At 46.0% G+C, this 288,358-nt stretch overlaps 2 protein-coding genes across 4 annotated transcripts; one reads left to right on the plus strand and one right to left on the minus strand.

Annotated features, from left to right (window-relative positions):
* Positions 1–114,209: 114,209 nt before the first annotated feature.
* LOC143766920 (protein S100-A1-like) lies at positions 114,210–221,434 on the plus strand. Of its 3 annotated transcripts, none has more exons than XM_077254922.1 (4): positions 114,210–114,369; positions 115,217–115,390; positions 169,637–169,728; positions 181,059–181,193. In XM_077254922.1, the coding sequence occupies exons 1-4, from the start codon at positions 114,277–114,279 to the stop codon at positions 181,165–181,167; spliced, it is 468 nt and encodes a 155-aa protein (XP_077111037.1). In that variant the 5' UTR covers positions 114,210–114,276; the 3' UTR covers positions 181,168–181,193. The 3 variants fall into 3 exon arrangements, with proteins under 3 accessions (XP_077111037.1, XP_077111054.1, XP_077111047.1); XM_077254939.1 differs by lacking the exon at positions 181,059–181,193 and adding an exon at positions 221,212–221,434 and having other exon boundaries at positions 114,215–114,369; XM_077254932.1 differs by lacking the exons at positions 169,637–169,728; positions 181,059–181,193 and adding an exon at positions 221,212–221,434 and having other exon boundaries at positions 114,215–114,369.
* On the minus strand, positions 124,393–125,967 carry LOC143766937 (uncharacterized). The gene is made up of 5 exons (XM_077254951.1): positions 125,931–125,967; positions 125,224–125,287; positions 125,071–125,142; positions 124,674–124,865; positions 124,393–124,513 (listed from the first exon to the last, which is right to left on the minus strand). Exons 1-5 carry the CDS (start codon positions 125,942–125,944, stop codon positions 124,475–124,477), a joined length of 381 nt encoding a protein of 126 aa, XP_077111066.1. The 5' UTR covers positions 125,945–125,967; the 3' UTR covers positions 124,393–124,474.
* Positions 221,435–288,358: the final 66,924 nt, after the last annotated feature.

Raw genomic sequence — 288,358 nt, forward strand, 5'->3', positions numbered from 1 at the left:
AAGTCAAAGTCCAGACCTCAATCCTATCGAGGATCTGTGGAAAGAGCTGAAAACTGCTGTTCACAAATGATCTCCATCAAACCTCACTGAGCTCGAGCTATTTGCCAAGGAAGAATGGGCAAGAATTTCAGTTTCTCGATGTACAAAACTAATAGAGACATACCCCAAGCGACTTGCAGCTGTAATCGCAGCAAAAGGTGGCCCAACAAAGTATTAAGTTAAAGGGGCCGAATAATATTGCACGCCCCACTCAGTTTTTGAATTCCCACAAAAATTTAAAATAACCAATAAATTTCATTCAACTTCACAATTGTGTTCCAATTGTTGATTCTTCACCAAAAATTTACATTTGGTAACTTTATGTTTGAAGCATGATATGCGCAAAAAGGTTGAAAAGTTCCAGGGGGCCAAATACTTTCGCAAGGCACTGTATATATATTCTATATAGGTATACCTGATCTCCTACGACTGTTCCTGCTCACCGTGGGCATGACAGATTCATCGTTGGCAGAGGATTATATTGCTCTGCTGCTGGTGTGGCATCTGCTGCTTGAGCTCGCTGGTTTTCATGCTGGTCTTGGGTTACTTCTCTTTCTGGGACTACTAGCTGGAGAAAGGTCAAGACAGGTAGTACGATGGTTTGATTTACCTGTGTCCATGACTGGGGAAAGTCTCCAAGAACGATATGGATTTTCTTTTCCTCCTCTTATATAGGTTGAGGGGTATGTTGATCTTCTTCTTTGTTCCTTAATTGTTCAGGGCATGCCTTCAGATGATCCCTTGATACTGCTGCTGAGGTTTCTCCTCCATCTTTACTGACGATGCATACTTTGGTATTATCAATGTTTGAAGGCATGACAGTGTATGCTTCAGCTTCCCACTGATCATCTAGTTTGTGCATCCTCCTTTTTCTCTTGAGAACCTGTTCTCCAGGTGACAAGGGAACTACAGGGGCATGCAGATTATAGTTTCTCTCCTGCCTCTGTCTTGTGTCATGAATCCCAATGGCTAGGGATAGCACAGGACAAGCAAAGTACAAATATATAACGGACGAGCTCTAGGGTGATGGAACCTGGGCTGACCGCTGCCCTACGCCTGACAAACGCAACTAGAGATAGCCAGGGAGCGTGCCTACGTTGGTTCTAGACGCCACGCACCAGCCTAAGAGCTAACTAGCACCGCAGAGAAAATAAGACCTCACTTGCCTCCAGAGGAATGAACCCCAAAAGATATAGTTGCCCCCCACATGTATTGACGGTGAAATGAGAGGAAGGCACACACATAGAGATGATATATATAGTTTTAGCAAATTGAGGCCCGCTGTAAACTAGAAAGCAGAACGATACAAAAGGGGACTGAGCGGTCAGCAAAAAACCCTAATCAAAAAAAACCATCCTGAGATTACAAGAACCCATGTGCCAACTCATGGCACATGGGGAGAACCTCAGTCCACTAGAGCTACCAGCTAGCATAGAGACATAATAAGCAAGCTGGACAAAAAAACCAAACAACTGAAAGTCAGCACTTAGCTTATCCTGAAAGATCTGGGAGCAGGTAGGCAGGAACCAAACAGAGCACATCTGAATACATTGATGGCCGGCAAGGGAATGACAGAAAGGCCAGGTAAAATAGGAAACACCCAGCCTCTGATGGACAGGTGGAAACCAAAGGCCGCAACCCACCAAAGTCACCCAGTACCAGCAGTAACCACCAGAGGGAGCCCACAAACAGAATCCACAACAGTACCCCCCCCTTGAGGAGGGGTCACCGAACCCTCACGAGAACCCCCAGGGCGATCAGGGTGAGCTCTATGGAAGGCGCGGACCAAATCAGTCGCATGAACATCGGAGGCGACCACCCAGGAATTATCCTCCTGACCATAACCCTTCCACTTAACCAAATACTGGAGTTTGCGTCTGGAAACACGAGAATCCAAGATCTTCTCAACAACATACTCCAATTCTCCCTCCACCAGCACCGGAGCAGGAGGCTCAACCGAAGGAACAACGGGCACCTCATACCTCCGCAACAACGACCGATGGAACACATTATGAATAGCAAACGATGCTGGGAGATCCAAACGAAAAGATACAGGGTTAAGAATCTCCGAGATCCTATAAGGACCGATGAACCGAGGCTTGAACTTAGGAGAAGAGACCTTCATAGGGACAAAACGAGAAGACAACCACACCAAATCCCCAACAAGAAGTCGGGGACCCACGCGGCGACGGCGATTAGCAAACTGCTGAGTCTTCTCCTGAGATAACTTCAAATTGTCCACCACCTGATTCCAAATCTGATGTAGCCTGTCCACCACCACGTCCACTCCAGGACAATCCGAAGGCTCCACCTGACCAGAGGAAAAACGAGGATGAAACCCCGAATTACAAAAAAAAGGAGAGACCAACGTGGCAGAACTAGCCCGATTATTAAGAGCAAATTCGGCCAGTGGCAAAAAAGCAACCCAGTCATCTTGATCAGCAGAAACAAAACACCTCAAATAAGTTTCCAAGGTCTGATTAGTTCGCTCCGTCTGCCATTCGTCTGAGGATGGAATGCAGACGAGAAAGACAAATCAATGCCCATCTTGGCACAAAACGTCCGCCAAAATCTAGACACAAACTGGGATCCCCTGTCAGAAACGATATTCTCCGGAATCCCATGCAAACGAACCACGTTCTGAAAAAATAAAGGGACCAACTCAGAGGAGGAAGGCAACTTAGGCAAGGGCACCAAATGAACCATCTTAGAAAAGCGGTCACACACAACCCAGATAACGGACATTTTCTGTGAAACCGGGAGATCAGAAATAAAATCCATGGAAATGTGCGTCCAAGGCCTCTTCGGGATGGGCAAGGATAACAACAACCCACTGGCCCGAGAACAGCAAGGCTTAGCTCGAGCACACACTTCACAAGACTGCACAAAGGTACGCACATCCCTAGACAAGGAAGGCCACCAAAAAGACCTGGCCACCAAGTCTCTAGTACCAAATATTCCAGGATGACCAGCCAACACAGAAGAATGGACCTCGGAGATGACTCTACTGGTCCAATCATCTGGAAAAAACAGTCTTTCTGGTGGACAACGATCCGGTTTATCCACCTGAAACTCCTGCAATGCACGTCGCAAGTCTGGGGATACGGCGGACAATATTACCCCATCCCTAAGGATACCAGTAGGCCCAGAGTCTCCAGGAGAGTCAGGCACAAAACTCCTGGAAAGAGCATCTGCCTTCACATTCTTTGAACCTGGCAGGTATGAAACCACGAAATTGAAACGAGAAAAAAACAACGACCAACGAGCCTGTCTAGGATTCAAACGCCTGGCAGACTCAAGATAAATGAGATTCTTGTGATCAGTCAAGACCACCACACGATGTTTAGCACCCTCAAGCCAATGACGCCACTCCTCAAATGCCCACTTCATGGCCAAAAGCTCCCGATTACCCACATCATAATTGCGCTCGGCGGGCGAGAATTTTCTAGAGAAGAATGCACATGGCTTCATCACCGAGCCATTAGAACTTCTCTGTGACAAAACCGCCCCCGCTCCAATCTTGGAAGCATCAACCTCAACCTGAAAAGGAAGTGAAACATCTGGTTGACACAACACAGGAGCAGAAGAAAACCGGCGCTTAAGTTCCTGAAAGGCCTCCACGGCCGCAGGAGACCAATCAGCAACATCAGCACCCTTTTTAGTCAAATCAGTCAAAGGCTTAACAACACCGGAAAAATCAGCAATGAACCGACGATAAAAATTAGCAAACCCCAAGAACTTCTGAAGGCTCTTAACAGATGTAGGCTGTGTCCAGTCACAAATCGCCTGAACCTTGACGGGATCCATCTCAATAGTAGAAGGAGAAAAAATGTACCCCAAAAAAGAAATCTTCTGGACTCCGAAGAGACACTTTGAGCCCTTCACAAACAGAGAATTGGCCCGCAGAACCTGAAACACCTTCCTGACCTGTAGAACATGAGACTCCCAGTCATCAGAAAACACCAAAATATCATCCAAATACACAATCATAAAGTTATCCAGATATTCACGGAAAATATTGTGCATAAAGGACTGAAAGACTGACGGAGCATTGGAGAGTCCAAAAGGCATTACCAAATACTCAAAATGGCCCTCAGGCGTATTAAATGCGGTTTTCCACTCATCACCCTGTTTTATCTGCACCAGATTATACGCACCGCGAAGATCTATCTTAGTGAACCACCTAGCCCCCTTAATGCGAGCAAACAAATCAGTCAATAATGGCAATGGATACTGATATTTGACTGTAATCTTATTCAGAAGGCGATAATCTATACAAGGCCTCAGGGAACCATCTTTTTTTGCCACGAAAAAAAAACCTGCTCCCAGAGGGGACGAAGAAGGACGAATATGTCCCTTTTCCAAGGACTCCTTAATATAATTCCGCATAGCAGTATGCTCTGGCAGTGACAGATTAAATAAACGACCCTTAGGGAACTTACTGCCAGGAATCAATTCTATAGCACAGTCACAATCTCTATGAGGAGGGAGCGAATTGAGCTTAGGCTCCTCAAAAACATCCCTATAGTCAGACAAAAACGCAGGGATCTCAGAAGGAGCAAAAGAATGTGGGTCACACGGACCCAAAAACAACGACCAGTAGTTCCAAGTATGACAATGTATGTAAAATAAATAACTTTATTTCTTCACAAAATTCATATCAATTCCATTACATACATTATATAAATAAGGTGCAGGTGAGTATCAGGTGCTACAAGGTGTGCCAAAGCACCGCATGGGCATAAAAACAAGCAGTTAAGGGGCGCACGGGACCCAGGACATATACACCCATCATAATCAAAACCTGTGCCGACAAGAGGTTAATGAATAAATACATGTATTGCACATAGTAGGCTGTAAGAGCCCTTACTGGGACTTGACAGAACGTCCTCTTAGTGCAGATAGCGGTGATAGCTATCATATAAAGAAAAATCCATTCAAGGCACAGTTAATATGAGTATACTTTACCTCTAAGTAGAGAGCAGGGTGGGATGTCCGCAGGGACCGTGCGTCCTCCCCGACGCACGTTTCGGTTTAACACCTTTCTCAGAAGGAGTAGATGAAGCGATTGAAATCGGAGGTGCATCATCATGAACCCCCTGACATCCCCAGCTTAACACAGACATTGTTTTCCAGTCCAGGACAGGATTATGAGTTTGTAACCATGGCAGACCAAGCACTAGTACATCATGTAAATTATACAGTACAAGGAAGCGAATCACCTCCTGATGAACGGGAGTCATGCGCATGGTCACTTGTGTCCAATACTGCGGTTTATTCATAGCCAATGGTGTAGAGTCAATTCCCTTCAGAGGAATAGGAACTTCCAGAGGTTCCAGACTAAAACCGCAGCGTTTAGCAAATGACCAATCCATAAGACTCAGGGCAGCGCCCGAATCCACATAGGCATCGACGGAAATGGAAGACAGTGAAAAAATCAGAGTCACAGACAAAATGAACTTAGGCTGCAGAGTACCAATGGCGAAAGATTATCAGCCCTTTTTGTGCGTTTAGAGCATGCTGATATAACATGAGCTGAATCACCACAATAAAAACACAATCCATTTTTCCGCCTATAATTTTGCCGTTCACTTCTGGACTGAATTCTATCACATTGCATAGTCTCAGGTGCCTGTTCAGAAGACACCGCCAACTGGTGCACGGGCTTGCGCTCCCGTAAACGCCGATCAATCTGAATGGCCATAGCCATAGACTCATTCAGACCTGTAGGCGTAGGGAACCCCACCATAATATCCTTAATGGCCTCAGAAAGACCATTTCTGAAGTTTGCAGCCAGGGCGCACTCATTCCACTGAGTAAGCACCGACCATTTCCGAAATTTTTGACAATATATTTCTGCTTCATCATGCCCCTGAGAGAGGGCTAATAAAGCCTTTTCAGCCTGAATCTCCAGGTTAGGTTCCTCATAGAGCAATCCCAATGCCAGAAAAAACGCATCCACACTGAGCAATGCAGGATCCCCTGGTGCCAATGCAAATGCCCAATTCTGAGGGTCGCCCCGCAGGAAAGATATTACAATCTTGACCTGTTGAGCAGGGTCTCCAGAGGAGCGAGATTTTAAAGAAAGAAACAATTTACAATTGTTCCTGAAATTCAGGAAGGTAGATCTATCTCCAGAAAAGAACTCTGGAGTAGGAATTCTAGGTTCAGACATGGGAGTGTAAACAACAAAATCCTGTATGTTTTGAACTTTTGCCGCGAGATTACTCAGGCTGGAAGCCAAAATCTGGACATCCATGTTAAACAGCTAAGATCAGAGCCATTCAAGGGTTAAGAGGAGGTAAGAAGCAGCTAGACAGCAATTAAGGGCTAGGCAGCAAAACTCTGAAGGGAAAAAAAAAAAAAATTTCCCTTAAACACTTCTATTTCTCCTGCTTCAGCCCAAACAATTAACACTTTGTGGGCCGGCTATACTGTCATGAATCCCAATGGCTAGGGATAGCACAGGACAAGCAAAGTACAAATATATAACGGACGAGCTCTAGGGTGATGGAACCTGGGCTGACCGCTGCCCTACGCCTGACAAACGCAACTAGAGATAGCCAGGGAGCGTGCCTACGTTGGTTCTAGACGCCACGCACCAGCCTAAGAGCTAACTAGCACCGCAGAGAAAATAAGACCTCACTTGCCTCCAGAGGAATGAACCCCAAAAGATATAGTTGCCCCCCACATGTATTGACGGTGAAATGAGAGGAAGGCACACACATAGAGATGATATATATAGTTTTAGCAAATTGAGGCCCGCTGTAAACTAGAAAGCAGAACGATACAAAAGGGGACTGAGCGGTCAGCAAAAAACCCTAATCAAAAAAAACCATCCTGAGATTACAAGAACCCATGTGCCAACTCATGGCACATGGGGAGAACCTCAGTCCACTAGAGCTACCAGCTAGCATAGAGACATAATAAGCAAGCTGGACAAAAAAACCAAACAACTGAAAGTCAGCACTTAGCTTATCCTGAAAGATCTGGGAGCAGGTAGGCAGGAACCAAACAGAGCACATCTGAATACATTGATAGCCGGCAAGGGAATGACAGAAAGGCCAGGTAAAATAGGAAACACCCAGCCTCTGATGGACAGGTGGAAACCAAAGGCCGCAACCCACCAAAGTCACCCAGTACCAGCAGTAACCACCAGAGGGAGCCCACAAACAGAATCCACAACAGTCTTGCTTGGAACAAACTTCTTTCCACGCATTCCTGTACTTATTTTTCCGTATTTCTGCTGCCGCTTTGTATCGCAGTCTGCATCTGGTGATGTTGCGGTAGGTGTTTAGACTCCCATGTTCAAGTCAAGGAGTAACTTGCCAGGTCTCGCTCTCATTAGCTAGGCTGGAGTGCAGTTGGTGGAATTTATCGGGATATGATTGTACAGATCTACCAAGTCCGGCAACTTTTCTGGCCATTGGTTTCTCTCTTCCAGGGGCAAAGTCTTCAATAGGTCAATTGCCACCTGGTTCATTTTCTCGCACATGCCATTTGTCTGTGGATGATATGGCATGGTCCAGATTTTCTTGCAGCTGTACAGGTTACAGAACTCTTGGAACACTTCTGCTTCAAAGGCTGGCCCTTGGTCGGTGAACACTTGTTCAGGGTAACAACCGTGTTGTTGAAATGCCTTGGCTGCCGTCTTCGCTGTTTGGTCCTTAACAGGCACAACTACCAGGAACCTTGAGTAATGGTACACAATGGTGAGGGCATAGACATAGCCTGAGCGGCTTGGGGTCAGCTTCACATGGTCCAAGGCTACCAGTTCAAGCAGTTGTTTGGTGATGATCGGCTGTTATGTGGCTCATTGGCTGTTACAGTTTTTCCTGCGCAGGTTGTAGGGGCCACATTCTCAGCACCACTTCTCAATGGCTGTCCTCATGCCAGTCCAATAGAATCTTTAATGAAGTAGGACCTCCAACGTCTTCCATCCGAAGTGTCCTTCTCCATCGTGGTATGCTTCCAAGACCATTGGCGCATCCCATTTTGGGACTACCTCTTGCCAGACCAGTTCATGAGTGAGTTGATGTTCCTCCGACACAGCTTACCCTCATAGATGAATAGCTTGCCCTTCTCCTTCCACAACTGTTGGGTCTATTGTGGAGCATCTGGACCAGGGTGTGAGTAGGCTTGTGTCAGTAGCTCCTTTACTAGGCGGACTGCTGGATCACTATGCTGCATTTCTGCCCAGTCATGGTGGGACAATAGGTTTAACGTGGCCTTCTGTACGATTCAGTGCTTGTTCCTCACCACCTGGGAGCATTGGGCCGCAACTGGGCGGTGGAAGGCTGGTAACTTGCTTTCTTCTAATGCTTCTGGATCTTCTCCCTCATCTGGTAAATTGGGCCTTCTGGACAGCACATCAGCATTAGCGGTCTTATGTCTCACTCGGTACTTGATAGTAAATTCTTAGTTGGACAGCCGGGCCATCCATCACTGTTCCAGTGCACCCAGCTTTGCGGTTTCAAGGTGGGTTAGTGGAATATTGTCCATATAGATAGTAAATTTCACTGAAGCCAGGTAGTGTTTGAAGAGCTCAGTTACCGCCCAGACTACTGCAAGGAACTCCAGTTTAAAGGAACTGTAGTTGTCGGGGTTACTTTCAATGGGATGAAGCTTCCTGCTTGTGTAGGCAAGCACTCTCTCTCTGCCTTTCTGCACTTGTGACAGCACGGCTCCTAATCCCACATTGCTGGCATCTGTGTAAAGCACAAATAGTTGCTCATAGTCTGGATAGGCAAGGACTTCATCTCCTGTGAGAGCCAGCTTCAACCGAGTGAAGGATTCTTCTAGTCTGTTGATCCACTCGAGCGGAGGACTCTTGTTCTTAGTCTTCTTGGATTGGCCCACTAGGAGGTCTTGCAGGGGTGCAGCTATCTTGGTAAAGGCCACGATGAATCTCCGGTAGTAGCCTACCAACCCCAGGAACTGCCGTACTTCATGAATGTTGTTGGGTTTTGGCCAGTCCCTGATAACAGTGACTTTGTCAGGGTCTGATGCCACACCTTTGGCACTTACCATGTGACCTAGGTACTGCACCTTGGGCTTCAGCAGGTGGCATTTGGACGGCTTCACTTTCAGGCCAAAGTTGGAGAGGGTTTCGAACACCTCGGCCAGGTGCTTCAAGGGGTCTTCATAGGTCTTGGAGAAGACGATGACATCATCCAGGTACAACAGAACGGTTTCAAAGTTCTTGCGCCAGAGGCAACACTCCATCATCCTCTGGAACGTCCCTGGTGCATTGCAAAGCCCAAATGGCATGTAGTTGAAGTCGGAGAGGCCCATTGGTGTTGTGAAGGCAATCTTCTCTTTTTACAGCCTCTGCCACAGGAACCTGCCAATACCCACTGGTGAGATCTAAGGTGCAGAAATAGTTAGCAGATCTCAGTGCTGCTAGTGACTCCTCAATTCTAGGTAATGGGTAGGCGTCCTTGTGTGTAAGGCTGTTAATTCGCCTGTAATCAACACACATTCTCATGGTGCCATCTTTCTTTTTAATGAGGACTAACGGGGCTACCCAGGGGCTACAACTATCTCTGATTACCCCACCCTCCTTCATCTCCTGTAACATATCCTTGGCTCGTTGATAGTGTGCTGGGGGTACAGGCCGGTACCTTACATTAATGGGCAGATGATCTCCAGTAGGGATATGTGTTGTGAATTCCGTTCTTGGGCTCCCTCCGGTGGTTGTAAATGGCACCTTTGTGAGTTCTGCCCTTGGGCTCCCTCCGGTGGTTTTGAGTGGAACTGCTGCTCCTTGGGTTTAGCATTGCAGCTGCTTCCACTGATAGTCTCTCCTGGCTCTGCTATTTAGCCTGGCTCTAGTCTTCAGCCAGTGCCAGCTGTCAATGTTTCTTGGTTGGATTCAGATCTCTCCTTGGATTTCTCTGATAGCCTGTCCATTTCAGCAAAGATAAGTCATTGCTTTTCTTTTGGTTGTCCACTTGCTGTGGACTTAATCGTTCTGCTCATGTTGTGTTTTTTCTTGTCCAGCTTGTCTGTATGATATATTCAGCTTAGCTGGAAGCTCTGGGGAAGCAGATTTGCCCCTCCACACCGTGACTCGGTGTGGAGATTTTTTTGTAAACTCTGCGTGGATTTTTAGCTTTTAATACTGACCGCACAGTATCCTTTTCTATCCTGTCTATTTAGTTAGAATTGGCCTCCTTCACTAAATCTTGTTTTCATTCTGTGTATGTCATTTCCCTCTCCACTCACAGTCAATATTTGTGGGGGGCTATCTTTCCTTTGGGGTTTTCTCTGAAGCAAGATAGCTTTCTGTTTCCATCTTTAGGGGTAGTTAGTTCTCAGGCTGTGACGAGGTGTCTAGGGAGTGACAGGAACATCCCACGGCTACTTCTAGTGTTGGTGTTAGGATTAGGAACTGCGGTCAGTACAGATACCACCTCCTCAGAGCTCGTCCCATGTTGCTCCTTAACCACCAGGTCATAACAGTACAGCTGGCCGGCAATGTGTTGAATGCATCTCAAAAGAGGGAAAGAAAAAGTTCTGAGCCATTTTTTTTTTTTTTTCTTTGCAGCCTGTTTTGTCTTTTTTTTTCCCTTTACCTCTGGGTGGCTCAGTGGTTAGGTGCTAGCATGGATATTCATGGATTGACGTCTCGTGTGGATCATCTTGCTGCTAGAGTACAGGGTATTTCGGATTATATCATTCAGACTCCTGTTTTAGAGCCTAGAATTCCTACTCCTGATTTGTTTTTTGGGGATACATCCAAATTTTTGAACTTTAAAAATAACTGCAGATTGTTTTTTGCTTTGAGACCCCGTTCCTCTGGTGACCCCATTCAGCAGGTGAAGATTGTCATTTCTCTGCTGCGTGGAGACCCTCATGACTGGGCATTCTCCCTTGAGTCAGGGGATCCTGCATTACTCAATGTAGATGCATTTTTTCAAGCGCTCGGATTGCTGTATGACGAACCTAATTCTGTGGATCAGGCAGAAAAAACCTTGCTGGCTCTGTGTCAGGGTCAGGAAGTGGCAGAAGTATACTGCCAGAAATTTAGAAAGTGGTCTGTGCTCACAAAATGGAATGAGTATGCCCTGGCAGCAATTTTCAGAAAGGGTCTTTCTGAAGCCCTTAAAGATGTTATGGTGGGGTTCCCCACGTCTGCTGGTTTGAACGAATCAATGTCTCTGGCCATTCAGATTGATCGGTGCCTGCGTGAGTGCAAGGTGGTGCACCATATGGCAGTGTCCTCTGAGCAGTGTCCTGAGCCTATGCAATGTGATAGGATTTTGACTAGAGCAGAACGGCAGGAATTCAGACGTCAGAATAGGCTTTGTTTTTACTGTGGTGATTCTGCTCATGCTATTTCTGAGTGCCCTAAGCGTACTAAGAGGGTCGCTAGGTCTGTTACCATTAGTACTGTACAGCCTAAATTTCTCTTGTCTGTTACCCTGATTTGCTCATTATCATCCTTTTCTGTTATGGCATTTGTGGATTCAAGCGCTGCCCTGAACTTAATGGACTTAGAGTTCGCCAGACGCTGTGGTTTTTCCTTGCAGCCTTTGCAGAACCCTATTCCCTTAAGGGGGATTGATGCTACACCATTGGCCAAGAATAAACCTCAGTACTGGACACAGTTGACCATGTACATGGCTCCAGCACATCAGGAAGATTGTCGTTTTCTGGTGTTGCATAATTTGCATGATGTTGTTGTGCTGGGTTTTCCATGGTTACAGGTGCATAATCCGGTGCTGGATTGGAAATCTATGTCTGTGACTAGTTGGGGTTGTCAAGGGATACATAGTGATGTTCCTTTAATGTCAATTTCCTCTTCCCCCTCTTCTGAAGTTCCTGAGTTTTTGTCGGATTTCCAGGATGCATTTGATGAGCCCAAGTCCAGCTCCCTTCCTCCTCATAGGGACTGCGATTGTGCTATTAACTTGATTCCTGGCTGTAAGTTCCCTAAGGGCCGACTTTTCAATCTGTCTGTGCCAGAGCATGCAGCCATGCGGAGTTATGTAAAGGAGTCTTTGGAGAAGGGGCATATTCGCCCGTCTTCATCACCGTTGGGAGCTGGATTCTTCTTTGTTGCCAAGAAGGATGGCTCCTTGAGACCCTGTATAGATTATCGCCTTCTCAATAAGATCACGGTTAAATTCCAATACCCTTTACCTTTGCTTTCTGATTTGTTTGCTCGGATTAAGGGGGCTAGTTGGTTTACTAAGATTGACCTTCGAGGGACGTATAATCTTGTTCGTATTAAACAGGGTGACGAATGGAAAACAGCATTTAATACGCCCGAAGGCCATTTTGAATACCTTGTGATGCCATTCTGGCTCTCTAATGCTCCATCTGTGTTTCAGTCCTTTATGCATGATATCTTCCGGAATTATCTTGATAAATTCATGATTGTATATTTGGATGATATTTTGTTTTTTTCCGATGATTGGGAGTCTCATGTGAAACAGGTCAGGATGGTATTTCAGATCCTTCGTGCTAATGCTTTGTTTGTGAAGGGGTCTAAGTGCCTTTTTGGAGTTCAGAAGGTTTCTTTTTTGGGTTTCATTTTTTCTCCCTCGGCTATAGAAATGGATCCTGTTAAAGTCCAGGCCATTCATGATTGGATTCAACCCACATCTGTGAAGAGCTTTCAGAAATTTTTTGGCTTTGCTAATTTTTATCGCCGTTTCATTGCTAACTTTTCAAGTGTGGTCAAGCCCCTGACCGATTTGACGAAGAAAGGCGCTGATGTGATGAATTGGTCCTCTGCGGCTGTTGAGGCCTTTCAGGAGCTTAAACGTCGTTTTACTTCTGCCCCTGTATTGCGTCAGCCGGATGTTTCTCTTAATCGTTCAGCTCATGTTGTGTTTTTTCTTGTCCAGCTTGTCTGTATGATATATTCAGCTTAGCTGGAAGCTCTGGGGAAGCAGATTTGCCCCTCCACACCATGAGTCGGTGTGGAGATTTTTTGTAAACTCTGCGTGGATTTTTAGCTTTTAATACTGACCGCATAGTATCCTTTTCTATCCTGTCTATTTAGTTAGAATTGGCCTCCTTTGCTAAATCTTGTTTTCATCCTGTGTATGTCATTTCCCTCTCCACTCACAGTCAATATTTGTGGGGGGCTATCTTTCCTTTGGGGTTTTCTTTGAGGCAAGATAGCTTTCTGTTTCCATCTTTAGGGGTAGTTAGTTCTCAGGCTGTGACGAGGTGTCTAGGGAGTGACAGGAACATCCCACGGCTACTTCTAGTGTTGGTGTTAGGATTAGGAACTGCGGTCAGTACAGATACCACCTCCTCAGAGCTCGTCCCATGTTGCTCCTTAACCAACAGGTCATAACAGATATGGTGTTGGACCCCTTTTACCTGCCCAAAGTCTAGAGGATGCTTGCTGAAGACCCACCCATACACTTGAGCCACCCAATAAGCCCCATGCTTTTGGTACAAAGGAGTGGAGTCAGTGCCTACGTGTAGCTGTTGACACCAATCCTCCAGCTGTCCCTCAGGGCCATTGTACTCCACTTGGTCAGACAGGACCAAGAGTTCTGTTGTTTGTATTGCATTGTTACTGACAGTGAACAACTTAGCAAGGGTGTCATATCAGGGTAAATGGACCTCTTTTTCCCCACAATTCAGGATGCGTATTGGTACTCTCCCCTTGCGGATATCGACTACCCCCCTGGCTGTCAGGACAGTGGGACTACTATCAGAGTACACTGGTTCTACCAGGGCCTGGTAATCTTGGCCCCTGAGGCCTATTGCTGACCGACACCAGATTAACATTTCACTCCTAGGGGGCATTGGATCACTCACTCTGACACTGCCGACTTCTCCACCAGACAGCTCTACCTGTTGTCTCTGCATCAGTGCTTTGTAGTGTTGAGCATTCCGATACCGCAAGTATCGGGTATCGGCCGATACTTGCGGTATCGGAATTCCGATACCGAGATCCGATACTTTTGTGGTATCGGGAATCGGTATCGGGATTAATATCAATGTGTAAAAGAAAGAATTAAAATAAAAAATAGGGAAATACTCACCTCTCCGGCGGCTCCTGGACTTTACCGCCGTAACCGGGAGCCGTTGTACCTAAGAATGCGCGCTTGAAGGGCCTTAGATGACGTCACGGCCCTCTGATTGGTCCGTAGCGGTCGCGTGACCGCTTCGCGACCAATCACAAAGCCGTGATGTCACCTAAGGTCTTTCAAGCGCTTGAAAGACCTTAGGTGACGTCACGGCTTTGTGATTGGTCATGTAGCGGTCACGCGACCGCTACGGACCAATCAGAGCGCCGTGACATCATCTAAGGCCCTTCAAGCGCGCATTCTTAGGTACAACGGCTCCCGGTTACGGCGGTAAAGTCCAGGGCGCATCAGAGGGTGAGTATATCCCTATTTTTTATTTTAATTCTTTCTTTTACACATTGATATGGATCCCAGCGCCTGAAGGAGAGTTTCCTCTCCTTCAGACCCCAGGAACCATACAGGATACCGTCCGATACTTGGTGTCCCATTGACTTGTATTGGTATCGGGTATCGGTATCGGATTAGATCCGATACTTTGCCGGTATCGGACGATACTTTCCGATACCGATACTTTCAAGTATCGGACGGTATCGCTCAACACTAGTGCTTTGATCTCCTTTTGCAGAACCTGCTGCTCACTGGATTCAGCAGTTTTGGCTACCTGTTGCTACCTGTTGTTGATCAATGTCTACAATTATCAGACTTTGGACTTTCAATTCTACTCGCCCCACCTTAATGGTCACCTCCTTCTGGACTCCCTGCCTATTTTGCACAGAGCGACTGGCGTCCTCGCGGACGCCTCACTAGAATCTATCCGGGTGGCGGCCAGGTCCTTGGTCCAGACAAATTCAGCCAGAAGAGCTCTCTGGTTAAAAATGTGGAGCGGAGATGTCACTTCCAAAATAAAACTATGTTCCGTTCCCTTTAAAGGTGACTATGTGTTTGGACCCTCATTAGATGACGTCTTAGAGAAAGCCACAGACAGAAAGAAAACTCTTCCTGAACAGAGGCCTCCCAGGAAGCGTTTTTTTCGAGCCTCCCAGTCCCAGCCCTCCCAGGGTAGAGGAAAAGGGAAAACCGGGAGGTGGAGTTATGCTAAGGGGAAGCCTAAAAACATCCTTATTCCCCAGCAAGCTCAACAAGAAAAGCAATGACTCCGATCCGGTGGGGGGGAGGCTTTCGAACTTTGCACACAGTTGGCAGAATATCTCCAACAGCCCCTGGGTGGTCAGTGTTATACAACAGGGGCTTCTGATAGAGTTCAATGCACCTCCCCCCAGGATCGTAAGAGTCACCTCCCCGTCATCTCGGGAGACTCAGAAACTGATGATGGCTGGAATTCAGGACTTGCTAGACTCGAGAGCTATCTCCCCGGTCCCGGTGAACGAGCAAGGGAAAGGGCACTATTCCCGTATCTTCATAATAAAAAAGCCTTCCGGGCAATCTCGGGTTATAATAAATCTGAAAGCTCTCAACAAAGTTATAACCTACCGCAAGTTCAAGATGGAGTCAGTAAAAACAGCCATCCCTCTAATAGCTCCTCAATCATATATGGCAACAATAGACCTCAAGGATGCCTATTTCCATATTCCAATGCATCCTCATCACAGAAAATATTTAAGATTTGCGGTCCAATTCAATCAAAAAATCTTACATTTCCAATACAATGTTCTCCCCTTTGGGATCTCCTCAGCCCCAAGGGTGTTTTCCAGAGTCATGGCGGAAGCAGTAGCCCATATCAGGAGCCAAGACATCGCTATAGTGCCATACTTGGACGACCTTCTAATAATTGGTCCTTCCGCCGAAATTCTCAATCAGAGAATTTCCAAAACTCTAAACATTTTACAAAATTTGGGTTGGATACCAAATCTAAAAAAGTCTCAGCTGTCGCCATTAAAGGTGAGGAAATTCCTCGGGGTCCTCTTGGATTCAGAGAATCAGAAATCTTTCCTACCAGAGGAACACCGAATAAACCTGATTTCCAAAGTCTCAGACTTCAGAAAACAACGTTCTCCGACTCTACGGACCGCAATGTCTCTCCTGGGGTCGATGACGGCCTGTATACAATCAGTCCGGTGGGCTCAGAGCCACTCAAGAGTACTGCAGGCACACATCTTAGGGAACTGGAACGGGAATCCAAATTCCCTGAACAGGAGAGTGTACACTCCTGGGAAGGTAAAGGTCTCGTTAACCTGGTGGGCGACACAATCAAACCTGCTAAAAGGAGTAGACTGGGTACAAGATCCTCTAATCACGGTGACAACGGATGCCAGTCAGAAAGGTTGGGGAGCAGTTGTGTCACAGATCCCATTCCAGGGTCACTGGAACCAGAGAAAGTTCCAGTTCCTCCAACTCCAGAGAATTGATGGCAGTGGAGAGGGCCCTCCTGGCGGCCAGCAGTCTCATTATAGGTCAACATGTTAGAATTTATTCGGACAATATGACGACTGTTGCGCATCTAAAACACCAGGGAAGTCCAAAGTTCAACCAGCTGAGAGCAATATCAAACAGAATTTTTTGCTGGGCAGAGAAACATCTCCTCTCACTATCGGCAATACACCTCAGAGGGTCAGTGAACATTCATGCAGATCTCCTAAGTCGTCACGACTTACATCCAGGAGAGTGGAGCCTGAAAGCGGACATTTTCAGAATGTTGACAGACAGATGGGGACTTCCCGATATAGACCTTCTAGCATCAAGTCACAATGCACAGGTCGAGAACTACTTCTCCCTGAACCCCAAAGACAGGTCTCAAGGAGTAGACGCCTTCGCTCACACATGGAGGTTTCATCTAGCGTACGCATTCCCTCCAATACCGTTACTGGCGAAGACCCTCCGGAAGATCCGGGACGATCAAGTCCAAACTATCTTAGTAGCGCCGACATGGCCGAAAAGAAGCTGGTACCACCTCATAAAGGAACTGAAGGTGGATGGTCCAGTTTTTCTTCAAGCAGAAGATCTTCTCCGCCAGGGCCCCTTTTATCATCCGGAACCACAAAGGTTCAATCTGGCAGCTTGGCTATTGAAGCCCAGGTACTAAGGGCTAAAGGCCTTTCGCAGTCGGTAATTTCTACCCTACAGAAGTCTAGAAAACCTATCACCAATGCCATATATGGAAGAATTTGGAATAAATTCTCATCGTGGTGTCACCCTCATAATCCTGACCCTTTCCATCCTAATATCTCCCAGATATTAGATTTTTTACAAAAAGGTTTGGAGTTAGGGCTGAAGCCAAGTACCTTGAAAGTCCAAGTGTCAGCCTTGAGCTCTGTCTTCGATCAAGACCTTGCAAATCATCGGTGGATAAAGAGGTTTATGGTCGCAGCATCAAGGCATTGTCCAAGAAAACAAATTTTTGTACCATCATGGGACTTAAACATAGTTCTAAAGGGCCTTATGGCTCCTCCGTTTGAGCCATTGTCATCTTGTTCCTCGCAACTTCTGTCCTGCAAAGTGGCCTTCTTAGTTGCAATTTCTACTGCAAGATGAGTGGGAGAAATACAAGCCCTTTAAGTTAGAGAGCCTTATCTTACCATAAGAGATGACTCCATCGTGTTCCGGCCTGATCCATGCTTTCTCCCGAAGGTAGTGTCAGAATTTCATCGATCACAGGATATAGTCCTCCCATCGTTCTGTCACAATCCTTCAAATCCGGAGGAACACAGATTTCATACTTTGGATGTACGACGTATAGTGTTGTACTATTTGGAACATACTAAATCGTTCAGGATTGACAAAAATCTCTTCGTTCATCTTTCTGGCAAAAACAAGGGCAAGAAGGTAGCGAAGAGTACCATCGCCAACTGGATAAAGAAAGCCATTACTGAAGCATACCTAACTCAGAATATTGCTATTCCTGCGGGCCTAAAAGCTCATTCCACCAGATCTACGTCTGTCTCTTGGGCTGAAAGGGCTGGTGCTTCAACAGAGCAGATTTGCAGGGCAGCAACATGGTCTTCCTTGCACACTTTTACTAAGCATTACAGACTGGACTTCTGGTCCAACCGGGATCTTGCCTTTGGCCGAAAGGTTCTTCAGGCTGTAGTCCCCCCCTAAATACAGAATTGGTTGGCATTCCTCCTGGTGGCTGTCGTGGAAGGCTACTAGAGAAAATAGAATTATTCTTACCGTTAATTCGGTTTCTAGGAGCCTTCCACGACAGCATTAATTCCCTCCCGATGTTCTTGGATAAATTTTTTCTGAGAACCTAAAAGGTAACCGGTGCTATGGGTTCAGTTGTAAGTCACTGGTTAATAGGAGGTGGGAGGGGCTTTTAACCTCTCGTGCTTCCTGTCCCCCATTAGGGTATGGAGACAACCTCCTGGTGGCTGTCGTGGAAGGCTCCTAGAAACCGAATTAACGGTAAGAATAATTCTATTTTCCCTTTCCAACATGCCTATTCCCCTTTCCACCAGCAGCAGACTTTTTGCCACTCATTTTGGTGCTTAACTAATTGGCAACTCTGTATCTGTAGTTGTTGGCACAAAAACCGATGGATGTAAACCGAGGAGAACTGAGTGGTCAAACTGTGGTACCAGGCCCAAAAGGATTTACTGGGTTAGATGCAGTAAAAATTTAGGTACACAGGAGGTGTAGTTATCTTCAAAGGCGGGCTACTCCGCTGACGTGGAGACACTGCTCCTAGGCCCAAAACTATTTCCTGGGTTAGATGCAATAAAAATTTAGATACACAGGCGGTGTAGTTAGCTTCACAGGCGGGCTACTCAGCTGACATGCAGAGTCAGACACTGCTCGTAGGCCCAAAACAATTTACTGGGCTAGATGCAGTAAAAATTTAGATACACGGGCGGTGTAGTTAGCTTCACAGGCGGGCTACTTCGCAGATGTGCCGAGTCAAACATTGCTCCTAGGCCCAAAACAATAAACTGGGTTAGATGCAGTAAAAATTTAGATACACAGGCGGTGTAGTTAGCTTCACAGGTGGGCTACTCCGCTGACATGCAGACACTGCTTCTAGGCCCAAAACTATTTCCTGTGTGAGATTCAGTAAAAACTTAGATACACAGGTGGTGTAGTTAGCTTCACAGGCGGGCTACTCCACTGACGTGCAGAGTCAGACACTGCTCCTAGGCCCAAAACAATTTACTGGGTTAGATGCAGTAAAAATTTAGATACACAGGCGGTGTAGCTAGCTTCACAGGCGGGCTACTCCACTGACGTGCAGACACTGCTGCTAAGCCCAAAAAGATTTACTGGGTTAGATGCAGTAAAAATTTTGATTCACTGGTGGTGTAGCTAGCTTCACAGGTGGACTAGTCTGCTGACGTGCAGACACTGCTACTAAGCCCAAAACGAATTCCTGGGTTAGATGCAGTAAAAATTTAGATACACAGGCGATGTAGCTAGCTTCATAGGCGGGCTACTAAGATGACTACCAGACAATGCTACTAGCCCAAAAGGATTGGCTGAGCTACATTACACCAAATGCTGTGACAAACACTTGCACAGGACTGGCACAGACCTGCCTGGCAAAAAGTGCTAGGAACTGCTATAACCTACCCTGAAAAGGGCTGATATTACAAATAGTCCCGACTCCATAAACCTATCTCTCTGAAAATTCGCTCCCAAAAAAAGACTCTTAGTCTGTAAAGCGCCCACAGCAGCAGCGGTGCCATCTAACACTAAGCTGCAGCAGTGAGGAAATGGTGGCGACGGGGAAAATGGCTGGTTCTTATAGGGCAAGGACATGTGACATACACAGCCAATGACACATGCCATTGCTTGTGTGCATCACACGCACATTGCTGTGTGTGTGTGCACTGCTGATAGGCTGAGAGACTGCACCGCCCCACTGTAAATGCGAGAAAGAAAAAAAAAAATGGAGAGCGGCATTATTTCAGCACAGATCTATCCCCCGTCCCCCACCGCCCAATATACACTGAAACAGTCTATTAACAATGATAAACAGTTTTAATGTGCAAATCAAGTTAGGCTTTTGGTGAACGAACAGTTATCGAACAGAAACTCGAACAGCCGAATTTTAAGCAAATTCTTCGAGTTCGACGAACGACTCGAACACAGCCCAAAACAGCTCGAATTTGAAATTGGTGAACAGTTCGACTCAAACACTGCTCATCTCTACTGCAGAGATATACAGCTGAGGTGGGACAGTCTGTCCATAGGAAATCAATCAGTCGCACACTGCAAAATCCGGCCTTTATGGAAGAGTGGCAAAAAGAAATCCATTTCTTAAAGATATCCATAAAAAGTGTTGTTTAAAGTCTGCAACAAGCCACCTGGGAGACACACCAAACATGGAGAAGAAGGTGCACTAGTCAGATAAAGCCAAAATCAAACAACAACAATGCCAAACAATATGTTTTTATGTTTTTATGCTCATCACCCTGAACACACCATCCTCAATGTCAAACATGGTGGTGGCAGCATCATGATTTGGGCCTGCTTTTCTTCGGCAGGGACAGAGAAGATGGTTAAAATTGATGGGAAGATGGATGGAGCCAAATACAGGACCATTCTTGAAGAAAACCTGTTGGAGTCTGCAAAAGACCTGAGACTGGGACGGAGATTTGTTTTCCAACAAGACAACGATCCCAAAGATATAGCAAAATTAACAATGGAATGGTTAAAAAATAAACGTCAATAAACGTAGGTGTTAGAATGACCAAGTCAAAGTCCAGACCTCAATCCTATCGAGGATCTGTGGAAAGAGCTGAAAACTGCTGTTCACAAATGATCTCCATCAAACCTCACTGAGCTCGAGCTATTTGCCAAGGAAGAATGGGCAAGAATTTCAGTTTCTCGATGTACAAAACTAATAGAGACATACCCCAAGCGACTTGCAGCTGTAATCGCAGCAAAAGGTGGCCCAACAAAGTATTAAGTTAAAGGGGCCGAATAATATTGCACGCCCCACTCAGTTTTTGAATTTCCACAAAAATTTAAAATAACCAATAAATTTCATTCAACTTCACAATTGTGTTCCAATTGTTGATTCTTCACCAAAAATTTACATTTGGTAACTTTATGTTTGAAGCATGATATGTGCAAAAAGGTTGAAAAGTTCCAGGGGGCCAAATACTTTCGCAAGGCACTGTATATATATTCTATATAGGTATACCTGATCTCCTACGACTGTTCCTGCTCACCGTGGGCATGACAGATTCATCGTTGGCAGAGGATTATATTGCTCTGCTGCTGGTGTGGCATCTGCTGCTTGAGCTCGCTGGTTTTCATGCTGGTCTTGGGTTACTTCTCTTTCTGGGACTACTAGCTGGAGAAAGGTCAAGACAGGTAGTACGATGGTTTGATTTACCTGTGTCCATGACTGGGGAAAGTCTCCAAGAACGATATGGATTTTCTTTTCCTCCTCTTATATAGGTTGAGGGGTATGTTGATCTTCTTCTTTGTTCCTTAATTGTTCAGGGCATGCCTTCAGATGATCCCTTGATACTGCTGCTGAGGTTTCTCCTCCATCTTTACTGACGATGCATACTTTGGTATTATCAATGTTTGAAGGCATGACAGTGTATGCTTCAGCTTCCCACTGATCATCTAGTTTGTGCATCCTCCTTTTTCTCTTGAGAACCTGTTCTCCAGGTGACAAGGGAACTACAGGGGCATGCAGATTATAGTTTCTCTCCTGCCTCTGTCTTGTGTCATGAATCCCAATGGCTAGGGATAGCACAGGACAAGCAAAGTACAAATATATAACGGACGAGCTCTAGGGTGATGGAACCTGGGCTGACCGCTGCCCTACGCCTGACAAACGCAACTAGAGATAGCCAGGGAGCGTGCCTACGTTGGTTCTAGACGCCACGCACCAGCCTAAGAGCTAACTAGCACCGCAGAGAAAATAAGACCTCACTTGCCTCCAGAGGAATGAACCCCAAAAGATATAGTTGCCCCCCACATGTATTGACGGTGAAATGAGAGGAAGGCACACACATAGAGATGATATATATAGTTTTAGCAAATTGAGGCCCGCTGTAAACTAGAAAGCAGAACGATACAAAAGGGGACTGAGTGGTCAGCAAAAAACCCTAATCAAAAAAAACCATCCTGAGATTACAAGAACCCATGTGCCAACTCATGGCACATGGGGAGAACCTCAGTCCACTAGAGCTACCAGCTAGCATAGAGACATAATAAGCAAGCTGGACAAAAAACCCAAACAACTGAAAGTCAGCACTTAGCTTATCCTGAAAGATCTGGGAGCAGGTAGGCAGGAACCAAACAGAGCACATCTGAATACATTGATGGCCGGCAAGGGAATGACAGAAAGGCCAGGTAAAATAGGAAACACCCAGCCTCTGATGGACAGGTGGAAACCAAAGGCCGCAACCCACCAAAGTCACCCAGTACCAGCAGTAACCACCAGAGGGAGCCCACAAACAGAATCCACAACAGTACCCCCCCCTTGAGGAGGGGTCACCGAACCCTCACGAGAACCCCCAGGGCGATCAGGGTGAGCTCTATGGAAGGCGCGGACCAAATCAGTCGCATGAACATCGGAGGCGACCACCCAGGAATTATCCTCCTGACCATAACCCTTCCACTTAACCAAATACTGGAGTTTGCGTCTGGAAACACGAGAATCCAAGATCTTCTCAACAACATACTCCAATTCTCCCTCCACCAGCACCGGAGCAGGAGGCTCAACCGAAGGAACAACGGGCACCTCATACCTCCGCAACAACGACCGATGGAACACATTATGAATAGCAAACGATGCTGGGAGATCCAAACGAAAAGATACAGGGTTAAGAATCTCCGAGATCCTATAAGGACCGATGAACCGAGGCTTGAACTTAGGAGAAGAGAACTTCATAGGGACAAAACGAGAAGACAACCACACCAAATCCCCAACAAGAAGTCGGGGACCCACGCGGCGACGGCGATTAGCAAACTGCTGAGTCTTCTCCTGAGATAACTTCAAATTGTCCACCACCTGATTCCAAATCTGATGTAGCCTGTCCACCACCACGTCCACTCCAGGACAATCCGAAGGCTCCACCTGACCAGAGGAAAAACGAGGATGAAACCCCGAATTACAAAAAAAAGGAGAGACCAACGTGGCAGAACTAGCCCGATTATTAAGAGCAAATTCGGCCAGTGGCAAAAAAGCAACCCAGTCATCTTGATCAGCAGAAACAAAACACCTCAAATAAGTTTCCAAGGTCTGATTAGTTCGCTCCGTCTGCCATTCGTCTGAGGATGGAATGCAGACGAGAAAGACAAATCAATGCCCATCTTGGCACAAAACGTCCGCCAAAATCTAGACACAAACTGGGATCCCCTGTCAGAAACGATATTCTCCGGAATCCCATGCAAACGAACCACGTTCTGAAAAAATAAAGGGACCAACTCAGAGGAGGAAGGCAACTTAGGCAAGGGCACCAAATGAACCATCTTAGAAAAGCGGTCACACACAACCCAGATAACGGACATTTTCTGTGAAACCGGGAGATCAGAAATAAAATCCATGGAAATGTGCGTCCAAGGCCTCTTCGGGATGGGCAAGGATAACAACAACCCACTGGCCCGAGAACAGCAAGGCTTAGCTCGAGCACACACTTCACAAGACTGCACAAAGGTACGCACATCCCTAGACAAGGAAGGCCACCAAAAAGACCTGGCCACCAAGTCTCTAGTACCAAATATTCCAGGATGACCAGCCAACACAGAAGAATGGACCTCGGAGATGACTCTACTGGTCCAATCATCTGGAAAAAACAGTCTTTCTGGTGGACAACGATCCGGTTTATCCACCTGAAACTCCTGCAATGCACGTCGCAAGTCTGGGGATACGGCGGACAATATTACCCCATCCCTAAGGATACCAGTAGGCCCAGAGTCTCCAGGAGAGTCAGGCACAAAACTCCTGGAAAGAGCATCTGCCTTCACATTCTTTGAACCTGGCAGGTATGAAACCACGAAATTGAAACGAGAAAAAAACAACGACCAACGAGCCTGTCTAGGATTCAAACGCCTGGCAGACTCAAGATAAATGAGATTCTTGTGATCAGTCAAGACCACCACACGATGTTTAGCACCCTCAAGCCAATGACGCCACTCCTCAAATGCCCACTTCATGGCCAAAAGCTCCCGATTACCCACATCATAATTGCGCTCAGCGGGCGAGAATTTTCTAGAGAAGAATGCACATGGCTTCATCACCGAGCCATTAGAACTTCTCTGTGACAAAACCGCCCCCGCTCCAATCTTGGAAGCATCAACCTCAACCTGAAAAGGAAGTGAAACATCTGGTTGACACAACACAGGAGCAGAAGAAAACCGGCGCTTAAGTTCCTGAAAGGCCTCCACGGCCGCAGGAGACCAATCAGCAACATCAGCACCCTTTTTAGTCAAATCAGTCAAAGGCTTAACAACACCGGAAAAATCAGCAATGAACCGACGATAAAAATTAGCAAACCCCAAGAACTTCTGAAGGCTCTTAACAGATGTAGGCTGTGTCCAGTCACAAATCGCCTGAACCTTGACGGGATCCATCTCAATAGTAGAAGGAGAAAAAATGTACCCCAAAAAAGAAATCTTCTGGACTCCGAAGAGACACTTTGAGCCCTTCACAAACAGAGAATTGGCCCGCAGAACCTGAAACACCTTCCTGACCTGTAGAACATGAGACTCCCAGTCATCAGAAAACACCAAAATATCATCCAAATACACAATCATAAAGTTATCCAGATATTCACGGAAAATATTGTGCATAAAGGACTGAAAGACTGACGGAGCATTGGAGAGTCCAAAAGGCATTACCAAATACTCAAAATGGCCCTCAGGCGTATTAAATGCGGTTTTCCACTCATCACCCTGTTTTATCTGCACCAGATTATACGCACCGCGAAGATCTATCTTAGTGAACCACCTAGCCCCCTTAATGCGAGCAAACAAATCAGTCAATAATGGCAATGGATACTGATATTTGACTGTAATCTTATTCAGAAGGCGATAATCTATACAAGGCCTCAGGGAACCATCTTTTTTTGCCACGAAAAAAAAACCTGCTCCCAGAGGGGACGAAGAAGGACGAATATGTCCCTTTTCCAAGGACTCCTTAATATAATTCCGCATAGCAGTATGCTCTGGCAGTGACAGATTAAATAAACGACCCTTAGGGAACTTACTGCCAGGAATCAATTCTATAGCACAGTCACAATCTCTATGAGGAGGGAGCGAATTGAGCTTAGGCTCCTCAAAAACATCCCTATAGTCAGACAAAAACGCAGGGATCTCAGAAGGAGCAAAAGAATGTGGGTCACACGGACCCAAAAACAACGACCAGTAGTTCCAAGTATGACAATGTATGTAAAATAAATAACTTTATTTCTTCACAAAATTCATATCAATTCCATTACATACATTATATAAATAAGGTGCAGGTGAGTATCAGGTGCTACAAGGTGTGCCAAAGCACCGCATGGGCATAAAAACAAGCAGTTAAGGGGCGCACGGGACCCAGGACATATACACCCATCATAATCAAAACCTGTGCCGACAAGAGGTTAATGAATAAATACATGTATTGCACATAGTAGGCTGTAAGAGCCCTTACTGGGACTTGACAGAACGTCCTCTTAGTGCAGATAGCGGTGATAGCTATCATATAAAGAAAAATCCATTCAAGGCACAGTTAATATGAGTATACTTTACCTCTAAGTAGAGAGCAGGGTGGGATGTCCGCAGGGACCGTGCGTCCTCCCCGACGCACGTTTCGGTTTAACACCTTTCTCAGAAGGAGTAGATGAAGCGATTGAAATCGGAGGTGCATCATCATGAACCCCCTGACATCCCCAGCTTAACACAGACATTGTTTTCCAGTCCAGGACAGGATTATGAGTTTGTAACCATGGCAGACCAAGCACTAGTACATCATGTAAATTATACAGTACAAGGAAGCGAATCACCTCCTGATGAACGGGAGTCATGCGCATGGTCACTTGTGTCCAATACTGCGGTTTATTCATAGCCAATGGTGTAGAGTCAATTCCCTTCAGAGGAATAGGAACTTCCAGAGGTTCCAGACTAAAACCGCAGCGTTTAGCAAATGACCAATCCATAAGACTCAGGGCAGCGCCCGAATCCACATAGGCATCGACGGAAATGGAAGACAGTGAAAAAATCAGAGTCACAGACAAAATGAACTTAGGCTGCAGAGTACCAATGGCGAAAGATTATCAGCCCTTTTTGTGCGTTTAGAGCATGCTGATATAACATGAGCTGAATCACCACAATAAAAACACAATCCATTTTTCCGCCTATAATTTTGCCGTTCACTTCTGGACTGAATTCTATCACATTGCATAGTCTCAGGTGCCTGTTCAGAAGACACCGCCAACTGGTGCACGGGCTTGCGCTCCCGTAAACGCCGATCAATCTGAATGGCCATAGCCATAGACTCATTCAGACCTGTAGGCGTAGGGAACCCCACCATAATATCCTTAATGGCCTCAGAAAGACCATTTCTGAAGTTTGCAGCCAGGGCGCACTCATTCCACTGAGTAAGCACCGACCATTTCCGAAATTTTTGACAATATATTTCTGCTTCATCATGCCCCTGAGAGAGGGCTAATAAAGCCTTTTCAGCCTGAATCTCCAGGTTAGGTTCCTCATAGAGCAATCCCAATGCCAGAAAAAACGCATCCACACTGAGCAATGCAGGATCCCCTGGTGCCAATGCAAATGCCCAATTCTGAGGGTCGCCCCGCAGGAAAGATATTACAATCTTGACCTGTTGAGCAGGGTCTCCAGAGGAGCGAGATTTTAAAGAAAGAAACAATTTACAATTGTTCCTGAAATTCAGGAAGGTAGATCTATCTCCAGAAAAGAACTCTGGAGTAGGAATTCTAGGTTCAGACATGGGAGTGTAAACAACAAAATCCTGTATGTTTTGAACTTTTGCCGCGAGATTACTCAGGCTGGAAGCCAAACTCTGGACATCCATGTTAAACAGCTAAGATCAGAGCCATTCAAGGGTTAAGAGGAGGTAAGAAGCAGCTAGACAGCAATTAAGGGCTAGGCAGCAAAACTCTGAAGGGAAAAAAAAAAAAAAATTTCCCTTAAACACTTCTATTTCTCCTGCTTCAGCCCAAACAATTAACACTTTGTGGGCCGGCTATACTGTCATGAATCCCAATGGCTAGGGATAGCACAGGACAAGCAAAGTACAAATATATAACGGACGAGCTCTAGGGTGATGGAACCTGGGCTGACCGCTGCCCTACGCCTGACAAACGCAACTAGAGATAGCCAGGGAGCGTGCCTACGTTGGTTCTAGACACCACGCACCAGCCTAAGAGCTAACTAGCACCGCAGAGAAAATAAGACCTCACTTGCCTCCAGAGGAATGAACCCCAAAAGATATAGTTGCCCCCCACATGTATTGACGGTGAAATGAGAGGAAGGCACACACATAGAGATGATATATATAGTTTTAGCAAATTGAGGCCCGCTGTAAACTAGAAAGCAGAACGATACAAAAGGGGACTGAGCGGTCAGCAAAAAACCCTAATCAAAAAAAACCATCCTGAGATTACAAGAACCCATGTGCCAACTCATGGCACATGGGGAGAACCTCAGTCCACTAGAGCTACCAGCTAGCATAGAGACATAATAAGCAAGCTGGACAAAAAAACCAAACAACTGAAAGTCAGCACTTAGCTTATCCTGAAAGATCTGGGAGCAGGTAGGCAGGAACCAAACAGAGCACATCTGAATACATTGATAGCCGGCAAGGGAATGACAGAAAGGCCAGGTAAAATAGGAAACACCCAGCCTCTGATGGACAGGTGGAAACCAAAGGCCGCAACCCACCAAAGTCACCCAGTACCAGCAGTAACCACCAGAGGGAGCCCACAAACAGAATCCACAACAGTCTTGCTTGGAACAAACTTCTTTCCACGCATTCCTGTACTTATTTTTCCGTATTTCTGCTGCCGCTTTGTATCGCAGTCTGCATCTGGTGATGTTGCGGTAGGTGTTTAGACTCCCATGTTCAAGTCAAGGAGTAACTTGCCAGGTCTCGCTCTCATTAGCTAGGCTGGAGTGCAGTTGGTGGAATTTATCGGGATATGATTGTACAGATCTACCAAGTCCGGCAACTTTTCTGGCCATTGGTTTCTCTCTTCCAGGGGCAAAGTCTTCAATAGGTCAATTGCCACCTGGTTCATTTTCTCGCACATGCCATTTGTCTGTGGATGATATGGCATGGTCCAGATTTTCTTGCAGCTGTACAGGTTACAGAACTCTTGGAACACTTCTGCTTCAAAGGCTGGCCCTTGGTCGGTGAACACTTGTTCAGGGTAACAACCGTGTTGTTGAAATGCCTTGGCTGCCGTCTTCGCTGTTTGGTCCTTAACAGGCACAACTACCAGGAACCTTGAGTAATGGTACACAATGGTGAGGGCATAGACATAGCCTGAACGGCTTGGGGTCAGCTTCACATGGTCCAAGGCTACCAGTTCAAGCAGTTGTTTGGTGATGATCGGCTGTTATGTGGCTCATTGGCTGTTACAGTTTTTCCTGCGCAGGTTGTAGGGGCCACATTCTCAGCACCACTTCTCAATGGCTGTCCTCATGCCAGTCCAATAGAATCTTTAATGAAGTAGGACCTCCAACGTCTTCCATCCAAAGTGTCCTTCTCCATCGTGGTATGCTTCCAAGACCATTGGCGCATCCCATTTTGGGACTACCTCTTGCCAGACCAGTTCATGAGTGAGTTGATGTTCCTCCGACACAGCTTACCCTCATAGATGAATAGCTTGCCCTTCTCCTTCCACAACTGTTGGGTCTATTGTGGAGCATCTGGACCAGGGTGTGAGTAGGCTTGTGTCAGTAGCTCCTTTACTAGGCGGACTGCTGGATCACTATGCTGCATTTCTGCCCAGTCATGGTGGGACAATAGGTTTAACGTGGCCTTCTGTACGATTCAGTGCTTGTTCCTCACCACCTGGGAGCATTGGGCCGCAACTGGGCGGTGGAAGGCTGGTAACTTGCTTTCTTCTAATGCTTCTGGATCTTCTCCCTCATCTGGTAAATTGGGCCTTCTGGACAGCACATCAGCATTAGCGGTCTTATGTCTCACTCGGTACTTGATAGTAAATTCTTAGTTGGACAGCCGGGCCATCCATCACTGTTCCAGTGCACCCAGCTTTGCGGTTTCAAGGTGGGTTAGTGGAATATTGTCCATATAGATAGTAAATTTCACTGAAGCCAGGTAGTGTTTGAAGAGCTCAGTTACCGCCCAGACTACTGCAAGGAACTCCAGTTTAAAGGAACTGTAGTTGTCGGGGTTACTTTCAATGGGATGAAGCTTCCTGCTTGTGTAGGCAAGCACTCTCTCTCTGCCTTTCTGCACTTGTGACAGCACGGCTCCTAATCCCACATTGCTGGCATCTGTGTAAAGCACAAATAGTTGCTCATAGTCTGGATAGGCAAGGACTTCATCTCCTGTGAGAGCCAGCTTCAACCGAGTGAAGGATTCTTCTAGTCTGTTGATCCACTCGAGCGGAGGACTCTTGTTCTTAGTCTTCTTGGATTGGCCCACTAGGAGGTCTTGCAGGGGTGCAGCTATCTTGGTAAAGGCCACGATGAATCTCCGGTAGTAGCCTACCAACCCGAGGAACTGCCGTACTTCATGAATGTTGTTGGGTTTTGGCCAGTCCCTGATAACAGTGACTTTGTCAGGGTCTGATGCCACACCTTTGGCACTTACCATGTGACCTAGGTACTGCACCTTGGGCTTCAGCAGGTGGCATTTGGACGGCTTCACTTTCAGGCCAAAGTTGGAGAGGGTTTCGAACACCTCGGCCAGGTGCTTCAAGGGGTCTTCATAGGTCTTGGAGAAGACGATGACATCATCCAGGTACAACAGAACGGTTTCAAAGTTCTTGCGCCAGAGGCAACACTCCATCATCCTCTGGAACGTCCCTGGTGCATTGCAAAGCCCAAATGGCATGTAGTTGAAGTCGGAGAGGCCCATTGGTGTTGTGAAGGCAATCTTCTCTTTTTACAGCCTCTGCCACAGGAACCTGCCAATACCCACTGGTGAGATCTAAGGTGCAGAAATAGTTAGCAGATCTCAGTGCTGCTAGTGACTCCTCAATTCTAGGTAATGGGTAGGCGTCCTTGTGTGTAAGGCTGTTAATTCGCCTGTAATCAACACACATTCTCATGGTGCCATCTTTCTTTTTAATGAGGACTAACGGGGCTACCCAGGGGCTACAACTATCTCTGATTACCCCACCCTCCTTCATCTCCTGTAACATATCCTTGGCTCGTTGATAGTGTGCTGGGGGTACAGGCCGGTACCTTACATTAATGGGCAGATGATCTCCAGTGGGGATATGTGTTGTGAATTCCGTTCTTGGGCTCCCTCCGGTGGTTGTAAATGGCACCTTTGTGAGTTCTGCCCTTGGGCTCCCTCCGGTGGTTTTGAGTGGAACTGCTGCTCCTTGGGTTTAGCATTGCAGCTGCTTCCACTGATCGTCTCTCCTGGCTCTGCTATTTAGCCTGGCTCTAGTCTTCAGCCAGTGCCAGCTGTCAATGTTTCTTGGTTGGATTCAGATCTCTCCTTGGATTTCTCTGATAGCCTGTCCATTTCAGCAAAGATAAGTCATTGCTTTTCTTTTGGTTGTCCACTTGCTGTGGACTTAATCGTTCTGCTCAGGTTGTGTTTTTTCTTGTCTAGGATTAGGAACTGCGGTCAGTACAGATACCACCTCCTCAGAGCTCGTCCCATGTTGCTCCTTAACCACCAGGTCATAACAGTACAGCTGGCCGGCAATGTGTTGAATGCATCTCAAAAGAGGGAAAGAAAAAGTTCTGAGCCATTTTTTTTTTTTTTTCTTTGCAGCCTGTTTTGTCTTTTTTTTCCCTTTACCTCTGGGTGGCTCAGTGGTTAGGTGCTAGCATGGATATTCATGGATTGACGTCTCGTGTGGATCATCTTGCTGCTAGAGTACAGGGTATTTCGGATTATATCATTCAGACTCCTGTTTTAGAGCCTAGAATTCCTACTCCTGATTTGTTTTTTGGGGATACATCCAAATTTTTGAACTTTAAAAATAACTGCAGATTGTTTTTTGCTTTGAGACCCCGTTCCTCTGGTGACCCCATTCAGCAGGTGAAGATTGTCATTTCTCTGCTGCGTGGAGACCCTCATGACTGGGCATTCTCCCTTGAGTCAGGGGATCCTGCATTACTCAATGTAGATGCATTTTTTCAAGCGCTCGGATTGCTGTATGACGAACCTAATTCTGTGGATCAGGCAGAAAAAACCTTGCTGGCTCTGTGTCAGGGTCAGGAAGTGGCAGAAGTATACTGCCAGAAATTTAGAAAGTGGTCTGTGCTCACAAAATGGAATGAGTATGCCCTGGCAGCAATTTTCAGAAAGGGTCTTTCTGAAGCCCTTAAAGATGTTATGGTGGGGTTCCCCACGTCTGCTGGTTTGAACGAATCAATGTCTCTGGCCATTCAGATTGATCGGTGCCTGCGTGAGTGCAAGGTGGTGCACCATATGGCAGTGTCCTCTGAGCAGTGTCCTGAGCCTATGCAATGTGATAGGATTTTGACTAGAGCAGAACGGCAGGAATTCAGACGTCAGAATAGGCTTTGTTTTTACTGTGGTGATTCTGCTCATGCTATTTCTGAGTGCCCTAAGCGTACTAAGAGGGTCGCTAGGTCTGTTACCATTAGTACTGTACAGCCTAAATTTCTCTTGTCTGTTACCCTGATTTGCTCATTATCATCCTTTTCTGTTATGGCATTTGTGGATTCAGGCGCTGCCCTGAACTTAATGGACTTAGAGTTCGTCAGACGCTGTGGTTTTTCCTTGCAGCCTTTGCAGAACCCTATTCCCTTAAGGGGGATTGATGCTACACCATTGGCCAAGAATAAACCTCAGTACTGGACACAGTTGACCATGTACATGGCTCCAGCACATCAGGAAGATTGTCGTTTTCTGGTGTTGCATAATTTGCATGATGTTGTTGTGCTGGGTTTTCCATGGTTACAGGTGCATAATCCGGTGCTGGATTGGAAATCTATGTCTGTGACTAGTTGGGGTTGTCAAGGGATACATAGTGATGTTCCTTTAATGTCAATTTCCTCTTCCCCCTCTTCTGAAGTTCCTGAGTTTTTGTCGGATTTCCAGGATGCATTTGATGAGCCCAAGTCCAGCTCCCTTCCTCCTCATAGGGACTGCGATTGTGCTATTAACTTGATTCCTGGCTGTAAGTTCCCTAAGGGCCGACTTTTCAATCTGTCTGTGCCAGAGCATGCAGCCATGCGGAGTTATGTAAAGGAGTCTTTGGAGAAGGGGCATATTCGCCCGTCTTCATCACCGTTGGGAGCTGGATTCTTCTTTGTTGCCAAGAAGGATGGCTCCTTGAGACCCTGTATAGATTATCGCCTTCTCAATAAGATCACGGTCAAATTCCAATACCCTTTACCTTTGCTTTCTGATTTGTTTGCTCGGATTAAGGGGGCTAGTTGGTTTACTAAGATTGACCTTCGAGGGACGTATAATCTTGTTCGTATTAAACAGGGTGACGAATGGAAAACAGCATTTAATACGCCCGAAGGCCATTTTGAATACCTTGTGATGCCATTCGGGCTCTCTAATGCTCCATCTGTGTTTCAGTCCTTTATGCATGATATCTTCCGGAATTATCTTGATAAATTCATGATTGTATATTTGGATGATATTTTGTTTTTTTCCGATGATTGGGAGTCTCATGTGAAACAGGTCAGGATGGTATTTCAGATCCTTCGTGCTAATGCTTTGTTTGTGAAGGGGTCTAAGTGCCTTTTTGGAGTTCAGAAGGTTTCTTTTTTGGGTTTCATTTTTTCTCCCTCGGCTATAGAAATGGATCCTGTTAAAGTCCAGGCCATTCATGATTGGATTCAACCCACATCTGTGAAGAGCTTTCAGAAATTTTTTGGCTTTGCTAATTTTTATCGCCGTTTCATTGCTAACTTTTCAAGTGTGGTTAAGCCCCTGACCGATTTGACGAAGAAAGGCGCTGATGTGATGAATTGGTCCTCTGCGGCTGTTGAGGCCTTTCAGGAGCTTAAACGTCGTTTTACTTCTGCCCCTGTATTGCGTCAGCCGGATGTTTCTCTTAATCGTTCAGCTCATGTTGTGTTTTTTCTTGTCCAGCTTGTCTGTATGATATATTCAGCTTAGCTGGAAGCTCTGGGGAAGCAGATTTGCCCCTCCACACCATGAGTCGGTGTGGAGATTTTTTGTAAACTCTGCGTGGATTTTTAGCTTTTAATACTGACCGCATAGTATCCTTTTCTATCCTGTCTATTTAGTTAGAATTGGCCTCCTTTGCTAAATCTTGTTTTCATTCTGTGTATGTCATTTCCCTCTCCACTCACAGTCAATATTTGTGGGGGGCTATCTTTCCTTTGGGGTTTTCTTTGAGGCAAGATAGCTTTCTGTTTCCATCTTTAGGGGTAGTTAGTTCTCAGGCTGTGACGAGGTGTCTAGGGAGTGACAGGAACATCCCACGGCTACTTCTAGTGTTGGTGTTAGGATTAGGAACTGCGGTCAGTACAGATACCACCTCCTCAGAGCTCGTCCCATGTTGCTCCTTAACCAACAGGTCATAACAGATATGGTGTTGGACCCCTTTTACCTGCCCAAAGTCTAGAGGATGCTTGCTGAAGACCCACCCATACACTTGAGCCACCCAATAAGCCCCATGCTTTTGGTACAAAGGAGTGGAGTCAGTGCCTACGTGTAGCTGTTGACACCAATCCTCCAGCTGTCCCTCAGGGCCATTGTACTCCACTTGGTCAGACAGGACCAAGAGTTCTGTTGTTTGTATTGCATTGTTACTGACAGTGAACAACTTAGCAAGGGTGTCATATCAGGGTAAATGGACCTCTTTTTCCCCACAATTCAGGATGCGTATTGGTACTCTCCCCTTGCGGATATCGACTACCCCCCTGGCTGTCAGGACAGTGGGACTACTATCAGAGTACACTGGTTCTACCAGGGCCTGGTAATCTTGGCCCCTGAGGCCTATTGCTGACCGACACCAGATTAACATTTCACTCCTAGGGGGCATTGCAATGGGGATTGGATCACTCACTCTGACACTGCCGACTTCTCCACCAGACAGCTCTACCTGTTGTCTCTGCATCAGTGCTTTGTAGTGTTGAGCATTCCGATACCGCAAGTATCGGGTATCGGCCGATACTTGCGGTATCGGAATTCCGATACCGAGATCCGATACTTTTGTGGTATCGGGAATCGGTATCGGGATTAATATCAATGTGTAAAAGAAAGAATTAAAATAAAAAATAGGGAAATACTCACCTCTCCGGCGGCTCCTGGACTTTACCGCCGTAACCGGGAGCCGTTGTACCTAAGAATGCGCGCTTGAAGGGCCTTAGATGACGTCACGGCCCTCTGATTGGTCCGTAGCGGTCGCGTGACCGCTTCGCGACCAATCACAAAGCCGTGATGTCACCTAAGGTCTTTCAAGCGCTTGAAAGACCTTAGGTGACATCACGGCTTTGTGATTGGTCATGTAGCGGTCACGCGACCGCTACGGACCAATCAGAGCGCCGTGACATCATCTAAGGCCCTTCAAGCGCGCATTCTTAGGTACAACGGCTCCCGGTTACGGCGGTAAAGTCCAGGGCGCATCAGAGGGTGAGTATATCCCTATTTTTTATTTTAATTCTTTCTTTTACACATTGATATGGATCCCAGCGCCTGAAGGAGAGTTTCCTCTCCTTCAGACCCCAGGAACCATACAAGATACCGTCCGATACTTGGTGTCCCATTGACTTGTATTGGTATCGGGTATCGGTATCGGATTAGATCCGATACTTTGCCGGTATCGGACGATACTTTCCGATACCGATACTTTCAAGTATCGGACGGTATCGCTCAACACTAGTGCTTTGATCTCCTTTTGCAGAACCTGCTGCTCACTGGATTCAGCAGTTTTGGCTACCTGTTGCTACCTGTTGTTGATCAATGTCTACAATTATCAGACTTTGGACTTTCAATTCTACTCGCCCCACCTTAATGGTCACCTCCTTATACCCCATTTGTGTCAAAGGCTAACCATTGCTGGCGACTACTTTCAGATCATTATCTGGGCCGCAGGTAATATCAGAGTCAGCCCAGTACCATTTGTAAAGAATATATGGCATAGTATTCACCTGAGAGCCGGTGTCCAGTAAAGCGTTCATCGGAATACCGTCAATCACAACTGGGTGGATTGGTCATCCTCCTATGTACTTGGCTTGCCAGCTTTGTGGGCCTGGTCATCCTACTCCTGGGGGTTTGCTATCTGCCCCAGGGATTGCCCGTTCCAATTGCAGAATCTTGTGATGTATCCCGCCTTGCTGCAGCGGTGACAAATGGGTTGTCCATCCTGGTCGTAGTGGTAGTTGTTTCTCCCTCTGGTGGTTGGGATCCTCTTCTGCCATCGCCACGGGGCGTCAACTGGACTGGAGGCCAGTTGGATCTTCTCCTTTGGGACCTCTTGCATGGACTGCACAGTTTTGGCTAGTGAAGCCACACATTTGGTCAGTTCCTGGTCCTGGAGGCGCAGTCCTGTAGAGGAGTCATTATCTAGGGTCTGTGCGTCGGCTTCCATGAGGGTCTGTGGAAAGGATGCCGCTTCCTGGTGGTATGTAATTGTTGGGCACCTAAGGGGCGCTGTGAGGCTGGAATTTGGTTCATGCAGCACCCGGATAGCCCTATCTTTAAAGTGTGCAAAGTTCAGGTCAGGGTTTTGCAGGGCCAGGATGTGCAGCTGTGTCCTGTGGGTGCTGGACTGGAGTATCTCAATAAATTGCTCCTTTAATTTGTCCCGATCTTGTACACTGTCAGGATCAACCTGCTTAAAGGCCCACAGCGCCTCCTGGAGATTAAGGGCATAGTCCCATATACTGTCCTGCACCCTTTGTTTACACCCAAAGAATCTCATTTTTATCTCTGCTGCAGTGCGGGTGCCAAAGGAGTCCTTCAGCTTGGCCAGGATTTGTTTGACAGTCCCTTTATCAGTGTCCGGCCAGCACTTTACTTTCCTCTGGGCCACTCCAGTTAACTGACCAATGAGGATGTTGACTTTTTGCTCCTCAGACAGGGGGGTACACTTTAAACAAACTGAAGAGTCTTTCCTTAAAATCAATCAGGGTGTGTGACTCCCCTGAGTATTGTGGTAACCAGGCCGCTCCCGGTATGTACAGCATTGATAGCGGCATTATGGGGACTGCGGCAGTTGTTGCCAGATCTTGCTGCTCTCTGGATGCTGCGGCTGAGTCTGGCACCAGATTCTGCTGTACTATGTGGGCTGCATCTGCCACTAGATCTCCACCTGAGCTAGACATGTCCTTCCTCCCCCTAGCGAACCTCAGCCAGGCTCTGGGTATCGTTACCGTGATCAGCAGCAGCTCTGCCGGCGGGATGTATTGCGCTCCTGCCAGTTTCCTGTTAGGGCCTTCTGCTTTTTTTGTCCGCGCACAGCAGAGCACAGAGCACTGCTTCCCTTTGCGCTCTTTCTTTATCTCCGCCCACAAAGACACACCTCCTCTGCTACTTGCATGCCGTGTGGTGCGGCAATGGCGGCCATCACACAGCCCAATAAACTTTATGGCACACAGGACCCAGTGGAACTTGGCTACGATATCCTGTTCTTGATGTCAGATTGAAGAGCTTGCTAGGACCGTGGGGTACTTGGGCCTGGTCTGGTGGTACTTAAAATGGAAGGTGATGCAGCGGTGACCCGCTCCGTGCCCCTGGGCATCCAATTAAGGGGAATGAAGTGTAGTGGCAAATAAAGTCTATGGAGAAATGCTCGTTACCCATCTGTGGTACTCGGCCAGGGATGGCAGACGCTGCTTAAAGGGGATCACTGGGGTGCATGGTGTTGCAGCAGAGTTGGTATAGCTCCCCACAGGTAGAACTTAATCCCCAGGGCTACTGGTGCAGTTGGTAAGGGATGTACCTTCTCACTGCCTAGAAAGCTCTCCTTCTCAACCCTGTCTGTGTAATTCTAAAGCACTCTTCCCCCCTCCCTCAAGAATGTGCTGATTAGCAGAAAACCTTCCTTTGTTTGAACCATGTGCTTCTTTGTGAATCAGAGTTATTCAAGATGGAATAATTAGACCCCAGGTAGTGAGATAGGTGTGAATGTTACATATTTGGGATGTGCACTGGTAGAGCGACACGCACAATATTTTTCTAAGCTCAGTTCCTAGCAGGAATGGAGAAACGGATTACTACTTAACAAGGTCGCACAGCTACCCCGTGTGTAGACTTAAATGAAAGCTAACCTCGCAAGAAGACATGTAATACTTTTGTCATCACTCTACGAGATTCCCAGCGTACGCTATGACAGATATGAGTTTTAATAAAGTTCTGAGTCTCTTTGGAAAGGGGAGTGGAGTCCATGTTGTTGCCCACTCAGTGAGGTCATAAAGCAGAGCTTATACATTTAGGAGCTGAGTTAGGAGTCAGTCTTTGCCCAGGACAAGAGCTAACAGCAGCTCTGCAATCTGCTCGGATGCATTTTGATGTATCACCCCTCCCCCACACCACATGGTCAGCCATGATATAAGACAAATGTAAGCTTATTTTTGTATTTAATCTCTTTTAGTTTGCAATTGTCTGTATAAAAAATTGTCTAATCTTTTTGGAAGCTATAATATTTACTAGTCTCATCCTCCTTGCTCTAAAGTGTACCTCCAGCATCCTGTGAATTAAATTACGCTACTGATTGGGATGGCTCCTAACCCGCTATTAGTCACAGCAAAAAGGAACTGGTGGCAGCAGATCATACTGAGCTTGTTGGGTAACCCTCATTGCAGCGTGCCCAATAGGCAGTACACGACTGGCCAGCCTTTCTGGCGACTAATTAACCTAGGTGCAGTTCCCTGATTGACCTGAGGGTAAAGGTTGTGGGAGAGAGCTGCAACTTCTAAGCCAGAACTGGGAAGTGGGATATAAATAAATCCCTGAAGAAAGAATTGGGGGAAACCAACCACCCCCGGATAATGACATACTGGTGACAGAGCAGTGGGATAATAGAGCATTAGTGATCTGGTTTGAGCAATCATTCCTCTCAATAAAAACTTGCACGGTTCTTGCGAGGACTCTGCGAAAAAAGTTTTGGAGAACGAAATCAGTGTTTAATAGTCCTGAGGCAATTAGTGTGTATAGGCGGTTACCCTTTCCTTTCTCTTTGTTTTTCTATCCTATCTTTTATTTGGCAATGATGGCTGCAACATGGAGAGCACTGGTACACCCAGCAGAATAAGGACACGCTTCTTGGAATATGCACATACCACAGCCTGGACCCCCCATGACAAAACCAAGGCCTAAATGGTCACAGATCTGGTGCGATTTGAAGTGGACCAAGCCTATCCTCAGAGCCCAGAGGACGCAGAAGCCAGCACCAGCGCAGGTGGTGCTGTAGCCAAGGTTCAAGCGCTGAATGCCGGCCCTACTTGCAACCAGGGTGGCGTGGACCGCTGCCTGGAGATGGCGCTGCAATACTGCTCCTCAGACTATCCGGAGAGGCATCTTCAGCTTATCCTGCAATTCCAAGAGGCTGTGAGAGCTGAGCGGGAGGCTGAGAGAGCAGAGCGGGAGGCCCAAGTTCAGAGGTACAATGAACTGAAGATGGCCCAACTTGGGTAAGTACCATCCACCACTCGGGGCAGCAAGTCCAGCAATGCTCAGTTCCCCAAACCCTGGCCAGAGCACTTTCCTGTGATGGAAAACGATGGGGACTTGGACACTTTCTGAGGGGCCTTTGAGAAAGCCTGCTGACAGTACCGGCTGCCTGAGAACCAATGGGCCCAATACCTGAGCCCAGGGCTAAAAGGCAAAGCTCTGGAGGAGTTTTCTTCTCTCCCGCCAGACCAAGATGAAGACTATGAGGCCATCAAGCAGTCCCTAGTAAAGAAGTACGAACTGACTCCTGAGGTCTATTGCAAAACTTCCAGAACCTCCAACGTTGCCCACACGACAGTTGCAGCGATGTGGTGCTTGGACTCAGGACCCACTTTGACAACTGGATCCAAGGACTGTCAGCGATCACCTTTGAGCAGCTCTGAAACCTGATGATCAAACACCAGTTCTTACATCTTTGCGCAGCTGAGGTGCAACAGTTTGTGATGGACCGAGAGCCAAAGGACGCGGATAAAGCACCGCAGGTTGCCGATGCCTATGAGACCAACTGAAAATTGGAAGTGCGGAAGCCAGTCACCGCCAGCTGGAGAGGGGGTAAGCCTGCAACCAACCCCAGTGCCCCTGCCAGCCGATTCACCGGAGGCCCTGTCCCCGTTACCAGCACCAGACCTACCACCGACCCTCGCAAGTGTTTCTCCTGCAATAAGACTAGTCATATCAGCACCATGCGTTTGGAGAAGCAGAGGCCCCATCCAAGGCCCCAGGGTCTAATGCAGCAGTTCTTTTGGTGGGTGGGGCAATTGGGAGGGTCTATGACAACGTGCAGCAAATCACCGGGGGGCCATGTCCCTAGAGGCCTCAAGGACACCGTTGCTGAACGAATTCTCATCCAACCCAAACTGGTGGCCCCTGAAGAAATTATTCAGGGGAAAACCCTGACTGTCACCAGGATCGGGGGCATCCGCTGTACCTTGCCAAATGGCCCTGGTGTTTATAGATTAAGGTACCGGAAGTGGGGTGAAGGATTGGGGTTGATTGAAAACTTGACCACCACCGTTTTATTGGGGACTGATTTGGGGAGGATGGTTGCATATTATATCCCTGACCCCCCTGTCCAATCTAATGCTGATGATAATGATGGGAAATTGCATGTGTTACCCGACAATGCATTAACGATTAATGATTTACCTGATAACCATTTTTCTGAAAATGCTAAGGGTGATGCTAAAGCGGATGATTATGATGAGAATTGCATGTGTCCCCTGAGAGTGATATACCGCATAATGGTTTATCTCATAATGATGATGATGAAAATGTGCATGTTTTACCTGCTAACCATTTATTTCCTAAGGATGATGTGTCTACAGGTGCAGGAGTGCATAGCCACATCACTCTTGGGGTGGGATGGCTGAGGAATCCCTAACAGGAGCAAGCAATGGTGTTAAGGGAAATGGGGAGATGCATGGGAACCATGAGGTAGGTGATGCTGTGCAACTGACCAGTGTCACAGAGGAAGGTAACTGCCCCATATATAGCACTGCTCCTGAGATGTTGGGGGGTGGATGGGGAGGTAGAACCCATAGCAGTGCTAGCTGATGGGTCTGTGGAAATCCCGGCGGAGACAGCCTACATATCTGCTGTCACCCGAAGTCAGAGTGCCCAGAATGCAGATAACATTCTGCCTTCTGGACCCTTCTCAGTCACAGGGGTGAATGAACCAGAGATGGACCCAGAACAGGTTCCAGAGTGTCCCTGTGGGGAAAGGACCCTGACATCACTTCTGGCTGCCTCCAGCCAGGAGTTCCAGGCTGCTCTGCACTCAGATGTGACCCTGGAGAATTTGAGACACCTCGCCGAGACGCCATCCTCCATGACTGATAAGGAGAGGGTGTTTTGGGAACGAGGGAGGTTATACCGGGAGAAAGTTCCCGGTCAATCCCAAATGGAGTGGTTGAGGGAAAGACAGCTGGTCGTTCCGTACCAATTCAGGGGTGAGTTGTTGCAGATTGCCCAAGAGATCCCACTCACTGGACACTTGGGGATCAGCAAAACTAAGGCATGGCTGTCTCAATACTTCTATTGGCCCAAGATGGGGACAGATGTAACAAACTACTGCTGCTCCTGTATCACCTGCCAGAGAGTGGGGAAGGTGGGGCCTGCTCTTAAGGCTCCTCTGATCCCTTTGCCAGTGATAGAGGAGCCTTTCCAGAGGATCGCAGTGGACATTGTGGGCCCACTGGCTGTCCCCAGCAGCTCTGGAAAGCCATACATCTTCACTGTGGTAGACTACGCTACCCGGTACCCAGAGGCAGTGGCTCTGTCCTTAACCAAGGTAGATAAGGAGGTGGATGCCCTGTTGGCCATCTTTTCACTGCAAGGATTTCCCAAAGACATACTTACAAATCAAGGGACCCAATTCATGTCTCACCTAATGGAGGCTTTCTGTACGAAAATGCAGGTGAAGCATATGATATCGAGTGCGTATCACCCCCAGACCAATGGGATGTGTGAGCGCCTCAAACAGATGCTATGCCTGCTGGTTGAGACCCAAGGATGCGACTGGGAGCGGTACCTCCCACACCTCCTATTCGCTTACCGAGAGGTTCTGCAGGCATCGACGGGGTTTTCCCCCTTTGAGCTTCTGTATGGCAGGCGAGTCCGGAGACCCATTGGGTTGGTAAGGGAATCCTGAGAAGAAGAGCCGAACCCTTCTGAAGTGTCCATCATGGAGTATGTCATGCGCTTCTGTGACAAAATGCCAACCTTGACGCAGTTTGTGCATGACAACATGGCGCAAGCCAAGACTGATCAGGAGCACTGGTACGACCTGAACGCCCAGGAGTGGACCTACCAGGTGGGTCAGAAGGTGTGAGTTCTGGTCCCTGTTCCAAAGGATAAGCTTCAGGAAGTCTGGGAAGGCCCATACGTCGTCCACCAACAGCACAATCCAGTCACCTGCGTGGTCATGATTGACCACCCTCGGGGTAGGCGAAAGGCTTTTCATGTCAATATGATGAAGGCTCATCATGAACGTGAAGCCTGCATCCTACTGGTTTGCAACCTGCCCGAAGACAGGGGGGAAGACACCCTCTTGGACATGCTGGCCCAAGCCAAGGCTGGTGGGTCCATCGAGCACATTCAGGTAAGCACCTTGCTATCCGAACCCCAGTGGTCGCAGTTGTGGCCCATGCTGGAACCCTTCCAGGCCGTGTTCACCAACAGACCTGGAAGGACTGAGTTAGCGGTCCACGAGTTGGACACCGGGAATCATTTCCCACTATGGTGAATACCCTATCGGATCTCTGACGAGGTGCAGCAAGTTATGCGCCAGGAGATCGATGAGATATTACAGCTGAGGGTGATTCAATGGTCCAAAAGCACGTGGGCCACACCTGTAGTCCTCGTGCCAAAGAAGGATCGGACCACCTCGTTCTGCGTGGACTACAGGGGGCTCAACACCATCACAGCCTCGGACATGCACCCAATGCCGAGCATCGAGGAGCTGCTTGAGCGATTAGCTGGTGCAAAATATTTGTCCATAATGGATTTAAGTCAGGGATATTGGCAGATTCCCCTGAGCCCCAAGGCGCAGGAGAAGTCCGCTTTTATCACCCCCTTGGGACTGTATGAGTCCATGGTCATGCCATTCGGAATGAAGAATGCTCCTACCACTTTCCATCGGATGGTTAACCACCTGCTTCAGGGACTGGAGAAGTATGCGGTGGCGTACCTGGATGACATTGCCATCTTCAGTCTCTCCTGGGAGGAACACCTGCAGCAACTCGAGGAGGTGATCAGGTGAATTCACCAAGCAGGCTTGACCATCAAAACTGGAAAAGTGCAGATGTGGGCATGAGCGAGGTCCACTACCTGGAGCATCGGATAGGCGGGGGCTCCATGAGGCTAGAGCCTGGGAAAGTGAATGCAATCGCGTCCTGGCCCTACCCCAGGACCAAGAAGCAGGTGATGTCCTTCCTGGGCACTGGAGGGTACTATAGGCGCTTCAAACAGAACTATAGTAGCCTGGCAAAACCCTTGACGGACCTCACCTGGAAGAAGCTACCACAAACAGTCGATTGGACCGACGGCTGTAAGGTGGCTTTATGTGCTTTGAAAACAGCCCTGAGAAGTTCTCCGGTGCTAAAAGCAGTCGACTGCAGTTCCTGGTGCAGACTGACACCAGCGAGTTTGGCCTCAATGCTGTGCTCCGCAAGGTGGACTCGGGTAACCAAGAGCACCCTGTGTTGTGCCTGAGCCGGAAACTTCTGCAGAGGGAAGTGGCCTATTCCACCATCGAGAATGAGTGCCTGGCCATGGTATGGGCCCTGAAACATTTGCAGCCCTACCTGTACGGTCACACCTTCACTGTGGTGACCGACTACAGCCCCCTGAGCTGGCTACAATCCGTGTCCAGTACCAACGGATGGTTGCTATGCTGCAGCCTAGCCCTCCACTAGTACGACTTTACCATGAAACATATAAAGGGCAGCGAGCATGGCAATGCAGATGGGTTGTCCCGCCGGTGCGCTTGGAGGTGTACCGAGAGGTCCTACCTCCGTAGCACAATCCAAAAGGGGAGTTATCATGAATATACCCAGCTCTGCTACACCCATTAGGTCTGTGTAAAGTACACACACATTCAGAGCTGATACATCTCTCAGGTTGTGTAATTGACAAGCTGCAACTGTGGTTTTCCCCCACAGCCCCTCCTTTTTCTCATCACCTAGAAAGCTCTCCTTCTCAACCCTGTCTGTGTAATTCTATACCACTTTTCCCCCTCCCTCAAGAATGTGTTTATTAGCAGAAAACCTTCTTTTATCTGAACCATGTACTTCATTGTGCATCAGAGAGTTATTGAAGATGGAATAATTCAACCCCAGGTAGTGAGATAGGTGTGAAAGTTACATATTAGGGATGTGCCAGGGTAGAGCAACATGCACAGTATTTTTCTAAGCTCAGCTCCTAGCAGGAACGGAGAAACGGATTACTACTTAACCAGGTCACACAGCTACCTCATGTGTAGACTTAAATGGAAGCTAACCTGGTGAGAAGACATGTAATACTTTTGTTGTCACTCTACCAGGTTCCCAGCATAAGCTATGATGGATATGAGTTTTAATAAAGTTCTGTGTCTCTTTGGAAAGGGGAGTGGAGTCCATGTCGTAGCCCACTCAGTGTGGTCATGAAGCAGAGCTTCTACATTTAGGAGGTGAGTTAGGAGGAGTCAGTGTTTGCCCAGGACAAGAGCTAACAGCAGCTCTGCAAGCTGCTTGGATGCATTTTGATGTATCGCCCCTCCCCCACACTGCATGGTCAGCCATGATATAAGACAAATGTAAGTTTATTTTCATTTTTAATCCCTTTTAGTTTGTAATTACCTGTATATACAATTGACTCACCTTGCAATACCATTTTTATATACTTTTGAAAACACTGTCTAATCTTTTTGGAGTAAAAGCTATAACATTTACTAGTCTCATCCTCCTTGCTCTAAAATGTACCTCAAGTGTCCTCTGAAGTAAATTACGCTACTGATTGGGTTGGCTGCTGACCCACTATTAGTCACAGGAATAGGAGCTGGTGGCAGCAGATCGTACTGAGCTTGTTGAGTAATGCTGGCGGTGACGGAATGGGGTTTATAAGGGTGTTGCTCGGCTGCGGCTGGGAATATTTATATCATCCTCATTGCAGCGTGCCCAATAGCCAGTACGCGACCTGGCAGTCTTTCTGGCAACTAATTATCCCAGGTGCAGTTCCCTATATATAATTATTTTTGTATATATTAAGTGTTTGTGATTTAAATAAATTTGCACTTTTGGAACATATTGTACCTTCATTGTCCTCTATTGTTAGGCATATCGCTTTTAGGTGCAGTTTCCTGACTGACCAGAGGGTAAAGGAGGCACCAGAGAGCTGCAAGTTCCAAGTCGGAACTGGGAAGTGGGATTTAAATAAATCCCTGAAGAAAGTACTGGGGAAACCAACCATCCCCTGTTCATGACAGCGGCCATTTTGAAGTCGGCCATTTGGGATCCATCTTTATTTTTGTCAATGGGAAGAGGGTCATGCAAAACATCAAACTTATTGAGTATATATATATGTGTGTGTGTCACTGATATATATATATATATATATATATATATATATATATATATAATCTACTATATAATTGTCTAAGGGTCACTTCCGTCAGTCCTTCTGTCTGTAACGGTTATTCGTTCGCTGATTGGTCTCGCCAGCTGACTGTCATGGCTGCCGCGACCAATCAGCAACGCGCACAGTCCGGAAGAAAATGGCCGCTCCTTACTCCCCGCACTCACTGCCCGGTCCCCGCATACTTCCCTCCACTCCCCGCTCACACAGGGTTAATGCCATCGGTAACGCACCGCGTTATGCCGCGGGTAACGCACTCCGTTACCGCTGCTATTAACCCTGTGTGACCAAGTTTTTTTACTATTGACACAGCCTATGCAGCGCCAATAGTAAAAACATCTAATGTTAAAAATAATTAAAAAAATTAAAAACGATTATATACTCACCTACGCCACCTTTCCCGCTCCTCGCGATGCAACCAGCACATTCCGGTGGCAGGGATCGTCTGGTAGAAGGACCTGCCGTGACGTCACGGTCATGTGACCGCGACGTCATCACAAGTCCTGCGCGCCTGCGCGGAAAAGACCTGCCGTGACGTCACGGTCATGTGACCGCTACACGGTCATGTGAGCGTGAAGTCATGACAGGTCCTGCATGACAAGGACCTGCTGTGATGTCACGGTCATGTGACCGCGTCATGGTCACGTGACTGCGACGTCATCACACCCTGGGACCGGAAGATGCCGCCTGCACCCCACACAGGTGACAGAGCTACAACGGAAGGTGAGTATATGTTTATTTTTTATTTTTTTAACCTGTGTCATATGTGGATGGGCAATATGCTACATAGCTGGGCAATATACTACCTGTGTCATATGTGGCTGGGCAATATACTACATAGCTGGGCAATATACTACATGGGCTGTGCAATATACTACGTTGGCTCTGTGCTGTATACCACGTCACTGGGCAATATACTACGTCACTGGGCAATATACTATGTGGCTCTGCTGTATACTACGTCACTAGGCAATATACTACGTGGCTGGGCAATATACTACGTGGCTGGGCAATATACTATGTGGAAAACATATACAGCCAGACCAAAACTGCACCACCAACCACAATTGCCATAGGTGCATAGATGTATATAAGTGGTTCAGTGCAATAGAAAGTAAATGTGAAAGCCTAACAAGAAAAGCACCAAAGGAACCAAATAAAATAAAATAGTACTTTATTAAATAATCATTAAAAGGGTAACAATGAACATCACAATAGGGGAAATCAAGATAAGACAACGATCACCAAAAACCAGGCAGTGTGGATCCAACAGGAAGGTATATATTATGAACTCATTACTATAAAATGTATACGGTATATTGCTGTATCCAGCACATAAAAAGAGTAAATCAGCCACTGGAGCTGCATGAGTATAATGAAAGTCAAAGTGCGTGAAGTGCAAACATGTATATCACCTAAACATGCACCAACCGGGCCGGGAGGAAAGGTAAGTAAAGTTTAGATCATAATACCTGAAGGAGAAGCCACGCTGCCAGGAGCCCCAACGCGCGTTTCGGCGCTATGCCTTCTTCCGGGGGTGTGGCGTACTACTCACATGAAGGGATATTTAAGAAAAGTGCCAACCAATCACATAGCACCATACATGGTGATGCCGTGCGATCCAAGAAACCACGCATGCGCACACAGAAGCGCATTATGAAGCGGCGCTAAAAGAAGACCAATCCAAGAACAGATTAGGTAACAGAATATAGAAAAACCCCGTATGTGCGCAGTGAAACAATCAGGGATGTGCTACTCCCAATGCGCCTGTGCATGGCGTCACCCGGACAACGGTAAATATGCTGAGAAGAAAAAAATATCCGTACATGCGCAGTAGGTACAGACCGGGCTAAAAAAAACAGGTTACATCAGCGCGTGTAGTCTCCCAGACAACCGTAGACACGCCGATAGAGGAGGGTGCAGGGCAACATATCTGGTCACGCCCACCGGTCAGGCGCGAACCAGAAAATGAAATTCCTGCATACCCAGCTCATCAAGGCAATGAACACCGCTGCCGGGCAACAGAAAAGAATACATAATTACAGGCAATTATATTAAAAAGGATAAAAACAAGGAAAAAACAGGGAAATGTGAAAAAAATATAAAAAGCGCACATGGAAAGACCCAAAAAGGGAGTGACAGATATGAAATAGCCAAATGAGGCACAATATAAATAAGTGCATACATTCAAAAAGTGAATAATACATAATAAGGCTGCTATGTACACATACAGATAAAAACAGCATGAAAATGTATACTATTATATAGTGTAAACCAAGTTACATCAGCGCGTGTAGTCTACCAGACAACCGTGGACATGCCACTAGAGGAGGGTGCAGGACAACATATATGGTCACGCCCACCGGTCAGGTGCGAACCAAAAAATGAGATTCCTGCATACCCAACTCACCAAGGCAAAGAACACCGCTGCCGGGCGACAGAAAAGAATGCATAATTGCAGACAATTGTGTTACAAAAAAAAAAAGAAATATAAACAGGGAAAAAAACTAAGAAAAATACAAACAATGACAAATGCAAATGGGGAGACCCAAGAAAGGAGTAACAAATACGGGATAGCAAAATAAGGCACAATATAAATAAGTGCATACGTTCAATAAGTGAATAATACATAATAAGGCTGCTATGTACACATGTATACTATTACAACCATATACAACACGAACAATATAAAGTGCAACATATTAATGAACCACAAAATGTCCATTATATATAGAAGAAAAATGAAGAGCGATTGGAATCAAAGTACATCTGCCAATGTAGTGGACGACTTCTCACACTGAAGGGTATTGCTTCATACTGGTTCAGGGTAGCGATTGTAGCATCTCATAACAGAGGGGGAAACTAAAGAAAGGCAGACACAATGTTAAAAGACAATAAACAGACAAACAGATAATAAAAACCAATAAAAAAGCATGGCTTGATGATTCAGAGGAATGGAAAGAAACTTAAAGTCTCATTAAGTCCCAGAGGTTGTAGAGTTTTAAGCCGCCATATCCAACGTGATTCTTTTTGAGCGAGATGGCGACTAAGATTACCACCGCGTAACGTTGTAATGAGATGATCAATACCTATGACTGAAAAGCCCGATGGGTCACAGTCGTGGTAGTCTTTGAAATGGCGGGGGATTGTCTTTAAATTTTCAATATTGTCCTCTTTTTTGGCCGCCAAGATGTCTCGAACATGCTCACGTACACGTACCTTTAGAGTACGTGTCGTGAGGCCAATGTAGATTTTACCACAAGGGCACGTACCATAATAGACTACCATAGTGGTGCTGCAGTTGATTGAATGTGTGATTAAAAACTCACGACCATCTGAGGATGTAAAGTGGGTAGCGCTATTTATATTGGGGCACGCAATGCATTTGCCACAGGGTTTGCAACCCCATCGAGAAGGTTTTTGATTTGGGACAGTTGGAAAAATAGGGGACGGAGTAATAGGTGGAAAGTAACTCCGTACCAAGTGGTCCCCCAAATTTTTAGATCTGCGAGCGACAACCGACGGGTGAGGCGGTAGATATTGTTTGAGAATCGGGTCAGATAGGAGTATAGGCCAATAATTGGCCAAGACTTGTGTCATTTCCCTCCACCGGGAATGATACTGGGTAATCATACGTACCTGCTGAATAGTCTTAGTTTGTGGTTTAGAGAACAAAAGTTGCTGTCGGTTAGTGTTCCTGGCCCTGTTGTATGCTTTTTTCACACTCCTCTTACTATATCCACGAGCCAAGAAGCGTTGCTTGAGGTCATCCGCTTGTCTCTCAAACCCCTCTGCTGAAGTACAAATTCTTTTCAGGCGGAGGAACTGCCCTATAGGAACCGCATTGATCACATGAGGTGGGTGGGAGGATGTGGCGTGAAGAACTGAGTTAACTGATGTGTCCTTCCGGAAAACACTGGTACTTAAAAGGCCATTGGCCTCTCTCTCTACAAGGACATCCAAAAAATCTATATAAGAAAAATCGAACTTATAAGTCAAACGTATGTTTAGTTCATTGTTATTAAGCTCCTCAAAAAAAGAATGTAATTCAAGAGGAGTACCTCGCCAGATCAGGAAAATATCATCGATGTAGCGGGCCCAGAAAAGGACCCGCTCCATCGACGAGCCCCGATCTGACGAGAAGAGATCCCTCTCCCACAGCCCCAGGAACAGGTTGGCATATGAGGGTGCGCAAGCCGCCCCCATTGCTGTTCCCTGGAGCTGTAGGAAGAAGGATCCATTAAAAAGAAAAAAATTCCGTGTTAACAGAAATTGTAAGAGAACAATCAAAAAATTGATGTCATTGGGTGAGAGAGAGGTCATGGACAGAAAATATGAAACTGCCCTCAGGCCATCCTGGTGTCGAATACTTGTGTATAACGACTCTATGTCACACGTGACAAGAAGAGTATCCTCGTCAACATGGACGGAGTCGATTTTTTGCAAAAAGTCAGAAGTATCTTTCAAGTAAGATGGAATAGTCTCCACCAGGGGCCTGAGGAAAGAGTCAACATACCTGCCAATATTCTCAGTCAATCCCCCCACCCCAGAGACTATGGGTCTCCCAGGTGGACAAATAGAGTTTTTGTGTACCTTAGGCAGCAGATACAGTGTTGGAATACGATGGTCTTTATTCAGCAGAATATCCCGGACCTGACTTGTAATTATCCCATCCGATAAAGCCCGTTGTAGGATTTTGGACAATTCTTCTCTGTACGAAATCAAGGGATTGTATGTCAGTTTCTTGTAACACGATGTGTCACGTAATTGGCGATACGCCTCCGCCAGATACATTTTATTGGGCCAAATGACGATGTTACCCCCCTTGTCCGCTGGCTTAAATACCACATCTTTAATTTGTTTAAGTTTTTTCAAACTTTTTTGTTCAGCAATAGATAAATTATTATGATTTATTGAAGTGGAAATCATATCAAACTTGCTGGACACAAGTTTGACAAAAATGTCAATATTAGGGCACAGGGACAAGGGGGGGGAACTTCTTAGATTTCGGATACAATGAAGAGGGTACCTTACCCATAGAGGGATTCACGTGTTCCCGAGCCAGTTCTTCTAAGGTTTGAAGAGCCAGTTGTTCCTCTGGCAGGGGGAATGCCTGCTGTATTTCCTCATTGTGATGCCATTTTTTAAAAAATAAAGAACGTGCAAACAAATGTAAATCCTTCAAAGCCAGAAATGGGTCAAACTGCATGCTAGGTGAAAAAGTGAGACCTTTTGTAAGAAGGGAAATTTCATCAGCATTAAATGAGTGTTCAGACAAGTTAATTACCTTCGGGGTATCCTTGTGTGCCGAATGGTAGGCACCACGTTTGTTCTGAGGTGTTTTACGTTCCCACTTCCTTTTTCCTATATTGCCAAAGCGAGTTTGCATGGAATGTTGTGAAGTATCAGAGGTCTCCCCAGATGATGATACTGAAGAGACAGATAGAGATCTGTGTTCTCGCGCCATGTGACCATGTGACATGTGCGCCTCCATCTATAGGCAGTTTTTTTAGAAAAATCCATTGTATCACGAGTTAGTTTTTTAGCCTGAGTAGTCTTAATTTGGGCTTCCCACTCATTAGAGTTTTTGTCCATGGATGCATTAAATGCTGTCAGTGTATCATTACTAGCCACCTTCTTAAATTTTGAATATAACTCATCAATCTCACTTTCAATAGTGATCAAGGTTTTTGTATCAAAGTCAATAAGGAGCTCCATGAATTGTGTGGAAGCTTTGTTACAGACTTCCTCCCAACTGCCTGTAAACTGTTCATCAGAGACGGGAAAAGAGGGGAATATCTGGATGCGGAGCCCTCGTGGCACCAATTTCTTTTTAATATAATTCTCTAGGAAAGCTTTATTCCACCACAATTTCGTACGTCTATACAGTAGTCTCTTAATTTGTGTCTGTAGCACACTAACATTCCCCAAATCATCAGTTTCCATGCCTGTGGGATCATTGTCAAATACTTGAGCAACTACTGTTTGCCAAGTTGCGTCCCTAGTCCGATAATCCATCTTGATCAAGACAAAGAAATATCTGTGGAAATTCACAGTGTTAATTGCAAAACATATACAGCCAGACCAAAACTGCACCACCAACCACAATTGCCATAGGTGCATAGATGTATATAAGCGGTTCAGTGCAATAGAAAGTAAATGTGAAAGCCTAACAAGAAAAGCACCAAAGGAACCAAATAAAATAAAATAGTACTTTATTAAATAATCATTAAAAGGGTAACAATGAACATCACAATAGGGGAAATCAAGATAAGACAACGATCACCAAAAACCAGGCAGTGTGGATCCAACAGGAAGGTATATATTATGAACTCATTACTACAAAATGTATACGGTATATTGCTGTATCCAGCACATAAAAAGAGTAAATCAGCCACTGGAGCTGCATGAGTATAATGAAAGTCAAAGTGCGTGAAGTGCAAACATGTATATCACCTAAACATGCACCAACCGGGCCGGGAGGAAAGGTAAGTAAAGTTTAGATCATAATACCTGAAGGAGAAGCCACGCTGCCAGGAGCCCCAACGCGTGTTTCGGCGCTATGCCTTCTTCCGGGGGTGTGGCGTACTACTCACATGAAGGGATATTTAAGAAAAGTGCCAACCAATCACATAGCACCATACATGGTGATGCCGTGCGATCCAAGAAACCACGCATGCGCACACAGAAGCGCATTATGAAGCGGCGGTAAAAGAAGACCAATCCAAGAACAGATTAGGTAACAGAATATAGAAAAACCCCGTATGTGCGCAGTGAAACAATCAGGGATGTGCTACTCCCAATGCGCCTGTGCATGGCGTCACCCGGACAACGGTAAATATGCTGAGAAGAAAAAAATATCCGTACATGCGCAGTAAGTACAGACCGGGCTAAAAAAACCAGGTTACATCAGCGCGTGTAGTCTCCCAGACAACCGTAGACACGCCGATAGAGGAGGGTGCAGGGCAACATATCTGGTCTTTCCAAGTGCACTTTTTATATTTTTTTCACATTTCCCTGTTTTTTCCTTGTTTTTATCCTTTTTAATATAATTGCCTGTAATTATGTATTCTTTTCTGTTGCCCGGCAGCGGTGTTCATTGCCTTGATGAGCTGGGTATGCAGGAATTTCATTTTCTGGTTCGCGCCTGACCGGTGGGCGTGACCAGATATGTTGCCCTGCACCCTCCTCTATCGGCGTGTCTACGGTTGTCTGGGAGACTACACGCGCTGATGTAACCTGGTTTTTTTAGCCCGGTCTGTACCTACTGCGCATGTACGGATATTTTTTTCTTCTCAGCATATTTACCGTTGTCCGGGTGACGCCATGCACAGGCGCATTGGGAGTAGCACATCCCTGATTGTTTCACTGCGCACATACGGGGTTTTTCTATATTCTGTTACCTAATCTGTTCTTGGATTGGTCTTCTTTTAGCGCCGCTTCATAATGCGCTTCTGTGTGCGCATGCGTGGTTTCTTGGATCGCACGGCATCACCATGTATGGTGCTATGTGATTGGTTGGCACTTTTCTTAAATATCCCTTCATGTGAGTAGTACGCCACACCCCCGGAAGAAGGCATAGCGCCGAAACGCGCGTTGGGGCTCCTGGCAGCGTGGCTTCTCCTTCAGGTATTATGATCTAAACTTTACTTACCTTTCCTCCCGGCCCGGTTGGTGCATGTTTAGGTGATATACATGTTTGCACTTCACGCACTTTGACTTTCATTATACTCATGCAGCTCCAGTGGCTGATTTACTCTTTTTATGTGCTGGATACAGCAATATACCGTATACATTTTGTAGTAATGAGTTCATAATATATACCTTCCTGTTGGATCCACACTGCCTGGTTTTTGGTGATCGTTGTCTTATCTTGATTTCCCCTATTGTGATGTTCATTGTTACCCTTTTAATGATTATTTAATAAAGTACTATTTTATTTTATTTGGTTCCTTTGGTGCTTTTCTTGTTAGGCTTTCACATTTACTTTCTATTGCACTGAACCGCTTATATACATCTATGCACCTATGGCAATTGTGGTTGGTGGTGCAGTTTTGGTCTGGCTGTATATGTTTTGCAATTAACACTGTGAATTTCCACAGATCTTTCTTTGTCTTGATCAAGATGGATTATCGGACTAGGGACGCAACTTGGCAAACAGTAGTTGCTCAAGTATTTGACAATGATCCCACAGGCATGGAAACTGATGATTTGGGGAATGTTAGTGTGCTACAGACACAAATTAAGAGACTACTGTATAGACGTACGAAATTGTGGTGGAATAAAGCTTTCCTAGAGAATTATATTAAAAAGAAATTGGTGCCACGAGAGCTCCGCATCCAGATATTCCCCTCTTTTCCCGTCTCTGATGAACAGTTTACAGGCAGTTGGGAGGAAGTCTGTAACAAAGCTTCCACACAATTCATGGAGCTCCTTATTGACTGATACAAAAACCTTGATCACTATTGAAAGTGAGATTGATGAGTTATATTCAAAATTTAAGAAGGTGGCTAGTAATGATACACTGACAGCATTTAATGCATCCATGGACAAAAACTCTAATGAGTGGGAAGCCCAAATTAAGACTACTCAGGCTAAAAAACTAACTCGTGATACAATGGATTTTTCTAAAAAAACTGCCTATAGATGGAGGCGCACATGTCACATGGTCACATGGCGCGAGAACACAGATCTCTATCTGTCTCTTCAGTATCATCATCTGGGGAGACCTCTGATACTTCACAACATTCCATGCAAACTCGCTTTGGCAATATAGGAAAAAGGAAGTGGGAACGTAAAACACCTCAGAACAAACGTGGTGCCTACCATTCGGCACACAAGGATACCCCGAAGGTAATTAACTTGTCTGAACACTCATTTAATGCTGATGAAATTTCCCTTCTTACAAAAGGTCTCACTTTTTCACCTAGCATGCAGTTTGACCCATTTCTGGCTTTGAAGGATTTACATTTGTTTGCACGTTCTTTATTTTTTAAAAAATGGCATCACAATGAGGAAATACAGCAGGCATTCCCCCTGCCAGAGGAACAACTGGCTCTTCAAACCTTAGAATTACTGGCTCGGGAACATGTGAATCCCTCTATGGGTAAGGTACCCTCTTCATTGTATCCGAAATCTAAGAAGTTCCCCCCCTTGTCCCTGTGCCCTAATATTGACATTTTTGTCAAACTTGTGTCCAGCGAGTTTGATATGATTTCCACTTCAATAAATCATAATAATTTATCTATTGCTGAACAAAAAAGTTTGAAAAAACTTAAATTAAAGATGTGGTATTTAAGCCAGCGGACAAGGGGGGTAACATCGTCATTTGGCCCAATAAAATGTATCTGGCGGAGGCGTATCGCCAATTACGTGACACATCGTGTTACAAGAAACTGACATACAATCCCTTGATTTCGTACAGAGAAGAATTGTCCAAAATCCTACAACGGGCTTTATCGGATGGGATAATTACAAGTCAGGTCCGGGATATTCTGCTGAATAAAGACCATCGTATTCCAACACTGTATCTGCTGCCTAAGGTACACAAAAACTCTATTTGTCCACCTGGGAGACCCATAGTCTCTGGGGTGGGGGGATTGACTGAGAATATTGGCAGGTATGTTGACTCTTTCCTCAGGCCCCTGGTGGAGACTATTCCATCTTACTTGAAAGATACTTCTGACTTTTTGCAAAAAATCGACTCCGTCCATGTTGACGAGGATACTCTTTTTGTCACGTGTGACATAGAGTCGTTATACACAAGTATTCGACACCAGGATGGTCTGAGGGCAGTTTCATATTTTCTGTCCATGACCTCTCTCTCACCCAATGACATCAATTTTTTGATTGTTCTCTTACAATTTCTGTTAACACGGAATTTTTTTCTTTTTAATGGATCCTTCTTCCTACAGCTCCAGGGAACAGCAATGGGGGCGGCTTGCGCACCCTCATATGCCAACCTGTTCCTGGGGCTGTGGGAGAGGGATCTCTTCTCGTCAGATCGGGGCTCGTCGATGGAGCGGGTCCTTTTCTGGGCCCGCTACATCGATGATATTTTCCTGATCTGGCGAGGTACTCCTCTTGAATTACATTCTTTTTTGGAGGAGCTTAATAACAATGAACTAAACATACGTTTGACTTATAAGTTCGATTTTTCTTATATAGATTTTTTGGATGTCCTTGTAGAGAGAGAGGCCAATGGCCTTTTAAGTACCAGTGTTTTCCGGAAGGACACATCAGTTAACTCAGTTCTTCACGCCACATCCTCCCACCCACCTCATGTGATCAATGCGGTTCCTATAGGGCAGTTCCTCCGCCTGAAAAGAATTTGTACTTCAGCAGAGGGGTTTGAGAGACAAGCGGTTTACCTCAAGCAACGCTTCTTGGCTCGTGGATATAGTAAGAGGAGTGTGAAAAAAGCATACAACAGGGCCAGGAACACTAACCGACAGCAACTTTTGTTCTCTAAACCACAAACTAAGACTATTCAGCAGGTACGTATGATTACCCAGTATCATTCCCGGTGGAGGGAAATGACACAAGTCTTGGCCAATTATTGGCCTATACTCCTATCTGACCCGATTCTCAAACAATATCTACCGCCTCACCCGTCGGTTGTCGCTCGCAGATCTAAAAATTTGGGGGACCACTTGGTACGGAGTTACTTTCCACCTATTACTCCGTCCCCTATTTTTCCAACTGTCCCAAATCAAAAACCTTCTCGATGGGGTTGCAAACCCTGTGGCAAATGCATTGCGTGCCCCAATATAAATAGCGCTACCCACTTTACATCCTCAGATGGTCGTGAGTTTTTAATCACACATTCAATCAACTGCAGCACCACTATGGTAGTCTATTATGGTACGTGCCCTTGTGGTAAAATCTACATTGGCCTCACGACACGTACTCTAAAGGTACGTGTACGTGAGCATGTTCGAGACATCTTGGCGGCCAAAAAAGAGGACAATATTGAAAATTTAAAGACAATCCCCCGCCATTTCAAAGACTACCACGACTGTGACCCATCGGGCTTTTCAGTCATAGGTATTGATCATCTCATTACAACGTTACGCGGTGGTAATCTTAGTCGCCATCTCGCTCAAAAAGAATCACGTTGGATATGGCGGCTTAAAACTCTACAACCTCTGGGACTTAATGAGACTTTAAGTTTCTTTCCATTCCTCTGAATCATCAAGCCATGCTTTTTTATTGGTTTTTATTATCTGTTTGTCTGTTTATTGTCTTTTAACATTGTGTCTGCCTTTCTTTAGTTTCCCCCTCTGTTATGAGATGCTACAATCGCTACCCTGAACCAGTATGAAGCAATACCCTTCAGTGTGAGAAGTCGTCCACTACATTGGCAGATGTACTTTGATTCCAATCGCTCTTCATTTTTCTTCTATATATAATGGACATTTTGTGGTTCATTAATATGTTGCACTTTATATTGTTCGTGTTGTATATGGTTGTAATAGTATACATGTGTACATAGCAGCCTTATTATGTATTATTCACTTATTGAACGTATGCACTTATTTATATTGTGCCTTATTTTGCTATCCCGTATTTGTTACTCCTTTCTTGGGTCTCCCCATTTGCATTTGTCATTGTTTGTATTTTTCTTAGTTTTTTTCCCTGTTTATATTTCTTTTTTTTTTGTAACACAATTGTCTGCAATTATGCATTCTTTTCTGTCGCCCGGCAGCGGTGTTCTTTGCCTTGGTGAGTTGGGTATGCAGGAATCTCATTTTTTGGTTCGCACCTGACCGGTGGGCGTGACCAGATATGTTGTCCTGCACCCTCCTCTAGTGGCATGTCCACGGTTGTCTGGCAGACTACACGCGCTGATGTAACTTGGTTTACACTATATAATAGTATACATTTTCATGCTGTTTTTATCTGTATGTGTACATAGCAGCCTTATTATGTATTATTCACTTTTTGAATGTATGCACTTATTTATATTGTGCCTCATTTGGCTATTTCATATCTGTCACTCCCTTTTTGGGTCTTTCCATGTGCACTTTTTATATTTTTTTCACATTTCCCTGTTTTTTCCTTGTTTTTATCCTTTTTACTATAATTGCCTGTAATTATGTATTCTTTTCTGTTGCCCGGCAGCGGTGTTCATTGCCTTGATTAGCTGGGTATGCAGGAATTTCATTTTCTGGTTCGCGCCTGACCGGTGGGCGTGACCAGATATGTTGCCCTGCACCCTCCTCTATCGGCGTGTCTACGGTTGTCTGGGAGACTACACGCGCTGATGTAACCTGTTTTTTTTAGCCCGGTCTGTACCTACTGCGCATGTACGGATATTTTTTTCTTCTCAGCATATTTACCGTTGTCCGGGTGACGCCATGCACAGGCGCATTGGGAGTAGCACATCCCTGATTGTTTCACTGCGCACATACGGGGTTTTTCTATATTCTGTTACCTAATCTGTTCTTGGATTGGTCTTCTTTTAGCGCCGCTTCATAATGCGCTTCTGTGTGCGCATGCGTGGTTTCTTGGATCGCACGGCATCACCATGTATGGTGCTATGTGATTGGTTGGCACTTTTCTTAAATATCCCTTCATGTGAGTAGTACGCCACACCCCCGGAAGAAGGCATAGCACCGAAACGCGCGTTGGGGCTCCTGGCAGCGTGGCTTCTCCTTCAGGTATTATGATCTAAACTTTACTTACCTTTCCTCCCGGCCCGGTTGGTGCATGTTTAGGTGATATACATGTTTGCACTTCACGCACTTTGACTTTCATTATACTCATGCAGCTCCAGTGGCTGATTTACTCTTTTTATGTGCTGGATACAGCAATATACCGTATACATTTTGTAGTAATGAGTTCATAATATATACCTTCCTGTTGGATCCACACTGCCTGGTTTTTGGTGATCGTTGTCTTATCTTGATTTCCCCTATTGTGATGTTCATTGTTACCCTTTTAATGATTATTTAATAAAGTACTATTTTATTTGGTTCCTTTAATATACTATGTGGCTCTACTGTATACTACGTCACTAGGCAATATACTACGTGGCTGGGCAATATACTACGTGGACATACATATTCTAGAATACCTGATGCGTTAGAATCAGGCAACCATCTAGTATATATAAATAAACATCGTTAGGGGTCGAGTTCCCACCTCTGCACAGGGGTAAACTCAGGCCATCTCCGCTGCAGTCCCCCATACTTCTCCTGCCGCAATGGAGCCTGCTCAGCGGAGACGTCGGTCCCAGTGTCTTGCGCAGTCTGACTCTGTACAAAGAGATAATGCTGCCTTTCCTGCTTCTGCCATTGAAGTCAGTGCTGGAGCAGACGCTTTTGGGACTAAGTCCTGCTTTTCTCGTTCTGAGCATGCCCAGAGTAGAATCTCTCAGTGGAGATAGAGGGTCACATGATCAGATACTGCAGCTAAGGCCATGGGTCCTTCAGGAAGGTCCTGTAGGTGCTCATGCTCTCTGGCAGCCTCTCATTGGTCCTTCTAGGAAGGCCCTGTACGTGCTGCAACTATTTAAGGTTCGCATGGCCGCACGGCCATGCTCTAGTATTGTTCTTTGTTATGTGCTTTGCGCCAGTGTGGTCACGTGAGAGTGTGTTCAGGGACCCGGCTGAAATAAGCCCCTAGAATGCTGGCACCTCCGGCGAGGTGTTTGTGTTTGTATGTATTCAGGGACCTGGCTGAAATTAGCCCCTAGAATGCTGGCACCTCCAGCGAGGAGTTTTGTGTGCATGCGTGACCACTGACTGCTCTCTGTTTGGGCAGTTAGCCTGTGCCTCTGTAAAGTCTAACAGGGCACAGTGCTTTGCTTTCACGGCTACTCGGTGAATTAACTGAGTTAGTCCATACCGGCATATAGTGCCGCCGTTTAGCTAGCAGCAGGTACTCCTGCACGGTGGACCCCGGGCTGCGAATGCACCAATATCAATAAACACATCTCTATTTACTCGTTGAGTTCTGCTAGCCCTAACAGAATACTAGCGCCAGGGTCTGGCTAGTAAATGGCGGACATTCAGCAATCCTTGCGGTATATCCAGCAGCTGGAGGGTAGGTTGGCGACTCTCAAGAGCTCAAACTCAGCTGTGGATGTTACCGCAGTTGCTGTACAGGCTGCTAGTGTGGCTGCAGCAACCTTGTCCACTGCCACCCCTGTTCGACATTATCTCGCCTCCCGCTGCCAGAAAAATTTTCTGGAGATAGCAAATCTTGTAGGGGATTCGTGAGTCAGTGCTCTATTCACCTCGAGCTCCTGACTGCACGTTTTCCCACTGAGCGGGCTAAGGTGGGATTTATTCTGTCTCTCTTGTCAGCCAGGGCGTTGGAATGGGCTACGCCGCTGTGGGAGCGTGGCGATCATGTGGTGCAGAGTGCTCCGCTGTTCCTGAGCACTCTGAAACAGGTCTTTTTAGGACCTCAAGTCACCCATGACACGGTGCTCCAACTGCTGGCATTAACTCAGGGTGAGTCCTTGTCAGCCATTTTGCCATCCGCTTTCGTACTTTAGCTTCTGAGCTGGAGTGGTCGGATAAAGCCCTTATCCCCATATTTTGGAGGGGCCTGGGTGATCACGTTAAGGACGCTCTGGCCACTAGGGAGATTCCTGCCACACTGGAGGAGTTAATAACTGTCTCTACTCGAATTGACCTCCGTTTTAACGAGCGGAGGTTAGAGCGAGCCCAGTGTAGGCAGAGGTTTCGGCTGGCTCCCACCTTCGCCAAACCTCTGGAATCTCCGGTCCTGGTTCCTGAGTCACATAAGGCCATGGAAGTGTCACGAGCGGGATCTAAGTCCCGGACCGCTTGTGCACTCAAGGTCTGTCATGTTTGCCAGCAGTCAGGACATCTTGCCACCAGATGTCCCCAGCGGTCGAGGAAACGTCAGCGTCTAGTGGTAGTAGGTGGAGGTACACTAGACACGGCGACGTTTGCCTCCAAATTGTCCTTTAAGGGGACAATTATTATAGGCTCATCCTCCCACTCGGTAGAGCTCTGCGTGGATTCTGGGGCGGAGGGCAATTTTATGTCTTCTGCCTTCGCCCAACGTCACGCAATACCCCTGGTTATGCTAGCTCAACCAGTAACGGTGCGAGTGGTGAATGGGTCGACACTGCCCTCACAGATAACACACCAGACCATCCCTCTTACTCTGTCCATGTCGCCATCCCATCAGGAGATTATATCTCTGCTCGTCATTCCTGAGGGAATTGATGAGGTCCTGCTGGGGATACCTTGGCTACGGTACCACTCTCCTCATATCGAGTGGTCCTCAGGCAGAATTCTGGGATGGGGTGAATCTTGTGGGGGTAGGTGTCAGAGGGAGTGCGTTCAGGTTGCGACTACAGAGGTACCCGCAGATCTATCCTCTCTCCCCAAGCAATATTGGTCTTATGCAGACGTGTTCTCCAAAAAGGCGGTGGAGACCCTTCCCCCCCATCGCCCCTATGACTGTCCTATTGATCTCTTGCCTGGTGCTGAGACTCCCCGGGGTCGAGTTTATCCGTTATCTCTCCCAGAGACGGAGGCAATGTCTCAGTACATTCAAGAGAATCTGGCAAGTGGGTTCATCAGGAAGTCAGTGTCGCCTGCTGGGGCTGGGTTCTTCAGAAGAAGAATGGGGAACTGCGTCCATGTATAGACTACAGGGGTCTTAACGCCATCACCGTTAAGAATAAGTATCCTTTGCCCTTGATATCTGAGCTCTTCGATAGGCTTCGGGGAGCAAGGGTGTTTACTAAACTAGATCTGCGGGGTGCTTACAACCTGATTCACATCCGTGAGGGGGACGAATGGAAGATGGCTTTTAACACCAGGGATGGGCACGATGAATATCTGGTGATGCCCTTCGGGCTCTGTAATGCCCCAGCTGTTTTCCAAGACTTTGTGAATGACATCTTCCGGGATATGCTCACCACCTCGGTCGTAGTCTATCTGGATGATATTCTCATCTACTCTCCAGATATTGACTCCCACCGGAGAGATGTTTGCAAAGTCTTTGACCTCCTACGGGCAAACTCCCTCTATGCCAAGTTGGAGAAGTGTATGTTCGAGCAGGAGTCCTTACCTTTCCTAGGCTATATCATCTCTGTCCAGGGATTGGCTATGGATCCAGCCAAACTACAGGCTGTGATGGACTGGCAGGAACCCTATTCTCTTAAAGCAGTGCAGCGCTTTATGGGGTTCATTAATTATTATCGCCAGTTCGTTCCGCACTTCTCAACTTTGGTAGCTCCCTTGGTTGCCCTCACCAAGAAGGGGGCAAATCCCAAATTGTGGTCTGAGGAGGTCTCCAAGGCCTTTAACTCCATAAAGTCACACTTCGCTAGTGCTCCCATCCTACATCGCCCCGATGTAGATAAGCCATTTATCATGAAGGTGGATGCCTCATCTGTTGGTGCTGGAGCAGTCCTCTTCCAAAAGGATGCTCACGGTCGGAAACATCCTTGCTTCTTCTTTTCTAAGACCTTCTCACCAGCAGAGAGGAATTATTCCATCGGGGACAGGGAGTTGCTAGCCATGAAGTTGGCGTTCTCGGAGTGGAGACATCTCTTGGAAGGAGCTCGTTTTCCCTTCCAAGTCTTCACAGATCATAAAAATTTGGTGTACCTGCAGACAGCCCAGCGGTTAAATTCTCGCCAGGCCAGATGGTCCTTGTTCTTCTCCCGGTTTCATTTCACCCTCCATTTTCTTTCTGGGAAGAAGAACATTCGTGCCGTCGCTCTCTCTCGCTCCGTTGTGTCATCTGTGGACGAGGAAGAGAAGCCTCGGCTTATTGTCCCCACCGAGAGCCTGAGAACTGTGGCCCCGGTTTTGCGACCGGAGGTTCTATCTTGGGCACACTCGTCCAGGGTGGGTGGACATTTTGGTTCCAAAAGGACATCTGAGTTACTGGCGAGGACATACTGGTGGCAGCATATGGCTCGTGATGTCGCAGACTATGTTCGGGCATGTGTCTCTTGCGCCAAGGACAAGTCCCCTTGGCAACGGCCAGCTGGGTTGCTTTACCCTCTGCCGGTGGCGGACAGGCCCTTGGAGATGGTCGGGATGGACTTTGTGGTGGGCTTACCCAAGTCTCGTAGTTGCACCATTATCTGGGTAATCACCGAGCATTTTTCCAAAATGGTTCATTTGGTGCCTCTTCCATGGCTACCTTCTGCACGGGCTCTGGCAGCCTTGTTCATCAAGCATATCTTTCCCTTACACGGTATGCCGGACAAGATTGTCAGTGACCGAGGTCCCCAGTTTGCGTCTCAATTCTGGAGGGAGCTTTGTCGTCTACTCAGTATTGAGTTAAATCTCTCCTCGGCTTATCATCCCGAGACGAATGGGTTGGTTGAGAGAGCCAATCAGACTTTGGTCACTTATTTACGACATTTTGTTTCTGCCAGGCAGGATGACTGGGCATCCTTGTTACCGTGGGCAGAGTTTGCCCTTAACAACGCTGTGGCCGACTCCACTGGTCAGATTCCTTTCCTCCTTAATTACGGCCAGCATCCGCGGGTTCCTGTGCCTATGCCCGTGCCTCTGCTGACTCCAGGGTGGCAGACTGGACAGTGGAGGCACGAGACATTTGGGATCGCACTCAGGATGCCATCCGGGCCTCCAAGGAGAGAATGAGGATCTCCGCCGATGCACATCGGCGCCCTGCCCCGACCTTTGCTCCTGGCGACTTAGTGTGGCTTGTTGTGTATCCGCTTTTTGGGCTCCCCTGGTGGTTGCTGGTGGTACTGGTGACTTGTTTGCACTTTGCTGCTTCTGTTCACCTGCTTCCATCAGCGTTTGGGAGTTTCCTATTTAGCCTTGCTCTCCAGTCATTTCCTTGCCGGTCATCATTGTAACCAGAGCCTTCGGTTGCATGTTCCTGCTACTAGTCTGCTGATCAGCTAAGTGGACTTTGTCCTTTTGTTTTGTATCTTTTGTCCAGTTTGCAGTTTTTGTTATTCTCTGTAGCTGGAAGCTCTTGCGGGCTGAAATTGCCACTCCTGTGTCATGAGTTGACACAGGAGTCTTAAAGTAATTTCAGGATGGTTTTTTGAAAGGGTTTTCAGTTGACCGTGAAGTCCTCTTTTGTATCCTTCTGCTATCTAGTAAGTGGACCTCTCTTTGCTAAATCTACTTTCATACTGTGTATGTCTTTTCCTCTTAACTCACCGTTATTACATGTGGGGGGCTGCTATCATCTTTTGGGGTATTTCCCTAGAGGTAAGCCAGGTCTGTTCCTTCCTCTACCAGGCGTAGTTAGTCCTCCGGCTGGCGCGTGGCATCTAGGAAGTCGTAGGTATGCTCCCTGGCTACTATTAGTTGTGTGATAGATTTAGCTCACGGTCAGCTCAAGATTCCATCACCCAGAGCTCGTCCGTTATTTTTTGTGTTCTATGTTTCCCTGCCATTGGGAACCATGACAGTATGACCGGCCTGTGTTAAACTTATTGGCAGAAGAAAGGAGAGAAAAAAGAAGTCTGTAAATTTTTTTTTTTTTTTTTTTTCCCCTATGGTTGCTCCATAGTTGGATCAGTTGTATTTCAGCTCTAATTACAGCCTTTGCCTTTCTCTCCTTATAATCCTTGAATGGCTCTGAGCTCACCTGTTTAAAGATGGATCCTCAGAGTTTGGCTGCAGGTTTAAATAATCTTGCTACGAAGGTTCAAAATTTACAAGATTTTGTTATACATGCTCCTATTTCTGAACCTAAAATCCCTACACCAGAGGTGTTTTCCGGAGATAGATCTCGGTTTTTGAATTTCAAATATAATTGTAAATTATTCCTTGCTCTCAGACCTCACTCCTCAGGAGATCCTGTCCAGCAGGTTAAGATTGTAATCTCTTTGCTGCGAGGTGACCCTCAAAATTGGGCATTTTCATTGGCACCAGGGGATCCTGCGTTGCTCAATGTGGATGCGTTTTTCCTGGCTTTAGGGTTGCTTTATGAGGAACCTAATTTGGAGATTCAAGCTCAAAAAGCTTTGATAGCCCTATCTCAAGGGCAAGATGAAGCTGAGATATACTGCCAAAAATTTCGTAAATGGTCTGTGCTTACTCAGTGGAATGAGTGCGCCTTAGCGGCAAATTTCAGAGAGGGCCTTTCTGATGCCGTTAAGGATGTTATGGTCGGGTTCCCTGCGCCTACAGGTCTGAATGAGTCCATGACAATGGCAATTCAGATTGATCGGCGTTTGCGGGAGCGCAAACCCGTGCACCATTTGGTGGTATCTTCTGAAGAGACGCCAGAGAAAATGCAATGTGACAGAATTATGTACAGAAGCGAGCGGCAGAATTATAGGCGTAAAAATGGGTTATGCTTCTATTGTGGTGATTCTGCTCATGTTATTTCGTCATGCTCTAAACGTGCTCTAGGAAGGTTGACAAGTCTATTTCAATTGGCACTTTACAGTCCAAATTTATTTTGTCTGTAACCTTGATTTGTTCATTATCAGTTATTACCGTGGATGCCTATGTGGACTCTGGCGCCGCTCTGAGTCTTATGGACTGGTCCTTTGCCAGGTGCTGTGGGTTTGATTTAGAGCCTCTGGAAGTCCCTATACCTCTGAAGGGTATTGATTCTACACCTTTGGCTTGTAATAAACCACAGTTCTGGACGCAAGTGACTATGCGTATGACTCCAGACCATCAGGAGGTGATTCGCTTCCTTGTGTTGTACAATTTACATGATGTTTTGGTGCTTGGATTACCATGGTTACAGTCTCATAACCCAGTCCTTGACTGGAAAGCTATGTCTGTGTTAAGCTGGGGATGTCGGGGGGCTCATGGGGACACTCCTATGGTGTCCATTTCGTCATCTATTCCATCTGAGATTCCGGCATTTTTGTCTGATTATCGTGATGTTTTTGAAGAGCCTAAGATTGGTTCACTCCCTCCTCACAGGGATTGTGATTGCGCCATAGATCTGATTCCTGGCAGTAAATTTCCAAAGGGTCGTTTGTTTAACCTATCTGTACCTGAACATGCTGCTATGCACGAGTATATTAAGGAGTCCCTGGAAAAGGGACATATTCGTCCTTCTTCATCACCTTTAGGAGCCGTTTTTTTCTTTGTCTCTAAAAAGGATGGCTCTCTGAGACCTTGTATTGATTATCGACTCCTGAATAAAATTACAGTCAAATATCAGTATCCGTTGCCTTTGCTGACTGATTTGTTTGCTCGCATAAGGGGGGCTAAGTGGTTCTCTAAGATTGATCTTCGTGGGGCGTATAATTTGGTGCGAATTAAGCAGGGGGATGAGTGGAAAACCGCATTTAATACGCCTGAGGGCCATTTTGAGTATTTGGTAATGCCTTTCGGCCTTTCTAATGCACCTTCGGTCTTTCAGTCCTTAATGCATGATATTTTCCGTGAATATTTGGATAAATTTATGATTGTGTACTTGGATGATATTTTGATTTTTTCTGATGACTGGGAGTCTCATGTTCAGCAGGTCAGGAGGGTTTTTCAGGTTTTGCGGGAGAATTCTTTGTGTGTAAAGGGTTCAAAGTGTGTTTTTGGGGTTCAAAAAATTTCCTTTTTGGGGTACATTTTTTCCCCTTCTTCTATTGAGATGGACCCTGTCAAGGTTCGGGCTATTTACGACTGCACGCAGCCTACTTCTCTGAAGAGTCTCCAGAAATTCTTGGGCTTTGCTAATTTTTATCGTCGATTTATAGCTGGTTTTTCTGGCGTTGCTAAACCTCTGACGGATTTGACTAAAAAGGGTGCTGATGTTGCCAATTGGTCCCCTGCTGCCGTGGAGGCCTTTCGGGAGCTTAAGCGCCGCTTTTTGTCTGCCCCTGTGTTGCGCCAGCCTGATGTTTCTCTTCCCTTTCAGGTTGAGGTCGATGCTTCCGAGATCGGAGCGGGGGCGGTTTTGTCGCAGAAAAGTTCCGACTGCTCAGTGATGAGACCTTGTGCGTTCTTTTCGCGAAAATTTTCGGCCGCCGAGCGAAACTATGATGTTGGTAATCGGGAGCTTTTGGCCATGAAGTGAGCATTTGAGGAGTGGCGTCATTGGCTTGAGGGTGCCAGACATCAGGTGGTAGTTTTGACTGATCACAAGAATTAAATTTATTTGGAGTCTGCCAGGCGCCTGAATCCTAGACAGGCATGTTGGTCGTTGTTCTTTTCCCGGTTTAATTTTGTGGTCTCGTACTTACCGGGTTCTAGGAATGTGAGGGCAGATGCTCTTTCTAGGAGTTTTGAGCCTGACTCTCCTGGGAATTCTGAACCTGCTGGTGTCCTTAAGGATGGAGTGGTTTTGTCTGCTGTCTCTCCAGATTTGCGACGTGCTTTGCAAGAATTTCAGGCGGATAGACCTGATCATTGTCCGTCTGGTAGACTGTTTGTTCCTGACGATTGGACCACTAGAGTTATCTCGGAAGTTCATTCTTCTACTCTGGCAGGTCATCCGGGCATTTTTGGCACCAGAGATTTGGTGGCTAGATCCTTCTGGTGGCCTTCCCTGTCTCGAGATGTGCGTGTTTTTGTGCAGTCTTGCGATGTGTGTGCTCGGGCCAAGCCTTGTTGTTCTAGGGCTAGTGGGTTGTTGTTGCCCTTGCCTATTCCGAAGAGGCCTTGGACGCACATCTCTATGGACTTTATCTCGGACCTCCCTGTTTCTCAGAAGATGTCTGTCATCTGGGTGGTGTGTGACCGTTTTTCTAAAATGGTTCATTTGGTGCCATTGCCTAAGTTGCCTTCCTCATCTGAGTTGGTCCCTCTGTTTTTTCAAAATGTGGTTCGCTTGCATGGTATTCCGGAAAACATCGTTTCTGACAGGGGTACCCAGTTCGTGTCTAGATTTTGGCGGGCAGTCTGTGCCAGGTTGGGCATTAATTTGTCTTTTTCGTCTGCATTCCATCCTCAGACCAATGGCCAGACGGAGCGAACTAATCAAACTTTGGAGACTTATTTGAGGTGTTTTGTGTCTGCGGATCAGGATGATTGGGTTGCCTTTCTGCCGTTGGCGGAGTTTGCTCTTAATAATCGGGCTAGTTCTGCCACTTTGGTTTCTCCTTTCTTTTGCAATTCAGGGTTTCATCCGCGTTTTTCATCTGGTCAGGTTGAATCTTCGGATTGTCCTGGAGTGGATGCGGTAGTGGATCGGTTGCATCAGATTTGGGGACAAGTGGTGGATAATTTGGAATTGTCCCAGGAGAGGACTCAGCAGTTTGCTAACCGCCGTCGTCGTGTTGGTCCCCACCTTCGTGTTGGGGACTTGGTGTGGTTGTCTTCCCGTTTTGTCCCTATGAGGGTTTCTTCTCCTAAATTTAAGCCTCGGTTCATCGGTCCTTATAGGATTTTGGAGATTCTTAACCCTGTTTCCTTTCGTTTGGAACTCCCGGCATCTTTTGCTATCCATAATGTGTTCCATCGGTCGTTGTTGCGGAGATATGAGGTACCGGTGGTTCCTTCTACTGAACCTCCTGCTCCTGTGCTGGTGGAGGGTGAATTGGAGTACGTGGTTGAAAAGATCTTGGACTCCCGTATTTCCAGACGGAGACTTCAATATCTGGTTAAATGGAAGGGCTATGGTCAGGAAGATAATTCTTGGGTAACTGCCTCTGATGTTCATGCCTCGGATTTGGTTCGTGCCTTTCATAGTGCTCATCCAGATCGCCCTGGCGGTTCTTGTGAGGGTTCGGTGCCCCCTCCTTAAGGGGAGGGTACTGTTGTGTATCCGCTTTTTGGGCTCCCCTGGTGGTTGCTGGTGGTACTGGTGACTTGTTTGCACTTTGCTGCTTCTGTTCACCTGCTTCCATCAGCGTTTGGGAGTTTCCTATTTAGCCTTGCTCTCCAGTCATTTCCTTGCCGGTCATCATTGTAACCAGAGCCTTCGGTTGCATGTTCCTGCTACTAGTCTGCTGATCAGCTAAGTGGACTTTGTCCTTTTGTTTTGTATATTTTGTCCAGTTTGCAGTTTTTGTTATTCTCTGTAGCTGGAAGCTCTTGCGGGCTGAAATTGCCACTCCTGTGTCATGAGTTGACACAGGAGTCTTAAAGTAATTTCAGGATGGTTTTTTGAAAGGGTTTTCAGTTGACCGTGAAGTCCTCTTTTGTATCCTTCTGCTATCTAGTAAGTGGACCTCTCTTTGCTAAATCTACTTTCATACTGTGTATGTCTTTTCCTCTTAACTCACCGTTATTACATGTGGGGGGCTGCTATCATCTTTTGGGGTATTTCCCTAGAGGTAAGCCAGGTCTGTTCCTTCCTCTACCAGGCGTAGTTAGTCCTCCGGCTGGCGCGTGGCATCTAGGAAGTCGTAGGTATGCTCCCTGGCTACTATTAGTTGTGTGATAGATTTAGCTCACGGTCAGCTCAAGATTCCATCACCCAGAGCTCGTCCGTTATTTTTTGTGTTCTATGTTTCCCTGCCATTGGGAACCATGACAGTGGCTCTCCGCTCATAACATCAGGCTGCGTGTTGAGTCCACTAAGTTTGCTCCTCGCTACTTGGGTCCCTTCAAGGTCCTCGAACAGGTTAATCCTGTGGTCTACCATCTAGCCCTTCCTCCACGCCTAGGTATCACCGACACCTTTCATGTGTCCCTCCTTAAGCCCGTATACATGTCCCGGTTTTCTGAGTCATCTGCCGGGACATCGGGTTCGTCTACAGACGATTACAAGGTGAACATTATTTTGGGGTGCAAGGTAGTTCATGGCAAAAAAATTTATTTGGTGGACTGGAAGGGTTACAGTCCTGAGAGCCTGCTGAGCACATTCAGATTCTGCAGCTCATTGCTGCCTTCGAACATAGCGAGGCCCAAGGAGGGGGGGTAATGGGGGGGTAATGTTAGGGGTCGAGTTCCTGCCTCTGCACAGGGGGAATCTCGGGCCATCTCCGCTGCGGTCCCCCATTCTTCTCCTGCCGCAGTGGAGCCTGCTCAGCGGAGACGTCGGTTTCAGCGTCTCGCTCAGTCTGACTCTGTACAAAGAGTTACTGCTGCCTTTCCTGCTTCTGCCATTGAAGTCAGTGCTGGGCAGCAGCAAGCAGACGCTTCTGGGACTAAGTCCTGCTTTTCTCATTGTGAGCATGCCCAGAGTAGGATCTCTCAGTGGAGATCGAGGGTCACATGATCAGATACTGCAGCTAAGGCCATTGGTCCTTCAGGAAGGTCCTGTAGGTGCTCACGCTCTGTGGCAGCCTCTCATTGGTCCTTCTAGGAAGGTCCTGTACGTGCAGCAATTATTTAAGGTTCGCATGGTCGCACGGCCATGCGCTAGTATTGTTCTTTGTTATGTGCTTTGCGGGCCTTCCGGGGGTCTGTGCAGGCCTGCTGGGGGTCTGTTTGGCCCTCTCAGTGGTCTGTGCGGCCGGCCGGGGGTCTGTGCGGCCTGCCGGGGGTCTGTCTGGGCCTCTCAGGGGTCTGTGCGGCCTGCCGGGGGTCTGTACGGGCCTCTCAGGAGGTCTGTGCAGCCTGCCAGGGGTCTGTATGGGCCTCTCTGGGGTCTGTGCGGCCTGCCAGGGGTCTGTACGGGCCTCTCAGGGGGTCTGTGCGGCCCGCTGGGGGTCTGTGCGGCCTGCTGGGGGTCTGTACGGGCCTCTCTGGGGTCTGTGCGTCCTGCCGGGTGTCTGTGTGGCCTTCCGGGGGTCTGTATGGGCCTCTCGGGGGTCTGTGCGGCCTGCCCGGGGTCTGTGCGGGTGTGCAGGCATCGTCCGATGGGACTACAAGTCATGGCAGTGATTGACACATTAGCCAATGATGGGACAGTAGTAGTCCCATCATCCCGCTAATGTGTTGAATGTGAAAAAAAAAATACTACATACTATATACAACATACATACAACATACTACATACATACAACATACATACTACATACATACAACATACATACATACTACATACATACATACATACATACAACATGCTACATACATACTACATACATGCTACATACATACAAGATACATACATACTTCATGCATACTACATAGATATGCAGCGCCCCAGAGTCCTGGTCGTTGCAGTAATGTCGCTCTTCCACCAGGGGGAGTGATGTTACATCTGATTGTACTAAAGGAGTTCACCTGTCACACACTACACTTCACACTCCAGTCCACCAGGGGGAGCAAAGGTTCTATCTACTAGGCCACTCCTCACAGACGGGTAAAACTGGTGGGTTGGATAGGAAGTGAGAGAGAAGCTGCCTGGGTTAGACCCAGAGAGGACCTGTCAGGCAGACAGGGGGAGAAGGAGGAACATCTGAGCTGCAGACAGAGGGTCCCTGTCAGGGGTGGGATCCTGACAGAGGTCAAGCACGAGTTAGAACGTTACGTGTTATGACCCCAATGGCGAGGGTCTCAGAGGAACGTGGAAGTCTGCAGAATACAAAAATCCAGCTCATAGGGCAGTGGTAACTGGGTTGACCATATATCTACTCCTAACGCCAACACTAGAAGTAGCCGGGGATCATTCCTACGTTGATTCTAGATGACACGCGCCAGCCGGAGAATCTAGCTACCCCTAGTAGAGGAAAACAAAGACCTTTCTTGCCTCCAGAGAAGGGGACCCCAAAGCTGGATAGAAGCCCCCCACAAATAATGACGGTGAGGTAAGAGGAAATGACAAACACAGAAATGAACCAGGTTTAGCACAGAGAGGCCCGCTTACTAATAGCAGAATAAAGAAAGGTAACTTATATGGTCAACAAAAACCCTATCAAAATCCACACTGGAAATTCAAGAACCCCCGAACCGTCTAACGGTCCGGGGGGAGAACACCAGCCCCCCTAGAGCTTCCAGCAAAGGTCAGGATATAGATTAGGAACAAGCTGGACAAAAATACAAAACCAAAACAAATAGCAAAAAGCAAAAGGCAGACTTAGCTGATATAACTGGAACCAGGATCAGTAGACAAGAGCACAGCAGACTAGCTCTGATAACTACGTTGCCAGGCATAGAACTGAAGGTCCAGGGAGCTTATATAGCAACACCCCTAACTAACGACCCAGGTGCGGATAAAAGGAATGACAGAAAAACCAGAGTCAAAAAACTAGTAACCACTAGAGGGAGCAAAAAGCAAATTCACAACAGTACCCCCCCCTTAGTGAGGGGTCACCGAACCCTCACCACGACCACCAGGGCGATCAGGATGAGCAGCATGAAAGGCACGAACTAAATCGGCCGCATGAACATCAGAGGCGACCACCCAGGAATTATCCTCCTGACCATAGCCCTTCCACTTGACCAGGTACTGAAGCCTCCGCCTGGAGAGGCGAGAATCCAAGATCTTCTCCAGTACGTACTCCAACTCGCCCTCAACCAACACAGGAGCAGGAGGCTCAGCAGAAGGAACTACAGGCACAATGTACCGCCGCAACAAGGACCTATGAAATACATTGTGAATAGCAAACGACACAGGAAGATCCAGACGAAAAGATACAGGATTAAGGATTTCCAATATCTTGTAAGGCCCAATAAAACAAGGTTTAAATTTGGGAGAGGAGACCTTCATAGGAACAAAGCGGGAAGAAAGCCATACCAAATCCCCAACGCGTAGTCGGGGACCCACACCGCGGCGGCGGTTGGCAAAGCGCTGAGCCTTCTCCTGTGACAACTTCAAGTTGTCCACCACATGATTCCAGATCTGCTGCAACCTATCCACCACAGAATCCACCCCAGGACAGTCAGAAGGCTCCACATGACCCGAAGAAAAACGAGGATGGAAACCAGAGTTGCAGAAAAAAGGCGAAACCAAGGTGGCGGAACTAGCCCGATTATTAAGGGCAAACAGCAGAGACAAAACACCTCAAATAAGCCTCCAAAGTCTGATTAGTTCGCTCCGTCTGTCCATTAGTCTGAGGATGGAAAGCAGACGAAAACGACAAATCAATGCCCATCCTACTACAAAAGGATCGCCAGAACCTGGAAACGAACTGGGATCCTCTGTCTGACACAATATTCTCAGGGATGCCGTGCAAACGAACCACGTTCTGAAAAAACACAGGAACCAGATCGGAAGAGGAAGGCAGCTTAGGCAAAGGAACCAAATGGACCATCTTGGAAAAGCGATCACATATCACCCAGATAACGGACATGCCCTGAGATAGCGGAAGATCAGAAATGAAATCCATGGAGATATGTGTCCAAGGTCTCTTCGGGACAGGCAAGGGCAAGAGCAAACCGCTGGCACGAGAACAGCAAGGCTTAGCTCGAGCACAAGTCCCACAGGACTGCACAAATGACCGCACATCCCTTGACAAGGAAGGCCACCAAAAGGACCTGGCCACCAGATCTCTGGTGCCAAAAATTCCCGGGTGACCTGCCAACACCGAGGAATGAACCTCGGAAATGACTCTGCTGGTCCACTTATCCGGGACAAACAGTCTGTCAGGTGGACAAGACTCAGGCCTATCAGCCTGAAATCTCTGCAACACACGTCGCAGATCCGGAGAAATAGCTGACAAGATAACTCCATCTTTGAGAATACCAACAGGATCAGCGACTCCAGGAGCATCAGGCACAAAGCTCCTAGAAAGAGCATCGGCCTTCACATTCTTTGAACCTGGTAAATACGAGACAACAAAATCAAAGCGGGAGAAAAACAATGACCAGCGGGCCTGTCTCGGATTAAGGCGTTTAGCAGACTCGAGATACATCAGATTTTTGTGATCAGTCAAGACCACCACACGATGCTTAGCACCCTCGAGCCAATGACGCCACTCCTCAAATGCCCATTTCATGGCCAACAACTCCCGATTGCCCACATCATAATTTCGCTCGGCAGGCGAAAACTTCCTAGAGAAAAAGGCACAAGGTTTCATAACAGAGCAACCAGGGCCTCTCTGCGACAAAACGGCCCCTGCCCCAATCTCCGAAGCATCCACCTCAACCTGAAAGGGAAGTGAGACGTCAGGCTGGCACAAAACAGGCGCCGAAGTAAACCGGCGTTTCAACTCCTGGAAAGCCTCCACGGCAGCAGGAGCCCAGTTAGCTACATCGGAGCCCTTCTTGGTCATATCCGTCAAAGGTTTCACAATGCTAGAAAAATTAGCAATAAAACGACGGTAGAAGTTAGCGAAGCCCAAGAACTTCTGAAGACTCTTAACTGACGAGGGCTGAGTCCAATCAAGAATAGCTCGGACCTTGACTGGGTCCATCTCCACAGCAGAAGGGGAAAAAATGAACCCCAAAAAGGGAACCTTCTGTACACCAAAGAGACACTTTGAGCCCTTGACAAACAAAGAATTTTCACGCAAAATTTTAAAGACCAACCTGACCTGCTCCACATGCGAATCCCAATTATCAGAAAAAACCAAAATATCATCCAGATAAACAATCAAAAATTTATCCAGATACTTCCGGAAAATGTCATGCATAAAGGACTGAAAAACTGAAGGCGCATTGGAGAGCCCAAAAGGCATCACCAAGTACTCAAAATGACCTTCGGGCGTATTGAATGCGGTTTTCCATTCATCACCTTGCTTAATGCGCACAAGGTTGTACGCACCACGAAGGTCTATCTTGGTGAACCACTTGGCACCCTTAATCCGGGCAAACAAGTCAGACAACAGCGGTAAAGGATACTGAAATTTGACAGTGATCTTATTTAAAAGCCGATAATCAATACAAGGTCTCAAAGATCCGTCCTTTTTTGCCACAAAAAAGAATCCCGCACCAAGAGGGGAAGAAGACGGACGAATATGTCCTTTCTCCAGAGACTCCTTGATATATGAACGCATAGCGGTATGTTCAGGTACCGACAGATTAAACAGTCTTCCCTTAGGAAATTTACTGCCTGGGATCAAATCTATAGCACAGTCACAGTCCCTATGAGGAGGCAGTGCACTGGACTCAGACTCACTGAAGACATCCTGATAATCAGACAAATACTCCGGAACTTCCGAAGGCGTAGAGGAAGCAATAGACACAGGCAGGGAATCCCCATGAATACCACGACAGCCCCAACTTGAGACTGACATAGCCTTCCAGTCCAGGACTGGATTATGGGTCTGTAACCATGGCAGCCCTAAAACAACCAAATCATGCATTTTATGTAAAACCAGGAAACGTATCACCTCGCGGTGTTCAGGAGTCATGCACATGGTAACCTGTGTCCAATACTGCGGTTTATTTGCTGCCAATGGTGTAGCATCAATACCCCTAAGAGGAATAGGATTTTCTAATGGTTCAAGAGTAAAACCACAGCGCTTAGCAAATGAGAGATCCATGAGACTCAGGGCAGCACCTGAATCTACAAACGCCATGACAGGATAAGATGACAGTGAGCAAATCAAAGTTACAGACAGAATAAATTTAGGTTGCAAATTACCAACGGTGACAGGACTAACAACCTTAGCTATACGTTTAGAGCATGCTGAGATAACATGTGTAGAATCACCACAGTAGTAGCACAAGCCATTCCGGCGTCTATGAATTTTCCGCTCATTTCTAGTCAGGATTCTATCACATTGCATTAAATCAGGTGTCTGTTCAGACAACACCATGAGGGAATTTGCGGTTTTTCTATCACATTGCACCGAATTAGGTGTCTGTTCAGACAACACCATGAGGGAATTTGCGGTTTTGCGCTCCCGCAACCGCCGGTCAATTTGAATAGCCAGTGCCATAGTATCATTCAGACCTGTGGGAATGGGAAAACCCACCATAACATTCTTAATGGCTTCAGAAAGGCCATTTCTAAAATTAGCGGCCAGTGCACACTCGTTCCAATGTGTCAGCACGGACCATTTCCGAAATTTTTGGCAATACACTTCAGCCTCGTCCTGCCCCTGAGACATAGCCAGCAAGGCCTTTTCTGCCTGAATCTCAAGATTGGGTTCCTCATAAAGTAAACCGAGCGCCAGAAAAAACGCATCAAGATCAGCCAATGCCGGATCTCCTGGCGCCAGCGAAAAAGCCCAATCCTGAGGGTCGCCCCGTAAGAACGAAATAACAATTTTTACTTGCTGAGCAGAATCTCCAGATGAACAGGGTCTCAGGGACAAAAACAATTTACAATTATTCACGAAATTCCTAAACTTAAACCTGTCTCCGGAAAACAGTTCAGGAATCGGTATTTTAGGTTCTGACCTAGGATTTCTGATAACATAATCTTGTATGCCCTGCACACGAGTAGCCAGCTGGTCCACACTTGTAATCAAGGTCTGGACATTCATGTCTGCAGCAAGCATAGCCACTCTGAGGTAAAGGGGAAAAAGAGAAAAAAAAAAAAAAAAACTCAGAATCTTCTTTCTTATAATCCCTCTTCTGCAATGCATTAAACATTTAATACTGGCCTGGCAAACAGTTATGACCCCAATGGCGAGGGTCTCAGAGGAACGTGGAAGTCTGCAGAATACAAAAATCCAGCTCATAGGGCAGTGGTAACTGGGTTGACCATATATCTACTCCTAACGCCAACACTAGAAGTAGCCGGGGATCATTCCTACGTTGATTCTAGATGACACGCGCCAGCTGGAGAATCTAGCTACCCCTAGTAGAGGAAAACAAAGACCTTTCTTGCCTCCAGAGAAGGGGACCCCAAAGCTGGATAGAAGCCCCCCACAAATAATGACGGTGAGGTAAGAGGAAATGACAAACACAGAAATGAACCAGGTTTAGCACAGAGAGGCCCGCTTACTAATAGCAGAATAAAGAAAGGTAACTTATATGGTCAACAAAAACCCTATCAAAATCCACACTGGAAATTCAAGAACCCCCGAACCGTCTAACGGTCCGGGGGGAGAACACCAGCCCCCCTAGAGCTTCCAGCAAAGGTCAGGATATAGATTAGGAACAAGCTGGACAAAAATACAAAACCAAAACAAATAGCAAAAAGCAAAAGGCAGACTTAGCTGATATAACTGGAACCAGGATCAGTAGACAAGAGCACAGCAGACTAGCTCTGATAACTACGTTGCCAGGCATAGAACTGAAGGTCCAGGGAGCTTATATAGCAACACCCCTAACTAACGACCCAGGTGCGGATAAAAGGAATGACAGAAAAACCAGAGTCAAAAAACTAGTAACCACTAGAGGGAGCAAAAAGCAAATTCACAACAGTTACGGAGCTGCGCCTGCACTTCATTGCGGCAGCATCCTAAGAAAGGACACAAAGCGAAGCATATTGTGGAGAGTGGGAAACGAGATCACAGCACAAGGAGATAACACCGGGAGGAGTCTTGCCTTAAGACTGGCAACATCCTTCTGAGGCGCATAGCCGGTGGCCGGAACACCGAGGGAGTAATAGGCTTTACGCATTACTTCAGAGACTGGCAGGACAGTTAATTCCAAGTTGGCTGCCCGACCCTAATACCTATGAAGACAACGGAGGCAAATTGTGGGAGAGGGGTGTCTCTAGGGTCCCTATAAAATAGCTCCAGGCCTACCCCGTCATACGGGTTGTCCTATCCATATCATCTGGGGGACAGAGAGAGAGAACATCAGAAACATCCACGAAAGTTGTGAGGACTATCCCGTGGTGCTCAGCAGGGAGGTACTACAACACACAGGCGCTGGTAGGAAGGCTACTGATTTCCACCTGTAAAGGGAACTCTGGATGTGCCTTCGGACCGGCCGGATTCAGCCAGCCCTGTGAACAGTACTCTGGACTGTGGACGCTGAAGTCTTCAGTAAAAGGTAAAGAGACTGCAACCTTTGGGTCCTCGTTATTTCTTGCGCCTTACGACGTCCACCATCACCACCTACACATCTGGGAAGCCCTGGGGATATACTTCACCTGTTGGAAGGTACACCATCTAGCTGCCATTCCATCACCCCAGCGGACCCCTAGCAGCGTCGGTCACCCTGACCGAATACCACAGGTGGCGTCACGAACACCGTACGAACAATTACACCTTTAATCGGGCGCCCCTCAGAAGGGCCACGGACCAGGACGAGCCACCGTGACTGTTATGGACTGGTGATTTAGGAGCGACATGCGACTAGCTCTGAGCAGGTGGTAACTATACTGACCGCAGTTCCTGATCTTAACACAACACTAGAAGTAGCCGTGGGATGTTCCTGTCACTCCCTGGACACCTCGTCACAGCCGGAGAACTAGCTACCCCTAAAGGTAGAAACAGGAAAGCTATCTTGCCTCAGAGAAAATTCCCAAAGGACAGACAGCCCCCCACAAATAATGACTGTGAGTGGAGAGGGAAATGACATACATAGAATGAAACAAGATTCAGCAAAGGAGGCCACTTCTAGCTAGATAGATAGTACAGGACAGAACACTGTGCGGTCAGTAATAAAAACTAGAAAAAGTCCACCGCAGAGAAATGCAAAAATCTCCACACCTGACTAAAGGTGTGGAGGGCAAAATCTGCTGCCCAGAGCTTCCAGCTTAGCTGAATAAATCCATACTGATAAGCTGGACAAATGAGCAAAACATAGAATGTGCTGAACAATAAGTCCACAACAAGAGGACTGCAAAAGGACAAGCAAGGACTTATCTTTGCTGAACAGGTCAGAGTGTCAGAGAAATCCAAAAGAGCCGTGACTCCAAGCAGGAACAATTGACAACTGGCATTGATTGAGGGATAAGGCCAGACTAAAATAACCGAGCCAGAAAGACGATCAGTGGAAGCAGCTGCTGATGCTAAATCCAAGAAGCAGCCATACCACTCAAAACCACCGGAGGGAGCCCAAGAGCAGAACTCACAAAAGTGCTACTTACAACCACCGGAGGGAGCCTAAGAGCGGAATTCACAACAGTACCCCCCCTTGAGGAGGGGTCACTGAACCCTCACCAGAGCCCCCAGGCCGATCAGGACGAGCCAAGTGAAAAGCACGAACCAAATCGGCGGCATGAACATCGGAGGCAACCACCCAAGAATTATCCTCCTGGCCATAACCCTTCCACTTGACAAGATACTGAAGCCTCCGCCTCGAAAAACGAGAATCCAGTATTTTCTCAACCACATATTCCAACTCCCCCTCAACCAACACCGGGGCAGGAGGATCAACAGAGGGAACAACGGGTACCACATATCTCTGCAACAAAGATCTATGGAAAACATTGTGGATGGCAAAAGAGGCTGGAAGGGCCAAAAGAAAAGACACTGGATTGATAATCTCAGAAATCTTATAAGGACCAATAAACCGAGGCTTGAACTTAGGGGAAGAAACCTTCATAGGAACATGACGAGAAGATAACCAGACTAAATCCCCCACCCGAAGCCGAGGACCAACACACCGACGGCGGTTAGCAAAACGCTGAGCCTTTTCCTGAGACAACGTCAAATTGTCTACCACATGAGTCCAAATCTGCTGTAACCTGTCCATCACAGAATCTACACCAGGACAATCAGAAGGCTCAACCTGCCCTGAAGAAAAACGAGGATGGAAACCAAAATTACAAAAAAAAGGCGAAACCAAAGTAGCCGAACTGGCCCGATTATTAAGGGCAAACTCGGCCAACGGCAAGAAAGCCACCCAATCATCCTGATCAGCAGACACAAAGCATCTCAAATAGGTTTCCAAGGTTTGATTAGTTCGCTCAGTTTGGCCATTTGTCTGAGGATGGAACGCCGAAGAAAAAAACAAATTAATGCCCATCCTAGCACAAAAGGCCCGCCAAAACCTGGAAACAAACTGGGAACCTCTGTCAGACACAATATTTTCCGGAATGCCAAGCAAACGAACCACATGCTGAAAAAACAATGGAACCAAATCAGAGGAGGAAGGCAATTTAGGCAAAGGTACCAAATGGACCATTTTAGAGAACCGGTCACAAACCACCCAGATAACAGACATCCTTTGGGACACAGGAAGATCCGAAATAAAATCCATGGAAATATGCGTCCAGGGCCTCTCAGGGACCGGCAAAGGCAAAAGCAACCCACTAGCGCGGGAACAGCAAGGCTTAGCCCGGGCACAAGTCCCACAGGACTGCACAAAAGAACGCACATCCCGTGACAAGGAAGGCCACCAAAAGGACCTAGCAACCAAATCTCTGGTACCAAAAATCCCAGGATGACCGGCCAACACCGAACAATGGACCTCAGAAATTACCTTACTTGTCCATCTATCAGGAACAAACAGCTTCCCCATAGGACAGCGGTCAGGTTTATCAGCCTGAAATTCCTGAAGCACCCGCCGTAAATCAGGGGAGATGGCAGAAAGAATCACCCCTTCCCTAAGAATGCCAACCGGCTCAAGAACTCCAGGAGAATCAGGCAAAAAACTCCTAGAGAGGGCATCTGCTTTAACATTCTTAGATCCCGGAAGATATGAGACCACAAAATCGAAACGGGAGAAAAACAGGGACCATCGAGCCTGTCTAGGGTCAGATTCTTATGATCGGTCAAGACCACAACGCGGTGCCTGGCTCCCTCAAGCCAATGTCGCCACTCCTCAAATGCCCACTTCATAGCCAACAATTCCCGATTGCCGACATCATAATTGCGTTCCCCAGGCGAAAGCTTTCGGGAAAAGAAGGCACATGGTTTCATCAAGGAACCATCAGAATTCCTCTGTGACAAAACGGCCCCTGCCCCAATCTCAGAAGCGTCAACCTCAACCTGAAAAGGCAGAGAAACATCAGGCTGACGCAACACAGGGGCAGAAGTAAATCAGCGTTTAAGCTCCTGAAAGGCCTCAACAGCCGCAGAGGACCAATTCGTCACATCAGCGCCTTTCTTCGTCAAATTGGTCAGGGGTTTAACCACACTGGAGAAGTTGGCAATGAAACGACGATAAAAATTAGCAAAGCCCAAAAATTTCTGAAGGCTCTTCACAGATGTGGGCTGAATCCAGTCATGAATGGCTTGGACCTTAACAGGATCCATTTCTATAGACGAAGGAGAAAAAATAAACCCCAAAAAAGAGACCTTCTGAACTCCAAATAGGCACTTAGACCCCTTTACAAATAGGGCATTATCACGAAGGATCTGGAATACCATCCTGACCTGCTTCACATGAGACTCCCAATCATCGGAAAAAATCAAAATATCATCCAAATACACAATCAAGAATTTATCAAGATAATTGCGGAAAATATCATGCATGAAGGACTGAAATACAGAAGGAGCATTAGAAAGCCCGAAAGGCATCACAAGGTATTCAAAATGGCCTTCGGGCGTATTAAATGCAGTTTTCCATTCGTCACCCTGTTTAATACGAACAAGATTATATGCCCCTCGAAGGTCAATCTTGGTAAACCAACTAGCCCCCTTAATCCGAGCAAACAAATCTGAAAGCAAAGGTAAAGGGTATTGGAATTTGACCGTGATCTTATTAAGAAGGCGATAATCAATACAGGGTCTCAAGGAGCCATCCTTCTTGGCAACAAAAAAAAATACCGCTCCCAATGGTGACGAAGATGGCTGAATATGCCCCTTCTCCAAAGACTCCTTTACATAGCTCTGCATGGCGGCATGCTCTGGCACAGATAGATTGAAAAGTCGGCCCTTAGGGAACTTACAGCCAGGAATCAAGTCAATAGCACAATCACAGTCCCTATGTGGAGGAAGGGAACTGGACTTGGGCTCATCGAATACATCCTGGAAATCTGACAAAAATTCAGGAACATCAGAAGAGGGGGAAGAAGAAATTGACATCAAAGGAACGTCACTATGTACCCCTTGACAACCCCAACTAGTCACAGACATAGATTTCCAATCCAGCGCTGGATAGTGTACTTGTAACCATGGAAAACCCAGTACAACAACATCATGTAAATTATGCAACACCAGAAAACGGCAATCTTCCTGATGTGCTGGAGCCATGCACATAGTCAGCTGAGTCCAATACTGAGGTTTATTCTTGGCCAACGGTGTAGCATCAATACCCCTCAGAGGAATAGGGCTCTGCAAAGGCTGCAAAGAAAAACCACAGCGCCTAGTGAATTATAAGTCCATTAAGTTCAGGGCAGGGCCTGAATCCACAAATGCCATGACAGAAAAGGATGACAATGAGCAAATCAGGGTCACAGACAGGAGAAATTTAGGCTGTACGGTACTGATGGTAACAGATCTAGCGACCCTCTTAATACGCTTAGGGCAATCAGAAATAGCATGAGCAGAATCACCACAGTAAAAACACAGCCCATTCTGAAGTCTGTATCCCCTCTGTTCTGCTCTAGTCAAAATCCTATCACATTGCATAGGCTCAGGACTCTGTTCAGAGGACGCTGCCATATGGTGCACCACTTTGCGCTCGCGCAGGCGCCGATCAATTTGAATGGCTGGAGACATAGATTCGCTCAAACCAACAGGCGCGGGGAACCCCACCATAACGTCTTTAAGGGCTTCAGAAAGACCCTTTCTGAAAATTGCTGCCAGAGCGTCCTCATTCCATTTAGTGAGCACAGACCATTTTCTAAATTTCTGGCAGTATAATTCTGCCGCTTCCTGACCCTGACACAGGGCCAACAAGGTTTTTTCCACATGATCCACAGAATTAGGTTCGTCATACAATAATCCGAGCGATTGAAAAAATGCATCTACATTAAGCAATGCCGGATCCCCTGACTCAAGGGAGAATGCCCAGTCCTGAGGGTCACCACACAGCAAAGAAATAACTATTTTAACTTACTGAATGGGATCACCAGAGGAACGGGGTTTCAGAGCAAAAAACAATTTGCAGTTATTTTTAAAGTTCAAAAACTTAGATCTATCCCCATAAAACAAATCTGGAGTAGGAATTCTAGGCTCTAAAGCCGGAGTCTGAACAACATAATCTTGGATACTCTGTACCCTTGCAGCAAGTTGATCCACACGAGAAAACAAACCCTGAACATCCATGCCTGCTCCCAAATCCTGAACCACCCAGAGATTAAGAGGAAGGAAAAAGACAAAACAGACTAAAGAAAAAAAAAATGGCTCAGAACTCTTTTTCTTTTCCTTCTTTTGAGATGCATTCAACTCATTTTTGGCCAGTTGTACTGTTATGGACTGGTGATTTAGGAGCGACATGCGACTAGCTCTGAGCAGGTGGTAACTATACTGACCGCAGTTCCTGATCTTAACACTAGAAGTAGCCGTGGGATGTTCCTGTCACTCCCTGGACACCTCGTCACAGCCGGAGAACTAGCTACCCTTAAAGGTAGAAACAGGAAAGCTATCTTGCCTCAGAGAAAATTCCCAAAGGACAGACAGCCCCCCACAAATAATGACTGTGAGTGGAGAGGGAAATGACATATATAGAATGAAACAAGATTCAGCAAAGGAGGCCACTTCTAGCTAGATAGATAGTACAGGACAGAACACTGTGCGGTCAGTAATAAAAACTAGAAAAAGTCCACCGCAGAGAAATGCAAAAATCTCCACACCTGACTAAAGGTGTGGAGGGCAAAATCTGCTGCCCAGAGCTTCCAGCTTAGCTGAATAAATCCATACTGATAAGCTGGACAAATGAGCAAAACATAGAATGTGCTGAACAATAAGTCCACAACAAGAGGACTGCAAAAGGACAAGCAAGGACTTATCTTTGCTGAACAGGTCAGAGTGTCAGAGAAATCCAAAAGAGCCGTGACTCCAAGCAGGAACAATTGACAACTGGCATTGATTGAGGGATAAGGCCAGACTAAAATAGCCGAGCCAGAAAGACGATCAGTGGAAGCAGCTGCTGATGCTAAATCCAAGAAGCAGCCATACCACTCAAAACCACCGGAGGGAGCCCAAGAGCAGAATTCACAACACGTGACATCCCCAGAACTGAGAGAGACAGACCCAGTACCGAGTACCCCACTGCTCTTACGCATGGGGGCGCTCCAACTTTGGCGTCACGAACAGGATCTACTTAAGCCCGAGAATCGGGTCATGTGTGCCTTGGAACTGTGCCAGAATTGTGCTTGAACTGTGATTTATTGCAAAGACTGTGTATTGCCATTTGCCGCCAAAAATTCTCGCCAAAACCGCCGCCAATGCAGCGCCACGAGGAGCGCAGGAGAAGAAGGAGGGCGTGCCATGGGAGGAGACTACCAAAGCGGCACCAAAAGTAACAACCGCCCCCTCCAACTACTGCTGCAAGATGACGACGTGCCCCGAAGCAGAGGAGAAAAGCCCCCTGATTTGCAACGGCGGGAAGGAGCTCCACCCTCAGAAAATGGAGGAGCAGTGTGCATGTGCGGTCGCCGACCTCGAGGCAGTGAGGGTGACCAGCGAGTACCTGAATGTCAAAGGAGTGATCCAGGAATGTTTCCGCTGACTAGAAGTGGACACGAACCTGCCGCAGCTGGAGAATACAGATCAATTGGAGCCGCAGGTGGAGGAGCCGAGTCCCCCACTCCGGGATGTGGAGCTGACAGCAGCGAAGAAATGGAAGTCAGAGCTGTGCAGGAAGATCGCAGAGGAAGAACCGCGGTCCGAGCCGCAGCCGATTCCAGCGTCTTCATCAATGGAACAGATCGACATCGGTGGAACCACATCAGACGCAGGTATGGAAAAGCGCCCCTGCTCTACCGACCGATCCTGCTCCCGTGACCGCTCCCCGTGCTGACAGTAACCGATCCACCGCCGCTGAGCTCGTTGTGGTAGCCCCTGACACCATGGAGAAGATAGTGCCTCCGTTACCGACAACTATGGGGGAACCACTAGACGTGAGCACCGAGGGGGTGATCTTTAGATGGGACGCTCCAAAGATTAGACCGGACGGGTCCCAACAAGAAGGAACCTATATTGCTGCGCTCACCTGGGAACAGTATAAACAATGCCTAATTTCGCACTGGAAAAACAGAAAGGAGACAGAACAAAATGACCCACCAAAAGTACAAAAACCAAAGACCAAATGCGGTAATAAGAACTTGGTAAAACAGGGAACTGTACTAGCCTTTCACCCGAAACGGGGTTGGGGCTTTATACAGGAGTCGGGACTACCGACTGAAGTCTTTGTTACCAGCTACGATGTGGAGGCCCACTTCCGCAACGGATATCGGAACCAAATCTTACGCAGAGAGGACCAGGTGACCTACACTCGACAACGGAGTGCACAAGGCTGGTGCGCTCGGAATGTTAAGCGATGCGAGCCTGCAGTAGCGCCACCTGCCGTCCTGACTGCGACTAACTCTGAACTGACAAATCCTAATACTACCACCACTGTGTGCATTATTGCTGCTACTGAACTGGCTACCAAAACTGACATTCCAGACTCCTAGTGACTTGACCGCACCTGAGAGACGAACCAATGACATGGACACCGCATCAGCCGAGAACACGGGGCCAAAGCTTTCCCGGTCAGGAAGTGTTCTTTACCGACTGATGCCTTGCAGCTTACTATGAGAATAAACCTCGGAGAACCGAAAACCGTAAATAGTTAACTGTTTGTTTTTCTGTTTTTGCTGCTAAAACCCGTCCAGGGTTATTCTTCTTAAAGGGATCCCTTAGTTTACCCGGGATCCCTATTGTTTCAGGTTATACCAAGTTTTTCCTGTTTCTCTAAAAGACTGCCGAATCATGGATGGTGAATGATTCACAAACTGTTGCTGTATATAGTTTGCACCTTCTTAAGGGTGCTCTCTACTGGTTTTACAAAGAAGAGCTTTTTGAAGAGACTGTTCCTGATTACAGCGTGAAAGTTCTTGCTTTAAACTGACTTGCAAACTGATTGTTTGCACTACCTCAGAAGAGACTTGGTTTCCTTTTACAAGGAATGTTAGTTGTTGCACTTCGCCTAAAAGTGATAATGTTGCCTTAACTAGTTGGATGGTGATAGTGTTCTCACATAGTGATAGTATGTAGTTAGAAGTAGAAATGTTAATAATGTTCTTTGAATAAAAAAATTGAAGTTAAAGTAAAAATTAGAATTTTATGAGAGGAAGTTAAAGAAAGATGCAGTAGGCCCGTAGGGGTAGACAGATAGTCCTGCATACGTAAAGTGGAAGAGAAATAAAGAGAATGTTGAGTTGCACTTTGAATCTTATGGTATACCTTTGGTGGGTACACGCCCTTAAAGGAAAAGTACTGTTTTCGTAGATAGTATACCCATATGGGTAATAATGGTTATTCATAGTTTAGCATGTTATGCTTACTTGTTTACAGCATTCCAAACATTTTGTATGTCTTTTGTTAATATGTATTGTTGTTCTTCTTTTCCCAGCCCGGGAGTGCTGGATTTAATGGGGGGGGGGGGGGGGAGTGCAGCGCCCCTAGAGTCCTGGTTGTTGCAGTAATGTCGCTCTTCCACCAGGGGGAGTGATGTTACGTCTGATTGTACTAAAGGGGTTCACCTGACCAGGTATCACAGTCACACACTACACTTCACACTCTAGTCCACCAGGGGGAGCAAAGGTTCTATCTACTAGGCCACTCCTCACAGACGGGTAAAACTGGTGGGTTGGATAGGAAGTGAGAGAGAAGCTGCCTGGGTTAGACCCAGAGAGGACCTGTCAGGCAGACAGGGGGAGAAGGAGGAACATCTGAGCTGCAGACAGAGGGTCCCTGTCAGGGGTGGGATCCTGACAGAGGCCAAGCACGAGACAGAACGTTACGGAGCTGCGCCTGCACTTCATTGCGGCAGCATCCTAAGAAAGGACACGAAACGAAGTACATTGTGGAGAGTGAGAAACGAGATCACAGCACAAGGAGATAACACCAGGAGTAGTCTTGCCTTAAGACCGGCAACATCCTTCTGAGGCGCGTAGCCGGTGGCCAGAACACCGAGGGAGTAATAGGCTCTACGCATTACTTCAGAGACCAGCAGGACAGTTAATTCCAAGTTGGCTGCCCGACCTTAACACCTATGAAGACAATGGATGCAAAATGTGGGAGAGGAGCGTCTCTAGGGTCCCTATAAAATAGCTCCAGGCCTACCCCGTCATACGGGTTGTCCTATCCATATCATCTGGGGGACAGAGAGACCATCAGAAGCATCCACGAAAGTTTTGAGGACTATCCCGTGGTGCTCAGCAGGGAGGTACTACAACACACAGGTGCTAGTAGGAAAGCAACTGATTTCCACCTGTAAAGGGAACTCTGGATGTGCCTTCAGACCCGCCGGATTCAGCTAACCCTGTGAACAGTACTCTGGACTGTGGACGCTGAAGTCTTCAGTAAAAGGTAAAGAGACTGCAACCTTTGTGTCCTCGTTATTCCTTGTGCCTTACGACGTCCACCATCACTACCTACACATCTGGGAAGCCCTGGGGATATACTTCACCTGTGGGAAGGTACACCATCTAGCTGCCATTCCATCACCCCAGCGGACCCCTAGCAGCGTCGGTCACCCTGACCGAATACCACAGGTGGCGTCACGAACACCGTACAAACAACTACACCTTTAATTGGGCACCCCTCAGAAGGGCCACAGACCGGGTCGCGCCACCGTGACATCCCCAGAACTGAGAGAGACAGACCCGGTACCGAGTACCCCACTGCCCTTACGCGTGGGGGCGCTCCAACTTCATACATACTACATACATACTACATACATACTAAATACATACTACATACATTCTGTCCGGCGAAAAAACGCACAGTGATGGATCTGGCAAAAAACGGATGAAATGGGTGGCCATCAGGCGCAATCCAGCGCTAATACAACTCTAAGAGAAAAAAAATGGATCCGGCCGAAAAAAACGGATCCTGCAAATGTGCTCGTGGGATGCGTTTTTTACCCATAGACTTGTATTAGCGACGGATTGCGATGGATGGCCACACGTCGCGTCCGTCGTGCAATGGATCCGTCATGTCATTTGGCGGACCGTCGACACGAAAAAACATTCAAGTGAATGTTTTTTTTGTCCGTTGCGTCCGCCATTTTCTACCACGCATGCTTGGCCGAAACTCCGCCCCCTCCTCCTCTAACTTTAGAATGGGCAGCGGATGCATTGAAAAACTGCATCCGCTGCCCACGTCGTGCACAAATTTCACAATGTGCGTCGGTACGTCGGCCGTGTTGGCATATGCAACAGATTAGGACTTATTATAAGTGAAAGGGGGACTTTATACTAACCAGACAGCAGATGGCGATAGTGTGTAAAGTTATATACTTGCTGTAATGTGGGGAGGGAAACTCTCAGTTGTTGGTTGTTTTTCTTACTTCCTGTTATTCACTCTTCTTGAATGTGTTATATGTCTCAGTGCACGGATTATGTGACACTGAATTGTATCTCATGTTTATCCAGTATGAAGTAAATACTGTTTACTCAAGATATCTTGCTGATTGAAGCTCTCGTAACTACAGCGTGACTGCAAGAAGACGCACTCTGCAACAGGTTATGGGCCCAGGCACCCCAGACACTACAGGTCTGTACTACAAGCCCTGGCAGAAGGATCCTGGTTTATAACCCCAGATAACAACAGAGCACACCGATAAGCTCTGTAAACAGAAGGAAATCCAGATACAGAGTGACAGAGGAATTCATCATCCCAGGAGCTGGACATAAAGGAGAATATCTTCAGTACAACTCTCTAAACAAGTAAGACTATATAAAGATGATGAGTAACACAGAACTGAAATTTACAGTAGCTAAACTGAATAGTGAAAATTATCAGTTATGGAAATTCAAAGTAGAGATGTTGTTATCTAAGGATGATCTATGGGAAGTAATTGTTACAGCAAGACCAGATCAAGATAATCAGATATGGGATAAAAAGAATATGCAAGCTAAAGCCACCATTAGCTTATTAGTAGATGATGCTCAATTAATACATATAAGAAATGAAGAAACAGCTAAGGGAATGTGGGAAGCATTAAGAAAACTGTATGAAAGACCTAGCTTGAATCACAAGTTATTTTTATTAAGAAAGCTTTACAGTATGAGATTGAGTGCAAATAACGATATGCAGAAGCACATATTCTCGTGTAGAGATGTTGTTATCTAAGGATGATCTATGGGAAGTAATTGTTACAGCAAGACCAGATCAAGATAATCAGATATGGGATAAAAATATGCAAGCTAAAGCCACCATTAGCTTATTAGTAGATGATGCTCAATTAATACATATAAGAAATGAAGAAACAGCTAAGGGAATGTGGGAAGCATTAAGAAAACTGTATGAAAGACCTAGCTTGAATCACAAGTTATTTTTATTAAGAAAGCTTTACAGTATGAGATTGAGTGCAAATAACGATATGCAGAAGCACATATTCTCAATGATGGAAGTGATATCACAGCTAAGATCTATTGGTGAAGATGTTAAAGAAAGTCATGTAGCAGCTATATTGTTGTGCAGTTTACCAGATTCGTTTACAGCCTTGATAAATGCCCTTGAGACGAGACCAGAAACTGACATTACATTAGATTTTGTGAAAACAAGACTAATAGATGAATATCAGAGAAGAAAAGAACAAAGAAATGATTCTTCTACTGAAAAGGACAGTAAAAATGCTCTTAAAGCTACAGAATTCAAAAAACCCTATAATAAAGAGAACTAGAGAATGCTTCAGATGTAAGAAAAAAGGTCATTTAAAGAAAGACTGTACCATATGGAAAGCAGAACAACAAAAATTACAACATAAACAGCATACCCAGAAAGTAAAAAACACAATTTCCGATTCATGTGAGAATAATTGGAATGGCACATTTAAAGTAACAGACAAGAAATCATCACTTGGTTGGTTAATTGATTTAGGAGCAACGAGTCATATGACAAGTGACAAGAATTTCTTTACTGATCTTGATTTAGATAAGAAAGAAGCCATTTATCTTGCAGATGGAAGCAAAATAACTGCAGAAGGTATCGGACAAGGTATGCTAAATTGTTCAAAACAAGTTCGGGCAAGATTCAAAGATACTTGTACAAGATGTGTTGTATGTTCCAAAATTGGAAGGCGGATTATTATCTGTGAAACGTTTAACAGCAAAAGGACTTACAGTGAAATTCAAAGACAATGAGTGTGCAATTATTGCAGGAAACAAGGTGATAACCAAAGTCAAGGCAGATGAACAATTATACCATCTTGACACACCAAAGGAACAGATGAAGGTATGTACACATGATCACAAAAACTGTATTCACATGTGGCATAGACGTCTAGGACATAGACACCCTGACATTATAAGGGAACTACAGAGAAAAGAATTGACAAAAGATTTAAAGATATCAGATTGCTCAATTACTATAAGATGTGAATGTTGTATAAAATCCAAAGCCACAAGGATATCTATTCCAAAAGAAAGTGAGATGAAAAGCGAAAGACCACTTGATTTGGTGTATACTGACGTATGTGGACCCATGTAAGTGACCACATCAGGAGGCAATATATACATGTTGACTTTTATAGACGATTACTCAAGATACACAGTCACATACTTAATTAAAAACAAAAGTGAAGTTTTTGATAAACTTGTAGACTATGTAACAAGATCAAGTAACAAATTTCAAAGGAAGCCAATTGTCATCAGAAGTGATAATGGAGGTGAATTTACAGGTCACAGAATAGAAGACTACTTAAGACAAAATGGAATAGAACACCAGAAAACGGTTCCATACACACCTGAACAAAATGGAGTAGCAGAAAGAAAAAACAGAACTCTAACAGAAATGATAAGATGTATGCTGACGGATTCCAAACTACCAGAGAAATATTGGGGTGAGGCAGCAATGACAGCTACATATCTACAGAACCGACTTTTTTCCAGAAAACTGACTCCATATGAACTGTGGCAAGGTATGAAACCAAGTGTCAGCCATTTAAAAGTTTTTGGATGTAAAGTTTTCATATTCATTCCAACAGAAAAACGTTCCAAACTTCAAAACAGATCCATGGAAGGAATATTTGTTGGATATAGTGAAAATTGCAAAGGATACAGAATCCTAGATCCCAAAACAGACAGAGTTACGGTGAGTAACAGTGTGACATTCATTGAAGATTTAAATGAAGATATTATGATTTCAGTTGAAACAAAAAATGAGAAAACCAATAGTGACATAACTGAAGAAATATCATGAGAAAGAAGCAGAAATTAATGAAGAACAAAATACTGAAAGTGAAGAATCACAACTACAAACAGACACAGAACCAAGACGTTCAATGAGAGAGAACAAAGGAAAACCACCAAAACGTCTCTCATACAAGACAAGCACAAGAAAAATCTATGAGCCTACCTCTTGGGAAGACATATCTAATCTTCCTGTAGAAGAAGCTAATAAATGGATAGAAGCAACAGAAACAGAAATTAAATCCATGCAAGATTCAAATACATGGACACTAACAGATTTACCAGAAGGAAGAAAAACCATAGGATGTAAATGGATTTTTAAGGTTAAATACCAAACAGATGGCACAGCTGAAAGATACCGAGCAAGACTCGTAGCTAAAGGGTATTCTGAAAAATATGGAGAAGACTATGATGAGACATTTGCTCCAGTTGTCAAACACACTACAGTCATGGCCAAAAGTTTTGAGAATGACACCAAAATTATATTTTCACATGATCTGCTGCCCTCTGGTTTTTATTAGTGTTTGTCTGATGTTTATATCACATACAGAAATATAATTGCAATCATATTATGAGTACCAATAGGTTATATTGACAGTTAGAATGAGTTAATGCAGCAAGTCAATATTTGCAGTGTTGACCCTTCTTCTTCAAGACCTCTGCAATTCTCCCTGGCATGCTCTCAATCAACTTCTGGACCAAATCCTGACTGATAGGAGTCCATTCTTGCATAATCAATGCTTGCATTTTGCCAGAATTTGTTGGTTTTTGTTTGTCCACCTGTCTCTTGATGATTGACCACAAGTTCTCAATGGGATTAAGATCTGGGGAGAGTGACTGTGAGTGAGCTGATTCCCTTGGCTGAGAAGCAACCCCACACATGAATGGTTTCAGGATGCTTTACAGGTGGCATGATCAAGACTGGTGGTAGCACTCACCTCTTCTTCTCCGAATAAGCTGTTTTCCAGATGTCCCAAACAATCGAAAAGGGGATTTATCAGAGAAAATGACTTTGCCCCAGTCCTCAGCAGTCCACTCCCTGTACCTTTTTGCAGAATATCAGTCGGTCCCTGATGTTTTTTCTGGAGAGAAGTGGCTTCTTTGCTGCCCTCCTTGAAATCAGGCCTTGCTCAAAGTGTCTCCGCCTCACAGTGCGTGCAGAAACACACCAGCCTGCTGCCATTCCTGAGCAAGCTCAGCACTGCTGGTAGTCCAATCCCGCAGCTGAAACAGTTTTAAGATACGGTCCTAGCGCTTGCTGGTCTTTCTTGGGCGCCCTGGAGCCTTTTTGACAACAATGGAAGCTCATTCCTTGAAGTTCTTGATGATGCGATAGATTGTTGACTGAGGTGCAATCTTTGTAGCTGCGATACTCTTCCCTGTTAGGCCATTTTTGTGCAGTGCAATGATGGCTGCACGTGTTTCTTTAGAGATAACCATGGTTAACTGAAGAGAAACAATGATACCAAGCACCAGCCTCCTTTTAAAGTGTCCAGTGATGTCATTCTTACTTAATCATGACTGATTGATCGCCAGCCCTGTCCTCATCAACACCCACACCTGTGTTAATGGATCAATCACTAAAACGATGTTAGCTGCTCCTTTTAAGGCAGGACTGCACTGATGTTGAAATGTGTTTTGGGGGTTAAAGTTCATTTTCTGGGCAAATATTGACTTTGCAAGTACAGTAATTGCTGTTAAGCTGATCACTCTGACATTCAGGAGTATATGCAAATTGCCATTAGAAAAAATTAAGCAGTAGACTTTGGAAAAATTAATATTTGTCTCATTCTCAACATTTTTGTCCATGACTGTACAATAAGAACTTTACTTACAGTTGCAGCAATGAAACAGATGCAACTGAGACATCTGGATGTAAAAACAGCTTTTCTGAATGGAGATTTAACAGAAGACATTTATATGGAACAACCTCCAGGATTCAAAGATGAAAGAAATCCAAACAAAGTTTGTAAACTACAGAAAAGCATATATGGTTTAAAGCAAGCAGCTAAAGCATGGAATGACAAAATCACGGAAGTACTTACAAATGAAAAATTTCAAAGAAGCAAAGCTGATCCATGCTTATACACAAAAAGGCTGAGTAATAGATGGATTTATATACTCATATATGTAGACGACATTTTGATTTGTTTTGAACAAGAAAGGGATAATGAAAACATTCTAAAAATCCTGAAGCAACATTTCGAAATCAAAGACTTGGGAAATGTAAAACAATATCTAGGAATACAGGTAGAAAGAGAAGAAGACGGAAGTTTCCTACTGAATCAAAATCACATGATTCAAGAGTGACATAACAGAAAAATGTGGATTAAAGGATGCAAAAACAGTAAAGTCTCCAATGGAAACTAATTATCTCAAAGAGATGAACGGTGAAAAAAATATGCTACCAAATAATGAAGAATACAGAACAGCAATAGGAAAACTACTGTATCTAGCGACCGTTACAAGACCAGACATCGCAGCAGCAGTACGAATCCTGAGTAGAAAAGTATCAAAACCAAATAAAGCTGATTGGAATGCCGTGAAGAGAGTAATGCGTTATTTGAAAGGAACTAGCAATGTTAAGCTGAAATTACCCACAAGTGATGATTGCATTTTAACAGGATATGTTGATGCAGATTGGGCTGGAGATCCAACTGACAGAAGATCTACCAGTGGACAATGGACATATTTTTTTTCTCTCAGGTGGACCAATAAGTTGGACAAGTAAGAAACAGTCAATTGTGACACTATCTTCAACAGAAGCAGAATATGTTGCTGCAGCACATGCGAGTCAAGAAGTACTGTGGTTAAGACAATTGTTGACAGAATTAGGACAACCACAGTTGGCACCAACAAAACTGAAAGAGGACAATCAAGGATGTCTTATCCTTGCTCAGATGGAAAGAGTCAATCCAAGAACCAAGCATATTGATGTGAAATATCATTTCTTGAGAGATCATCAGGAACAAGGAGTCTTGAAGTTAGAGTACTGCCCTACTGAAGAAATGACAGCAGACATCCTCACGAAGGCGTTGAATGCTGATAAACATCAGAGACTAATAAAAAAGGGGTTTGATTGAATAAGTCCTTACTGTTGAGAAAGGGTGTTGGCATATGCAACAGATTAGGACTTATTATAAGTGAAAGGAGGACTTTATACTAACCAGACAGCAGATGGCGATAGTGTGTAAAGTTATATACTTGCTGTAATGTGGGGAGGGAAGCTCTCAGTTGTTGGTTGTTTTTCTTACTTCCTGTTATTCATTCTTCTTCTTGAATGTGTTATATGTCTCAGTGCACGGATTATGTGACACTGAATTGTATCTCATGTTTATCCAGTATGAAGTAAATACTGTTTACTCAAGATATCTTGCTGATTGAAGCTCTCGTAACTACAGCGTGACTGCAAGAAGACACACTCTGCAACAGGCCGGATGCATAGCGACGGACCCGTACCGACGCACGTATGAAAAAGGCCTTAATGAGCGTTTAAAAAAGAAAAAAAATGAAAAAAAAAAACGGCCGGGGGCCAATATTTGCAGCCTGTTATGAATATCAGCCTGCAGCTGTCTGCGTAGCCTTTACTGGATATTAAAATAGGGGGACCCCCCAAAAAATGACGTGGGGTCCCCCTATATTTTATAGCCAGAAAGGCTACGCAGACAGCTGCGGGCTGATATTCATAGCCTAGAGAGGGGCCATGGATAGTGGCCCCCCCGGCTACAAATACCAGTCTGCAGCAGCTCCAGAAATGGCGCATCTGTAAGATGCGCCAATTCCAGCACTTAGGCCCTCTCTTCCCACTCCCGTGTAGCGGTGGGATATGGGGTAATAATGGGTTAATGTCACCTTGCTATTGTAAGGTGACATTAAGCCGGGTTAATAACGGAGAGGCATCGATAAGAGGCCTATCCATTATTAATCCAATACTAGTAAAGGGTTAATAAAACACACACACATTAGGAAAAAAGTATTTTAATATTCTTCATTTAACCATACTTACCATACTTCAGCGCCTGCAAAAAACGTAAAATAATAAACCGTATACTACCTGTCCGCCGTAGTCCAATTAATAATGAGTGTCCCTCGACGATCTCCCCTATAAAACAGTTGCATCGGGTGATGTCACTGCTCTATAGGACCTTCAGTGACACACTGACAGGAGACAATGGCTCCTGCAGTGCATCACTGAGAGGTTACTAGAGTTCAAAGTCTCATTTTATGGCAATTGCTGCGTGGGAAAATTTCTCACACAGCAATGCCAAAAGGGAGACTAGGGACTATTTTTTTTACAGCGGCAGAGGAATACAATGCGAAAGGATACCTTCCTCCCGTCATTGTATTCCTGGAGCCCTTAGAGAGCGGTTGCATCAGCTTATGCTGCCATTCTCCATGGGAGATCGTCGTGAGACACTGGTGGATTTCTGTGGATCAGGTAGTATATTGGTTGTTTGTTATTTTAATCTTTTTTACAGATGACTCTGGCTTCGGGGATCAAAATGACAAGTGATGGTGAGTATGTACTCTATGTTATATGTACTGTATGTCTGCATGTATGTATTGTATGTAATGTATGAATGTATTGTATGTAGTAGGTATGTAGTATGTATGCAGTATGTATGTTGTATGTATGTAGTATGTATGGAGTATGTATGTATGTATGTACGTAGTATGTATGTTGTATGTAGTATGTATGGAGTATGTAGTATGTATGTAGTATGTATGTAGTATGTATGTAGTATGTATGTATGTTGTATGGATGTATGTATTATGTTGTATGTGTGTTGTATGTATGTTGTATGTATGTAGTATGTATGTTGTATGTATGTGGAATGTAGTATGTATGTATGTAGTATGTATGCAGTATGTTGTATGTATGTTGTATGTATGTAGTATGTATGTAGTATGTTGTATGTATGTTGTATGTAGTATGTATGTAGCATGTATGTAGTATGTTGTATGTACAGTATGTATGTAGTATGTATGTATGTAGTATGTATGTATGTAGCATGTTGTATGTATGTAGTATGTATGTAGTATGTATATAGTATGTATGTAGTATGCATGTAGTATGTATGTTTTTTTGTTTTTTTTTACATTCAACACATTAGCCGGATGATGGGACTACTACTTGTCCCATCATTGGCTAATGTGTCAATCACTGCCATTGTAGCAGGCATAGCCTGATGGGACTTGTAGTCCCATCAGACGATGCCTGCACACCCGCACAGACCCCCGGCAGGCCGCACAGACCCCAGAGGCCCATACAGACCCCCGGCAGGCCGCACAGACCCCTGGCAGGCCGCACAGACCCCCGAGAGGCCCGTACAGACCCCCGGCAGGCCCGCAGAGACCCCCGGCAGCCCGCACAGACCCCCGAGAGGCTCCTACAGACCCCCGGCAGGCCCGCACAGACCCCCCACGGTCCCACACAGTCACGCAGTCTCCATCCACACACCGCCCACACTCTTCCCCCCTCCAAAACAGGATGTACAAGGACAGAAAGGGCTTATTTTAATTCCGATATTTGTGTCCTATTGACTTGCATTGGTTTCCGGTATTGGTATCGGCGATATCCGATATTTTTGGGATATCAGCCGATCCAATCCGATACCGATATTTCCGAATATCGGAAGGTATCGCTCAACACTATTCAGAGATCCCCAATGAACTTCTGGAGTGAGTTTGCTGCACTGAAAGTAAAGGGGACAAATAATATTGCACGCCCCACTTTTCAGTTTTTGAATTTCCACAAAAATTTAAAATAACCAATAAATTTCATTCAACTTTACTATTGTGTTCCACTTGTTGTTGATTGTTCACCAAAAATTTACATTTGGTATCTTTATGTTTGAAGTAAAATATGTGGGAAAATGTTGAAAAGTTCCATGGGGCCGAATACTTTCGCAAGGCCCTGTATGTGTATATATCTATTCTATTCTGTCAGTGTGACTATAGTGTATGATGCAGATCATGCATTTGCTTTTAATTTAGCATAGATTCGTTGACTTGTGGTGCCGTCATAGAAGCTGTGCCCCCTGGTGGCATAAACTCATATGAACTCCAGCATGGGAATTTTCCTGAATATTTTCTCATGCTAGAGTTCATATGAGTTTCTGCCACAAGGTGGCGCAGCTTCTATGACGGCACCGCAAGTCAACTAAGCGGCATTCCATTCATTCCCAAGTTTTTACAGCCAGGGTTGGCTGCATTAGCAGGCTCCTGGTTGTAAATGTATTTAACCCCTGCAGATGGATTTTGGGATATTGTTGCTTTTTTATTTTCCTTTTTTTTCCAGATTGAGTGTACAATAAAGATATTAAAACCCCATGTGTTTATTTATTTCATTAAAATACTTTATTCATAATGTGTGTATTTTTAACCCTTTATTACTATTGGATTAATAATGGATAGGTGTCTTATTGACATCTCTCCATTATTAATCAGACATAATGTCACCTTTCAATAGCAAGGTGACATTAACCCTTTATTATTACCCTTTATTACCCCATGTCCCACCGCTACTCGGGAGTGGGAAGAGTGTGGCTAAGTGCCAGAATACGCACATCTTACAGATGTGCCTTTTCTGGGATGGCTGGGAGCAGATGTTTTTAGCCAGGGGGCCCAATAACCATGGTCCCTCTCTAGGCTATTAATATCTGCCCTCAGTCACTGGCTTTCCCACTCGGGCAGAGAAAATTGGGTGGGTGCCCACGCCAGTTTTTTCCGTGATTTAACCCTTTATTTTAACATCTAGAGCTCCCAAATTTTGCACACACAAACTACTAACATTATTACTGAGGAATATGTAAAAATATAATTGATATGAAATCATTTACTGCATGTAAACCATGTCTCATATCCTGTCAGGTTTGATAGAGAGATAGCAAAAGCCGGCAATTGAATTACCGGCTTTTAAGCTATCTAGCTCTGTATTAAATATAAATATATATATATGAAGAAAACAAGAAAATAAATGCAATAGCACTCACCGATACTGTAGTCAAAAAAGAGTCCTCTTTATTACAACATATACGGAGGGATCTTCACGGCACGGGGGAGTCTGACGAACAACGAGTGTGCAGGACAATATCGGTGAGTGCTATTGCGTTTATTTTCTTGTTTTCTTCATATGGATGACCTTTTCTTCTACGCAAAGCACCGCCGTTAGACACGCCAGTGGGTTTGCCTCGTATTGATAGTACACGATGGAGCATATCCTCTGAATGAAGCTGTGCCGCTCTACTTTTTTTCTTTTCTTTTTTTGCTCGATATATATATATATATATATACATGTGTGTGCCACTGACATATATATATATACCTATACTATGTGTAGACATTAATTTTATCTATTCTATTCTAACCTGTCATTGTGATTTTACTGTACACCACACTGAGTTACCAGCTTTTTTCTATAGAACACTGGTGCGTATTTCCCGCAAGTCACACTCATGGTCCAAGTGTAATCCGTATTTTTCTCCCCCCATAGACTTTCATTGGCGTATTTTTGCAGGAATACGCTGACAATCGCAGCATGCTGCGATTTTCTCAGCTCGTAAAATACGGCAGAGAAACATATGGCTGATGGATGCTGCCCCATAGAGAAACATTGGTCCGTGTGCAATGCGTTGTTTTTGCTTCTCTCCTTCATCTGTATTTCTCTATAGTGTGACCCCGGCCTTAGAGTGTCTGGAACTTGTAGTCCACTCAGCAGCACGGAACAAGTTTACCTGCTGGAAAGTTCTGGAACAAATACCTCACAGATGGATGTCTGATCACCTGCACCAATCACAGTCTTCCCTTTGTTTTTCTTTAAACAAGCCCTAACCCTCCCCCAGACAAACAACACAGGTAATTCCCCAACAATACCAAAGTTACACAGTTATCACAACTATTAAATTGCGTTTAGCCATGGACTTATTTGCTGTCTCGGACTTAATAACAGACCTCACTCTGCTCAGCAGCCCTCGCTTAGAGTGTCTGGAACTAGTGATGAGCGTGTATACATACCTCCCAACTTTTGAAGAAGGCAAAGAGGGACAAAGCGGCGTGCGCAATGAGCCACTGCAAATTTTAGGCCACGCCCCTGACCAGACCCATTTCACAACTAGTCACCCTTATATCCATGCCCCAACCACACCCATTTAGCACTGCTGATCACACTGTTTCATAAACAATAATTGTAAACAGAAAAAAATATGACCACACAGTTCTCCATACTGTATAATGGCCACACATGATGCTCCATACTGTATAATGGCTGTTGTGAAATTGGATTCTGGGCTCCCCCGGTGGCCACTTGTGGAATTGAACTTGTGTGCATCATCCCCTCTGTTCACCTGCTCCTATCAGGATGTGGGAGTCGCTATATAACCTTGCTCCTCTGTCAGTTTCATGCCGGTCAACAATGTAATCAGAAGCCTTTCTGTGCATGTTCCTGCTACTAGACAACTCCCAGCTAAGTTGGACTTTTGTCCTTGTGTGTTTTTGCATTTTGTTCCTGTTCACAGCTGCTGTTTCGTTACTGTGTCTGGAAAGCTCTTGTGAGCGGAAATTGCCACTCTGGTGTTATGAGTTAATGCTAGAGTCTTAAAGTAATTTCTGGATGGTGTTTTGATAGGGTTTTCTGCTGACCATGAAAGTGCCCTTTCTGTCTTCCTGCTATCTAGTAAGCGGACCTCGATTTTGCTAAACCTAATTTCATACTACGTTTGTCATTTCATCTAAAATCACCGCCAATATATGTGGGGGCCTCTGTCTGCCTTTTGGGAAAATTTCTCTAGAGGTGAGCCAGGACTGTCTTTTCCTCTGCTAGGATTAGGTAGTTCTCCGGCTGGCGCTGGGCATCTAGGAATAAAAAAACGTAGGCATGCTACCCGGCCACTTCTAGTTGTGCGGCAGGTTTAGTTCATGGTCAGTATAGTTTCCATCTTCCAAGAGCTAGTTCTCATATATGCTGGGCTATGTTCTCTCGCCATTGAGAATCATGACAGTTTGACCGGCCCAAAAAAGGGTTAAATTACTGGCTGAGAAAGGAGAGAAAAAAGAAGTCTGCTACATTTTTTTTTTTTTTTTTCCCTCTAGTTCTGAGTGTGCTCTTAATTGAATCACTTGCTAGTCTGCCTATACTGCAGCCTTCCTCTCTTTCTCTCCTTCTAATCCTTGAATGGCTCTGTGTTCACCTGTTTCAAATGGATCTTCAGAGTGTAGCTACAGGTTTGAATAATCTCGCCACAAAGGTACAAAATTTGCAAGATTTTGTTGTTCATGCACCTGTGTCTGAGCCTAGAGTTCCTTTGCCTGAATTCTTCTCGGGGAATAGATCTCACTTTCAAAATTTTAAAAATAATTGCAAATTGTTTTTGTCCCTGAAGTCTCGCTCTGCCGGAGACCCTGCACAGCAGGTCAGGATTGTAATTTCCTTGCTCCGGGGCGACCCTCAAGACTGGGCTTTTGCATTGGCACCAGGGGATCCTGCGTTGCTCAATGTGGATGCGTTTTTTCTGGCCTTGGGGTTGCTTTATGAGGAACCTCATTTAGAGCTTCAGGCGGAAAAGGCCTTGATGTCCTTGTCTCAGGGGCAAGATGAAGCTGAAATATACTGCCAAAAATTCCGCAAATGGTCTGTGCTTACTCAGTGGAATGAGTGCGCCCTGGCGGCGATTTTCAGAGAAGGTCTCTCTGATGCCATTAAGGATGTTATGGTGGGGTTCCCTGTGCCTGCGAGTCTGAATGAGTCCATGACGATGGCTATTCAGATCGATAGGCGTCTGCGGGAGCGCAAACCTGTGCACCATTTGGCGGTGTCTACTGAGAAAACGCCAGAAAATATGCAATGTGATAGAATTCTGTCCAGAAGCGAGCGGCAGAATTTTAGACGAAAAAATGGGTTGTGCTTCTATTGTGGTGATTCTACTCATGTTATATCAGCATGCTTTAAGCGTACTAAGAAGCCGGACAAGTCTGTTTCAATTAGCACTTTACAGTCTAAGTTTATTCTATCTGTGACCCTGATTTGTTCTTTGTCATCTATTACCGCGGACGCCTATGTCGACTCTGGCGCTGCTTTGAGTCTTATGGATTGGTCCTTTGCCAAACGCTGTGGGTATGATTTGGAGCCATTGGAGGCTCCGATACCTCTGAAAGGGATTGACTCCACCCCATTGGCTAGTAATAAACCACAATACTGGACACAAGTGACTATGCGTGTTAATCCGGATCACCAGGAGGTTATTCGCTTTCTGGTGCTGTATAATCTACATGATGTTTTGGTGCTGGGATTGCCATGGCTGCAATCTCATAACCCAGTCCTCGACTGGAGAGCTATGTCTGTGTTAAGCTGGGGATGTAAAGGAACTCATGGGGACGTACCTTTGGTTTCCATTTCATCATCTATTCCCTCTGAGATTCCTGAATTCTTGTCTGACTTTCGTGACGTTTTTGAAGAACCCAAGGTTGGTTCACTACCTCCGCACCGGGAGTGCGATTGTGCCATAGACTTGATCCCGGGTAGTAAATACCCTAAGGGTCGTTTATTTAATCTGTCTGTGCCTGAACACGCTGCTATGTGAGAATATATAAAGGAGTCCTTGGAAAAGGGACATATTCGTCCTTCGTCATCTCCCTTAGGAGCCGGTTTTTTCTTTGTGTCTAAGAAAGACGGCTCTTTGAGGCCGTGTATTGATTATCGACTTTTGAATAAAATCACGGTTAAATATCAATATCCGTTACCACTGCTTACTGATTTGTTTGCTCGTATAAAGGGGGCCAAGTGGTTCTCTAAGATTGATCTCCGTGGGGCGTATAATTTGGTGCGAATCAAGCAGGGGGATGAGTGGAAAACCGCATTTAATACGCCCGAGGGCCATTTTGAGTATTTGGTGATGCCTTTTGGTCTTTCAAATGCCCCTTCAGTCTTCCAGTCCTTTATGCATGACATTTTCCGCGATTATTTGGATAAATTTATGATTGTGTATCTGGATGATATTCTGATTTTTTCGGATGACTGGGACTCTCATGTCCAGCAGGTCAGGAGGGTTTTTCAGGTTTTGCGGTCTAATTCCTTGTGTGTGAAGGGTTCTAAGTGTGTTTTTGGGGTTCAAAAGATTTCCTTCTTGGGATACATTTTTTCCCCCTCTTCCATCGAGATGGATCCTGTCAAGGTTCAGGCTATTGGTGATTGGACGCAACCCTCTTCTCTTAAGAGTCTTCAGAAATTTTTGGGCTTTGCTAACTTTTATCGTCGATTTATTGCTGGTTTTTCTGATGTTGTAAAACCATTGACTGATTTGACTAAGAAGGGTGCTGATGTTGCTGATTGGTCCCCTGATGCTGTGGAGGCCTTTCGGGAGCTCAAGCGCCGCTTTTCTTCCGCCCCAGTGTTGCGTCAGCCTGATGTTGCTCTTCCTTTTCAGGTTGAGGTCGACGCTTCTGAAATCGGAGCTGGGGCGGTGTTGTCGCAGAGAAGTTCCGACTGCTCCGTGATGAGACCTTGTGCTTTTTTTTCCCGTAAATTTTCGCCCGCCGAGCGGAATTATGATATTGGGAATCGGGAGCTTTTGGCCATGAAGTGGGCTTTTGAGGAGTGGCGTCACTGGCTTGAGGGGGCCAGACATCAGGTGGTGGTATTGACTGACCACAAAAATTTAATTTACCTTGAGTCTGCCAGGCGCCTGAATCCTAGACAGGCGCGCTGGTCATTGTTTTTCTCTCGGTTTAATTTTGTGGTGTCTTACCTACCGGGTTCTAAGAATGTTAAGGCGGATGCCCTTTCTAGGAGTTTTGAGCCTGACTCCCCTGGTAATTCTGAGCCCACAGGTATCCTTAAAGATGGAGTGATATTGTCTGCCGTTTCTCCAGACCTGCGGCGGGCCTTGCAGGAGTTTCAGGCGGATAGACCTGATCGTTGCCCACCTGGTAGACTGTTTGTTCCTGATGATTGGACCAGTAGAGTCATCTCTGAGGTTCATTCTTCTGCGTTGGCAGGTCATCCTGGAATCTTTGGTACCAGGGATTTGGTGGCAAGGTCCTTCTGGTGGCCTTCCCTGTCACGAGATGTGCGAGGCTTTGTGCAGTCTTGTGACGTTTGTGCTCGGGCCAAGCCTTGTTGTTCTCGGGCTAGTGGATTGTTGTTACCCTTGCCTGTACCGAAGAGGCCTTGGACGCACATCTCGATGGATTTTATTTCGGATCTGCCTGTTTCTCAGAAGATGTCTGTCATTTGGGTGGTGTGTGACCGTTTCTCTAAGATGGTCCATCTGGTTCCCTTGCCTAAGTTGCCTTCTTCTTCCGAGTTGGTTCCTCTGTTTTTTCAAAATGTTGTTCGTTTGCATGGTATTCCGGAGAATATCGTTTCTGACAGAGGGACCCAATTCGTGTCTAGATTTTGGCGGGCATTCTGTGCTAGGATGGGCATAGATTTGTCTTTTTCGTCTGCTTTCCATCCTCAGACTAATGGCCAGACCGAGCGGACTAATCAGACCTTGGAGACATATTTGAGGTGTTTTGTGTCTGCGGATCAGGATGATTGGGTTGCTTTTTTGCCTTTGGCGGAGTTCGCCCTCAATAATCGGGCCAGCTCTGCCACCTTGGTGTCCCCGTTTTTCTGTAATTCGGGGTTTCATCCTCGATTTTCCTCCGGTCAAGTGGAATCTTCGGATTGTCCTGGAGTGGATGCTGTGGTGGAGAGGTTGCATCAGATTTGGGGGCAGGTGGTGGACAATTTGAAGTTGTCCCAGGAGAAGACTCAGCTTTTTGCCAACCGCCGTCGTCGTGTTGGTCCTCGGCTTTGTGTTGGGGACTTGGTGTGGTTGTCTTCTCGTTTTGTCCCTATGAGGGTTTCTTCTCCTAAGCTTAAGCCTCGGTTCATCGGCCCGTACAAGATATTGGAGATTCTTAACCCTGTGTCCTTCCGTTTGGACCTCCCTGCATCCTTTTCGATTCATAATGTTTTTCATCGGTCATTGTTGCGCAGGTATGAGGTACCGGCTGTGCCTTCCGTTGAGCCTCCTGCTCCGGTGTTGGTTGAGGGTGAGTTGGAGTACGTTGTGGAAAAGATCTTAGACTCTCGTGTTTCCAGACGGAAACTCCAGTATCTGGTCAAATGGAAGGGATACGGTCAGGAGGATAATTCTTGGGTCACTGCCTCTGATGTTCATGCCTCCGATCTTGTCCGTGCTTTTCATAGGGCTCATCCTGATCGCCCTGGTGGTTCTGGTGAGGGTTCGGTGCCCCCTCCTTGAGGGGGGGTACTGTTGTGAAATTGGATTCTGGGCTCCCCCGGTGGCCACTTGTGGAATTGAACTTGTGTGCATCATCCCCTCTGTTCACCTGCTCCTATCAGGATGTGGGAGTCGCTATATAACCTTGCTCCTCTGTCAGTTTCATGCCGGTCAACAATGTAATCAGAAGCCTTTCTGTGCATGTTCCTGCTACTAGACAACTCCCAGCTAAGTTTGACTTTTGTCCTTGTGTGTTTTTGCATTTTGTTCCTGTTCACAGCTGCTGTTTCGTTACTGTGTCTGGAAAGCTCTTGTGAGCGGAAATTGCCACTCTGGTGTTATGAGTTAATGCTAGAGTCTTAAAGTAATTTCTGGATGGTGTTTTGATAGGGTTTTCTGCTGACCATGAAAGTGCCCTTTCTGTCTTCCTGCTATCTAGTAAGCGGACCTCGATTTTGCTAAACCTAATTTCATACTACGTTTGTCATTTCATCTAAAATCACCGCCAATATATGTGGGGGCCTCTGTCTGCCTTTTGGGAAAATTTCTCTAGAGGTGAGCCAGGACTGTCTTTTCCTCTGCTAGGATTAGGTAGTTCTCCGGCTGGCGCTGGGCATCTAGGAATAAAAAAACGTAGGCATGCTACCCGGCCACTTCTAGTTGTGCGGCAGGTTTAGTTCATGGTCAGTATAGTTTCCATCTTCCAAGAGCTAGTTCTCATATATGCTGGGCTATGTTCTCTCGCCATTGAGAATCATGACAAATGGCCCCACATGATGCTTCATACTGTATAATGGCCACACAGTGCTGCATACTGTATAATGGCCACACATGCTGCTCCATACTGTATAATGGCCAAACAGTGCTCCATACTGTATAATGGCCACACATGATGCTCCATACTGTATAAAGGCCACACAGTGCTCCATACTGTATAATGGCCACACATGATGCTCAATACTTTATAATGGCCACACAGTGCTCTATACTGTATAATGGCCCCACATGATGCTCAATACTGTATAATGGCCACACAGTGCTGCATACTGTATAATGGCCACACATGATGCTCCATACTGTATAATGGCCACATATGATGCTCTATACTGTATAATGGCCACACAGTGCTCCATACTGTATAATGGCCACATGATGCTCCATACTGTATAATGGCCACAAATGATGATGAATACTGTACAATGGCCACACTTGGTGCTCCATACTGTATAATGGCCACACATAATTCTCAATACTGTATAATGGCCACACAGTACTCCATACAGCTAAATCGCCAAACAGTGCTCCACACTGTATAATGGCTAAACAGTGCTCCATGCTATATAATGGCCCCACATGATGCTCTATACTGTATAATGGCCACACAGTGCTCCATACTGTATAATGGCCACACATGATGGTCAATACTGTATAATAGCCACACACGATGCTCCATACTGTATAATGGCCCCACATGATGCTCAATACTGTATAATGGCCACACAGTGCTCCATACTGCATAATGGTCACACATGATGCGCAATACTGTATAATGGCCACGCAGTGCTCCATACCGTATAATGGCCAAACATGATGCTCAATACTGTATAATTGCCACCCAGTGCTCCATACGGTATAATGGCCCCACATGATGCTCAATACTGTATAATGGCCGCACAGTGCTTCATACTGTATAATGGCCACACATGTTGCTCAATACTTTATAATGGCCACACAGTTCTCCATATTGTATAGTGGCTACACATGATGCCTAATACGGTATAATGGCCACACAGTGCTCCATATTGTATAATGGCCACACATGATGCTCAATAGTGTATAATGCCACAGTGCTCCATACTGTATAATGGCCCCACATGATGCTTAATACTGTATAATGGCTCCACAGTGCTCCATACTGTAAAAAGGCCCCACATGATGCTGCATACAGAATAATTGCCACACATGATGCTCCATGCTTTATAATGGCCACACATGTTGCTCCATACTGTATAATGGCCACACAGTGCTCCATACTGTATAATGGCCCCTATTCTGTCACGCGTCCCTCACGTATGGACTGTCTTATGCTCAGCCTCATGAGAACGTTGCCATGTGTGGGAAAACTGCATGCAGATATTACTCGAGTCGTACCTGAATTCTTCTAGTACATCTGTATCCACAAGACAAGGAGTCAGGGAGTAGATTACTTGGCAGTTTATTTTGCCTTGAAGCAAATCACGGTCCGCTAGGTAAAAAGACAATTCCTTTGCCAGGTCAGAAAGTATGACTTCCTTCCATGTTCCACAATTACAGAATGCAGACAGGAAGAAGAACTGGTTCTAACCGGGCAAGCAAGGTCTCCACCCAGGTCATTAACATATACACATATACATGTTGAACACCAAGATGACCACTGGGTGGCAGCAAATCATAACAAGTAAGAACACAATACAAACTGAATGCATTTTCAGAACAACTAGGGAAAAACAGAAAAAACAATAATGTAAATACATTTGAATCTGTCACAGAGTGGCAGCACACTCCTCGCCTAAAATCCAAGGGATTTTACTCCTTTATTAACTGCATTGGAAAATGCCCAAAGTCCATGGAATAGCTGCAAGGGAAAAGCATTAATAATTGCACTTTTAATAGACACAATATGCAAAAAGAACAGTTGTAGTCTTTGTTCATAAAAAAGGGTAAAAATGTAAAACAAGAACAAATTATAATGAAGGTGGGAGGCTGCCTCCTGGCCAAGGCCTCAAGAAAAAAGAACAGCAAACTGTAATCCAAAGTGTAACTGTAATCCACAGGGTTGCAAATCCAAGAGTTTCTCAGCGACCACAGGATAACCCCCGCCGTGAACTGATGAAGTTAACAAGGGGCGAGAAGCATTCAAAGTGCTGGCGGTCCTGTCCTGTTCTGGTTTTATAAGTCTTGACTCCCTGATGGATCTCAGGATCGCTGTTGGGATTCTGGAGACTGAAGAAGTTGTCCTGAGTTGACTCCTCCTCCTTGTCCAGCAAGAATGATGGGCCTGTTAACCAGGCAGATTTCACTAGGGCACTGGCAGATATTGCCCTGGTAGCGAGATCAGCAGGATTAAGTTCAGACGAAACATAGCTCCAATGTTCAGGCTTAGAAGATTTCCTGATTCTTGTCACACGGTTATGTACATACACATAGAAGCGCTTGGTTTGATTGTAAATGTAACCAAGGACGACCTTGCTGTCTGTATAAAACTTAACATTGTCCACATTGACATCTAGCTCCTGCTGCACAAAGTCTGCCATTTCCACGGCCAGCACTGCCCCACAAAGTTCAAGTCTAGGAATTGTATGATCGGGTTTGGGGGCTAGCTTAGCCTTGCCGAACAGGAACCCAATATGGTTTTTGTCTGAAGAATCTGTAATCCTTAGATAGGCAACTGCTGCTATGGCCTCAGTGGATGCGTCAGAAAACACATGTATCTCAGTTCTTTTACTTGAGGCAAGAGGTATTGGTACATAGCGTCTTAACACATTAACCCCTTCTAAGGCTTGAAGGGACTGCTTCCAGGATTCCCATTTTTTAAGCTTACTGTCAGGCAGCGGTTCATCCCAATCTTTCACAGTCTCTGAAAGCTGCCTTAATAGGAATTTACCCCGAATGGTGATGGGGGCAACAAATCCCATGGGATCATAGAGGCTATTGACTACTGAAAGGACACCTCTTTTTGTAAATGACTTGTTGGCACAACTGACCTGAAACCCAAAGGAGTCTGTTGACAAGTCCCATTTCAGGCCTAGGCTCATCTGCACAGGTGGCAAATCTGACCCTAGGTTTAAGTCTTTAAAACCTGGAGCATGGTCACTAGGTTGAAAGGCTTTCATGACCTCTGCGCTATTGGAGGCAATTTTGTGCAGTCTTAAACAAGCCTTGGACAGCATACTCTGGGTTCTTTTTAACAGATCAATGGCTTCCCCTTCAGTGGGCAGGGACTTCAGTGCATCATCAACATAAAAGTCTCTCTCCACAAAGCGCTGAGCATCTGCCCCGTATTCTGCCCCTCCTTCAGATGCAGTCCTGCGCAACCCATAGGTAGCTACGGCAGGTGAAGGGCTATTACCAAACACATGTACTCTCATACGGTACTCGATTACCTCCTTACTGGTGTCATTGTCACGATGCCACAGAAACCTGAGGAAGTTCCTATGATCCTCTTGCACAATAAAGCAATGAAACATTTGTTCAATGTCAGCAGTGATGGCTACACGCTCTTTTCTGAACCTCAATAGCACCCCCACTAGGTTATTGGTGAGGTTGGGACCTGTAAGGAGCACGTCATTAAGGGATGTACCGTGGTGCTTTGCGCTAGAGTCAAACACTACTCTTATTTGGTTTGGCTTACGTGGGTGGTATACCCCAAAGAAAGGCAGGTACCAGCACTCCTCGTTGACTTGTAGTGGAGGGGCTGATTCGGCATGGTTGTTGCTGAATATCCTACCCATAAAGGTGACAAAGTGTTCCTTCATCTGAGGTTTGTGGCTTAAAGTGCGCTGTAAGGAGTTGAGTCTGGATAAGGCTTGTTCCCGGTTGCTTGGGAGTTTGGCCCTGTTGAGTTTAAAGGGTAAGGGTGCGACCCAATGACTGGTCTTGTCCTTGACAAACCCACTGTCCATAATATTGACAAACTCCTCGTCTTCTACTGATGAGGCTATCTTGTTGTCATCGTGAGTTGTGCGGAAAACCTGTCCCCCCAAACTGTCATCATAAGGGGTGGGAATGACATCGGGTGTCTGCACTATGTCAGAAGGCCCCTCTTTCACTTGGTAATGACAGGGACAGGGTCTGAAGCAAGTAGGACGGCCATTACTTAGAACATAAGTCTTAAAGGAACTCACACAGTCTGCGTGATGCATCCTATCCAGGCACACATCTCCTACGATTACCCAGCCTAAATCAAGTCTCTGCGCGTATGGGGCATTATCGGGACCGTTGCACTGCTGGCGCACCTTGTGCATCCTAAGGACGTCTCTCCCAAGAAGGATTAGTATTTCTGCATTCATATCCATGGGAGGGATCTCACTGGCCAGGTGCCTTAAGTGGGGATGATGATAAGCGGCCTCAGGCGTGGGTATTTCCTCTCTCTCATCTGGCATATCATTGCACTCAATCAATGCAGGTAAGGGAAAGCTCTTTGTGCCCTTAATTGGAGAGATCATGTACCCGCTGGCCCTTCTGCCCGTGGTGTCTACCAGGCCGGAACAGGTCCTGAGAGTGTAGGGAGTGGCCGGTGTCTTTATACCAAAGATGTCAAAGAACTTGGGTTTTGCTAGAGACCTGTTGCTTTGTTCATCTAACATAACGTACATGCGGACAGCCCCCTCTGGCTTCCCCTCTGGGTAAACACTGGCTAAGCATATTTTGGCACAGCATTTGGGACCGGATCCCTCCCCACAGACTTCAGTGCAAGAGGATGAGACTGTTGCTTTAGCAGCTACTGGCCCCTCACCCTCCCCGCCATGGACTGGTACAGGAGTGGAGGCAGGGGTATGCTGGGCAATTCCAGGAGCTAAGGCAAGGTGCATGGTTGTTACATGTCTATTGCTACTGCACTCAGCACATTTGACTTCTACCGTACAGTCTTTGGCAATATGGTTGGTAGATGCGCAGCACCTGTAACATATTCTATGTTTCTTTAACAACTCTCTGCGCTCTCTCAGAGGCATTGCCTTAAACCCCCTACAGTGATGAAGAGAGTGAGACTTGCCATGGAGTGGGCACTCTCTATTGGGATCCCTTTCCCTCGGGGCAGGGAGAACTGATGTAGCAGGAGGGGGCATGGCAGAAGGGATGTCAGTTTTCTTGACGGATACAGTCCTTCTAATGTCTCTGCGTTTTGGTGTGGTGTTGTCATACCTCTTAGCGGCAGATGGTGGCATTGACATGTCAGGATCGGTGTAGACGAAACTGGGGTCATTTCTCACCCGCGCTTGATTCTGGACAAACCTGCAAAGGTAAGAGAAAGGGGGAAAATACACACCATAATCTTCCTTGTACTTGAAGCCTTGTATTGTCCATCTCTCCTGTATGCCATGTGGTAGTTTCGCTACTATGGGGTTCACACCAAGAGCACTGTCAAGATATCTCAGTCCAGTTAGGCGTGGGTCAGCCTTAGCAAACTCGAGTTCCGTCAGTAAATCGCTGAGATCCTGAAGCTTGCGAGTTTCCCTCATCTGGATCCTAGGAAAGTTCTTAAGTCTGTCGAGCAAGGCACGCTCAATGACCTCCGAGCTGCCATACGACTCCTCAAGCCTTTTCCAGGCGGCAGCGAGACCCGGAGCTGGGTTATCCATGTGCACTGACCTTAGCGGTTTGATGCGATTGGTAGACTCTGGGCCAAGCCAGTTGATGAGTAGATCAAGTTCTTCCTTGGCGGTGAGGCTTAAATCTGCGATTGCAGCCTTGAAAGTTGATTTCCAGGCCCTAAAGTTCTCTGGACAGTCATCAAACTTGGAGAGGCTAACCTTGATCAGCTCCCTGCGTATCATGTACCTGGCAAAGTCAGACAGATCTGACCTCTCGTTCCTTGTTGCCGCTGAAACTTGTAGTCCCTCTTGGACGGGTAAGTCGTTTGGCGTGTAAGGCTGAGCTGTACCAGGGTGGAATGACGTAGCATAAGGGTTGAGCTGCGGTTTAACCTCTGTGGTGACTGGTGGCTGTAGCTTGAACTGTGGCGGTGCGCTGGTGTTCACCTTGTGGTCTGCTGCAGATGAGATCTGCTGATGTGTAGGCACATTTAAAGATTGGATTGGAGGTGGCGTCAGTGTCTGCGGCACTGCGACATCCGGTTTAGGCGGTTGCATGAGATCGCTGGTAGGAGGCATGGAGGCTGATTGGTTCAGCACGTACTCAGCAGTGTGATCAGCCGTGCTAACCTCCTCTGTGGGGAGAAAACAGTCTGTATTAGTGCACTGGCCCAACGCTTGTTCCAGGACTTTTACTTTAGCGAAGGCAGCGGCCTTTTCCTTTTCTGTATGGAGGATTTTCAATAGGGCATCTGCTTTTGCCTGTTTGGCTTGGGCCTCTGCTTGTGCTTGTTTGGCTTCAGCCTCTGCTTTTGCCTGTTTGGCTTGGGCCTCTGCTTGTGCTTGTTTGGCTTCAGCCTCTGCTTCTGCTTCTTTCTTTGAGAAGGCACTCCTCACCTCTAAGTCTGCAGCGGCTATTTGCGCTTGGATGAGTTGGTCACTTAAGACTGACCTCCTGGAACTAGTAGTTCTGCATGACCGTAATGATCTGGCTGTCCTGATGGTTTGCTTGGATGCAGCAGATCAGTGTGATCTGGTCTCCTGTAAATGGGCGATGCGGAGGTCTGCTTTAACCTTGGTGTTTTCCACTGTCCCCTGCCTCTGCTGGCTCAGTTCTTCTATTTGGGCAAGGGTTAGTGAGGCATCTGGAACATTACTACTTTTCAGAAAGGTGGTATACTTGGTAAGAAGCCTCTCATAAGATTCCTGCTTGGCAGATAAACGGTTAATGAACGCTGTTAATTCTGCTGTATCATCACCGTGAGGGAAAGCTGAGATGCATTGGGAGACTCTTTCCCACAGTTCACTTAAGTTGCTTTCATATTCACTTTTTGTGCACATGTAACTTTCCACTGCCTTTGTGGATGGGTGGAGTGCCCTTTTAGGTTTTGTGGCTGCATCTGCACTCTCTGTGACTTCTGTGCACACAGGAATGTCCATCACTGTCACTGCATCGGCAGGCGAGCTTATATCAGACATTTTCCTTCACTTTGCAATAAAGATGTACTGTCACTTTAAATCTTTTTTGAGGCAGAAAGCAGGGCTTTAGATGATGCAAGAAAGGAATACAGTCTATGATTAATCAAGATCTCTTTGAGCGCGTGGCGGATGGCGCGGACTGTAGATGGCAGCAAGCTGTGATTTCAACATGTGCTCTCACAAATGGTGGATGATAAGTCACAGTCACTCATAGATAAGCAGATTGTATGACAAATCGGATCGGATTATCACTTAATTGAGGGCAGATGGATTCGGATTGTGTCTTGAACAGTTGTGGGCACCATGCGGCTGCTGGATGAGGCACACACAGGCAGGTGTCCTATTACATATTACAGTCTCTGATTTGTGCTGGGCTGCTGAGGCTTCCGGCAGCTTATGACACACACACTATGTAGTGCTGAGGAATCTTCACACAAAGCTTTCTTCCTGAATATACTGAGCTGTCTTTTTACTATTCTGTCACGCGTCCCTCACGTATGGACTGTCTTATGCTCAGCCTCATGAGAACGTTGCCATGTGTGGGAAAACTGCATGCAGATATTACTCGAGTCGTACCTGAATTCTTCTAGTACATCTGTATCCACAAGACAAGGAGTCAGGGAGTAGATTACTTGGCAGTTTATTTTGCCTTGAAGCAAATCACGGTCCGCTAGGTAAAAAGACAATTCCTTTGCCAGGTCAGAAAGTATGACTTCCTTCCATGTTCCACAATTACAGAATGCAGACAGGAAGAAGAATTGGTTCTAACCGGGCAAGCAAGGTCTCCACCCAGGTCATTAACATATACACATATACATGTTGAACACCAAGATGACCACTGGGTGGCAGCAAATCATAACAAGTAAGAACACAATACAAACTGAATGCATTTTCAGAACAACTAGGGAAAAACAGAAAAAACAATAATGTAAATACATTTGAATCTGTCACAGAGTGGCAGCACAGCCCCACATGATGCTCAATACTGTATAATGGCCACACATGATGCTGCGTACAGTATAATGGCCACACATGTTGCTCCATACTGTATAATGGCCCTACATGATGCTCTATACTGTACAATGGCCACACAGTGCTCCATAGTGTATAATGGCCTTACATGATGCTCAATACTGTATAATTACCACACATGACGATGCCAGTGTACAGTCGGGGCTGTAGATGTGTCCCAGCAGCTCTGCTTAAAGTGCAGGCAAAAATCTCACTACCTGTCGCTGTCCACACTGCTGCCTCACAGTTCCTGCACATTGTAATGTAGCCCTGCTCTGCAAACACTGCATGCACTTGGACACCACCACCATCTACTGGCTCCACTTCATAACTGCTGTAGTATATAAAAGTTACATATATATACTGTATATATATACTGTGCCTATGACTAACAGGCTGCACTGGATTGCTCTGGCTAACAGGCTGCACTGGATTGCTCTGGCTAACAGGCTGCACTGGATTGCTCTGGCTAACAGGCTGCACTGGATTGCTCTAACACCACACACACACACACGTACCTCAGAACATCATCTCTCCCTCTCTGAACCATCGGAGAAAAAGATATGGAGGGCAATGGCCATATAAAAGGGGTGTGTCGGCTGCTTCTCCTGCTGGCTGGCAGGAGAAGCAGATTCCAGTGCGGGACTGCGGGGCACAGCCTCAAAATCAAGACAGTCTCGCAGTATGAGGCACGGTTGGGAGCTATGGCGTATACTCGTTGCTCGGGACTCCCCGAGCATGCTTGGGTGGCCTCCTAGTATTTTGGCATGCTCGGAGATTTAGTTTTCGATGCTTTAGATGCATGATTTGTAACTGCTAGACAGCTTGAATACATGTGTGGAATGCCTGTTTGTTAGGGAATTCTCACATGTATTCAGCCTGTCTACAAGTCACAAATCATGCAGCTGAGACGAGGAAAACTAACTCTCCGAGCACGCCAAAATACTTGGAGATCACCCGAGCATACTCAGGGAGACCCGAGCAACAATGCTATTTACCCATCACTATCTGGAACTTGTAATCCACTCAGCAGCACAGCACAAGTTTAGCACCAAAGAAAACCAAATCCATTTAATATGGGACACAAACACGCGAGCTTAATGAAAGATCTGTGATTCACAGTACATTGTGATTTTCTAACCCCAGATCTCCCAGGAGGATGAGACACTCATTCTCCACATTGTTACTGACCACGGAGTCCAGTTTACATCTAAATTTTGGAGGGTTCTATGCAAGCTGCTGAATGTCCAGCTGGATTTCCACAGACCATCCACAGACCAATGGGCAAGTGAAATGAGTTAATCGGACTCTCAAAAACTATCTTTGCCACTTTATTTCTGCCCACCAAGATGACTGGATACAACTACTCCCCTGGTCGGAATTCCACTACAACAAGCATCTTGGGGAGTCTTCCGAAGCATCTCGATTTTTCAATGTTTACTTCCAACATCTTCATGTGAATTCTCCTATATCTGCTTCCTCCAGGGTACTAGCAGCTCATATGGAGACAGACCCAGGCTTCCCTCCATAAAGCTGTGTCAAGGATGAAAGCTCATGAGGACAAGAGAAGTTCGCTGCCTCAGTATCATCGTTGTGATAAAGTCTGGCTGACATCCCGTAATGTTTGCTGGAAGGTGCCTTCGTTTGAGTTTGCTTCCTAGTACCTGGCCTATCTGATATTTCAGGCGTCTCCACCCTCTATTCCTCGCCTGAAATTAGGTTCTTTGTACCTCTGCTCCTAGTTCCTAGTTAGTTATTGACATGGCTTGCCTTCTCATTTATCCTGATCTCTCAGTTCCTGACCTTGGCTACAAAGTCTGAACCTGTGCTACCTGTCCCAACCTCAGACCCTCTGACCTCACTTTTGTCACCTGTACCCTGTACCAGAGTCTAACCCTCCAGTCACCTCCTGTTGTCCTTGTTACTGCCCTGGAGTGGTACCTTATGTTTACTAGACACCCAGCGTATACTCACCATCAGAGGCTCTATCATAAAATATAAAGTTGTCGCTCACTTGTGATTCAAAAATGATGATTTTTATTTTGTGATACCAATCCAAAAAGCATGAGACGTTTCACACTTTGCTTTGACATTCATCAGTCAAGTTGCTGCTGCAACATTCTTATATTTTTGATACTGTACTGCTCATCTACCGCTGACCCACACAGTGTTGCAAGTAGCAATCCAACTGATGAAGGTCAAAACACAGACCGAAACATCTCGTGATATTTTGGGCTGCTATCACAAATTAAAAATCATCTTGTTTGAAATACAAGCAAGGGCCAAATTTATATTTTATGATTAACAGTATTGGATCCTACTTGTGCACCAACCTAATGGAAGTGCTGTGGTGTGTTATCCGTCTAGTGAATACCTCGTAGACACTTAGTTGCACTCCTCCAGGGTAAGTCCAGCACGTGGCACACTGGGTCTACACCCACAAGCGCTACACTAATAAGTTCTAAAACTGCCAATTACAAATGGAGTCATGTGACCAGCACCGCCTTTCTTGCACACATATGTAAGGTCTAGTTTCCGTGGTCTCCAGGGTGATACATCTAAGGTCCACAGTGATATATGGAAATGTGACTAATGATACCTGAGAGAAACAGAAGTCTTTGTTTCACATGTAATCAATCTAGTGGAGACAGGAGATGAAAAGGACACTGACACTGGGACAACAGACCAGTCTACACGGGACGGATGCTGTGGAGGAGTTATTGCTGCCACTGAGAGGTCACAGGCTGGTGAGATTCCTCAGTTAAATCCAACCATTCCTGTCCTCCTCTTTGCATCATGACTTTCTTCTCAAAACTATTATCTGAGAGGTTATGATATTTTAACTTTCTTATAGCTCATTCTTACAGTTAATATGCCTTTCCTTTACCAAGAGACTCCATATCTGACACCCCATCTTACACAGACATAACTAGTACTCAACCTTTGAATCAGAGACCATCACCTAACTTTAGCTGGCTAAACACATTAGATAGCAGTTGGTAAATTGCTTGTTCTGCTACGACCTATGCCTCTTGACACCCACCATAGGCTTGCATGCTCAGCAGAGATTAGCATACATTTGTTTAAAAGTGGAAAGAGGGGTAAAGAGATGCCAAATCCCTCCAGCAGCAAGATATTTTCTTTGATGAGGCATACAAATATCAAACATGCCGAACCCTTCTATCCTCCCAACATTTGCTGTTGTAGAACAGTCAGGACAATCCATACACATTATAAGGTCAGAGGAAAATATCCAGTTTGGTTGACATTCACCTAATGGCCATTTTCTCTCTTAACCAGCTGACAGAACATATTAATCTCTTACTGATCTTTCTCTTTTACTTATATTAATTGCCAAGCCATTTTAATTTTTAGCCAAGGCTTTCCCACCCTCACTCATCTTATGCTGTCATAATATCTCCTAGCTAAAATCATGCACCAAGGTGTTTCCTTTGGCACCATTTCTTCTCTCACCGCCACTGCCAAAACATTTTTATCGATTATCCATTTCACTGTAAAGAAATCAGGAGCATTTACCCACCTTCAATCTCAACTGAGTTTCAATACTATTCTGCAATAATGTTCTCTTCTCAGAGTGTGCAGTTCACCAACCAGAATACTTCAGAGATGTCTTCGCAGCTTGAGGTAGCCATGGAGACCCTTATCAACGTTTTCCACACATACTCTGCCCGGGAAGGTGATAAGTTCAAGTTGAGTCGAAGAGAGCTTAAAGATCTACTACAGAATGAACTTGGGGAGTATCTTGAGGTAAGAGACAACTTATCTTCATATGAAGGATACATGGTAGTAGGATCAAGTTAGATGATGTCGGTCAAAGGAAAATTAATATTAATATTCTTTATTTATATATTGCCAACAAATTCCGCAGTGCTTTACAATTCAACAGTTCATATGCAAGTCATAATTAACAATGTTAAATATAATACAATAATTAAAGCAAAATAATGAAGACTCTGCCTGTAAGAGCTGACAATCAACAATGAGGTGGGGGAGACACAAAGTAAAGGTGCCTTTATTTACAATGATGGTCCAGCTATCTTGAGGGAATGGGGGATAGATAAAGGTTGCATGAGGTAGTCACCAGCCAGTATTTGTGGTGCTCTTGGGTGTGGTGAGTTGGATAGAGAGTTATTTTCAGATAAATAGTGAATGGGCTATATATAAAAGGACTTAAATTAGGGCACGTGATAGGTCACCCTAAAAAGATGTCTTCCTGGGGTAGATCATTCCAGAGTATTGGCGCAACTCGGGAGAAGTCTTGGAGCCGATGAGTGGGAAGTACGGATTAGTGCAGAGGTTAGTCAAAAGTCACTTGTGGAGCGTAACAAATGGGAAGGCTGATAAACACAACTGAGAGGAGAGATAGAAGGGGGTCCCTGCACTGTACCAATTAGCCAGATGGATAACCCTGGCTGCTGCATTAAGGATGGACTGGAGAGGGGAAAGTTGAGCAAGGGGGAGGTCAGTTAATAGAGCATTACAGTAATCAATGTAGGAGTAGATCAGGGCAACAGAGAGGGTTTTTGCTGTTTCCATGATGAGAAAGGGGCAAATTGTAGAGATGTTCTTTAGATATAAGCGGAAAGAGCTGGCAAGAGATTGTATATGGGAGGTGAAAGAAAGATTAGTGTCAAACATAACACCCAGATAGCACGCCTGCTGCCTAGCCCTAGCATGCGTATTGGGGGCCTTTTAGGCCCCCATGCTTACTTTTTTGCTATTATCTGTAAAATTACTTAGATTAGAATTTTTAAACTCCAGGTAATCCTCAAGTATGTCGTTGTTGGTAATATCCAGTTGTTCATATAATTTTTTTCATAGGCATTTTGGTGTAACAATTAGGGTTAAGCGACTTTTACTTTTTTGGGGTCGAGTCGGGTTTTGCGAAACCCGACTTTGTCAAAAGTCGAGTCGAGTGAAGTCGGCCGATTATCGCGAAAAGTCGGTGGTCGACCGAAACATGAAACCTAATGCAAGTCAATGGGGAAGCATAGTCGGCAGTGAGTGGAGGCCAGGAAAACAACTACAGTGCCCATTTTAATGGCAAAAACATCCATTCTTGTTACTGAAGCTTGTCAATCTTAATTTACTTTATAATAATAGATAGGCATTGGAAATTGGGGGTCATTTGGCTAAAGTTGTGGGGGTAGGGCTGGTTCAAGTTTTTAGTGGGCCCAGGAAACGTGGACTACGTCACGGCGGTAGAGCAGTGAGAGGTAAGTATGTCAAGTTTGCAAGTGCTGTGATCCTGAGCAAGCAGGGGGTGCCCACTCGTTGGCATTGGCACTGGCACAGGGCCCCTCAAAGTACAGCGGTGTGTTTGCATGGCGGGGGCGCCTCCCACCGGCAGCGACACTTTTGCGTACTCTGAGGGGCCCTGTGCCAGTGACGTCGCCAATGAGTATGCCGCCTCACCTGATGAAGGAACCTGTACTTTCATCTGCACCTTCCTCTTTGTCCCTGTGTAAGGTGGTATAGCATGCGGGAAGGGGAACCTTACTTTCAGCAGGGTCAGATTCTGGCTGTGTACAGTGCAAGGGGAATGTAGTGGTCTGGATCAATGTACCAGCAGACTCATCTAGCAGTGGCTGGGCAATGGGCAGGATGAGGAGGAAACACAGATATAGGGCCAAAGAATAAAGTAGGCAAAATGCAGTTCAAAATTGGTAACAGGACTAAACAGGCGGCATTGCTTTGTTCAGTGGAGTAGCAAACCCAGGAGCAGCAGACACCGTTTTAAGGGCCCAACCACACTAGTAGGCCAAATGCAGTTTAATATCTGCTACTATAGGCCGAAAGCCTAAAGACTGAAGCTCAGCTTTATACAGTGGAGGACAACACCAGGGAGCGGCACACACCGTTAATAGGGCCCAACCAAATTTGAAGGCCAAATGCAGTTTAATATCTGCTACTATAGGCCGAAAGCCTAAAGACTGAAGCTCAGCTTTATACAGTGGAGGACAACACCAGGGAGCGGCACACACCGTTAGTAGGGCCCAACCAAAGTTGAAGGCCAAATGCAGTTTAATATCTGCTACTATAGGCCGAAAGCCTAAAGACTGAAGCTCAGCTTTATACAGTGGAGGAAAACACCAGGGAGCGGCACACACTGTTACTAGGACCCAACCAAAGTAGTAGGCCAACTGCTGTCTTATATAAACAACTACTTAATGAATGAGAGCCTGAAGGTTGAAGTTCAGCTTTTTCAGTGGAGGACAGCATGATTGAGTGGCTCCGCAGACAGACAAAGGTAGTATGTGTTAACTTAAAAAGTTGGCTCTATGCATTTTTAAATTAGTTTCACGGGTACACAGGCAGCATTGGTGTGGTCAGCGGAGGATAATTGGAAGGAGGGACCGCAGACAGACTTCCTAGGCTTAAAATAATAAAATAGGGTCTATGCAGCTTCCATTAGGTGGCAGGGGTACACAGGCAGCATTGGTGTGGTCAGTGGAGGACAATTGGAAGGAGGGACCGCAGACAGACTTCCTAGGCCAAAAATATTAAAATAGGCTCTATGCAGCTTAAATTTGGCTACAGGGGTACACAGGCAGCATTGGTGTGTTCAGTGGAGGACAATTGGAAGGAGGGACCGCAGACAGACTTCCTAGGCCTAAAATAATAAAATAGGCTCTATGCAGCTTCCATTAGGTGGCAGGGGTACACAGGCAGCATTGGTGTGGTCAGTGGAGGACAATTGGAAGGAGGAACCGCTGACAGACTTCCTAGGCCCAAAATATTAAAATAGGCTCTATGCAGCTTCCATTAGGTGGCAGGGTTTACACAGGCAGCATTGGTGTGGTCAGTGGAGGACAATTGGAAGGAGGGACCGCAGACAGACTTCCTAGGCCCAAAATATTAAAATAGGCTCTATGCAGCTTCCATTAGGTGGCAGGGGTACACAGGCAGCATTGGTGTGGTCAGTGGAGGACAATTGGAAGGAGGGACCGCAGACAGAATTCCTAGGCCCAAAATAGTAAAATAGGCTCTATGCAGCTTCCATTAGGTGGCAGGTGTACACAGGCAGCATTGGTGTGGTCAGTGGAGGACAATTGGAAGGAGTGTCTGACACAGTAAGTACTCCCAAAACCTAAACTGATGTTAATGTATCTCAAACAAAAACAAAACGAAAAAAAAAAAAAAGGGTGGCATACTTAGGTACAGGGGTGTGCTCCTATGCTGACTTTCAGACATTGTAATTTGGTGCAAAGTATATACTGGTGTAAATGTAGGACAGGGCCCCTGACTATTTTAACTAGCATCATACATGTCAACAAATTGTTATTGTCTGTGCCAGGCATGGAAGGATTTCAGCGCATAGACTAAACAGTGGTGGAGCAGCGACAGATAATTTTGCAAGTGGTAGAGCACTGTTTGACCTTGGGGGGGACACTCTCTCCTGGCCGGCGGTACAAGCCCAGGGCTCCTCATGTTACAACGGTGTGTCTGACGTTGGGTGCGCGCCACCACCGCCAGAGACACTTCATTGTACTATGAGGGACCCAGTGCCAGTGCCGTCGACCAAAAGTGGGCACACCCACCTCTTCAGACAAACGGCACTCTGACGGGTGCTTGCGACAAGTGGCGAGACCACGGCCCCGTGGGGGGAGTTAGGCCATTTAGGGAGGTGTAAACATGTCGTATGCTGGCCAAACAGCAGCTGCAAATTAAGAGATTGGAACAGTCAGTAACACCAGTCCCAAAGCAAGACCTTTTTACAGGAAAGCTAGGTGTCAGCCGGGAAAAGTGGGGCAAAATAATTTGAAATCCATGAGTGGTTCATTTTAATGAAGGTTAGATCATCAACATTTTGGGTAGACAGACGAGTCCTTTTTTCGGTCAGTATTGAACCAGCAGCACTGAATACTCTTTCTGATAGCACACTAGCTGCTGGGCAAGCAAGCTCCTGCAATGCATATTCAGGCCAGGTGTCTATTTTGGATGCCCAGTAATCAAAGGGGAATGACGGTTGAGGGAGAACATCGGTAATGGAGGAAAAATAGTTAGTAACCATACTGGACAAATGTTGTCTCCTGTCACTTTGAATGGATGCTGCTGTACCTGTCGTGTCTGCGGTCATTGCGAAATCACTCCACAACCTGGTCAGAAAACCCCTCTGTCCTACGCCACTTCTGATCTGTGCTCCTCTAACACCTCTGCCCTGTTGCCCCCTGCAGCTCGTGTGAGAACCATCACCGGCGCTGTGTGCTGGGAATGCCTGAATCAAACGGTCTACAAGAGTAGCTTGTTTGGTTGCCAATATCTGTTCGAGGTTCTCATGTGGCATGATATTTTGCAATTTGCCTTTATAGCGAGGATCAAGGAGGCAGGCCAACCAGTAATCGTCATGTCATCATTTTTATAATGCGTGGGTCCCTTTTGAGGATACGCAAGGCATAATCCGCCATGTGGGCCAATGTTCCAGTTGTCAAGTCAGTGCATATGCTGGGTTGAGGAGCACTTTCTGGCAAATCAATGTCACTTGTCTCCCTCAAAAACCCTGAACCCGGCCTTGCACCGCCAGCAGTTTCTATTGCCCCCTGAGAAGCTTCCTCATCCAAAAAATAGTCATCCCCATCATCCTCCTCATCCTCCTTCTCTTCACCCACCACCTCGTCCTGTAGACTTCCCTGAGCAGACAATGGCTGACTGTCATCAAGGCTTCCCTCCTCCTCGGCTGCAGACGCCTGTTCCTTTATGTGCGTCAAACTTTGCATCAGCAGACGCATTAGGGGGATGCTCATGCTTATTACGGCGTTGTCTGCACTAACCAGCCATGTGCATTCCTCAAAACACTGAAGGACTTGACACAGGTCTTGGAGCTTCGACCACTGCACAGCTGACAACTCCATGTCTGCCATCCAACTGCCTGCCCGTGTATGTGTATCCTCCCACAAATACATAACAGCATGCCTCTGTTCGCACAGTCTATGAAGCATGTGCAGTGTGGAGTTCCACCTTGTTGCAACTTCGATGATTAGGCGATGCTGGGGAAGGTTCAAAGACCGCTGATGGTTCTGCGTTCGGCTGGAGTGTACGGGCGAACGGCAGATGTGAGAGCAAAGTCTGCGCACTTTCAGCAGCAGGTCGGGTAACCCCGGATAACTTTTCAGGAAGCACTGCACCACCAGGTTTAAGGTGTGAGCCAGGCAAGGAATGTGTTTCAGTTGTGAAAGGGCTATGGCAGCCATAAAATTCCTTCCGTTATCACTCACTACCTTGCCTGCCTCAAGATGTACAGTGCCCAGCCATGACCGAGTTTCTTGCTGCAAGAACTCGGACAGAACTTCCGCGGTGTTTCTGTTGTCGCCCAAACACTTCATTGCCAATACAGCCTGCTGACGCTTGCCAGTGCCACTAGCTGTTCCATAATTGGACACCTCGTGTGCAACAGTGGCAGCTGCGGATGGAGTGGTCGTGCGACTGCGGTCTGTGGACGAGCTCTCGCTTCTGCTGGAGGACGAGGAGGAGGAGGGGGGATGAACGCCTACAGCCAACTGTTTCCTAGACCGTGGGCTAGGCAGAACTGTCCCAATATTACTGTCCCCTGTGGACCCTGCATCCACCACATTAACCCAGTGTGCCGTGATGGAGACGTAACGCCCCTGGCCATGCCTACTGGTCCATGCATCTGTTGTCAGGTGCACCTTTCTACTCACAGATTGCCTGAGCGCGTGGACAATGCGGTCTATTACATGCTGGTGGAGGGCTGGGATGGCTTTTCTCGAAAAGAAGTGTCGACTGGGTAGCTCGTAGCGTGGTACAGCGTAGTCCATCAGGGCTTTGAAAGCTTCGGTTTCAACTAACCGGTAGGGCATCATCTCTAACGAGATTAGTCTAGCAATGTGGGCGTTCAAACCCTGTGTACGCGGATGCGAGGATGAGTACTTTCTTTTCCTAACGAGAGTCTCATGTAGGGTGAGCTGGACTGGAGAGCTGCATATGGTGGAACTAGCGGGGGTGCCGGTGGACATGGGTGACTGAGATAGGGTTGGTGATGGTATTCTTGATGGTGCCCTACATACAGTTTTTCCGACCACGAACCTGGTGATTCCCTGACTGCTTTGGCCTTGCGACGAAACCGCAACATTACCTGCAGGTGGTGTGGTAAACGGTGGGCTTACAGTGAGGGAAGGGATGTCGCCTTGCTGATTAGCTTCATTGTGAGAGGGTGCTACAACGTTAAGGGACGTTTGGTAGTTTGTCCAGGCTTGCAAGTGCATGGTGGTTAAATGTCTATGCATGCAACTTGTATTTAAATTTTTAACATTCTGACCTCTGCTGAAGGTCATTGAGCATTTCTTACAGATGACTTTGCACTGATCATTGGGATCTTGGTTAAAAAAATTCCAGACTGCACTCTTCCTATCGGATACCTTTTCAGGCATTGCACAATGAGCTACTTTAACCTGATGGCCACGCTGTCCTACAACTGGTTTTGGTTTTGCCACACGTTTTTGGCAAGATACGGGCCTGCCAGATGGAACCTGTTGCGATGTTGATGCCTGCTGCGGCTCCTCCTCCTCCGCTTCAGAGCTACTGCCGCCTGCACCCTGTTCCCCCAATGGCTGCCAATCGGGGTCAACAACTGGGTCATCTATGACCTCCTTTTCTATGTTCTGTGCACCTTCCTCTGGGTCACTGTGTAAGCCGGTGCTATAGCGTTTGTGATGGGGCTCCATAGTCTCATCGGGGTCAGATTCTGGATCAGTACACTGCGAGGGCAATGTTCTGATCTGAGTCGAAGGAACAGCATAATAATCTGGCTGTGGCTGTGCATCTGTGCACTCCATGTCCGATTCATCTTGTAATGGGCATGGCCTGTTAACAATTTCCCTTTCTAACCCAGGCACGGTATGTGTAAAGAGCTCCATGGAGTAACCTGTTGTGTCGCCTGACGCATCCTTCACTACTGTTCTGGGTGAAGGACACAAGGAAGCGACTTGCTCCTGACCGGCAGCATCCACTGACGACGCACTGCTCTGACATTTGGCACTTTCCGAGGAGGAGGCGAAAGAGCTAGAGGCAGAGTCAGCAATGAAAGCCAATACTTGTTCCTGCTGCTCCGGCTTCAAAAGCGGTTTTCCTACTCCCAGAAAAGGGAGCCTTCGAGGCCTTGTGCAGCCAGACGATGACGCTGGCTCAACAACTCGAGACTTAGGGGCTATACTGCTTTTCCCACGACCACCTGATGCTCCACGACCACCACCACTACCATCATTACCAGCTGCCAATGACCGCCCACGGCCACGACCTCTTCCACCAGACTTCCTCATTCTTGGAAAAATGTTACCAAACTAACAACCGTTATGTAGTCCTGTAAAACCAGGTACAAGGTGTGCATGAACTTGTTGGGAATGTAAATCTCCCTTTTTTATGTGTGGGAGAATGCAGTGAAAAATGAGGCCCACTGTATTACACTAGACAGTTTGATTGGCAGAAAGAGGCTGGCAGATATGGCACTAACAGGAGTGACGCAGATAAAAACACTGGCAATAGAAATGTCCCTCTTTGTGTGTGGGAGAATGCAGTGAAAAATCAGGGCCACTGTATTACACAACAACACAGTTTGATTGGCAGAAAGAGGCTGGCAGATATGGCAGTAACAGGAGTGACGCAGATGCACACACTGGCAATAGAAATGTCCCTCTTTATGTGTGGGAGAATCCAGGGAAAAATCAGGCCCACTGTATTACACAACAACACAGTTTGATTAGCAGAAAGAGGCTGGCAGATATGGCAAAAACAGGAGTGACACAGATAAAAACACTGGCAATAGAAATGTCCCTCTTTGTGTGTGGGAGAATGCAGTGAAAAATCAGGCCCACTATATTACAGTAGACAGTTTGATTGGCAGAAAGAGGCTGGCAGATATGGCACTAACAGGAGTGATGCAGATGCACACACTGGCAATAGAAATGTCCCTCTTCATGTGTGGGAGAATCCAGGGAAAAATCAGGCCCACTGTATTACACAACAACACAGTTTGATTCCCAGAAAGAGGCTGGCAGATATGGCACTAACAAGAGTGACAAGAAAAAATCCGGCACACTGTTGTTTCAAGCCAAAAAATGAAATCATTTTATTTGGAATATTTATTTTCCTCTTTCCATATTCAAATCAATATCGCACTTCTCGTGAAATAATGTAGGTCTCAAGGAGACCCTGAGGCCCCTAGGAATACGTTGCACCTTGTGATACTCTGCCAATGTGATCGAGTGCAAGTCCAATGCTGTAAATCTTCGCAGATCTCTTTCGAAATCTCTAGTTCGAAGTTCTTCGGATGGTGTATGTAAAAAGGTCCCCGGGGTCGTAACTCGAGTGATGATATCAGATGTTTCATCCGCATTGTATGATAGAGTTAAAAAGGACATTTCCAAAAATTTAAAAATAAATTAGGAATAGTATAGGAATAATACAAGGCACAGGAGCACACCTCCTAAAAAACATAGATCCAGAATAAATCAAGGAGTAGCTCACTGTTTCTAATAATAACAGGTGCTCTAGAAAAATATAACCAGTCTCAAAAAAAAATCCGGCACACTGTTGTTTCAAGCCAAAAAATGAAATAATTTTATTTGGAATATTTATTTTCCTCTTTCCATATTCAAATCAATATCGCACTTCTCGTGAAATAATGTAGGTCTCAAGGAGACCCTGAGGCCCCTAGGAATACGTTGCACCTTGTGATACTCTGCCAATGTGATCGAGTGCAAGTCCAATGCTGTAAATCTTTGCAGATCTCTTTCGAAATCTCTAGTTCGAAGTTCTTCGGATGGTGTATGTAAAAAGGTCCCCGGGGTCGTAACTCGAGAGATGATATCAGATGTTTCATCCGCATTGTATGATAGAGTCATACTGTTTTGCCCACTGTTGAAAAAACAAAACATAATGGTCAGACAATGGACATTTGGCCGTGCTCACACAACTGTGTGTGACCAGAGAAACTCCTGAGAGTTTATCTCATCACACACAGTTGTGTGAGCACGGCCAAGGTCTCTGCTGCTTCACACTGCATTGCAATACTTACCAAATGCATTTCGGACCCGAGTCGGGTCGTTGTCCAGCCATCCCACATCTCTTTGGCCACCTCATTCCATAGGCGCCGGATTGTCACATTGTCCGAGTGCTGTGGAACCCGGGTGTCCCACAACGGGACTCGCTCCTGGACTAGGGAGATGAGGAGGTCATTTTCTATGAGGTCTTCATCCCGTTCTGGAACCTAAAAATTAAATAAAGACATTAATGTTTGATACATTAACATAAGGAAAAGAAAGAAAACAGAGGCTGAGAAATGGCATGAATAAGGTAAGTCAAGATACAAAAGGATTCCAGAAGAAAAATGTAAAGAAATAGGAATGTAAAGAAAGGAAGATTCAAGAATACTAAAGTGGGGATACAGTAAACAGTCAGCCTTGTATACATACATGCTGCCGCCTTGCCACCCGACAGTGACTCCGCTGCTCCTGCCTGGTCTCTGCCGCAGTAGAAAAAGTGCTCTAAAAAAATGAAAAACAAAAATTGTCATATGTGTAGATGTGACAGTGAATACTTACCAATCTGAGGAGGCGAGTACTCACTTCACTGACATGTTCTACTTCAGAAGGTCCAAGACGTTGCTCCTCATCAGAAGAAGAAGACATTCTGATGCATGCAGAAAGAAAGAAATGGCAGAAATTAGGACATGTAGAGACAGAAAATAGAAAATAAAGGCATTGGCTAGGATATCCAGAAAAAAGATAAGACATAAAAACCCGCACCGCTGCCTATTGCGATCACCTACCAGCGTGCCCTACGCCGCTACACCAGTACCAATACCATCTACTCCACAAATGGGCGCTTCAGGTGCATAACCAAAAAAGTGCAAGAAATCCAGAAAAAAAGAAAAAAAAAAAGGAGGTTTGCACTCACCAAGCCCAATAAAACAAATTAGTCTTTATTAGGACATGTGCGATATGGACAGAGAGAACATGTTGATCACAGAATAACAGCTGTTTCGCGCACACAGCGCTTCCACAGATCCCGATGCCAGAATGGGAAATGAGGTAACAATATATACAAATGCAACCCCTCCCCCGAAATGACATCATGCAAGAAAACTCCCCTCACCCAATGTGTGAAAAAAAAGAAAAAAAATTGCAAAAACACATTGATTAAAAAACATGAAACATTAAACATTCCAAAAAGAAAAAGAATACAAACACATCAGCAAAAAAAAAAAAGAGAGAGAAACAAAAAACAGGGAACACTCAAATATTAAATAATTTTGGCAGAAAAACTTACTTACAGAAAGACCGACATATCAACTTTCTCATTAAGGCCCATTGGGCCCAATGCGTTTGTCCGCAAAATCCATGTCGCCTCTCTCCTCAAAAGAAGCCTATTCAGATCACCGCCTCGTTGCGGTAAAAAAACTCTTTCCAACCCCACAAAAGTGAGTGACTTTATGTCTCCATTATGCACCTGCTGGACATGACTGATAAGACGAGGAACACCCTTCCCTGTACAGACCGAACTAAAGTGTTCCCTTATGCGAACAAAAAGAGGACGAAACGTTTTGCCAATATAGTAGCAGCCACAAGAGCACAATATGACGTACACCACATGCGTAGTTTTACATGAAATAAAATCACGCACCACATGATCTACGGGGCCAACTTTGCAAGTCCTGCCAATCAAATGAAAAGAGCAAAAATTACACTGCCCGCACTTAAAGTTGCCTCTAGGGACACCCTCCGTTAGCCAATTGCTACCTTTAGACGTACCTGATTGTGCACCAACAAATCCCTTATGTTCTTACCACGGCGGCTGGCAAAAAGAGGACCATTACCCGTTCTATCCTTAAGGTCACCATCCCTGCTCAAAATGTCCCAATTCCTTCTAATAACCGTCCTAATTACATTATCCATGGGACCAAATTTAAAGGAAAAAATGAAACGCTTATCACCCTCCGTACCCTTCCCCTTGTTTGATAGACTACCTAAAGGGGGATTTACAACATTATTCTCTACTCTTGCCAAAGCTGCATCCAAAACGGAAGATGGGTAACCTCGATCCCTAAACCGCTCATGTAGTTCCAAGGACTGCTCCCTAAAACCCGACAATGTGCTGTTTATCCTTTTAACTCTAAGAAACTAACTATAAGGTAAGGAATGTTTCATATATTGTGGATGAGCACTACCATAATGAAGAAGAGAATTAGACGAGGTCGGTTTTCGGAAAACGCCAGTGTGAACGGCACCCTCTTTTATTTCTACTTTAACATCTAAAAAGTCTAATACCGCACCACCGAAATGGGATGTGAACTTCATGTTCATAGTATTAACACCCCCTAAATACTCTACAAATTGCTCAAAAACATCCTGAGCGCCATCCCAAACCACAAAGATATCATCGACATACCTTATATAGAGCTTGATGTACTTCAAAAACGGGTTATCCATAGAGTAGACGTACCTTTCCTCAAAAACTGCCAAAAAAAGATTAGCCAAAGTACAGGAGACCGATGTGCCCATGGCAGTACCTTCTTCCTGTACATACCATGAATTAACAAATCGAAAAGCATTATGACTCAGAACAAAAGATAAAGCCTCACAAATAAAATCAGTTGTGCCCCCATCTGTAGGTGTGTGTGACAAGACTTCCCTGATCGCCGTTACCCCCATGCCCTGAGGGATCTGGGTATAGAGACTCTCCACATCTATGGAGGTCAAATTAAAGCCTTCCTGCCATTGAAAACCCCTGATATTGCGTAAAAAATCATTAGTGTCCTTCAAATATGAAGGTACATCCCGCAATAATGGTCTCAATAGCCAATCTAAATACCTGGACAGGGGCCCCGTAACTGACCCCACCCCCGAAATTATTGGGCGGCCCGGCGGACTAACCAAAGTTTTGTGGACTTTAGGGATATGATACCAACATGGTTTATTGGGGAAATCAAATATCAACTTCTCTGCTTGCCTCCTTGACAAGACCCCCTTTTCCACATATCGCCTCAGAAAGGTGCGCAATTCATTGTTAAATCTCACTGTGGGATCACCTTTTAATCTCCTGTATGTAGTAGTATCCGAAAGCTGTCTAATTGCTTCTGCCATGTAATACTCTTTGGATAACAGCACAATGTTGCCCCCCTTATCGGCAGGGCGCACCACCGTAACAGACCAACCCTGAATTTCCTTTAGGGCACAAAATTCAGCAGAACTAAGATTGGAGGGTAATGTGCGATATATTAACGCTTCCATGTCCTTATTGACTTGCGCCTCAAAAATGTCTACGGGACTACCCGGGGAAACAGGTGGTACAAAAGTAGATCTAACCCCCCCCCCCCTTAAAGGGTTCAACAGGTGAAAGACCTAAATCCAATGATCCCCCCACAGAATCTGTGAGGCTCAGCAGAAGGCGTGCATCCCTTTGAACATCTGCTTCCTGACTGTGCATTGCCATAAACCCCAAAGGGCCCACCCGACATGGAATATCCCTAGGATTCCTACCCGTGTCAACTTGTTTAAAGGATTTAAAAGACTTGTATAAGTGGATCTTTCTGACAGCCTTATACAGGTTTACTTTGAACTGCACCAAATCAAACGGTTCTGGCAAGCAATAGTTAAGACCTTTGGAAAGAACTGTATAATGAGCCACATTAAGGGTATGATTTGTCAAATTGATAACAACATTGGCCGGCACGGAGTCTAGTTTGTTGGTCTCCACGAGATCTGTTTCCTTTTTCGAGATGCAATTTCTGCACCCCCCTCGCCGAGTCTTGCGTCTAAAGGGACCGCCAAAGGCTGGCCTAAATCAGAGGGATCAGCAGGGACAAGCGCCACTAGAATCATTCGCACTAGAATCCGAGTCCGTGGTAAGTAGGGTTGAGCGAAACGGGTCGATCATTTTCAAAAGTCGCCGACTTTTGGCTAAGTCGGCGTCTCATGAAACCCGATCCGACCCCTGTGCTTGTCGGCCATGCGGTACGCGACTTTCGCGCCAAAGTCGCGTTTCAATGACGCGAAAAGCGCCATTTCTCAGCCAATGAAGGTGAACGCAGAGTGTGGGCAGCGTGATGACATAGATCCTGGTCCCCACCATCTTAGAGAAGGGCATTGCAGTGATTGGCTTGCTGTCTGCGGCGTCACAGGGGCTATAAAGGGGCGTTCCCGCCGACCGCCATCTTACTGCTGCTGATCTGAGCTTAGGGAGAGGTTGCTGCCGCTTCGTCAGAAGCAGGGAGAGCGTTAGGCAGGGTCCACTAACCACCAAACCGCTTGTGCTGCAGCGATTTCCACTGTCCAACACCACCTTCGGTGTGCAGGGACTGTGGAAGCTATTTTTTTTTTTTTTTCCCCTCAGCGCTGTAGCTCATTGGGCTGCCCTAGAAGGCTCCGTGATAGCTGTATTGCTGTGTGTACGCCACTGTGGAAACCAACTGCTTTTTTCAAAGCACATATCCTCTTGTTCCTTCCTTTCTGCACAGCTATCTTTTTTGTTTGTCCACACTTTTTATTTAATTTGTGCATCAGTCCACTCCTATTGCTGCCTGCCATACCTGGCTTACATTACTGCAGGGAGATAGTAATTGTAGGACAGTTTTTTTTTTTTTTTTTTTTTTTTTTTGTGGGAGATTAAGATTGGCATTTCTGCTACAGTGCCATCCCTGTGTGTGCCATCTCTCACTGAGTGGGCCATAGAAAGCCTATTTATTTTTTCCGTGATTTGTGTTCTAAAATCTACCTCAACACAAAAACACTACATCAATCAGTGGGAGAAAAATATTGGCCTCAGTCAGGGCTTGTGTGCCACTGCTGTGTGTGCTATCTCTCATTCAGTGGGCTATAGCAAGCCTATTTTTTTTTTTTTTTTTTTAATATTATTTGGTTTCTAAAGTCTCCCTGAAAAAAAAAAAAAACCTAAAAAAACAGTGGGAGAGTAATATTGCCCTTTCAGCTTGTGTGCCAGTCTTGACTCCTGGGTGTGCCACCTCTCTCCCTCTCATTCAGTGGGCCATAGAAAGCCTATTTATTTTTTTTAAAAAATATTATTGGGTTTCTAAAGTCTCCCTGAAAAAACAAAAAATACATAAAAAAACAGTGGGAGAGTAATATTGCCCTTTCAGCTTGTGTGCCAGTCTTGACTCCTGGGTGTGCCACCTCTCTCCCTTTCATTCAGTGGGCCATAGAAAGCCTATTTATTTTTTCCGTGATTTGTGTTCTAAATTCTACCTCAACACAAAAACACTACATCAATCAGTGGGAGAAAAATATTGGCCTCAGTCAGGGCTTGTGTGCCACTGCTGTGTGTGCTATCTCTCATTCAGTGGGCTATAGCAAGCCTATTTTTTTTTTTTTTTTTTTTTTTTTAATATTATTTGGTTTCTAAAGTCTCCCTGAAAAAAAAAAAAAAACCTAAAAAAACAGTGGGAGAGTAATATTGCCCTTTCAGCTTGTGTGCCAGTCTTGACTCCTGGGTGTGCCACCTCTCTCCCTCTCATTCAGTGGGCCATAGAAAGCCTATTTATTTTTTTTTTTTAATATTATTTGGTTTCTAATTCTCCCTGAAAAAAAAAAAAAAACCTAAAAAAACAGTGGGAGAATAATATTGCCCTTTCAGCTTGTGTGCCAGTCTTGACTCCTGGGTGTGCCACCTCTCTCCCTCTCATTCAGCGGGCCATAGAAAGCCTATTTATTTTTTTTTAAAAATATTATTGGGTTTCTAAAGTCTCCCTGAAAAAACAAAAAATACATAAAAAAACAGTGGGAGAGTAATATTGCCCTTTCAGCTTGTGTGCCAGTCTTGACTCCTGGGTGTGCCACCTCTCTCCCTTTCATTCAGTGGGCCATAGAAAGCCTATTTATTTTTTTTTTTAAATATTATTGGGTTTCTAAAGTCTCCCTGAAAAAAAAAAAAAAACCTAAAAAAACAGTGGGAGAGTAATATTGCCCTTTCAGCTTGTGTGCCAGTCTTGACTCCTGGGTGTGCCACCTCTCTCCCTCTCATTCAGTGGGCCATAGAAAGCCTATTTATTTTTTTTTTAAAATATTATTGGGTTTCTAAAGTCTCCCTGAAAAAAAAAAAAAAAACCTAAAAAAACAGTGGGAGAGTAATATTGCCCTTTCAGCTTGTGTGCCAGTCTTGACTCCTGGGTGTGCCACCTCTCTCCCTCTCATTCAGTGGGCCATAGAAAGCCTATTTATTTTTTTTTTTAAATATTATTGGGTTTCTAAAGTCTCCCTGAAAAAACAAAAAATACATAAAAAAACAGTGGGAGAGTAATATTGCCCTTTCAGCTTGTGTGCCAGTCTTGACTCCTGGGTGTGCCACCTCTCTCCCTTTCATTCAGTGGGCCATAGAAAGCCTATTTATTTTTTCCGTGATTTGTGTTCTAAATTCTACCTCAACACAAAAACACTACATCAATCAGTGGGAGAAAAATATTGGCCTCAGTCAGGGCTTGTGTGCCACTGCTGTGTGTGCTATCTCTCATTCAGTGGGCTATAGCAAGCCTATTTTTTTTTTTTTTTTTTTTTATATTATTTGGTTTCTAAAGTCTCCCTGAAAAAAAAAAAAAAACCTAAAAAAACAGTGGGAGAGTAATATTGCCCTTTCAGCTTGTGTGCCAGTCTTGACTCCTGGGTGTGCCACCTCTCTCCCTCTCATTCAGTGGGCCATAGAAAGCCTATTTATTTTTTTTTTTAAATATTATTGGGTTTCTAAAGTCTCCCTGAAAAAACAAAAAATACATAAAAAAACAGTGGGAGAGTAATATTGCCCTTTCAGCTTGTGTGCCAGTCTTGACTCCTGGGTGTGCCACCTCTCTCCCTTTCATTCAGTGGGCCATAGAAAGCCTATTTATTTTTTTTTAAAAATATTATTGGGTTTCTAAAGTCTCCCTGAAAAAAAAAAAAAAACCTAAAAAAACAGTGGGAGAGTAATATTGCCCTTTCAGCTTGTGTGCCAGTCTTGACTCCTGGGTGTGCCACCTCTCTCCCTCTCATTCAGTGGGCCATAGAAAGCCTATTTATTTTTTTTTTAAAATATTATTGGGTTTCTAAAGTCTCCCTGAAAAAACAAAAAATACATAAAAAAACAGTGGGAGAGTAATATTGCCCTCTCAGCTTGTGTGCCAGTCTTGACTCCTGGGTGTGCCACCTCTCTCTCTCTAATTGTGGGCCATAGAAAGCCTTTTTTTTTTTTTTTTTTAATATTATTTGGTTTCTAAAGTCTCCCTGAGAAAAAAAAAAAAATAAATTAGGTGGGAGATTAATATTGACATTAGTGCTTGAGTGACAGTCCTGCGTGTGTGTCATCTCTGTGATTTTGTGCCACAGAAAACAGAGTGTGTAACATTGTGCCTGATTTTCCTTGTGGTCTCACCAACCTGTTAAGGGATATTGAAATCATACTGAAGTTATAGCTCACCGTGTAAGTTGTTTGACAGCAACAAATAAAGTTACTTTGGTTAAGATTTTAAAACAATGAGGAAGTCTGGTGCAAGAGGTCGTCGTGGGCGTTCATTGTCAGCTGGTAATGATGGTAGTGGTAGAGGAGCATCAGGTGGTCGTGGGGATAAAAATATTCCACCTAAGTCTGGAGCTGTGGAGCCAGTTTCGTCGTCAGGCTACACAAGGCCTCGAACGCTCTCTTTTCTGGGAGTAGGAAAACCGCTTTTAAAGGCGGAGCAGCAACAGCAAGTTTTGGCTTACATTGCAGACTCAGCCTCTAGCTCTTTTGCCTCCTCTTCCGAAACTGGTAAATGTAAAAGCAGCGCGTCGCTTGTGGATGTTCACGGTCAGGGACAAGTCGCTTCCTTGTCCTCCTCAGCAAAAACTACAACAAGAGAGAAGGATGCAGCAGGCGACACAACGGGTCACTCCATGGAGCTCTTTACACATACCGTCCCTGGCTTAGAAAGTGAAACATTTAACAGGCCATGCCCATTACAAGTATATTCTGACATGGAGTGCACTGATGCACAGCCACAGCCAGAGTACTATGCTGCTCCTTTGACTCAGACCACCACATTGCCCTCTCAGGGTACAGATCCACAATCAGACCCTGATGAGACTATGTTGCCCCGCCACGAACGCTATACCACCGACCGACACAGTGACACAGACGAAGTTGCACACGAGCTCGAAGAGGAGGTAATAGATGACCCAGTTATTGACCCCGATTGGCAGCCATTGGGGGAACAGGGTGCAGGCGGCAGTAGTTCAGAAGCGGAGGTGGAGGAGGGGCCGCAGCAGGCATCAACATCGCAACAGGTTACATCTGCCGGGCCCGTATCTGGCCCAAAACGCGTGTCAAAGCCAAAACCTGTTGGAGCACAGCGTTGCCATCCGGTTAAAGCTCAGTCTGCAATCCCTGAAAAGGGATCCGAGTCTAGGAAGAGTGCAGTCTGGCATTTTTTTAAACAACATCCAACTGATCAGCGCAAAGTCATCTGTCAAAAATGTTCAACTAGCTTAAGCAGAGGTCAGAATCTGAAAAGTCTAAATACTAGTTGCATGCATAGACACTTAACCACCATGCATTTTCAAGCCTGGACTAACTACCAAACGTCCCTCAAGGTTGTAGCACCCTCGGCCAATGAAGCTAGTCAGCAACGCAACATCCCTTCCGTCACTGTAAGGCCACCATTTTCCGCACCACAGGCAGTATCTGTGCAGGTTTCTTTGCCAGCCAAAAGCAGTCAGGGTCAGGGAATCACCAGTTTTGTAGGAGGAAATATTGCATCTAGGGCACCGGCGGAAACAATACCGTCTCCAACCGTCTCTCAGTCTGCCATGTACACCGGCACACCCGAAAGTTCCACGATCTCCAGCTCTCCAGTCCAGCTCACCCTACATGAGACTCTGGTTAGAAAAAGGAAGTACTTATCCTCGCATCCGCGTACACAGGGTTTTAACGCCCACATAGCTAGACTAATCTCGTTAGAGATGATGCCCTACCGGTTAGTTGAAAGCGAAGCTTTCAAAGCCCTGATGGAGTACGCTGAACCACGATACGAGCTACCCAGTCGACACTTTTTTTCCAGAAAAGCCATCCCAGCCCTGCACCAGCATGTTAAACAGCGCATCGTCCATGCACTCAGGCAATCTGTGAGTACAAAGGTGCACCTGACTACAGATGCATGGACCAGTAGGCATGGCCAGGGACGTTATGTGTCCATCACGGCACACTGGGTGAATGTGGTGGATGCAGGGTCCACAGGCGACATCAATTTAGGGACAGTTGTGCCTAGCCCACGGTCTAGGAAACAGTTGGCTGTAGGCGTTCGCACCCCCTCCTCCTCCTCCTCCTCGTCCTCCTGCAGAAGCTACAGCTCTTCCACAGAACGCAGTCTGCCAACCACTCCATCGGCAGATGACACTGTTGCACACCAGTTGTCCCATTATGGGCCAGCTACTGCCAAGCGTCAGCAGGCTGTATTGGCTATGAAGTGTTATGGTTACCCCAATGACCAGGGGAATAAAAATACAAAACGGACTAGCTCTCGGGTGATGGAAACTAAGGTCGACCGTGACCTGAACCTGACCCAACACTTACAGTAGCCGGGGGATGTACCTACGATGCCCTAGACACCACGCGCCAGCCGGAGATCTAACTACCCCTATAAGAGGAATATACAGGCCTGCCTTACCTCCAGTGAGGAACCCCAAAAGATGATAGTAGGCCCCCACAGATATTGACGGTGAGTTCAGAGAAAATGACATACGTAGGATGAACAGCAGATTTAGCACAGTGAGGTCCGCTTACTAGATAGCAGAAGGACAGGAAAGTGTTACTTCACGGTCGACCTAAAAATCACTATTCAAAAACACCATCCAGAAATTACTTTAAACTCCAGTGACAACTCATGCCACTGGAGTAGTAATTTTCTGTCCACAAGAGCTTCCAGCACTGAAGAGTCACATTGCAGATAGCTGGACAAAAATAGCAAAAACAAGAAACAAAATTCAACTTAGCTGAACTGGAACTTGAGGCAGGTGAATGCAACAGAATGCTACTAGCACATTGTTGGCCGGCATATGACTAACAGCCAAGCAGCCTTAAATAGGAAACTCCCCTAGAGGGTGGCGACAGGTAATCAGAGATGGAGGAAGGCACATAAGAGGCACTACCATAACAGACCACCGGGGGAGCCCACAAACCGAATTCACAACAGTACCCCCCCCTTAAGGAGGGGGCACCGAACCCTCACCAGAACCACCAGGGCGATCTGGATGAGCACTATGAAATGCACGAACCAAATCAGGAGCATGAACATCGGATGCTGTCACCCAAGAATTATCCTCCTGGCCATAACCTTTCCACTTAACCAGATACTGAAGTTTCCGTCTGGAAACACGGGAGTCCAAGATCTTTTCCACCACATACTCCAATTCACCCTCAACCAACACAGGAGCAGGTGGATCAGCAGAAGGAACAACCGGTACCTCATACCTCCGCAATAATGACCGATGGAAAACATTATGGATATTAAAAGATGCTGGGAGGTCCAAACGAAAGGACACAGGATTAAGAACCTCCAGAATCCTATAAGGGCCGATAAACCGAGGCTTAAACTTAGGAGACGAGACCTTCATAGGAACAAATCGAGAAGACAGCCACACCAGGTCCCCAACACAAAGACGAGGACCAATACGCCGATGACGATTAGTGAACTGTTGAGTCTTCTCCTGGGACAACTTCAGATTGTCCACAACCTGTCCCCAAATCCGATGCATCCTATCAACCACAGCATCCACTCCAGGACAATCCGAAGACTCCAATTGACCGGACGAAAACCGAGGGTGAAACCCTGAATTACAAAAAAATGGAGAAACCAAAGTGGCAGAACTGGCCCGATTGTTAAGGGCAAACTCTGCCAATGGCAAAAAGTCAAGCCAATCATCCTGATCAGCGGACACAAAACACCTCAAGTAAGTCTCCAAGGTCTGATTAGTACGCTCAGTCTGGCCATTAGTCTGAGGATGGAATGCAGACGAAAAAGACAAATCGATACCCATCCTGGCACAGAACGTCCGCCAAAATCTAGACACAAACTGAGTACCCCTGTCAGACACTATATTCTCAGGAATACCATGCAAACGCACCACATTCTGAAAAAATAGAGGAACCAACTCAGAGGAGGAGGGCAATTTGGGTAAAGGTACCAAATGAACCATCTTGGAAAAACGGTCACAAATCACCCAGATGACAGACATCCTACGAGAAACCGGAAGGTCAGAAATAAAGTCCATAGAGATGTGCGTCCAAGGCCTCTTAGGAATAGGCAAGGGCAACAACAACCCACTGGCCCTAGAACAGCAGGGCTTGGCCCGAGCACAAACATCACAAGACTGCACAAACATGCGCACATCTCGAGACAAAGAAGGCCACCAGAAGGACCTAGACACCAAATCCCTGGTGCCAAAAATTCCAGGATGACCTGTCAACGCGGAAGAATGAACCTCCGAGATAACTCTACTGGTCCAATCATCAGGGACAAACAGTCTACCAGGCGGACAGCGATCAGGCCTATCCACCTGAAACTCCTGCAAAGAACGCCGCAGGTCTGGGGAGACAGCTGACAATATCACCCCATCCTTCAGGATGCCGGTAGGTTCGGAATCACCAGGCGAGTCAGGCTCAAAACTCCTAGAGAGGGCATCCGCCTTCACATTCTTGGACCCAGGCAGATATGACACCACAAAGTTAAATCGGGAGAAAAACAACGACCAGCGCGCCTGTCTAGGATTCAGACGCCTGGCCGACTCAAGATAAATTAGATTCTTGTGGTCAGTGAGGACCACCACCTGGTGTCTAGCACCCTCAAGCCAATGACGCCACTCCTCAAACGCCCACTTCATGGCCAGAAGTTCCCGATTTCCCACATCATAATTTCGCTCAGCGGGCGAAAACTTTCGGGAGAAAAACGCACATGGTCTCATTACTGAGCAGTCAGGATCTTTCTGCGACAAAACTGCACCTGCTCCGATCTCCGAAGCATCCACCTCAACCTGGAACGGAAGTAACACATCAGGTTGGCGCAACACAGGAGCGGAAGAAAAGCGGCGCTTAAGCTCTTGAAAGGCCTCCACAGCCGCAGAGGACCAATTAGCAACATCAGCACCCTTTTTGGTCAAATCAGTCAAAGGTTTAGCAATGGCAGAAAAACCCGCTATAAATCGGCGATAGAAATTAGCAAAACCCAAGAACTTTTGCAGACTCTTCAAAGAAGTAGGTTGCATCCAATCACAAATGGCCTGGACCTTGACAGGGTCCATCTCCATAGATGAAGGGGAAAAAATATATCCCAAAAAGGAAATTCTCTGAACTCCAAAACTACACTTTGAGCCCTTTACAAAAAGAGAATTAGCTCGCAAAACCTGAAAAACTCTCCTGACCTGTTGAACGTGAGATTCCCAGTCCTCCGAAAAAACAAGAATATCATCCAAATACACAATCATAAACTTATCCAGATATTCACGGAAAATATCGTGCATAAAGGACTGAAAAACGGAAGGGGCATTTGCGAGACCGAAAGGCATTACCAAATACTCAAAATGGCCTTCAGGCGTATTAAATGCGGTCTTCCACTCATCCCCCTGCTTAATCCGCACCAAATTATACGCACCACGTAGATCGATCTTAGTGAACCACTTAGCCCCCTTTATACGAGCAAACAGATCAGTCAGTAAAGGTAACGGGTACTGGTATTTAACTGTAATCTTATTCAAAAGTCGATAGTCGATACAAGGTCTCAATGAACCATCCTTTTTACCTACAAAGAAAAATCCTGCCCCTAGTGGAGACAACGAGGGGCGAATATGACCCTTTTCCAAGGATTCTCTGATATACTCCCGCATAGCAGTATGTTCGGGCACAGACAAATTAAACAAGCGACCCTTAGGAAACTTACTACCGGGGATCAATTCAATAGCGCAGTCACACTCTCTGTGAGGAGGGAGAGAATCAACTTTAGGCTCTTGAAAGACATCATAAAAATCTGACAGAAATGCTGGGATCTCAGAGGGAGTAGATGAAGAAATAGGAACCAAAGGTGCATCCCCATGAATACCCCGACATCCCCAGCTCAACACAGACATAGATTTCCAGTCCAAGACGGGATTATGAATCTGTAACCATGGTAATCCAAGCACTAAGACATCATGTAGGTTATATAATACAAGGAAACGAATAATCTCCTGATGGTCTGGGGTAAGACGCATAGTCACTTGTGTCCAATATTGTGGTTTATTGCTAGCCAAAGGTGTAGAATCAATACCCTTCAGGGGAATAGAAACTTCCAATGGCTCCAAATCAAACCCACAACGCTTGGCAAAGGACCAATCCATGAGACTCAGAGCGGCGCCAGAATCCACATAAGCATTCACAGTAACAGATGATAAGGTACAAATCAATGTCACGGACAAAAGAAATTTTGACTGCAAGGTACCTGTAGAAAAAGATTTATCAACCTTTTTATCAACCTTATTTATACGTTTAGAGCATGCTGATATAACATGAGCTGGATCTCCACAGTAGAAGCACAATCCATTTTTGCGCCTGTAATTTTGACGTTCGCCTCTAGACAAAACACGATCGCATTGCATATGCTCTAATGCCTTTTCAGAGGTCACCGCCAAATGGTGCACAGGTCTTTGCTCAGAAGACACCGCCATATGGTGCACAGGTTTTTGCTCAGAAGATACCGCCATATGGTGCACAGATTTTTCCTCAGAAGACCCCGCCATATGGTGCACAGATTTGCGCTCCCGCAAACGCCGATCAATCTGGATAGCCAATTTCATGGCATCATTCAGACCTGCAGGCACAGGGAACCCCACCATGACATCCTTCACGGCATCAGAGAGACCTTCTCTGAAATTAGCTGCTAAAGCGCACTCATTCCATCTAGTAAGCACCGACCATTTACGGAATTTCTGGCAGTATATCTCAGCTTCATCTTGCCCTTGGGAAAGAGCTATCAAGGCTTTCTCAGCCAAAATCTCCAAATTAGGCTCTTCATAAAGCAACCCCAAAGCCTGAAAAAACGCATCTACATTTAACAACGCAGGATCCCCTGGCGATAATGCAAATGCCCAACTTTGTGGGTCGCCGCGCAATAGAGAGATAACAATTTTAACTTGTTGAGTATGATCACCAGCAGAGTGAGATCTCAGAGACAAAAACAATTTGCAATTTTCTCTGAAACTCAAAAACCGGGATCTGTCTCCGGTAAAGTATTCAGGCAGAGGAATCTTAGGTTCAGACATTGGAGCACGAATAACAAAATCTTGTAGGTTCTGTACTTTTGTCGCAAGGTTATTCAAACCTGCAACTAAACTCTGTGGATCCATATTCAAATGGGTGTAACCCAAGCATTCAGAGGTTAAGAGGAGAGGAGAAAAAAAAAAGGCTGAAGACTGCAGTTTAAGCAAGGAATACAAATGATCAAACTAAGGTGCACTTTCAAACACAAAAAAAAAAAAAAAAAAAACCTTTTCTCCTCCTTCCTGCTTTAGTGCATATTTTAACACATAGATTTTTTACAGGCCGGCCAAACTGTTATGGTTACCCCAATGACCAGGGGAATAAAAATACAAAACGGACTAGCTCTCGGGTGATGGAAACTAAGGTCGACCGTGACCTGAACCTGACCCAACACTTACAGTAGCCGGGGGATGTACCTACGATGCCCTAGACACCACGCGCCAGCCGGAGATCTAACTACCCCTATAAGAGGAATATACAGGCCTGCCTTACCTCCAGTGAGGAACCCCAAAAGATGATAGTAGGCCCCCACAGATATTGACGGTGAGTTCAGAGAAAATGACATACGTAGGATGAACAGCAGATTTAGCACAGTGAGGTCCGCTTACTAGATAGCAGAAGGACAGGAAAGTGTTACTTCACGGTCGACCTAAAAATCACTATTCAAAAACACCATCCAGAAATTACTTTAAACTCCAGTGACAACTCATGCCACTGGAGTAGTAATTTTCTGTCCACAAGAGCTTCCAGCACTGAAGAGTCACATTGCAGATAGCTGGACAAAAATAGCAAAAACAAGAAACAAAATTCAACTTAGCTGAACTGGAACTTGAGGCAGGTGAATGCAACAGAATGCTACTAGCACATTGTTGGCCGGCATATGACTAACAGCCAAGCAGCCTTAAATAGGAAACTCCCCTAGAGGGTGGCGACAGGTAATCAGAGATGGAGGAAGGCACATAAGAGGCACTACCATAACAGACCACCGGGGGAGCCCACAAACCGAATTCACAACAATGAAGTGCTTGGGCGACAATAGACACACCGCGGAAGTTCTGTCCGAGTTCTTGCAACAAGAAACGCAGTCGTGGCTGGGCACAGTAGATCTTGAGGCAGGCAAGGTAGTGAGTGATAACGGAAGGAATTTCATGGCTGCCATCTCCCTTTCCCAACTGAAACACATTCCTTGCCTGGCTCACACCTTAAACCTGGTGGTGCAGTGCTTATTGAAAACTTATCCTGGGTTCTCCGACCTGCTCCTCAAAGTGCGTGCACTTTGCTCACATATCCGACGTTCGCCTGTACACGCCAGCCGTATGCAGACCTATCAGCGGTCTTTGAACCTTCCCCAGCATCGCCTAATCATAGACGTTGCAACAAGGTGGAACTCAACACTGCACATGCTTCAGAGACTGTGCGAACAGAGGCGTGCTGTTATTTATTTGTGGGAGGATACACGGGCAGGCAGTAGGATGGCAGACATGGAGTTGTCAGGTGTGCAGTGGTCTAAGATACAAGACATGTGTCAAGTCCTTCAGTGCTTTGAGGAATGCACACGGCTGGTTAGTGCAGACAACGCCGTAATAAGCATGAGCATCCCCCTAATGCGTCTGCTGATGCAAAGTTTGACGCACATAAAGGAGCAGGCGTCTGCACCAGAGGAAGAGGAAAGCCTTGATGACAGTCAGCCATTGTCTGGTCAGGGCAGTGTACAGGACGAGGTAGCGGGCGAAGAGGAGGTGGAGGACGAGGAGGATGATGGGGATGAGTATATTTTTAATGCCGAACCTTTCCCGGGGGCACAGGAATTTGGTTGCGTGTCACGGCCGGGTTCTGGTTTTTTGAGGGACACAAGTGACGTAGATTTGCCTGCAACTGCCCCTCAACCAATCACAACCGGAGATTTGACAACTGGAACTTTGGCCCACATGGCGGATTATGCCTTACGTATCCTAAAAAGGGACACACGCATTACGAAAATGATGAACGATGACGATTACTGGTTGGCCTGCCTCCTTGATCCACGCTATAAAGGCAAATTGCAAAATATTATGCCACATGAGAACTTGGAACTAATATTAGCAACCAAACAATCAACTCTTGTTGACCGTTTGCTTCAGGCATTCCCAGCACACAGCGCACGTGATCGTTCTCACACGAGCTCCAGGGGGCAGCAGACTAGGAGTGTTAAGGGTGCACACATCAGAAGTGGCATTGGACAGAGGGGTTTTCTGACCAGGTTGTGGAGTGATTTTGCTATGACCGCAGACAGGACAGGTACTGCTGCATCAATTGAAAGTGACAGGAGACAACATTTGTCCAGTATGGTTACTAACTATTTTTCATCCCTTATCGATGTTCTCCCTCAACCGTCATTCCCATTTGATTACTGGGCCTCCAAATTAGACACCTGGCCAGAATTGGCAGAATATGCATTGCAGGAGCTTGCTTGCCCGGCAGCAAGTGTCCTATCAGAAAGAGTATTCAGTGCTGCAGGTTCAATATTAACCGAAAAAAGGACTCGTCTGGCTACCCAAAATGTTGACGATCTAACATTCATTAAAATGAACCACAACTGGATTTCGAAATCTTTTGCCCCACCTTGCCCGGCCGACACCTAGCTTTCCTATGAAAAGCTCTTGCCTGTGAATTACTTTTCTAATGTCTAATTTGCTGCAGCTGATTGTACAGCATACGACATGTTTACACCTCCCTAAATGGCAAAACTCCCCACACGGGGCCGTGGTATCGCGACTTGGCGCAAGCACCCGTGAGACTGCTGTTTGTCTGAAGAGGTGGGTGTGCTCGCTTTTGGTTGACGGCATTGCTACTGGGTCCCTCATAGTACAATGTAGTGTCTCTGGCGGTGGTGGTGCGCACCCAACGTCAGACACACCGTTGTAACATGAGGGGCCCTGGGGCGGTCCCGCCGGCCTCAAGAGAGTTCCCCCCTACCCCAGCTCAAAATGTGCTCTACCACGTGCAAAATTATGTCGCACAGCTCCACCAATCTTTAGTCTATTCGCTGACATCATTCAATGTCTGGCACTGACAATACAAATTTGTAGACATCTATGATGCAACTTAAAGTAGTCTGTGTCTGTGTCCTATATTGGCACCATTAAATAGTTACTGCCAAATTACTATGTCAGAAACTCAGTAGATGAGCCCACCCCTGTACCTAAGTATGCCACCTTTTTTTTTTGTTTTGGTTGTTTTGCGAGACATTAACATCTATTTATATTTTGGGAGTACTGGGACAGACACTCCTTGCACTACTCCTCCACTCACCACCAAGCTGCCTGTGTATCCATGTAACCGCTGTAAAACTGCCATGAGCCTATTGTTTGTTATTTTAGGCCTTTGATAGCCTGTCTGCGGCCCCTACTTGCAATACTCCTCCACTGACCACCAAGCTGCCTGCCCGTGTATCCATGTAACCGCTGTGAAACTGCCATGAGCCTATTGTTTGTTATTTTAGGCCTTTGATAGCCTGTCTGCGGTCCCTACTTTAAATACTCCTCCACTGACCAGACCACTGCTGCCCGTGTACCCCTGGAACCAATTATAAAGTGCCTACAGCCAGCCCATTTTTTTATGTTAGGCCTTTGAAGCCTGTCTGCGGTCCCTACTTGCAATACTCCTCCACTGACCACAATGCTGCCTGGAGTGCCTGCCTGTGTATCCATGTAACCGATGTAAAACTGCCATGACTGCCTACTGTTTGTTATTTTAGGCCTTTGATAGCCTGTCTGCAGCCCCTACTTGCAATACTCCTCCACTGACCACCAAGCTGCCTGCCCGTGTATCCATGTAACCGCTGTGAAACTGCCATGAGCCTATTGTTTGTTATGTTAGGCCTTTGATAGCCTGTCTGCGGTCCCTACTTTAAATACTCCTCCACTGACCAGACCACTGCTGCCCGTGTACCCCTGGAACCAATTATAAAGTGCCTACAGCCAGCCCATTTTCTTATGTTAGGCCTTTGAAGCCTGTCTGCGGTCCCTACTTTAAATACTCCTCCACTGACCACCAAGCTGCCTGCCCGTGTATCCATGTAACCGCTGTAAAACTGCCATGAGCCTATTGTTTGTTATTTTAGGCCTTTGATAGCCTGTCTGCGGCCCCTACTTGCAATACTCCTCCACTGACCACAATGCTGCCTGGAGTGCCTGCCTGTGTATCCATGTAACCGATGTAAAACTGCCATGACTGCCTACTGTTTGTTATTTTAGGCCTTTGATAGCCTGTCTGCAGCCCCTACTTGCAATACTCCTCCACTGACCACCAAGCTGCCTGCCCGTGTATCCATGTAACCGCTGTGAAACTGCCATGAGCCTATTGTTTGTTATGTTAGGCCTTTGATAGCCTGTCTGCGGTCCCTACTTTAAATACTCCTCCACTGACCAGACCACTGCTGCCCGTGTACCCCTGGAACCAATTATAAAGTGCCTACAGCCAGCCCATTTTCTTATGTTAGGCCTTTGAAGCCTGTCTGCGGTCCCTACTTTAAATACTCCTCCACTGACCACCAAGCTGCCTGCCCGTGTATCCATGTAACCGCTGTAAAACTGCCATGAGCCTATTGTTTGTTATTTTAGGCCTTTGATAGCCTGTCTGCGGCCCCTACTTGCAATACTCCTCCACTGACCACAATGCTGCCTGGAGTGCCTGCCTGTGTATCCATGTAACCGATGTAAAACTGCCATGACTGCCTACTGTTTGTTATTTTAGGCCTTTGATAGCCTGTCTGCAGCCCCTACTTGCAATACTCCTCCACTGACCACCAAGCTGCCTGCCCGTGTATCCATGTAACCGCTGTGAAACTGCCATGAGCCTATTGTTTGTTATGTTAGGCCTTTGATAGCCTGTCTGCGGTCCCTACTTTAAATACTCCTCCACTGACCAGACCACTGCTGCCCGTGTACCCCTGGAACCAATTATAAAGTGCCTACAGCCAGCCCATTTTCTTATGTTAGGCCTTTGAAGCCTGTCTGCGGTCCCTACTTTAAATACTCCTCCACTGACCACCAAGCTGCCTGCCCGTGTATCCATGTAACCGCTGTAAAACTGCCATGAGCCTATTGTTTGTTATTTTAGGCCTTTGATAGCCTGTCTGCGGCCCCTACTTGCAATACTCCTCCACTGACCACAATGCTGCCTGGAGTGCCTGCCTGTGTATCCATGTAACCGATGTAAAACTGCCATGACTGCCTACTGTTTGTTATTTTAGGCCTTTGATAGCCTGTCTGCAGCCCCTACTTGCAATACTCCTCCACTGACCACACCAATGCTGCCCGTGTACCCCTGGAACCTATTTAAAAGTTCATAGAGCCTAGTTATATATTTTATTTACTATTAATAAGGCCATGATGGACTACGCTGTACCACGCTACAAGCTAACCAGTCGACACTTCTTTTGCGAGAAAAGCCATCCCAACCCTCCACCAGCATGTAGAAGACCGCATTGTCCATGCACTCTGGCAATCTGTGAGTACAAAGGTGCACCTGACAACAGACGCATGGACCTGTAGGCATGGCCACGGAAGATTACGTGTCCATTACGGCGCAATGGGTTAATGTGGTGGATGCATGGTCCACAGGGGACAGCCTACTAAGTCTGTCTGCAGTCCCTAATTCAAATTGTCCTCCACTGTCTAAATCGGAACTTCCACCTTCTGGCTTTCGGCCTATAGTATCAGAAATTAAACTGCATTTGGCCTTCAACTTTGGTTAGGGCCTACTAACGGCTTCTGCCCCTCCCTGGTGTTGCCCTCAACTAAATAAAGCTGAGCTTCAACCTTCCGGCTCTCATTATGTGGTTTTAAAAAAAAAAATGGTGGTTAGGGCCTACTAACGGCTTCTGCCCCTCCCTGGTGTTGTCCTCAACTAAATAAAGCTGAGCTTCAACCTTCCGGCTCTCATTATGTGGTTTTAAAAAAAAAATGGTGGTTAGGGCCTACTAACGGCTTCTGCCCCTCCCTGGTGTTGTCCTCAACTAAATAAAGCTGAGCTTCAACCTTCCGGCTCTCATTATGTGGTTTTAAAAAAAAAAATGGTGGTTAGGGCCTACTAACGGCTTCTGCCCCTCCCTGGTGTTGTCCTCAACTAAATAAAGCTGAGCTTCAACCTTCCGGCTCTCATTATGTGGTTTTAAAAAAAAAAATGGTGGTTAGGGCCTACTAACGGCTTCTGCCCCTCCCTGGTGTTGTCCTCAACTAAATAAAGCTGAGCTTCAACCTTCCGGCTCTCATTATGTGGTTTTAAAAAAAAAATGGTGGTTAGGGCCTACTAACGGCTTCTGCCCCTCCCTGGTGTTGTCCTCAACTAAATAAAGCTGAGCTTCAACCTTCCGGCTCTCATTATGTGGTTTTAAAAAAAAAAATGGTGGTTAGGGCCTACTAACGGCTTCTGCCCCTCCCTGGTGTTGTCCTCAACTAAATAAAGCTGAGCTTCAACCTTCCGGCTCTCATTATGTGGTTTTAAAAAAAAAATGGTGGTTAGGGCCTACTAACGGCTTCTGCCCCTCCCTGGTGTTGCCCTCAACTAAATAAAGCTGAGCTTCAACCTTCTGCTCCAAATTACCATTTTGAAAAATGCAATAGGCTTTTCAGGCCTACAAAAGGTGTCTGTCTGTGTGCCCCTCCCTGGTGTTGTCCTCAACTAAATAAAGCTGAGCTTCAACCTTCCGGCTCTCATTATGTGGTTTTAAAAAAAAAAATGGTGGTTAGGGCCTACTAACGGCTTCTGCCCCTCCCTGGTGTTGTCCTCAACTAAATAAAGCTGAGCTTCAACCTTCCGGCTCTCATTATGTGGTTTTAAAAAAAAAAATGGTGGTTAGGGCCTACTAACGGCTTCTGCCCCTCCCTGGTGTTGTCCTCAACTAAATAAAGCTGAGCTTCAACCTTCCGGCTCTCATTATGTGGTTTTAAAAAAAAAATGGTGGTTAGGGCCTACTAACGGCTTCTGCCCCTCCCTGGTGTTGCCCTCAACTAAATAAAGCTGAGCTTCAACCTTCTGCTCCAAATTACCATTTTGAAAAATGCAATAGGCTTTTCAGGCCTACAAAAGGTGTCTGTCTGTGTGCCCCTCCCTGGTGTTGTCCTCAACTAAATAAAGCTGAGCTTCAACCTTCCGGCTCTCATTATGTGGTTTTAAAAAAAAAAATGGTGGTTAGGGCCTACTAACGGCTTCTGCCCCTCCCTGGTGTTGTCCTCAACTAAATAAAGCTGAGCTTCAACCTTCCGGCTCTCATTATGTGGTTTTAAAAAAAAAAATGGTGGTTAGGGCCTACTAACGGCTTCTGCCCCTCCCTGGTGTTGTCCTCAACTAAATAAAGCTGAGCTTCAACCTTCCGGCTCTCATTATGTGGTTTTAAAAAAAAAATGGTGGTTAGGGCCTACTAACGGCTTCTGCCCCTCCCTGGTGTTGCCCTCAACTAAATAAAGCTGAGCTTCAACCTTCTGCTCCAAATTACCATTTTGAAAAATGCAATAGGCTTTTCAGGCCTACAAAAGGTGTCTGTCTGTGTGCCCCTCCCTGGTGTTGTCCTCAACTAAATAAAGCTGAGCTTCAACCTTCCGGCTCTCATTATGTGGTTTTAAAAAAAAAAATGGTGGTTAGGGCCTACTAACGGCTTCTGCCCCTCCCTGGTGTTGTCCTCAACTAAATAAAGCTGAGCTTCAACCTTCCGGCTCTCATTATGTGGTTTTAAAAAAAAAAATGGTGGTTAGGGCCTACTAACGGCTTCTGCCCCTCCCTGGTGTTGTCCTCAACTAAATAAAGCTGAGCTTCAACCTTCCGGCTCTCATTATGTGGTTTTAAAAAAAAAATGGTGGTTAGGGCCTACTAACGGCTTCTGCCCCTCCCTGGTGTTGCCCTCAACTAAATAAAGCTGAGCTTCAACCTTCTGCTCCAAATTACCATTTTGAAAAATGCAATAGGCTTTTCAGGCCTACTAAAGGTGTCTGTCTGTGTGCCCCTCCCTGGTGTTGTCCTCAACTAAATAAAGCTGAGCTTCAACCTTCCGGCTCTCATTATGTGGTTTAAAAAAAAAAAATGGTGGTTAGGGCCTACTAACGGCTTCTGCCCCTCCCTGGTGTTGTCCTCAACTAAATAAAGCTGAGCTTCAACCTTCCGGCTCTCATTATGTGGTTTTAAAAAAAAAATGGTGGTTAGGGCCTACTAACGGCTTCTGCCCCTCCCTGGTGTTGCCCTCAACTAAATAAAGCTGAGCTTCAACCTTCCGGCTCTCATTATGTGGTTTTAAAAAAAAAATGGTGGTTAGGGCCTACTAACGGCTTCTGCCCCTCCCTGGTGTTGTCCTCAACTAAATAAAGCTGAGCTTCAACCTTCCGGCTCTCATTATGTGGTTTTAAAAAAAAAAATGGTGGTTAGGGCCTACTAACGGCTTCTGCCCCTCCCTGGTGTTGTCCTCAACTAAATAAAGCTGAGCTTCAACCTTCCGGCTCTCATTATGTGGTTTAAAAAAAAAAAATGGTGGTTAGGGCCTACTAACGGCTTCTGCCCCTCCCTGGTGTTGTCCTCAACTAAATAAAGCTGAGCTTCAACCTTCCGGCTCTCATTATGTGGTTTTAAAAAAAAAATGGTGGTTAGGGCCTACTAACGGCTTCTGCCCCTCCCTGGTGTTGCCCTCAACTAAATAAAGCTGAGCTTCAACCTTCTGCTCCAAATTACCATTTTGAAAAATGCAATAGGCTTTTCAGGCCTACTAAAGGTGTCTGTCTGTGTGCCCCTCCCTGGTGTTGTCCTCAACTAAATAAAGCTGAGCTTCAACCTTCCGGCTCTCATTATGTGGTTTAAAAAAAAAAAATGGTGGTTAGGGCCTACTAACGGCTTCTGCCCCTCCCTGGTGTTGTCCTCAACTAAATAAAGCTGAGCTTCAACCTTCCGGCTCTCATTATGTGGTTTTAAAAAAAAAATGGTGGTTAGGGCCTACTAACGGCTTCTGCCCCTCCCTGGTGTTGCCCTCAACTAAATAAAGCTGAGCTTCAACCTTCTGCTCCAAATTACCATTTTGAAAAATGCAATAGGCTTTTCAGGCCTACTAAAGGTGTCTGTCTGTGTGCCCCTCCCTGGTGTTGTCCTCAACTAAATAAAGCTGAGCTTCAACCTTCCGGCTCTCATTATGTGGTTTAAAAAAAAAAAATGGTGGTTAGGGCCTACTAACGGCTTCTGCCCCTCCCTGGTGTTGCCCTCAAGTAAATAAAGCTGAGCTTCAACCTTCTGCTCCAAATTACCATTTTAAAAAATGCAATAGGCTTTTCCGGCCTACTAAAGGTGTCTGCCCCTCCCTGGTGTTGTCCTCAACTGAACAAAGCTGAGCTTCCACATTCTGGCTTTCGCCCTATACTATCAGATATTAAACTGCATTTGGCCTACTAGTGTGGTTAGGCCCTTGAAACAGTGTCTGCTGCTCTTGGGTTTGCTACTCCACTGAACAAAGCAATGCCGCCTGTTTAGTCCTGTTACCAATTTTGAACTGCATGTAGCCTACTTTATTCTTTGGCCCTATATCTGTTTCCTCCTCATCCTGCCCATTGCCCAGCCACTGCTAAATGAGTCTGCTGGTACATTGACCTAGACCACTACATTCCCCTTGTACTCTACACAGCCAGAATCTGTCCCTGCTGAAAGTAAGGTTCCCCTTCCCGCATGTTATACCACCTTACACAGGGACAAAGAGGAAGGTGCAGATGAAAGTGCAGGTTCCTTCATCAGGTGGGGGGGCATACTCGTTGGCGACGTCACTGGCACAGGGCCCCTCAGAGTACGCAAAAGTGTCGCTGCTGGTGGGAGGCGCCCCCGCCATGCAAACACACCGCCGTACTTTGAGGGGCCCTGTGCCAGTGGCAATGCGAACGAGTGGGCCCCCCCCCTGCTTGCTCAGGATCACAGCACTTGCAACTTTTAAATACTTACCTTTCCCTGCAACACCGCCGTGACGTAGTCCGCATTTCCTGGGCCCACGAAAAACTTGAGCCAGCCCTACTCCCCCCACAACTTTCACCCAATTCCCTATGCCCAACTATTATTATACAGTTAATTAAGATTGGCAAGCTTCAGAAACAAGAATGGATGTTTTTGGCATTAAAATGGGCACTGTAGGTGTTTTCCTGGCCTCCACTCACTGCCGACTATGCTTCCCCATTGACTTGCATTGGGTTTCGTGTTTCGGTCGATCCCCGACTTTTAGCGATAATCGGCCGACTGCACTCGACTCGACTCTGGACAAAATCGGGTTTCCCAAAACCCTACTCGATCTTAAAAAAATGAAAGTCGCTCAACCCTAGTGGTAAGGTAATCAATCCTATTCTTTTTTGCATTCTTAGATCTAAAGTTCCTCCTCACATACTTGCGGTTACTCTGTTGATGACTGTACTTGTTCCATGTGAAGACTCTGCCCAACTTGAAATCAGTCTTATCACGGATGAACTTGTCACGCTTCCTTTGTTTTTTTTCAGTCTGTAAGTTTACCAATTTAATATCCAATTTTTTGTCTATTGCTGTCCATTGGACCTCCGCTAGTCTCGATTTTAACTCTTCCTTAGTCTTACTCAGTTCGAGTTTCGTCACTTCATAGTTCATCATGTTCTGCTGCAGCACCAATTGGAGCAAATCCTGCGAACATTTCAATAGTATTTTTTCCCACTCCGATACAAATGCGGGATTATCCTTGAACTGAGACATGTCTTTTAAGACCCTCAAATCTCGAGGTACACAACCACAGTCCACATAGGACTTAAGTGAGTTATTAGTCCAAAATAAATTCACCTCCCGCTCCGCTATGCTGAAAAGTTTGTATCCCAAAGTTTTTGTGCTCAATGTTAAAAAATCTTCTTGCGATTCACACTCGGTGAAAAAAGAGTCCACGTCCTCCCGTCCCGCTAACAGTCCATAGGAGAGAGGTAAGGTTGCTGGCTTCATATTAAAAGGAAAAAAGCAGCCGGTGAATAATCACCCCACAGGCCCACGCCCAGAATGAAACGCCGGCAGCGTGCTCGGTATAGGAAAAAACAATACTAGCAATGTCCAGAGAAAAGATAAAAACCAGCACCGCTGCCTATTGCGATCACCTACCAGCATGCCCTATGCGGCTACACCAGTACCAATACCATCTACTCCACAAATGGGCGCTTCAGGTGCATAACCAAAAAAGTGCATGAAATCCAGAAAAAAAGAAAAATAAAAAAGGAGGTTTGCAAGTGTAAGGAGGTTGCTTTCCCTGCTCCTTACCTGGAACCACTTAGTCAGACAGCTGGGTTGTCGGGGGGAAGACTTTCTGCCCTGGACAGAGGAGACCATGTGACTGCTGGGGGCAGAGAGGAAGAGAGGGGGGTGTGGTCAGAAAAGAGCGGGAGAGCAGAGCGCGTGAGACAGAGGGGACAGCGTGCCAGACAGAGAGCAGCCTGCAGCGCCGTGCTCCCCAAAAGAGAGTGCTCCCCGTGAGGGCACTGAGGCTGGATGTGAGAGTGTGGACTTGGAAGCCTCCATAATCAGAGAAGACGTATCCCCTTACAGTGACCTGAGCGCGCAGCCCCGGTGACCGCACTGACAAGCCAAGACCCTTCAGTGTGACAAAGTAAACTGCTCAGTGTGTGTGTATTCTTTCTGCAGAGAGAGAGACTGTCAGCCCAATATACAGAGACTCGCAGCAGAGTGGCTGTGTGACTTCCTGCTTTCAGTTTCACTTTGAGAATAGGCTGCAGAGACTTAACCCCGGAGTCTCCAGGAGACAGAGGAGAGACTTCAGGATCTTCAAATGCTGCTGGTGACTGTACCCACATTGGAATAAGGACCCTCAAGTCAGGACCTCCCTGAATTGATAAGTTACAAGAACATTCGTTAACCGTTGCGATTCCGCTTAACTGTTTACTGTTTGCTTTATCTCTATTAACCCCCTGTTTACTCCCTGCGAGGAGAATCTTACTCCTGTTAATAAATTCCCCTCAACAGTTGGGCTGTCTGTTCCTTGGTGACATACTCAACCCTGCACCTTATTACACACTCACCAAGCCCGATAAAACAAATTAGTCTTTATTTGGACATGTGCGATATGGACAGGGAGAACATGTTGACCACAGGATGACGGCTGTTTCGTGCACACAGCGCTTCCACAGGTCCCGATCCAGAACGGGAAATGAGGTAACAATATATACAAATGCAACCCCTTCCCCGAAATGACATCATGCAAGAAAACTCCCCTCACCGAATGTGTGAAAAAAAGGAAAAAAAATTGCAAAAACACATTGATTAAAAAACATGAAACATTAATAAGCACATTCGAAAAAGAAAACACACATCAGCAAAAAAAAAAAAAGAGAAAGAAACAAAAAACAGGGAACACTCAAATATTAAATAATTTTGGCAAAAAAACTTACTTAGGCAAGCGTCACACTAGCGAGTTTTACGGAAGTATGAGTGCAGAAAATACATCCGTAAAATACGCATAACACGCGGCCCAATGATTCTCTATGTCCCAGCTCCTATCAGCCGTATTTTACGGATCCGTATTATACGGTCTTCTACGGCCGTAGAAAATCGCAGCATGCTGCGTTTGTCTCCGTATTGTGCAAAAAAAATCGCCAATGAAAGTCTATGGGGCGAGAAAAATACGGATAACACACGGACCAGCAGTGTGACTTGCGAGAAATACGCAGCGGTGTTCTATAGAAAAGCCGGTAATTCAATTGCCGGCTTTTCATTTCTCTTTCACAAACCCGACAGGATATGAGACATGGTTTACATACAGTAAACCATCTCATATCCCTTTTTTTTTGCATATTCCACACTACTAATGTTAGTAGTGTGTATGTGCAATATCGCACATGTCCTAATAAAGACTAATTTGTTTTATTGGGCTTGGTGAGTGCAAACCACCTTTTTTTTTTTTCTGGATTTCATGCACTTTTTTGGTTATGCACCTGAAGCCCCCATTTGTGGAGTAGATGGTATTAGTACTGGTGTAGCGGCGTAGGGCACGCTGGTAGGTGATCGCAATAGGCAGCAGTGCGGGTTTTTATCTTTTTTCTGGACACTGCTAGTATTGTTTTTTTCTATACCGAGCCGGCATTTCATTCTGGGCGTGGGCCTGTGGGGTGATTATTCACCGGCTGCTTTTTTCCTTTTAATATGAAGCCAGCAACCTTACCTCTCTCCCACGGACTGCTAGCGGGATAGGAGGACGTGGACTCTTTTTTCACCGAGTGTGAATCGCAAGAAGATTTTTTAACATTGAGCACAAAAACTTTGGGATACAAACTTTTCAGCATAGCGGAGCGGGAGGTGAATTTATTTTGGACTGATAACTCACTTAAGTCCTATGTGGAATGTGGTTGTGTACCTCGAGGTTTGAGGGTCTTAAAAGACATGTCTAAGTTCAAGGATAATCCGCTTTTGTATCGGAGTGGGAAAAAATACTATTGAAATGTTCGCAGAATTTGCTCCAATTGGTGCTGCAGCAGAACATGATGAACTATGAAGTGACGAAACTCGAACTGAGTAAGACTAAGGAAGAGTTAAAATCGAGACTAACGGAAGTCCAATGGACAGCAATAGACAAAAAATTGGATATTAAATTGGTAAACTTACAGACTGAAATAAAACAAAGAAGCGTGATAAGTTCATCCATGATAAGAGTGATTTCAAGTTGGGCAGAGTCTTCACATGGAACAAGTACGGTCATCAACAGAGTAACCGCAAGTATGCGAGGAGGAACTTCATATCTAAGAATGCAAGAAAGAATAGGAGGGATTACCTTACCACGGACTCGGATTCTAGTGCGAATGAGGACGGAGCGGTGGCGCTTGTTCCTGCTGATCCCTCTGATTTAGGCCCGCCTTTGGCGGTCCCTTTAGATGCAAGACAAGGCGAGGGGGGTGCAGAAATTGCATCTCGAAAAAGGAAACAGATCTCGTGGAGACCAACAAACTAGACTCTGTGCCGGCCAATGTTGTTATCAATTTGACAAATCATACCCTTAATGTGGCTCATTATACAGTTCTTTCCAAAGGTCTTAACTATTGCTTGCCAGAACCGTTTGATTTGGTGCAATTCAAAGTAGACCTGTATAAGGCTAGTTTCACATTTGCGTTTAAAAACGCAGCGTTTAAAACGCAAACGCAGGTGGTGAAAAAACGCATGTAAACGCGTGCAAACGCTGCGTTTTCTCATGCGGTTTAAAAACGCGGCATTTTGACGCGTTTACATGCATTTTTTCCTGTGTTTGCGTTTTAGAAATGCATGCTGAGAAGTGTGTGACAGCTGCCAATCATCAAAATTAGGGTTGAGCGAAACAGATCGGCCAATTTCAAAAGTCGCCGACTTTTGGCAAAGTCGGGTTTCGTTTTTATATGTATATATATATATATATATATATATCATTGAGACACATATATATATTTATATTTACTTCAGCGTGATATAGCAGAAAAGCCGATTGCCGGCTTTTCATTTCTCCTGCCTAAACCCGACATGATATGAGACATGGTTTACATACAGTAAACCATGTCATATCCCCCTTTTTTTTGCATATTCCACACTACTAATGTTAGTAGTGTGTATGTGCAAAATATCGGTGCTGTAGCTATTAAATTTAAGGGTTAAATCGCGGAAAAAATTGGCGTGGGCTCCCGCGCAATTTTCTCTGCCAGAGTGGTAAAGCCAGTGACTGAGGGCAGATATTAATAGCCTGGAGAGGGTCCACGGTTATTGGGCCCCCCCTGGCTAAAAACATCTGCCCTCAGCCACCCCAGAAAAGGCAGATCTGTAAGATGCGCCTATTCTGGCACTTGGCCATTCTCTTCCCACTCCCGTGTAGCGGTGGGATATGGGGTAATGAAGGGTTAATGTCACCTTGCTATTGTAAGGTGACATTAAGCCAGATTAATAATGGAGAGGCATCAATTATGACACCTATCCATTATTAATCCAATTGTATGAAATGGTTAAAAAAAACACACACACAATATTGCAAAGTATTTTAATGAAATAAACACACAGGTTGTTGTAATATTTTATTGCTCTCTCAATCCACCTGAAGACCCTCGTTCTGTAACAAATTAAAAATAATAAACCAACAATATACATACCTTCCGTAGATCTGTAACGTCCCACGATGTAAATCCATCTGAAGGGGTTAAAATATTTTACAGGCAGGAGCTCTGCTATAATGCAGCTGTGCTCCTGCCTGTAAACCCCGGGGAATGAAGGTAATGTAGGTCAATGACCTGTAGTTACCTTCATTCGCGGTGATGCTCCCTCTGCTGGATGTCCTCATGAACTGGAGCCTTGGAAAAGTTCCCAGACTCGAGGTCATATGAGGACATCCAGCAGAGTGCGCATCACCGCGCATCAGGGGGGTCCCTGTCAGGGGTGGGATCCTGACAGAGGCCTAGCGAACAAGACAGAACGTTAAGGAACCGTGCCTGCACTACATCGCGGCGGTATCTCAAGAAAGGACAAGAAGCGAGGTTTATTGTGAAGAGTGAGAAACGAGGAAGTATTGGGCTCCAAGCATTACTTCAAACCAACGGCAGGACAGTTAATTATAGGTTGGCTGTCTCACCTAAATCACCTAAGCAGACATAGGGGGCAACTGTGGGAGAGGGGCGTCACTAGGGTCCCGGAAGAACTCCAGGCCTACCCGTCATACGGGTGCGTCCTAGCCATATCATCTGGGGGACGGAGAAGAACATCAGAACAGATATAAGTTGTGGGAAAGAACATCAGAAACAGACACAACAGTTGTGAGGACTATCCCGTGGTGCTCAGCAGGGAAGTACTACAACACTCAGGCGCTAGAAGGTAGGCACAGATTTCCACCTGCAAAGGGAATTCTGGAGGTGCCATCGGACCGGCCGGTCTCAGCCAGCCCTGTTAACCGTACTCTGGATTGAGGATCTTGAAGCCTTCAGTAAAGAGGTAAAGAGACTGCAACCCTGTGTCCTCGTTATTCACCGCGACCTGCACCACGCACCACCATTATCTCATCTTTCATTGAACGCCCCTTAGCAGGGTCACGGACCGGGTCTAGCCACCGTGACAACCCCAGAACTGAGACAGAGAGGCCCGGTACCGAGTACCCTGCGGCCCTGCATCTGGGGGCGCTCCACAAGCAAACGCATGTGCTTATGAACGCATGCGTTCACATAGACAGCAATGCGTTTTTTTTGCACATTCCTTACGCAATCGACCGCATACGTTTCTAGGCGACAAATTGACGCCTCTAAAAATTACTACATGTATCAAGTCCTCTCCCCGCTCACCTCATTTGCTTGTTGTCGCCCCCGTGCCGTGAAGATGTGTTCGCAGTTTCTTCAATAAAAGGAAAAGTCTGAATCACAGGTCCGGTGAGTGTTGCCGCATTCTTCTTCATTTTTTTGCTGCATATTCCCGTCTTTGTTCTGGATGCAAGCACCTCCCGAGAATACTGGGCTCTAATAGTGACCTCTGAATTTCATGTTTGATCTCGCTTATGGGGCAGTGCTGCTATACTTTCTTCTTCAAGAACATGTATCATTTCCGCGCCAAACCGCAGACGACGAAACGACGCATGCGTCGTCAAACGCGGCAAAAAGCAACCGATCGCAGACACATGCGTCACTAATGTTAAATATAGGAATACACAACGCATGCGGATATCTGCGGAAGAAACGCTGCGGACACAACCGCAAATGTGAAACCGGCCTAAGATAAGATGTTGAGAGGAAATCTGAATCAGTTTCAGTTTCTCTGATTTTAAGAAGCCTGCAAAGGGTAAAGCTATTGAGCTACTGACTATCAGTTATATCTGGAACACATTTATCAAAAATTGCACCAAACTTTACAATCGTAGTACTAATGTTACTGTTCTGTCCTCACTAAATGAGACAGGCCCATGTAGCTATCCAGTCAGCTAAACCGCTATACCGGGTCCAATAAGGAGACTGTGTTTGAGTCTGTGCTTTATTAAACGTAGTGGTATATTGATGCGGTGAAACTGTGAACAATGATATACATGGAATCAGTACATGGTATAAAACAAATACATACTACACATGATAAACGTTATGCATGACATTTAGAAGGCTAGTAACTGAACTAGGAGTGCAACTGGTTAAGCTAGGCTAATATAGAGCAGAAATATCTACAGAGAGGATAAAGACATACCGGCAATGCAATCGCAAGGGGGATGAAGTGTAAGCGTCTTCCCTGGAAGGCAAACTAGAGCAAGTGAAGGAAAAATGGAGGGAAATGTAGGCTGGGCTACCATAATGCATTGCAAGGGAGGAGAATCAGACATAAAAAATCCAAAACAGAAAAATAGAACTGTCAACATAACTCTGACCGCTAGAGGGAGCCAAAGCACTACAAATAAAGGTATGAATATATATCAAGTCCTGTATACTGGCTGAGAAACTGCAAATTATGCAAACAGATAATCGGAGGTAACAAATTAGATGGCGGAGACAGAACACTCCCCGTCTGACATCAACGGATGTCACTACTCCTTTCTTCCGAAGGCAACAATAGGACCAGTTCAGATACCGGTCTGGAAAATGTCTTAGGTTCATTCCCTTTGGTCATCCTTAGTTCAACTTTGCGGACGTTGCCGTCCTTGCTCGGGAACGTTGCGGTAACTAGACCAAGTTACCACTGGTTCCAGTGAATTTGACAGTCCTTCACAAGAACAAGGTCACCTACGTTCAGGTTAGGTTTAGTAGATTGCCACTTCGTACGTGGCTGCAGGGTAGACAAATATTGTTTGCGCCACCTGTCCCAGAAAGTATTTGCAAGACTTTGTACCTGTCTCCATTGGCGCTTGTAGAGGTCCTTAGCGTCGAATCCTCCTGGAGGGGCACTGGACAGTCCCGTTTTTGGGTCAGTAGAGTAGCTGGAGTCAATAGCAAGGGCTCCTCAGGGTAGCTAGGAACTGGAACCAAGGGTATGTAATGCCACTGCTTCGGATGAACTGATCTCCTGATACGTAGCACTCTGTTATTGACATAAAAGTAGAATCGCCTGGTTTCGTTGTGGATATATCCCAGGACTACTTTGCTGTCTGAGTAGAACTTGGTCTGTGTCAGGTCGATATCCATTTCGGATGCGATGAACTCTGCTAACTCAACGGCTAGGACTGCAGCACAAAGCTCTAACCTGGGTATAGTGTGCTCTGGTTGTGGTGCGTGTTTGGCCTTTCCCATAATGAAACCAATGTGGCACTGACATTTGGAGTCTACAGTTTTGAGGTAGGCAACAGCGGCAATTGCTTTGACAGAAGCATCTGCAAATACGTACAGTCTTTGGCTCTGTATCTCGGTAGATGGCACAGGGGCGTATGGTCTTGGCACATTCAGGTTGGAGAGTGCCGCTAACGAGTTCTTCCACTCTTCCCACTGGATCCTCTTATCAGGTGGCAGAGGTGCATCTCAGTCAGATGTTTACCTAGTTAAGTCTCTTAGTAGGGCCTTGCCTTGTATAGTAACAGGAGCTGCGAAACCCAAGGGATCGTACAGACTGTTGATGGTAGACTAGACGCCTCTGCGTGTGAAAGGCCTTTCTTCCTGGCTGACCTGAAAGGTGAAAGTGTCTGACTGTAGATTCCAGAGAAGCCCAAGGCTGCGTTGCATTGGTGCGGGGTCTGACCCCAGGTCCAGGTCTCTGAGACCATTACATAGGTCCTGAGAAGGGAACGCTTCCATGAGTTCTTGGCTGTTTGAGGCTATTTTATGAAGCCTAAGGTTCGAGCAGGCAAGCATGTCCTGGGCTCTCCTGAGAAGACTGATGGTAGTCTCATTTGAAGGCATGGCTTTCAGACAATCGTCGACATAAAAGTCCTTTTCTATGAATCGTCTGACATCTGCTCCGTATTCTGCTTCTCCTTCCTGAGCCGACCTTTTGAGTCCGTAAATGGCGACTGCAGGGGAAGGACTGTTGCCAAAGATGTGCACTCTCATGCGATACTCTGTGACTTCTTTAGCAGGATCATTGTCTCTGTACCAGAAGAATCTTAGGAAGTTCCTGTCTCTCTCTCTCACAAGGAAACAATGGAACATTTGCTGGATGTCAGCGATGAAGGCAATGGAATCCTTACGGAAGCGCATAAGTACTCCCAGCAGTTTGTTATTGAGGTCTGGTCCTGTCAGTAGAATGTCGTTCAGGGAGACATCATTAAATTTGGCACTGGAATCGAACACGACTCTAATCTGGCCTGGTTTCTTAGGGTGGTATACTCCGAACATGGGTAGGAACCAGCATTCTTCAGAGTCTTTGAGAGTGGGAGCTAGTTCTGCGTGACAGTTTTCAAAAATCTTTGACATGAAGGAGAAAAAGTGATCTTTCATCTCTGGTTTCTTTTGCAGATTACGTTTGAGAGAGGAGAAACGCTGTAATGCCTGATTTCTGTTGTTCTGTAGATGTAGTCTGTGGGTTTTGAAGGGAAGAGGTGCGACCCAGCTGTTGGTCTCATCTTTAACGAGTCCCTTGTCCATTACCTCTAAGAACAACTTGTCCTCTACCGACATTGCCACTTGGTTGTCCTGCTTAGTTCTCTGGAAGACTGTGCACCCCAACTGATCCTCATAACTTCCCGACACTATACTGCTGTCGTGAGTAAAGTCTATTGAATGGTTGGGCAGTTGGATGCTGTGTGGCAGTTCCCTGACATGGAACTCATTGTTGCAAGGTTGAAACAGAGATGGTCGTCCTTTCTCCAATGTATTTGTCAGCATGCTTGTCACGGAAGATGGGGTGTGCATGCGTCCCAAGCATACGTTGCCAATTATAACCCATCCTAGGTCTAGCTTTTGGGCATAGGGAGCATTGTGGAGTCCATTGATATGACGTCTCACTTTATGAACCTGCAGGATATCTCTCCCCAACAGCAGAATTATCTGGGCCTGCTGGTCGAGTTCCGGTATAAGGTGTGCTATTCGTTTTAAGTGAGCGTGATGGATTGCTACATCTGGTCTAGGGATTTCAGATCTGTTGTCTGGGATCTGGTTACATTCGATGATCGTAGGTAGCGGTAGGCAGAATTGACCGTCTAATGACTCGATTTGGTAGTCTGTAGCTTTCCTGCCTGCTGTTGTCACAGTACCTGCACATGTCTTTAATGAGTAGGGAGTGCTTGGCCCTTTGATGTTGAATAGGTCAAAGAACGTTGATCTAGCCAAGGATCGATTACTTTGATCATCCAATATAGCATACAGTCTTACAGCTTGGTCTCTATGGCCCTTCGGGTATACTCTGACGAGGCATGTTTTTGAACAGGACCTACTGTCTATTGTCCCTTTGCAGACGTCGGTACATTGTGAAGTGATCTCTGGCGTAGCTGTATTAGTGTTCCTTTCCTCCCCGCCATGCTCACTGTCAGCTGGCGTGTTTTGTGTACTCCATGGAGCTGGGCCAGGGTGTAGAGCGGTGTTATGATCTGTGGTCCCACATTCTGTGCATTTTACACTGACCTTGCAGTCCTTGGCGAGATGAGTTGTGGACGAGCAGCACTTGTAGCAGATACCGTTTTCTGGCATCTGGCATAGATTTTCCTCTAAAGGCTCTGCATTTCAGGAGAGGATGAGGCTTCTGATGAAGTGGGCACTGCTTGTCAGGGTCCTGCACCTTTGTCTCTAATTGGGAGCAGCCAGCAGACCTGTAATTAGAACCTGGAGAATAAACATAAGTCTTGTGTACTGCCACAGATGTTCCGCGTGGATTTGCAGGTGGTGATGGTGTGGTATTAGGGTTGAACAATTAATAAAATGTTCAATTCTCTAGTTGCCTACTCCTGGCCTAATGGATATTGATCATGTGCACTAAAGAAATACACCAGACACAGTCAGCTGTAACTCTCCTTGATCAATGTGTGGCTCAGCTCCAAGAAGGGAAATTTATTAGTCAAACACAATGTTATATATCTCCGGTAAGGGGGCTCGGTTAGCTCTAAAATGGGTGTGATCGGATGTATTCCATTGGTTAGTGGGTTGGGCAATGAGCAAGTCCATGGGCGGATCCATGAGGTCATCAGGGTGGGTTGGTCCATGAGGTCATCAGGGTGGGTGTCACTGTGGGTGGATCCATGAGGTCATCAGGGTGGGCGTCATCTTGGACACCAACACATGGTCTGCTGATACAGGAAATGGCGGCCATCTTTAGTGTCTTCATTGTTCATCTTGGATACCAGAGCACATGGATCTGATACAGGAGATGGTAGCCATCTTTAGTGTCTCACTTTGATCTGAGGAAAACTTATGTAAGGTTAAACAATACATGTTATGGGTTGCTTCTCTCAATTACCTTATGTCTTGAGGTTAATTAAGTATTTGATCTTATGGCTCTCCTCAACAGTCCCCCCCAAATACTTTATTAACCTTTTTTTTTATCTTGATCCCACCGTGGTTCTCTAACCCACCAGTGTTAAGTGTCACTATGACATCAGAGGCTTCATGACAATTCGGATGCTATAGACACCAGAGAATGTATGACTAATTATGGGTATACCGAGGAGGTATATCGGAGCGCGTTACCAGTGTCCTCGGGACTTTCCTACCTGCTGGATCTATTAATCTCCAATCTCCCATCTCCATGGTTACATAAAATACACCTGTGACTAACCCTGATGTACACATCCTAGATCTGACCGTCTTGCCCGGGAGGGGGGGAATTGGAGTTTTCACCAGTTTGAGACAAGTTTTCCCTTGTGGAAAACCTCCCTTTGTAGCTGGACTTTGACAAGCAGGTCAGATCCTACTCTGTCCCTAACTGTCTAACAAGTTTATAATGTGAGAGATGGATTCAGGAGGCGCTCAGCAACCCTGACCGAAGTATGAGTAGTCAGGAGCACCTGGTAGGGACCCTTAAATCTCGACTCCAGGGATGTCCTTCTGATGAACGTCTTTACCAGCACGTAATCACCAGATTGGAAAGTATGGGTACCTTCACTGGAATCTGGACCTGGAATGGATGATAAAACTTGTACATGTGTTATTGACAGTTCTTTAGTAACAACAATTACATAATTTACAAGAATATCACTTCCTAAGGCTAGCTGTTGTGGAAAATATTGACCCAACCTTGGAGGCCCCCCAAAAAGAATCTCGTATGGTGTGAGTTTAGTGGGACCCTTTGGAGTGTTTCTGACTGAGTTTAAGGCAGTGAGCAAAATGTCTGTCCAAGTCTGACCTCCTAACTGGCTTCCAGTATTTTATTTTTGAAGGTGCCATTTAGTGTTTCTACTTTCCCACTGCTCTGGGGGTGATATGGAGTATGTAAACCCAAATCCGCTCCCACCAATGTCCATAGTTCCTTAGACAGTGCTGCAATGAATGCTGGTACTTGGTCACTCTCAATTACCTCTGGGACCCCATATCTGCATACTACTTCAGTCACCAGTCTCTTAACAGTCACTCTGGCAGTCATGTTGGTTACTGGATAGGCTTCGGGCCATCCTGAGAACATGTCAGTCACTTCCAGTACATACTCGTACTTCCCTACTTTTGGCATTTGAATGTGATCGATCTGAATCCTCTGAAAGGGATAAAGTGGTTTAGCCAAATGTTTCTGAGTAACTTTCTGAGGCGGTGCTGGATTGCATGTTGCACACACAAGGCAGGACACAATATTTTTGGGTGACAGTAGAAATTCCAGGTGCCATATAAGTCTTCCAAATTAGGTCATTCATCTGATTCTTGCCTCTGTGGGTGATACCATGTGCCCATTCTGTCACCGAGGGGTTCAGATTACGGGGTAGACAGAGCTTTTTTGTTCACCCTCCAGACTTCATATTCATCCTTTTTTAGCTCCTCCTTCTTGCCATGACTTCTTTTCATCATCTGATGTCTTGCCTTGATGTAGATGGACAATCCTCATAAGAGAGGCTTTAGTCCCGTCTTCAGTGTCTTGTGACACGTACACCGCTGCTTTCTCTTTCCCAAATGGATCCACAGCATAGGTCTTTGCTGTTTTGTTGGCAAAGAAGTTCCCCTTTGCTTCTGGAAAATCCAATCTCCCGTGAGCTTTGATCTCGATCACTGCAACCTCTGAAGGTAGATCCAGAGTGACCACAAGTTCTTGCATGGTAGCAGCATGTTTTACAGGAGTTCCACTGGACATTAGGTATCCTCTGGCTGCCCAGATACTGCCGAAGTCATGAGCCACTCCAAACGCGTATCTTGAATCCGTGTAGATGTTGACCACCTTCTCCGTCGCTTCCTGAAAAGCCAGCGTCAAAGCTTTAAGTTCCGCTTCTTGTGCAGACGTGCGGTGGTAGGGATCCGGCTGAGATGACCTGGTCATGTGTAACCATGGCATATCCCGTATGGAACCTTCCTGTTTCATCAGCAAATCTGGAACAATCAGTGAAGAACGTCAGGTCAGCATGTGGGAATGGGTCTTCAGACACGTTTTTTCTGGGAGGCTACTTCTTCCTGCATTTGTTCGAGACAGTCATGATCCTCTGAGTGTGTAGAGGCATCTTCTCCGAGAGCATCAGTATCATCATCCACATCCCCCCTGGAAAGAGGAAGCAGCGTGGACAGTTTGAAGATGCTGCAGCGGACAAGAGTGACATTATCCGGAACCAAGAGCGAACATTGGAGTCTCATATGATGCTGCACCAACAGATGTTTAGGTTCCAAGAATAGCAATTATGTCGTGTGGAGCCATTAAGAGAACTGGATGTCCTCAGATGATATCAGGATTTGGGATTCCAAGAGCTGGTGCAGACTGTATGGCCTGTTTAAGAGCGTAGAAAGCTTCCACGGATTTGGTACATAGTGGAAACGCTGACGTCTTGAGGTCATCGTACAATGGCTGCATCAGCTTTGAGGCATCTGGAAACTTTTGGCGACAATAAGCGATAGGTCAGCCAACTCATCCGAGGCCCATGTCTTAGGTTCTTGGCAGAACTCAACACCAGAGTCCCATGTCTCGTCGCTGGCAAGTGAGTCATCATTGAACACGATATCCATAACAGGCCAATATGCATCGCCTGCTTTAAGATTTGGCAAGGAAATGAGATCTTGCCACGTGGCTGAGTGATTGCTTTGGATTTGAAGCATGCTTCTGTTGAAAGGCATTGGCTGTTTTTCTGGATCTGGAAGTTGGTTCAACAGAGCAGCAGCTTGCTGGGGTGTAAACTTGACATAGAGGGTGGGCTCCTCAGACATGGGCATTGGCACTGTTGGTGGTGACACCTGAGGCGGGAGTAGAGATGGCACCAGGAGTACAGATGTAATCACTTGTGTGTGAGGAGCAGGAGGAGTCTTGGAATGAGGAGCTCTATTTGGGCAGCTCCAGTATCATGGTGTGGGGTCCAGGTGACACAGGCAGTCTTAAAAGCTTTAACAGTCCTGTCCTCATTAATGCGAGTTATTGCTGCACGAAGTTGTTGAGCACTAATGTCTGGATGAATAGGGTCAACATTAGGGGTCACAGCATGTATGATCATTCTACACGAGAGATTGCCAGCTTTAGTCACCGCTATGTCCCCAACAGCTATCTGACCACGTGACTCAACAATGATTTGACTGTCAGCTTGAATAGTCGCCCCTCCTGCTTCCACTATAGCTCTAGCTACACCTCCATTGTGTCCTAACCGAGAATTGGCAGCATTAACAATAGCGTCTGTCTCCATTGTTGTTATGTCACCCTTTCCCACCACTACCAAGGGTCCCTCAGGAAGTTCTTTTTCAAAAATAGGTTGCCACCATTCCCTCCCCTTTGTGCTTCCTGTGCTATTGGTATCCCCCTCCCAGATTGAGCCCCCCTTGTTACAGTTGCCACCGTCCCATACAGGTGTGCGCTTGGCTGTGAGACAGCCTGTGAGGTACCGGGTATAGGGTTAGGTAGACTGCGTGAGAGTGCTGTTGTAGTGGAAGCGTTGGGAGGAGAGGCCGCTGCTTGGAGCATCTCATGTGGGTGTGCGGCTAAATTAGCAGTGGAAGTGACAGTAGAAAGGGTTGGTGCCTCATTGGAAACCACTGAGATAGGAAACATGGGTAAAGCCTGTTCACTTCCCGAAGGAATATAGTATTGGCCATCAGTGGTCATTACTGGGTAACAAGGATTTAGTGATGTGGTGTGTAGCCTTAGTCTGAGATGTTCACCACCAGGAGCAGCACATTTGCCATCCACAACATGGCTACCGTCAGAATTACATTTGCCATCCACAAAATGGCTGCCGTCAGAATTACATTTGCTATCCACAAAATGGCTGCTATTAGAATCAAAACATTTGCCATCCACAAAATGGCCGCTATTAGAATTACATTTGCCATCCACAAAATGGCTGCCGTCAGAATTACATTTGCCATCCACAAAATGGCTGCTATTAGATTTAGCACATGGCTCTGGGCCACCATTATGGCTGCTATTACATTTAACACATTTGCCATCAACAAAATGGCCGCTATTACATTTAGCACATGGCTCTGGGCCACCATTATGGCTGCTATTACATTTAACACATTTGCCATCAACAAAATGGCCGCTATTACATTTAGCACATGGCTCTGGGCCACCATTATGGCTGCTATTACATTTAACACATTTGCCATCAACAAAATGGCTGCTATTACATTTAGCACATGGCTCTGGGCCACCAATATGGCTGCTATTACATTTAACACATTTGCCATCAACAAAATGGCTGTTATTACATTTAGCACATGGCTCTGGGCCACCATTATTCGGTGGTGGCCGCTCACAGGATATATTTTTGTAATACACATAAGTCAAAACTCTATTCTTTCTATTCCTTTCCTCTTCTACCCAATTTCAAATTTTATTTATTTTTTTTTCTACAGACTTCCAGAGACTCTTTCTCCTGCCCTAGCAATAGACAACAATCCATTATCTTCTAGGATACCTTTTCTTTCTTTTAAGACAATCTTCTACTCCAGGGGCTGTAACCATCCCCCTTCTGGCATTCCACACAACTTCCACTAATTTACACGAGTCTAACTTGCCATCTGAATTTGACTTAGTGCCCATACGGCAGAACTGCATTAATTTCTCCATCTTTCTATAGATACACAGTATATATATCTATCTATCAAGATAACAAACACCAAACAAACAATAAGACGGGGGAGATGACTGAAACCTGAGATTCTAAAGGGAACTGAGTCTGCAGTACTCAGTTCCTATTGCTTCTTGTCACGTGGTCCCTGTCTGACTTCCGTGCTCCGTACTTTACAAACCAATTATTCCCTACTTTGTCAAATTGCTCCCTAACTTACCAGTCCCCATGCAGAGTCAACTCACTCGATGTCACGGGGCAAAAAAAAAAGAAAAACTATAAATTTAATTGGCTCGAACTGAGCCAATTTGCTCCAAGTTTCAATGAGCCGCTACACAATTTATTATGCCCGAACTGAGTCAATTCACTCCAAGCTTTACCGGGCCCCCCTAGGCCGAGTCAATCACTCCAGGTCCTAGTCTCTCTTATACAGAACTGAAAATCTTATCACAGGCGACAACTGTATACCACAGACAAAAATTTTTTTTTTTTTTTTCTACACTTGCTTGCTTATCCATCTCTAAAAAAACTGCTTTTCCTGTTTTAACACACATTGCTTAACTTGCTCTTCCTGTTCCAAACACATGGTTCTCCTTCTGTAAACACTTGCTTCTTTTCTTTCTAAAAACCTGCTTTTCCTGTTTTAACTACCAGTGATCTCCTTCTGTAAAAAAACAAACTTGGTCTTCCTGTTTCAACACTTGCTTCTCTTAACTACCAGTCATCTCCCCTCTTCACAACATGTAATAGGCAGTAGGCAACTAAAATATGTGACGGTTCTTGCAATTAAATGACCAGCAGCGGAGAGACCTTTCTGCCATCTTACAGATACCAAGAAAACCGGACAGTCATGGTTCCCAATGGCAGGGGAACGTCAGGACACATAAATAACGGACGAGCTCTTGGGTGATGGAATCTCGAGCTGACCGTGAGCTAAACCTACCACACAACTAATAGTGGCCGGGGGGCGTGCCTAAGTTTTATCCCTAGACGCCTCTCGCCAGCCGGAGGACTAACTAACCCTAGTAGAGGAAAAAACAGACCTGGCTTACCTCTAGGGAAATTCCCCCGAAAAGGAGACAGAAGCCCCCCACATATATTGACGGTGAGTTCAGAGGAAAAGACATACGCAGTATGAAGGTAGGTTCAGCAAAGCGAGGTCCGCTTACTAGATAGTAGAAAGATACAAAAGGGAACTGCACGGTCAGCTGAAAACCCTTTTAAAATACCATCCTGAAATTACTTTAAGACTCATGTGTCAACTCATGACACCGGAGTGGTAATTTCAGCCCACAAGAGCTTCCAGCTACAGAGATTGATGTAACTGTAAACTGGAACAAAAATGCAAACAAACTTAGGACTAAGAGTCCAACTTAGCTGATCAGTAGTCTAGGAGCAGGAACATGCAACAGAAAGGCTCTGGTTACATTGATGGCCGGCAAGGCAATGACTGAAGAGCAGGAATAAATAGGAACTCCCCACTACTGATGAAAACAGGTGAACTGAGAAAGAAAACACACCCGAGTCACCAGTACCACTAGCCACCACCAGAAGGAGCCCAAAAGCAGATTCACAACACCGGACACGGTCAGGCAATCTGCACAGGATACCCCGAAGGACACAGGTAAAGACTACAGACTATAAAAATCAGCAGACTTACCGTGTTCTGTTAAGGAGGTGATCAGTCTCCAGGTTCGGGGTATTCAGTGCGTCCAGCCGTTCCACTCGCCGGTCCTCAGGGTTCAGGGCTCTCCTCTGCTGGCCCCAGGTTGGGCGGCCAAATATTAGGGTTGAACAATTAATAAAATGTTCAATTCTCTAGTTGCCTACTCCTGGCCTAATGGATATTGATCATGTGCACTAAAGAAATACACCAGACACAGTCAGCTGTAACTCTCCTTGATCAATGTGTGGCTCAGCTCCAAGAAGGGAAATTTATTAGTCAAACACAATGTTATATATCTCCTGTAAGGGGGCTCGGTTAGCTCTAAAATGGGAGTGATCTGATGTATTCCATTGGTTAGTGGGTTGGGCAATGAGCAAGTCCATGGGCGGATCCATGAGGTCATCAGGGTGGGTTGGCCCATGAGGTCATCAGGGTGGGCGTCACTGTGGGTGGATCCATGAGGTCATCAGGGTGGGCGTCATCTTGGACACCAACACATGGTCTGCTGATACAGGAAATGGTGGCCATCTTTAGTGTCTTCATTGTTCATCTTGGATACCAGAGCACATGGATCTGATACAGGAGATGGTAGCCATCTTTAGTGTCTCACTTTGATCTGAGGAAAACTTATGTAAGGTTAAACAATACATGTTATGGGTTGCTTCTCTCAATTACCTTATGTCTTGAGGTTAATTAAGTATTTGATCTTATGGCTCTCCTCAACAGTGGCATATGGCATTGCAAAGTCAAAGCTGGGATCGTTTCTAATTCTCGCTTGTTGGTGTATGAAGTCTACAAAAACGGAGAAGGGAGGGAATGGAACGCTGTGTTTGTATTTGTACGTGGAACCATGCGTGAGCCACCTCTCCTGTAGATTGTAGGGCAACTTCTGGACTATAGGATTAACACCTCTGGCTGTGTCGAGAAATGCAAGTCCCTGTAGGTCGTCTTCATATTTGGCAACTTGGACTTCCTTTAGTAGGTCGCTTAGCTCTCTAAGTTTCTGGAGACCTTTGTTAGATATTTTAGGAAAGTCATCGATTCTTTTGAACAAGGCTCTTTCTATTACTTCTGCTGAGCCGTAACACTCATCCAGCCTCTTCCAGATCTCTTTGAGGCCGGTCTCAGGGCGGTTTATATTAATGTCTCTGATTCTTACTGCATGTTTGACTGACTCTTCTCCCAGGTATTTGACTAACAGGTCTATCTCTTCCCTGTATTGTAGCCCCAAGTCTCTAATGACATTTTGGAAGGAAGCTTTCCAAGCTCTGTAACCTTCAGCTTGGTCAGTGAATTTCATGAGTCCCTTGGCAACCAGTTCACGTCATGTGAAGAACTTGGCAAATTCTGTTGTGAACCGGTTGTGTGTGGAGTACACTGGTGATGGATCGCCCTGATAGTGATGTGAGGTGCGTTCGTACCTGTTAGTGTCCTCAGGGTGGTGCCAGCCGGTGTCGTATTGCTTTGGCCTGACGTACGGTGTGTCAGCAGGATGATCCATGTTGGTTACCTGGTGAGGGGCAAGTTAGTCATTAGCAGAGTTGTTTTGCCTCACATTTTCGAGTTTGTTTCTGTCCTGGAGGCGAGCCTCATGACGACTTTCGCTCCCTTCGCTGGAGACGTCGTATTCTTGTTTTGATACTGGTTCAGGGTTATAGTTTAGATCAGAAAGTTCATTAACATACTGAGATGTGCGTTGTGGTGAGTCTTGTAGTGGAAACTCCAGACTCGACATACTGCTTTGGCTATGCAGCTTGGGGTTTTGTACGGCTTCTAGACTGAATAAATCTGAGCTTCAACCTTCTGGCTCTCATTAAGTGCTTTTTAAAAAAAAAATGGTGGTTAGGGCCTACTAACGGTGTCTGCCGCTCCCTGGTGTCGTCCTCAAGTGAATAAATCTGAGCTTCAACCTTCTGGCTCTCATTAAGTGCTTTTTTTTAAAAAATTTGGTGGTTACGGCCTACTAACGGTGTCTGCCGCTCCCTGGTGTTGTCCTCAACTGTATAAAGCTGAGCTTCAGTCTTTAGGCTTTTGGCCTATAGTAGCAGATATTAAACTGCATTGGCCTACTAGTGTGGTTGGGCCCTTAAAACAGTGTCTGCTGCTCCTGGGTTTGCTACTCCACTGAACAAAGCAATGCCGCCTGTTTAGTCCTGTTACCAATTTTGAACTGCATTTTGCCTACTTTATTCTTTGGCCCTATATCTGTGTTTCCTCCTCATCCTGCCCATTGCCCAGCCACTGCTAGATGAGTCTGCTGGTACATTGACCTAGACCACTACATTCCCCTTGCACTCTACACAACCAGAATCTGACCCTGCTGAAAGTAAGGTTCCCCTTCCCGCATGTTATACCACCTTACACAGGGACAAAGAGGAAGGTGCAGATGAAAGTACAGGTTCCTTCATCAGGTGGGGGGGCATACTCGTTGGCGACGTCACTGGCACAGGGCCCCTCAGAGTACGCAAAAGTGTCACTGCTGGTGGGAGGCGCCCCCGCCGTGCAAACACACCGATGTACTTTGAGGGGCCCTGTGCCAGTGCAAATGCCAACGAGTGGGCTCCCCCTGCTTGCTTAGGATCACAGCACTTGCAAACTTGACATACTTACCTCTCACTGCTCCACTGCCGTGACGTAGTCCACGTTTCCTGTGCCCACTAAAACCTTGAACCAGCCCTACACCCCACAACTTTTGCCAAATGACCCCCAATTTCCAATGCCCAACTATTATTATAAAGTTAATTAAGATTGACAAGCTTCAGAAACAAGAATGGATGTTTTTGGCATTAAAATGGGCACTGTAGGTGTTTTCCTGGCCTCCACTCACTGCCGACTGTGCTTCCCCATTGACTTGCATTGGGTTTCGTGTTTCGGTCGATCCCCGACTTTTAGCGATAATCGGCCGACTGCACTCGACTCGACTCTGGACAAAGTCGGGTTTCGCAAAACCCGACTCGATCTTAAAAAAATGAAAGTCGCTCAACCCTAGTTGGGAATAGATGGTGATGGGGCTGGAATATGAGAAGTTAAATGTGTCTTTGTTGAATCTCTGCAGACGAGTTGTAGCTGGAAGAAGTTGTCATGTCGGTCTGAGCCAGATGGAAAAGACGGGAAAAATGAACGATTCCATCAGAAAGAACGTCAGCAGTAAGTCATTATCTGTAACTGTACTGTGATCTCTTATATGTTCTGTAGGACTGGTATCTACCACTGACCATATGGCGGTAATATCCATATTGGTCTTTATATAGAGATTATCTTCAGTAACAGTGCGGTGATCTGCTGAGGTTCTCCTCCAGTATTAGGGCGCGTCACCGAGTTGTAATCAAGGTTACCTGGTTAGGGGCCCACTCAGAAGCTTCGCCCCCCTGAACCAAAACCCTAGCTACGCCTCTGTGGCTGGCTAAATCCTTTTTTTCTCCCACTGTATATTGGTGGTGTTTAGGAGAAAGAAACAAACTCTTTGATGTCCTAGATAGAAAACTGGTGCCTTGTCCCTTGCGATTAATTCCCCATCCATAATACACGTAGATGAATTACGCCAACATTTATCCTCAACCAACCTAAATTGTCCTGGTGTACATAGAATATCATGATTCTGTGGCACCCCAGGAGTTTGGGTACCACAATAGTGATGTCTTCCTCACGGGGAGGATAGTGCTATGTCTGGAGACAAGTGAGATTTCCTATGGTAGGTTTACACACACACAACACCTTCCACTTCCAGGCCAGGAGCGGGAGCTCCAAGCCCTGTTTTAGGGCAGCTTCCCTGAATAAAGATCTTGGTTTGGAGGCGGAGAGAGCTCAGTTTGTAGTAGGAGTCTGTGTGCAAGGACAGACAGGAGTGGAGCACAGAGGAAAGTGAGAGCTCCAAGAGGCCACGAGCAGGCCTCTGAAGCGTTGCAGCGCAAGAATCCGGGTACCGGGAGCCCGAGGCTTTTGTGGATTGTAAAACACAGAGCAGAACCGGAGGGTATTATTCTACAAGATCTTTGCCCATAATTACCTGTGGCACAGCAGCACCTAGGAGCCTGGAGTCACCGAGAACAGACCCCAGTTCACACGGCCCGAGCTGCCTGCCATACAGGTACCTGTCCTAGGACAGCAGAACAATTAAAGACCTTGTTGAGACACCTAGTGGCAGCAGGGACTCAGAGACAGAAAGTGCAGAGTGGTAGGCTCCCACCTGACTTACCCAGGGGAACTTGTTTGTCTCTGGACTGCCCGGACTTCTCTGCCTGCCCTGTGATCTGGTGCCCTGGACTGTGTATGCTGAAGTCTTCAGTATAGGTAAAGGGACTGCAACCTTGTGTCCTCGTTCTTCTCTGCACCTCTCACTATATCATTATCTACACACCGGGAGCCCTGTGGATATACAGTTAGGTCCATATATATTTGGACAGAGACAACATTTTTCTAATTTTGGTTATAGACATTACCACAATGAATTTTAAACAAAACAATTCAGATGCAGTTGAAGTTCAGACTTTCAGCTTTCATTTGAGGGTATCCACAATAAAATTGGATGAAGGGTTTAGGAGTTTCAGCTCCTTAACATGTGCGACCCTGTTTTTAAAGGGACCAAAAGTAATTGGACAATTGACTCCAAGGCTATTTCATGAACAGGTGTGGGCAATCCCTTCGTTATGTCATTCTCAATTAAGCAGATAAAAGGCCTGGAGTTGATTTGAGATGTGGTGCTTGCATATGGAAGGTTTTGCTGTGAAGTAAACATGTGGTCAAAGGAGCTCTCCATGCAAGTGAAACAAGCCATCCTTAAGCTGCGAAAACAGAAAAAAACAAGCCGAGAAATTGCTACAATATTAGGAGTGGCAAAATCTACAGTTTGGTACATCCTGAGAAAGAAAGAAAGCACTGGTGAACTCATCAATGCAAAAAGACCTGGGCGCCCACGGAAGACAACAGTGGTGGATGATCGCAGAATAATCTCCATGGTGAAGAGAAACCCCTTCACAACAGCCAACCAAGTGACCAACACTCTCCAGGAGGTCGGCGTATCAATATCCAAATCTACCATAAAGAGAAGACTGCATGAAAGTAAATACAGAGGGTTCACTGCACGGTGCAAGCCACTCATAAGAATCAAGAATAAAAAGGCTAGACTGGACTTTGCTATAAAACATCTAAAAAAGCCAGCCCAGTTCTGGAAGAACATTCTTTGGACAGATGAAACCATGATCAACCTCTACCAGAATGATGGAAAGAGAAATGTCTGGCAAAGGCATGGTACAGCTCATAATCCAAAGCATACCACATCATCTGTAAAACACGGCGGAGGCAGTGTGATGGCTTGGGCATGCATGGTTGCCAGTGGCACTGGGTCACTAGTGTTTATTGATGATGTGACACAGGACAGAAGCAGCCGAATGAATTCTGAGGTATTCAGAGCCATACTGTGTGCTCAGATCCAGCCAAATGCAGCCAAACTGATTGGTCGTCGTTTCATCCTACAGATAGACAATGACCCAAAACATGAAGCCAAAGCAACCCAGGAGTTAATTAAATCAAAGAAGTGGAATATTCTTGAATGGCCAAGTCAGTCACCTGATCTCAACCAAATTGAGCATGCATTTCACTTGTTAAAGACTAAACTTCAGGCAGAAAGGCCCACAAACAAACAGCAACTGAAAACCACCGCAGTGAAGGCCTGACAGAGCATCAAAAAGGAGGAAACACAGCGTCTGGTGATGTCCATGAGTTCAAGACTTCAGGCAGTCATTGCCAGCCAAGGGTTTTCAACCAAGTACTAAAAATGAACATTTTATTTAAAATTATTGAATCTGTCCAATTACTTTTGGTCCTTTTAAAAACAGGGTGGCACATGTTAAGGAGCTGAAACTCTTAAACCCTTCATCCGATTTTAATGTGGATACCCTCAAATGAAAGCTGAAAGTATGAACTTCAACTGCATCTGAATTGTTTTGTTTAAAATTCATTGTGGTATTGTCTATAACCAAAACTAGAAAAATGTTGTCTCTGTCCAAATATATATGGACCTAACTGTACTTCACCTGTGGGAAGATATACCATCTAGCTGCCATAATATCCCCCAGCGGACCCCCTAAGGCAGCATCAGTCATCCTGACAGAATACCACAGGCGGTGTCACGAACATAAACTATATCCCTTTAAAGACCTTCCCTTTTTACATGGGCGCCCAGGGCCACGGACCGGGTCGCAGCCACCGTGACATCCCCCTGTGAACCGCAGGGCCCGGTACCGAGTAACCCCTAGCCCACGGGGCGACTCGATTCCTTTGTATGCAAAGGGAACTGCCAACTTGTATCCATCTTCCATCTCTTCTAATCACTTGAGGACGTTCTAATCTTGGATGTAGTAATGTGGAATCGCCAGTTAAAATACCTATTGAACTAACTTTATGTATTAGCTCCAAAGGTGCATTTGTGTATGGAATGAATGAAGAAGCATAACACTTCTCAAAGTCATAATTATTGCATCCCACCCACACATTCACCCACCAATTTGAATGTGTAAAGCTCGTGAGCTCTGGCAAAATAGTAGTGATTCCACATTACTACATCCAAGATTAGAACATCCTCAAGTGATTAGAAGAGATGGAAGGTGGATACAAGTTGGCAGTTCCCTTTGCATACAAAGGAATCATGATATTCTGTGTACACCAGGACAATTTAGGTTGGCTGAGGATAAATGTTGGCGTAATTCATCTATGTGTATTATGGATGGGGAATCAATTGTTTTCTATCTAGGACATCAAAGAGTTTGTTTCTTTCTCCTAAACAACACCAATATACAGTGGAGGGAAAGTCAGCCACCAAGTGTGCAAGTTCTCCCACTTAAAAAGATGAGAGAGGCCTGTAATTGACATCATAGGTAGGCCACCACTATGAAAGTCAAAATGAGAAAACAAATCCTGAAAATCACCTTGTCTGATTTGGCAAGATTTATTTGGCAAATTATGGTGGAACAGAAGTATTTGGTCACTAGCAAAAGTTATATATCCTTTGTTGGCATTGACAGAGGTCAAACATTTTCTGTAAGTCTTCACAAGGTTGGCACACACTGTTGGTGGTATGTTGGCCCATTCATTCATGAAGATCTCCTCTAGAACAGTGATGTTTTCGGCCTGTCGCTGGGCAACACAGACTTTCAACTCCCTCCAAAGGTTTTCTATGGGGCTGAGATCTGGAGATTGGCTAGGCCACTCCAGGACCTTCATATGCTTTTACTTTTTTGTTAAGTATATAATTCCACATGTGTTAATTCATAGTTTTGATGCCTTCAGTGTGAATATACAATTTTCATAGTCATGGAAATACAGAAAAATCTTTAAATGAGAAGGTGTGTCCAAACTTTTGGTCTGTACTGTATATGGTTTAAATATTGAACCAAAAATATAGTTATCTCCCTGCTGAACTGACATTTCAACTTCTGTGGCATCTCCAAAGCTTGCTTCACGATATGATATGAGGGTAATCCTTTTTTACATGAATTTTGGATGCATATTATTATGCCAATACAGTGGAGAAAAACTATTTAGTCAGCCACCAATTGTGCAAGTTCTCCCACTTAAAAAAGTAGACCACAACTATGAGAGTCAAAATGGGAAAACAAATCCAGAAAATCACCGCCTGAATTGACAAGATTTATTTGGCAAATTATGGTGGAAAATAAGTATTTGGTCATATAAAAACATGCAAGATTTCTGGTTCTCACAGACCTGTAACTTCTTCTTTAAGAGACTCCTCTGTCCTCCACTCATTACCAGTAGTAATGGCACCTGTTTGAACTTGTTATCAGTATAAAAGACACCTGTCCACAACCTCAAACAGTCACACTCCAAACTCCACTATGGTGAAGACCAAAGAGCTGTCGAAGGACACCAGAAACAAAATTGTAGCTCTCCACCAGGCTGAGAAGACTGAATCTGTGATAGGCAAGAAGCTTGGTGTGATGAAATCAACTGTGGGAGCAATAATAAGAAAATAGAAGATGTGAAGAAAGAGAAGTGGCACTCACCCGATGATGCTGTACAAAAAATGTCCTTTATTCAGAGCATACACTCACAGACATATAATGGAGAGGCGGCTGGTGAGGAGAGGAGTGCAAGGGGAGGCAAGAGGACGACGGCCGTTTCGCGCCTGCGCGCTTCCACGGGTCCAGGTGCGTGAATTAAGAACGTCATATCCTATATAGGAGACTAAACATCTTAATGTGAACAGGTGATATAGTTAAAAACACATTTGGATGCATGCACCAAATTACGCTGATAAGTAAAATGAACAAATTCATTAACATTATACATATAAAGAATACAAAAACAATAGCTTTTAAAGGAAAATAGCCATATCCAATTTGTCATTCAGTCCGATAGCGCCCTGAGCGTTTGTTTCAATGATCCACCTCGCTTCACATTGCAGCAGCATTTTTCCGCGATCGCCCCCATTTTGAGGAGTTTTTACAATTTCCAGACCCGCAAATCGCAATATATTCGGGTCTGCACAATGAGCTTCACGTATGTGTTTTATGAGGCGAGGACAGCCCTTTCCAGATGAGACCGAATTATAATGTTCTCTGAATCTATGGAACAATGGGCGAATAGTCTTGCCAATATAAAAAAAATGGCATGGACATGTAATTAAATAAACTACATATTGTGATCTGCATGTTATCAATTGACGGACTGTATGACAAATGGGGCCGATACGAATGGGATTATCAAGCAATCTAAACTGGCAATAACTACAGTTTCCACATTTGTGGTTACCTGTAGGTTGTAATTTCTTTAGCCAATTAGAATTTTCGTTAGCTGTCAAACGATTTTTTACTAAAAGATCACCCAAATTCTTTGTGCGTTTATAGGCGAAAGTTGGCTGGTTCATTGTCAAAGATGATAGTTCCCTGTCAGATTGTAAAATATGCCAATTTTTCTGTATAGCCGCATAAATTACTTTATTCATTGGGCTATGCATGAACGTAAATACAAACTTATTATTGGCGCTATCAGTATGAGGATATTTAGATTTGTTGCGGCTTTTAAGCAAGTCGTTCTGTTCTAATTTTCTGACCCTATTTTCCGCTCTGGATAATATTTTAGGGGGATAATTTCTTTTCAGAAAATTGGTTTTAAGCTCGGTTATTTGTTGATCAAAAGCTTCCTCATTATTGATAATTTTCCTATATCTGACCATCTGGCTGTAGGGTATACTATTTTTTGTGTGAAAAGGATGAGCGCTATTAAAATGCAATAGACTGTTTGTCGCTGTGGGTTTTTTATATACACATGTATTGATTTTACCTTCTACTATTTCAATTTTGACATCAAGAAATTCTAGCGATAACCCCCCAAAACAAGCAGTGAATTGCATATTATCTTCATTATTATTATTCAAATAAGAAACAAAATTCTCAAAGTCCTGTTTTGAGCTATCCCACACGATAAAGACATCATCCGCAAACCTATAATAGGCACGTATGAACCGCAAAAAGGGATTAGTGGTTGAGGTTATATATTTTTCTTCAAATACTGCAAGAAACAAGTTTGCAAATACACACGCGACGGGCGTACCCATCGCGGTTTCGGTCTGTTGTAAGAACCATTTATTAATAAACCTAAATGCGTTATGCGATAAGACAAAGTCCAGGCTTTCAGTGATAAAATCAATGAAGTCCTGGTCTTTGTTACAATTCTGCAGGATCATACTTATAGCCTCGATGCCTTTATCGTGGGGGATACGTGTATACAAATTGACAATATCAATTGAGACTAATGAAAAAGTGGGCTGCCAATCCAAAGTACGTAAAGCTAATAAAAAGTCCCCAGAGTCTTTAACGAAAGAGGGAATTTTATGCAACAGGGGTTTGAGTAGCCAATCAAGGAATTTGGACATGGGTTCCGTTAAGGAGCCGATGCCAGATATTATTGGTCTTCCGGGCGGTCTAGTGGCATGTTTGTGAATCTTTGGCAGACTGTACCAGTTGGGAATGGTAGGATGTTCAGGAAGTAATTTTTCCGCTTTATTTTTTAGTAATACACCTTTTGTTACATATTTATTCAATAATTTTCTCAATTTTTCTTTGAATTTCAAAGTAGGGTTAGATTCCAAAGGGGCGTATGTAGATTTATCATTCAACTGGGACATCGCTTCCTCGATGTAATAACTTCTGTCTAGAATAACTATATTACCGCCCTTGTCCGCTTTCCTTATGATTGTATCATTCCACTGTTGCATTTCATAAATAGCGCTCTCTGACATAGAACCTTTTAAAGGAGGTACAAAATCTACGTTTATGCCACCCATTTCACCAGGGAACGTTGTGGACTTGTTCCAGGACATGGTCATAAAAGATGTGGAAGCCATCCTATATCGGCATCCCCAAAAAAATTTATCCAAGAAGGAAGAGAGTGCTATTTATGAAATGCAACAGTGGAATGATACAATCATAAGGAAAGCGGACAAGGGCGGTAATATAGTTATTCTAGACAGAAGTTATTACATCGAGGAAGCGATGTCCCAGTTGAATGATAAATCTACATACGCCCCTTTGGAATCTAACCCTACTTTGAAATTCAAAGAAAAATTGAGAAAATTATTGAATAAATATGTAACAAAAGGTGTATTACTAAAAAATAAAGCGGAAAAATTACTTCCTGAACATCCTACCATTCCCAACTGGTACAGTCTGCCAAAGATTCACAAACATGCCACTAGACCGCCCGGAAGACCAATAATATCTGGCATCGGCTCCTTAACGGAACCCTTGTCCAAATTCCTTGATTGGCTACTCAAACCCCTGTTGCATAAAATTCCCTCTTTCGTTAAAGACTCTGGGGACTTTTTATTAGCTTTACGTACTTTGGATTGGCAGCCCACTTTTTCATTAGTCTCAATTGATATTGTCAATTTGCATACATGTATCCCCCACGATAAAGGCATCGAGGCTATAAGTATGATCCTGCAGAATTGTAACAAAGACCAGGACTTCATTGATTTTATCACTGAAAGCCTGGACTTTGTCTTATCGCATAACGCATTTAGGTTTATTAATAAATGGTTCTTACAACAGACCGGAACCGCGATGGGTACGCCCGTCGCGTGTGTATTTGCAAACTTGTTTCTTGCAGTATTTGAAGAAAAATATATAACCTCAACCACTAATCCCTTTTTGCGGTTCATACGTGCCTATTATAGGTTTGCGGATGATGTCTTTATCGTGTGGGATAGCTCAAAACAGGACTTTGAGAATTTTGTTTCTTATTTGAATAATAATAATGAAGATAATATGCAATTCACTGCTTGTTTTGGGGGGTTATCGCTAGAATTTCTTGATGTCAAAATTGAAATAGTAGAAGGTAAAATCAATACATGTGTATATAAAAAACCCACAGCGACAAACAGTCTATTGCATTTTAATAGCGCTCATCCTTTTCACACAAAAAATAGTATACCCTACAGCCAGATGGTCAGATATAGGAAAATTATCAATAATGAGGAAGCTTTTGATCAACAAATAACCGAGCTTAAAACCAATTTTCTGAAAAGAAATTATCCCCCTAAAATATTATCCAGAGCGGAAAATAGGGTCAGAAAATTAGAACAGAACGACTTGCTTAAAAGCCGCAACAAATCTAAATATTCTCATACTGATAGCGCCAATAATAAGTTTGTATTTACGTTCATGCATAGCCCAATGAATAAAGTAATTTATGCGGCTATACAGAAAAATTGGCATATTTTACAATCTGACAGGGAACTATCATCTTTGACAATGAACCAGCCAACTTTCGCCTATAAACGCACAAAGAATTTGGGTGATCTTTTAGTAAAAAATCGTTTGACAGCTAACGAAAATTCTAATTGGCTAAAGAAATTACAACCTACAGGTAACCACAAATGTGGAAACTGTAGTTATTGCCAGTTTAGATTGCTTGATAATCCCATTCGTATCGGCCCCATTTGTCATACAGTCCGTCAATTGATAACATGCAGATCACAATATGTAGTTTATTTAATTACATGTCCATGCCATTTTTTTTATATTGGCAAGACTATTCGCCCATTGTTCCATAGATTCAGAGAACATTATAATTCGGTCTCATCTGGAAAGGGCTGTCCTCGCCTCATAAAACACATACGTGAAGCTCATTGTGCAGACCCGAATATATTGCGATTTGCGGGTCTGGAAATTGTAAAAACTCCTCAAAATGGGGGCGATCGCGGAAAAATGCTGCTGCAATGTGAAGCGAGGTGGATCATTGAAACAAACGCTCAGGGCACTATCGGACTGAATGACAAATTGGATATGGCTATTTTCCTTTAAAAGCTATAGTTTTTGTATTCTTTATATGTATAATGTTAATGAATTTGTTCATTTTACTTATCAGCGTAATTTGGTGCATGCATCCAAATGTGTTTTTAACTATATCACCTGTTCACATTAAGATGTTTAGTCTCCTATATAGGATATGACGTTCTTAATTCATGCACCTGGACCCGTGGAAGCGCACAGGCGCGAAACGGCCGTCGTCCTCTTGCCTCCCCTTGCACTCCTCTCCTCACCAGCCGCCTCTCCATTATATGTCTGTGAGTGTATGCTCTGAATAAAGGACATTTTTTGTACAGCATCATCGGGTGAGTGCCACTTCTCTTTCTTCACATTTTGGATTTGCATTGCTGCTGATGTTGAGCACCGCCCCAACGCTATTGCTTAAATGCACGCCGTAGTGGTTCTAAATTGAGTCTTTTTTTGTCCACATTTCAACGTTTGGAATCTGAGATTAAGGCAAGTTCCACGTGATATTTAATCTGTGGTGAAAACACCTGGTGCCATTCTATCTCTACTTGCACAAGAAAATAGAAGACATACAAGACTACTGATTATCTCCCCCGATCTGGGGCTCCACGCCAGATCTCACCCCGTGGGGTCAAAATGATCACAAGAACGGTGAGCAAAAATCCCAGAAACCACACAGGGGGCCTAGTGAATGACCTGCATAGAGCTGGGACCATCGTAACAAAGGCTACCATCAGTAGCACACTACGGCGCCAGGGACTCAGATACTGCAGTGCCAGACGTGTGTCCCTGCTTACGCCAGGACATGTCCGGGCTCATCTGAAGTTTGCTATAGAGCATTTGCATTATCCAGAAGAGTATTTGGAGATGTCATATGGTCTGATGAAAGCAAAGTAGAACTGTTTGGTAGAAACAAAACGCATCGTATTTGGAGGATACAGAATGCTGCATCCAAAAAACATCATACCTACTGTGAAGCATGGGGTGGCAATATCATGCTTTGGGGCTGTTTTTCTGCAAAGGAACCAGGACGACTGATCCGTGTACATAAAAGGGTGAATGGGGCCATGTATCGTGAGATTTTGAGTGCAAACCTCCTTCAATCAGCAAGAGCATTGAAGATGAAACGTGGATGGGTCTTTCAGCATGATAATGATCCCAAGCACACCACCAGGGTAACAAAGGAGTGGCTTTGTAAGAAGCATATGAAGGTCCTGGAGTGGCCTAGCCAGTCTCCAGATCTCAACCCCATAGAAAACCTTTGGAGGGAGTTGAAAGTCCGTGTTGCCCAGCGAGAGGCCGAAAACATCACTGCGGAGATCTTCATGAACGAATGGGCCAACATACCACCAACAGTGTGTGCCAACCTTGTGAAGACCTACAGAAAATGTTTGACCTCTGTCAATGCCAACAAAGGATATATAACTTTTGTTAGTGCCCAAATACTTATTTTCCACCATAATTTGCCAAATAAATCTTGCCAAATCAGACAAGGTGATTTTCTGGATTTGTTTTCTCATTTTGACTCTCATAGTTGCGGTCTACCTATGATGTGAATTACAGGCCTCTCTCATCTTTTTAAGTGGGAGAACTTGCCCAGTTGGTGGCTGTCTAAATACTTTTTTCCCCCACTGTATATACGACAAACAAATAAATATTCTCCTTCTTTTAAGTTGTCAATGAAGGTCCCATATTCTATCCCCTTTCCCTCATTCTTGTTGGGCAACTCAGACTCTTCCCCCAATTAATACCCTGTGTCATTTACGTATACTGTTGCCATTATGAATGCCTGCAATGATTTTTGGAGCTATGTTTTGCACACCTTAAATATATGTTAATCTCCTAGTGCTTGAACTATGGTTGACCCTCCCAAATGAATAGATAACACTATATAGATTGATAGGACCTTGAAAATATCTCCCAGTTACCTTTTTACCCTCTGGTGTAAGCCTCACTGTCCTATTTTTAACACCACTATCCTTATAATTATTTGCATTAATGGTTGTCTGGTATTGTAAATATGCTTTTCCCATCCTCCTTATATGGGAATGTAAAATGATTAATATATCCCAAGTGCTCAATATTTGATTCCATAGCACGGATGATTCCAATTGCCAATAAAATTGTTGTGATTCTTATACCCAGAATCTGGAAATTTTGACTTTCAATTCTTGCTTCATTTAGGATTCTGGAAAACAAGAACAAGAGCGGCATCAAATTCTTATCAGTTATATCCTTTTACATTGATCTTCATGAACCCACTTATCCATATCCCTCCTTTCCATGCATTTGACACCTTTTTTGTCTACTCTTTGGACTTTTACCACCTGCTCACTCAGCGCCGTTGTTACCATGTAAGGTGACTAAGGTCCTGCCCAATTTGCATCCCATGATGATTTGGGTATGAAGTTTTTTACCATTACCCTGTCCCCTAGTTGTAGTTTTATTGGGGTCTTGCCAGATTCTTCCTTTGCTTTTGGAGTCATATTGCCAGCTGCAAAGTGCAATTATTTTTGTACCTGGTCCTGTAACTGTGTTAAGAATTTTTCCTTCTCTGCACTTTCTCTCATGGGTGTACTAAGTTTGGCATCTGCAGGACAGCAAAAGTTCATTACTCTACCAGTTATTAATTGATATGGGGTGATTGCCGTGTCCTTTGCATCTGTTCCCCTTATTGCCATTAGAATTGCTGTCAGGTGACAGCCAACTCTTTCCAAATTGCAAGACCATTTTCTTTAGTTTCTCCTTTAAAGTCCTGTTCATTCTTTCTACTATCCCAGATGACTGAGGATGATAAGGGACATTAAATTTCTATTCTACGGTCAGCATTTCACACATATCAGTCATGACTTTTCCTTTGAAATGTGTGCCTCTGTCTTATTCAATAACCTTTGGAAATCCCCACATTGAGATAACCTCCCTCCATAATGCCTCTGCTGCTGCGGTAGCATTGTCCTTCTTTATGGGTAAGGCTTCTACCCATTTGGAAAAAATATCAACTACCACAAGCAGGAGCACTTGGCACGGGACCAAGAAAGTCAATTTGTAATCGCTCCCATGGCCCTTCAGCCAAAGGTATCCGGGAAAGCACAAGGATTTTGACCCTTTGGCCTAGCGTTCATTTGGGCACATATTAAACATTCTTGGATGATTTCTGCAATGGTATTTTTCATGTTCTCCCACTAATATTTCGCTTGAATAAACTTAAAGGTACCCTCAATGCCCATGTGTCCTGTCAATATATGATTTTCTTTAGAAATGTCCTTTTGGTATTGATATGGCACTTCAAATTTAGGGCCTTCTAAAGTTTCTCTTAGCAATAGATCATCTTGCATAATATATTTTAGGGGCTTTTCTGTTGATTTCTCCCTAATTCTGCATTTAATTTGAAGCAAAATGTAGTTCTTATCTTGTGCTGCTGCCAAACATGGTGTAGGTACTTTAACAACAGGGACACATTCTAGTTCAAGTTCTTCTTTGTTGTTGTCATTAACTCCTTTCTGACATTCGACGTACTATCCCGTCCATGTGGGCCCGTATGACCATGGACGGGATAGTACGTCGAAGCCGATTGGCCGCGCTCACTGGTGGTGTCCGGCTGATCGAGGCCGGGTGTCAGCTTATTATCACAGCTGACACCCGGTACTAAATGCCTGGAGCGGTCACGGACTGCTCCGGGCACTTCAACCGCCGACACCCTGCGATCAAACAAGATTGCAGAGTTTCGGTGGCATAGAGAAGCATCGTGCTTGGAGGGGGCTCCCTGCGTGCTTCTCTGAGACCCTCAGAACAACTTGATGAGATCGCGTTGTTCCGAGGGTCTCCTCCCGGCGGGCCCCCCGGATCCAAGATGGCCACAGGGTCCTTTCGTGTCCTGCAGGGAGGTGGCTTCTCAGTGACTGCTAAGAGCAAGCCAGTGCTGTGCAAAGTGTCAGATCAGCGATTTTACTTTATACAGTGATGTCCCATCCTGGAACAATGTAAAAAAGGAAAAAAAAATATTATACTGTGCAAAAATATTTTAAAAACATTCCTAAATAAAGAAAATAAATAAATATTGTTCCAATAAATATATTTCTTTATGTAAATAAAAAAACAATAAAAGTACACATATTTAGTATCGCTGCATCTGTAACAACCCAACCTATAAAACTATCCCACTAGTTAATCCTTTCATTGAGCACCATAAAAAAAAAACGAGGCAAAAAAACAATGCTTTATCATCATACCGCCGTACAAAAAGTGGAATAACTTGCGATCAAAAAGACGGATATAAATAAACATGGTACTGCTGAAAACATCATCTTGTCCCGCAAAAAACGAGCCACCATACAGCATCATCATCAAAAAAATAAAAAAGTTATAGCTCTCAGAATAAAGCGAAGCAAAAACAATTATTTTTTTTATATAAAATTGATTTTATTATTTAAAAGTGCCAAAACATTAACCCCTTAAGCCCCGAGGGTGGTTTGCACATTAATGACCGGGCCAATTTTTACAATTCTGACCACTGTCCCTTTATGAGGTTATAACTCAGGAACCCTTCAACGGAGCTTTTCGCAATTATGACATTGTTTTCTCGTGACATATTGTACTTCATGGTAGTGTTAAAATTTCTTCGATATAACTTGCATTTGTTTGTGAAAAAAAAAAACAGAAATTTGGCGAAAATTTGGAAAATTTCGCAATTTTCCAACTTTGAATTTTTATGCCCTTAAATCACAGAGATATGTCACACAAAATACTTAATAAGTAACATTTCCCAAATGTCTACTTTACATCAGCACAATTTTGGAACCAAAATTTTTTTTTAGTTAGGGAGTTATAAGGGTTAAAAGTTGACCAGCAATTTCTCATTTTTACAACATCATTTTTTTTAGGGACCACATCTCATTTGAAGTCATTTTGAGGGGTCTATATGATAGAAAATACCCAAGTGTGACACCATTCTAAAAACTGCACCCCTCAAGGTGCTCAAAACCACATTCAAGACATTCATTAACCCTTCAGGTGTGTCACAGGAATTTTTGGAATGTTTAAATAAAATTGAACATTTAACTTTTTTTCACACAAAATTTATTTCAGCTCCAATAAAAAATCATATTTTTTCACAAAAATGATTTTTCACCCCCAATTTTTTATTTTCCCAAGGGTAAAAGGAGAAAATGGACCCCAAGAGTTGTTGTACAATTTGTCCTGAGTAATCTGATACCCCATATATGGGGGTAAACCACTGTTTGGGCGCATGGCAGAGCTTGGAAGGGAAGGAGCGCCATTTGACTTTTCAATGCAAAATTGACTGGAATTGAGATGGGATGCCATGTTGCGTTTGGAGAGCCCCTGATGTGCCTAAACATTGAAACCCCCCACAAGTGACACCATTTTGGAAAGTAGACCCCCTAAGGAACTTATCTAGATGTGTGGTGAGCACTTTGACCCAACAAGTGCTTCACAGAAGTTTATAATGCAGAGTCGTAAAAATCAAAAATATTTTTTCACAAAAATGATCGTTTCACCGCCAATTTTTTATTTTCCCAAGGGTAAGAGAAGAAATTGGACCCTAAAAGTTGTTGTGCAATTTGTCCGGAGTATGCTGATACCCGATATGTGGGGGTAAACGACTGTTTGGGTGCATGGCAGAGCTCGGAAAGGAAGGAGCGCCGTTTGACTTTTCAATGCAAAATTGACTGGAATTGAGATGGGACGCCATGTTGCGTTTGGAGAACCCCTGATGTGCCTAAACAATGAAACTCCCTACAAGTGACACCATTTTGGAAAGTAGACCCCTAAGAACCTGATCTAGATGTGTGGTGAGCACTTTGACCCACCAAGTGCTTCACAGAACTTTAAAATGCAGAGCCGTAAAAATAAAAAATCATAATTTTTCACAAAAATTATCTTTTCACCTCCAATTTTTTATTTTCCCAAGGGTAAAAGAAGAAATTGGACCCTAAAAGTTGATGTGCAATTTGTCCTGAGTACGCTGATACCTGATATGTGGGGGTAAACGACTGTTTGGGCGCATGGCAGAGCTCGGAAGAGAAGGAGCGGCGTTTGACTTTTCAATGCAAAATTGACTGGAATTGAGATGGGACACCATGTCGCATTTGGAGAGCACCTGATGTGCCTAAACATTAAAAAACCCCACAAGTGACACCACTTTGAAAACTAGACCCCCCAGGGAACTTATCTAGATGTGTTTTGAGAGCTTTGAACCCCCAAGTGTTTTACTACAGTTTATAACACAGAGCCGTGAAAATAATTTTTTTTTTCACAAAAATGATTTTTTAGCCCCCAGTTTTGTACTTTCACAAGGGTAACAGGATAAATTGGACCCTAAAAGTTGTTGTCCAATTTGTCCTGAATACGATGATACCCCATATGTGGGAGGGAACCACCGTTTGGGCACATGGCAGAGCTCGGAAGGGAAGGAGCGCCATTTGGAATCCAGACTTAGATGGATTGGTCTGCAGGCGTCACATTGCATTTGCAGAGCCCCTGATGTACCCAAACAGTAGAAACCCCCCACAAGTGACCCCATATTGGAAACTAGACCTCCCAAGGAACTTATCTAGATATGTTGTGAGAACTTTGAACCCCCAAGTGTTTCACTACAGTTTATAACGCAGAGCCGTGAAAATAAAAAATACATTTTTTTCCACAAAAATTATTTTTTAGCCCCCCAGTTTTGTATTTTCCCAAGGGTAGCAGGAAAAATTGGACCCCAAAAGTTGTTGTCCAATTTGTCCTGAGTACGCTGATACTCCATATGTGGGGGGGGTAACCACTGTTTGGGCGTATGGCAGAGCTCGGAAGGGAAGGAGCACCATTTGGAATGCAGACTTAGATGGATTGGTCTGCAGGCGTCACGTTGCATTTGCAGAGCCCATGATGTACCCAATCAGTAGAAACCCCCATAATTGACCCCATATTGGAAACTAGACCCCCCAAGGAACTTATCTAGATATGTTGTGAGAACTTTGAACCCCCAAGTGTTTCACTACAGTTTATAACGCAGAGCCGTGAAAATAAAAAATACATTTTTTTCCACAAAAATTATTTTTTAGCCCCCCAGTTTTGTATTTTCCCAAGGGTAGCAGGAAAAATTGGACCCCAAAAGTTGTTGTCCAATTTGTCCTGAGTACGCTGATACTCCATATGTGGGGGGGTAACCACTGTTTGGGCGTATGGCAGAGCTCGGAAGGGAAGGAGCACCATTTGGAATGCAGACTTAGATGGATTGGTCTGCAGGCGTCACGTTGCATTTGCAGAGCCCATGATGTACCCAATCAGTAGAAACCCCCATAATTGACCCCATATTGGAAACTAGACCCCCCAAGGAGAACTTGGACCCCAAAAGTTGATGTTCAATTTGTCCCGAGTACGCTAATACCCCATATATTGGGGTAAACCCCTGTTTGAATGCACGGGAGAGCTCGGAAGGGAAGGAGCACTGTTTTACTTTTTCAACGCAGAATTGGCTGGAATTGAGATCGGACGCCATGTCGTATTTGGAGAGCCCCTGATGTGCCTAAACAGTGGAAACTCCCCAATTCTAACTGAAGCCCTAATCCAAACATGCCCATAACCCTAATCCCAATGGTAACGCTACCCACACCCCTAACCCTGACACACCCCTAACTCTAATTCCAACCCTAATCCCAACCGTAAATGTAATCCAAACCCTAACCCTATCTTTAGCCCCAAACCTAACCCTAACTTTAGCCCCAACCCTAATCCTAACTTTAGCCCCAACCCTAACTTTAGCCCTAACCCTAACACTAACTTTAGACCCAACTCTAGCCCCAACCCTAACCCTAGCCCTAACCCTAGCCCTAATGCTAACCCTAGCCTTAACCCTAACCCTAGCCTTAACCCTAACCCTAGCCCAAACCCTAGCCCTAACCCTGGCCCTAACCCTAGCCCTAACCCTAACCCTAGCCCTAACGGGAAAATGGAAATAAATACATTTTTTAAATTTTATTATTTTTCCCTAACTAAGGGGGTGATGATGGGGGGTTTGATTTACTTTTATAGCGGATTTTTATGATTGGCAGCTGTCACACACTAAAAGACGCTTATAGCAAAAAAGGTTTTGCGTCTCCACATTTTGAGACCTATAATTCTTCCATATTTTGGTCCACAGAGTCATATGAGGTCTTGTTTTTTGCGTGACGAGTTGACGTTTTTATTGGTAAAATTTTTGGGCGCGTGACATTTTTTGATCGCTTTTTATTCCGATTTTCGTGAGGCAGAATGACCAAAAACCAGCTATTCATGAATTTCTTTTGGGGGGGGGGCTGTTGTGAACTATATTTCTTGGCTCCCTCTTGTGGTTACTAGCGGTATTACACTTGGATCATCTTTCTCCAGGTTGGTACCCACCTGGTTCGTTAGGCCTTGGGTGTTCCTATTTAGACTTCCTGGAAACTCAGAAGTCTGAGTTTGTTTTTTTTTCTTCTTCCCCTTTTTCCTCTGAGTGGCTTGAAGCTCTGCTGCAGACATGAATGTTCAGACTCTGATTACTAGTGTGGATCAGCTTGCTGCACGAGTGCAGGGCATTCAGGATTTTGTTATTAGTAGTCCTATGTCAGAGCCTAAGATACCTATTCCTGAGCTTTTCTCTGGTGACCGATTTAAATTTGGGAATTTTAGGAATAATTGTAAATTGTTTCTATCTTTGAGACCGCGTTCGTCTGGAGACTCAGCTCAGCAAGTTAAAATTGTTATCTCTTTCTTGCATGGCGACCCTCAGGACTGGGCTTTTTCATTGGCGCCAGGAGATCCGGCATTGGCAAATATTGATGCGTTTTTTCTGGCGCTCGGATTGCTTTATGAGGAGCCCAATCTTGAAATTCAGGCAGAAAAAGCGTTGCTGGCTATCTCTCAGGGCCAAGATGAGGCTGAAGTGTATTGCCAAAAATTTTGGAAATGGTCCGTGCTTACTCAATGGAATGAGTGTGCTCTGGCCGCAAATTTCAGAAATGGCCTTTCTGAAGCCATTAAGAATGTGATGGTGGGTTTTCCCATTCCTACAAATCTGAGTGATTCTATGGCTCTGGCCATTCAGATAGAACGGCGTTTGCGGGAGCGTAAATCTGCTAATCCTCTGGCAGTGTTGTCTGAACGGACACCTGACTCAATGCTATGTGATAGAATTCAGACTAGAACTGAACGACAAAATCATAGACGTCAGAATGGGTTGTGTTTTTACTGTGGTGATTCTACACATGTTATCTCAGCATGCTCTAAACGCCTAACAAAGATGGTTAGTCCTGTCGCCATTGGTAATTTGCATCCTAAGTTTATTTTGTCTGTAACTCTAATTTGCTCATTGTCTTCCTACCCTGTAATGGCATTTGTGGATTCAGGTGCTGCCCTGAGTCTTATGGACTTGTCGTTCGCCAAGCAGAATTGATGCTACGCCATTGGCGGAGAATAAACCGCAGTATTGGACACAAGTGACCATGTGTATGACTCCTGAACATCGGGAGGTGATTCGTTTTCTTGTTCTGCATAAAATGCATGATTTGGTCGTTTTAGGTCTGCCATGGTTACAGACCCATAATCCAGTTTTGGATTGGAAGGCAATGTCTGTGTCAAGTTGGGGTTGTCAGGGAATTCATTGCGATTCCCCGTCGGTGTCTATTGCTTCTTCTACTCCTTCTGAAGTTCCGGAGTATTTGTTGGACTATCAGGATGTATTCAGTGAGTCCAGGTCCAGTGCCCTTCCTCCTCATAGGGACTGTGACTGCGCTATAGATTTGATTCCTGGTAGTAAATTTCCTAAGGGACGATTATTTAAGTTATCTGTCCTTGAGCATGCTGCAATGCGTTCTTATATAAAGGAGTCTTTGGAGAAGGGACATATTCGTCCATCCTCTTCCCCTCTTGGTGCGGGATTCTTTTTTGTAGCCAAGAAAGACGGGTCTTTGAGACCTTGTATAGACTATCGGCTTCTGAATAAAATCACGGTCAAATTTCAGTATCCTTTGCCACTATTGTCGGACTTGTTTGCTCGGATTAAGGGTGCCAAGTGGTTCACCAAGATAGATCTTCGTGGTGCGTACAACCTTGTGCGCATTAAGCAGGGAGATGAATGGAAAACTGCGTTTAATACGCCCGAAGGTCATTTTGAGTACTTGGTGATGCCTTTTGGGCTTTCTAATGCTCCTTCAGTGTTTCAGTCTTTTATGCATGACATCTTCCGGAAGTATCTAGATAAATTTATGATTGTTTATCTGGATGATATTCTGGTTTTTTCTGATGATTGGGATTCTCATGTAAAGCAGGTCAGGATGGTGTTTCAGGTTTTGCGTGATAATGCTTTGTTTGTGAAGGGCTCAAAGTGTCTCTTTGGAGTGCAGAAGGTTTCCTTTCTGGGTTTCATTTTCTCCCCTTCTACAGTAGAGATGGACCCAGTCAAGGTCCGAGCTATTCATGATTGGACTCAACCCACGTCTGTTAAGAGTCTTCAGAAGTTCTTGGGTTTTGCTAATTTCTACCGTCGTTTTATTGCTAATTTCTCTAGCGTTGTTAAACCTTTGAAGGATATGACCAAGAAAGGTTCTGATGTGGCTAATTGGGCTCCGGCAGCCGTGGAGGCTTTCCGGGAGCTGAAGCGCCGGATTACTTCGGCGCCTATTTTGTGCCAGCCTGATGTCTCACTTCCCTTTCAGGTTGAAGTGGACGCTTCTGAGATCGGTGCAGGGGCTGTTTTGTCGCAGAAAGTCTCTGGTTGCTCTGTGATGAGACCTTGTGCTTTTTTTTCTAGGAAATTTTTGCCTGCGGAGCGGAACTATGATGTTGGTAATCGGGAGTTGTTGGCCATGAAGTGGGCATTTGAGGAGTGGCGTCATTAGCTCGAGGGAGCTAAGCATCGTGTGGTGGTCTTGACGGATCACAAAAATTTGATGTATCTCGAGTCTGCTAAGCGCCTGAATCCTAGACAGGCTCGTTGTTTTTCTCCCGTTTTGACTTTGTGGTCTCGTACTTGCCTGGTTCGAAGAATGTGAAGGCCGATGCTATTTCTAGGAGTTTTGTGCCTGACTCTCCGGGAGTCTCAGAGCCAGCTGGTATTCTTAAAGAGGGAGTAATCTTGTCGGCCATTTCTCCTGATTTGCGTCGTGTGTTGCAGAGATTTCAGGCTGGTAGACCTGACCCTTGCCCACCTGATAGACTGTTTGTTCCTGATAAATGGACCAGCAGAGTTATCTCCGAGGTTCATTCCTCAGTGTTGGCGGGGCATCCTGGGATTTTTGGTACCAGAGATTTGGTGGCTAGGTCCTTTTGGTGGCCTTCCTTGTCGCGGGATGTGCGTTCTTTTGTGCAGTCCTGTGGGATTTGTGCTCGGGCTAAGCCTTGCTGTTCTCGTGCCAGCGGGTTGCTTTTGCCCTTGCCCGTCCCGAAGAGGCCCTGGACACACATTTCCATGGATTTCATTTCAGATCTTCCGGTGTCTCAAGGTATGTCTGTCATCTGGGTGGTGTGTGATCGCTTTTCCAAGATGGTCCATTTGGTGCCCTTGCCTAAGTTGCCTTCCTCTTCTGATCTGGTTCCTTTGTTCTTTCAGAATGTGGTTCGTTTGCATGGCATTCCTGAGAATATCGTGTCTGACAGAGGATCCCAGTTTGTGTCCAGATTCTGGCGATCTTTTTGTGCTAAGATGGGCATTGATTTGTCGTTTTCATCTGCCTTTCATCCTCAGACTAATGACCAAAAGGAGCGAACCAATCAGACGCTGGAGGCTTATTTGAGATGTTTTGTTTCTGCGGATCAGGATGATTGGGTGACCTTCTTGCCATTGGCTGAGTTTGCCCTCAATAATCGGGCTAGTTCCGCTACTTTGGTTTCGCCATTTTTCTGCAACTCTGGTTTTCATCCTCGTTTTTCCTCGGGTCATGTTGAACCTTCTGACTGTCCTGGGGTGGATTCCGTGGTGGATAGGTTGCAGCGGATTTGGAATCATGTGGTGGACAACTTGAAGTTGTCACAGGAGAAGGCTCAGCGTTTTGCCAACCGCCGCCGCGGTGTGGGTCCCCGACTTCGTGTTGGGGATTTGGTTTGGTTATCTTCTCGGTATGTCCCTCTGAAGGTTTCCTCTCCTAAGTTTAAGCCTCGCTTTATTGGTCCTTATAAAATTTTGGAAGTCCTTAATCCGGTGTCTTTTCGTTTGGATCTACCGGTGTCATTTGCCATTCACAATGTGTTCCATAGGTCTCTGTTACGGCGGTACGTTGTGCCTGTGGTTCCTGCTGTTGACCCTCCGGCTCCGGTCTTGGTTGAGGGCGAGTTGGAGTACGTGGTGGAGAAGATCTTGGATTCTCGTCTCTCTAGACGGAGGCTTCAGTATCTGGTCAAATGGAAGGGCTATGGTCAGGAGGATAATTCCTGGGTGGTCGCCTCTGATGTTCATGCGGCCGATTTGGTGCGTGCCTTTCACGCTGCTCATCCTGATCGTCCTGGTGGTCTTGGTGAGGGTTCGGTGACCCCTCCTTAAAGGGGGGGTACTGTTGTGAACTATATTTCTTGGCTCCCTCTTGTGGTCACTAGCGGTATTACACTTGGATCATCTTTCTCCAGGTTGGTACCCACTTGGTTCGTTAGGCCTTGGGTGTTCCTATTTAGACTTCCTGGAAACTCAGTCTAGTGCCTGGAATCGATGTAGTCAGTCTATGTCTGTTTACTCCTGACTCCTGGTCTCCTGTTCTTTGCAAGATAAGCTAAGTCCTGCTTTCTTATTTTCGTTTATTCGCTTTGCTTCTATTTTGTTCCAGCTTGTTCATAATGTGATTCCTGATTTTTGCTGGAAGCTCTAGGGGGCTGATATTCTCCCCCCACACCGTTAGTCGGTGCGGGGGTTCTTGGATTTTCAGCGTGGATATTTTTGTAGGGTTTTTTCTGACCGTATAAGTCTCCTTCCTATTTTCTGCTATTAATTAGTGGGCCTCTCTTTGCTAAATCTAGTTCATTCTTACGTTTGTCTTTTCTTCTTACCTCACCGTTATTATTTGTTGGGGGCTTGTATTATAACTTTGGGGTCCTTTCTCTTGAGGCAAGTGAGGTCTTATTTTCTCTGAAAGGGTTAGTTAGTTCTCCGGCTGGTGCGAGACGTCTAGAATCAACGTAGGTACGTTCCCCGGCTACTTCTAGGAGTTGTGCTAGGATTAGATATACGGTCAGCCAAGTTACCACCTTCCTATGAGCTGGTTTTTGTGTTTGCGGACTTAGCTGGAACTTCTGAGATCCTCTACCACTAGGATCATAACAGGGGGCGTTTATACCGTTCCACGTTTTGTAAAATTGATAAAGCAGTTTTATTCTTTGGGTCAGTACGATTACAGTGATACCTCATTTATATCTTTTTTTAGGTTTTGGCGCTTTTATACGATAGAAAACTATTTTATAGAAAAAATAATTATTTTGGCATCGCTTTATTCTGAGGACTATAACTTTTTTATCTTTTCGCTGATGATGCTGTATGGTGGCTTGTTTTTTGCGGGACCAGATGACGTTTTCAGCTGTACCATGGTTATCTATATCTGTCTTTTTGATCGCGTGTTATTCCTCTTTTTGTTCGGCAGTATGATAATAAAACGTTTTTTGCCTCATTTTTTTTTTTACGGTGTTCAGTGAAGGGGTTAACTAGTGGGACAGTTTTATATTTTATATTACGGACGTGACGATACTAAATATGTGTACTTTTATTGCTTTTTTTTATTTAGATAAAGAAATATATTTATGGGAAAAATATATATTTTTTTTCTTTATTTAAGAATTTTTTTTTTATTTTTGTTTTTACACATGTGGAAATTTTTTCTAAACTTTTTTACTTTGTCCTAGGGGGGACATCACAGATCGCTGATCTGACAGTTTGCAGAGCACTCTGTCAGATCAGCGATCTGACTTACAGTGCTGCAGGCTTACCAGCGCCTGCTCTGAGCAGGCGTTTGGTAAGCCACCTCCCTGCAGGACCCGGATACAGCCCCGTGGCCATTTTGGATCCGGGGCCTGCAGGGAGAGGAGGTAAGAGACGCTCGGAGCAATGCGATCACATCACGTTGCTCTGAGGGTCTCAGGAAAACCCACAGGGAGCCCCCTCCCTGCGCGATGCTTCCCTATACCGCCGGAACACTGCGATCATGTTTGATTGCAGTGTGCCGGGGTTAATGTGCCAGGGGCGGTCCGTGACTGCTCCTGGCACATAGTGCTGGATGTCAGCTGCGATAAACAGCTGACACCCGGCCGCAATCGGCCGCGCTCCCTCCGTGAGTGCGGCCGATCGCATATGACGTACTATCCCGTCACTGGGAAATAAATCCCAGGTCACCTTGACGGGACAGTACGTCATATGGGATTAAGGGGTTAAAAAATGATATAATTGAGGTATCTCTGTAATTGTACTGACCCAAAGAATAAAACTCCCTTATCAATTTTACCACACGTGGAACGGTGTAAGCGCCCCACCCAAAAGAAATTCATGAATTGCTGGTTTTTGTTCATTCTGCCTCCCAAAATTGTAATAAAAAGCGATCAATAAATGTCATGTGCTCAAAAATGGTACCAATAAAAACGTCAACTCGTCCCGCAAAAAACAAGACCTCGCATTTTTTACGAAGAGCCCAGGGAAGTTAAGGCTGGTTACCCGGGACCCTGTGATATCCTTCAGACTAGGGGAAACCCTGTCTGTCCCTCTCCCAGAATTTACACTAATGGTGTCTGGGCCACCAGGCCTGGCCCTGACTCCTGTTTCAACCCTAAGCTGAAACCACCACCTGCCACCCAGTGAAGTGATCTCACACCAACCCCCACAGAAAGCACAGACAGGGTAAACTAGAAACGCACCACGCTGCAGACACACAGGAAAACACTATAATGTGCTCAGGGCAAAGCAAATACAAATATAGGAAGGAGAAATATAACAAAGGTTAATACACCACCAGATACGATATATCTCCTAAAAGACCACCACTCCAGACCGGAATCACTAGGCACAAGCTATAATCACCGACGCCCAAAGTCCAGCACGACTATTTAAAGGCTGTGGGCGTGACCCAGACTGCAACCCGAGTACCAGCTAGATTAACCCCGGACAACCTGAATAAAGTCTTGTCAGCGCCACTGAACGTATAGTGGATGTATGTGGAATTACCGCTCCCTGTCGGACGCCCTAGTGTGAATAGCGTCCGACATGACAGTACCCCGCCTTCTATGACGGACCCCAGGGCCCTCACGACTTATAGGACCCAGCTTGTCCGGATGGCGGCTGTGAAACATACTGATCAGCCGGTCAGCATGAATGTCTGAGGCTGGCACCCAAGACCTCTCTTCTGGTCCGTAACCACGCCAGTGTACCAGATACTGTAATGTGCAGCACACTACTCGAGAGTCAACTACCTTGGAGACTTCCAACTCCAAATTGCCATCCACCAAGACTGGAGGTGGCATCGGCACCGCGTCCACTGAACCCACCACCTTTTTTAATAAAGATCTGTGGAACACGTTGTGTATCTTATATACCGAAGGGAGCTCCAATCGATAGGCTACCGGGTTAATGATGGCAGTGACCCTAAACGGACCAATAAACCTTGGACCCAATTTCATGGATGGTATTTTGAGTTTTTTATTTTTTGTGGACAACCACACCCAGTCACCCACACTCAGGTCCGGACCTGGCACACGTCTACAGTCAGCCACTCGTTTGTACCTTGCCCCCACGTTCAGCAAGTGTTGTTTCACTCTCCTCCACACTGATGACAGTTGTGCTACTAGCTGGTCCTCCTCTGGAACTCCAGCAGAGCCCCCCTGACGTAGAGTACAAAATTGAGAATGATGCCCGTAAACACAAAAGAACGGGAACTCCCCAGAGGATTCCTGGCGGTGATTATTTATGGCAAACTCAGTCAAAGGAAGAAACGTCGACCACTCCTCCTGGTTGTCAGAGACAAAGCAGCGTAAGTACTGCTCCAAATTCTGGTTCATACGCTCGGTCTGACTATTTGACTGAGGATGAAACGCCGACGAATGCGAAAACTTGATCCCCAGCTGTGAGCAAAAAGCTTTCCAAAACTTTGCCACAAACTGAGAACCCCTATCAGACACGATGTCAGACGGGACTCCGTGAAGTCTGACCACCTCCTGCACAAATACCTGAGCAGAGTCTTTGCGTTAGGCAACGAAGGCAAAGACACAAAGTGCGAGATCTTCAAGAACCGATCACAACCACCAGGATGACCGTGTTCCCAGCTGAGGAGGGCAAATCTGTGATAAAATCCATGGAGATCTCCGTCCATGGCCTACTGGGTACCCTGAGAGGAAGTAGTGTGCCAGCAGGACGGGAGAGGGACGTCTTAGCCCTAGCGCACGTGGTGCATGCTGATACGTACGAGACCACGTCTTCTCGGATTTTGGGCCACCAAAACCGACGTGACACCAACTCCAAGGTACCCCTAACCCCTGGGTGGCCAGCCAGAACAGCATCATGATGCTCACCCAACACCTTTAAGCGAAGATGGAGCGGAACAAACGATTTGTTAATGGGAAGCTCTGATGGAACCTCCTCCTGAGCTTCGGCAATCTCAGCCTCAACCTCGGTCGTGAGAGCCGAGACCACAACACCCTTTTGGAGGATGGGTACCGAATCTTCCCGAGGTTCTCCCCCCGGAAAACACCTGGACAAAGCGTCCGCCTTAGTGTTCTTAGACCCAGGTCGGTGAGTAACAAAAAAGTTGAATCGCGTGAAAAACAAAGCCCAGCGAGCCTGCCTGGGAGACAGATGCTTGGCTGACTCTAAATAAAGCAGATTTTTATGGTTGGTGATAACTGTAACCTGGTGGACTGACCCCTCTAAGAAGTGTCTCCATTCCTCAAAAGCCAACTTGATAGCCAATAACTCCCTGTTGCCGATATCGTAGTTACGTTCGGCAGACGACAGCTTCTTGGAGAAGTAGGCGCAAGGACGCAACTCGCCCAAAGATGAGTCTTGTGATAGCACCGCCCCCACTCCAACCTCAGACACATCGACTTCCATGGTAAATGGTTTCGATACGTCCAGTTGCACCAGAATGGGGGCTGAAGCAAAACTATTCTTCAGGAACTCGAATGCGCGTACAGCAGCCTCAGACCAGGCGGAGAAATTGGTACCTCTTTTTGTCATGTCAGTAAGCGGTTTAGCAATGATAGAAAATTTTTTAATAAACTTTCTATAATAGTTAGAAAACCCAAGGAACCGCTGGAGCGCTTTTAGGTTATCAGGGCGTTCCCACCGCAACACCGCTTGCACCTTAGCGGCGTCCATTTTATACCCCGAAGCGGACACAATATAACCCAAGAAAGGCAACTCCTGAACAGCAAATACACATTTCTCAAGTTTTGCATAGAGCTTATTCTCTCTGAGTAGCTGCAACACCTGCCTAACATGTTCTAAATGAGAATCACGATCGCATGAATAAATGAGAATGTCATCTAGGTACACAATAACGAATTTCCCCAGGACATGAGAGAACACATCATTTATCAAATGTTGGAACACAGCAGGCACGTTTGTCAACCCAAATGGCATCACCAGACTTTCAAAATGACCCTCTGGAGTATTGAAAGCCGTCTTCCACTCATCCCTTTGACGGGCTCTTATAAGGTTGTACGCTCCTCTGAGATCAAGCTTTGAGAACCACTTAGCACCAGCCACCCGGTTGAACAAATCAGGTATCAGTGGCATAGGGTATGGATCACAAACCGTAATCTGGTTTAACTCCCTGAAATCCAGACACGGACGTAATCCGCCATCTTTCTTCTTAATGAAGAAGAATCCCGCTGCCACAGTGGAAGTCGAAGGCCTGATGTGCCCTTTGCTCAGACTCTCAGCAATGTAGTCTTTTAAGGCTTGCCTCTCAGAACCAGAAATGTTAAACATCCTCGCTTTAGGCAATTTGGCCCCTGGTTTTAACCTTATAGTACAGTCATAGGGTCGATGTGGTGGCAATTCTGAGCAACCCTTCTCAGAAAACACATCCGCGAAATCCAGAAGTGACTCAGGAATACAAGAAGTCACAGCGGACACACATGTGGCCAGGCAATTCTCCTGGCAGAATCCGCTCCACTGGATTATATCCTGGGTTTTCCAGTCAATCACCGGGTTGTGCATAGACAACCATGGAAAACCCAGAACCATTTGTGCAGGAAGAAAACTGAGCACCCTACATGTAACCTGCTCAAAATGTAGGACCCCAATGTGTAGTTTAACCTCAGCCACAAACTCAGTGATCTCCCCCTGAGGAAGAGGAGCAGCATTGATGGTGACCACCCGGATAGGATGAGGCAGTTTTTCGATTCTGAAACCGGCTGTGCGCGCAAACTCCTCATCAATGAGATTAGTGGCAGAACCACTATCCACAAAAACAGTGATTGGCAGCTCTCTGCCGGCGATGATAACTTTAGCAGGAAGCATACACTGAGAGACCACTATGGAGGATATACTTAAGCTCAGATTGGCCTCCTCCACACCCTCTGAGCTTAGTAGTTTTCCGCCGTTGCGCTTTTCTTAGACAGCAGAGGACAAGTATTAACATAGTGACCACTTTTACCACAGCAAAAACAGGCTCCCTGTTTCCTGAGCAAAGGGGCTCGACGCTTATCATGTGACACCCCTGCGATTTGCATAGGCTCCGTGGGCTCACCTGCAGCAACCTCACGTGCACCTACGCCCTCCCCCATAGACGGCGTCTCTGGCGCCCCCTGACGCAAACAGCGATCAATGCGGACAACAAGAGTCATAGCAGACTCTTGAGAAGCAGGAGTCTCATACATCAGGAGGGCTTGTTTAACCCTTCCCAAAACCCCATGAACAAACTGACTCCGCAGCGCGGGGTCATTCCATTGTGTGTCCACCGCCCAGCGGCGAAATTCAGTACAGTAATCCTCCGCCATACGCTCCCCCTCGCGGAGAGAGCGTATTTTAGATTCTGCTAGAGCCATTCTGTCAGGATCATCATATATGAGCCCAAGAGCAGAAAAAAACTCTCCACTGAGTTAAATGCAGCTGAATCAGATGGTAAAGAAAAAGCCCATGCTTGGGGGTTCCCGTTCAATAAAGACAACACCAGGACCACACGCTGAGCCTCATTACCGGAGGAGATCGGGCGCATACGAAAGTATAATTTGCAAGTTTCACGAAAAATAACAAATTTACTGCGTTCCCCAACAAACTTTTCAGGTAAAGGGATCTTTGGCTCTGCAACCCTACCTGTAGATTCAGCTTGCACATTAGATACTACTAGGCCCTGTTGCTGAACCGCCCCCTTCAACTCAGTGACCGTCTCCAACTGACGGGTAATGGAAGTCATGGGTGTTAGGGTTTGCGGAACGCACCGAATATATTTATTGAGGTGATTGGTGCGTTCCCAACCCGGGATCCACCGTGCAGGAATATCCTGCTGCTAAGTGGATGGCGGCGCAATATGGTGGTAATAACCAGCTCTGTTAGCTTCACAGAGTGGCCGAGAAAGCAAAGCTCTGTGCCCTGTTAACTCTCACAGAGACACAGGCTAACTACCCAGACGAGAGGAGTCAGTGGTCATTCATGCATACAACACTCCTCGCCGGAGGTGCCAGCATTCTAGGGGCTTATTTCAGCCGGGTCCCTGAATACGCTCACACACAAACTCCTCGCCGGAGTTGCCAGCATTCTAGGGGCTTATTTCAGCCGGGTCCCTCAACACATTCACACAAATGACCACAGTGGCGCAAAGCATGTAACATATGAAGATACTAGAGCATGGCCGTGCGGCTATGCGAGCCTTAAATAGCTGCAGCACATACAAGACCTTAAAGAAGAGGACCAATGAGAGATTGCCTTACCTGAGCATGTGACCCTAGATCTCCACTGAGAGATCTTGCCCTGGGCATGCTCAGTGTGTGCAGAGCAGGACTTAGTCCTAGCACCTATAGGACCTTCCTGAAAGGACCAATGGACTTGGCTGCAGAAGCTGAACATGTGACCCCTGATCTCCAGTGAGAGATCTTACCCTGGGCATGCTCAGTATGTGCAAAGCAGGACTTAGTCCCAGGAAAGCCTGTTCGCCGTAGATCAGTGCAGGGTACAATAGTAGAGCCTGGAGAGGCAGCAATAACCCTTTGTACTGAATCAGACTCAGTGAGACGCTGGGACCGACGTCTCCGCTGAGCAGGCTCCACTGCGGCTGATGGAGAATGGGAGACTGCAGCAGAGACGGATCGAGAATCCCCCTGTGCAGCAGAGGAAACTCGACTCCTAACAATGGGATCCATAGAATACAAAAATATGGGCCGATTATAATGTTACGGAGAGCCCAGGGAAGTTAAGGCTGGTTACCCAGGACCCTGTGATATCCCTCAGACTAGGGGAAACCCTGTCTGTCCCTCTCCCAGAATTTACACTAATGGTGTGCTTGTCTGGGCCACCAGGCCTGGCCCTGACTCCTGTTTCAACCCTAAGCTGAAACCACCACCCGCCACCCAGTGAAGTGATCTCACACCGACCCCCACAGAAAGCACAGACAGGGTAAACTAAAAACGCACCACGCCGCAGACACACAGGAAAACACTATAATGTGCTCAGGGCAAAGCAAATACAAATATAGGAAGGAGAAATATAACAAAGGTTAATACACCACCAGATACGATATATCTCCTACAAGACCACCACTCCAGACCGGAATCACTAGGCATGAGGCACAAGCTATAATCGGCGACACCCAAAGTCCAGCACGACTATTTAAAGGCCGTGGGCGTGACCCAGACTGCAACCCGAGTACCAGCTAGATTAACCCCGGACAACCTGAATAAAGTCTTGCCGGCGCCAATGAACGTATAGTGGACATATGTGAAATTACCGCTGCCTGTCGGACGCCCTAGTGTGAATAGCGTCCGACATGACAGCATGACTCTGTGGGCCAAAATATGGAAAAATTATAGCTCTCAAAATGTGGTGATGCAAAAATTATCTTTTACAATAAAAAGCATCTTTTAGTGTGTGACAGCTGCCAAACATAAAAACCAGATATAAAAACCAGCTGTAAATAGTAAAGCAAACCCCCCTTTATCACCCCCTTAGTTAGAGTAAAATAATAAAATGTAAAAATTTAAAAAATGTATTTATTTCCATTTTCCCATTAGAGTTAGGGTTAGGGTTGGGGCTAAAGTTAGGGTTAGGGTTGGGGCTAAAGTTAGGGTTGAAGTTAGAATTGTTTAGGCACATTAGGGGTTCTCCAAGCGCGACATGGCGTCCAATCTCAATTTCAGCCAATTCTGCAATGAAAAAGTGAAACGGCGCTCATTCCCTTCCGAGCTCTGCTGTGCACCAAAACAGTGATTTACCCCCACATATAGGGTATCAGCGTACTCAGGACAAATTAGAAAACAACTATTGGGGTCCAATTTCTCCTGTTACCCTTGCTAAAATAAAAAATTGGGGGCGAAAAGATTATTTTTGTGAAAAAATATGATTTTTAATTTTTAAGGCTCTACATTATAAGTTTCTGTGAAGCACTTGGTGGTTCAAAGTGCTCAGCACACATTTATTTAAGTTCCTTAGGGTGTCTAGTTTCCAAAATGGGGTTACTTGTGGGGGATTTCCATGGTTTAGGCACATCAAGGGCTCACCAAACGCGACATGGCATCCGATCTCAGTTCCAGCCAATTTTAGTTTGAAAAAGTCAAACACCGCTCCTTCCCTTCCGAGCGCAGCTGTGCTCAAATAGTGGTTGCCCCCCACATATGGGGTATCAGCGTACTCAGGACAACAACTTTTGGGGTCCATTATCTCCTTTTACCCTTGGGAAAATAAAAAAAATTGTTGCTGAAAGATTATTTTTGTGACTAAAAAGTTAAATGTTCAGTTTTTCCTTCCACGTTGCTTCTGGTCCCGTGAAACACCTGAAGGGTTAATAAACTTCTTGAATGTGGTTTTGAGTACTTTGAGGGGTGCAGTTTTTATGATGGTGTTACTTTGGGGTATTTTCTATCATATAGACCCTTCAAAGTGACTTCAAATGTGAAGTGGTCCCTATAAAAATGGTTTTGTAAATGTTGTTGTAAAAATGAGAAATCACTGGTTAACTTTTAACCCTTATAACTTCCTAACGAAAAAAAATTTTGTTTCAAAATTGTTCTGATGTAAAGTAGACATGTGGGAAATGTTATTTTGTGTGACATATTTCTCTGTTTTAAGGGCATAAAAACCTAGCTATCGCCAGTTTGAACTGATTTTGAATCTGAATCTCCTCCACATAACCTAAAATACAAACCACAGGAACCCTCTCAATTCTACAGTAATACACACCCTCTATAGTGTTAATAACCGCTGTCCAGTATGAGTCTAGTCTGGAGCACTGCCACAACATATGTAAGATCCCGGCCCCATCAGCCTGACAACGAGGACATTCAGAAGTCTCTCAGTCCTGTCCTATATAGTCTTTCAGGGGTCCTGTACACTCTATGGAACACATATATTTGTCTACCTGGCTCACTCAGTGACAATTGGGGTATGTATTCCATAATCGCCTCCCACTTATTCTCTTCTATCGGTCCCAATTCATCTTATCACTTCACTTTTAGTTTTAATCGGGTAATTGATTAAAAAGGTGTGTATGAAGTCTTTATAAATACCTGACACATCTTCTTTTGTTCCCCCATAACTACATACATAGTCCTCCAATATGTCTTTTTGGACCCTCATAGAAACTGTCTTACTCTGCGCTGTGTAAGCGTGACAGAGCTGTCTATACTGGTATCTACAGGTCTCAGATAACTCATATTCCTCCTGTAGTTTCTCAAAAGTCACTAGTCCCCGCGAGTCCTGTAATTGGGCCATGTATTGAATTCCTTCCCTCGTCCAGTTTTTAAATTCCCCCATTTTGTCAAATTCTGGCAGTTTTTCATTTTGCAACATAGGTGACTAATTAGTCAGGGCCTCCACTCCCCTAATCCTTTTAATCTCATCCACACCTTGTGTGCCAGGGCCAGAGTGGGGCACTACTGTCCCAGTTTTCTAAAACTACCTGCCTCCAGTCCTTGAAACAATGAGTCTCTTCCCAGTACCCAAGTCAATATCTGCCACACTGAACCTGTGCCTTCTATCTCTCAATCCTCAGCTGTTGGACCTGAGCTGCTAGATAATAAATCCACGGATTCAGGAGTGCCAGCCCCCCTCATCTTTGAGCCCCTGTAATATTTCGAGTCTAATCCTCGGTTATTTTTTACCCCACACAAGATCCCTAAATACAGAATAGATTGTACGGAACCACCGTTTAGATAACCATATGGGGGCATTGTGCAGCACGTACGACACCTGGGGCAACAGCACCATTTTAATGGTACTGCAGGTAGCAGGCACTGGGCCTCTCTGACCCTTCCCTGCGCCTTCGCACTGCAGTACTTTGCTCTGCCCTCAACAGGCAGACAAAGTACGCCTGTGCGGGAGCTGTGGCAGGAAGAGGACAAGAAGAGGACTTAATCGTAAGAAGATAGGTTGTCCCGGACCGGACCACAACGTCCATCGGACCCGGACCGCAGTGGGACCGCCCCTGGGTGAGTATAATCTAACCTCTTTTTCTCATCTTTCAGGATACATCGGGGGCTTATCTACAGCATTACAGAATGCTGTAGATAAGCCCCTAATGCCGGTGGCCGCAGTTCATCTTCGATTTTTGGGGTGACAGGTTCTCTTTAATGCACCCCATCATCCTGTTTGCCTTGGCAGCCGCTGCCTGGCACTGGCTGCTCCAGGTAAGTTTATCATTTACTAGGATCCCCAAGTCCTTCTCCATGTCACATTTACCCAGTGGTTTCCCATTCAGTGTGTAATGGTGATATTGATTCCTTCCTCCCATGTGTATAACCTTACATTTATCATTGTTAAACCACATCTGCCACCTCTCGGCCCAAGTTTCCAACTTATCTAGATCCATCTGTAGCAGAATACCATCTTCTCTTGTATTGACTGCTTTACATAGTTTTGTATTGCAACACTCGCTAGGGCTGTGGGGTACTCGGAACCAGGTCGCACGGCTCTTAAAGGGGTGGTCACGGCAGCGGTGACCCAGTCCATAGCCCTGGGCGCGCAATAAAAATAAGAAAGGGGAAGTTCATAGGGCATTGTATGTGACGTCACCTGTGATGGTTGGCTATAAATGGCCGACGCAGCTTAAGGGGAGCCCTGGGGCTGATGGTGATGCAGCTGGGATGGTTCTGCTCCCCACAGGTGGAGCGGGGCCCCAGGGCTACTGGTACAGTTTTGTAAGGGACTTTTGACATTGGGGTGCAGGACTGAGGGTCCAGGAATAACTAGAGGACACAAGGGTTGCAGTTTCCTTTACCTTTAATCCCAGGATGCTGGTGCACAAGTCACAGCTGGTTTGGAGATCCAGGCAGCCTGGAAGCAATTCAGAGCTCACCTAGCCAGGTTGGGTTGGAGGCCTTCCAGCTGCACTATTCTCTGGGCGCTTGGTCCCTGTCTTAGTCTGTCCACTAAGTGAAACACTATCCGTATGGCAGGCAGCTTGAGCCTGTTCCAGGTGTCACTCCCTCGTGGTGATTCCGGGCTCTAGTATGCTGCTGTACCTCCAGGTGTCGGCTGGGGCCAGGAGACCTGCAATCTCCTGTCCTCCGGATTTGGTTGCCGGGCCTGCAGTTCCCACACAACCATGGACTCCAGTGTCCAATCTTTGGCCCTCAGTCCTGGGGTGAGCTCAGTCATAGCTCCAATCCCCCTCAGGTTCTCCTCACTTCTTGCCTCCTCCTCTGTCTGCTCCCTCACACACACTAAGACTTACTAACTCCGCTTCCAGACCAGAACTTATGGAGGAAGCTCCCCTGAAAACCTCATTTAGAGCTCAGCCCTTCTGGTCTGGATTCAGGAAAGGTGTTGGATGTGGACATCAGCTGGTAAGGGGACCCCTCTTTGCTTCCAGTCATGGCATCACCCCCTGTGAGGAAAGCAATGCCACTGTGGCAACCGGACTCCAGGGGTGCCACAGTATCATCTGCAAATATCGATATTTTACTTTGTAAACCTTCTACCAGATTGTTAATAAATATGTTGAAGAGAATAGGTCCCAACACCAATCCCTGCGGTACCCCACTGGTCACAGCGACCCAGTTTGAGAATATACCATTTATAACCACCCTCTGCTTTCTATCACTTAGGCTACTTTCACACTAGTGTCGTACAACGCAAACTGTGATTAGAAAACACAACGGTGGCAGCGGATGCAGTTTTACAACGCATCCGCTGCCCCATTGTGATGTCCAGGGAGGCGGGGGCGGAGTTCCGGCTGCGTATGAGCGGTCGGAAATGGCGGACATGACGCACCAAAAAACGTTACATGTAACTTTTTTGTGCCGACGGTCCGACGCACCCGTCGCACGACGGTTGCGACGTGTGCCAATCCGTCGCAATGCGTCGCTAATGCAAGTCTATGGAGAAAAAACGCATCCTGCAAGCAATTTTGCAGGATGCATTTTTTCTACAAAACGACGCATTGCGACGTGCAGTGCACGACGCTAGTGTGAAAGTAGTCTAAGCCAGTTACCCATTTACAAACATTTTCCCCCAGACCCAGCATTCTCATTTTGTGTACCAACTTTTTGTGTGACACGGTATCAAACGCTTTGGAAAAATCAAGATATAACATGTCCAATAAACCCATGCTGATATCGAGTTAAACAGTTATTCTCATTGAGATAATCTGTAATAGCATCCCTCAGAAACCTTTCAAATATTTTACCAACAATAGAAGTTAGACTTATTGGCCTATAGTTTCCAGGTTAACTTTTAGAGCCCTTTTTGAATATTGGTACCACATTTGCTTTACGCCAGTCCTGTGGAACAGACCCCATCGCTATAGAGTCCATAAATATAAGAAATAATTGTTTGTCTATTACATTACATACCAAGCCCAATAAAACAGATAAGACTTTATTAGGACATATGCGAAATGGACAAGGAGATCATGTTGACCACAGGATGACAGCTGTTTCGCGCACGCAGCACTTCCACAGATCCTGATCGGGATCTGTGGAAGTGCTGCGTGCGCGAAACAGCTGTCATCCTGTGGTCAACATGATCTCCTTGTCCATTTCACATATGTCCTAATAAAGTCTTAACTGTTTTATCGGGCTTGGTGAGTGCAAACCATTTTTTTCTTTTTCTCTGGATTTCAAGCACTTTTTTGGTTATGCACCCGAAGCGCCCGTGTATGGAGTAGGTGGTATGGGTACTGGCATAGCAGCTTAAGGCACGCTGATAGGTGATCGCAGAAAGCGGCAGTGCGGGTATATTTTTTTTTTCTTTTTTCTGGACATTATTACATTACTTAGTTCTCTTAGTATTATCTATAGATTTATCTATCTATTTTTTATCACCTAGTATTTTATTTTCCACCTTGAATACCGTAGAGAAGAATGTATTTAATATATTAGCTTTTTCCTCGTCATCTACATCCATTCTTTCCTCACAATTTTTTAAGGGGCCTACACTTTCAATTTTGGAAAATCCTAATATGTACTACAATGTACTCTGTGGATAGTATTGCCCAATGCACTGCCAACAGATTCCTAACACAATCGTCAAATCCTATTTCCACAGGGCTTAATAATCTTGATAGGTAACCAACAGGAACCCATTTTCCTTGTCTCTCCTGTAGCAACACAGCCATTATTGCTATCACAGAAGCATGAACCTGTAACACAAAAGGAAGATCTGGGTCTGGATTGCTTAAGGTACCGTCACACTCAACGAGAACGACAACGATCCGTGACGTTGCAGTGACGTTGCAGCGTCCTGGATAGCGATCTCGTTGTGTTTGACACGCAGCAGCGATCTGGATCCTGCTGTGATATCGCTGGTCGGAGCTAGAAGTCCAGACCTTTATTTCGTCGCTGATCACCCGCTGTCATCGCTGGATCGGTGTGTGTGACACCGGTCCAGCGATGTGTTCACTTGTAACCAGGGTAAACATCGGGTTACTAAGCGCAGGGCCGCGCTTAGTAACCCAATATTTACCCTGGTTACCATTGTAAAAGTAAAAAAAAAACACTACATACTCACCTTCTGATGTCTGTCACGTCCCCCGGCGTCCACGCGCTGCTGCAGGGAGCTTTCCCTGCACTGACTGTGTGAGCGCCGGCCAGCCGTAAAGCAGAGCACAGCGTTGACGTCACCGCTGTTACTGCCGGCGCCGCTGACTCATTCAGTGCAGGGAAAGCTCTCTGCAGCAGCGCGTGGACGCCGGGGGACGTGACAGACATCAGAAGGTGAGTATGTAGTGTTTTTTTTTTACTTTTACAATGGTAACTAGTGTTGAGCGATACCTTCCGATATGCATTGGTATCGGTATCGGATAGTATCGGCCGATACCGGCAAAATATCGGATCTCGCCGATACCGATACCCGATACCAATGCATTTCAATGGGACGCCAAGTATCGGAATCGTTCCCAGGGTCTGAAGGAGAGGAAACTCTCCTTCAGGCCCTGGGATCCATATTCATGTGTAAAATAAAGAATTAAAATAAAAAATATGGATATACTCACCTCTCCGGCGGCCCCTGGACCTTACCGCTGTAACCGGGAGCCTCCGTTCCTAAGAATGAGCCTGTGAAGGACCTCCGATGACGTCGCGGCTTGTGATTGGTCGTGTGAGCGGTCACATGAGCGGTCACACGACCAATCAGAAGCCGCAACGTCATCGAAGGCTCTTCACGCGCTCATTCTTAGGAACGGAGGCTCCCAGTTACAGCGGTAAGATCCAGGGGCCGCCGGAGAAGTGAGTATATCCATATTTTTTATTTTAATTCTTTATTTTACACATGAATATGGTTCCAATACCGATTCCCGATACCACAAAAGTATCGGAACTCGGTATCGGAATTCCGATACCGCAAGTATCGGCCGATACCCGATACTTGCGGTATCGGAATGCTCAACACTAATGGTAACCAGGGTAAATATCGGGTTACTAAGCGCGGCCCTGCACTTAGTAACCTGATGTTTACCCTGGTGCTGCAGGGGGACTTCGGCATCGTTGAAGACAGTTTCAACGATGCCGAAGTCGTTTCCCTGATCGTTGGTCGCTGGAGAGAGCTGTCTGTGTGACAGCTCCCCAGCGACCACACAACGACTTACCAACGATCACAATCGCTGGTCGTGATCGTTGGTAAGTCGCTTAGTGTAACGGTACCTTTAGAGCAGGTGCTTGAGAGAGGCTGGTTTTTAGCCTGCTGAAAGCCCCTTCATGCTCTTCCATCCATTCAAGTGGGTCAGATTCTCTTTTATCACTTTTTAGAAGTTCATAGAGGGGTTTTGCTTTCTCAGCTAATCCCTCAATGAAATCTCTCCTCATAGTTTCACATTTGTTGGGCTCAGGAATTCTCCCTACTATTGAAACTACCACCCCCAAAAACAACACAGAATCCTTCATTAGCTGGGCTTTGTTAGGATTAAGTTTAAGGCCTGCCTTCTCAAGGAGTGTTAGCAGTTCACTTAACAATGCATAATGTTGTTCCTTTGTGTCAGATTGGAGCAAAACATCATCTACATACTGCACAATACACTCAGGTCCTGAGAAAACTGACAAAATTTCAACCATACATTTATGGAAATAAGTAGAACTAGACTTGTGGAAATTGATAAAATGTTAATTGATTCCCTTGAAATGTACAGGCAAATTTGTACTGACAATCAGGGTGTATAGGAATTGAGAAATACCCATTTGAGATGTCTATTGACAAGAACACTGTGGAGGAAGGTTTAATTGCTGTCATTATATGAGGCATTTTGGCAACCACATTAGTGACAGGAGGGGTACCCTTATTTAAAGCTCTAGAGTCCAATGTTGGAACCCAGCTGTTATGATCCATAGTGGCTGAGGATCACGAATAGACCAGCAAGTGAATAAACTAAGGACAAGCTCTAGGGAGATGGTAACTGGACTGATCGCAAATCTGAACCTATCCAAAACAACTAGAGGTAGCCGGTGAACGTGCCTAAAAAATTCCTAGACGTTTCGAGCCAGCCTGAGGAACTAGCTACCCCTAAAGAGAAAGAAAGACCTCGCTTGCCTCCAGAGAAATAATCCCCAAAGATATAGAAGCCCCCAACAAATATTAACGGTGAAGTAAGAAGAAGGCACATACGTAGGGATGAAATCAGATTCAGCAAAAGAGGCCCACTAGTACTAGAAAGCAGAAAATAGAGCAGGGGTCTATGCGATCAATAAAAAACCCTTACAAAATATCCATCCTGAGATTACAAGAACCCACGCACCAACTAATGGTGTGTGGGGAGAAACTCAGTCCACTAGAGCATCCAGCAAGCGAGGAAATCACATTTTAGCAAGCTGGACAAGAAAACATGATAAACACTGCTGATCAAAAAAATGAGCAAACAAAACTTAGCTTTGTCCTGGATGGACTGGGAGCAAGGTAGTCAGAAGGAATCTGAGTAGCACTGATTACATCGACAGCCGGCAACAAGAGGAAGTAAAACAGAGCTATATAGGAACCTCCCAGAGGATAACCAACCAGCTGATAGCCAGAGACCAGCAGGATAACAAACAAAGCCACCAGGGGGAGCCCAAAGCAAAAGTCACACCATACCACCAGTGATCACAAGAGGGAGCCCGAAAACAGAGTTCACAACAGTACCCCCCCCCCTTAAGGAGGGGTCACCGAACCCTCATGAAAACCCCCAGGGCGATCAGGATGAGCCACATGGAAGGCACGAACCAAATCGGCCGCATGAACATCAGAGGCGACAACCCAAGAATTATCCTCCTGACCATAGCCCTTCCACTTGACCAAATACTGGAGCCTCCGTCTAGAAACACGAGAATCCAAGATCTTCTCCACCACGTATTCCAATTCTCCCTCAACCAGCACCGGGGCAGGAGGCTCAACCGGAGGAACCACAGGTACCACATACCTCCGCGATGGAACACATTATGAATAGCAAATGATGCCGGGAGGTCCAGACGGAATGACACAGGGCCAAGGACTTCCAGAATCTTATAAGGACCGATAAACCGAGGCTTGAACTTAGGAGAGGAGACCTTCATAGGAACGAAGCGAAAAGACAACCACACCAAGTCCCCAACGCGAAGTCGGGGACCCACACAGCGACGGCGGTTGGCAAAGAGCTGAGCCTTCTCTTGTGACAACTTCAAATTGTCCACCACATGATTCCAAATCTGATGCAACCTATCCACCACAACATCCACTCCAGGACAGTCAGAAGGCTCCACCTGACCCGAGGAAAAACGAGGATGAAACCCCGAATTACAAAAAAAAAGGAGAAACCAAAGTAGCAGAACTACCCCGATTATTAAGGGCAAACTCGGCCAACGGTAAAAAAGTAACCCAGTCGTCCTGGTCAGCAGAAACAAAACATCTTAAATAAGTCTCCAAGGTCTGATTAGTTCGCTCGGTTTGGCCATTCGTCTGAGGATGGAAGGCCGACGAAAAAGACAATTCAATGCCCAACTTAGCACAAAAGGTCCGCCAAAATCTAGACACAAACTGGGATCCTCTGTCAGAAACAATGTTCCCAGGAATCCCGTGCAAACGAACCACATTTTGAAAAAACAGTGGAACCAACTCGGAGGAGGAAGGCAACTTAGGCAAGGGCACCAAATGGACCATCTTAGAAAAACGATCAGATGACAGACATTCTCTGAGAGACAGGGAGATCTGAAATAAAATCCATGGAAATGTGCGTCCAAGGCCTCTTCGGGACAGGCAAAGGTAACAGCAAACCACTGGCACGAGAACAGCAAGGCTTTGCCCGAGCACAAATTCCACAAGACTGCACAAAGGAACGCACATCCCGCGACAAGGAAGGCCACCAAAAAGACCTGGCCACCAAGTCTCTGGTACCAAATATTCCAGGATGGCCCGCCAACACCGAAGAATGAACCTCGGAGATGACTCTGTTGGTCCATCTATCCGGGACAAACAGTCTCTCCGGTGGACAGCGGTCAGGTCTATCCGCCTGAAACTCTTGCAGCACACGTCGCAAATCTGGGGAGATGGCAGACAAAATCACCCCTTCTCTAAGGATACCAGCCGGCTCTGAATCTCCAGGAGAGTCAGGCACAAAACTCCTAGAAAGAGCATCAGCCTTCACATTCTTCGAACCCGGCAGGTACGAGACCATGAAATCAAAACGAGAGAAAAACAACGACCAACGAGCCTGTCTGGGATTCAGCCGCTTGGCCGACTCGAGATAAATCAAATTCTTGTGGTCAGTCAAGACCACCACACGATGTTTAGCTCCCTCGAGCCAATGTCGCCACTCCTCAAATGCCCACTTCATAGCCAACAGCTCCCGATTACCGACATCATAATTCCGCTCGGCAGACGAAAACTTTCTTGAAAAGAAAGCACATGGCTTCATCACAGAGCCATCGGGGCTTCTCTGCGACAAAACAGCCCCCGCTCCAATCTCGGAAGCATCAACCTCCACCTGGAAGGGAAGTGAGACATCTGGCTGACATAAGACCGGAGCCGAAGAAAACCGACGCTTCAGCTCCCGAAAGGCCTCCACAGCCGCAGAAGACCAATTAGTCACATCAGAACCCTTCTTGGTCAAATCCGTCAAAGGCTTAACAACGCCAGAAAAATTAGCTATGAAGCGACGGTAAAAATTAGCAAACCCAAGAACTTCTGAAGACTCTTAACAGATGTAGGCTACGTCCAGTCATGAATAGCCTGAACCTTCACTGGGTCCATCTCAATAGTAGAAGGAGAAAAAATGAAACCCAAAAAAGAAATCTTCTGGACTCCAAAAAGACATTTTGAACCCTTCACAAATAAAGCATTGTCACGTAGGACCTGAAAGACCATCCTGACCTGCTTAACATGAGACTCCCAATCATCCGAAAAAAACAGAATATCATCCAGATACACAATCATAAACTTATCCAGATATTCACGGAAGATGTCATGCATAAAGGACTGAAAGACTGAAGGAGCATTAGAAAGTCCAAAAGGCATCACCAAGTACTCAAAATGGCCTTCAGGCGTATTAAATGCAGTTTTCCATTCATCACCCTGTTTTATACGCACAAGGTTATACGCACCACGAAGATCTATCTTGGTGAACCAATTAGACCCCCTAATGCGAGCAAACAAATCAGTTAACAATGGCAAAGGATACTGAAATTTGACCGTGATTTTATTCAAAAGGCGATAATCAATACAGGGTCTCAGGGAACCATCCTTTTTAGCCACAAAAAAGAATCCTGCACCAAGAGGGGATGAGGACGGGCGAATATGTCCCTTTTCTAAAGACTCCTTTATATAACTCCGCATGGCAGCATGCTCCGGCACAGATAAATTGAAAAGTCGTCCCTTAGGAAACTTACTACCAGGAATCAAATTTATAGCACAATCACAGTCCCTATGAGGAGGTAGAGAATTGAGTTTGGGCTCCTCAAATACATCCTGGTAGTCTGACAAAAACGTAGGGACTTCAGAAGGAGTGGACAAAGCAATAGACACCACAGGAGCGTCACCATGAATTCCCTGACAACCCCAACTTGACACCGACATAGCTTTCCAATCCAGGACTGGATTATGAATCTGCAACCATGGTAGACCCAACACGACGACATCATGCAAATTATGCAGTACAAGAAAGCGAATCACCTCCTGATGAACAGGAGTCATGCACATGGTCACTTGTGTCCAGTACTGAGGTCTATTCGTAGCCAATGGTGTAGAATCAATTCCCCTTAGTGGAATAGGGAATTTTAAAGGCTCCAAATCAAAACCACAGCGCCTGGCAAATGACCAATCCATCAGACTCAGGGCGGCACCTGAATCTACAAAAGCATTAACCGGGTAAGATGACAGGGAACAAATCAGGGTAACAGACAAAATGAACTTAGGCTGTAAAGTACCAATGGTGACAGATTTATCAACCTTTTTTTTGCGCTTAGAGCATGCTGAGATAACATGAGCTGAGTCACCACAGTAAAAGCACAACCCATTTTGCCGTCTATAATTTTGCCGTTCACTTCTGGTCAGAATTCTGTCACATTGCATAGATTCAGGTGTCTGTTCAGAAGACACCGCCAAATGGTGCACAGGTTTGTGCTCCCGCAAACGCCGATCAATCTGAATGGTCAGAGTCATTGACTCATTCAGACCTGCAGGCGTAGGGAACCCCACCATGACATTCTTAATGGCTTCAGAAAGACCTTCTCTGAAATTTGCAGCCAGGGCACACTCATTCCACTGAGTAAGCACCGACCATTTCCGAAATTTCTGGCAGTACACCTCTGCTTCATCTTGCCCCTGCGAGAGGGCCCATAACGTTTTTTCAGCCTGGTTCTCAAGATTAGGTTCCTCATAGAGCAATCCAAGGGCTAGAAAAAACGCATCTACACTAAGCAATGCAGGATCCCCTGGCGCCAATGCGAAGGCCCAATCTTGGGGGTCACCACGCAAAAAGGAAATGATAATCTTAACTTGCTGAACGGCATCACCAGAGGAACGAGGTTTCAAAGAAAGAAACAACTTACAATTGTTCCTAAAATTCAGGAACTTAGATCTATCTCCAGAAAACAACTCCGGAATAGGTATTCTAGGCTCTGACATAGGACTGTGAACAACAAAATCCTGAATACTTTGAACCCTAGCAGCAAGATGATCCAGACTGGAAGCCAAGCTCTGGACATCCATGTCAGCAGCTGAACTCAGAGCCACACCAAGATTAAGAGGAGGAGAGAAGCTAGCCACAGCAGCTAGACACACGGCAAAAAAAAAAAAAAAAATTCTCAAGGCTTCTTTTCTCCTGCTTCTGCCATGCAATTAACACTTTACTGGCCGGCTGTACTGTTATGATCCTTAGTGGCTGAGGATCACGAATAGACCAGCAAGTGAATAAACTAAGGACAAGCTCTAGGGAGATGGTAACTGGACTGATCGCAAATCTGAACCTATCCAAAACAACTAGAGGTAGCCGGTGAACGTGCCTAAAAAATTCCTAGACGTTTCGAGCCAGCCTGAGGAACTAGCTACCCCTAAAGAGAAAGAAAGACCTCGCTTGCCTCCAGAGAAATAATCCCCAAAGATATAGAAGCCCCCAACAAATATTAACGGTGAAGTAAGAAGAAGGCACATACGTAGGGATGAAATCAGATTCAGCAAAAGAGGCCCACTAGTACTAGAAAGCAGAAAATAGAGCAGGGGTCTATGCGATCAATAAAAAACCCTTACAAAATATCCATCCTGAGATTACAAGAACCCACGCACCAACTAATGGTGTGTGGGGAGAAACTCAGTCCACTAGAGCATCCAGCAAGCGAGGAAATCACATTTTAGCAAGCTGGACAAGAAAACATGATAAACACTGCTGATCAAAAAAATGAGCAAACAAAACTTAGCTTTGTCCTGGATGGACTGGGAGCAAGGTAGTCAGAAGGAATCTGAGTAGCACTGATTACATCGACAGCCGGCAACAAGAGGAAGTAAAACAGAGCTATATAGGAACCTCCCAGAGGATAACGAACCAGCTGATAGCCAGAGACCAGCAGGATAACAAACAAAGCCACCAGGGGGAGCCCAAAGCAAAAGTCACACCATACCACCAGTGACCACAAGAGGGAGCCCGAAAACAGAGTTCACAACACCCAGCCATTTGGCTTCTTCGCTGGCCATAAGGGCGCATTGTTTGTGGATTGGCATTCCCTGATGACATTTTGAATTAGCAAGTCATCCAGTATCCTTTTAATATATGGGACTGATTATGGGGGTACTTTATACTGTCTCTGGGGAGAGGGATCAGGACCCTCTACCATTCCCACAATTTTGGAAACTTTGCTACATTGTGTTTTTGAAGTCACCCATACATCGTTATGTTGCCACAAAATATCAGCCAATATTTCATCATCCGTTGTCAATAACATTGCAGGATCTAAGGATTCCGCACCCTTGATTGAATCAATGCCATAAATGTCAGTAACTTTTAAACAGCCTCTACCTTGATCCTTTCCACAACAACCAGTTGCACAAATCAAAAAGGCCGGGTTCACATTAGCATATCTGTGTCTTGTGTACCTATCTGTAACATTGTGTATGTAGGGACATGTGTTGGCATCAGTTTGGGTGCAGATGCGTCCGCATGCTTTGTTTCACCGCACCCGCTGAACGCAACATGTTGCATTTTTTGTCATGTCAAATATCCGCAGGCATGCGCTTGCGGATGAGTGCATCAAAACAACGCATTACTGTCTATGGGAAAGAATTGGTACCAGAGGCGTAGCTAGGGTTTCAACTTAGGGGGGGCGAAACATCTGAGGGGGCCCCTAACCAGCTAACCCTTATTACAGCTACGGTTGCGCACTCTAGTTGTGAATATAGGGGAACCTCAGAATATGACTGCACTGTTATTGAAAATAAATCTATATACAAAAACGAACATTGACTTTACCGCCATATTGTGACCATATGCAACTTGGATGGTCACAATACTCTGAGTGCCCCTATAACAATAATGCTTAAGTGCCCACTTAACATTTAATAATGTCCCCTAAGTTCCCCCATGTACTGCTGCATTATACACAGTATGGTGAGCGTAAAGCTTCCCTATACACAGTCTAAGGCCCCCACAGCTCCCCTATACACAGTATGGTGATTCTATAACTCCCCTATACACCGTATGATGTTCCCACTGCTCCCCCATTTACACAAAATGATGTTCCCACTGCTCCCCTATAGATAATATGAGCCCAATTCTCCCCTATACACAGTATAATGCTGACAGAACTCCACTATAGAAAGTATAATGACCCCCAGAGCTCCCCTATATACAGTGTAATGGGCCAACAGCTCCCATATGCACAATATGCCTTCACAGTTTCCTATACACAGTATGATGGGCCGGCAGCTCCCGTCAAACAGTATGATGTCCCCCACAGTTCCCCTGTACACAGTATGATGGGCCCACAGCTTCCTTATACACAGTATGATGGGCGCACAGCTCCTTTATACACAATATGATGGGCCCACAGCTTCCTTATACACAGTATGATGGGCCCGCAGCTCCCGTATACACAGTATGATGGGCCCGCAGCTCCCGTATACACAGTATGATGGGCCCGCAGCTCCCGTATACACAGTATGATGGGCCCGCAGCTCCCTTATACACAGTATGATGGGCCCGCAACTCCCTTATACACAGTATGATGGGCCCGCAGCTCCCTTATACACAGTATGATGGGCCCGCAGCTCCCTTATACACAGTATGATGGGCCCGCAGCTCCCTTATACACAGTATGATGGGCCCGCAGCTCCCGTATACACAGTATGATGGGCCCGCAGCTCTCGTATACACAGTATGATTGGCCTGCAGCTCCCGTATACACAGTATGATGGACCCCCAGCTCCCTTTTACACAGTATGATGGACTCACAACTCCCTGTAATGATTTGGATACCCTGGTCATTTACTCATCCTCCGGCGTATTCACTATTTTGTGGCACTGCTGCAGTGCCGCTGCTCAAACTTGTGAGCGCAGCTTCTGACAGGCCAGAAGTTAGAAGCTATCTCACAAGCGCTCAATGTAAGACTATGAGGCTATGTGCACCTGTGTTTTTTGTGCAGATTTCACCTGTGTTTTACTACCTGCAGAATGCTATACAGGAGCAGGTATAAAACGCTGCAGAATCCGCAAATAGAATTGACATGCTGCAGAAAATAAAATGCAGCGTTTCTGTGCTGTATTTTCCGTATCATGGGCACTGCGGATTTGGTTTTCCATAGGTTTACATGGCACTGTAAACCAGATGGGAAACTGCTGCAGATCCGCAGCGGCCAATCCGCACCGTGTGCACATAGCCTGAGAGTGAGAAAGAGGCCAGAACGAGGCTCCCACAGACTCACACTGATTAGTGACCTCTGCGCTGCTCCATGAAACACTGGAGCCTCGGACAGGCCACAAACTGCAGGAGACGGAGCCGAGCGGAGACTAAAACAGATGAAAACGCCGGAAGGTGAGTATTAGACAGGGGGCAGGGGATGTGGATTTTCAGCACCGCTCCAGCAATGAAATAAAAAATAATGCTGCAGTGGTGCTGTAAGGGTATGTGCACACGTCCGGATTTCTTGCAGAAATTTCCTGAAGAACACCGGAAATTGGGGTTTTTTCCCGGTTTTTTTAGCATTCTGCAAGCGTAATTAGCTTGCAGAATGCTAAAGTTTTCCAAGCGATCTGTAGCATCGCTTGGAAAACTGACTGACAGGTTGGTCACGCTTGTCAAACATACTGTTTGACAAGTGTGACCAACTTTTTACTATAGATGCTGCTTATGCAGCATCTATAGTAAAAGAATGTTTAAAAATAATAAAAAAAATGCTTATACTCACCTGCAGACTTCAGCGGCGTCCGTTCCGTATAGATGGTGTGTGCGCGCAGGACCTTCCATGACGTCGCGGTCACGTGAGCGGTCTCGACCAATCACAGGACCGTGACGTCATCGCAGGTCCTTCACCGCACACCAGCTACAGGAACCGAAGCGGCAGCATGCACCTGAGAGGCGGGAAGACATCGAAGGTGAGTATATCACTATTTTTTATTTTAATTCTTTTTTTTTTACCACTTATATGGTGCCCAGTCCGTGGAGGAGAGTCTCCTCTCCTCCACCCTGGGTACCAACCGCATATAATCTGCTTACTTCCCGCATGGTGTGCACAGCCCCGTGCGGGAAGTAAGCAGATCAATGCTCTCCTAGGTGTGCGGAATCCCCGCAATTCCGCATTTTTAATGAACATGTTGCTTTTTTTTCCGCGATGCGATTTTTTCGTGGAAAAAATCGCAACATTTGCACAAAAAATGCGGAATACACTGTAAATAATAGGAGGCATAGGTTAGCGTTTTTTTCGCGTTTTTATCACGTTTTTATAGCGAAAAAACGCAAAAAAAACGCGAAAAATCCTGAACGTGTGCACATGGCCTAAATGTGATGCAGCTCTTGGTTACTGTATGCAAGCTCCTTATACTAATACTCATAAAAGACCCAGGTGGTACGTATCAAAAGCCCCCTACCCCCATCTCCAGCCTCCCCAGACAGCAAATATTACATGATGGAGTACATATAATATCAGAACTAAACATTATAATATTCAGCCCCCAGTGACCTGCCCCCTCCCCCACTTCTGCCCCAATACCCCCATCGTCTCACATCCACCCCTCGGTGCCCCGTCCCACCTCACCCACCTTCAGCCCCCACAACACCCCCATGGTCTCACATTTACCCCCCAGTGCCCTGTCTCCCCTCCCCCACTTCAGTACCCAATGCCCCCATCAGCTCACATCCACCCCTCAGTGCCCTGTCTCACCTCACCCACCTTCTCCCCTCACAACACCCAAATAGTCTTACATTCACCCCCCAGTACCCTGTCCCCCCTCACTCACTTTCAGCGCCCACAATGCCCCAACGGTCTCACAGTGACATACCTGAATTTAATAAACCTAATAAGTTCCATCCCCAGCACTTACTGATAAAGTTTGCACTGCAGGCAGGACCAGGAAGTGTCTAGGGGAAATGCAAGGTGTGGGCACTAGGACCCAGCGTGCCTGAGCCAATCCTAGCGTGCACAGAGTGAAAGTGAAGAAAACTGCAGCCAGGAAAAGCTTCATGATCAGGTCAGACAGGCGAAACCATTCACTGCAGGAGGGAGACTGCAGCCGGCCACTGTGCTAATACCGTGCAGAGTCTCTGTAAGACGGGAGCAGACATTATACTGCTCTCCTCCTATGCGGTGTTCTGCCCCGTCACAGAAGTGGCCCTGGCTCCTGGTGGGCCCCTTCATGTGACAGGGCCCGGGGCGACGGCCCCCTCTGCCCCCCCAGTAGCTACGCTACTGATTGGTACGCAAGGACATGCGTACGCATGCGTTCGATGTGCTTGCCTACTTCAGACTGCGCATGTCCAGGAACTGATTTAGTCCGCGCTGCTACACTACAGATTCGAATGTAATGAAAAACTCTGGTGGTTTATTCAACGTGTTTCAAGGTCTATCTGACCCCTTCATCAGGAAAATACTACAAATATGTTTTCCTTAGCTCTTTCAAAAGTGGGCCATATAATGTAACTTCAGGAAGAACTTGTTCCCCATTCATTGCATTATTTGGCTTTTAGTTTTGGTTTTGCATCCTAATAATAAAAAGTCTACTATTAACAAATTTCTTATTACTTCTGTGTCCTTTTATAGAGTGGCCAGTATTTTCACATTTAGGGTACGTTCACACGATGCTGATTTGTCTGTGGAATTTTCTGCATGGATTCTTCCTCTCTTGGCAGAAAACGCAGTTGAATATCCGCGTGGATTTGATGTGTTTTTTATGTGGATTTGGTGCAGATTTTCATGCGTTTTTTTTTCATGCGGATATGTATGCATTTTTGAAAGCTAAAAACCGATCTATTATTTAGCAAAAAAAGAAAGAATTGTGATGTCACAATTGTCCAACCTCTTCTGTTACATACTCCATTGAATACCATAATATCATAACATACCATCTTCAAATATAATGTTTACACACACAAAAGCAAATATAAGTGAATATCTATAGATAGATAGATATATCGATAGATGTATCGATAGATGTATCGATAGATAGATAGATAGATAGATAGATAGATAGATAGATAGATAGACAGACAGACAGACAGACAGACAGATAGATAGATAAGGTCCACATCCTGGACTGAAACGTCGCACATGAGCCAATAAATTACACATATTTTTTCTATTGGAGTGCTGCCTTCGTTTTTCTGGATAATAGCATGAGGTTTGGTACATACCTGGAAGGATTTTTTGCACAATTTGTTTTCTTTTGGTGCTGCTTTTTGTTTTGTTTTTCTAGATAGATAGATAGATAGACTTAAGAATCAATACAGTCTGTTTACTGAGAAGTGGATTAAGTGCTGGAATCCACACAGCATCATACGTGAATGAAGGCAGAACAGCCAGGGTCTCACTTGAGAGAAACTCACATGAGTCTCGCACCTCAGTACCTGGCATTGTCATCAGCATTCTGGCCAGAGCGTTCAGTTGCATAGTAATACATGCAACCCAGTTCGCAGTGCCAATGGCAGTGCCGGATACTGAGGTGCGAGACTCTTGCAAGTTTCTCGCAAGTGTGTCCCGGTCTTAAACGCAATATTGGTTCAATTTTTTTTTAAAAAAAGGAAAAACAATATGTGGGCTCCTGTGCAATTTTCAAAACTAGAACAGGGAAAGCCAGCAACTGGGGGCCAATGTTTATAGCCTGGGAAGAGGGTAATGCCCATGGTGCTTCCCAGGCTATTAATATCAGCTCACAGCTGTATATTTAGTCTTTACTGACTATTAAAATAGGTTAGCCCCAGAAAAAAATGACATGGGGTCTCCCTATAACTAATAACCAGAAAAGGCTATGCAGACATCTTCGGGCTGATATTAATAGACTAGGAAGGGCTCATAATTATTGCCCTCCCCCCGGCTACAAACACCAGCTGTCAGCAGCCCCAGAAATGGCGCATCTCTAAGATGCGACAATTTTGGCACTTAGCCTCTCTCTTCCCACTTGCCCTGTAGCGGTGGCAAGTGGGGTAATAGTTGTGGGATTGATGTCACCTTTGTATTGTAAGGTGACATCAAGCTCATGGCTTAGTAATGGAGAAGCGTCTATGAGACACCTATCCATTACTCATCCTATAGTCGTTACATGTTAACTAGAAACACAGACAGAATAAAGTCTTTTAATGAAATAAAACACAACACAGTTTGCCATATTCATTATATGCCTAATTCCTGCGACGCCCTCGTTCTCCTGCAAAAAAAAAAAAAATAAACCAACTCAAATACTGCCTGTTCTGATGTAATCCATTTAATAACGAGTGTCCCACAACGATCTCCCATTTAGAGCTGTCACATCAGGAGATGTGACTGTTCTACAGGGCCTCCGATGACATAGTGACCGGAGATAATACTCCCGCAGTGTAGTTCGTGCTCTCACTACGGTGCTACAGCTGCATGAGAATTTTCTCATGCAGCGGTGCCGCAAGTGACAGGATGAACTCTGGAGACCTCTAGGTGGCAGAGTGATACAGTGCAGGAGGATACCTCCTGTCACTGTATTACCGGAGCCCCTGTAGAGCGGTCACATCTCCTGATGTGACAGCTCTAAATGGGAGATCATCATAGGACACTCGTTATTAAATGGATTACATCAAAACAGGGAGTATTTGTGTTATTTTATTATTTTGCAGGCGATCGAGGGCGTCGGGGATTAGCTGTTTGGTGAGTATGTACTGTATGTGTATATGTGTTTTTTTTACTATTCAACACAGTAGTTGGAATGATGGGACTACGCTCCCATCATTGGGTAATGCTGTCACTGTTCTGCGTGACAGCAGACATAGCCGGATGGGATTAGTAGTCCCATCGGACGATGCCCAACTACACATGGACCCGCACACACACACAACCGTGCACACACCCGCAGATCCCCGTAGACACATGCACACACACACAGATACACACAGACACCTGCACACAGACACCCACATTTTCTCCACTCACAAATAGTCTCCGCCCACACACTTTTCCTCCTTCTGACATCATTTCCTTTCTGCAGTGTTTTTCGCACGCAACTCCACAGCAAAACCGCAAATCTTTTTACACCTGCGGTTTTGCTGCAGATTTAACTGACTCAATGGAAGTCAATGGGTGCAGAAAACCTGCAGATCCGCAAAAAGAATTGACATGTTGAGAAAAATAGAACGCTGCGAATCCGAGAGGATTGTTCCGCAGCATGTGCACACCAATTCTGGATTTCCCATTGACTGACATTGGTTGTGCACTACACTGCGGATTTGATGCAATTCCGTGCTTCCAAAAATGATCCGCATGAAAATCCGCAACATGTGCACATAACCTTATAACATTTCCTGACAAATCTTACTTTGCCTTCATTTTTGACTACCTCTGAGATTCTCTTTTGAGGTTTGTTGTCATGACTCATATTGTTAATTTAATCTTTTAATATATTTACAAAGGATAGGAGCTTGTATTCCTCAAGGCAACCTTTGTTGGATAGTCAACAAAAACGCATTTGCTAGCCATTAAACATAGAAAGCTACTACTATCTGGAGACATGTCATGGCAGTTGTAGGTAGAATAATATAATGTCAAATACTCACTGCAAAAGATAATTGGATCATCACCTCTATTTAGTTTTGCATTTTTTAAGGCATTTGAACCTCTAGTATCCAACAATTACAATATCATTCTCTTAACCACCCCTTGTTTTTTTTATAGACTCAGAAAGATGCAGGCACGGTGGACAAGATCATGAAAGAATTAGATGAGAATGGAGACGGAGAAGTGGACTTTCAAGAATTTGTCATTTTGGTGGCATCTTTGACCGTAGCATGTAACACCTTCTTCTGTGAGAGCAGTTGAACTTTCTGAAGTTAATCACTTGTTGTGTCAGATGTATAAACGTTTGTCTGATTAAACTTGAGAACTAAGTTCCACATAAGTCTATGTTCTTGTTATATCAAATAAGTTGTCTTGGGGAAATTACTGTGATCTGGGCTTCACACAATTGATCAAATAGATGTCATAAAATCACAGATTCTTAAGTACAGATGAGCGAACCTTTCAAGATTCAGTGAACGTCCCGATGTTCGCAGAACAGTTTGTAGAACGTACCCGACCCCATTAAATTCAAAGGGGGGGGGGGGCAAAACCAAACATATACACAACACCATATGACATGACAAAAAGCTACCCAAACAGATCTAATTAGGGGCAGACACACATGAAAAGTGGCATCAATTGACCAACAGTAGAAATTTGCTAATGGCACAGCAGCAGTCAGCCATGGTCCATGCATGAGGTGTCAGGGTCTGGGCCAGTATTTACAGCTTTGAAATAACATTTCAATTAAGACGTGGTGGGTAATTGGGCAGTGTAAGCCTTCTTTGCTGGAAAATCTGATACCTCATGGAACAGCTCATTTTTTTCCCCAGCCACACTCAGGTGGCACAATCATCAGTTTTGTAGACTACTATTAATAGAAAAATGTGAGGATGGTAACACAGTAGAATATTTTGTAATGGCACATAAGCAGTCAGCCATGGTCTGTGCATGAGGTATCAGAGTCTGGGCAAGCATTTACAGCTTTGAATTGAAATTGCAGTTAAGACATGTGGGTAAGGGAGCCGTGTAATCTTTCTTTGCTGGAAGCCCTGATACCACATGCAACAGCTCAATTTTTTTCCCCAGCCACACTTTGATGGCACAAACATCAGTTTCATAGACTACTATTGCTAGAAAAATATAGCATAGTAACACAGGTAGATGACTGAAATTAAGTGCAAACCTACCAGTCTGGGAGCCCTACTGCTACAGGCAACACCCATGAAGGAAACCCAACTTGGATTCTCCACATTTCAAAATAATTATCACACACCACTAAAGTGGCATCAATTTCCACAGAGTAGAAACAGTATAATAGGCCTCTGACACGCCGTCTACTACAGGGAGCCCAACAGTTGGAGACTCAACTTGGAGTTTTTACATTTATAAATATTGTTTCCAAAAACAGAATCTTCGACAAAGGTGTCACAGACTGCAATAAAGCGAGATCAATGCAGCACACTAAAAACTACACCATTGCTTGTCTGTACAGTCTGTGACTGGGGTGCAAAAGTCATTGGAGATCCATGACTTGTTCATTTTGATGAAAGATAGGTGGTCTACACTTTCAGGGGACAGCCGGGCGCGCTTATCCATCAGAGAACCACCAGCAGCACTGACGACACATTCTGAAAGAACACTGGCTACTAGGCATGACAGAACCTCCAAGGCATGACAGGCGAGCTGAGGCCACACTTCTATTTTGAGGACCAACATGCAAAAGGGTTTAAATTCCCCCTGATGACATTGATATTCACAACATGTCAGACTTGTACTCTGTTCTGCTGGTGCATGGGCTGGTCTAAAAAATTTGTGAAATGACTCACAGAAATTGCTTATGCCGCTTACACTGCTACAGCTAATGTTTTTGCGGTGATGCCTTGATGTTTCTGGGGTTGGAAGTCTAGAACTGTGATGCACACTGTGTGCCTCCCTGCGGTCTTGGAGAAAACCGTGGATCAAACAAAGAGTGGCAACCCAGTATTCAACATTATTTCTAACCCTAAGAATAAGTGCATCATGTTGCAGTGCAGCAAAAAGTCACTCATGTGTCAGGTACTTCTATGAGGTCCAAGTACATGGTGTGTTGGTGGCGGGATAATACTCAAGGTTGCTTCCTCTGCCACCTCCCACCAACCATGGACAAGAGAGGGGATCATTATCCTCTTCATCGCCTGTCTGTTGTGCACCCATCATAGCTTCCTCCTTTATTTATTCCTTGGCTCCTGCACCTTCACCAACTGTTTGTCTGCTAACATGAGCACTGATAAATTGCTGTAATCCACACCTACCTTTGCAACGACAGTCCAAAACTTAGATATTGTTATCTCTTCCGCATCCTCCTCTGCTTTCACCTCTTCCTCTGGGACCATCAACTCCTCCCGCAGATTATTCAAAGTGTGCTCCAGCATGTAAATGACAAGAATAGTTATGCTGATGATGACATTGTCAGCCCTTACCATCCATTTTGAAACTGTGAAGAGGTCGGTCATCTGTGCCCACTCCGAAAGTGTGATTTGCACACCACGTCCATACTGCGTTGGCCCAGGCTTTTCAAAAGGACATACTGCGCCAGGGCTTGTCACTGCTGCCAGTCGCTGCAACAAGTGCAGAGTGAAGTTCCACTGTGTCAGCACATCACAAATCAAATGGTTAACCGGTAGGCCGAAAGACTTCTGCAGTGATATAAGTTGATGACCTGCAGGACGTGCGATCGACGGAAGTGAGCACACAGTGACTGTGCTTTCTGCAGCAGCGCATTCAGGCCAAGATAGTGGTGGAGAAATTGCTGGACCACCAGGTTGAGGATGTGAGCTATGCAAGGCACATGTGTGAGGTTGCCCCGGCGTAGGGCCGCCACCAGCTTTGTACCATTATCGCACACGGCTGTTGTGAACTATACTTCTTGGCTCCCTCTTGTGGTCACTTGTGATTTGGCACTTGGATTGTCTTTTACCAGGTTGGTACTCACCTGCTTCGTTAGGCCTGGGGTGTTGCTATTTAAACTTCCTGGATTCTCAGTCCAGTGCCTGGCATCGTTGTAATCAGTTCATTTCTGTTTGCTCCTGTCTTCAGGTCCTGGTTCTTTGCAAGATAAGCTAAGTCCTGCTTTCTTATTTTTTGTTATTTTGCTTTGTTCATATTTTTGTCCAGCTTGTACAAAATGTGATTCCTGATATTGCTGGAAGCTCTAGGGGGCTGATATTCTCCCCCCTCACCGTTAGTCGGTTTGGGGGTTCTTGGATATTCAGCGTGGATATTTTGCAGGGTTTTTTTTTTGGTGACCATATAAGTCATCTTACTATTTTCTGCTATTAGTCAGTGGGCCTCTCTTTGCTAAAATCTAGTTCATTCTTATGTTTGTCTTTTCTTCTTACCTCACCGTTATTATTTGTTGGGGGCTTGTATTACTTTGGGGTCTTTTCTCTGGAGGCAAGAGAGGTCTTATTTTCCCTGATAGGGTTAGTTAGTTCTCCGGCTGGCGCGAGACGTCTAGGATCAACGTAGGCACGTTCCCCGGCTACTGTTAGTGTTTGTGCTAGGATCAGGTATATGGTCAGCCTAGTTACCACGTCCCTATGAGCTGGTATTTATGTTTGCAGACTTTGCTGTAATCTCTGAGATCCTTGCCATTGGGATCATAACACACGGCCTTCCCTGGCTCCAGTTTCAATGGAGACAGCTGTTGCTCTAACTCGGCTTGAATTCCGACAAGCCTACAACCTGCAGTAACCACCGATCGACCAAACCGCTGCATGACCAGCTCTATCCTCACCTACTGTATCCTCACCCATCCCTTGTAGATTGTGAGCCTTCACGGGCAGGGTCCTCTCTCCTACTGTACCAGTTATGACTTGTATTGTTCAAGATTATTGTACTTGTTTTTATTATGTATACCCCTCCTCACTTGTAAAGCGCCATGGAATAAATGGCGCTATAACAATAAATAATAATAATAATAATAATAATAATAGCTGTTGTAGTTCAGCAGAGTTTGTGCAGTGTGACAAACAGGCAGTGACCCCAGGAAAGTTCAGAGCAAAATGTGTTTAATGTCCTAACTCACACAAGGCACAGCAAGCAGTATCTTCCAGATCACAGACAGGAAAACAAAGACAGTCTGTGAGCGGTTGTCGTGGGTGACTGCACCGCCATGTAAGCTGAGGGTGCCAGGTCTCTTGGCTCCGCTTGGCTCTGTGTTGCCTCACACAGGTTGAGCTCTGCAAAGCCTTCTGCTCTGTTTGCTTGCAAGACCAAAACTGATACACCCAACCCCTTTACTGCAGGCTTTTTACAACAGAACATGTGGCCATAGGCCACATGGAAAACCTGGGGGCCGTGGGAGGAAATGGACCGCCACCTATCATCCTGTAGTCAGTCCATTTAAAAAATACAAGCCAATGGCAGGTTTTCTTAAATCCGCCTTGGACAAATAGCTTTGCCCAAGATCAACACTTCTATTCTGCCTTGCAATCACAGCTATGCCTGTGACTAAAATGCACTCCCACAGCCTCCATATGCTTCTTTACAAATCCTGGCAGACACATAGCGACCCTCACCGGTCAATGCCTCACATACCCCCTCTGTTCAAACTTGTGGGGTTGAACATTTGTCACTATACAGGGGGCCCATGACAGAGCATACTCATTTCCCTGTGACTTCCCGCATGATGTTCCACTGAGAAAGTAAAGATTTGTAGGGACAGGAACCATCTGGTAACTCGAGCATTCCTCTCTTTTACGTTTCTCATCCAGACGAGGAGTGAATAGACCGTTACTAAACCAAACTGATGCCCAAGAAAATAGTAGACTCCGAGGCCCACTTAATAGCCAAGCACTCCTTCTCCACTACGCTATAATTTTTCTCCGCCGGGATCAGTTTCCTGCTAAAATAGGTGACTGGATGCTCCTCCCCGTTCACCTCTTGTGACAGCACTGCTCCTAGGCCTACTTCTGAGGCACCTGTTGCACAATAAAGGTTTCCTTGAAGTTGGGACTGATGAGGACTGGCTGTCCACACAACGTCAACTTCAGGGACTTGAATGCTTCCTCCGCTTGAGGATTCCACCGGATCATTACCGTCTTCTTACTTTTTAACAGGTCCGTTAGGGGTGCTGATTTCCCAGCAAAATTGAGCATAAACCGGCGGTAGTACCCAATGATGCCAAGGAATTCCATCACCTGTTTGGTTCTTAATGGCATAGGCCAGTTTTGAATGTACTCAATCTAGTAGCCGCCGGATGAGACCCGGAAGGTGGGAAGGAGGCGGACATGACCTGGGGCAGGGAGCGAGTGACGGTGGTATAGGAAGATTTGAAAAGCGGGGGTTCAGAAGCAAGGGAAGGAAAGGGGGGAAGGAAATGACATAGGGAAAATGACATGGGGGAAGTGACCTAGGCAGAGGGGAAGGGGGGGGTCAGGGGAAACAAAAAGGATGCGGGAGGGGCCGTAGCCCTCTTTGTTCCCAGTACTTCTGGACAACAAGTCAACACAAGCCTCAGAAGCAAACAGGAAGAATTCTGGAAAGACAACTGGACAGCAAGTGAGATAACTCACCTCCTGGAGATAAAAGGGGAAGGAGACATTACAGAAATCCTCAGACAACTACTCCCCTCATCATCTCACATACACAATCCTTCAAACAAATGAAGACAACAGGAAACATGTCTGCTGCTTCAGGGAGTATAATATTGGGGATATCATTATGAGGGATGCGGGTACATGTACCTTATACACCATGTACTGCTGCAGTAGCTGATCCTGTATATATATATATATATATATATATATATATATATATATATATATATATATATATATATATACAGTTAGGTCCATATATATTTGGACAGAGACAACATTTTTCTAGTTTTGGTTATAGACAATACCACAATGAATTTTAAACAAAACAATTCAGATGCAGTTGAAGTTCATACTTTCAGCTTTCATTTGAGGGTATCCACATTAAAATCGGATGAAGGGTTTAAGAGTTTCAGCTCCTTAACATGTGCCACCCTGTTTTTAAAAGGACCAAAAGTAATTGGACAGATTCAATAATTTTAAATAAAATGTTCATTTTTAGTACTTGGTTGAAAACCCTTGGCTGGCAATGACTGCCTGAAGTCTTGAACTCATGGACATCACCAGACGCTGTGTTTCCTCCTTTTTGATGCTCTGTCAGGCCTTCACTGCGGTGGTTTTCAGTTGCTGTTTGTTTGTGGGCCTTTCTGCCTGAAGTTTAGTCTTTAACAAGTGAAATGCATGCTCAATTTGGTTGAGATCAGGTGACTGACTTGGCCATTCAAGAATATTCCACTTCTTTGATTTAATTAACTCCTGGGTTGCTTTGGCTTCATGTTTTGGGTCATTGTCTATCTGTAGGATGAAACGACGACCAATCAGTTTGGCTGCATTTGGCTGGATCTGAGCACACAGTATGGCTCTGAATACCTCAGAATTCATTCGGCTGCTTCTGTCCTGTGTCACATCATCAATAAACACTAGTGACCCAGTGCCACTGGCAACCATGCATGCCCAAGCCATCACACTGCCTCCGCCGTGTTTTACAGATGATGTGGTATGCTTTGGATTATGAGCTGTACCATGCCTTTGCCAGACATTTCTCTTTCCATCATTCTGGTAGAGGTTGATCATGGTTTCATCTGTCCAAAGAATGTTCTTCCAGAACTGGGCTGGCTTTTTTAGATGTTTTATAGCAAAGTCCAGTCTAGCCTTTTTATTCTTGATTCTTATGAGTGGCTTGCACCGTGCAGTGAACCCTCTGTATTTACTTTCATGCAGTCTTCTCTTTATGGTAGATTTGGATATTGATACGCCGACCTCCTGGAGAGTGTTGGTCACTTGGTTGGCTGTTGTGAAGGGGTTTCTCTTCACCATGGAGATTATTCTGCGATCATCCACCACTGTTGTCTTCCGTGGGCGCCCAGGTCTTTTTGCATTGATGAGTTCACCAGTGCTTTCTTTCTTTCTCAGGATGTACCAAACTGTAGATTTTGCCACTCCTAATATTGTAGCAATTTCTCGGCTTGTTTTTTTCTGTTTTCGCAGCTTAAGGATGGCTTGTTTCACTTGCATGGAGAGCTCCTTTGACCACATGTTTACTTCACAGCAAAACCTTCCATATGCAAGCACCACATCTCAAATCAACTCCAGGCCTTTTATCTGCTTAATTGAGAATGACATAACGAAGGGATTGCCCACACCTGTTCATGAAATAGCCTTGGAGTCAATTGTCCAATTACTTTTGGTCCCTTTAAAAACAGGGTCGCACATGTTAAGGAGCTGAAACTCCTAAACCCTTCATCCAATTTTATTGTGGATACCCTCAAATGAAAGCTGAAAGTCTGAACTTCAACTGCATCTGAATTGTTTTGTTTAAAATTCATTGTGGTAATGTCTATAACCAAAATTAGAAAAATGTTGTCTCTGTCCAAATATATATGGACCTAACTGTATATATATATATATATATATATATATATATATATATATATATACAGGATCATTATATCCTGGGAGATCTTTGTCCTCAGGGGTTTCTATATGTTACCTGCTGCATGGCAGATCCTCGCCTGTGTCCCTGTGGCCTGGCTGCAGACATGGGTACATACCGTATATAGTAATATTATAGACAATGCTGTTACATTACAACCTCTGGCAAAAATTATGGAATCACCGGCCTTGGAGGATGTTCATTCAGTTGTTTAATTTTGTAGAAAAAAGCAGATCACAGACATGGCACAAAACTAAACACTAAGGGTATGTGTCCATGTTCAGGATTGCTTCAGGATTTGGTCAGGATTTTATGCAAGTAAAATCCTGACCAAATCTGCACCTGAGGTCACTGGCTGGTCACCTGCGTTGTCCTTGCGTTTTTTCTGCAATGTAAGGACATGCTGCGTTCTTAAAAGACGCGCCGCATGTCCGTTTCCGCGGGTATGCCGCATGCATTTTTTACTGAACAGTGGAGCCGGGATTTCATTAAATCCCCTCCACTATGCTGTAACATCTGGACGCTGCGTTTTTGACGCTGCGGCTCAACACTGCGTCAAAAACGCAGCATTTCCTGAACGTGGAAACATACCCTAAAAGAAATCAAGAACAAAAAATGTGGTAGTCAGTAATGGTTACTTTTTTTAACCAAGCATAGGGGAAAAATTATGGAATCACTCAATTTTGATGAAAAAAATTATGGAATCATGAAAAACAAACAAAAAAAACACTCCAAAACATCACTAGTATATTGTTGCAATACCTCTGGCTTTTATAACAGCTTGCAGTCTCTGAGGCATGGACTTAGTGTCAAACCGTACTCTTCATCAATCTGGCTCCAACTTTCTCTGATTGCTGTTGCCAGATCAGCTTTGCAGGTTGGAGCCTTGTCATGGACCATTTTCTTCAACTTCCACCAAAGATTTTCAGTTGGATTGAGATCCAGACAATTTGCAGGCCATGACATTGACCTTATGTGCCTTTTTTCAAGGAATGTTGAATGCACAGTTTTTGCTCTATGGCAGGATGCATTATCATCTTGAAAAATGATTTCATCATCCCCAAACATCTTTTCAATTAATGGGATAAGAAAACTGTCCAAAATATCAACATAAACTTGTGCATTTATTGAAGATGCAATGACAGCCATCTCCCCAGTGCCTTTACCTGATATGCACCCCCATATCTTCAATGACTATGGAAATTTGCATGTTCTCTTCAGGCTGTCATCTTTATAAATCTCATTGGAACGGCACAAAACAAAGGTTCCAGCATCATCACCTTGCCCAATGCAGATTCGGGATTCATCACTGAATATGACTTTCATCCAGTCATCCACAGTCCACGATTGCTTTTCCTTAGCCCCTTGTAACCTTGTTTTTTTTCTGTTTAGGTGTTAATGATGGTTTTCATTTACCTTTTCTGCATCCCATTTCTTTTAGGTGATTTCTTACAGACGCTGACTCCAGTTTCCACCCATTCATTCCTCATTTGTTTTGTTGTGCATTTCCTGTTTTGGAGACATATTGATTTAAGTTTCTGGTCTTAACGCTTTGATGTCTTCCTTAGTATACCAGTATGTTTGCCTTTAACAACCTTCCCATGTTGTTTGTATTTGGTCCAGATTTTAGATACAGCTGACTGTGAACAACCAACATTTTTTGCAACATTGCGTGATGATTTACCCTCTATTAAGAGTTTGATAATCCTCTCCTTTGTTTCAACTGACATCTCTCATGTTGGAGCCATGATTCATGTCAGGCGACTTGGTGCAACAGCTCTCCAAGGTGTGATCACTCCTTTTTAGATGCAGATTAACAAGCAGATCCAATTTGATGCAGGTATTATTTTTGGGTATGAAAATTTATATGGTGATTCCATAATTTTTTCCTCAGATTTGAGTGATTCCATAATATTTCCCCTATGCTTGGTTAAAAAAAATAACCATTACTGACTACAACAATTTTTGTTCTTGATTTCTTTTAGTGTTTCTTAAAGCCAGAAAGTTGCCATTTGAAATGAATTTTTGCCATGTCTGTGATCTGCTTTTTTTCTTCAAAATTATACAGCTGAATGAACATCCTCCAAGGCCGGTGATTCCATAATTTTTGCCAGGGGTTGTATGTACTTCATGGCTGTTATGCCATGGATTGCTTCCCAATTATTCATAGCAGAGATATATATATATATATATATATATATATATATATATATATATATATATATATATATATAGATAGATAGATATACTGCTATAGGGTTTAAATATAGGTACTGGGGGTATTTATAGATACTGTAGTAATTTTGTGTATGGCGAAGAGATATACGTATTGCAAATTAGTGCATGGTGAATATACGGGATTCTGCAATATAATGCATGGCATATACAGTATGTATATACTGCAATTTAGTCCAGGGTTATATATAGATACCACATTACAATGCATGGCGCTTGTATGGATATTTTTTTATATAACCTCCCCAATACAACATAGTTAATATTGTGCTATTATGGGTGATGTATAGACACTGCTGTGTGATATATAGCAGACGTATCACAAATACTACTAGGCAAATACATACATTTTGCATTATAACAATCCTATATATGGGTCCTGGTTTATATATTTCTATAGTATTATTATTATTATTATTTCTTTATATAGCGCCATTAATTTCATGGTGCTTTACAGGAAAAGGGGTTACATCTAGGGTTGAGCGAAACGGATCAGACGAATTCAAAAATCGCCGACTTTCGGCAAAGTCGGGTTTCGTGAAACCTGACCCGATCCCAGTGTGGGATCGGCCATGCGGTCGGCGATCTGCGTGCCAAAGTCGCGTTTCGTATGACGCTTTCACCACCATTTTTCAGCCAATGAAGGAGGACGCAGAGTGTGGGCAGCGTGATGACATAGGTCTCGGTCCCCACCATCTTAGAGAAGGGCATGACAGTGATTGGCTTGCTTTCTGCGGCGTCAAAGGGGCTATAAAGGGGCGTGCATGCCAACCGCCATCTTACTTCTGCCGATCTCAGCATAGGGAGAGGTTGCTGCAGCTTCGTCAGAAGCAGGGATATAGTTAGGGAGGGAAGATTAAACCCCAAACCGCTTGTGCTGTAGCGATTTCCACTGTCCAACACCACCTTTGTTTTGCAGGGACAGTGGAGGCTATATCTTTGTGCATCAGCTCTGTAGCTTATTAGGCTGCCTTATAAGGCTCCCTGATAGCTGCATTGCTGTTTGCACCGCTGCTGTGCAAACCAACTGCTTTTTTAAAAGCAAAAATCCTGATGCTCCTTTCTGCAGTTATCTTGTGTATTTGTCCACACTTTTGTGTGCAGCAGTCCTATTTGTTGCTGCCATACCGGTCCTGAGATCATTGTAGGGAGATTGAAATTGTACTACAGTCCTTGGATTTTTTCAGATATCTTCCAGCCACTTGCTGCCACTCACATTGCGTTGTGTTACACACTGGGCCTGAGTTGTGGTGCTGTCTCCCCCCTAAAAAAGGGAGATTTAAATTGCCACTAAGTGGATCTACGTCAGTTCTGTTTGTCGTATATCTGCCAGCCACATTCTGCCACTTACATTGTGTAGTGTAATACACTGGCCCTGAGTTTGGGTGCAGTCTCCCCCCAAAAAAAAGGGAGATTTAAATTGCCACTAAGTGGATCTTCCTCAGTTCTGTTTGTCGTATATCTGCCAGCCACGTTCTGCCACTTACATTGTGTAGCATAATACACTGGCCCTGAGTTTGGGTGCAGTCTCACCCCCAAAAAAGGGAGATTTAAATTGCCACTAAGTGGATCTATGTCAGTTCTGTTTGTCGTATATCTGCCAGCCACGTTCTGCCACTTACATTATGTAGTGTAATACACTGGCCCTGAGTTTGGGTGCAGTCTCACCCCCAAAAAAGGGAGATTTAAATTGCCACTAAGTGGATCTACATCAGTACTGTTTGTCGTATATCTGCCAGACACGTTCTGCCACTTACATTGTGTAGTGTAATACACTGGCCCTGAGTTTGGGTGCAGTCTCACCCCCAAAAAAGGGAGATTTAAATTGCCAATAAGTGGATCTACGTCAGTTCTGTTTGTCATATATCTGCCAGCCACGTTCTGCCACTTACATTGTGTAGTGTAATACACTGGCCCTTAGTTTGGGTGCATTCTCACTTCCAAAAAAGGGAGATTTAAATTGCCACTAAGTGGATCTACATCAGTTCTGTTTGTCGTATATCTGCCAGCCACGTTCTGCCACTTACATTGTGTAGTGTAATACACTGGCCCTGAGTTTAGGTGCAGTCTCACCCCCAAAAAAGGGAGATTTAAATTGCCACTAAGTGGATCTATGTCAGTTCTGTTTGTCGTATATCTGCCAGCCACGTTCTGCCACTTACATTATGTAGTGTAATACACTGGCCCTGAGTTTGGGTGCAGTCTCACCCCCAAAAAAGGGAGATTTAAATTGCCACTAAGTGGATCTACATCAGTACTGTTTGTCGTATATCTGCCAGACACGTTCTGCCACTTACATTGTGTAGTGTAATACACTGGCCCTGAGTTTGGGTGCAGTCTCACCCCCAAAAAAGGGAGATTTAAATTGCCAATAAGTGGATCTACGTCAGTTCTGTTTGTCATATATCTGCCAGCCACGTTCTGCCACTTACATTGTGTAGTGTAATACACTGGCCCTTAGTTTGGGTGCATTCTCACTTCCAAAAAAGGGAGATTTAAATTGCCACTAAGTGGATCTACATCAGTTCTGTTTGTCGTATATCTGCCAGCCACGTTCTGCCACTTACATTGTGTAGTGTAATACACTGGCCCTGAGTTTAGGTGCAGTCTCACCCCCAAAAAAGGGAGATTTAAATTGCCACTAAGTGGATCTACGTCTGTTTTGTTTGTCGTAAATCTGCCAGCCACGTTCTGCCACTTACATTGTGTAGTGTAAAACACTGGCCCTGAGTTTGGGTGCAGTCTCACCCCCAAAAAAGGGAGATTTAAATTGGCACTAAGTGGATCTACGTCAGTTCTCTTTGTCGTATATCTGCCAGCCACGTTCTGCCACTTACATTGTGTTAGGGTATGTTTCCACGGTAAGTAAACGCTGCTTGTTTGACGCTGCAGCGTCAAACACGCAGCGTCCAGATGTTCCAGCATAGTGGAGGGGATTTTATGAAATCCCGTCTCCACTATGCGTGGAAACCCGCACGCGGCGGCCCTGCGACTCCGGACATGCTGCGCGTCTTTTCAGATCGCAGCATGTCCGTACACCTTGCGGGGACGCAGCGTCCCCGCAAGGCATATCACAGGGCCCTATGGCGAGGGGTGCGATGATCCCGGATGTGTACTGTACACATCCGGCATGATCGCGTCCCATTAAGGGGGCGGGGCTTAGCACCGAGCGGCTTCGCCGCTGCAGCGATACCGCCGCCCATCCGTAACGTGGAAACATACCCTTAGGAGTCGAGTTCCCGCCGCTGCACAGGGGGAATCTCGAACCATGTCTGCTGCGGTCTCCCATTCTGCATCAGCCACAGTGGAGCCTGCTCAGCAGAGATGTCGGTCCCAGTGTCTCACTGAATCGGATACTGTGCAAAGGGTTACTGTTGCCTCTCCAGGCTTTACTATTGTACCCTGCACTGTTCTGCGGCGAGCAGGCTTTTCTGGGACTAAGCCCTGCTTTGCACACACTGAGCATGCCCTGGGCAAGATCTCTCAGTGGAGATCTAGGGTCACATGCTCAGGTACTGCAGCAACTTCCATTGGTCCTTATATAGAACAAATGTCAGTTATGAGTATCAATAACAATTTAAATGGCGACTCAAATAGCAATCATATAATTCAGGAGAACTGTGAGTCCAAAAATGGCCAGAGAATAAACATTCATATATTAATTTTTATTGAAAATTCATCATTAAAATTACAAACAAACATTACCATATATTAAAATCATGTGAAAAAATCCATAGGTACATCCACCAGACCTGAGATCATGGACTAGGACACTACTGGATATAGTAAATGTAAGTACGTATTATAAGATATGTAACCAGTATACTGTCATTAAATATATTGAACAATTGGAAATGTATAGCAATTAAATTAAGTTATTACATTACTTTATAAGTGCCAATAATATAGCAATACACCTATCTACAAAAGGGCGTGCCAAGGAGACACACACACAAAAGGTAGAGATTGTTTACCCATGAATATGGCAGGTCCCGTCCAGATCCCGGTCAGCTACCCCAACGCGCATTATACTCGAAAAGCGCGTTGGGTAGCTGACCGGGATCTGGACTGGACCTGCCATATTCATGGGTAAACAATCTCTACCTTTTGTGTGTGTGTCTCCTTGGCACGCCCTTTTGTAGATAGGTGTACTGCGATATGATTGGCACTTATAAAGTGATGTAATAACTTAATTTAATCGCTATACATTTCCAATTGTTCAATGTATTTAATGGCAGTATACTGGTTACATATCTTATAATACGTACTTACATTTACTATATCCAGTAGTGTCCTAGTCCATGATCTCAGGTCTGGTGGATGTACCTATGGATTTTTTCACATGATTTTAATATATGGTAATATTTGTTTGTAATTTTAATGATGAATTTTCAATAAAAATTAATATATGAATGTTTATTCTCTGGCCATTTTTGGACTTACAGTTCTCCTGAATTATAATATTCCATTGGTCCTTCTTAGAAGGTCCTGTAGGTGCTAGGACTAAGTCCTGCTTTGCACACACTGAGCATGCCCAGGGCAAGATCTCTCAGTGGAGATCTAGGGTCATATGCTCAGGTACTGCAGCAACTTCCATTGGTCCTTCTTGGAAGGTCCTGTAGGTGCTACAACGATAAAAGGTTCTCATGACCGCACGGCTATGCGCTAGTATCAAATATGTACGAGCTCAGCGCCAGTGTGGTCGTGTGTGTGGTCAGGGACCCAGCTGAAATAAGCCCCTAGAATGCTGGCACCTCCGGCGAGGAGTTTTTGTGTGTATGCAGTCAGGAACCCGGCTGAAATAAGCCCCTAGAATGCTGGCACCTCCGATGAGGAGTTTCTCATGAGTGAATTCAGGGCTGGCTAATAGCCATTAGAATTCCAGCTCCACCGGAGAGGAGCAGAGTGTTTGGTTGGGACTGCATGACCACTGTCGGCTCTACTCAGTAGCTGTGTTCCCTGTGAGCTAAACAGGGCACAGCGTTCTCTTTACTATGGGCTCTGTGAAGTAACAGAGTTCGTTTATTCGAATTTACTTCACCGCCTTACTTAGCAGCAGGTTCTTTCCTGCACGGTGGATCCCGGGTTGCAAACGCACCTATCTCATTAATAAATATATTCGGTGCGTTCCGCCAACCCTATGTCATGTCGGACGCTGTTCATACCAGGGCGTTCGACAGACAGCGGTAATTCCGCTTTTGTCCACTATGTGCTCAGTGGCGTCGGCTAGATTTTATCTAGCTGGTCCGGGGTTAATTTAGCTGGTGCTCGGATTGGAAGCTGGGCCACGCCCACTGCCTTTAAATAGTTCTTCTGAACATTGGGCGTCGCCGATTATAGCTTCTGTCTAGTGCTTGGTTATCTCGGTCTAGAGTGGTGAGCTGGTAGTTGGAGTATCGTATCTGGTGGTGTATTTCCCTTTGTCTTATTTACTCCTTCCTATATTTGTATTTATTTTGCCCTGCGCATTTATAGTGTATTCCTGAGTGACTGCGGTGTGGTGTATATTTTCCGTTATCCCTGTCTGTGCTAACTGTGGGTATTGGTATATTATCTTTTCACTGGGTGGTGGGCGGTGGTTTCAGCCTAGGGTTGAAACAGGAGACAGGGTGAGGGTCGAGGCCTAGACATGCACACCATCAGTGTAAACTCTAGGTAGAGGGTCAGTCAGGATTTCCCTAGTCTGAGGGAAATTGCAGGGGCCCGGGTTATTAGCTCTTGCCCACCTAGTCTTCCCGTGACATTATAATCGGCCTTAAAAACAAAACAAAAAAAGGGGGGGTTCGTTTTTTTTGTTTTGTCATGGATCCCATGACTTCCATAACCCGCCAGTTGGAGGCGCTGTCCCTACAGGTCACTGAGTTGAGGGGGGCAGTGCAGCAACAAGGACTAGCAGTATCTAATGTGCAAGCTGGAGCGACAGGTAGAGTTGCTGAGCCTAAGTTTCCTTTGCCTGAAAAATTTGCTGGGGAACGCAGTAAATTTGTTTCTTTTCGTGAAGCTTGCAAACTATATTTCCGTATGCGCCCGATCTCCTCGGGTAATGAGGCTCAGCGTGTGGGCCTGGTGTTGTCATTGTTAAGCGGGGATCCCCAAGCATGGGCGTTTTCTTTGCCATCTGATTCTGCTGCATTTGACTCTGTGGAGAGTTTTTTTTCCTTTCTTGGAAACATTTACGATGAGCCTGACAGAATGACTCTAGCAGAATCTAAGTTATGCACTATTCGCCAGGGGGAGCGAGTTGCAGAGGATTACTGTTCTGAATTTCGTCGCTGGGCGATCGATACACAGTGGAATGATCCTGCGCTGCGGAGTCAGTTTATTCATGGGGTTTCTGGAAGGGTTAAAAAAGCCCTTCTGATGTACGAGACTCCTGCTTCTCTAGATTCCGCTATGAGTCTGGTTGTCCGCATTGATCGCCGTTTGTGTCAGGGGGAGCATGAGACACCGCCTATGGGAGAGGGTTTAGGTTCACGTGAGGCTGCTGCAGGTGAGACCACGGGGCCTATGCAAATCGCAGGGGTGTCACATGTGAAGCGTCGAGCCCCTGAGCTCAGGAAGCAGGGAGCCTGTTTTTACTGCGGTAAAACTAGTCATTTTATTAACATCTGTCCTCTGCTGTCTAAGAAAAACGCAACAGCGGAAAACTTCTAAGCTCAGAGGGTGTGGAGGAGACCAATCTGAGCTTATGTGTATCCTCCATGGTGGTTTCTCAATGCATGCTCCCTGCTAAGGTTATTATCGCTGGCAGTGAGCTGCCAATTACTGTTTTTGTGGATAGTGGAGTTTGCGCGCATAGCAGGTTTTAGGATTGAAAAACTGCGTCATCCTATCCGTGTGGTCACCATCAATGCTGCTCCTCTCTCACAGGGGGAGATTACTGAATTTGTGGCTGAGGTGAAACTCCACATTGGGGTTCTACATTCCGAGCAGGTTACATGTAAGGTGCTCAGGAATCTTCCTGCTCAGGTGGTTTTGGGTTTTCCATGGTTGTCTATGCACAACCCGGTAATTGACTGGAAAACTCAGGACATAATTCAGTGGAGCGAGTTCTGCCTGGAGAATTGCCTGGCCACATGTGTGTCTGCTGTGACTTCAAGCGTTCCGGAGTCACTTCTGGATTTTGGTGGATGTGTTCTCTGAGAAGGGTTGTTCAGAGTTGCCGCCACATTGTCCCTATGACTGTACTATCAGGTTTAAACCAGGGGCCAAATTGCCTAAAGCAAGGATGTTTAACATCTCCGGTCCGGAGAGACAAGCGTTAAAGGATTACATTGCTGAAAGTTTGAGCAAAGGGCACATCAGGCCTTCATCCTCGCCTGTGGCAGCAGGGTTCTTATTCGTGAAGAAGAAATTCGTGAAGAAGAAAGATGGCGGATTACGCCCGTGTTTGGATTTCAGGGAGTTGAACCAGATTACGGTTCGTGATCCATATCCTATGCCACTGATACCAGATTTGTTCAACCAGGTGACAGGTGCTAAGTGGTTTACCAAGCTTGACCTCAGGGGGGCGTACAACCTCATAAGAGTCCGTCAAGGTGATGAGTGGAAGACGGCTTTTAATACCCCTGAGGGTCATTTTGAAAATTTGGTGATGCCCTTTGGGTTGACTAACGCACCTGCAGTATTCCAACATTTCATTAATGATGTGTTTTCACATGTTTTGGGGAAATTTGTTATCGTGTACCTAGATGACATTCTCATATATTCTTGCGACCGTGATACTCATTTAGATTATGTCAGGCAGGTGTTACAGCTTCTCAGAGAGAATAAGCTGTATGCTAAACTTGAGAAATGTGTATTTTCTGTTCAAGAGTTGCCTTTCTTGGGTTATATTGTGTCTGCTTCTGGTTTTAAAATGCACGCTGCTAAGGTGCAAGCGGTGCTGCATTGGGAACGGCCTGATAACCTGAAAGCACTTCAGCAGTTCCTTGGGTTTTCTAACTACTATAAGAAATTTATCAAGGATTTTTCCATCATTGCTAAACCGCTAACTGACATGACTAAAAAGGGTACCAATTTCTCCGTTTGGCCTGAGGCTGCTGTGCGCGCATTTGAATTTCTTAAGAACAGTTTTGTTTCAGGCCCCATTCTTGTGCAGCCAGACGTATCAAAACCTTTTGTTGTGGAAGTCGATGCGTCTGAGGTTGGTGTGGGGGTGGTACTATCACAAGGCTCATCTTTGAGTGATTTGCGTCCTTGCGCCTATTTTTCAAAGAAACTGTCGTCCGCCGAATGTAACTACGATATCGGCAACAGGGAGTTGTTGGCAATCAAGTTGGCCTTTGAGGAATGGCGACACTTCTTGGAGGGGTCGGTTCATCAGGTTACTGTTATTACCGATCATAAGAATCTGCTGTATTTGGAGTCAGCCAAGCATCTGTCTCCCAGGCAGGCTCACTGGGCATTGTTTTTCACGCGGTTCAATTTTGTTGTCACTTACAGACCGGGGTCTAAAAACACTAAGGCGGATGCTCTGTCCAGGTGTTTTCTGGGGGGAGAACCTCGGGAGGATCCAGTACCCATCCTCCAAAAGGGTGTTGTGGTTTCGGCTCTCACTACCGAGGTTGAGGCTGAGATTGCCGAGGCTCAGGAGGAGGTACCATCTGAGCTTCCCATCAACAAATCTTTTGTACCGCTTCATCTCCGCTTAAAGGTTTTGGAGGAGCATCATGATGCTGTCCTGGCTGGCCACCCAGGGGTTAGAGGTACCTTGGAGTTGGTGTCACGTCGGTTTTGGTGGCCCAAGATCCGACAGGACGTGGTCTCATACGTGTCAGCTTGTACCACGTGCACTAGGGCTAAGACGCTCCGCTCCCGTCCTGTTGGCACACTCCTTCCTCTTGAGGTACCTAGTAAGGCATGGACGGAAATCTCCATGGATTTCATCACTGATTTGCCCTCCTCAGCTGGGAACACGGTCATCTTGGTGATTGTTGATCGGTTTTCAAAAATGTCGCACTTTGTGTCTTTGCCTTCGTTGCCTAACGCTAAGACTCTGGCTCAGGTATTTGTGCAGGAGGTGGTCAGACTTCATGGGGTTCCGTCTGACATCGTGTCTGATAGGGGTACTCAGTTTGTGGCAAACTTTTGGAAAGCATTTTGCTCACGGCTGGGGATCAAGTTGTCTCATTCTTCGGTGTTTCATCCTCAGTCAAATGGTCAGACTGAGCGTATGAACCAAAATCTGGAACAGTACTTATGCTGCTTTTTTTCTCTGATAACCAGGAGGAGTGGTCTACGTTCCTTCCTTTGGCTGAGTTTGCCATCAATAATCACCGCCAAGAGTCGTCTGGGGAATCTCCATTTTTTTGTGTTTACGGACTACAACCTCAATTTTGTACTTTGAGTCAGAGGGGCTCTTCCGGTGTTCCGGAGGAGGACCAGTTAGGAGCACAATTGTCGTCAGTCTGGAGGAGAGTTAAACAGCGCCTGTTGAGTGTGGGTGCTAGGTACAAACGTGTGGCTGACAGTAGGCGTGTGCCAGGTCCGGACCTGAGTGTGGATGACTGGGTGTGGTTATCCACAAAAAACATAAGACTCAAGATACCATCCCTTAAATTGGGTCCAAGGTTTATTGGTCCATTTAGGGTCGCCGCCGTCGTTAACCCTGTAGCATACCGATTGGAGCTTCCTACAGTGTATAAGATACACAACGTGTTCCACAGATCGTTGCTAAAAAAGACGGTGGGTCTTGTGGACGCGACACCTATGCCTTCTCCAGTCTTGGTGGATGGTAATTTGGAATTCGAAGTCTCCAAGGTGGTTGACTCTCGTGTAGTGCGCCACACTTTACAGTACTTGGTACACTGGCGTGGTTATGGGCCTGAGGAAAGGTCCTGGGTACCAGCCTCGGATGTTCATGCGGACCGGCTAGTCAGTATGTTTCACCGCCGTCATCCGGACAAGCCGGGTCCTATAAGCCGTGTTTCATGTTTGCATGTGTGAGCGCTGCAGTGTGCTGCCTTTTTTGCTTGACTGTATAGGAGTTGGTGACTCTAAGGTTCAGCACCTGTTCACACTTAGTCTATGTTTGGATGTGACGGTCAGTTTTTTCAAATGTATTATTTAGCCTTCTGACCGAGCACTCCGCCTCCTAGTCACAGGTGTCTTAATTGCAGCAGGTCCAGTACCCCTCCACAGAGAGAGAGAATGTTGTCTAAGAAGAGGTTTTCATAGGTACCCATTCACATGGAGACGTTTATTCTCAGCGAGGAAGGAAAGCGTAGGACCTGGTATAAGAGAGATGCCGTAAAGTGGCTACCAGGTACACATAAAATTGGCCTTTTTATGCGCTAAACGCTCTCATTTTTCATATTTCTAGTGCAGTAATGCAGTTCAACTTCCGTGTTTCATGTTTGCATGTGTGAGCGCTGCAGTGTGCTGCCTTTTTGCTTGACTGTATAGGAGTTGGTGACTCTAAGGTTCAGCACCTGTTCACACCTAGTCTATGTTTGGATGTGACGGTTAGTTTTTTCAAATGTATTATTTAGCCTTCTGACCGAGCACTCCGCCTCCTAGTCACAGGTGTCTTAATTGCAGCAGGTCCAGTACCCCTCCACAGAGAGAGAGAATGTTGTCTAAGAAGAGGCTTCCATAGGTACCCATTCACATGGAGACTTTTATTCTCAGCGAGGAAGGAAAGCGTAGGACCTGGTATAAGAGAGATGCCGTAAAGTGGCTACCAGGTACACATAAAATTGGCCTTTTTTATGCGCTAAACGCTCTCATTTTTCATATTTCTAGTGCAGTAATGCAGTTCAACTTCCGTGTTTCATGTTTGCATGTGTTAGCGCTGCAGTGTGCTGCCTTTTTTGCTTGACTGTATAGGAGTTGATGACTCTAAGGTTCAGCACGTGTTCACACTTAGTCTATGTTTGGATGTGACGGTCAGTTTTTTCAAATGTATTATTTAGCCTTCTGACCGAGCACTCCGCCTCCTAGTCACAGGTGTCTTAATTGCAGCAGGTCCAGTACCCCTCCACAGAGAGAGAGAATGTTGTCTAAGAAGAGGTTTTCATAGGTACCCATTCACATGGAGACGTTTATTCTCAGCGAGGAAGGAAAGCGTAGGACCTGGTATAAGAGAGGTGCCGTAAAGTGGCTACCAGGTACACATAAAATTGGCCTTTTTTATGCGCTAAACGCTCTCATTTTTCATATTTCTAGTGCAGTAATGCAGTTCAACTTCCGTGTTTCATGTTTGCATGTGTTAGCGCTGCAGTGTGCTGCCTTTTTTGCTTGACTGTATAGGAGTTGGTGACTCTAAGGTTCAGCACCTGTTCACACTTAGTCTATGTTTGGATGTGACGGTCAGTTTTTTCAAATGTATTATTTAGCCTTCTGACCGAGCACTCCGCCTCCTAGTCACAGGTGTCTTAATTGCAGCAGGTCCAGTACCCCTCCACAGAGAGAGAGAATGTTGTCTAAGAAGAGGTTTTCATAGGTACCCTGTTGTGAAATTGGATTCTGGGCTCCCCCGGTGGCCACTTGTGGAATTGAACTTGTGTGCATCATCCCCTCTGTTCACCTGCTCCTATCTGGATGTGGGAGTCGCTATATAACCTTGCTCCTCTGTCAGTTTCATGCCGGTCAACAATGTAATCAGAAGCCTTCTGTGCTTGTTCCTGCTACTAGACAACCCCCAGCTAAGTTGGACTTTTGTCCTTGTGTGTTTTTGCATTTTGTTCCTGTTCACAGCTGCTGTTTCGTTACTGTGTCTGGAAAGCTCTTGTGATCGGAAATTGCCACTCTGGCGTTATGAGTTAATGCTAGAGTCTTAAAGTAATTTCTGGATGGTGTTTTGATAGGGTTTTCTGCTGACCATGAAAGTGCCCTTTCTGTCTTCCTGCTATCTAGTAAGCGGACCTCGATTTTGCTAAACCTATTTTCATACTACGTTTGTCATTTCATCTAAAATCACCGCCAATATATGTGGGGGCCTCTGTCTGCCTTTTGGGAAAATTTCTCTAGAGGTGAGCCAGGACTGTCTTTTCCTCTGCTAGGATTAGGTAGTTCTCCGGCTGGCGCTGGGCATCTAGGGATAAAAAAACGTAGGCATGCTACCCGGCCACTTCTAGTTGTGCGGCAGGTTTAGTTCATGGTCAGTATAGTTTCCATCTTCCAAGAGCTAGTTCTCATATATGCTGGGCTATGTTCTCTCGCCATTGAGAATCATGACAGTTTGACCGGCCCAAAAAAGGGTTAAATTACTGGCTGAGAAAGGAGAGAAAAAAGAAGTCTGCTACAATTTTTTTTTTTTTTTCCCTCTAGTTCTGAGTGTGCTCTTAATTGAATCACTTGCTAGTCTGCCTATACTGCAGCCTTCCTCTCTTTCTCTCCTTCTAATCCTTGAATGGCTCTGTGTTCACCTGTTTCAAATGGATCTTCAGAGTGTAGCTACAGGTTTGAATAATCTCGCCACAAAGGTACAAAATTTGCAAGATTTTGTTGTTCATGCACCTATGTCTGAGCCTAGAATTCCTTTGCCTGAGTTCTTCTCGGGGAATAGATCTCACTTTCAAAATTTTAAAAATAATTGCAAATTGTTTTTGTCCCTGAAGTCTCGCTCTGCCGGAGACCCTGCACAGCAGGTCAGGATTGTAATTTCCTTGCTCCGGGGCGACCCTCAAGACTGGGGTTTTGCATTGGCACCAGGGGATCCTGCGTTGCTCAATGTGGATGCGTTTTTTCTGGCCTTGGGGTTGCTTTATGAGGAACCTCATTTAGAGCTTCAGGCGGAAAAGGCCTTGATGTCCTTGTCTCAGGGGCAAGATGAAGCTGAAATATACTGCCAAAAATTCCGCAAATGGTCTGTGCTTACTCAGTGGAATGAGTGCGCCCTGGCGGCGATTTTCAGAGAAGGTCTCTCTGATGCCATTAAGGATGTTATGGTGGGGTTCCCTGTGCCTGCAAGTCTGAATGAGTCCATGACGATGGCTATTCAGATCGATAGGCGTCTGCGGGAGCGCAAACCTGTGCACCATTTGGCGGTGTCTACTGAGAAAACGCCAGAAAATATGCAATGTGATAGAATTCTGTCCAGAAGCGAGCGGCAGAATTTTAGACGAAAAAATGGGTTGTGCTTCTATTGTGGTGATTCAACTCATGTTATATCAGCATGCTTTAAGCGTACTAAGAAGCCTGACAAGTCTGTTTCAATTAGCACTTTACAGTCTAAGTTTATTCTATCTGTGACCCTGATTTGTTCTTTGTCATCTATTACCGCGGACGCCTATGTCGACTCTGGCGCTGCTTTGAGTCTTATGGATTGGTCCTTTGCCAAACGTTGTGGGTATGATTTGGAGCCATTGGAGGCTCCGATACTTCTGAAAGGGATTGACTCCACCCCATTGGCTAGTAATAAACCACAATACTGGACACAAGTGACTATGCGTGTTAATCCGGATCACCAGGAGGTTATTCGCTTTCTGGTGCTGTATAATCTACATGATGTTTTGGTGCTGGGATTGCCATGGCTGCAATCTCATAACCCAGTCCTCGACTGGAGAGCTATGTCTGTGTTAAGCTGGGGATGTAAAGGAACTCATGGGGACGTACCTTTGGTTTCCATTTCATCATCTATTCCCTCTGAGATTCCTGAATTCTTGTCTGACTTTCGTGACGTTTTTGAAGAACCCAAGGTTGGTTCACTACCTCCGCACCGGGAGTGCGATTGTGCCATAGACTTGATCCCGGGTAGTAAATACCCTAAGGGGCGTTTATTTAATCTGTCTGTGCCTGAACACGCTGCTATGCGAGAATATATAAAGGAGTCCTTGGAAAAGGGACATATTCGTCCTTCGTCATCTCCCTTAGGAGCCGGTTTTTTCTTTGTGTCTAAGAAAGACGGCTCTTTGAGGCCGTGTATTGATTATCGACTTTTGAATAAAATCACGGTTAAATATCAATATCCGTTACCACTGCTTACTGATTTGTTTGCTCATATAAAGGGGGCCAAGTGGTTCTCTAAGATTGATCTCCGTGGGGCGTATAATTTGGTGCGAATCAAGCAGGGGGATGAGTGGAAAACCGCATTTAACACGCCCGAGGGCCATTTTGAGTATTTGGTGATGCCTTTTGGTCTTTCAAATGCCCCTTCAGTCTTCCAGTCCTTTATGCATGCCATTTTCCACGATTATTTGGATAAATTTATGATTGTGTATCTGGATGATATCCTGATTTTTTCGGATGACTGGGACTCTCATGTCCAGCAGGTCAGGAGGGTTTTTCAGGTTTTGCGGTCTAATTCCTTGTGTGTGAAGGGTTCTAAGTGTGTTTTTGGGGTTCAGAAGATTTCCTTCTTGGGATACATTTTTTCCCCCTCTTCCATCGAGATGGATCCTGTCAAGGTTCAGGCTATTGGTGATTGGACGCAACCCTCTTCTCTTAAGAGTCTTCAGAAATTTTTGGGCTTTGCTAACTTTTATCGTCGATTTATTGCTGGTTTTTCTGATGTTGTAAAACCATTGACTGATTTGACTAAGAAGGGTGCTGATGTTGCTGATTGGTCCCCTGATGCTGTGGAGGCCTTTCGGGAGCTCAAGCGCCGCTTTTCTTCCGCCCCAGTGTTGCGTCAGCCTGATGTTGCTCTTCCTTTTCAGGTTGAGGTCGACGCTTCTGAAATCGGAGCTGGGGCGGTGTTGTCGCAGAGAAGTTCCGACTGCTCCGTGATGAGACCTTGTGCTTTTTTTTCCCGTAAATTTTCGCCCGCCGAGCGGAATTATGATATTGGGAATCGGGAGCTTTTGGCCATGAAGTGGGCTTTTGAGGAGTGGCGTCACTGGCTTGAGGGGGCCAGACATCAGGTGGTGGTATTGACTGACCACAAAAATTTAATTTACCTTGAGTCTGCCAGGCGCCTGAATCCTAGACAGGCGCGCTGGTCGTTGTTTTTCTCTCGGTTTAATTTTGTGGTGTCTTACCTACCGGGTTCTAAGAATGTTAAGGCGGATGCCCTTTCTAGGAGTTTTGAGCCTGACTCCCCTGGTAATTCTGAGCCCACAGGTATCCTTAAAGATGGAGTGATATTGTCTGCCGTTTCTCCAGACCTGCGGCGGGCCTTGCAGGAGTTTCAGGCGGATAGACCTGATCGTTGCCCACCTGGTAGACTGTTTGTTCCTGATGATTGGACCAGTAGAGTCATCTCTGAGGTTCATTCTTCTGCGTTGGCAGGTCATCCTGGAATCTTTGGTACCAGGGATTTGGTGGCAAGGTCCTTCTGGTGGCCTTCCCTGTCACGAGATGTGCGAGGCTTTGTGCAGTCTTGTGACGTTTGTGCTCGGGCCAAGCCTTGTTGCTCTCGGGCTAGTGGATTGTTGTTACCCTTGCCTATCCCGAAGAGGCCTTGGACGCACATCTCGATGGATTTTATTTCGGATCTGCCTGTTTCTCAGAAGATGTCTGTCATCTGGGTGGTGTGTGACCGTTTCTCTAAGATGGTCCATCTGGTTCCCTTGCCTAAGTTGCCTTCTTCTTCCGAGTTGGTTCCTCTGTTTTTTCAAAATGTTGTTCGTTTGCATGGTATTCCGGAGAATATCGTTTCTGACAGAGGGACCCAATTCGTGTCTAGATTTTGGCGGGCATTCTGTGCTAGGATGGGCATAGATTTGTCTTTTTCGTCTGCTTTCCATCCTCAGACTAATGGCCAGACCGAGCGGACTAATCAGACCTTGGAGACATATTTGAGGTGTTTTGTGTCTGCGGATCAGGATGATTGGGTTGCTTTTTTGCCTTTGGCGGAGTTCGCCCTCAATAATCGGGCCAGCTCTGCCACCTTGGTGTCCCCGTTTTTCTGTAATTCGGGGTTTCATCCTCGATTTTCCTCCGGTCAAGTGGAATCTTCGGATTGTCCTGGAGTGGATGTTGTGGTGGAGAGGTTGCATCAGATTTGGGGGCAGGTGGTGGACAATTTGAAGTTGTCCCAGGAGAAGACTCAGCTTTTTGCCAACCGCCGTCGTCGTGTTGGTCCTCGGCTTTGTGTTGGGGACTTGGTGTGGTTGTCTTCTCGTTTTGTCCCTATGAGGGTTTCTTCTCCTAAATTTAAGCCTCGGTTCATCGGCCCGTACAAGATATTGGAGATTCTTAACCCTGTGTCCTTCCGTTTGGACCTCCCTGCATCCTTTTCGATTCATAATGTTTTTCATCGGTCATTGTTGCGCAGGTATGAGGTACCGGCTGTGCCTTCCGTTGAGCCTCCTGCTCCGGTGTTGGTTGAGGGTGAGTTGGAGTACGTTGTGGAAAAGATCTTAGACTCTCGTGTTTCCAGACGGAAACTCCAGTATCTGGTCAAATGGAAGGGATACGGTCAGGAGGATAATTCTTGGGTCACTGCCTCTGATGTTCATGCCTCCGATCTTGTCCGTGCCTTTCATAGGGCTCATCCTGATCGCCCTGGTGGTTCTGGTGAGGGTTCGGTGCCCCCTCCTTGAGGGGGGGGTACTGTTGTGAAATTGGATTCTGGGCTCCCCCGGTGGCCACTTGTGGAATTGAACTTGTGTGCATCATCTCCTCTGTTCACCTGCTCCTATCTGGATGTGGGAGTCGCTATATAACCTTGCTCCTCTGTCAGGTTCATGCCGGTCAACAATGTAATCAGAAGCCTTCTGTGCTTGTTCCTGCTACTAGACAACCCCCAGCTAAGTTGGACTTTTGTCCTTGTGTGTTTTTGCATTTTGTTCCTGTTCACAGCTGCTGTTTCGTTACTGTGTCTGGAAAGCTCTTGTGATCGGAAATTGCCACTCTGGCGTTATGAGTTAATGCTAGAGTCTTAAAGTAATTTCTGGATGGTGTTTTGATAGGGTTTTCTGCTGACCATGAAAGTGCCCTTTCTGTCTTCCTGCTATCTAGTAAGCGGACCTCGATTTTGCTAAACCTATTTTCATACTACGTTTGTCATTTCATCTAAAATCACCGCCAATATATGTGGGGGCCTCTGTCTGCCTTTTGGGAAAATTTCTCTAGAGGTGAGCCAGGACTGTCTTTTCCTCTGCTAGGATTAGGTAGTTCTCCGGCTGGCGCTGGGCATCTAGGGATAAAAAAACGTAGGCATGCTACCCGGCCACTTCTAGTTGTGCGGCAGGTTTAGTTCATGGTCAGTATAGTTTCCATCTTCCAAGAGCTAGTTCTCATATATGCTGGGCTATGTTCTCTCGCCATTGAGAATCATGACAGTACCCATTCACATGGAGACGTTTATTCTCAGCGAGGAAGGAAAGCGTAGGACCTGGTATAAGAGAGATGCCGTAAAGTGGCTACCAGGTACACATAAAATTGGCCTTTTTTATGCGCTAAACGCTCTCATTTTTCATATTTCTAGTGCAGTAATGCAGTTCAACTTCCATGTTTCATGTTTGCATGTGTTAGCGCTGCAGTGTGCTGCCTTTTTTGCTTGACTATAAGCCGTGATGGCCCTGGGGTCCCTCGTAGAAGGCGGGGTACTGTCATGTCGGACGCTGTTCATACCAGGGCGTTCAACAGACAGCGGTAATTCCGCTTTTGTCCACTATGTGCTCAGTGGCGTCGGCTAGATTTTATCTAGCTGGTCCGGGGTTAATTTAGTTGGTGCTCGGATTGGAAGCTGGGCCACGCCCACTGCCTTTAAATAGTTCTTCTGAACATTGGGCGTCGCCGATTATAGCTTCTGTCTAGTGCTTGGTTATCTCGGTCTAGAGTGGTGAGCTAGTAGTTGGAGTATCGTATCTGGTGGTGTATTTCCCTTTGTCTTATTTACTCCTTCCTATATTTGTATTTATTTAGCCCTGCGCATTTATAGTGTATTCCTGAGTGACTGCGGTGTGGTGTATATTTTCCGTTATTCTTGTCTGTGCTAACTGTGGGTATTGGTATATTATCTTTTCACTGGGTGGTGGGCGGTGGTTTCAGCCTAGGGTTGAAACAGGAGACAGGGTGAGGGTCGAGGCCTAGACATGCACACCATCAGTGTAAACTCTAGGTAGAGGGTTAGTCAGGATTTCCCTAGTCTGAGGGAAATTGCAGGGGCCCGGGTTATTAGCTCTTGCCCACCTAGTCTTCCCGTGACACCCTAACAGTATACTAGCGCCAGGATCTGGCTAAGTAATGGCGGATGAACAGCAATTGCAGGGGTACATCCAGCTGCTGGAGGGCTGGTTGGTGTCTCTTAAGCATGCAACCTCGGCGGTGGATGTTACCGCAATAGCTGTTCAGGCTGCTAGCTTTACCCACTGCGTCCTCTGTTCCGACCTTATCTCACCTCCCATTGCCTGAGAAATACTCTGGGGACAGTAAGTCCTGTAGGGGTTTCGTGAGCCAGTGTGGTATACACCTCGAGCTCCTGGCTGCACATTTTCCCACAGAGCGGGCAAAGGTGGGATTTATAATCTCTCTCCTGTTGGACAGAGCTTTGGAGTGGGCTACGCCGCTGTGGGAGCGCAACGATCATGTGGTGCGGAGTGTTCCTCAGTTTCTGGACACTCTGAAACAGGTATTTGTGGGACCTCAAGTCACTCATGATACAGCGCTCCAACTGCTGGCTTTGACTCAGGGTTCAACCATGGTCAGCCATTTTGCCGTCCATTTCTGGACATTAGCGTCTGAGTTGGAATGGTCAGATAAAACCCTCATTCCTGTATTTTGGAGGGGGCTGGCTGACCTTGTGAAGGACGCTTTGGCCACTAAGGAGATTCCCGCCACACTGGAGGAGCTCATAGCTGTATCAACTCGCATAGACCTTTGCTTTCACGAGCAAAGGTTGGAGAGAGCCCAGTGTAGGCAGAGGTTTCGGCTGGCTCCCACCTTTGCCAGACCTTTGGAATCTCCAGTCCAGGCGTCCAAGTCACATGAGGCCATAGAGGTGACACGAGCGGAATCCAAGTCCCAGTCCACTTTTGCACTTAAGGTCTGTCATGTTTGCCGGCAGTCAGGACATCTTGCCTCCAAGTGTCCTCAGCGGTCGGGGAAACGTCAGCGTCTAGTGGTAATTGAAGGAGGTACACTAGACACGGCGATGTTTGCCCAGGACTCTGGGGTGGAGGGTAATTTTATGTCATCCACTTTCGCCCAGCGTCACGCAATACCCCTGGTGATGCTTGCCAAACCTGTAACCGTTCGAGTGGTAAATGGGTCGACACTACCCTCACAGATTACCCACCAAACCATTCCTTTCACTCTATCTGTGTCTCCATCACATCAGGAGATTATCTCTCTATTAGTCATTCCTGAGGGAATTGATGAGGTCCTGTTGGGGATACCATGGCTACGCTATCATTCTCCTCATATAGAGTGGTCCTCAGGGAGAATTTTGGGATGGAGTAAATCCTGTGAGGGTAGATGTCAGAGGGAGTGTGTTCAGGTTGCTACAACAGAGGTACCCGCAGGTCTTTCCTCTCTCCCCAAACACTATTGGCCCTATGCGGACGTGTTCTCCAAAAGGGCTGCGGAGACTGTCCTATTGACCTCTTGCCTGGTGCTGAGCCTCCCAGGAGTCGAGTCTATCTGTTATCTCTCCCGGAGACGGAGGCAATGTCTCAGTACATCCAAGAGAATCAGGCAAGAGGATTCATTAGGAATTCAGTGTCAACTGCAGGGGCTGGGTTCTTCTTCATGCAGAAGAAGAGTGGAGACTTACGTCCATGCATAGACTACAGGAGTCTTAACGCCATCACCGTTAAGAACAAGTACCCATTACCCCTGATATCTGAGCTTTTTGATAGGCTATGGGGAGCAAGGGTATTTACAAAATTAGATCTGCGGGGTGCTTACAACCTGATTCGCATCCGTGAGGGGGACGAATGGAAGACGGCTTTTAACACCAGGGATGGGCACTATGAATATCTGGTGATGCCCTTCGGGCTCTGTAATGCCCCAGCCGTTTTCCAAGACTTTGTGAACGACATCTTCCGGGATATGCTCACCACCTCGGTCGTAGTCTATCTGGATGATATTCTCATCTACTCTCCAGATATTGACTCCCATCGGAGAGATGTTCGCAAAGTCTTCGACCTCTTACGGGCAAACTCCCTCTACGCCAAGTTGGAGAAGTGTGTGTTTGAGCAGGAGTCCTTGCCTTTCCTTGGTTATATCATCTCTGCCCAGGGTTTGGCTAAGGATCCTGCCAAGCTACAGGCTGTGATGGACTGGCAGGAACCCCATTCACTTAAAGCGGTGCAGCGCTTTATGGGGTTCATTAATTACTATCGTCAGTTCATCCCACACTTCTCAACTTTGGTAGCTCCCTTGGTTGCCCTCACCAAGAAGGGAGCAAATCCCAAGTTGTGGTCGGAGGATGTCTCCAAGGCCTTCCTCTCGGTTAAGTCACACTTCGCTAGCGCTCCCATTCTACATCGCCCTGATGTAGATAAGCCATTTATCATGGAGGTGGATGCCTCATCCGTTGGTGCTGGAGCAGTCCTTTTCCAAAAGGATGCTCAAGGTCGGAAGCATCCTTGCTTCTTCTTCTCCAAGACCTTCACACCGGCGGAGAGGAATTATTCCATCGGGGACAGGGAGTTGCTAGCCATGAAGTTAGCTTTCTCAGAGTGGAGACACCTCTTGGATGGAGCTCGCTTTCCCTTCCAGGTTTTCACTGACCACAAGAACTTGGTATATCTACAGACGGCCCAGCGGCTGAATTCTAGCCAGGCTGGATCGTCCCTGTTCTTCTCCCGGTTTCATTTTACTCTTCATTTTCTCTCCGGGGAGAAGAACATTCACGCCGACGCTCTCTCTCCCGCGCTGTAGTGTCATCTGAGGAGGAGGAGCCTCGGCTTATTGTCCCTGCTGAGAGCCTGAGAACTGTAGCTCCGGTTTTGCTAGAGTCTGTGCCCCCGGGCAAGACTTTCGTGCCAGCGAATTTGTGACTGGAGGTTCTCGCTTGGGCTCACTCATCCAGAGTGAGTGGGCATTTTGGGACCAAAAGGACATCTGAGTTTTTGGCGAGAATGTACTGGTGGCCGCATATGGCCTGTGATGTCGGGGACTATATTCGGGCGTGCGTTTCCTGCCCCCAGAATCGGTCTCCTCGGCAATGGCCTGCTGGGTTGCTTTACCCCCTACCAGTGGCAGATAGGCCCTGGGAAATGGTCGGGATGGACTTCGTGGTGGGCTTACCCAAGTCTCGTAGCTGCACCGTTATCTGGGTTGTCACCGATCATTTCTCTAAAATGGTGCACTTGGTGCCTCTTCCACGGTTACCTTCTGCACGGGCCTTGGCGGCGTTGTTCATAAAACATATTTTCCGTTTACATGGAATGCCTGATAAAATTGTCAGCGACCGGGGTCCCCAGTTTGCGTCTCGGTTTTGGAGAGAGCTCTGCCGTTTACTCAGCATAGAGTTGAATCTCTCCTCTGCATACCATCCCGAGACGAATGGGTTGGTAGAGAGGACCAATCAGACTCTGGTGACATACTTGCGGCATTTTGTCTCTGCTAGGCAGGATGACTGGGCATCTTTGCTACCTTGGGCAGAATTTGCCTTGAACAACGCCGTAGCCGATTCCACTGGGCAGACTCCTTTTCTCCTTAATTACGGCCAGCATCCGCGTGTCCCTGTGCCCATGCCCGTGTCTTCCACCGATTCTAGGGTGGCAGACTGGGCGGTGGAGGCACGTTACATTTGGGATCGCACATAGGATGCCATCCGGGCCTCCAAGGAGAGAATGAGGGTTTCTGCTGATACACACCGGCGCCCCGCTCCGACCTTTGCTCCTGGCGACTTAGTGTGGCTCTCCACCCGTAACATCAGGCTGTGAGTTGAGTCCACTAAGTTTGCACCTCGCTCCATTGGCCCGTTCAAGGTTCTGGAACAGGTCAACCCTGTGGTCTACCGTTTGGCTATTCCTCCACTCCTTGGTATCACCGACACTTTTCACGTTTCCCTCTTAAAGCCCGTTCATATGTCCCGGTTTTCTGAGTCATCTGCCAGGACATCGCGTTCATACACGGATGAGTTTGAGGTGAATGCTATCGTGGGGTGCCAGGTGGTACGTGGCAAGAAATTTTATCTGGTGGACTGGAAGGGTCACGGTCCAGAAGATAGAACCTGGGAACCTGTGGAGCACATTCGGGCTCCGCTGCTCATTGCAGCTTTTGAGCGTAGCGAGGCTCAAGGAGGGGGGGCCCTAGGAGGGGGGGTAATGTTAGGAGTCGAGTTCCCGCCGCTGCACAGGGAGAATCTCGAACCATGTCTGCTGCGGTCTCCCATTCTGCATCAGCCGCAGTGGAGCCTGCTCAGCGGAGACGTCGGTCCCAGCGTCTCACTGAATCGGATACTGTGCAAAGGGTTACTGCTGCCTCTCCAGGCTTTACTATTGTACCCTGCACTGTTCTGTGGAGAGCAGGCTTTTCTGGGACTAAGTCCTGCTTTGCACACACTGAGCATGCCCAGGGCAAGATCTCTCAGTGGAGATCTAGGGTCACATGCTCAAATACTGCAGCAACTTCCATTGGTCCTTCTTGGAAGGTCCTGTAGGTGCTACAACTATAAAAGGTTCTCATGACCGCACGGCCATGCGCTAGTATGAAATATGTACGAGCTCAGCGCCAGTGTGGTCGTGTGTGTGGTCAGGGACCCGGCTGAAATAAGCCCCTAGAATGCTGGCACCTCCGGCGAGGAGTTTTTGTGTGTATGCAGTCAGGGACCCGGCTGAAATAAGCCGCTAAAATGCTGGCACCTCCGGCGAGGAGTTTCTCATGAGTGAATTCAGGGCTGGCTAATAGCCATTAGAATTCCGACTCCTCCGGAGAGGAGCAGCGTGTTTGGTTGGGACTGCATGACCACTGTCGGCTCTACTCAGTAGCTGTGTTCCCTGTGAGCTAAACAGGGCACAGCGTTCTCTTTACTACGGGCTCTGTGAAGAAACAGAGTTCGTTTATTCTAATTTACTTCACCGCCTTACTTAGCAGCAGGTTCTTTCCTGCACGGTGGATCCCGGGTTGCAAACGCACCTATCTCAGTAATAAATATATTCGGTGCTTTCCGCCGACCCTAACACATTGTGTAGTGTAATACAACACTGGCCCTGAGTTTGGGTAGAGTCTCACCCCCAAAAAAGGGAGATTTAAATTGCCACTAAGTGGATCTATGTCAGTTCTGTTTGTCGTATATCTGCCAGCCACGTTCTGCCACTTACATTGTGTAGTGTAATACACTGGCCCTGAGTTTGGGTGCAGTCTCACCCCCCAAAAAGGGAGATTTAAATTGCCACTAAGTGGATCTACGTCAGTTCTGTTTGTCGTATATCTGCCAGCCACGTTCTGCCACTTACATTGTGTAGTGTAATACACTGGCCCTGAGTTTGGGTGCAGTCTCACCCCCAAAAAAGGGAGATTTAAATTGCCACTAAGTGGATCTACGTCAGTTCTGTTTGTCGTATATCTGCCAGCCACATTCTGCCACTTACATTGTGTAGTGTAATACACTGGCCCTGAGTTTGGGTGCAGTCTCACCCCCCAAAAAAGGGAGATTTAAATTGCCACTAAGTGGATCTACGTCAGTTCTGTTTGTCGTATATCTGCCAGCCACGTTCTGCCACATACATTGTGTAGTGTAATACACTGGCCCTGAGTTTGGGTGCAGTCTCACCCCCAAAAAAGGGAGATTTAAATTGCCACTAAGTGGATCTACTTCAGTTCTGTTTGTCGTATATCTGCCAGCCACGTTCTGCCACTTACATTGTGTAGTGTAATACACTGGCCCTGAGTTTGGGTGCAGTCTCACCCCTAAAAAAAGGGAGATTTAAATTGCCACTAAGTGGATCTACGTCTGTTCTGTTTGTCGTATATCTGCCAGCCACGTTCTGCCACTTACATTGTGTAGTGTAATACACTGGCCCTGAGTTTGGGTGCAGTCTCACCCCCAAAAAAGGGAAATTAAAATTGCCACTAAGTGGATCTACGTCAGTTCTGTTTGTCGTATATCTGCCAGCCACGTTCTGCCACTTACATTGTGTAGTATAATACACTGGCCCTGAGTTTGGGTGCAGTCTCACCCCCAAAAATGGGAGATTTAAATTGCCATTAAGTGGATCTACATCATTTCTGTTTGTTGTATATCTGCCAGCCACGTTCTGCCACTTATGTTGTGTAGTGTAATACACTGGCCCTGAGTTTGGGTGCAGTCTCACCCCCAAAAAAGGGAGATTTAAATTCTCAGCAAGTTTAGATACACCTTCTACCTTGTTTTACAGCACCATATAACGGTTGTTATTTTGGTTACATTTTCCCAAAAATGAGGAAGTCTGGTGGAAGAGGCAGTGGGCAGTCGTTGCCAGCTGGTACTGATGTTGGTGGTGGTGGTGGAGCATCTGGTGGTAGTGGGAAAGGCAAAATATCACCTAAGGCTGGAGGTGTTGAGCTAGCGTCATCGTCTGGCTACACAAGGCCTCGAAGGCTCCCTTATCTGGGAGTTGGAAAACCGCTTTTAAAGCCGGAGAAGCAGGAAAAAGTTTTGGCTTTCCTTGCTGACTCAGCCTCTAGCTCTTTCGCCTCCTCTTCAGAAAGTTCCAAATTTAAAAGCAGCGAGTCATCAGTGGATGCTCCCGGTCAGGAACAAGTCGCTTCCTTGTGTCCTTCACCCAAACCAAAAGCGAAGGATGCGTCAGGCGACACTACAGGTTACTCCATGGAGCTCCTTACACATACCGTGCCTGGGTTAGAAAGGGAAATTGTTAACAGCCCATTACAAGATGAATCGGACATGGAGTGCACTGATGCACAGCCACAGCTAGATTATTATGCTGTTCCATTGACTCAGATCACTACATTGCCCTCACAGTGTACTGAGCCAGAAACTGACCCTGATGAGACTATGGTGCCCCGTCCCGAACGCTATAGCACCTTACATGGTGACACAGAGAAAGGTGCACATGACATTGAAGAGGAGGTGATAGATGACCCAGTTGTTGACCCAGATTGGCAGCCTTTGGGGGAAGAGGGTGCTGCTGACAGTAGCTCAGAAGCGGAAGAGGATGATCCGCAGCAGCCATCAGCATCACAACAGCTTTCATCTGGCAGGCCCGTCTCAGGCCAAAAACGTTTGTCAACCAAAAAAACAGTTTTAGGACAGCGTGACCATCTGGTGAAAGTAGCACAGCGTGCAATGCCTAAAAAGGTATTGCATAGTAGGAAGAGTGGAGTGTGGCAATTTTTTAACCAAGATCCGAATGATCAGTGCAAAGTTATCTGTAAGAAATGCTCAAAGACCTTTAGCAGAGGGAAGAATCCTCTAAATTTAAATACAACGTGCATGCGTAGACATTTAACAAGCATGCACTTGCAAGCCTGGACTAACTACCAAAAGTCCCGTACCGTTGGTGCACTGGCTCATAATGAAGGTAGTCAGCAACGCTACATTGGTTCCCTCAGTGTAAGCCCACCAGTTAGGACACCACCAGCAGCAAATGTGGAGGTATCATCGCAAGGCCAAAGCAGTCAGGGAATCACAAGGTTTTTGGTAGGAAACACTGTATGTAGGTCAACATCAAGAATAGCCTCACCAACCCTATCTCAATCCGCCATGTCCACCACCACCACCACCGCTAGTTCCACCATATGCACCTCTCCAGTGCAGCTCACCCTACAAGAGACTCTCGTTAGGAAAAGAAACTACTCATCCTCTCATACACGTACACAGGGTTTGAACGCCCACATTGCTAGACTAATCTCGTTAGAGATGATACCCTATCGGTTGGTTGAAAGCGAAGCTTTCAAAGCCCTGATGGCCTATGCAGTACCACGCTATGACCTACCCAGTCCACACTTCTTTTCGAGAAAAGCCATCCCAGTCCTCCACCAGCATGTCAAAGACCGCATTGTCCATGCACTGAGGCAATCAGTCAGTAGAAAGGTGCACCTCACAACAGATGCATGGACCAGTAGGCATGGCCAAAGACGTTACGTTTCTATCACGGCACACTGGGTTAATGTGGTGGATGCAGGGTCCACAGGGGACAGCCATAGTGGGACAGTTCTGCCTAGCCCACGGTCTAGGAAACAGTTGGCTGTAGGCGTTCGCCACCCCTCCTCCTCCAGCAGAAGGGAAAGCTCGTCCACAGAGCGCAGTCGCACGACCACTCCATCCGCAGCTGCCAGTGTTGCACACGAGGTGTCCCATTATGGAACAGCTAGTGGTAAGCATCAGCAGGCTATTGTCATGTCAGATGCTGTTCACACTAGGGCGTCCGACAGACAGCGGTAATTCAACTTACGTCCACTACACGCTCAGTGGCATTGGCTAGACTTTATCCAGCTTGCTCGGGGTTAATCTAGCTGGTAATTAGGCTGGGTCACGCCCACGGCCTTTAAATAGTCGTGCTGGACTTTGGGCGTCGCCGATTATAGCTTGTGCTTTGTGCCTAGTGATTCCGGTCTGGAGTTATGGTCTTGTTTAAGGAATATCATATCTGGTGGTGTATTATCCTTTGTCATATTCCTCCTTCCTATATTTGTATTTGTTTTGCCCTGAGCACATTATAGTGTATTCCTGTGTGACTGCGGCGTGGTGCATTTTTCAGTTTTCCCTGTCTGTACTTTCTGTGGTGATTGGTGTGTGGTCTCTTCACTGGGTGACGGGTGGTGGTTTCAGCTTAGGGCTGAAACAGGAGACAGGGTCAGGCTTGGTGGCCCAGACATGCACACCATTAGTGTAACTTCTGGGAGAGGGACAGACAGGGTTTCCCTAGCCTGAGGGATATCAAAGGGGCCTGGGTAACCAGCCTTAGTCTACCCAGTACTCCCGTGACAGCTATGTTGGAAATGAAGTGTTTGGGCGACAACAGACACACTGTGGAAGTTCTGGCCGAGTTCTTGCAGCAAGAAACTCAGTCATGGCTGTGCAGTGTACATCTTGAGGCAGGCAATGTAGTCAGTGATAACGGAAGGAATTTTATGGCTGCCATAGCCCTTTCAGAACTGAAACACATACCTTGCCTGGCTCACACCTTGAACCTGGTGGTGCAGTGCTTCCTCAAAAATTATCCGGGGTTACCAGCCCTGCTCCTGAAGGTGCGAAGACTTTGCTCACACATCCGCTGGTTGCCCGTACACTCCAGCCGTATGCTGAACCATCAGCGATCACTGAATCTTCCCCAGCACCGCCTAATAATCGAATTCCACACTGCACATGCTTCAGAGGCTTTGCGAACAGAGGCGTGCTGTAATGCATTTGTGGGAGGATACACATACACGGGCAGGCAGTTGGATGGCAGACATGGAGTTGTCAGGTGTGCAGTGGTCGAAGCTACAAGACCTCTGTCAAGTCCTTCAGTGTTTTGAGGAATGCACACGGCTGGTAAGTGCAAACGACGCCATCATAAGCATGAGCATCCCACTAATGCGTCTGCTGATGCAAAGTTTGACGCACATTAAGGAGCAGGCATCTGCAGCCGAGGAGGAACGAAGCCTTGATGACAGTCAGCCAATGTCTGCTCAGGGAACTCTCCTGGAGGAGGTGGTGGATGAAGAGGAGGAGGATGATCGGGATGAATATTTATGGGAGGAGGATACTTCTCAGAGGGCAATAGAAACTGGTGCCGTTGCAAGGTCACGTACAGGGTTTTTGCGGGAGACAAGTGATGTTGATTTGCAAGACAGTGCTCCTCAACCCAGCACAAGCAGTGAATTGACACCTGGAACATTGGCCCACATGGCTGAGTATGCCTTGCATATCCTAAAAAGTGTTGAGCGATACCGTCCGATACTTGAAAGTATCGGTATCGGAAAGTATCGGCCGATACCGGCAAAGTATCGGATCTAATCCGATACCGATACCCGATACCAATACAAGTCAATGGGACACCAAGTATCAGACGGTATCCTGTATGGTTCCCAGGGTCTGAAGGAGAGGAAACTCTCCTTCAGGCCCTGGGATCCATATCAATGTGTAAAAGAAAGAATTAAAATAAAAAATAGGGATATACTCACCCTCCGACGCAGCCTGGACTTTACCGCCATAACCGGGAGCCGTTGTACCTAAGAATGCGCGCTTGAAGGGCCTTAGATGACGTCTCGGCACTCTGATTGGTCCGTAGCGGTCGCGTGACCGCTACGCGACCAATCACAAAGCAGTGACGTCACCTAATGTCTTTCAAGCGCTTGAAAGACCTTAGGTGACGTCACTGCTTTGTGATTGGTCGTGTAGCGGTCACGCGACCGCTACGGACCAATCAGAGCGCCATGACGTCATCTAAGGCCCTTCAAGCGCGCATTTTTAGGTACAACGGCTCCCGGTTACAGCAGTAAAGTCCAGGCTGCGTCGGAGAGGTGAGTATATCCCTATTTTTTATTTTAATTCTTTCTTTTACACATTGATATTAATCCCGATACCGATTCCCGATACCACAAAAGTATCGGATCTCGGTATCGGAATTCCGATACCCGCAAGTATCGGCCGATACCCGATACTTGCGGTATCGGAATGCTCAACACTACTGATGACGATTACTGGTTGGCCTGCTTCCTGGATCCACGATATAAAGGAAAATTACAAAATATCATGCCACATGAGAACCTTGAGCAAATATTGGCTACCAAACAAGCAACTCTTGTAGACCGTTTGGTTCAGGCATTCCCAGCACACAGCGGCGGTGATGGTTCTCACACGAGCTGTAGGGGCAGTGGCGTAAGGAAGGGGGGCACAATGCCGGGGGCGGGTCCGACCCAGAGAGGAGGAGGAGGAAGAAAAAAAAAAAGAGAGATGCGGGCCCTTTAAATCTTCAGGCGGCGCCGACCGCCGCCACGACCAGGGCCCCCCCCTGGTACCAGCGCTGGCATTGGGCCCCCCGTTCTAATACTCACTTCTCCTGGTTCCTGCGGCAGCTGCAGCGTCTTCGGCGCCCTCTGACTCTGTGACGTCTCAGGGCAGAGGGTGCGATGACGTCATCACTGCGCGCTCAGCCTCTCTGTCCTGAGCGTTGCAGAGCCGGAGAGACGCTGAGTGCACCGGACCTGCGCTGGGAACGGGAGAGGTGAGGATTTTACTTTTTTTTTTTCTTTATGTCTGACTCAGACACACTGGGGGTAATATGCTGGACACACTGGGGCAGATAGATTGCTGGACACACTGTCTGGGGCAATGCTGGACATACTGGGGCAATGCTGGAGACCCTGGGGCAGATTGCTGGACACACTGGGGCAATGCTGGAGACCTTGGGGCAGATTGCTGGACACACTGGGGCAATGCTGAACACTGGAGCAGACTGCTGGACACACTGGGGGCAATGCTGGACACTGGGGCAGATTGCTGGACACACTGGGGGCAATGCTGGACACTGGGGCAGATTGCTGGACACACTGGGGACAATGCTGGACACTGGGGCAGATTGCTGGACACACTGGGGGCAATGCTGGACACTGGGGCAGATAGATTGCTGGACACACTGTCTGGGGGCAATGCTGGACACACTGGGGCAATGCTGGAGACCCTGGGGCAGATTGCTGGACACACTGGGGCAATGCTGGACACTGGGGCAGATTGCCGGACACACTGGGGGCAATGCTGGACACTGGGGCAGATTGCTGGACACACTGGGGGCAATGCTGGACACTGGGGCAGATTGCTGGACACACTGGGGGCAATGCTGGACACTGGGGCAGATTGCTGGACACACTGGGGGCAATGCTGGACACTGGGGCAGATTGCTGGACACACTGGGGGCAATGCTGGACACTGGGGCAATGCAGGACATACTGGGGGCAATGCTGGAAACTGGGGCAGATTGCTGGACACACTGGGGGCAATGCTGGACACTGGGGCAGATTGCTGGACACACTGGGGGCAATGCTGGACACTGGGGCAGATTGCTGGACACACTGGGGGAAATGCTGGACACTGGGGCAGATTGCTGGACACACTGGGTCAATGCTGAACACTGGGGCAATGCAGGACATACTGGGGGCAATGCTGGAAACTGGGGCAGATTGCTGGACACACTGGGGGCAATGCTGGACACTGGGGCAGATTGCTGGACACACTGGGGGCAATGCTGGACACTGGGGAAGATTGCTGGACACACTAAGGGCAATGCTGGACACTGGGGCAGATTGCTGGACACACTTGGGGCAATGCTGGACACTGGGGCAGATTGCTGGACACACTGGGGGCAATGCTGGACACTGGGGCAGATTGCTGGACACACTGGGGGCAATGCTGGACACTGGGGCAGATTGCTGGACACACTGGGGCAATGCTGGACACTGCGCCTGTGCGGCCGCCCTGCTTGTGAATCCCAGCCCCGCAAAATGCATAACACACTGCGGGGCTGGGATTACCAAGGTGGGTGGCCGCACTCGCCACACAGGCGCAGTCTGCAAGCCTGGCTGTGACGTCAGACGGCCAGAGCTCTCTGCGCCTGCACCAAACAGCGATACACAGCGCAGGCGCCAGATTTCATGGGTAAACAGCGCTGAGGGGGCGGCGCCCGGCGTTGAGTGACGGCAATGGGGGGGGGGGGCGCCAAACTCGGGAACAGCCCCGGGCGGCAAAAGCTCTAGCTACGCCAGTGTGTAGGGGGCAACATGGCAGAGGTGTTAGAGGTGCACAAATCAGAAGTGGCGTTGGACAGAGGGGTTTTATGACCAGGTTGTGGAGTGATTTCGCAATGACCGCAGACAAGACAGGTACTGCTGCATCAATTCAAAGCGACAGGAGACTGCATTTGTCCAGTATGGTTACGAACTATTTTTCCTCCCTTATCGATGTTCTCCCTCACAGGTCATTCCCCTTTGATTACTGGGCATCTAAAATAGACACCTGGCCTGAATTGGCTGAATATGCATTACAGGAGCTCGCTTGCCCTGCTGCTAGTGTGCTATCAGAAAGAGTCTTCAGTGCTGCTGGTTCAATACTGACCGAAAAAAGGACTCGTCTGGCTACCCAAAATGTTGATGATCTAACCTTCATTAAAATGAACTAATCATGGATTTCAAATTATTTTGCCCCACTTTCCCCCGCTGACACGTAGCTTGCCTGGAAAATGTCTTGCTTTTGGCCTCCTCTTGCTGACTGCTCCAATTCCTCCATTTGCAGCTGCTGAATGTCCACCATAGGCCATTTTTATACCTCCCTAAATGGGCTGACTCCCCCCACAGGGCCGTGGTCACCACTTGGCGTAAGCACCCGTGCGAGTGCCGTTTGCCTGGACAGGTGGGTGTGCCCACTCTTGGGCGACAGCACTGGCACAGGGTCCCTCATAGTACAAAGAAGTGTCTCTGATGGTGGTGGTGCACAACCAACGTCAGACACACCGTCGTAATATGAGGGGCCCTGTGCCAGTACCGCCGCCCACGAGAGAGTGTTCCCCCTGCTCAAACAGTGCTCTACCACTTGCAATACTTACCTCTCCCTGCTCCACCACTGTGTAGTCTGTGCTGTTAAATCCTTCAATGGCACTGCCAATACAAATTTGTTGAAATGATAGATGATAGTTAAAATATACAGGGGCCCTGGCCTCCATTTAGACCAGTTAATACTTTGCGCCTACTACCACTGTCTGCTACTCATCAGAGGAGCCCACCCCTGTACCTAGCTATGCCACCATTTTACTTATGAACAATTTTTTGGCAGACATTTAGCCCACTTTATTATTTGGGCCTACTAACTTAGTCTGCTACTCATTAAAATTTTCCGACACTGAACAAAGCTATGCCGCCTGTGTACTCCAGTAACTAATTTTGAACTGCATTTAGCCTACTTTTTTATTTTAGGCCTGCTACCTGTGTCTGTCTGCGCCACTCAATCCAGCTGTCCTCCACTGAACAAAGCTGAGCCTCAATTTTCATCCTGTGTCGAATATTAACCCCTTCATGACCTTGGGATTTTTCGTTTTTCCGTTTTCGTTTTTCACTCCCCTCCTTCACAGAGCCATAACTTTTTTATTTTTCCGTCAATTTGGCCATGTGAGGGCTTATTTTTTGCGGGACGAGTTGTACTTTTGAACGACATCATTGGTTTTACCATGTCGTGTACTAGAAAACGGGAAAAAAATTCCAAGTGCAGTGAAATTGCAAAAAAAGTGCAATCCCACACTTGTTTTTTGCTTGCCTATTTTGCTAGGTTCACTAAATGCTAAAACTGACCTGCCATTATGATTCTCCAGGTCAGTACGAGTTCATAGACACCTAACATGACTAGGTTATTTTTCACCTAAGTGGTGAAAAAAAATTCCAAACTTTGCAAAAAAAAAAAAAAATTGCGCCATTTTCCGATACTTGTAGCGTCTCCATTTTTCGTGATCTGGGGTCAGGTGAGGGCTTATTTTTTGCGTGCCGAGCTGGCGTTTTTAATTATAGCATTTTGGTGCAGATACGTTCTTTTGATCGCCCGTTATTGCATTTTAATGCAATGTCGCGGCGACCAAAAAAACGTATTTCTGGTGTTTCGATTTTTTTTCTCATTACGCCATTTAACGATCAGGTTAATGCTTTTTTTTTATTGATAGATCGGGCGATTCTGAACGCGGCGATACCAAATATGTGTAGGTTTGATTTTTTTTTTATTGATTTATTTTGATTGTGGCGAAAGGGGGGTGATTTAAACTTTTATGTTTTTTTTATTTTTTTCACATTTTTAAAAACTTTTTTTTTTCACTTTTGCCATGCTTCTATAGCCTCCATGGGAGGCTAGAAGCAGGCACAGCCCGATCGGCTCTGCTACATAACAGCGATCATCAGATCGCTGTTATGTAGGAGAATTGCAGGTGTGCTGTGAGCGCCGACCACAGGGGGGCGCTCACAGCCACCGGCGATCAGTAACCATAGAGGTCTCAAGGACCTCTATGGTTACCATTCAGAAGCATCGCCGACCCCCGATCATGTGACGGGGGTCGGCGATGACGTCATATCCGGCCGCACGGCCGGATGCGGTAGTTAAATGCCGCTGTCTGCGTTTGACAGCGGCATTTAACTAGTTAATAGGCGCGGGCAGATCGCGATTCTGCCCGCGCCTATTGCGGGCACATGTCAGCTGTTCAAAACAGCTGACATGTCCCGGCTTTGATGCGGGCTCACCGCGGAGCCCTGCATCAAAGCAGGGGAGCTGACCTCGGACGGTATAGTACGTCCGAGGTCAGTAAGGGGTTAAACTGCATTTGGCCTACTTGTTTGGTTGGGCCTACTAACGGTGTCTGCCGCTCCTTGCTTTTCTCCTCCACTGAACAAAGCTGGGCATCAATTTTCATCCTGTGTCGAATATTAAACTGCATTTGGCTTACTTGTTTGGTTGGGCCTACTATCGGTGTCTGCCACTCCTTGCTTTTCTCCTCCACTGAGCAAAGCTGAGCCTCAATTTTCATCCTGTGTCGAATATTAAACTGCATTTGGCCTACTTGTTTGGTTGGGCCTACTAACGGTGTCTGCCGCTCCTTGCTTTTCTCCTCCACTGAACAAAGCTGAGCCTCAATTTTCATCCTGTGTCGAATATTAAACTGCATTTGGCCTACTTGTTTGGTTGGGCCTACTAACGGTGTCTTCCGCTGCTTGTTGTTCTCCACTGAACAAAGCTGAGCCTCAATTTTCATCCTGTGTCGAATATTAAACTGCATTTGGCTTACTTGTTTGGTTGGGCCTACTATCGGTGTCTGCCACTCCTTGCTTTTCTCCTCCACTGAGCAAAGCTGAGCCTCAATTTTCATCCTGTGTCGAATATTAAACTGCATTTGGCCTACTTGTTTGGTTGGGCCTACTATCGGTGTCTGCCACTCCTTGCTTTTCTCCTCCACTGAGCAAAGCTGAGCCTCAATTTTCATCCTGTGTCGAATATTAAACTGCATTTGGCCTACTTGTTTGGTTGAGCCTACTAATGGTGTCTGCTGCTCCTTGCTTTTCTCCTCCACTGAACAAAGCTGAGCCTCAATTTTCATCCTGTGTCGAATATTAAACTGCATTTGGCCTACTTGTTTGGTTGGGCCTACTAACGGTGTCTGCCGCTCCTTGCTTTTCTCCTCCACTGAACAAAGCTGAGCCTCAATTTTCATCCTGTGTCGAATATTAAACTGCATTTGGCCTACTTGTTTGGTTGGGCCTACTAACGGTGTCTGCCGCTGCTTGCTGTTCTCCACTGAACAAAGCTGAGCCTCAATTTTCATCCTGTGTCAAATATTAAACTGCATTTGGCCTACTTGTTTGGTTGGGCCTACTAACGGTGTCTGCCGCTCCTTGCTTTTCTCCTCCACTGAACAAAGCAGTGCCGCCTGTTTACTCCTGTTACCAATTTTGAACTGCATTTGGCCCACTTTATTACTTGGGCCTACTAACTGTGTCTGCCACTCATTACAGTTTTCCTCCACTGAACAGAGCAATGCCGCCTGTTTAGTCCTGTTACCAATTTTGAACTGCATTTAGCCTACTTTATTATTTGGGCCTCTATCTCTGTTTTTCCTCCTCATCCTGCCCATTGCCCAGCCACTGCTAGATGAGTCTGCTGGTACATTGACCCAGACCACTACATTCCCCTTGCACTCTACACAGCCAGAATCTGACCCTGCTGAAAGTCAGATTCCCCTTCCCGCATACTATACCACCTTACACGGGGACAAAGAGGAAGGTGCAGATGAAAGTGCTTCATCAGGTGGGGGGCATACTCATTGGCAACGTCACTGGCACAGGGCCCCTCATAGTACGCAAAAGTGTCTCTGCCAGTGGGAGGTGCCCCCGCCGTCATACACACCGCCGTACTTTGAGGGGCCCTGTGCCAGTGCCAATGCGAACGAGTGAGCCCCCCTGCTTGCTCAGGATCACAGCACTTGCAAAGTTTAAATGCTTGTGCAGCGCCACAGAGTCCTGGTCGTTGCAGTACTGTTGCTCCGCCACTAAGGGGGGCTATGGTACGTCTGATGGCGCTGAAGGAGTTCATCTGACCAGGTATCACAGACACCAATACACTTCATAGTCTGGCCTCCAGGGGGAGTAAAGGGCACTATGCATTAGGCCACTCCTCACAATCTGGTAAAAATGGGGGTTGGATAGAAAGTTAGGAAGAAGCTGACTGGGTTGGAACCAGGCAACATCCTGTGGCAGAGGGTGTTGCAGGGGAAGATTCAGGGGGGTCTCTGTCAGGGGTGGGATCCTGACAGAGGCCTAGCGAACAGGAAAGAACGTGATGGGACCGCGCCTTCACTTCATTGCGGCGGTACCCCAAGAAAGGACAAGAAGCGAGGTTTATTGCGAAGAGTGGGAAACGAGATCATAGCAACAAGGAGAAAACACCAGTAGGAGTCATGCTGTAAGATCGAGGCAACATCCTACTGAGGCGCGTAGCCGGTGGCCGGAAACGCCGAGGAAGTATTGGCTCCAAGCCTTACTTCAAACCAATGGCAAGACAGTCAGTTATAGGCGGGCTGTCTCACCTAAATCACCTAAGCAGACATAGGGGGCAATTGTGGGAGAGAGGCGTCACTAGGGTCTTGGAAGAACTCCAGGCCTACCCGTCATACGGGTGCGTCCTACCCATATCATCTGGGGGACGGAGAAGAGCATCAGAATCAGTTGTGAGGGAACATCAGAAACAGACACAACAGTTGTGAGGACTATCCCGTGGTGCTCAGCAGGGAAGGACTACAACACACAGGCGCTAGAAGGAAGGCACAGATTTCCACCTGCAAAGGGAACTCTGGAGTTGCCATCGGACCGGCCGGTCTCAGACAGCCCTGTTAACCGTACTCTGGATTGAGGATCCTGAAGCCTTCAGTAAAGAGGTAAAGAGACTGCAACCCTGTGTCCTCGTTATTCATCGTGACCTGCACCACACATCATCATTCTCAACTTTCATTGGACGCCCCTTAGCAGGGTCACGGACCGGGTCTAGCCACCGTGACAATCCCAGAACTGAGACAGAGAGGCCCGGTACCGGGTACCCCTCGGCCCTGCGACAGTGGGGGCGCTCCACTTACCTCTCCCTGCTCCACCGCCGTGACGTATTCCGCGTTTCCTGAGCCAACGAAAAACTTGAGCCAGCCCTACCCCCCCCCCCACAAATTTAGCCAAATGACCCCCAGTTTTCAATGCCTAACTATTATTATAAAGTAAATTAAGATTGACAAGTGTTAGGGCTAGCGGAACGCACCGAGGAAAATAGTTTTTATTGTTATTGGTGCATTCGCAGCCCAGGGTCCACCGTGCAGGAGAACCTGCTGCTAGACAAATGGCAGCACTATATGGCGGTATTGGCTAGCACGGTTAACTCACAGAGCAGCCCTAAAAGCAAAGCTCTGCGCCCTGTTAACTTCACAGGAGCACAGGCTAACTACCCAAGAGAGAGCAGTCAGTGGTCATGCATGCACACAAAACTCCTCGCCGGAGGTGCCAGCATTCTAGGGGCTTATTTCAGCCAGGTCCCTGAATGTACTCAGAAAATTCACACATAGTACGGTACGTTATGATAGGTTCCTTATCACTCCTATTCGCCACATTAGTGCCGGATATTAGACATGTCTCTTTCTGCTGGACATTATGTCGCAAACCTACTTTTCTCTCAGCAACCAGTTTCACTATTTCAGCTCTGATGCGTTAACCATTATAGGTTTATGTATATACTTTTTTTCTGTTAATTTTATTTTTATTTTCATTATTATTATATCTATGTATTACTTTAGTTTATTCATTTATTTTGTCACTTTCTGTAGTAACTGATGAAGGTCCGGTGTGTTGGACCGAAACGTTTTTTTGGGTACTACATTAAAAATTCACAAAGAGCATAAGTTGAGTGCAAGGTTTTTCTTTATATATACTGTAAGGTGTGGGAACCTACCTTTGCACCACCACCAGTAGTGCACACGTTTCTACCATTTAACCTGAATGTACTCAGACACACAAACTCCTCGCCGGAGGTGCCAGCATTCTAGGGGCTTATTTCAGCCGGGTCCCTGAACACAATCACACATGACCACACTGGCGCAAAGCACATAATTTAGAAAGACACCAGCACATGGCCGTGCGGCCATGCGAGCCTTTTATAGCTGCAGCCCGAACAGGACCTTCCAAGAAGGACCAATGAGAAGCTGCCACAAAGCCTGAGCACCTTCAGGACCTTCCTGGAGGACCAATGGGCTTTGCTGCAGTATCCAAGCATGTGACCCTCGATCTCCAATGAGAGATCTTACCCTGGGCATGCTCAGAAGGAGAAAAGCAAGACCGTCCCAAAAGCGTCTGCTCGCTGCTGCCCAGCACTGACTACAATAGCAGAAGCTGGAAGAGCAGCAGTAATCCTCCTAACAGAGTCAGATTGAGCGAGACGCTAAGACTGACGTCTCCGCTGAGCAGCCTCCACTGCGGCAGGAGAAAAATGGGAGACCGCAGTGGAGAAGGCCTGAGATTCCCCCTGTCCAGCGGCAGGAACTCAACCCCTAACAACAAGCTTCAGTAATAAGAATTGATGTTTTTGGCATTAAAATGGCCACTGTAGGTGTTTTCCTGTCCTCCACTCTCTGCCGACTTTGATTCCCCATTGACTTGCATTGGGTTTCGTGTTTCAGTCGGCCCCCGACTTTTCGCAATAATTGGTCTATTTCACCCGACCCGACTTTTGAGAAAGTCGGGTTTCGCGAAACCCAACTCGATCCTAAAAAAGTAAAAGTCGCTCAACTCTAGTTACATCAATATTGCTCTCTATTAATATCTTTATACATTATTATTATCATATATCATAGACACTGGGTATAAGACATGATGGTATATACATATGAGTCACCTGACAGGGCCGTGGGGTACTCGGTACCAGTCTAGTACTTAAGGGGATGGACCACTTGACTGGATGGGCTTTTTTTGATCATTAGCTGACTACTAGGGTGGACCATGTTACTAATGGCTGTGAAGACTCTGGACTTGGAGGAAAGGACTATTTTGACTGTCTGAGCTGTGCATTTGTATACCTCAGCCTCCAGTCCAATTATGACATTGTTACACTTGAATATATGACTTTTGTATTGGATTCCATGTATTTTGTGTGGGGTTAAAGGTTTATGAGTATAATTATTTATATGGGGTTTTGATCATGTATTGTCATTGCTTGTTATGTTTTTTATTTATTTATTCATTCATTTTTTTTTTTTTTCTATTTTTATTTATTTAATTTTTTTTATTTATTTATTTATTTATAATTTAATTTTTTTTTTTTGTATTTTTGTATTTTTGATTTATTTGTGGATAAATTATCCTCTTTATATATTCAATTGTTGCATGTCTTAATGTGTTTTTTTTTTTTTTTTTCTTTCTTTATGATATTTATTAATTTTTTTTTTTTCATACCTACATTATTCTATCTATTATAGCGATTTACTTTACTCTGCTTTGAAATGCGCATGCGCCCTTTTCATTCATTCATTCTATCAGATGCGCAGCGCTGATTTTTTGGCGCGTGCACATTTGATCGTATGGGCAGAGACGTCTGCCCTTACTTTGCTCTTCTTACATCATTTCCGGTTCCTTACTGTGTCGGCCATGCCTTTCTCACCTGTGTCGATTGATCTCTGATTGTCCCAAGGTATTTAAACTGTGTGTTTGACATTGCAGTATACACTGCCCCTGATGAAGCCGTCCGTGTAACGGCGACACGCGTTGGGCTCCTTCCCCCCACGCTCCTCCACTTCCCCTTCTTTGGCTCTTTTACATGGGAGTTTCCTGCGCTGGCTGTCTGGCACAGATGTGAGCCTTTTTCATGGTGATATACAGGTCCTTCTCAAAAAATTAGCATATAGTGTTAAATTTCATTATTTACCATAATGTAATGATTACAATTAAACTTTCATATATTATAGATTCATTATCCACCAACTGAAATTTGTCAGGTCTTTTATTGTTTTAATACTGATGATTTTGGCATACAACTCCTGATAACCCAAAAAACCTGTCTCAATAAATTAGCATATTTCACCCGTCCAATCAAATAAAAGTGTTTTTTAATAACAAACAAAAAAACCATCAAATAATAATGTTCAGTTATGCACTCAATACTTGGTCGGGAATCCTTTGGCAGAAATGACTGCTTCAATGCGGCGTGGCATGGAGGCAATCAGCCTGTGACACTGCTGAGATGTTATGGAGGCCCAGGATGCTTCAATAGCGGCCTTAAGCTCATCCAGAGTGTTGGGTCTTGCGTCTCTCAACTTTCTCTTCACAATATCCCACAGATTCTCTATGGGGTTCAGGTCAGGAGAGTTGGCAGGCCAATTGAGCACAGTAATACCATGGTCAGTAAACCATTTACCAGTGGTTTTGGCACTGTGAGCAGGTGCCAGGTCGTGCTGAAAAATGAAATCTTCATCTCCATAAAGCATTTCAGCCGATGGAAGCATGAAGTGCTCCAAAATCTCCTGATAGCTAGCTGCATTGACCCTGCCCTTGATGAAACACAGTGGACCAACACCAGCAGCTGACATGGCACCCCACACCATCACTGACTGTGGGTACTTGACACTGGACTTCAGGCATTTTGGCATTTCCTTCTCCCCAGTCTTCCTCCAGACTCTGGCACCTTGATTTCCGAATGACATGCAAAATTTGCTTTCATCAGAAAAAAGTACTTGGGACCACTTAGCAACAGTCCAGTGCTGCTTCTCTGTAGCCCAGGTCAGGCGCTTCTGCCGCTGTTTATGGTTCAAAAGTGGCTTTACCTGGGGAATGCGGCACCTGTAGCCCATTTCCTGCACACGCCTGTGCACGGTGGCTCTGGATGTTTCCACACCAGACTCAGTCCACTGCTTCCTCAGGTTCCCCAAGGTCTGGAATCGGTCCTTCTCCACAATCTTCCTCAGGGTCCGGTCACCTCTTCTCGTTGTACAGCGTTTTCTGCCACATTTTTGCCTTCCAACAGACTTACCATTGAGGTGCCTTGATACAGCACTCTGGGAACAGCCTATTTGTTGAGAAATTTCTTTCTGGGTCTTACCCTCTTGCTTGAGGGTGTCAATGATGGCCTTCTTGACATCTGTCAGGTCGCTAGTCTTACCCATGATGGGGGTTTTGAGTAATGAACCAGGCAGGGAGTTTTTAAAAGCCTCAGGTATCTTTTGCATGTGTTTAGAGTTAATTAGTTGATTCAGAAGATTAGGGTAATAGGTCGTTTAGAGAACCTTTTCTGGATATGCTAATTTATTGAGACAGGACAGGCCGGAGCGAGCCGCCCCCTCCCCCCCACGGCTAAGCGGAGGCCAGCATGACAATGGGTTGGAGAGGAGGGGGCGGGGGCCAAAAGGGTTAACAGATTAGGGGGCGGGGGGCTAGGTGAAGAGAGGGTTAGGGAAGTGTCAGGGGGCGGGGGCCGGTCAGTTCCCGCTCACCAGCACTGAAAGCAGCAGCATGTCGGGTGTGGATGCGGTGCTGCTGAGCCTGAGGGCGGCTGCAGCCTCCCGGCCTCCTGGATGGCTGGAGGCACAGGTGGCCCACTTGCTGGATGGCGGCGCCGGCGGCAGCGGATCCCCGCCGGCGGTCCCCCACCTTGATCGGCGGGCTCGGCGGACACGGCCCCCCGAGCGCCTATCGCCGGATCCTGGGCCTAGCGCTCCCCGCAGGCGTAGGAGCCCCTCCCGGGACCCTCCAGGCCGGGCGCCGGTAAGAGCGGCTGCGAGCAGGCCCCGGCCTGGGAGGAATCCGACTGCCAGGCGGGGCGCAGCGGCGGTTGGAAGGCCCTCACCTCGTGGTGCGGTGGGGGCGGAGCCTAGACGCGCCGGGCAGCGCTTGGGGCCTAGAGCAGCGGGAGGCCGCGGCGGTGCCGGTTCCGCCGCGCGGCCTGCCTCGGCGGTGCAAGCGGGGCCTGGAGGAGCCGTTGATGGAACCGGGGCGGGCGGCCCGAGGCAGGACGGCGCCGGGTCGGCCCCTACAGCAGCGGCAGGGGGTCCCCCTGCTCCAGGGCTTTGGAGCGGACAGCCTCCTGCGGCGGCCTGGAGTGTGGCTGGCGCCGGTCAGCTGGATGTGCCCTCGCCGGTCCAGGCGGCGTCTCCCCCTTTCGCGTGGAGTCCGAATCCGGGGTCCCATGGGCCAGCGGCGTCCCGGAGCAGCGGGTCTGACGGACAACCACAAGGCACACCTTTGGACGGATCGGTGGCGGACTGGACCGTCCGTGGACGTCCGGATACCAGCACTCCGGCTGGAGGGACCACAGATCCCTTGCAGCCCGGTGAGTATGCGTCTGTGTCTCGTATGTGTTCTTCTGATGCTAGTGCGCCTGCGCTTAGTGGGGGTCAGGGAGCGCTTAGCGGTGTAGCTGCGGCGGGGGTAGCAGGCGGCTGTGAAACGGCGGGGGTTCGGGAGCTTTTGGTTAATGTGCAGAACTTGCTAGCTAGATTGGATCGTGATGTGGCTTCGCAGGGTTTCCTAGGTGCTTGGTCTGGTGTATCACGGAGTCCGGTCAGTGCAGCAGCAGTGCAGGCTGAGGTTGCGGAGCCAGTTTCAGTTTCTGTGCAGACTGAGAAGGAGAAGGAGTGTAGGGTTCATTTGGATGATAGGGCGCACGGTGAAGTTTACGTGTGTTTTGAGGGCCCGTTGGGGGCGCATCTTAAAAAAGAGGTCAGGGAGAAGATTAGCAGGGACGAGTACGTTGAAATTTTTTCACTGCTCCCCCTAGAGAAATTTAACATTGACAAGGGGAAGAAGGAGGATTTAAAAAAGGAGGAGGAGGAAAAACGGCGTTGGCGTTTGATTCCCCAGACTTTTGCTAATTGGCTTCAGGCGTTTGCCATTTTGGCCAGTGTTATTGGCGAGAAGGCTCCGGAGAATTGCTCCGGGCTTTTTTGCTACATGGACTCCATCGGTGAGGCTCATAGGGTGTATGGCGGTCAGGCGTGGCTAAGGTACGATGAGCAGTTTAGGCAGAGAAAAGCTGTTCGGCCGGCCATTAGGTGGGACCAGAAAGATATTGGTCTCTGGTTGCGCGTGATGGCGCAGTACAAGTTCGGCCATCCCTTTCAAGGGGGGGCCGGTGGGTCCGGCCATGGATCTCAGTCCAGTGCAGGGAGCTCCTCAGGCAACGCCGGTCAGGCAGGCGGACAGAAGTTGGGCGTCTGCTGGCAATTTAATGAGGGACAGTGCAAATTTGGAAGCAGTTGTAGATTTAAACATTTGTGTTCCCACTGTAGTGGTTCCTCCCACGGTGCCGCAAAATGCTTTAAGAAGGGCAAGGCAAAATCAGGTTCAGGTAATTCCCATGGGGGAGACTCCGGTGAGGGTGGAAAGGATGGTCCCTTATCTAAGTAGGTACCCGGATAGGGATAAGGCGGCACTGTTATTGTCCGGTTTTACGGAAGGTTTTGTTATTCCGGCACCTCCGTTTGTGGTTCCCGTCGTTAGGAAAAATTTGCGTTCAGCCTTGTTAAACTCTGGGGTGGTTTCAGAGAAGTTACGTAAGGAGGTGGCTTTAGGGCGCATGGCTGGCCCTTTTGACCACGCTCCTTTTGAGGACTTAGTTGTTTCCCCTCTGGGGGTGGTCCCTAAGAGGGAAGCGGGTAAATTTCGCCTTATTCAACACCTGTCGTATCCCAAGGGCAGGTCGGTGAATGACGGCATTGATCCTGAGTTGTGCTCGGTTGTTTACGCATCGTTTGATGAAGCGGTTGTTTGGGTGCAGAGATGCGGAAAGGGCGCCCTGCTTGCAAAGACGGACATAGAATCCGCTTTTCGGTTGTTGCCGGTTCATCCGTCTAGCGTTAGACTTCTTGGATGTTTTTGGGAGGATAAATTTTTTGTTGACAGATGTTTACCTATGGGTTGTTCGCTGTCTTGTGCACTGTTCGAGGCGTTTAGTTCATTTTTGGAGTGGGTGGTACGGGACGTGTCTGGTTGTGACGCGGTCCTACACTACCTAGATGATTTTTTGTGCATCGGCCCGGCGGGGTCCGATTGCTGTGCAAGGATTTTGAGTGCGATTGAATGGGTGGCTTTGCGGTTCGGGGTCCCGTTGGCCCCGGGCAAGACGGAAGGCCCGTGTACGTGCTTGTGTTTCTTAGGCATAGTCATTGATACCGTGAGGTGGGAGTTTCGTTTGCCTGAGGACAAATTGACGGGCCTGCGGGAAGATGTGGTGCGGATTGGTCGTCTGCGTAAGTTGCCGTTGCGGGACCTGCAATCGTTGCTCGGGAAACTTAATTTCGCTTGTCGAGTCATGCCAATGGGGCGAGTTTTTTCTAGAAGGATGGCTAGCGCTACGGCTGGAGTTAAGGCTCCCCACCATTTCGTGCGGTTATCAGCTGAGCATAAGGAGGATCTGGCAGTGTGGAGTGAGTTTCTGAAGTCATATAACGGTAGGTCGTTGTTTATGTCGGGCGTGATTGATAACGAGTCGTTGGAGTTATTCACTGACGCAGCCGGAGGTTCGGGTTTCGGAGCTTATTTTCAAGGGCAATGGTGCGCGGCAAAGTGGCCTGCGAGTTGGATTTCTACCGGTCTAGTTCGTAACATTGCTCTCCTGGAGATTTTTCCTATTTTGGTATCTGTGCACTTGTGGCAAGATAATTTTCGGAACAGGCGTGTTCGTTTTCGCTGCGATAACCTGGGGGTGGTGTGCGCGATTAATAGTTTGTCTGCATCATCGCCGCCAGTGGTTTGCGTGTTACGGCGTTTGGTGCTGTTGTGTTTGACTTTGAACGCGCACGTTACAGCGTCGCATGTGCCTGGAGTTCATAACTCTATCGCTGACTCTCTTTCTCGTTTACAGTTCGATCGTTTTCGGTCATTGGCCCCGGAGGCGGAGATGGTCGGTTTGGAGTGCCCTCCAGAACTTTGGCTAGCGGTGTCCGGGACGCTCAGGCATTGATTAAGGCGTCGTTGGCTCCCAGAACCTGGGAGGCCTATCAGGCAATTTGGCGGGAGTGGGAGGTTTTGCTGGCGGCGGCATCTGGTGGGTGGAGCCACCAGGATCAGATCGGGATCCTATTGTCATGGTTGAGCCGGGGGGCATTAGAGGGTTGGTCACCTGCAAAAGTGTCAAGAGTCATGGCGGCTCTGGCTTTTGGTTGCAAATTGCGGTGTCAGGAAGATATCACTAAGTCCTTTTTGGTGCAGAGGGCTGTAAAAGGTTTTAGGCGGCGGCCTAGAGGAGCAGATTCAAGGCGGCCGGTGTCTTTTAATGTTTTGGAAAAATTGGGCGAAGCATTGTCTTCGCTGTGTTCTTCGTTTTTTGAGCTTTGTTTATTTCGGCTGGCGTTTTCTTTGGCCTTTTTTGGGGCCTTTAGAGTAGGGGAGTTGGTGGCACCAAACAAAAAAGGGCCAGGGGGTTTATTGGCCAGGGACGTATTGTTGGCCGAGGGCCAGGTGGAGTTATGGTTGCGTCGGTCAAAGTCGGATCAGGAGGGGCGGGGCAGCAGGATTGTGGTGGGCTCAGTTGCGGGGTCCGTTATGTGTCCTGTCTCTTGCCTTAGCATCTTTTGGGGCCTGCGGCCTAGGCGGGATGGGGTTTTGTTATGTCACCAGGACGGTTCCTGTTTGTCCCGATACCAGTTCACGGCGGTTTTCAAAAAGGCAATTTCCTCGGTGGGTTTGGACGGGGCTTGCTTCGCCCCTCACTCCTTCCGGATAGGAGCTGCAACTGAAGCTGCAATTGGGGGATTGGGGGATTCCGCCATTTGTAGGATCGGTAGGTGGCGCTCCAACCGCTTTAGGAGTTACGTGCGGCCACAAGGGGTGGTAGATGGGGTTTTAAAGGCTTGAGGGAGCCTTTTTGCTGCAGTAGGTGATAGTTGTTAAGTTTGTATTTTGTTTTCCAGGTCACCAAGGTTTATTGGTGTGGATTCTTGGACACTCGTACGTGCACTGGGGAGCTCTGCGAGCCGACGTTCGGACGGAGGGCAGGCAACTGGGCTTTGATCGGAGTGTTGCAGTCATCCGGTGGCTCGGTTTTCGGGGTATGGCCTGGAATCGCGTGTTGCGGGAGATCCAGAACAGTGCGAGACTGGACAGAGCCCCTGATGTTTTGGTACTGCACGTGGGGGGTAACGATCTCGGGGTCCGACCTTTTCGGGAGTTGATTAGAGACATAAAACAGGACTGTTTGCGTCTGTGGGTTTTGTACTCGGGTTTGACTATTGTCTGGTCCGAAATTGTGCCGCGGAAACGGTGGAAGCACATGCGGTCTTTGCAAAAAATTGATAAAGCCCGCATAAAGGTGAACAGGGCGGTGTCTGCCTTTGTGGTTAGGAATGGGGGCGCGGTGGTCAGACATTTTGAACTAGAATCAGGACGGGGGGAGTATTGGTTGGCGGACGGCGTTCATTTGAATGCTGTCGGAATTGATTTTTGGGCTCTCGGGTTGCAGGAGGGCATCGAGAAGGCCATAGCTCTTCGGTCGGGTGGGGTCTCGGGCCTTTAAGGTATTCAAAGGCCTTTCGTTGTGGCGGTTGGGGGGAGTCCTTGGAGTTGGTTGAAATTGGTTTGGGGGGTCCATAGGTATATGGCTCCTCTGTTTTGAAGTTTATTAGGTTTCGGATCTGGTGATTGGTGGTGGGGAGTTCCGGCAGGGGTGGTCGGATCTCACGTTTTTACCGCGAACAGTGAACCCTCTTGTGGGGTTTTTGGTGCTCCCGAGCCAGGCTTACAACGGCTGGGAGTAAAATATGGTCTGAGTTATGTTCGCGGTATGGTTAAAAAATCACCAGATTCTTTTGGGCTCCAAGGACTTCCCCTAGTTTTGAAATGTATGCTTTTACATTAATTGTTAACTGTTATTTTGTTTAATAAACAGGCTGCTGTGGCCTTCATAATTCCAAAGAAACTTTGTCTCTGTCTTAATTGGGAGAATGGGTTCGGGTGGTCGCGCTAGGGGAAAAAGGTAAGGGACTGTAAGAGTGTCAGGGGGATGTATCTCCCTCTTTCCCTAGAGACTTCGACAATACCAGGGTCAAGGACAGGCCGGAGCGAGCCGCCCCCTCCCCCCCACGGCTAAGCGGAGGCCAGCATGACAATGGGTTGGAGAGGAGGGGGCGGGGGCCAAAAGGGTTAACAGATTAGGGGGCGGGGGGCTAGGTGAAGAGAGGGTTAGGGAAGTGTCAGGGGGCGGGGGCCGGTCAGTTCCCGCTCACCAGCACTGAAAGCATCCCTCCCTCCCGCCCTGTTTTGATTTGTGGTTCTGTGGGGTTACATTACTCGCGGTGAGCGGGTAGTTATAGTATTCATATGGTCCTTTTCGGGTCATTGCGGCCGGGGCGGTTGGGGGGAGTCCTTGGAGTTGGTTGAAATTGGTTTGGGGGGTCCATAGGTATATGGCTCCTCTGTTTTGAAGTTTATTAGGTTTCGGATCTGGTGATTGGTGGTGGGGAGTTCCGGCAGGGGTGGTCGGATCTCACGTTTTTACCGCGAACAGTGAACCCTCTTGTGGGGTTTTTGGTGCTCCCGAGCCAGGCTTACAACGGCTGGGAGTAAAATATGGTCTGAGTTATGTTCGCGGTATGGTTAAAAAATCACCAGATTCTTTTGGGCTCCAAGGACTTCCCCTAGTTTTGAAATGTATGCTTTTACATTAATTGTTAACTGTTATTTTGTTTAATAAACAGGCTGCTGTGGCCTTCATAATTCCAAAGAAACTTTGTCTCTGTCTTAATTGGGAGAATGGGTTCGGGTGGTCGCGCTAGGGGAAAAAGGTAAGGGACTGTAAGAGTGTCAGGGGGATGTATCTCCCTCTTTCCCTAGAGACTTCGACAATACCAGGGTCAAGGTTTTTTGGGTTATCAGGAGTTGTATGCCAAAATCATCAGTATTAAAACAATAAAAGACCTGACAAATTTCAGTTGGTGGATAATGAATCTATAATATATGAAAGTTTAATTGTAATCATTACATTATGGTAAATAATGAAATTTAACACTATATGCTAATTTTTTGAGAAGGACCTGTATATACATGGTTTTCAGGCAGCTTTTGAGTTTCATCTTTGTGCGTGCTATTTCTGGCTCTGCAGTTTTCATTGTCTTTACATGGCTGGCACATAATTGGCCATGGTTTGTGCTTTTTATATTATCAGCACATTGCTGCAGTTTGTGCCTTTGTGTCTCCTGTGTAACTATTGCACACCTGCTTAGTTATTCCCTTTTCCTTCCCCTAATTGGGTTTGGATCTCATCTTCATTATTAGATGGTTGAAGGGTTTGTATGGGGGTAGTTGTGCATTATCACTATTGTTGCCATATGTATTGACCTTGTATTTACGGATTACTTATGCATTAGGCTGTCACATGCATTATGTGCGGGGGGGATGGGTGTGTTCATGTTTTTGCTTTTTAATTGGTTTTATGTTCTTTGTCAAATAAAGTGTACCTTTTTATATTTAATATCTAGTAGAGGTGTGCATTCTATATGGTGGCGTTCCGTTCTTCTTTTTTGTTCATACATTGCTCATATCGCCACTAGTTTGCACCCTTGTTATTTTTCCACATTGGGTAGTGCGCCAATTCTTTTCATGTTAATTATAGTACTTAAGGGGATGTGTCACGGCGGCGACCCGGTCCGTGGCCCTGGGCTCCCATGTAAAAGGAAATTGATTAAAGTTTGTGTTTGTGACGCCACCTGTGGTATTCAGGTGTGAGAGTGATCTCTTAAAGTGAGATCTATATGATTGCTTGTACCTGACCAAATATAAGCTGAGTGCTAGCTTAGAGGCAAAGAATGTATCGGATACAGAAACAGATACACACTTCCTCTCTCAGCCAAAGATGGTGCACAACTGAACTTTATTTTCAGAACAAAGGAAGATACTACAAGCAACAAATGGGGGGGAGTCGCACAACTTCTGAACAGCTAGTCACTTTGTAATTGGTCCAGTCCAACTTTATTTCCAACTTCACTTCAATATATGGTATTCAGTCCAAAGTCCAGTGTCCAATGGTCAATGTCCGGTGACTTCTTCACATTCCAAAAGTTCCTTCCAGTGTGCTGCTGTTCAGGAAATAGACTCCATCTTGTTACAGCATATCTGAACTGACTTATATAAGGTTTAATAATTGATTTCATTAGCCATTATTTCCTTCACAGTCCCCCCTAAATCAATTATTAATCTGATGTCACGATGTGATATGACCCAACAGGTGGTCAGTCAATCAATGGCGCAATACACACAAAGGGATGGAAAATGGGGAAAGGAAGGCCTTACCGATAGGGAAATGGGGGATGGTCACCACCTGAATTTAACCTGAGCCTGTCCCTGCACTGCCCTAATGCCCTGAGTGGGTCTTTCCCCCCACTGCTGCCATGAACCTCATCCCTTGCTGATACTTAACTCTGCCCTGACTAATGCACTGGTCGGCAAGGACGCTAGCCTCACCACTGCAGATGATACACACAGGGGACAGTGACAAAGACAAAAAGGACAAAGGGAAAACACAGTACATGGATCGAGACATCTGAGCTGTCCATTAGAAGGTCAATATTGAGCTTTTACCCCCCTTGATGCAGGCTTTATGCATATGGAAGTCAAATGTATTTATCACTAACTAATAAATCGAATTGGTCTTTAGGGGTTTTATAGTAGAATCATGTCCATCACCATCTTCTTGGAAAGCCAGGGTAGGGGTCAGGCTGTCCACGCTCTTAGTGACCATCTGTTTAACACAAGGAAATATACAACAAGAAACCACAGACATAAAAATAAGGATTACCATAATAATTGTACCAATCTGTGCCAACCATTTCTGCCATCCCGTCATCCACCCAAACCAAGTATTCCAAGGATCATCAATTCCTGAATTTTTCTTAAGTTCCTCAAATAAGGATTCAAGCTTTTTATGGCTAAGGTGACTGTTATGGATCTTCAACTCAGGACTAGGGTAGAAGGGGTTAAAGCTGACCCTGTACTAGGACTAGGCTGAAATCCTATGATGGAGTGGGCGACCTATTCCTTGTGAATAGACCCACCGATGTTTCCTAGGCTAAACTCAAACAAAGAAATATTCCAGGGTTTTTCATTCTACTCATCATAGCCAGCATTTCACTAGGGTCCCAGGGATGCCATACACCCTCCTGGGGCTCTACCATAACTGGTTGTCATGATATGTACTTTTGCCCTGTCCTGTATTTGAATAATATGCCATTTGATGTATGTAACTGTTCTCTGGTTTCTATTAGCTGTAATATATGTATTTTCTTGTGCTGGGAGTTCACCTGTAACAATGTCTCCTTCCCCCAATACTTGCAGCCCTAAGCTATAATGTAATTAAGCTTTGTCAACTAGTGAAGGAATAGCCATTGTTCCTCACAGCAGGTGGCTAGTCAAATGTACATACTAGCTAGACTAAGCGGAGCCCACTAGTCTAGAATCTTCTGATGGACGCAACCATTGAATAGAAGGTGTGACCCCTACCCCCCTTCATGGGCGGATCCCAGGAGCTCAGACAATCCATTCTTCTTTTTGAGATGTGAGTTGACTTTTGAAGGAGAAGGAGTGGGGATTCTTAGCTGAGGCAAGACCCCATGTCCATCTGTGACTGCGGAAGCGAACGGGGCGAGACTTGAGCTGAGGACATATCTCGTCGTTCGTGGGATTGTTTTGTGATCCCTTGGACTCGTGTGGACTATTGTTTTGTTAGCTGGCACAAGGATTATCAGGAGGTGCCCCCAAACCTGTTCCGTTGGACTAATTGTGGAATCTGTAGATCTACCTGCATGTGTTGTTCCAGCGTTCTGGATAATAAATCTGTGGAATCATCCCTTGGCCTGTTGTCCCTTCTTGCTCTGCCGTACACCCCGTCACAAACTGGTTGGCAGCAGAGGGATCAGAGCAGAAGGAATGGAGGACAATGGCCCAACATCAGGAACCAGCACTGCAGAGTACAAGAACTGGACTTTGGGGAGCCTACAATCAAAGGGCCATGAAGTAGGAGTCCGTTTTAAAGGACTCTCCAAGGAGCAGCTAATTGAGGCTTTGGAAGGAGTTCGCCTGTAAGATGACGCTGAGGAAGGATCCTCACAGCAAATGGAGGAAAGACTGCAGCTGGAGGTAAATACCCAAAAAAGTCAGTGGGTTGTGTGGTACGAGGAGGAGTTGGCATTGCTGGGAGAAAATGCCACCATAGACGATAAGAGGGCGGCCATTCACAGAGCTCAGGAGATGGCATTGCTGGAGAGGCAGATCGCTTGGGAAGCAGCTAGAAGCTCCAGACAGACTGTAACCCCAGCACCCACCATGAGGGAACTCCCCAGAGTGTCCCGCAAAGACTTCAAGCCCTTTAATGAGGCTGCAGGTGACATTGAGGGCTTCTTCCAGGACTTTGAACATCAGTGTCGATTAATGGAAGTCCCGGAAAGGGAGCAAGTCCGACATCTTGTGGGGCTCTTAGAGGGTGGAGCTGCCGAAGCCTATAGAGCTATGGACCCTCAGGGGAACCGTGAGTATGCGGAGATTAAACAGACTATTCTAGAACATTATGCTGTGACGCCAGACACTTACAGGACTCAGTTCCGTACTTTAGCCTGCGATGGGGAAGTGTCTTTTAAGATATATGCTCATAGACTCAAACAAATATGTCATCGCTGGCTGGAAGCAGAGGAGGCCTTAACCTGGGAGACCTTCCTCCAGGTTATCCTAAAAGAGCAGTTTTACTTCAAGTGCCCTGCTGAGATCCAGGAGTGGGTGCGTGAGAGGAGACCAGCGACAGTGGAAGAAGCTGCATCTCTCGCTGATGAGGCTATCACCATCAAGCCTCAGTGGAGGGTTCTGTTGGAGGATGAAGAGAGACCTACCAGCTCCACAACACCGGTGGCCCCCAGTTCTTCTGTCCCCATTGTTCCCCGTTCCTCTAAGCCACCACCTCATGCTGATACCCATGTAAATGTGCCTCCAGTTGCTTCTACTGCGTTTTCTGGAATACGACGAGGAGAGGAAGTAGCAGAGCGCAGGTGTTATGGTTGTGGGCATCCGGGGCATCTGCAGGCCTCATGCCCAGCCAGACCATGGAGGAGTCGTCCTCAAACCCCTACAGCACCTTCAGGTGGGAGCCGGCCTCCAGGTTCCCTTACCCCTCGCCCAAGAGGACGCCTTGGATGGAGTGAGACCCAGCACAGATGCTATCGATGTGGGCAGCCGGGGCATCTGCAAGCCTCCTGCCCAGCTGTTCAAATGAGGATTGATCCTGTACCCAGTCGTATTATTAATTATGTACAGCCAAGTGCCATGGAGGAAGACGTGTCACCACTATGTGAGGACCGGCCTAGTGCCTCACCCACCCATGTTGCACCACTAGGAGTTTATGGTGTGCGACCCGCAGCTATGACGACTTCTGCTCATCGAGGTAAGCACTTGCAGGAGGTCGTGCTGGATGGACAGAGACTTATTGGATTTTGTGACTCAGGGGCTTTCCTCACACTGGCTGATCCCCGAGTGGTTCGGCCTGAGGCAATTCATAGAGGACCTGGGATTGTCATTAAACTGGCTGGTGGACAATGGAGGACTATTCCCACAGCCACTGTGGATCTGAACTTTGGTTTGGGGGTCAGGCGATGTGTGGTTGGGGTGATGGGTGGTCTGCCTGCAGATGTTCTCCTGGGCAATGATGTGGGAGAGCTACGATGCCAATTCGTGGCTGCATGAAGCCACATGTAAGTTATGCTCTGCCTGTGTGTACTTAACCAGCGACCTGTAGAGGTCCCTAGTACGCACACAAATTGGGAGGGGAAGGGATTGTCATGATATGTACTTTTGACCTGTCCTGTATTTGAATAATATGCCATTTGATGTATGTAACTGTTCTCTGGTTTCTATTAGCTGTAATATATGTATTTTCTTGTGCTGGGAGTTCACCTGTAACAATGTCTCCTTCCCCCAATACTTGCAGCCCTAAGCTATAATGTAATTAAGCTTTGTCAACTAGTGAAGGAATAGCCATTGTTCCTCACAGCAGGTGGCTAGTCAAATGTACATACTAGCTAGACTAAGCGGAGCCCACTAGTCTAGAATCTTCTGATGGACGCAACCATTGAATAGAAGGTGTGACCCCTACCCCCCTTCATGGGCGGATCCCAGGAGCTCAGACAATCCATTCTTCGAAGGAGTGGGGATTCTTAGCTGAGGCAAGACCCCATGTCCATCTGTGACTGCGGAAGCGAACGGGGCGAGACTTGAGCTGAGGACATATCTCGTCATTCGTGGGATTGTTTTGTGATCCCTTGGACTCATGTGGACTATTGTTTTGTTAGCTGGCACAAGGATTATCGGGAGGTGCCCCCGAACCTGTTCCGTTGGACTAATTGTGGAATCTGTAGATCTACCTGCATGTGTTGTTCCAGCGTTCTGGATAATAACTCTGTGGAATCATCCCTTGGCCTGTTGTCCCTTCTTGCTCTGCCGTACACCCCGTCACACTGGTCCCCTAGTCTGGGTTGTAAGGTCTGGTGGCTATAACCCAGATGAGCACTGCATGAGAGCAGCAGGGAGTTGAGGTGGGCTGCCCACCCTGGCTGAGTAATTGTCCTAGTCAGTCTCAGATGGCAGCAAAATACAGACGTATTAATAACTGCTGCATCCATTCAGGAAATGAACTAGAGGGCAGGGCCTGAAGGGGGTGTTGGTGCAATCCAATGCAGGCATAATATTCATTGAGGGCATGGACAAGACTTATGGGGGCATAGCATTTGGAACATTGGTCAAGAGGCACACTATGCACATGGATTGTGGTGGGCATAACAAAGGATATAATCCTAGCTTAGAAATCGAAGGTTTAATAGTTCCTATGTGCAAACAGGGGGCACCACATACAGGACAGGTTTCCACCCAAACTAAATTCTAGTTCCTACATGTACAACATGTCCATCCTCTAGGGACAATGTAAGGGGGTAAAGACAAACTGGGAGCAGCATGGCGTTCAGCACATCTTTGTTTCATACTTTCATATACTAAAACTTATCACCATGTTTTTCTTCCTGCACATCACCTCTAATTACACAGGTTTTTCCATAATATCTCAGCCTGATCTAACAAGCCAGCATCATTTAAAGATCCTCTTTTTTACTTCAGTACATTTCCAGAAAACCCTCATTAAGTCAGTCACCTAACTTTCCTTAGACAGATTTTCTGTTGTTCTGCACCATGCTAAAGTTACTTGCAGAAATTCCTCATCTTCCAACTTCCTTTCTTTTCTTTAATAACTCCCTGCCATTCTACCGACTGTAATCTGCCTTTCTCGGGGAATCAATACTTTCATTAATCGCCTCCTATTCTGTATATGCTTCTTTCCCTCTCTGGCAAACACTATCATGCAGCAGTCTTATCTGCCATCATCACATTTCCTCCCTCTCTTACAGAACTGCAAAAACTTCTCCATATTCTGCTGGTTTTAAAAAAAGACTGAGTGTTATCCATTCACCAAATATCCCAGCCCAAATCTATGAACAACGCAGAGGATGAGATGTGTCTGCTGTCTTCTTGCGTGGTTTAACCACTGTGTGTCCCCTCAGAACCGCTTCGAGTATCTGGGATTACACAGAATTTGCGCTCACCAGCACCAACACTAAATCTCCCCATTCCTCATGTGCTGTCACAGACAGGATGGCTAATGCTGGAAGAGGGACAACACTCTCAGGCACAAATAACCAGATGGACGGACAAGCACAAAAACTGACCGTACTCTGTAACTGGGATTTCTATCTCAGTCCTTGTGCACAATGCTAGGGTTCAAAGAGGTTTCTACCCATTTCTTGCACTACGTGGTTTGACCACCCGTGATTCCATCACACCTTCCCCACACCTGAGACTCTAGGAGCACCTTTGCACTCACCATACCATAGACAACCTCCTCTCCCCTGCTTGCTACACACAGGCAGAAGACCAATTGCCCAGGACAGGTCTGGTACTTTTAAGACAAAATGTAGCAGGTTACAAGCAATCAATCATGGTTTGCGTTCCTCACAGCCAGTAGCCGTGGGTTCTTTTAGGGCCACCAGGTGTACGTATCCCTCACCCTACCGTGTCAGGGCAACACAAACACTCGGCAAACACGAGTACAGAACACAAGAATGGTTCGAGTAACACCGGCAAGTACTACAGATTCATAAAGAAATCAGCAGACTTACTGTGTTTTTCTGGAGGTGATCAGTCTCCTAGTGGAACCACCCTGGACGTTCCACTCAATCCATTCCAGGTGTCAATGTCTGGGGAGCGAACATCCTCAGTGGAACCACGTTGCGACGCCAAAAATGTGAGGGTGATCCCTTAAAGTGAGATCTATATGATTGCTGGTACCTGACCAAATATAAGCTGAGTGCTAGCTTAGAGGCAAAGAATGTATCAGATACAGAGACAGATACACACTTCCTCTCTCAGCCAAAGATGGTGCACAACTGAACTTTATTTTCAGAACAAAGGAAGATACTACAAGCAGCAAATGGGGGGCCGCACAACATCTGAACAGCTAGTCACTTTGTAATTGGTGCATTCCAATTTCATTTCCAACTTCACTTCCATATGTGGTATTCAGTCCAATGTCCAGTGTCCAATGTCCAGTGACTTTTTCACATTCCAAAAGTTCCTTCCAGTGTGCTGCTGCTCAGGAAATAGACTCCATCTTGCTACACCATATCTGAACTGACTTATATAAAGTTTAATAATTGATTTCATTAGCCATTCTTTCTGTCACACAGGCAGTAGGGACCAACGCTGCTTAAAGGGGTCCTCTGGGGTAATGTTATGGCAGATAGATGGTATTACTTCCCACAGGTGAAGTTGGGTCCCCAGGGCTCCCGGTGTGTCGATGAAGATGGAGGGTGGTGCGGAACAAAATAGAGGACACAGGTTTGCAGTCTCTTTACCTGGTTTACTGTAGGCTTCAGGCAACCGCATTCTAGGGCACCAGATCACAGGTACAGACAGTGTCCTGCCGGCTTGGAAGCGAATACAGAGTCCCATTTACCAGTTGGAGATGAAAGCCTTCCTCAAAGCGCAGTGGTGTTGTAGTCCCTTACTGCCTATGGCTTCTGATAAGGTCCTCACAATTCTTCTCTGTCCCCCATGAAGGTTAGGACACAAATCCATACGACAGGTGGCTCGAGCCTTTTTATAGGGATTCTATCACGACCCGGGCTCTATATGCCTCCTGGGCATGAAGGCGGACAGGTAACGTAAAGTCCAGCTGTCCTGCCAGTTTCTACTTTGCCTCCTAGAGTCCAACATAGCCTCGGTCTTCCGCCTACCGAATTCTGCGCTCAGCCAGAGAGGTAGCCAAATCACTCTCTGCTCCCCTGGTGTCACTCTCCTGTGGTTTACACTCCTGCACACTTTCCACAAGCTGTGCTTTCCTTCTCAGTTCTCTTTCTCCAGGAGCTGTAGCAACTCTGGCTACATGGCCCCTTCAGTCTTTACAACACTCACTGTCCGACTGCCCTCGTCTCTGTCCTCTGACAGACTGACTCACTTCCTTCCCCTCCAGCCAGAATTTATATCAGGGTAGTTCCCCTTAATCCGGGTTCAGAGCTCCTCCTTCTGGCATGGAGTACGAACATGTTGTGTGTACGTGATTACCTGATAAAAGAGATCTTTCATCGCTTCCAAGTGTGACATCAGTCTCCCCGTGAGGAAAGCAATGCCACTGTGATGACCAGGACCCTGGGACATCATACAAATTGCTGTATCGATATCGATATTACATTATCTAGATATTTCTGAATCATACATGGCCGATTGTGGGACCTGGCCAGTATATACAGGGGGGTCCAAAAGTAGGCGGTCAGAAAATAATAACATTTCTTTTGATTTATATATAAAATTATATTTACTAACACAAGCATAACATTGACAATTAAATTTTATTCTGAACAATAATACAATTTTATTAACACAGGTGCTCAAACTGTTTTCCATCACAATTTGCACAGCTTTGAAGTCTGCCTCTTACGCTTCGACAAACATTTTTTGCACAAGTCTCTTTGGGTATTAATTTCTTGAAATGCACCTATTAAGTAGTTTTTCAAATCACTGACACTTTTTGGTTTTTGACTATAAACTTTGTCCTTGAGTACTCCCCAAAAGAAAAAATCCATTGGGGTCAAGTCTGGTGAATGTGCCGGCCAATCAAGTGGGCCTCTTTGGCCAATCCATTTACAGTGCCTAAAAGTAGTATTCAACCCCCTGCAGATTTAGCAGGTTTAATAAGATGCAAATAAGTTAGAGCCTTCAAACTTCAAACAAGAGCAGGATTTATTAACAGATGCGTAAATCTTACAAACCAAAAAGTTTTTGTTGCTCAGTTACATTTTTATAAATTTTAAACATAAAAGTGTGGGTCAATTATTATTCAACCCCTAGGTTTAATATTTTGTGGAATAACCTTTGTTTGCAATTACAGCTAATAATCGTCTTTTATAAGACCTGATCAGGCCGGCACAGGTCTCTGGAGTTATCTTGGCCCACTCCTCCATGCAGATCTTCTCCAAGTTATCTAGGTTCTTTGGGTGTCTCATGTGGACTTTAATCTTGAGCTCCTTCCACAAGTTTTCAATTGGGTTAAGGTCAGGAGACTGACTAGGCCACTGCAACACCTTGATTTTTTGCCTCTTGAACCAGGCCTTGGTTTTCTTGGCTGTGTGCTTTGGGTCATTGTCTTGTTGGAAGATGAAATGACAACCCATCTTAAGATCCTTGATGGAGGAGCGGAGGTTCTTGGCCAAAATCTCCAGGTAGGCCGTGCTATCCATCTTTCCATGGATGCGGACCAGATGGCCAGGCCCCTTGGCTGAGAAACAGCCCCACAGCATGATGCTGCCACCACCATGCTTGACTGTAGGGATGGTATTCTTGGGGTCGTATGCAGTGCCATCCAGTCTCCAAACGTCACGTGTGTGGTTGGCACCAAAGATCTCGATCTTGGTCTCATCAGACCAGAGAACCTTGAACCAGTCAGTCTCAGAGTCCTCCAAGTGATCATGAGCAAACTGTAGACGAGCCTTGACATGATGCTTTGAAAGTAAAGGTACCTTACGGGCTCGTCTGAAACGGAGACCATTGCGGTGGAGTACGTTACTTATGGTATTGACTGAAACCAGTGTCCCCACTGCCATGAGATCTTCCCGGAGCTCCTCTCTTGTTGTCCTTGGGTTAGCCTTCACTCTTCGGACAAGCCTGGCCTCGGCATGGGAGGAAACTTTCAAAGGCTGTCCAGGCCATGGAAGGCTAACAGTAGTTCCATAAGCCTTCCACTTCCGGATGATGCTCCCAACAGTGGAGACAGGTAGGCCCAACTCCTTGGAAAGGGTTTTGTACCCCTTGCCAGCCTTGTGACCCTCCACGATCTTGTCTCTGATGGCCTTGGAATGCTCCTTTGTCTTTCCCATGTTGACCATGTATGAGTGCTGTTCACAAGTTTGGGGAGGGTCTTAAATAGTCAGAAAAGGCTGGAAAAAGAGATAATTAATCCAAACATGTGAAGCTCATTGTTCTTTGTGCCTGAACTACTTCTTAATACTTTAGGGGAACCAAACAGAATTCTGGGGGGTTGAGGGGCTGAATAATAAATGACCCTCTGAAAAAACTTTTCACAATTTAAAAAAAAATAAACAAAGAAATAACATTCTTTTTTGCTGCAGTGCATTTCACACTTCCAGGCTGATCTACAGTCCAAATGTCACAATGCCAAGTTAATTCCAAATGTGTAAAC

Source organism: Ranitomeya variabilis, chromosome 1, assembly GCF_051348905.1.
Source record: "Ranitomeya variabilis isolate aRanVar5 chromosome 1, aRanVar5.hap1, whole genome shotgun sequence".
Classification (NCBI taxonomy): domain Eukaryota; kingdom Metazoa; phylum Chordata; class Amphibia; order Anura; family Dendrobatidae; genus Ranitomeya; species Ranitomeya variabilis.

What these genes read in the sequence shown, in the direction of transcription:
- LOC143766920 (XM_077254922.1), top strand. Translation starts at nt 114,277, where the DNA reads ATGAAAAGGACACTGACACTGGGACAACAGACCAGTCTACACGGGACG. An exon ending in CACTGAGAGGTCACAGGCTG is followed by an intron (nt 114,370 to 115,216) that starts GTGAGATTCCTC and finishes TTCTCTTCTCAG; the next exon opens with AGTGTGCAGTTCACCAACCA. An exon ending in AACTTGGGGAGTATCTTGAG is followed by an intron (nt 115,391 to 169,636) that starts GTAAGAGACAAC and finishes GAATCTCTGCAG; the next exon opens with ACGAGTTGTAGCTGGAAGAA.
- LOC143766937 (XM_077254951.1), bottom strand. An exon ending in AAGTAGAACATGTCAGTGAA is followed by an intron (nt 125,143 to 125,223) that starts GTGAGTACTCGC and finishes TCATTTTTTTAG; the next exon opens with AGCACTTTTTCTACTGCGGC. An exon ending in TCGGGTCCGAAATGCATTTG is followed by an intron (nt 124,514 to 124,673) that starts GTAAGTATTGCA and finishes TTTTTTCAACAG; the next exon opens with TGGGCAAAACAGTATGACTC.